This window comes from Bufo bufo, chromosome 2 (assembly GCF_905171765.1).
Source record: "Bufo bufo chromosome 2, aBufBuf1.1, whole genome shotgun sequence".
In the NCBI taxonomy this organism is placed as follows: Eukaryota; Metazoa; Chordata; class Amphibia; order Anura; family Bufonidae; genus Bufo; species Bufo bufo.
In genome coordinates this window covers 323,837,705-324,086,193 of record NC_053390.1, presented here as the reverse complement: position 1 = coordinate 324,086,193, position 248,489 = coordinate 323,837,705, and the positions used below count along the sequence as shown (strand labels likewise).

Here is a 248,489-nt window from a genome sequence, read left to right as displayed (position 1 = left end):
ACACACACACACACACACACACACAGCTATGCTGCACCTAACACACACACACACACACACAGCTATGCTGCACCTAACACACACAGCTATACTGCACCTAACACACACACAGCTATGCTGCACCTAACACACACACACAGCTATGCTGCACCTAACACACACACACACACACACACACACACAGCTATGCTGCACCTAACACACACAGCTATGCTGCACCTAACACACACACAGCTATGCTGCACCTAACACACACACACACACACACACAGAGCTATGCTGCACCTAACACACACACAGCTATGCTGCACCTAACACACACACAGCTATGCTGCACCTAACACACACACAGCTATGCTGCACCTAACACACACACAGCTATGCTGCACCTAACACACACACAGCTATGCTGCAACTAACACACACAGCTATGCTGCAACTAACACACACAGCTATGCTGCACCTAACACACACACAGCTATGCTGCACCTAACACACACACACACACACACACACACACACACACAGTTATGCTGCACCTAACACACACACACACACAGCTATGCTGCACCTAACACACACACAGCTATGCTGCAACTAACACACACAGCTATGCTGCAACTAACACACACAGCTATGCTGCACCTAACACACACACAGCTATGCTGCACCTAACACACACAGCTATGCTGCACCTAACACACACACAGCTATGCTGCACCTAACACACACAGCTATGCTGCACCTAACACACACACACAGCTATGCTGCACCTAACACACACACACACACACACAGCTATGCTGCACCTAACACACACAGCTATGCTGCACCTAACACACACACACAGCTATGCTGCACCTAACACACACACACACAGCTATGCTGCACCTAACACACACACACACACACACACAGCTATGCTGCACCTAACACACACAGCTATGCTGCACCTAACACACACACACACACACACACACACACAGCTATGCTGCACCTAACACACACAGCTATGCTGCACCTAACACACACACTATGCTGCACCTAACACACACACACACACACACACACACAGCTATGCTGCACCTAACACACACACACACAGCTATGCTGCACCTAACACACACACACACACACACACAGCTATGCTGCACCTAACACACACAGCTATGCTGCACCTAACACACACACACACACACACACACACACAGCTATGCTGCACCTAACACACACAGCTATGCTGCACCTAACACACACACTATGCTGCACCTAACACACACACTATGCTGCACACCTCCTCACGTCATGTCCGGTGCGACCGGAAGTGATGAGGGTAGGGAACTCTCATGAAGTAGGGAAGTATAACATTACACCGGCCTTTGGGGTGTGCGGGCTGGTAACTACTTGGTTGGATAGTCAGCCAGCCTATGCCATGATGCCAGCAACAAGCAGTGTTTTTTTTTTTTTTTTTGGGGGGGGGGGGGCGCCCCACAAGGTTAGCTCGCACAGGGCACCTGAACACCTAAGGCCGGCCCTGCACACAGCTATGCTGCACCTAACACACACACACAGCTATGCTGTGCCTAACACACACACACAGCTATGCTGCGCCTAACACACACACAGTTATGCTGCACCTAACACAGACACACACACACACACACACAGCTATGCTGCGCCTAACACACACACAGTTATGCTGCACCTAACACACACACACACACACACACACACACACACACACACAGCTATGCTGCACCTAACACACACACACACACACACACACACACAGCTATGCTGCACCTAACACACACACACACACACACACACACACAGCTATGCTGCACCTAACACACACACACACACACACACACACACAGCTATGCTGCACCTAACACACACACACACACACACACACACAGCTATGCTGCACCTAACACACACACACACACACACACACAGCTATGCTGCACCTAACACACACACACACACACACACACACACAGCTATGCTGCACCTAACACACACAGCTATGCTGCACCTAACACACACAGAGCTATGCTGCACCTAACACACACACAGCTATGCTGCACCTAACACACACACAGCTATGCTGCACCTAACACACACACAGCTATGCTGCACCTAACACACACACACACAGAGCTATGCTGCACCTAACACACACACACACACACACACACACACACACAGAGCTATGCTGCACCTAACACACACAGCTATGCTGCACCTAACACACACAGCTATGCTGCACCTAACACACACACACACACACACACACAGAGCTATGCTGCACCTAACACACACACATACACACACAGTTATGCTGCACCTAACACACACCCACACACACACACACACAGAGCTATGCTGCACCTAACACACACACACACACACAGCTATGCTGCACCTAACACACACACACAGAGCTATGCTGCACCTAACACACACACACACACACACACAGAGCTATGCTGCACCTAACACACACACACACACACAGCTATGCTGCACCTAACACACACACACACACACACACACACACAGAGCTATGCTGCACCTAACACACACACACCTATGCTGCACCTAACACACACACACACACACACAGCTATGCTGCACCTAACACACACACACAGAGCTATGCTGCACCTAACACACACACACACACACACACAGAGCTATGCTGCACCTAACACACACACACACACACACACACACACACACAGCTATGCTGCACCTAACACACACACACACACACACACAGCTATGCTGCACCTAACACACACACACACACACACACACACACAGCTATGCTGCACCTAACACACACAGCTATGCTGCACCTAACACACACAGCTATGCTGCACCTAACACACACACAGCTATGCTGCACCTAACACACACACACACACACACACACACAGAGCTATGCTGCACCTAACACACACACACACACAGAGCTATGCTGCACCTAACACACACACACACACACACACACACACCTATGCTGCACCTAACACACACACACATACACACACACAGTTATGCTGCACCTAACACACACACACACACACACACACAGAGCTATGCTGCACCTAACACACACAGCTATGCTGCACCTAACACACACACACAGCTATGCTGCACCTAACACACACACACACACACACACACACACACAGCTATGCTGCACCTAACACACACAGCTATGCTGCACCTAACACACACACAGCTATGCTGCACCTAACACACACAGCTATGCTGCACCTAACACACACACACACACACACACACACACACACACACACACACAGCTATGCTGCACCTAACACACAGAGCTATGCTGCACCTAACACACACAGCTATGCTGCACCTAACACACACAGCTATGCTGCACCTAACACACACACACACACACACACACACACACACACACACACACACACACACAGAGCTATGCTGCACCTAACACACACAGCTATGCTGCACCTAACACACACACACAGCTATGCTGCACCTAACACACACACACACAGCTATGCTGCACCTAACACACACAGCTATGCTGCACCTAACACACACACACACACACACACACAGCTATGCTGCACCTAACACACACACACACACAGCTATGCTGCACCTAACACACACAGCTATACTGCACCTAACACACACACAGCTATGCTGCACCTAACACACACACAGCTATGCTGCACCTAACACACACACACACAGCTATGCTGCACCTAACACACACAGCTATGCTGCACCTAACACACACACACACACACAGCTATGCTGCACCTAACACACATACAGCTATGCTGCACCTAACACACACACAGCTATGCTGCACCTAACACACACACAGCTATGCTGCACCTAACACACACAGCTATGCTGCAACTAACACACACACAGCTATGCTGCACCTAACACACACAGCTATGCTGCAACTAACACACACAGCTATGCTGCACCTAACACACACACACACACACACACACACACACAGCTATGCTGCACCTAACACACACACACACACACACACACACACAGCTATACTGCACCTAACACACACAGCTATGCTGCACCTAACACACACACAGCTATGCTGCACCTAACACACACACAGCTATGCTGCACCTAACACACACAGCTATGCTGCAACTAACACACACAGCTATGCTGCAACTAACACACACAGCTATGCTGCACCTAACACACACACACACACACACACACACACACAGCTATGCTGCACCTAACACACACAGAGCTATGCTGCACCTAACACACACACACACAGAGCTATGCTGCACCTAACACACACACACACACACACACACACAGAGCTATGCTGCACCTAACACACACAGCTATGCTGCACCTAACACACACAGCTATGTTGCACCTAACACACACAGCTATGCTGCACCTAACACACACAGCTATGCTGCACCTAACACACACACACAGAGCTATGCTGCACCTAACACACACACACACACACACACACACACACACACACACACAGAGCTATGCTGCACCTAACACACACACACACACACACACACAGAGCTATGCTGCACCTAACACACACACACACCTATGCTGCACCTAACACACACACACACACACACACACACACAGAGCTATGCTGCACCTAACACACACACACAGAGCTATGCTGCACCTAACACACACACACACACACACACAGAGCTATGCTGCACCTAACACACACACACACACACACACACACAGCTATGCTGCACCTAACACACACACACACACACAGTTATGCTGCACCTAACACACACACACACACACACACACACACACCACACACAGCTATGCTGCACCTAACACACACACACAGCTATGCTGCACCTAACACACACACAGCTATGCTGCACCTAACACACACGTCTCTACTGAAAGCATCGGCGGGCACATATCATCTGTGCGTATTCTTCAAAGGCAAAGCACAAAAACCCGAACTTCCCTGAAAGCATCGGCACATATCATCCGTCCGCTGGCTGACCACGCCCCATCATGTGACTGATCACATGACCCTGACGTCACCAAAGGTCCTTTCGCTTCGTAATGTACTTTTCCTGCAGGAGCTATGCCAGGGAAGCAGTGCTGTGTATACGATGGAGGTGACAGTGACTGCAGTGCTGTGTATAAGATAAAGGTGACAGTGGGGCCAGTGACTGCAGTGCTGTGTATAAGATAAAGGTGACAGTGGGGCCAGTGATTGCAGTGCTGTGTATGAGATGAAGGTGACAGAGGGGCCAGTGACTGCAGGGCTGGGACACAGTGAAGTAAACGCACTTTCTCTCTGGTACTATGGTCATGCTGCTCCTGTCTGTCTTTATTTGTAGATATCTGGGATGACAAGTGGTAATTCAAGCACAAAACCTGCAAACATGGAGGCACAAGGCAAGTAAATAGTGTGTGTCCTGTTTTCTCTTACATGTATGCACAATCCTTATCCAAACAGTGGTGTCACCCGTGGACCCATGGCGAATCGGGATCAAAACTTCACGCTGGCGGCACCAGGATCACAGCGGGTCCTCAGATGCTTTCAACCTTTGTATTGGTAAATCCCGCGACATAAATTGTTATGACTCGGATCAAAAACCTGCAGTGCAACTGAGCTTGCTCTGTGGGTTTTCCCTGCAGTGCGTGGATGACTATTCTGGAATGTTAAACACTTTGCTGCTACCATACAACACGGATTTACTGCACACAAATCAGTGGTGACAATGTTTGCGCCATGGGTGGATGCGTTCTAAGGCCACCTGCACACTTTGCACAATACACGCGACTTTTTTGTGTGGATTTCTGTTGGGAAAAACAGTAGCGTATTACAGTACCAGCAAAGTGTCTGAGATTACACAAATCTCCTGCACACTTTGCGGATTGTTTCTGTGTGGAAATTGACCTACATGTCAATTATGTTCGCGGTTTTAGCTGCGTATTTCACCCATTTTAATGGAAGGGTGATATCTGCGGCAAAACTGCATTTAATCCGCATTTAGAAATTGCGGATTTTGGCGCGGATATGCTGCAGAAACACGCATAAATCTACAGTGAAATCCTTTAGGTGGCCTAAAAGTAAGATCACACCCTGCCGATATCTTGCAGACGTTTTGCCAGCATTTTTTGGGGTTACAGAAATGCTTCTACGTGCTGCAGAAACGAGCACATTTCACATGAATGGATTTTCAGATGTGGTAGTTCCTGTGTGTGAATATAACCCAATTCCAGTTTACATTATTGGAGTTGATTTTAGAAAAATTAAGTAACCTGCATTGTCTCCTCTCTACTTTTTGAGGCTCACTTGGATTGGGATTTAAAGGCATAATCCGGTTAATAAATCAAATTTTCTAATAGACTATAAATGGTGTGGATCCCAGTTCAGGATATTCACCCTGAATATGCAGCACTTGCAGTCCACTGACTTCAAAGAAGCACTGACAAAAATGTGTATTCTCTGGGGTGTTAGAAAGGTACATGATGTAATCTGTAGTGAAGGTAATCTTCATACCAGTGACTGTATTTGTGAGTTATAACCTCCCTTCTGATCCTGAGCTGTGTCATGTAACCAACACTCTGACTCTCAAAATAACACAGCATCTTATGTGTGGACAGGAAGCCAGTTTCTCTATGTATTTCTATGGGAGCCTCCATGTCGGTCTCATAGGAATGGATACAGAAGTTAACTGACCTGTCCTGTCTCAGAAATCAGATTGTTATAAATCACAAACAACAGTCACTGGGGAGAAGATTACCTTCACCATAGTTTGCATCATGTACCTTTCTAACAGGTCAGAGAATAAAAATCTTTGTGGGAGTGCTTCTTTAATAAATTCTGTAATATTTTATTTGCACTGTGGTGGCGCTGCTGGGAAATTGAACTTTTACTGCTATATTCCCCCACAGATTACAGCAGAACATTAGGGATACATTCACACTGGTTTCCTGATGCAGTTTTGGAGGCCAAAATCAGGTGTGGGTTATAAAAGGAAAGAAAGTATTAAGGACAGACACAACTTGTCCACTTTTTTGAATGCACTCCTGGTTTTGGCTTCCTAGAGTGCATCAGGAAACCTGAGTGTGTGGCCGTACCTTAGGAGTCCCAGCAGTGGTGCACTCAGTGATCAGCCTATCTTCAGGGACCCTCCTAACAAGGAAAGTATTAGCTATAGCAGTGAACCTGCTTTACAATGTACACAAGTATATGTGGCGCACGGTGGATTCTGATGGACGTTCATCTGTACAGTCCAACCGGTACACTTTATGTACCGTTGGACTGTATTTATTGCACATTCCCAAGTGCATGCAATATACTTGACACTTAGGGGTTATTCAGACATGTAAATTACAGATTTGTGTGGGAGTCAAATATTTATCTATTAAAACAGGATCTTTTCTTGACATATGAATGAAGGCAAACCTTTCCAAAATCTTCCTTTACTAGTCCCCCTTTCAGATGAGTCGTATCACTGATTGTCTCCTAGCAAACAGTGAAAAATGGACCAGACACAGATGGGTTGGGCTACTTTCACACAAGAGAGATTCCCCTCCGGGTGCTGCCCAAAGATAGAAAACACCCGGACAAAATATAAAAAAAAAAACACTGGCCAATTCAAGTCCGTATGACTCAATGAAAAAAAAATCTAAAGTTAATACATGGAGCTCCCACAATTGCCCGCAGCAAAACTTCACCCTGCTTCAGTCAAATTCCATATGTTTATGTGAGGCAATGATATCCATTAGGGTACATGCACACGTTCAGGATTCATGTGCGGAGAATCCGCACTGAAATCCGCAGGTGTTCGCAGGCAAATCTGTGCGGTCAATCCGCATTAATTGGTGCGGATTTGCATGCGGATTTGGTGCGGATTCGGTGCGGATTTTCCGCATGCGGATTTCACTAAGTGAATGAAGAAAATCCGGTCAGGAAAAAAAAAATTCATTGACATGTCGCGGATTTTAAAATCCGCACCGCAGGTCAAAATCCGCGCGGAAAAAATCTGCATCGTGTGCATTGAGAATTTCAAATTCTCATAGAATACAATGGACATGACCTACGGTGCAGATTTTCCGCACGCAATCCTGATCGTGTGCAGGGGGCCTTAAAGTGCATAGAATCTTGAATGTCCTGTAAAGACTCAGTCCAGCCGGTAGATAAAGTGCCTTCGTTCTTTTTATTGCAATCTTCATATTGTGAGGGATTTGCTCTTTTGGGGTCACTCACAATTAGTCAGGTCCATAAATATTGGGACATGGACACAATTCTAACATTTTTGGCTCTATACAGCACTACAATGGTTTTGAAATGAAAAAGCAGACTGTCAGCTATAATTTGAGGGTATTTACATCCAAATCAGGTGAACGGTGTAGGAATTACAACAGTTTGCATATGTGCCTCCCACTTGTTAAGGGACCAAAAGTAATGGGACATTTGGCTTCTCAGCTGTTCCATGGCCAGGTGTGTTGTTATTCTCTCATTATCCCAATTACAATGAGCAGATAAAAGGTCCAGAGTTCATTTCAAGTGTGCTATTTGCATTTGGAATCAGTTGCTGTCAACTCTCAAGATGAGATCCAAAGAGCTGTCACGATCAGTGAAGCAAGCCATCATTAGGCTGAAAAAACAAAACAAACCTATCAGAGAGATAGCAAAAACATTAGACCTGACCAAAACAACTGTTTGGAACATTCTTAAAAAGAAGGAACGCACCGGTGAGCTCAGCAACACCAAAAGAACCGGAAGACCACAGAAAACAACTGTGGTGGATGACCGAAGAATTCTTTCCCTGGTTAAGAAAACACCCTTGGCCAGATCAAGAACACTCTTCAGGAGGTAGGTATATGTGTTTCAAAGTCAACAATCAAGAGAAGACTTCACCAGAATGAATACAGAGGGTTCACGACAAGATGTAAACCATTGGTGAGCCTCAAAAACAGGAAGGCCAGATTAGAGTTTACCAAACGACATCTAAACAAGCCTTCACAGTTCTGGAACAACATCCTATGGACAGATGAGACCAAGATCAACTTGTACCAGAGTGATGGGAAGAGAAGAGTATGGAGAAGGAAAGGAACTGCTCATGATCCTAAGCATACCACCTCATCAGTGAAGCATGGTGGTGGTAGTGTCATGGCGTGGGCATGTATGGCTGCCAATGGAACTGGTTCTCTTGTATTTATTGATGATGTGACTGCTGACAAAAGCAGCAGGATGAATTCTGAAGTGTTTTGGGCAATATTATCTGCTCATATTCAGCCAAATGCTTCAGAACTCATTGGACGGCGCTTCACAGTGCAGATTGACAATGACCCAAAGCATACTGCAAAAGCAACCAAAGAGTTTTATAAGGGAAAGAAGTGGAATGTTATGCAATGGCCAAGTCAATCACCTAACCTGAATCCGATTGAGCATGCATTTCACTTGCTGAAGACAAAACTGAAGGGAAAATGCCCCAAGAACAAGCAGGAACTGAAGATAGTTGCAGTAGAGGCCTAGAAGAGCATCACCAGGGATGAAACCCAGCATCTGGTGATGTCTATGCGTTCCAGACTTCAGGCTGTAATGTATAGTCCTGGCTGTAACCCTTCAACAGCTTCTGCGGTGAATGTGGCCCAGTAGTCCTCCTGACTCTGGCCTCATGACCCTTAGTCTCAGGCGTCACATCGTCACCCAAAGTTCCGGCTAGCACCTAGCCCCGTGGCCCCTTAGCCAACCCGGTTGAGACCACTTATACAGAGCCTCTACAAGACTCTGTTTCACCAAACACTCTCCCCTGATTGACAGTCTGGACTGGGCTCTTACTCTAGACTGATTGTGGCACCTGGTGCTGCCTCAGACCTGATGATTGCCGGGGAAGACATGGAAACTCCTGCCATAAATCTCCCCTAGCAGCCATGAGGCCTGTCACTGCCTCACAGTCCTATAATCCACATGAGCACACTCAGTTTTTCCTATCCTATTTCACTCTGCGCTTCGTTTCGTCACGTGGAATGGGTTAGGAAAAGCTCGGCGTCCTCATGTGGATTATAGGCCTCTGAGGCATTTTTGGTATCTGAAAATTGCAATAAGGGCTCATGCACACGAACGTATTTTCTTTTCGTGTCCGTTCAGTTTTTTTTTGTGGACTGTATGCGGAACCATTCACTTTAATGGGTCCGCAAAAAAAATGGAAGTTACTCCGTGTGCATTCCGTTTCCGTATGTCCGTATTTCCGTTCCGCAAAAAAATAGAACATGTCCTATTATTGTCCGCATTACAGACAAGGATAGTACTGTTCTGTTCCGCAAAATGCGGTATGCACACGGATGTCATTTGTATTTTTTGCAGATCCGTTTTTTGCAGACCGCAAAATGCATACGGTTGTGTGCATGAGCCCTAAAAAGAACTAAGGTACCGTACTTTATTTATTGTACACCAGCGATTCTATGCACTTCAGTGGATATCACTGCCTCGCATAAACATACGGGAGCCTATGAAAAAAATCTTATAGCACATGGACGTCATCCGCGTGTGGTTTGTTTGTTTTTCACTGATTGTTGCAAGGAGATGCTGGGTCTTCATTAAAACTGATTACATACAGGATGGATTCCACACAGAAGGTAAAAACTGACAAAAGATCTTGATTAAGCATGATGGAAAATCGTCAGTTTTTTGCGGATGTCATCATTCATCTGAAAGGAGCCTTAAAGGCATTGAGCTAAAATGTATTTCTATTTTATGCACTTATATAGCACTACTATATTCTGCTGTGCTTTACATTATCATTGCCTACTGTCCCAATGGAGCTCACAATCTAAGTTCCCTATCAGTATGTCTTTAGAGTGTGGGAGGAAACCCACACAAACATGGGGAGAACATACAAACTCCATGCAGATGTTGTCCTTGGTCAGATTTGAACCCAGAACCCCAGTGCTTCAAGGCACCAGTGCTAACCACTGAGCCACCGTGCTTATTACAAATGGGGAACCCTTTTTTTTTTTTGTACAAGGCTGAGACGTCCTAATTGAGGGATCTGAATCTTCTCTCGGCCCCGTCAGCCAGCTGATGGTCTCCCTATCTCTATGGGAGATGTAAACACTCGTTATAGTTCATTTCTTATCTTACTGATACGAATGTAGCTTAAATAAGTCTCTATGACCTCTTAGTAAATTAGAAATAAGGGTTATTAGATGAAAGTACGATTCACACAGCTAGACAAACGGTTAACCCTTTGTAAAAGAATAGCTCAATATTTTTAATAAAGACCAACCGGAATATTATTTTTAGCTCAAAATAAGTAAAATGCATAAAATTCATTAAAAAAAATAAAAAAATTGCCTCCGAAGGTGTATAAAGCCTATAAATAATCACTAATGTTTCACACAACTTTGCAGAAATCAATACTACAAGTGACCACAAGAAACTTTGTAGTATATTTTATTAGTGAGAGGTGTCTTATTCTCCTGTTATCAGCTGTTTACCAGCTACCCCCCCCCCCCTTTTTTTTTCCTGGATCAGTACAGATCATCTCTGCAAGAGGATCATGTTACACATGTCAATGGAAATCTAGATAGTACATGGGCAGACGAGCAAAGGCAGCACACCTAGAAGGATATCAGTGGACTAGAAACCTATTGCTCAGGCACCTTAAAGGTGCCCTAAGTACTTTGAGGCGGCCGGAGGGAGAGTGTGCATGCACCCTACAGGTTGCAGCCAGTGTGGAGTGACGAAGCAAATCTGGCAACCAGACCCACCGGGAAGAAGGGATGGACGAGAAGCGTGTCTGTGCTGCCGAGACACAGGATGAGGCAGATGAGCAGAGCAAACAGGAAAATGCATCCGAGATAAAGAACTACAGGAACATATCTGTGAAAAACCATAGTAGTCAAGTAGGACTGCATAAGCCCATCACTGTACCGCCATATGTTTCTGAGTGTTATACAGCATGCTCCATCAGGCTACACATGTGCTAAGGTATTCTTTCCTAGGAGCCATGCACCATACACGCATGGAGGCTGTATGGTTCTGTACTAAGGAGCTGGACAGGGTCCATGCACTATGCTCTTCCATCTGCATGAGCTCTTAGACCATGTGCACAATCTGCATATGTTTCAGAGCTCTCTTGTAACAGGACTTGAGCACTTTGTACGCTCATTTATGTTCGTTCTGAAGTATTGTGTTTCTGTATGTGCTTTGTGCTTCTCTATCATGAAATGTACAGCCCTAATATGAAGAATGATGTTGCTCCACATTACACAATGTTTAAAGGGGTTGTCCCATCTGTACGTTTCCACAGCGAGATGCGGTTCCTGGTGGCCTGGTGTACGCGAGCAGCCAATTGGGATGATGCTCCACTGTTTCAGTGAATGGAAGCTACACAAATCGCTGCCTCCATTATTCTTGGACCGTTCTGCTAGGCTGTTTGCGTAACTCTCATTTACTACAGTGGAAGTTGCAGAAACAGGAATGCTGGCCTGCTTGGCTGCTTCCATACGCTATGTCTATATGTAACCCCTGACCACCTGACCTAAGCTTTCTTGTGTTTTTCACCTGCTTTCTTTTAACTGGTTTTCATATTTTGTTATATTCAATGAAGACTTTTTTTTTTGGTGATGTTGTGCACTGTTTTTTTGTAGAAGGTATGCTTTCGATGATATATAACAGTACCTACATTTACATATTGTGTTTCACATGCTATTCTAGACATATGGGACATCAACGATCAGTGCCTAGCTCCTTACTCTGAACACGGTGAGCTTAAGGAAGCCGTTATTAAATCCATTGACTATAAAGAAGCAGACCAACCATATGCAGCAGTTTCATTTTTGGATGCCAAAGAAAGGAAGGTCCCTTTATCACAGCTCTGTGCAGTCTCAGGCCCCGGCAGCCCGCTCTGTGCAGTCTCAGGCCCCGGCAGCCCTTGGAACAAATCCATGTTTGATGATGAAGATCTGGAGAAGCCTCATTTCCCAGGCAAGAAACCTCCAGCTCCTGCAGATAATTTTCCATTATCAAACACTGGAATTTGTGTGCCTTACACCATCAATCGATATTTACGTGACTACCAAAGAGAAGGTGTCCAGTTCCTGTATGAACACTATGCTCGCTCAACAGGATGCATACTTGGAGATGACATGGGACTCGGAAAGACAATACAGGTGTGTATTCTCTTGTCGTTGATGTACTTTGTCTCAAATGCACATTACTGTGTCATTTATTTGAAGTAGATAATTGTTGGTGTTTACCTACTGTAATGGAGGTAAGTGATTGTATAATACACCACCTCTAGTTCTAAAGCTTTGTAGTATATTAAATCCCTAAGAGCTAATATCAGGGGACTGTAACTGGTGGGACAACCCAGAAGCTCGTGGTCCCAATTCCAAATATGTAACAGTCTATACTTTTCATGTTTTATTTCTAATGATCAATTATGTGACATGGGGTCTTTTGAAACCCTTAGGCTCTAGGTGTGCCTGCTACCTCTGCAGGCCCTGTGGCTTTGTCTGTGTTCCTTCCATGAACTTTGCTGTACCAGATCGGCCAACCATGCACATATACTGTAGAGCAGCGGTGCACAACCTTTTTTGGTCTGGGGGCTGCATTGTCTCATTGCTCTATTTTAAGGGGTCGCAAAATAAAATGTCGATTGGTGCTCGTTTGCATCGGCCTATTACAGAGACCATCCAGTGTGACACAGGTGCAGTAGTAGTATCAAAAAATTTAAAGACTGATCTTAAAGGGGTTGGCCACTTGCTGGCTACTTGTGACCAATGTGTTTGTAAGATGATTATATAGCACACTAATATAGCTTTTGATATTCTGTGCCATTTTCTATATTTCATAAGCTATGCCCCTTTGTTAGGCAGATTTTCTGTACTGTCCGCATAGAGGTCTTGTCCATAAGATGGCCACTGATGGAGGTTCATGTGACCACACAGATCTCCTCCATGGCGATGTCTCCTCTATTCAAACACACTGAACTCTCAACAATACAAGTGTACATGGCAGGTGCAGTGTATTTTGAATTGAGAAGACATCACGTGGAGGTGATCTGCCTGGTCACATGTCCCTCCATCAGCGGCCATTTTATGGACAGGACCTCTGTGTGGACAGCACAAAAGACTTGGCAAACAAAAGGGCATGCCGTATGAAATGTAGAAAATGATGCAGAATTTCAACAAAGGCTATATTAGTGTCATATAATCATCTTACAAACACATTAGTCAACAGTTACCAGAAAGTGGACATCCCCTTTAACATAAACTATTTCAAGTTGCGTAAGGGCCTATGTACAATCACTAATTTCCAATAGTTGGCCTGGATAAATGTGCTGACAAGCAATCGCCTTTGCAGTACAGAAAATTAATTGTGTAAACAGGGATGTGCTGCCAGCAAACATTAAAGAGGACCCATCACCACTCCTGACATGCCTGTTTTAATAGCTTCATGCATTCCCCATGTAATAACAATTGTGGAGCATCTATTTTTATGTCTGTATGTTGTGCCATTTCTTTATTATTTCCACTAGAAGTTATGAATGAATTGCTAGCAGTCTGCAGTAAGGGTACAGAGGGGAGGTAACAAGTTGGGGGGGTGTCCCTGCACAGTCTGAAAATGGCAGCTGTGGCGAAACCAACCTCGCCACTGGGTTTTGGAGAGGCCTGTTTATCAGCCTCTTGCCTCAGGATTATGGCCCATACTAACTTTTAAACCCCTGAACCTATTCAAGTGAATTTTGGATAGGTTTGTCCCCAAGTTATACTGTTTAAATTGATGTAAGTTATATGTATGGCCAATGTAAACTCACAAAGTTGTAACAATTTATAATAAGTGTAACTTGTCAGCTTGGGAGGAATATGCTGGGTGTGTTTCTATTGTGCCATTGTCCCATTGTGTGTTTAAATGGTGATGTCTGTCCTGTTGTCTACACATGTGTATTGGTGATTTCTCTTTGTCTTGAGAGATAATTGGATTACGCCTCGGGTGTCTCCAGGGCAGAGAGGAGGAAACCATGATGCATTGTGGGAATGTATTGTCTCTGTGTATCCTACAGTGCTGCATATCTGTCCTATGTCACAGTCTTCATTCTGGTCCCCTAGGGGCGTGTACACCAGATGGGCTTGGTTGTTTTATACCTCCCTGTGGGCGGACCTGTAATTGCAACAACTGTAATAAAAACCAGGCTGGGTGTGCCAGCACCTCAGACCACTGCTTGACCCTTAACACGGAGCCTTGTCTCGTTATTGGGGGGATCCGCTGTATGCTGTTAGAGACTGATTGCCAGGAGTGTAAGCTGATTCCTGTTCGTCTGCTAGCAGCTATTCGTGAGGTTCCAGTTTGGAGTGCTATTTTGTATCCAGTTCGGGAGTTGGTGTTCTGCAGTAGCTGTGCCTGTCTCTCAGAAAGGGGCACATCGCCTAAATGGATTTTAACCCCTTGTCTGCTGAAACGGTCCGTTACAGCAGCATTGATTGGATAGAGCGAGTCTGTGCAGGTACACCCTCCCCAACTTGTTACTTCCCCTCTGTACCCTTACTGCAGACTGCTAGAAATTCATTCATAACTTCTAGTAGAAATAATAAAGGAATGGCACAACATACAGACATAAGAATAGATGCTCCAGAATTGTTATTACATGGGGAATGCATGAAGCTATTAAAACAGGCATGTCAGGAGTGCTGAAAGGTCCTCTTTAAGGTTGTAGGGGGACGATTGATTGATCATCCCCGTACCGCAGTGATGATTTCTCAATGTAAATGTGGGAGCAGGAAATAATCAAAAATGAACAGACACACCACAATTCACATTTTTTGTTTATTTCTTTGGAAACAGTTGATGAACTTGGTGTGAGCCTTATCTCCAACCACTTAGCTGAGCTCCTGTAATGGAGTAGGACAGCTAGTTTTCTTGCGACATACTGTATTACTGTACATTTTTTTTTATCTAAAGACTACACTTGCAAATCACCCGAGCAATCTCCATACAGACGTTGGGGAAGATTTACTAATTCTGTAAATCACAATGTCCGATGCTGGATGATGAATTTGGTGCGTGGCTAAGCTCCTTTGTCTAACTTTCTATAACCTCTTAGTTGGCTTACTTGTGATCAAATTTTTGCCAGTGCCCCTGGCACTGATAAGTCTTTCCCAATTGGAGAGCCAGCAACATAGCATTTTTCTAAGGGTATGGCTACCTTTTGATACCGGCCTCATGACATGTGTCGTGGCCAGGATAGCAGAGTAGCAGTGATCCCATAGAAATGAATGGGATCGCGGCACGAGTCGCAATAAATCCAGCAGTGACCTACCCTAGCAAAAAATGCACTACATTGCACCAAATACTGGTACATTTTATGACTAGCTGTAGATAAAATCACATTAGTAAATGTGGGCTGTTGAACCACAAACAATGCTTGAAGAATTATTAATGAAAATGTTGTAAATAATACAGGCTTACTCAGGATCAATACAAAATTCATGTAATATATTTGCAGTCACCCAACTTTAAGAAGAATTATATTTGGAAAGTATAGTTTAAAGGGACACTGACGGGCCCTATAAACATATTTAGATATTCATATGCTGTCATAGGTCTTAGAATGTGTATGCCAATCATATAAGTGTACCCCCTGTCCGCATTTCAAACACTGTAAAATCAACTTTATATTCATATGTGAATCACTTGCCTTTGTGACCAAGGGGCGGTCTTTCTCCTGCATTTGTGCCCAGCCGCGCCCCAACTGCCTTTTCCTAGCGCCGCCCAGCTCATTATTATTCACTGCGCAGGAGACGCTGAAGCCGCCGCATTGAAGGTTATGGGACGCAGGCGCACTACGATTCCGGCGAGTGAGGGTGCCGGGTAAGGTATCCGGTGCACGCGCAGAAGCTCCAAGTGAGGCCGATGCCCATACGTTTCTATTCGGCATGCGCGGGATCTCGCTGCATCGGGGACTGGAAAAGCCGCCCAGTGCAGTGAATAATAATGAGCTGGGCGGTGCTAGGAAATAGCAGTTGGGGCGTGGCTGGGCACAAATGCAGGAGAAAGACCGCCCCTTGGGCACAAAGGCAAGTGATTCACATATGAATATAAAGTTGATTTTACAGTGTTTGAAATGTGGACAGGGGGTACACTTACAGATTATGATTGGCATACACATTATAAGACCTATGACGGCATATGAATATCTAAATATGTTTATAGGGCCTGTCAGTGTCCCTTTAAGTTAATGGGCTATGTCATGAAATACATTTATCGCCTATCCACAGGATTATATTCTGTGTAGAGGTGCTACTTTAAATAAAAAAAAATTGTGGGATAATGTTGCATGTACTTGAAAAAGCCGTGTGCCCTGCATGGCGGTCCCTAGAGGTCCATAATGTAGACCTGTAGACACTGCTATAATAAACAGTATTGGCCAATAACCTGCTTTAAGCATTACTGATATGTACGACACGGGACCATAATGCATGAAGCCTTAGGATATATCGATATAGTTTTGGTTTACACAGAACTGCTGCCAGACGATGACCTTATGTACCATGTTAAAGGTGCAATCGTCGATGAACGAGGTGATTAGCGGCACATTTAAAAAGTGAAATTATGGGGAATGAGCCTGTATACAATGCTCATTCACGATAATTGTCCCAATCCTCATCCCATGTAAAGGGCCTTTTGGTTGGTCTTACACATTCAAATGTCTGATCACTTTCTGACCAGTCAGTCCCATACCGCTGATGAAGCCACATTTGTAGGTGGCGATACGCATGGGGAAAGATCTCTCATGGTTAGACTCGGGCTCAAAATGATGCACATTGAGGATTTGGTTTTTGATGACCATGTTTTGGTTTGTTGAGATGTCACATTTGTAATCAAAAGTCTTTTGAATTACCTTGCTAGCACGTTAACTGTTGTCTGTCTTCCACTTTATTAGATTAGTGAGAAACACAAGGATCCATAACCAGTGAAGTGGTAGAAACAACACCGGGAAGGAGAAGGCGAGCGCCAAACTTCTAATCTAATATCATATGCGATGGAGAATAAATGTGATGTACATATAAGTGCTATATATATATATATTAGGGTTGTCCCGATACCGATACTAGTATCGGTATCGGGACCGATTCCGAGTTTTCTCGGCGGTACTCAGCCGCCGATACCCCGCCCCGATACATAAATAGAATACTATGGGCGTAACTATGGGCGGGGCCCCGCCGCTCACCGAAGTATTTATAAACGTGAATCCTTATCCTGTTGTTAAGTTGAACTAACGCTGCCCTCTCCCATGTTCCCATGTCCCCCCTGTATCCCCACAGCACTTACTTAAGCTTCAATAGCAGGCAGAGCAGACGGCAGCAGTAACGTCACTCACTGACGTAGAGCGCCTGCTCCGCCCACTTTATGAGTGAAGCAGGCGGAGCAGGCGCGCGACGTCAGTGAGTGACGTTACTGCTGCCGTCTGCTCTGCCTGCTATGGAAGCTTAAGTAAGTGCTATGGGGATACAGGGGGGACATGGGAACATGGGAGAGGGCAGCGTTAGTTCAACTTAACAACAGGATAAGGATTCACGTTTATAAATACTTCGGTGAGCGGCGGGGCCCGGTGTATTGGGGGACACTGTTATGAGGGGGATCTGTGGATGACATATAGCAGTGTCAGCCACAGATCCTCCCCATAACAGTTCCATCCACAGATCCCCTATAACAGCACCATCCACAGATCCCCCACCAAATAACAATGCCATCCTCAGATCCCCCCACCCCATAACAATGCCATCCACAGATATCCCACCCCATAGCAGTACCATCCACAGATCCCCCATAACAGTGCCATCCACAGATCCCCCATAACAGTGCCATCCACAGATCCCCCATAACAGTGCCATCCACAGATCCCCATAACAGTGCCATCCACAGATCCCCATAACAGTGCCATCCACAGATCCCCCATAACAGCACCATCCACAGATCCCCATAACAGCGCCATCCACAGATCCCCCATAACAGTGCCATCCACAGATCCCCCATAACAGTGCCATCCACAGATCCCCCATAACAGTGCCATCCACAGATCCCCCATAACAGTGCCATCCACAGATCCCCCATAACAGTGCCATCCACAGATCCCCATAACAGTGCCATCCACAGATCCCCCATAACAGCACCATCCACAGATCCCCATAACAGCGCCATCCACAGATCCCCCATAACAGTGCCATCCACAGATCCCCCATAACAGTGCCATCCACAGATCCCCCATAACAGTGCCATCCACAGATCCCCCATAACAGTGCCATCCACAGATCCCCCATAACAGTGCCATCCACAGATCCCCCATAACAGTGCCATCCACAGATCCCCCATAACAGTGCCATCCACAGATCCCCCATAACAGTGCCATCCACAGATCCCCCATAACAGTGCCATCCACAGATCCCCCATAACAGTGCCATCCACAGATCCCCATAACAGTGCCATCCACAGATCCCCCACATGACAGTGCGTCATCCACAGATCCACAGATCCCCCAAAACGGTCACATGACATTTAAAAAAAGTATCGGTATTCGGTATCGGTGACTACTTGAAAAAAAGTATCGGTACTTGTACTCGGTCCTAAAAAAGTGGTATCGGGACAACCCTAATATATATAAAGTAATAGTAAATGGATAGATGAATACCCCTCTAGATAAGCGAACAAGACGGACGAATATAGTATTGTTATCGTAGATTCTTAATGGTAATAATACCAGATTGCATTCACTATAATTAAATATAGTTAAACCTGGACAAAAACCCCAGAATCTAGATATGCCCCAATAGAAGATATGTCCCAATGGAGGTCAAAAAAAAAAAAAAAAAAAAAAAATATATATATATATATATATATATATATATATATAAAAACAAGTAGTAAGAACAAAGAACTTTTCCACTCACTTCACAAGGGGGGTCGCCTCTAGGGATTCCCCCCTGATCCGAGATCGTTCGTAGAATGGTAGAGATCAAATCTGCAGTGAAGATTGAAGCAGCAGCCGGATCCTTAACTTCATGAAATCTCTCTTTATTGGAAATAAAACAAGCTCAGCGCGTTTTGGGGGTCCATATAATACCCTCCTTCCTCAGGAGCAAATAGGGGGGTATTATATGGACCCCCGAAACACGTTGAGCTTGTTTTATTTCCAATAAAGAGAGATTTCATAAAGTTAAAGAGGACCTTTCACCGATTATTACCCTATGAACAAAGTATACATACATGTGGAGCGGCGCCCGGGGATCTCACTGCACTTACTATTATCCCCGGGCGCCGCTCCGTTCTCCTGCTATGCCCTCCGGTATCTCCGTTCCCTAAGTTATGGTAGGCGGAGTCTGCCCTAGCGCTGGCCAATCGCATTGCAGAGCTCACAGCCTGGGAGAAAATAACCTCCCAGGCTGTGAGCTCTGCGCTGCGATTGGCCAGCGCTAGGGCAGACTCCGCCTACCATAACTTAGGGACTGGTATCTCCGCCTACTATAACTTAGTGAGCGGAGATACCGGAGGGCATAGCAGGAGAACGGAGTGGTGCCCGGGGATAATAGTAACTGCAGTGAGATCCCCGGGCGCCGCTCTACATATCTGTATAGTTAGTTCATAGGGTAAGAATCGGTGAAAGGTCCTCTTTAAGGATCCGGCTGCTGCTTCCATCTTCACTGCAGATTTGATCTCTACCATTCTACAAACGATCTCGGATCAGGGGGGAATCACCCCAGGTGTCTTGACTTTATCCTGGAGGCGACCCCCCTTGAGAAGTGAGTGGAAAAGTTCTTTGTTCTTACTACTTGTTTATATATATAATATATAATATTTTTTTTTTTCCTTTGACCTCCATTGGGACATATCTTCTATTGGGGCATATCTAGATTTTTGTCCAGGTTTAACTATATTTAATTATAGTGAATGCAATCTGGTATTATTACCATTAAGAATCTACTATAACAATACTATATTCGTCCGTCTTGTTCGCTTATCCAGAGGGGTATTCATCTATCCATTTACTATTACTTTATATATAGCACTTATATGTACATACCATTTATTCTCCATCGTATATGATATTAGATTAGAAGTTTGGCGCTCGCCTTCTCCTTCCCAGTGTTGTTTCTACCACTTCACTGGTTATGGATCCTTGTGTTTCTCTCTAATCTGTTTCATTGACTTAGTGTTAAACTCTGTTGACACTGATTTGAGCAGCCTACTTCTCCTCTGTGATTCTATATTCCTTTCTTCACATCACTACAGTCCTGTTGGCGCCCTTTTTTCTACCTCTTCAGGGGCATTCAGTTGATCCCTAGATGGAGTTGGGATAAGGCCTCTTTCACACAGCCGTTTTTTTTTTTCGTTTTGCGGGCCGTTTTTTGCGGTCCGTATACGGTCCGTATACGGAACCATTCTTTCAATGGTTCCGCAAAAAAAACGGAATGTGTTCCGTATGCATTCCGTTTCCGTATTTCCATTTTTCCGTCCCGTTTAAAGATAGAACATGTCCTATATTTGGCCGCAAATCACGTTCCGTTGCTCCATTAAAGTCTATGGGTCCGCAAAAAAACGGAATGCATACGGAAATGCATCCGTATGTCTTCCGTATCCGTTCCGTTTTTTGCGGAACCATCTATTGAAAATGTTATGCCCAGCCCAATTTTTTCTATGAAATTACTGTACACTGTATATGCCATACGGAAAAACGGAACGGAAAAACGTAACGGAAACACAACGGAAACAAAAAACGGAACAACGGATCCGTTTAAAACGGACCGCAAAACACTGAAAAAGACATACTGTCGTGTGAAAGAGGCCTAACCTTGTTTCTTTTTTCTTTTTTACATTTCTGATTCCACTTTATTATGCAGAGTGGTTTTTGGTATCGCTTCTCTTTGCCCTTTTTGGATAAGGGCGTTATCGGGCTCGACTTGAGTTTATGTGTTAGCAGTATGGTATGTGGTAACCATGTTATATCCTCATTGGAGGCATTTGGGAGCCCTTACAAAGTTTACCGTAATTGTTTTTATTGCTGCCTCGGTCAGAATAAAGTTTTATTTTAGTACCCGATATTTTCCGGGTGTGCACAGTTATGTTTTGATGTATCACACATGTTTGTAGCACTCTGGTCTAAATAATTTTAGCTGTGCCCATCTATATTCTTTCTTAAAATCAGTCCCATATCAGTCTAAGGACTCTTTCCCATGAGAGTTATTTCTGTTTTTCTGCTCAACCTGTTCCTGACTACGATTAAGGCTACATTCACACGACCGTATGTGTTTTGCGGTCCGCAAAACACGGATACCAACCGTGTGAATGTAGCTGGCACTATGATAGAAATGCCTATTCTTGTCCGCAATTGCGGACAAGAATAGGACATGCTCTAACTTTTTTGCGGGGCCGCGTAACGGATCTACGGATGCGGACAGCACATTGTGTGCTGTCCGCATCTTTTGCGGTCCCATTGAAATGAATGGGTCCGCACCGGTTCCGCAAAATTGCGGAACGGATGCGGAGCCAAATAAGTTGTGTGAATGTACCCTTAGCCTGATTCCTCGGGTACCCTGATCCCCATGGGTCAGCAAGCTGTGGTCAGCACAGTGGATCCAGATTGTAACCGTTTGATCAGGTCATGGATCACTCCGATCCACCACAGATGAGTTTACCTGAAACTTTGCCAGGAGGTGGCTCAAATCTTGTGAAGGAGGCCCCGAACAGAGCCTTCAGTGCAGATGTGCACATACCCTTAATTGATGTGTGCTTAAATGACCAATTGATCTGATTTGAAATCTCTCTTCTGCCCAAAAACTGATTTGACGTGTAAAAATCTGTCTGGGTGAACATCATCTTAAATTTTTTTTTCTTATTTTATTTGTTTTTATGATGTAAAATGTGTATGTAAAAAACGTTATCTCATGAACCCAGGTTATTTAAACTCCCAATTATGCACCCTCATATAGAATACATATTTTAATTATATTCTCTAGATTATGTTCCAGTCACATAACTTTATATCTCACATTTGCTTTGTGAAAAGTTTAAAAGTACCCTCTTTGGATACTTCCTGATCCCCACCATATAGAGTCAGTAGAGGGGGTTTCTCCAATTGGGATTACCCTCTTTTAGACAGATTGGAAAGAGCATCTCTGGAGGACCTGGCACATCATAATTGTATAAAGGTGGACCATAGATTTTATTTGTTGCTCATCTTCCCTGTAGCATTGATATGTGAGTGTCCAAATTCTTTGGCAACAACGTTCCCAGCAACTGGAAACAAAGGTGATATCCTAGTGTTACACCTTTCCTTTTTCCATCCGTCATGTGATTGTTTCATGTATGTGTGTGAATGGTAAAGTCAAAAAACAACCTTACAAATAGCTGGTATTCTTAGATATCAGTTTGAGGTACCCTATAATTGCATCACATAAACCAAGAGAAGAGTGGGTTACCTTTTAAAATATAACTTTTAATGATATATATATATATATATATGTATATATGTATGTAAAAACGCCCATAAGTGAATAGTGCAAATTAAATGAGCGGGATATCATTTACCCTGATATTTGGTAGGTTTGTGGTTATCTAGGGAGGGGAAAGGATAAAGGGGCTGCTGGGTCTCTGCCCCTACTATGCACCCTAATTAAAGAGTCCCTGTCCTAACGACCGCACACCTCCTATGCCGTCCCTATGTCCCTCCCTAAACAGTGCAATTACTGCCCAGCTTCGTCCTGAAGGGGGAGGAAAGAGGGGGGCAGGAGACCCTAACTCGCCAGACTACCTACACACGATGTTGTGTACCCAGGTCCCTGGGACATAACCAATCTATACAGCTTTTGGATTAATGAACCCTACGTCCTGCATATCCAGGCACTCAGGCGTCAAAAATCATGTAGACACCCAGTTTAAATAATGTGAGATTGATGCTGGAATATACGCTTCAGAAGACACCATATGACAATCCGACGCGTTTCTCTGGTCTTACCAGTTCATCAGGGGCCTTGACACATTGATGTCAGAAAAAAATTGACTGTCCCTCCTCTGGATCAATACAAGCATCACAACAAGATACGCCGTAATCAGTAGCGAAAACTGTTTCAACATGTATGTCACTTCACAACCTCCCAATGTATTAGCAGTATACCATTGTGCCAAAACTACATAGGGCGGTTTGAACAAAAGGGTTACTTATTTTTAGAAGAAACAGTCAGTGGACATATTCCCAAGATTGCAGGCCTCGCATCATGTTTCCTGCTGGCCTGACCACAAACCTACCAAATATTTAATTTGCACTATTCACTTATGGGCGTTTTTACATATATATATATATATATATCATTAAAAGTTATATTTTAAAGGTAACCCACTCTTCTCTTGGTTTATGTGATGAATGGTAAAGTCATTGAAAAATGAAATGCACATCTGGGCTCTTGGTAAAATGTGACCTCTTGCTTTTAGGTCATATCGTTCCTAGCTGCAGTGTTGCACAAGAAGGGTACACGAGAAGACATCGAAAATAACATGCCTGAATTTCTGCTGCGAAGGATGAGAAGGGAGCACATAACATCATCCACTAAAAGGGTATGGATATTAAACATATGGTTTTCATTGTGGTGTCCTGCTGATTTGTGCAAAAAGTTAGATGAGGCTGTACTTGACTCCTGCCAATCAGCTGAATATGTCAGCTTGGTTGGCACTCTTCTGTATGTGCACTCGTGTTTCTCTGCGGGTCTTCATTGGCCAGAGTCACTGGCACTGCCTAATGATAAGAAGCACTAACAGACAGAGCTCTCCTCATGTCTACTGTCTAGCTTATCTTTTACTTCCATTCAGATGGGCAATGTAGTGGATGGTCAAAGTGCCCTCTTAGCTAAAGGGGTTTTCCAACTATTTTTTTAACTTATCACCTATCCTCAGGATAGGTCATCAGTATCTGATCAGTCAAGGTCCGACACCGGGGACCCTCACGATCAGCTGTTTGAGGAAGCCGCTGCACACAACAGAGCACTTGTGAGGGCCACAGCCTCTTTGCACCTTATCAAGCACAGCGCCGTACATTGTATAACGGATGTGCTTGGTATTGCAGCTCAGGTCAGATGACCATTGAATGTGCCATCACTGGCCCTGGACCCCACCAGTCAGATACTGATGATCTATCCAGTGGATAGTAAGAAAATCCCTTTAAATAGGTTGTTTGGGTCTAAAATGTTCTAAAATAACAAACACCCCTCTAATTACCTGCTCAGTCTCCCACTCATCCAGTGCAGATGCCCTAAAGCAAATCAGTGGTCTTAGCATTCATTTGCTATACTAATATTTTGATATTTGGCTGCAGCAGTCATTCACTGTTACGGCATGTCCTCACTGGCAGCTTGACATTTTAAGACAGGTGGGTACTTCCAGCGCATCTGCATTGGATTGGCAGGGAATTGAGGAGGTGAATGCTGTTATTGTATAACATTTTCCCCCTATCCCACAAGAACCAGGCAGCTGCTTTTAACCTTGGCCCTTTCTGTCTTATGGCATTGTCATTATACAGTGGGATGCGAATGTTTGGGCAACCTTGTTAATCGTCATGATTTTCCTGTATAAATTGTTGGTTGTTACGATAAAAAATGTCAGTTAAATATATCCTATAGGAGACACACACAGTGATATTTGAGAAGTGAAATGAAGTTTATTGGATTTACAGAAAGTGTGCTATAATTGTTTAAACAAAATTAGGCAGGTGCATAAATTTGGGCACCACAAAAAAGAAATGAAATCAATATTTAGTAGATCCTTCTTTTGCAGAAATGACAGCCTCTAAACGCTTCCTGTAGGTTCCAATGAGAGTCTGGATTCTGGTTGAAGGTATTTTGGACCATTCCTCTTTACAAAACATCTTTAGTTCATTCAGCTTTGATGGCTTCCGAGCATGGACAGCATTCTTTAAGTCACACCACAGATTTTCTATTATATTCAGGTCTGGGGACTGAGATGGCCATTCTAGAACGTTGTACTTGTTCCTCTGCATAAATGCCTTAGTGGATTTTGAGCAGTGTTTAGGGTCGTTGTCTTGTTGAAAGATCCAGCCCCGGCGCAGCTTCAGCTTTGTCACTGATTCCTGGACATTGGTCTCCAGAATCTGCTGATACTGAGTGGAATCCATGCGTCCCTCAACTTTGACAAGATTCCCAGTCCCTGCACTGGCCACACAGCCCCACAGCATGATGGAACCACCACCATATTTTACTGTAGGTAGCAGGTGTTTTTCTTGGAATGCTGTGTTCTTTTTCCTCCATGCATAACGCCCCTTGTTATGGCCAAATAACTCAATTTTAGTTTCATCAGTCCACAGCACCTTATTCCAAAATGAAGCTGGCTTGTCCAAATGTGCTTTAGCCCACCTCAAGCGGCACTTTTCGTGCTGTGGGCGGAGAAAAGGCTTCCTCTGCATCACTCTCGCATACAGCATCTCCTTGTGTAAAGTGCGCCGAATGGTTGAACGATGCACAGTGACTCCATCTGCAGCAAGATGATGTTGTAGGTCTTTGGTGCTTGTCTGTGGGTTGGCTCTGACTGTTCTCACCATTCGTCGCTTCTGTCCATCCGAGATTTTTCTTGGTCTGCCACTTCGAGCCTTATCTTGAACTGAGCCTGTGGTCTTCCATTTCCTCAATATGTTCCTGACTGTGAAACAGACAGCTGAAATCTCTGAGACAGCTTTCTGTATCCTTCCCCTAAACCATGATGGTGAACAATCTTTGTCTTCAGGTCATTTGAGAGTTGTTTTGAGACCCCCATGTTGCTACTCTTCAGAGAAAATTAAAAGAGGAGGGAAACTTACAATTGACCCCCTTAAATACTCTTTCTCATAATTGGATTCACCTGTGTATGTAGGTCAGGGGTCACTGAGCTTACCGAGCCAATTTGAGTTCCAATAATTAGTTCTAAAGGTTTTGGAATCAATAAAATGACAACAGTGCCCAAATTTATGCACCTGCCTAATTTTGTTTAAACAATTATAGCACACTTTCTGTAAATCCAATAAACTTCATTTCACTTCTCAAATATCACTGTGTGTGTCTCCTATATGATATATTAAACTGACATTTTTTTATCATAACAACCAACGATTTATACAGGAAAATCATGACGATTAACAAGGTTGCCCAAACTTTCGCATCCCACTGTACTATTAGGTTCATGTTATGTTATTGCCATACATAACATTTTGCATAGTGGAAAAAAATTATCGCATTCGTGATCGCTTCTCTACCAGTGTTAACTTAATTTGCAAAGTTATTAAAGGGGTTGTCTCACTTCAGCAAGTGGCATTTTAGGGAATTTGATTAAAGAGTGAGTGAGGGGCTGTCACCCAGTTGTGTGCTGGCAGATAGTTTTGCATTACAAAGCCCTCTAAGAAACAAATTTTTCCTGTATATGAACAGACAGCTAAAAAAAAAACACCTTAGTTCTTAGGACTTATAGCCAGCTGCACCCTAATGGCATTCTCTTGCAAATGCTAAGTACGTGTGCATTTTTCTTTCTTCTAAAAACCACTTCAGTGTATTATAACCGTGTTATTAAACGTATTGCATATTATTGCAAGATAACGGGTAGTTAGAGCAAAAGGCCAATAGTCCCAGATATGGTGAGACAGTCCCGTATGCGGTGGGACATGCCGGATTTTCAGTTCTATCACACGGTCCCAAAATGGCTGAGGGATGTCCCGCTCTCAGTTGTCCATAGGAGGAAGAGACAATTTCATGTAATGGTGAAGCAGGGAGCTGTCAGCTCCTCGCTTCACCAATCAGATCGGCTACCAGTGCTCCACAGCAGCAGCCGGATGTGGTCAGACATCCCTCTGCTGAGCTGTGTAGGAGGAGCGGTGCAGGCCCAGGAATCAGCCAGTGCACTCCTCCCACACAGCCCAGCAGTGCGATGTGTAAAAGTATCCTGCCTATTGGGCAGTGTAGGGTGAGCTCTTATGATCATTGGAAGAGGTAGGGGGGGATTTACTTTTTTTTGTGTGAAGGGGGCACGTGTAGGCACTGTGAATGGGGGCACAGTGTGGGCACTGCTGTGAATGGGGGCACAGTGTGGGCACTGCTCCTGTGGATGGGGGGCACAGTGTGGGCACTGCTCCTGTGGATGGGGGGCACAGTGTGGGCACTGCTCCTGTGGATGGGGGGCACAGTGTGGGCACTGCTCTTGTGGATGGGGGGCCCAGTGTGGGCACTGCTCTTGTGGATGGGGGGCCCAGTGTGGGCACCGCTCTTGTGGATGGGGGGCCCAGTGTGGGCACCGCTCTTGTGGATGGGGGGCCCAGTGTGGGCACCGCTCTTGTGGATGGGGGGCCCAGTGTGGGCACTGCTCTTGTGGATGGGGGGCCCAGTGTGGGCACTGCTCTTGTGGATGGGGGGCCCAGTGTGGGCACTGCTCTTGTGGATGGGGGGCCCAGTGTGGGCACTGCTCTTGTGGATGGGGGGCCCAGTGTGGGCACTGCTCTTGTGGATGGGGGGCCCAGTGTGGGCACAACTACTGTGTGGGTAAAATAATTATTATGTGGGGGCATTAAGGGAACTGGGAGGGATTTGGGTGTGTATAGTTATGTTTTGGGTTAGAGGCATGGCCTAATATGAAAAAATTTGCCGCACATATTCTTCTTTGTGCTTTTAAAGAGTTGGGAGGTATGCAAAAGTAATACTACAATAATGCCATATGGTATGTTATTAAACGTGTTGCATATTGCTGCAAGATAAATGGTAGTTAAAGCAATAATGCAATAACACTATTTTTATAACCGTGATATTGAGCACATAGTTCAAAGACATTTTACCGTAGACATTGCATTTCATATCCATTTTAGCGAAAGCATTACAGACTGTGTGGTTCAAAGACCTTTTACTACAAAAATAGCATTGTTGTACCTGTGATATTTAATGCATAGTTCAAAGACCTTTTACCTCAAAGTTTGCATTGTTATATTTGTTTCAGCCAGTGCAATACTGCATCAGACCATGTAGTTCAGATATTTTACAGCACACACCTCACATATCACAATCTGATAAAAGTGATGTGGAGGGTGAGAATGATGATGATTGTGTTGCACAGGACCTGGGAGCCAGATGCTGAGGAGGAGGGTGGTGATTGATCACAGGCAAAGTACAACCAGAACCTCACAATCTACCAATGCCAGATCTGCTTCTATTATTTATTTATAGTCAGCTTGGGAACTGATGATGCTGCCGATACTGTGTGCGCAGGCTCAAAATATGTCACATCTAAGCCAAGCTAGACTGCCAGTAGCTTTGTGCAGAGTGTGCAAGAATCTCCCATCTGACAGTTTTGTTTTCTGTATGGTTTTGGAAGACAGAAGCATTGCCGTGTGCAGGATCTACAGGATTCAAATAAACCATGGTCGTTTAAACACCAGGCACCATGGTTCTATTGCAGGACATGAAGCGGCATCACCAGATCCAATGGCAAAATAGAAGTAGCCGCCACCTAGCGCAGCTAGAGTGTCCTTACTCCCGGTCTCCTTTGTGGCAGCCAGGGCACATCCACATAGAGTACAGAGTCTGAGTGTGAGAAGCAGTAACTACTGAGGACGATAAAGACTCTGCACTGCACATGCATGTGGCCTGGCTGCCGCAAAGGAGAATGGGAGAAGGATACTCTTGTTGCGCTAGGTGGTGACCACTCCTTCTTTTACTTCGCTCCGTGGTCAGCCATCGTTAACAGAATGTGTGGCCAGGAAACAACTCTACACGCCCAGCAATCTGTTGGTGTGCAAGCTTATCTCCCATCATGCCAACTTACTGGCAGTGCAGTCGCTGCTGTGCCACTTAGTGGATTCTGATGCCTTTAGGGAGCAGAATGGCATTTTTCTCTCTCTAAAAAAAAGTCATCTTCTTTTTTTCAATTCTCACTGTCCAGCAAGGTGCACTCCACCGTGGACACTTGGAGCAGCTGTTACGGGCAGGGAGGGTACATGGCTTTCATGGCTCACAGGGTCAATGTTTTTTGCGTCAAGTCAGCACTGCAGCAAGAAGGCAAGGTCCTATTGACACCTCAACATTTGTATCCGTCTGGTTCCCATACCAGGTGTTTATCTTCCTCATTTACCTCCATCAACATCCTCCCATCCCCAACAGCAACAAGGCAGAGTGTTGTTCCCACCTCCCCTCCCCCTCCTTCCTATCATATGTATAAAGTAAAGCGTTTCCATGCCGTGTTAGAGCTGATTGGCCTGGGCAAGGGTAGTGTCACGGCTGAGGATGGGGGAAATCCTCAGCCGTGTGCCGTTGAAAGATGGTCGCTGCTTGACCAGGACAAACAGGATTAGGGAGCAGGTCACCTCCTACAGCGTCCCTAACCTGACCCTAACTCCTACCTGCATGGGCCGACCTTGAAGGTAGGAGGACCCATGCGCAGGAACCTCGGATCCCTACTCGCCCTCCGCCGGTCCCTAGGCTAGGAGTCAGAGTAAGACATCCTGTTCCTTCTGGATCCGGAGGAACAGGAGTCTCACTGGCCAAGCTGCAAGCAAGGGGAAACAAATGCAACCTGTGGCAATGGCAGGTACTTGTCACAAACATAGCAAAGACCTACCACAGACAACCAAGCCTGGAACCCATGTGGATGTACTGCCCACAGACAGCAGGACTCAGCACACAAACTCACAACACACGGTAACCCAGGACCACAGGTGCAATAAAACAACATAAAACCAAACACATCTTCAAGACACCAAAGGACATATATATTTGCTTATGACCAGAAGGTTGGCCCCCACTTGCAGTTGGTAAGTAACCAGGAGGATGTCTACAGCCAGCATGGCTGAAACAACCCTCTCTGGCTACTGCCTACAACTGAGGCTTTATAGGGCCAAGAGGCCACACCCAACAATCAGACACACCCCGTGACTCACACACACTGAAAGGGAGTTAACCCTTCCAAAACCACAGAAGGGAAAACATAACTTAAAGGGGAAGTGTCCAAACAACAAACACACTGTGGCTGTTGCCGCAGGCAACGACATGGGTGGCAAGCGTGTCCTGGGAGTCAGCCCGAAGGCCGGGACACTGCCACCACATGTACATCATACCACCAAACGTTGCCGCGGACAGCCACAGTGCAGGGAAAATGTCAGTGCACACCAAACATAAATAAAGTGCACACAGACATACAAAAGTGCTTACAAACGCGCACACAACTCCGATGGAACCGCACACATAGCTGTTGTCCGCGGCAACCACACTTGAAGCTAACAACCTTATGCCTCAAGCTGCGGTTGACACTATAACCCAAAACCGCGGGCAACAGTATGCGGCTCCCAAGGAGTCACGGCCAAAACCGTAGCCGTGACAGGTAGCCACACAGCCGATCATCCCGATGTCTGTCTCCAGCCCCCCCCCCCCCCAACTCCAAATGGGCAAGGTGGTCAGTGACAATGGCATGAACATGTTGGCTGTGCTGCATTTGGGGCAAACAACGCATACTGCTTGCATGGTGCATGTGATAAATCTAGTCATGCAATGCTTTTTGAAAAAGTACAGTGGCGTGCTGGCCACCCTTTAGAAATTTGGGACTCTCATATAGAGAGTCCAATGGAGGAGGAAGTGGAGGATGAGGATGAGGAGTCACTTATGCAGGGAGGGCGGGACTGATGATGACCACAGCACTGGCCACGGTAACCAATCCTGTCATTGGGGGGGCAGAGCAAGAAAGAGCTGGGTCGCTGGCAAGAATGGCAAGCTGTAGGTTTTCTTGCTTATATAATGACAGGTGTATAATTACCATCAAGAAATCTGATGATTACTGGATAGCCATGCTTTTAGTTCCTTGCCATCAAAACAAAATGGGAATGTTTTCCTGTTGCTGAATAGGAAGGCCAAATTGCTTTGATACCAGGTGACACAGTGTACGCAGCATGCAGCAGCTTTCAGTGAGCAGACTCCTGCTGCCTGCGTGTCTGAGGCCCCTTTTCCAATCCTTGCCGAGTCATCTACCTCCTGCTGTCTCTGATACCATAAGCAGCAGAAGCCACAGCAGCCAGTTCAGTTTCATGAAAATGATGGAGCGGTTTTTCATGTGCCGCGCCAGTCGGACAAATCGACAAACGGAGACGTACCGCGTCAACACTCAGGCTCAGGCCTACCTTTATTCTGGCCATTCTCCGGCACATGTGTTCCCTGACCTCATGGACTTCTGGGAGGCAGAATGCGACAGTGGCTCAATATTCTTTCTGTGTTCTGTCTTGTCCAGCCGTGTCTGCTCACTTTTGACACCCAAACTAACAAAGTTATCCTCTGCCATTGTACAACAGCACTCCTCTGGCTGAGGCCAGTGAATAGATCTAGCGTTGCTGATAATGCCGCTTCATGTCACTGCCGGTGTAACCGGTGCAGTGCAACCATCAGTGAAAATTCATTGTATCCGAAATCAATGCGTTTTTCACGCAAGCCCCATTCACTTCTATGGACCAGCGCTGCTTGGAAAACGCAGAGTATAGAACATGTTGCGATTCTTCCTGAACACCGTAATGATGCGTTAAAAACCAACGCTTACGTGCACAGACTAATTTAAATGAATGGGTCAGGACCAGTCCGGATGCTATGTGTTTGCTTCACGCATTGCACTCGGACGGAAAACTCGCTGGTGTGAAATACTGGCCTAATACCGTCGTGTGTTTACCTATATGTGTCACTGTCAATCTTACATTATTTGCCATTTCTGTGGTTGCGTTCAATAGCTTAAAGGGGGGAGGAGAAAGAGAGCAATAATTTTGTAAAAAAAATATATATATAGATATTAAACATCAAAAAGATTTAGGCTAATTGTAGAAACTTTGATTTGTGTAGAGATTAATATTTTGAAAAATTTGACGAATCGGACACTAAACTAATTTCAGTGTCTCTCGAGTTGATAATTGTGGCCTGGGGTCTTCTGATTTTATGTTGTGTATTAATTGAAGTAGTATTTCATACTGTTCTTTATCTTTACTCCCCATGCAGCGATGTCTTGACCTTGTGTGACCCACAGTGGTCTCTATCTCTTAACAATCAGCATCTCTTTGGTGAATGAGATCTGCCCCATAGCAGATTGTGTGCCAGCTTCTGTGGCCTGTTTCTTCTGGTCACCCAGTGTCTCTCTGTGTGCTTTCTCTGAAGCTGTGCCAGTGTTTTCTTACGGTTCACTGCACATTGTGCCATTGTTGGAGCATTCTCTTTAGTTTACTTTGTCTACATAACTTCGATAGCATCTATCTCAGCAGCTGAGGATTCAGATGAACCTGGAACAAATAATTACCCAGCATGTACCATGTTATTATTCACAAGCATGTGGACTTGGCAGTATAGTTAGGGGCCTCTTTTTAAGGCTTTAAATCAGCTGGACATACACGTTTTCATCTTCAGCCATGCTTGAGGTCTGCTTCCCGCTGATGCCTGGCTGATATGTGCCAGCTTTACTGGGGAAAACAATATTGGAAGGATTGCCCTGAATGTTTTTAGATTCATTTGACTATATCAATTTTAATAAAAATTTAGTTATATGATTGTTTCCTTCCATTTTACTAGTGAATTTATTTAGAGCATAGTTGATGTATATGTATATACCATGTCTAATGTTTTTACTGTTAGACATTTTTCAATGGAACAATACTACAGTGTAGGTTAAGACCTTTTTAGTTTGTACCCCATAAGACTTCAATAGCTTTCGGCTGACGTGCTGTGTCTCCTGACTCAGTCATACACCTACATGCTTGAATCAGTGGAGTGTGTATGTGTTTTCAGTCTGGAGAAAGTTGAGTGCTGTCTCCATATGCCTCTGTGGGCAACTTGTTTCCCAGCAGAATAGAATGATGCGCAATCAATTTTCCCATGACCTCATGTGTCATAGTAGTGTCAGAAGCTCATTACTTTGTTGGCTAGTTCTGGCGAATACTGTGGGCAGCTAAAGATAGTCTGTTGTGTTTGGGTGCATTTATATTGTCATATCATGATATTTCCATGATAATACATGGACAATAACAAACACATCAATATTTTTGGTGTTCAGGTATTTTTCAGATTTGGAAATGCTTATACATTTCACCAAGAAGCAATGCCTGTCAGACTCCCTACCACTAATGGTAGTCCTCAGCTTTTTGGGAAACTATAGAAAAGTGAAACTCCGGGATCAAGTGGGATCTTTGTCCCCCATGTGCTGGATAACTGTCCCGAGAAGTCTTGCCAATACTTCTGTACATTAGGGTACGTCTAGATACAATGCATCAAGCCTACATATATAGCCACATGTAATAGACAAAAGTGCACTTTTCTCCATCTTTCATAAATTGCTGCCCGGCAAACTCTGTCCTAGCCTCTCAAGAGGTTCTCTGAGAGGTTTGTTTTTTCTAGACCCTTCTCCCACGTTTGAGGTTCCCTTAAATAAAACCCTTAAGACAGTATGTAAGGACACACTATACCTAGAGCCCTCCAGTTTCTAAAGAGTTTATGAATACTCTGGGTGACCTCCTTAGTAGCATTATTTAGAGGTCAAAAATGGCAAGCCAAATATATTTGCCAAATATCTCGCCTCCTTCCATGAAACCATGGTGTCATGCAGGACCAAAGATGATTTAACATGGCAAGGGACCGAAGAATAAAGAGTGAAGTAAAGCTGCTAAATTCCAAGGTGTGGCCAACTATGTCTCCAGCAATGAGTTAAAGTAGAACGATGTGTTATAAAGCCAGTCTATGCAGTGTCCCAGCATGCCAGACTAGTTATAGCTCCTGTTGGGTAAATTAATTCCACCCTTTCCCTGTGGAAGCATTAGCTTGCCCAGCACAATACGTTGGCCCTTCCCCACCAATATAAAAGTAAATGTTGAATATAATGTCGCAGTGTCCAAATTTGTCAATAGAAGGGGTAAAGTTTGAAGGGGATATAAGTGTTGGGAAGCTGACCATTTTTTTTTTTTTATCCATTAGTGATGGAGGTAAGTGCTGACATCTCACTGGGGTCCTAGGTTCGAATCTGACCAAGGACAACATCTGCATGGAGTTTGTATGTTCTCCCTGTGTCTGTGTGGGTTTCCTCCAGGTTCTCCGGTTTCATCCTACACTCCAAAGACATACTGATAGGGAACTTAGATTGTGAGCCCCATTAGGAACAGTGTGATGCTAATGGTCTGTAAAGTGCTGCGGAATATAGTAGTGTATTATAAGTGCTTTAAAAAAAAAAGTTCAGAAGTTTTGTAGCGGGTACAGATTTTAAAGCATAGAAAGACCCACAGGTCTTGTCAATTATAATACCCAAGTAGTTGATGTGTCAAGAAGCAATTGCCAATGTCTGTACAGCTAGGCATGAAGCAGAAGCCGTGTCTGGGGTCCCTAAGAACAGGATTTTGCATATATCTATATTCACCCTAAAGCCAAGACTTTACCAAAGCTATGTAAAAATCTGAAAATTGCAGTAAGATCCCTTTATGGTTTTATGAGAAACAGCAGAATATCATCTGTAAAAATGGATATACGAACCACTTGTGGTCCCTCAGAAAGAGTGCCAGGGGTTCCAGTGCTAAATTAAAAATAATGGTGACAAGGGACATCCCTGATGCACCCCCTTTTGCAAAGGAAAGGGAGAGGACTGCGATCCAGGTATGTATACTCTTGCCCCAAGTGGCTGAGCAGAGGGCTGATATAAACATGCAGAAAGCTTCTGTTACATTCATACCATCTAGCACAGATTCCAATCAATCCAACCTAACATTATCATTAGGGATGGTGAAAGGAATGCATGTGCTTGACCCTATCCAGGACTGCCCGGACTTTTCTGATGCTAGAGACAGCAGAGCAGCCCATCCCAGGCATAAACTCTGACAGTCGATCTGCTATGATCTTAGCCCCTAGTTTCAAGTCCAAATTAATAAGCAAAATCTGACTATAGAATGCAGGCAGTGTGTGTCAGGTCTTTACTAAGTTTGGATAGTAACTTAAAGGGGTTATCCAATTTCAAGAAACCCCCCCCCCCCCCCCCCCCACATATGCCGGGCCCCTCACCTTTAATATACTAGCTCCGCTCCCGGCGCCGCTCCTCGTCCCTGCACCACCGCTGCTGCTTCTCCCTGCACACGGACTAAAACATCCGGTGTCGGGGTGGGGGGAGGCGCAGCCAATGGCAGGAGGGGACGGGGACAAGCCTCCCTAGCGTCACCTGCGATGCTACGGAGGCTCGTCCGCATCCCCGCCTGCCATTGGCTGCGCCTCCCCCAACCCCCACCCTACACTGGATGTTTTCATCTGTGTGCAGGGAGAAGCAGCAGCGAGCGGGGTAAGTATATTACCGATGAGGGGCCTGGCCCATGTAAGATCTTAAAAACATACTTGATAGTATACCTTTCGGGGCCGGGTGCTGTGTTCCCCTTTAGCTCTGTAATAGCTCTGGAGACTTCTTCGGTAATGAACGTATTTAAAAGGGTTGTGCAGCCTGTTTGTATTGATGACCTATCCTCAAGATAGGTCATTCAATATCTGATCTGCAGGGTCCAACGCCCTACAGCCCTGACGATCAGCTATTTTCCGCTTTCCATGCGAGCACTACTTCCTCTTCATTACACTGCCCGTTGTCTCTGAAGTGCAGTGTAATCACAAGTACTCGTTCGATTCACTTGTGTAGAGTCAGTAATTACACTACCCCACCACCACAGGGGAGACAACCCATAGTGTAATGAAGAAGCCCTTGCATGGAATGCCGCCTCCTCTATCCTGAGGATGTGTCATCACTATAAACAGGCTAAAGGTTTATCCGTGGAAAAAAGGTTCCCTTAATTGCCAGACATCCAAGGACCCCCCCCCCCCCCCCCTTAGAGCTGTAGAATAAATAGAAACAATTATCACATTGATATGAAATACACATTAAAATGGACTTCACTTTTTTCCAACATGTGCTGATACATAACCATCTCTAGAGATGGGGTACTACCTGAGTCAGACCCAGCTCTTTAAGCTAATGAACCTACTTTAAAGTCCAGGAAAAAGAATGTGTCTGGGTGGGATTAAAGGGGTTATCTGACCCCTGAAATGCCCCACCCCCATATGCCCAGACCCCTCACACACAATGTACTTACCTCGCTGCCTGGCACCCGCATCGACCATGCATGCAATGGGAGGAGGCAGAGAGCTCGGAGCCCCACCCAAGACTGGCTGATATAGCCCGGGCCTCACATGTGCACCAGAATGCTGCCTGTGGATGGAAATAAAGGCACAGACATGTCCTCACGTAGGACATGTTGGCTAATCTCTCAATTTTAACACCAGTATGAGGGCTTAGTAAGACCGCAGAGTGCGCCTGTCTTTGTTTTTGTTGTATTATATTTACTGTTTATCACATCCACACAATTGCTATCCTGTGTAGGATGTCCATTGTGGTACTTGTGGTCCGCTGCAGGCATCCTCCATTGTATGCATTTTTGCAGAGGATTGCCATTAGCAGCGGACCACAAGTGCAGGATCTGCCCCCCGGTATAGATGCACCACTGCATATGGGGTTGAGCACTTCCTGCTTTTTAATACCACGCCAATTTGTAGTTTGTATCATGAAAGTAGGGCATTTAAGTAGAAGCATGCAATGGTGATTTCCTCAAACAATTTATTGAAACGCCCAAAAATGTCAGTATCTCAATAACTTGTCATGTGGCCTTGAGCATCAATTACAGCTTGACAATGACGTCTCATGTTGTTCACAAGTCGACTTATTGTCTGCTGAGGCATTTATTTATTATACACTTATATAGAGCTACTATATTCCGCAGCGCTTTACAGACCTTCGCATCACACTGTCCCCAATGGGGCTCACAATCTAAGGTCCCTATCAGTATGTGTTTGGGGTGTGCGAGGAAACCAGAGTACCCGGACGAAACCCACGCAAACACGGGGAGAACATACAAACTCCATGAGATGTTGTCCTTGGTTGGATTTATGGAAATTCAAATCCAGGACCCCAGTGCTGCAAGGCACCATGCTGCCCGTAATAGCATGGCATCTCGCTCTTCTTAAAAGGCGGCCATCAGGTCATTGAGTTTCTGGGTTACAGAGTTACGAGCCTCTACACGGCCACTTAGCTGATTTTATAGGTTTTCAATGGGATTCAGGTCTGGAGAAAGTGCAGACCACTCCATTTAAGGTCCCCCAGTCTCCTGCAGCCATTCTCTACTGATGCGACCTCGATGAGCTGGCGCATTGTTGTCCATGAAGATGCAATTAGGCTTGTGTTGTTCATGCAGAGGCACAATGACTGGATTAATGATGTTATTCAAGTAGTATGAGTTTGTCACGGTACCAAGTGTAGGGCTGTTCTGCATTGACTAGACACACCTGCCTACACTGTAACACTACCAAAGGCTCATCTTGTGACAACAGTGGCTGATGCATAGTGCTCTCCCTGACGTCTCCAACATCATTGGCAGCCATAATTTTTGCTCAGCGTGAATCGACTTTCATCAGTGAAGAGCACTGGTTCCTCGTCCAGCATAGATGCGCCCTGGCCCATGCAAGACCATGACGCCTGTGGTCAGGTACCCTTGCAGGTCATCTAGCACGCAGACCAACTGGATATAAATGGTTTCGAATGGTCTGACGTGATACTTGGGTGCCTCTCGTCTCCCTTACACGCGCCTGAAGTTGTGACATTCATCATCCGGTTCCACAGGGCATTGTTCACAATGAAGAGGTCATTAGTGCGGGATGTGGCCAAATGACGTCTACTTCTTTGCCTTTCTGTGACTTTTCCAGTCTGTTACAACCTGTGGATGACACTCTAAGCTCATTGGCCACTTCTGTCTGAGAACATCCTGCTTGAAGCCTCTCAATGACTAAGTATTGTTGATCAATTGTTAGGTGTCGTCTTGGTCTCATGATGTAAAATGTGAATGGGTAGGGATTAGTGTTTTGTAATGTGACAGCTCCTCTAATAGGTTGGACATAGCCTAGGGGTAGCTATCTATATGTGACACTAGAGAAACTGTTTTATTTTCTTTTGGCGGAGAGTTAATTGGCATACACACCAACAGATGTGATGTTTAATGGTGTATTCCCATCTGGGATGGTGATGGCATATCACTAGAATATGTCATCAATGTCAGATATGTGCGCGTAGCAGGTCCCAGATGTTGGACTATCTCCAGAAATGGACCTCGAAATTGAAAAAGAGAGCAGCTGCACATGCACAGCCACGCTCCATTCACTGCTATAGCAGTTTCGATAATTGCCGAAACTCCCATAGTAGTGAATGGAGAGGTGCCCGCGGTGCACTGTCCGTTCACAGCTATGAGTCTTCTAAAAATAGCTGAGTTCGCTTCCTTGGCTATTTTTGGAACTCCTATAGAGGCAAATAGAGAGCACTCTGTGCATGCTTTATGTGCCCTCCTTCACTTCCGGGGCTCCTTTCTCTAAATAGAAGTGGGTCCCAGAGGTGGGACCCGCACCTTACTGGCATTGATGGCATATCAATGTCCCAGACAGGCAAACCCATTTAAGAACACAGGTTAGAAGTGTTGGGAAAAGTTTGGAAATATCTCCCCCTTTTTTTTTCCCTCTGTAAAAATAAATGAGCCCCCCTCCATGACTTCTAAACACAAGTGTGAACATATCGTTGCTTGCTAAGTCATATATTTGCCAGGCACTGCTTTCTTGTGGGTTTAGTGTCAACATTTTGAGAAGATCATTGCTCTAATCTTAGAATTTCAGCAGATTTCATTTATGTCTTTGCCACAGAATTAGCGTCTTAATATTGATGTAGACTTTGTCAATACCTTCTTTTACAATATATATAGTTTTTAAAGTTTTGTCTGTAGAGGATAAAAATGTCCTCTATTGTCCTGTGCGATTTGCAACACACGCAGTATGTACTGTAGAGATTATAGGTGTTATTCAATGATGGATTCGGGAGGTTCTGGACAGGATTAAATTTGTCTGCCAAAGCCTTGCTTTGTTTGAAGAAATCTCAGTATAAAAGCATAGTTATGTGTTTTGCCTTCATTTTGTGCTTAAAGCTGTGCTAGAATATTTGAGGCGCATGAAATGGAGATGAATGCTTCACCACCCTTCTATTTGAATTGCATGGAAGCTTAAGGGAGTTGAGTACAAGCACTTTCCATTTGTAAGGGGCTGGGGGGCCTCGTGCCTTTGTGTTTGCTTTGTGGTGTGTGAATGAGAGATTTGTAAAATGTCATGGTTTTCTATTCTGCTCCCTTCTGAATGAAGACCAGAACACACTGTCCTAACCCTGTGTGATTATCGTTAATGTTTTAGTAAGTTGGAGGGCTCTACTCCATTTAAAGGGAAGGACTTAGATTGTTTTCCTTTCTTCTTTTGCTAGTTTTTGTTGTCCTTTACGTTGTAATCCCTTATCTAAGCACTGTGTGGGAGCGGTAAATTTGGATATTTAATGCAAAGATTGACGTGGGTGGTCGGTAGTTCGTTTTGGACTACCAGCATTTTATCATTAAATGTATGTACTGTTTAGTGTTGAAGACCTTCAATGGTTATTTTTATTATATTTTCATATGCTTATGTCTGAGCATGAATGTTTATAGGGAAATCAGGATAGATAACTGTCAGTCATAAACTAATGTATATGGTCAACTTAAAGGGGTTGTTAGAGTTCAATAAAATTCCAGCAGAAGCAGTAAATGTCATAAAATAACAAAAAAAGAAAGTTTTACCCCTTTTGTCTCCTGCAGTTTCCAGCATTGTGTACAAGTCCTGCAGGAGGGACATCCTCTTCCTGATTGCAGCTGTCCTGTACACAACAGGTCACCATGCCGCCAGTCACCAGCCTCAGCAGTATACGGGATGTGATTGTTGAGGTCAGTGATTGGTTGCAGCAGTGACGTCGTGTGCACAGAACATAACTGCTGCAGCCAGGAAGATGGCAGGGAGGACTTAAAGGGGTTGTCTTACTTCAGCAAGTGGCATTTATCATGTAGAGAAAGTTAATACGAGTCACTTACTTTGGTATTGTTATGATCCATGTTGCCTCCTTTTGCTGGCTGAATTAATTTTTCCATCACATTATACACGGCACATTTCCATGGTTCCGACCACCCTGCAATCCAGCAGCGGTGGCCGTGCTCGCACACTATAGGAAAAAGCATCGGACTCTCTGGCGGTCCGGGACCATGGGAGCACACACAGGCTGGTGCTTTTTCCTATAGCGTGCAAGCAACGCCACCGCTGCTGGATTGCAGGGTGGTCGTAACCATGGAAATGAGCAGTGTATAATTTAATAGAAAAAATAAATCCAGCCAGCAAAGGAAGCAATATGGACAATCACAATACATTAGTAAGTGCCTTGTATTAACTTCCACTACATAACAAATGCTATTTGCTGAAATGAGACAACCCTTTTAAGTACAACTTTGGAAGTGGCAGAGGAGAAAAAAGGCGAGTATCTCTTCTTTTCTTATTTTGTGACATTTAATGCTGCTGCCTAAGTTTGTATTTATCTTGGACAACTGCCTTATTTTTAAGTGTTTAATATATTGTTATTGTATTCCTGTGCCTCCTGTACCTGTGTGTCATAAAACCGTTAGCCCTGACAATCGGATACAGTAAAGACTGCTCTTCTCTGTAATCCTTTGCATTCACTACTGATCGTGGCATCACAACAATTAAATGACTAGGATCTAAGTTCACTCTTTTAACCCCCATGGCCTCCATGTGGTCACGGGCTTCACAGATGCCCCCAGCGGTGATCACATAGTAACAAATTGCTGTGCCCCCATGATCACAGTGCCATCTAAAAATTAGTGCCAGTGGGGTTGATTTAAGGCACGTGCTGCCAAGGGGTTAACAGAGTGGTTAATTGAATAAAAATGAAGGGTTAAGACATCTCAACATAGTGGGGCAGATTTACTATTGAAAATATATATATTGATTCTTTTAAAAATAATTCTTTCCCAAACTACTATTTTTCTTGAATATCCCAGAAATTGTGCTTATTCTCACAGTTTTGAAAAGTCAGCTTTCCAGTGTAGCTGTTGCAGATTATCTCACTACTGAAATTAGATGTTTGCAATATTTTTGTATGAAAAGTGAGGCCTTTTCATACCTGTCTTAAGCTTGATGTCTCTTTCCGATGTCATTCTGTAACCCCTTGTAGAAACTTCCCATGAATGAACCCTGTTCCCTCCACGGTGTGAAACTGGAATACAAAACAAATACTTGGGCGCTGACCTGCAGATTTGGACCAGCACATATGAGATAACACCAGTCTCCACTTAACTCGTAAAACGTGTAAAGGGCATATTTTGGAATAAGTTCTTGGCCACAGGAAGGACTGTGACGGCTTAAGGCTGATGAATGAACTCTCCGTAGAGTAGACCTCTTGTATTGTTGCTGTAGTTGAAGAGGAAATGAATGTGTATTTGTCCTTGATATGACAAGGTGATTGGATCGGGTTTAGCTGATATTAGACCTTGGAACATATGTAATAGAATTAATAAAATATGCTTTGAATGAGCTGGGGAAATCCCTTTTGTGTGTTTTTGACCTTTTACATTGATTTTCACAATGAAGCATTACATCTTTAAATTCAAAGCCGGAATACTGAGCTATATGGTAATAATGATATGTGACAGGTTATGTGCAATAATAATTATTTAATCATATGTCTGTTGAAGTGTAGACATGCATGTGGGCCAGCAGTTATTTGAGACTTAATATTTATTATTTTGATTTATTAAGGGGCTATTCCAGTAAAAAGAAAAGATGTTGAATGGCCATCAAATGGTTAAAATAAATGCAGTAACTTCTCTGATCCCTCCCTTGCTGATCACCTGCTGCTGTCATTCTGCCGGTGCCAGAGTCCCTGCTGCGCTACATTTCCTGCTCCTGTTTCATCAGGAAATGGTTGGGAACTCCACTCAGCCAATCACTAGCTGCAGCAATGACCCGCCTCAATCAGTGATTAGCTGAGCGGCCTTCCCAGCCATTTCCTGCTGTGTCAAAATGTAGGCAGAGAGTGCAGCAGGGAATCGGGCGCCTTCTCAATGGCAGCGTCAGGTGGATCGGCGAATTGTGAATACGTTTGTTTATACCACTAGCTCTCCCTATTGTGTTTAATTTAGTAGTTATTATTCAACCGGCCATACAACTCCAAATGGAGGTGGGATGAAAAGTAAGCACTTTTGGTTCTCTGGAGTCACCTAGTGTATCATATGATCCTTCTCAGCCTGGAGGCAGCTTTGAAAGGGAAGGGATCATCATATACCATTTGACTTCTTAAAAATAGAAAGTGTCTGCTATTCAGCTCTGTTTGGAACTTTGGGGGGAAATTTAGTGGAGACGGTTTTCTTCACTTGTATAACTCTATTAAAATATACCACTGATGATCTTATTTAATCCATTTTTGGTTTTTACTCCCGCCCTTCCGGAGCCATCATTTTTGTATTTTTCAGCTCACACAGCTGTATAAGGGCTTGTTTTTTACAGGACAAGTTGTACCTTCAAATGGCACCATTTACCGTTGCATACAATCCAGAGTTTTCTGGATTTAGTTTTCACAGCATTCCTTGTGCAGTAAAACTGACCCGCGTCCTTCATTCTCTGGGTTGGTTTGATTTGATTACGGTGATGCCACATTTGTATAGTTTTTTTTGTGTTTTATTATTTAAAAATAAAAACATTGGAATTTTTTTTTCCCTTTCATCTCCATATTTTGACCCCTCCACCGATCCAAAGCAGGCGCCATCTTTAAAGAAACATGTTCCGTACATGTAAGGCACATGTCTTCAATGGGTTAACCATGGGCTGGAAGAAAATCCAGACTTTCTATGGATGAAGTACGATATGCCATTGTAACACATCCTATTTGGAGAAAACCACTAAACCTCAAGCATGGTTCTGGAAGCGTAATAATATATTTCTTCATTGCCACATTGAGCCTGAGTTTCAAGATGTTTGCCTGTAAACTAAAACACAAAACAGATTGGGAAATAGAACAGACAGTTATCTAGTAGAAGAAAGCTCATATTTAGTTCGCAGAAATCGTCAGATTAATCTGAAGCAGGCTGATCAGGTACAAATGTTCAAAAAAATCTCTTCAACTGATTTGTATGGCGGAATGTTCTAAAGATACACATGTCTAAAGAATGGCCCTTCTACACAGTTGAGTCACATTATTTTGACCACATGGTACTATCCAGAGAAACTGTGGTGTGCAGCACGGACAGCAGTGAGACTGGCTGGGAGTGACTCGGTAAGGTCTTGGTAGGTTGTCCAAGGTATCTGGAGCCATGATGACTGCAGTGCATCCCACAGCTGCTGGAGGGTGCATAGGGGAGGATCTATAGAGCAAACTCAATGATTGAGGTGGTCCCCCAGATGCTCAGTTGGGTTCAAGTCTGGAGAATTAGGGGGCAGGGTAGTGCTTGGAAGTCTTGGTCATGCTCTTCCAAACAATGTTAGACATTTCTAGCCATGTGACATGTCACATTCTCTTGCTGGAAGAGCCCTTCCTCCCCAAGGAAGACAATCTGCATGTATGCGTGTGATCTGCAAGGATCGATTCATACCCAAATTGTTTAAGAGTTCCTTCCACATGGATAAGTGGACCCAGAGATTGCCACGAAAACATTCCCCACACTATAACGCTGCCACCACCAGCTCTTCCAGCAATGGTTGTAGGGTGTCTGTTCTCCAATGTTTCTCGCCTGGCACACCAACGTCCATCGGTTTGATGAAGCCAAAAACATGACAAACCTTTGCCAATCAGCAGAGGTCTAATTCCTATACTGCCGCAAAAATGGAAGCCTTTTCTGCTAATGTAACTTTGTTAGCAGAGGTGCAGTGATCATCCATATGCTTCGGAGCTCCATATTGTAACTCCATAAAAATATAAAATTATTTTTGAAAAAAATTAAAATATACTGTTTAAAAAAAAAAAAGTATGCTCTTGAGAACTTTCAGTGCAGCAGACCTTTTTTTTTGCCCATTCTCCAGATCTGCGCCTCCAGACAGTCCTGTCTGGGCTCTACAGGCAGTTCTTTCCTCCTCATGGCTTGGTTTTTGCTCTGATATGTAATGTCAGCTGTGAGACCTTATATAGACAGAGGTGTATCTTTCCAAATCATGTCCAATAAACTGAATTTACCAAAGATGGTCTCCCGTCGAGGTATAGAAACATCCTAAAGATGGTCAAGTGAAATGGGAGGCCTCTAAATCTAAATTTCAAGTGTCATAGCAAAGTATCTGAATACTTATGTCCATGCCAAGTTTTAGTTTTTCCTCTTTAATAAATTTGCAAACATTTCTAAAATTTTCACTTTCTCATTACGGCTACATTCACACATGAAAAATGTAAGTGTGACAGCCACATCACTGTCACGTTCGTTAAATGGTAGTCCTTTGGGTTATTAAAATTATTATTATTGTTATTTTTTTATTTTTTTGGGTGGCCAGTGGATAAAGGACATAAAAAAATAGAATGTTCTATTTTGTCTTCTTTTACGAACCAACATCCCCCATACAACTGAAGGGGACTGTTTTTGACGTCCATTTCTCAGAAAGGCATCAGTGTTAAAAATGGAGGGTTTTGACGTTTTAAATGGATGTTTTTGTGACTTTAGCCTAAGGGGGATTGAGCGCAGATTGATGGGGGGAAAACTTGAATTAAATTTAGCACCAGGTTGCAAAATGTAAAAAAAAGTGAGTCTGAATACTAAACAATGGTTTAGGGTACTTTCGCATTAGCGGCAGGACGGATCCGACAGGCTGTTCACCTGTCAGAACAGCCTGCCGGACTCCCCTGCCGCTAGTGTGAAACTAGCCTTAGAAGGTATTTTAAAGCTTTGTTCACACTGTTCTGGATCCATTCCATAAGACGTCAATGGGATCCATTATACAACAGATTAATCTGAACTGTTTCTGGTAATAATGGAAGCCTTGTCACTGCTGTGAACAGACCCTTAAAGACTATCAGCAGTATCTCTATTATATGAGGGCCATACTGTTTTCGATATTTGTGATATGTCCTTGTGGCTTTAACGTTTGCGTTTTAAAGTTGTAAAACTTTCCCTTTACAGTTATATACACAGTACCACATGTAGTTTATTCTGTTACCCATCAGCTCAAACTATTTATAATGAACTGCATTAAACCACTTATGTTCTTTCCAACTCTTCAGATGTAATAAACAGACATTTTTCATCCTGTACAAAATTATGATATGCATGTGATATATACTATAATTGAGCAGGTGCCATATTGCTGCCATGGGACTGCAGTGCTGCTACCAGTGTAATATAAAAAGAAATCTTTTATAATCTGTAGGTCGCAGCTATAAATCTTATGTATGCAGTAATGTGCCCATAGTCATATAATTCAGAATGCTAAATAAGACCGTGAATAGATAATGTACTTATTTAGCTAATTATGAAGCTTTCTAGTGCTCAATTAACTACCACTTTTTGCTTTTACATTACCAGTAGTTTTACCTGAAAGCATATTGTACCATAGTTGATGTTGAGAGCCAGGGAAACATACATGGTGTGATAGTCCAGTTATGATCCAGCTCTAGTGGTCTCCTTTTTGTGAAGCATTCAGTGTGGAGAGCCCATGGCACTGAACATAAAGGGACCACCTCTTTGGCCTTTGCGATTATGGTCCTAGGAGGATTTGTATGCTGCTTTACAGTACTTACTACAAAGACCTTCTACTTTCTGAGTTAAGTGGATTCTGTCAGCAGTTTTGTCCATAAAAACTACTGACAGCACTAGATAGGGGCTCCTAAGAGAAAAACAAATATACCTTTCATGGAGCTTTTATTATTAGTAGTCTGAATGTGAACTTTTATTCTGCCAGAATCTGCTTCTGTAAGTGAATATTTAAAGGAAACCTGTCATCAACTTTGTGCTGACCGTACTGAGGGCAGTATAAAATAGTGACAGAAATGCTGATTTCAGCGGTGTGTCACACATGAGCTAAATGTAAGTGGTTGCCGAGAACCAGCATCATAGTCATTGCAGCCCAGGCCTTGAAAAGAGTCCTGGCCACCTGAGAAGAGTCATGGTTATTCATAAATTTCTGCTCTCCCTGCCCACCTACTGATGACTGACAGTTTCCTACCTAGTTTTCTCCCTTTCTCTCTAGGAGACAACTGCCAATCGTCAGCAGATGGGTGAGAGAGCAGGAGATTATGATTAACCATGACTCTTCTCAGGTAGATGTGACTCTTTTCAGGGCCTGGGCTGCAAGGATTATGATGCTGGTTCTCGGCAACCACTTACTTTTAGCTGATGTGTGACACACCGCTGAAATCAGCATTTCTGTCACTACTTTATACTGCTCTCAGTACAGTCAGCATAAAGTTGATGACCGGTTCCCTTAAGTTATAGTCACAGCTATAGTGGTCTCCTGGTTGGATACTATGGATACTACAGCTGTCAGTCAGAGCAGAGGGGAACGGCTGTGAAGTACCTCAATGCACAGTAGTGCTTCACAATGAAACTCAATCTCCTGAACACTTGCAGGAGCAGAACATGGCAGAAAAAGTCATATTTACACTACTCATAATAAAAGCTCCACCAAAGTTATGGTTTGCCCTGCTCTCCCTGGCTTCCACTTTCAGCAGTTTTTCACAGCCAAAACTGCTGACAAAGTTTCAACCACTGAAGACACTTGTGCTTGTAGGGATCCGAATGCAGTAGTAAGTCTACTTTTTGACCGCTACTTTGGAAAATGAAAGGTGGAATCTGATTGGTTGCTATGGGCAAATAAGACAGTTCTACTGTAAACCAGTTTGATAAATCTCCCCCAATGTCCGTACCGGAAATCTGCAGCACAAGTGTCTATCTCTGCTTTTGGGGCTGAGAAAGGTAAACCACATGTCAACTATAAAAGATGTATATCCATCTTAGACATTTATGGTTTAGTGACAGGGTATACCCTAAATGTCAGAAATACGCAAGTCCCTTTCCCACCCTGCCTGATGAGGTTTGCCACCTCCAGGGGGAGAATGACTGACTGGGTAGGTATGCGATGTGTGTGTGTGACTTTCCTAATTTACTCCTACGAGAGTTACATACAGTCAGGTCCATAAATATTGGGACATCGACACAATTCTAAAAATTTTGGCGCTCTACACCACCACAATGGATTTAAAATGAAACAAACAAGATGTGCTTTAACTGCAGACTGTCAGTTTTAATTTGAGGGTATTTACATCCAAATCAGGTGAACGGTGTAGGAATTACAACAGTTTGCATATGTGCCTCCCACTTGTTAAGGAACCAAAAGTAATGGGACAAAATAATAATCATAAATCAAACTTTCTCTTTTTAATACTTGGTTGCAAATCGTTTGCAGTCTATTACAGCCTGAAGTCTGGAACGCATAGACATCACCAGACGCTGGGTTTCATCCCTGGTGATGCTCTGCCAGGCCTCTACTGCAACTGTCTTCAGTTCCTGCTTGTTCTTGGGGCATTTTCCCTTTAGTTTTGTCTTCAGCAATTGAAATGCATGCTCATTCGGATTCAGGTCAGGTGATTGACTTGGCCATTGCATAACATTCCTTTGGTTGCTTTTGCAGTATGCTTTGGGTCATTGTCCATCTGCACTGTGAAGCACCGAGTTCTGAAGCATTTGGCTGAATATGAGCAGATAATATTGCCCGAAACACTTCAGAATTCATCCTGCTGCTTTTGTCAGCAGTCATATCATCAATAAATACAAGAGAACCAGTTCCATTGGCAGCCATACATGCCCATGCCATGACACTACCGCCACCATGCTTCACTGATGAGGTGGTATGCTTAGGATCATGAGCAGTTCCTTTTCTTCTCCATAATTTTCTCTTACCATCACTCTGGTACAAGTTGATCTTGGTCTCATCTGTCCATAGGATGTTGTTTCAGAACTGTGAAGGCTTTTTTAGATGTCGTTTGGCAAACTCTAATCTGGCCTTCCTGTTTTTGAGGCTCACCAATGGTTTACATCTTGTGGTGAACCCTCTGGTGAAGTTTTCTCTTTTTTTATTTTTTTTATTTTTATAATTGTATATTTATTATTAAATAAAACTGAAATGAAAATACCCTTTTACAATAGAATAATGCACAAAAGTACAAAGTAAGGATGAAACATGAAATACATCACATACATATTGAATGAGCGTTTGTATCACTTGATAATAGTGATGGAAAATGAGAGACTGAGCAGAAATAAAGCAATAAAGTGAACTAATGGAGACTGTGTCTATCTGTAATCAGTCCGAAGAAGGACTACTAAGCAGTGTATCCTAAACAAAAAGACATCAGGTAATAGCGGGAGAGCCTTAAAGATCCAAAAGCCCGGAGCTTCTCAGCTAATAATGCTTAACCTAACAAATACCCAACAGACAAGACAAATAACATAGACAAAGACATAAGGGGGGGGAGCATTCCTTTAACATGAGGTCGTCAAGGTTGCCTAGTGGCCCAGTAATTATCCCATAGGTCCCATATGGCGTTGAAGAGTGCCATTTTGTCCTGAAAAATAGCAGTGGAATACTCCATTGTTCGGACCTCCATCACCCTAGCATACAAATCAGAGACCCGAGGTGGTTTGGAGCTTTTCCAAGCTTGGGAGATTAGACAACGAGCTGCTGTTAGTATCAATAGCAATAGCTTGAGTGCGTGTTTTTTAACTTGGATGGGGACCACATTGAGCAGGAAGGACATAGGATCAGGTCGGATTTCAATTCCAAAGATATCAATCAGGAGGGCGCCTACTCCGTTCCAGTAGGGACATATCTTGGGACAGTCCAAAAAAATATGAGGCAATGTACCCCTATGTAAGCCCCATCTCCAGCAATCACCCGGGACTACTGGATTCATTCTATGGAGGAGGTCAGGAGTGTGATACCAGTACATTAAGATTTTATATTGGTTCTCCTGATGAAGTACCGACATAGAGGATTTTGCTGCCCTCCTCCATATAAGGTGCCAGAGTGATTCCGGTAAGGCCCTCCCCAGATACTCCTCCCACCGCACCATGTAGGAATGCCTTTGAACCCGATCAGGGAAGGGAGTCAGCAATATGGAGTAAATCTCAGAAATTAGACCTTTCGCATGTACCCCTTCCCTACAAAGGCGTTCAATGGGAGTTGGAAGGGAAACTGTGACCCCTGAAAAAATGGACTGAGCAAAGTGACTAATCTGGATATAAAAGAAGTTGGAGGAGGGGGGGAGATCATATTTGGTCTGCAGGGTAGAAAATGGCAGAAGGTCCCTAGTGAAGGGGTCCACAATATCAGCAAACTGAAACACCCCCCGCTGAAACCATGGTCTCGTTGTGGATGTGGTAAGACTAGCAGGAAGCGTGGGGTGATATAAGAAGGTGGTCATGGCGGAGTGATTGGAAACCAGAGGGAATTTGCTACTGCACTGCTGCCAGATGCTTTTGGTACAAGCCATGGGCCCTAGGAGATCTTGGCTGGCAGGGTCCTGTCAGGTCCGGACCATAACATGGAGTTAGGATGTACAGGATTTAGCCAGAGTCTTTCTACCTGCATCCAGACAGAGTATGGGTGCAAGGAAGCCCAGGCTGTGACAGAACGTGGCTGGGCCACCCAGTAATATTTGGACAGATCCGGGACCCCTAGACCACCCTAGTGCCTACTAGATAGAAGGACCGACCGCGGGATTCTATGCCGCCTTCCCGCCCATATGAATATAAGGAGGTGAGATTGAGTGGATCTCAGATCTCTAAGGGGAACTTTAATTGGTAAGGTCTCAAAAAGATACAGAAGCTTGGGCAAGATCGTCATTTTAGTCGCAGCAAAGAGAGAGTGGGAGAGGATGCCACTTATCTAGAAGACCCCTAATCTCAGCATATACAGTACAGACCAAAAGTTTGGACACACCTTATCATTCAAAGAGTTTTCTTTATTTTCATGACTATGAAAATTGTAGATTCACACTGAAGGCATCAAAACTATGAATTAACACATGTGGAATTATATACATAGCAAACAAGTATGAAACAACTGAAAATATGTCATATTCTAGGTTCTTCAAAGTAGCCACCTTTTGCTTTGATTACTGCTTTGCACACTCTTGGCATTCTCTTGATGAGCTTCAAGAGGTAGTCCCCTGAAATGGTTTTCACTTCACAGGTGTGCCCTTTCAGGTTTAATAAGTTGGATTTCTTGCCTTATAAATGGGGCTGGGACCATCAGTTACGTTGAGGAGAAGTCAGGTGGATACACAGCTGATAGTCCTACTGAATAGACTGTTAGCTGCTTTTTTCTTGCCATAATACAAATTCTAAGTAAAGAAAAACGAGTGGCCATCATTACTTTAAGAAATGAAGGTCAGTCAGTCAGCCGAAAAATTGGGAAAACTTTAAAAGTAAGGGCTATTTGACCATGAAGGAGAGTGATGGGGTGCTGCGCCAGATGACCTGGCCTCCACAGTCACCGGACATGAACCCAATCGAGATGGTTTGGGGTGAGCTGGACCGCAGAGTGAAGGCAAAAGGGCCAACAAGTGCTAAGCATCTCTGGGAACTCCTTCAAGACTGTTGGAAGACCATTTCAGGGGACTACCTCTTGAAGCTCATCAAGAGAATGCCAAGAGTGTGCAAAGCAGTAATCAAAGCAAAATGTGGCTACTTTGAAGAACCTAGAATATGACATATTTTCTGTTGTTTCACACTTGTTTGTTATGTATATAATTCCACATGTGTTAATTCATAGTTTTGATGCCTTCATAGTCATGAAAATAAAGAAAACTCTTTGAATGAGAAGGTGTGTCCAAACTTTTGGTCTGTACTGTATACGTGGGAAGTTAGCTTTGTAAAGCTCCCCATATCGGGGAGTGAGGTCAACACCCAAATATCGCAGTGAGTCCGTCTTTCAATGGAAAGGAAAGTTAACCCTGAGAGAGCCCAGGGCCGTCTGAGAAAGATTAAGAGGGAGGGCCTCAGTTTTATAGGTGTTGACCCCAACAGTCGACCAAACTCCTGTAGGATGAAGGTAGGGAAATATGAAGCTTGACAAGGGTAAGGAGGATATCGTCTGCATATAGCGATAGCTTAAACTCCCTGTCCTTGACCATAACACCTCTGATGTCTGGGCAAGCCCTGATCTTGGCCACCATGGGTTCGATACACATGGCAAAAGGTAGGGGAGATAGGGGGCAACCTTGTCTCGTTCCATTAGCAATGCGTATGGGTCCAGATTGAGCATGAGGTAGTCTGATCGTCGCTGTGGGGGAGGAGTATAGGCTATGAATGGCCCTAACGAAGGGACCAGAAAGGTCATAAGCCTGCAGGGTAGCAAAAAAGAAAGGCCAACCTAAACGGTCGAATGTCTTTTCCGCATCTAAACTAAGAAGTATCTAAAGCGTATCTGGGACGTGTTTGGTGCATAAATGTTACATAAGGTAATGGGTTTATCCGCCAAACGGCAACGGAGAATAATATAACGGCCCTGTGGATCTATAATTGAAGATTGAATCCTGAGGGGACATCGTGCAGACACCAAGATGGCAACTCCCGCCCTCCGACGGCTATGAGTAGCCGAAAAAGCGGTAGGATACAGGTGGGAGGCAAAGCGGTAGGATACAGGTGGGAGGCAAAACGGAAGGAGAACTTGCCATCAAAATGTGTTTCCTGTAAGAACACAATGTCCGCTTTAAGGGATTTCAATTCCAAAAGCAAGAGTTTCCTCTTGGCATTGGAGTTAAGCCCCTTGACATTGAAGGTTATGCACCGCATCATGTAAGTATGTGATGATACACAATGTATGCAGAGTACAGCTCACCGAGGGAGTCGGTATACGTCAGTAGGTTCGCACTAGTCGGACAACGGATCTAAGGCAGAACTGAGGTACATGATCTCCACAGGCAAGGAAGTTCAGGCACCTACAACAGGAGAGAGAACACAAGAGGGGGGGGGGGGGGGAAGAGACAGGACGGGACAACACAAAGAGAGACAAACAGATAGCAGTAAACAACTATTCCCAGGGATATAATCCCTGCTAGGGGCAAATAAGAAGCCCCTTTGTGGGTGTAAGTGTCGGAGACCAACAAATTGAGGCTGGCCAAGGAGCCAACTACAATTATCTGAGAGAAACGAAAACAAGTAACGACTAGGTGGGCCCTTCAGACAGCCTGCACCGTGATGTAGCAACAAGAAAGCAATAACTGGCTTAACAGAGGTAATAAACAATCAATATGGGGGCCCTTAAGGGACCATCAATCCTGAGGGCGTAAAGGATTAAGGGCAAGTTCTGGACGACCAAGTCCCCCCATCTGTTGGCGGTCAAGCAGATGGACGATGCCCTGATGACGGAGGAGACCGCGGGGAAGAGGATGCACTTGGACCAGGCCTTCTTTTCCTGGTTACAGGAGACCAAATGCTGGGCGGTGACAGTGCTGAAGACTCAAACTCCCAATCCGACATGTCGGGGATAGGAATTCCAAGTGATTCGCAGAAAGGGCGAAGATCCGAGAAGGAACGGAGAGTCTCTGTTCTTCCTTGATGACTGACCGTCAGGGCAAAGGGGAATCCCCAGCGGTAGGCGATCTGGCGGTCCCTGAGTAATGTGAGGAGGGGCTGAGAGGCATCAAAGTCAAAGTTGCGTAGAGATCTCGCCTTAGCCATGATGGATTCTTTAAGGGCGAAGTCGTGGACACAACAAATTACGTCCCTAGGATGTGCAGCAGAGCCCTTAGGCTTGAGTGCTCTATGAGCTCTGTCCAACTTGATCTTATGCGAGGGTGGTTGCCCCCGGATCATGTTAAAAATGGCTTCCAGCGTAGCAAAGAGATCTTCGTCTCCGGAAGACCCCGTACTCGGATATTATTCCGGCGCCCTCGTTTATCCAAGTCCTCTAAATGCCGTCCCATGCCCCTGAGCACAGCCGTTTGGGCAGAAATGGATTTATGAAGGAAGGCTAGATGCAGGGTCCCCTGGGATTATATCCCGTCCCCTAAGAGCCACAGTACCTTTACTTGATGTTGCCCCCTGAGAAGTGGTCCAGGAGCCATCATGGCGGGATCTCTCCTTCCAGCAGCAGCAGGCCGAAAGTCCGGGGCGGCCGGTGAGTTCACCAGCCCAGGGGATCCGTGCGTGGACACCGCCAGCGGCAATCCGGTTCCCTGGAGAGATCCAGCAGGGGTATGTAGCGCTGTGTCCTTCTCCCTGCTCAGAGCGTGGGAATCAGGCGGGGGGAGGGATGAATGGCGGGAGGCCCTCTGTGCCTTGGTGCTACGTGGTGGAGCGCAATCCCAGCACTGTTCAAGGGTCCTGGCAGGTGAGGGGGAACGGGGAGGGAGAGGGGTCTTCTTTGGAGCCACTTTTTTTCCCCATATGATCCAGAACAGAGGAGTCGCTGGCCAGTAAGTTGCAGTGCAGGCAGTAGCAGCTCTTTCAAGCAGCCATCACAGTCAGCGTCCGGACATGCCCCCGTGAAGTTTTCTCTTGATTGTTGACTTTGACACACACATCCTCCTGGAGAGTGTTCTTGACCTGGCCAACTGTTGTGAAGGGTGTTTTCTTCACCAGGGAAATAATTCTTCGGTCATCCACCACAGTTGTTTTCCGTGGTCTTCCGGGCACTTGGTGTTGCTGAGCTCACCGGTGCGTTCCTTCTTTTTAAGAATGTTCCAAACAGTTGTTTTGGCCACGCCTAATGTTTTTGCTATCTCTTTGATGGGTTTGTTTTGTTTTTTCAGTCTAATGATGGCTTGCTTCACTGACCGTGACAGCTCTTTGGATCTCATCTTGAGAGTTGACAGCAACAGATTCCAAATGCAAATAGCACACTTGAAAGGAACTCTGGACCTTTTATCTGCTCATTGTAATTGGGATAATGAGGGAATAACACACACCTGGCCATGGAACAGCTGAAAAGCCAATTGTCCCATTACTTTTGGTTCCTTAACAAGTAGGAGGCACATATGCAAACTGTTGTAATTCCTACACCGTTCACCTGATTTGGATGTAAATACCCTCAAATTAAAGCTGACAGTCTGCAGTTAAAGCACATCTAGTTCGTTTCATTTCAAATCCATTGTGGTGGTGTATAGAGCCAAAAATGTTAGAATTGTGTCGGTGTCCCAATATTTATGGACCTGACTGTAAGTAGCTGAGCAAGTCTTACGAGATGGCGGTCTGGAGCCCAGTCCTTAAGATTCAGGTGTGTACACCCTTATTTTTCCTATCATTTCATTTAAGACTCCCATTTATTGAAATTCACGTCATAACCACTTGGTCACAGATATAAAGCATAGACATCTCCCGGCAGAGTTATGAAAGAAAAATAAAATTGGAAAGAGAGCAAGAGAAAATGATTTAAGAAGAGTGTCTGCATGGAATTGAATATAACTAATAAGTGCTTGACGACAGTGGGGCCAGGTTTGTCATTACACATCTAATAGTTCCAACTGATCACATGTAGCTATTTCATTACAGAGGATGTGACGGGCTGTACAAGCCAGAACTATATACTCAATACATAGGGCCAGATTTATCATTACTCTGACAGCTCACTCCACTTTCACATATGGCTAAAGTCAGTTTTAGCCAAGTCAGATTTATGATCGGCGCTTTCAGACTGTAATAAATGTGGTTTGACTGTAGCAGTTTATCCGTCACTAAGCAGCTTTGCAAAAGTCGCACGTTTTTACGAAAAAGTCGCACGTTTTTACGAAAAAGTCGCATGTTCGATTAAAAAGTCTCATAAGATAAGCATGGTCCTCACTTTTTTGCGACTTTTTATATAGTCCCAATAGTAAATCTGTCTAGAGATTCATTTACATAGGAAAACACGCCCACTTTCAGAAAACTGGCGAGCATAGTGCAGAGCAGAAAAAAAGTCGCAAATTTGTGCGCAGTTTTAGCGTTTGCGCATTTTTTTGCGACTTTTTCACTCCATTATTCTGACTTGAGCTAATGATAAATCTGGCCCATAGTGCTGTCTGGAAAGATGATAGGGGTACCAAAATGTGCTGAACCTGTTGACCGCTTACTAATGATGCGCCATGGTTTTTTTTTTTTATTCTATTTTCAGGTTTTTCTGATTGTTTCTCCTTTATCTGTGCTTTTCAATTGGAGAGATGAGCTAGAGACATGGGGATATTTCAAGATTTCAGTCATTCATGGAAATCGGAAAGATTTTGAACTAGTACGATTAAGACAAGGGAAATCTGAAATTGCTTTAACCACTTATGAGACACTTCGTCTTTGTTTAGATGATCTGAACAGGTAAGTCGGACTCCGAACTTTTATGTGAAAATTGAAACAGGCATCCTTGTTACACATGTTCTGGGATTGTGCGGAGCTCCGGAACTTTTGGACCGCGGTTCTGGCCTCAATAAAAGACGCATTTAATATCACGGTTCCGCCTGGACCGAGAACATGTATAGTTGGGATATTAGACATCAAAAATCGCCATCATCGTCTGGGAGTACAGCGTCTGTTATTTCAAGCTAGGAAACTAATAGCCAGATATTGGCTTAGACCTCAATCTCCGAGTAGGGGAGAATTCCTCAACAGGATGTCAGATATAATACGCTTAGAAAAAGGTGTATATGTTAAAAGACAATGTGTAATGAAGTTTAATTGGGAGAAATTTAGGATACAGTGTCCGGATTAGCTTCTTTTCTTAGTTGGACTATGGGGTAGATAGAGGAACAGTTCTGGTTTCTAAGTGCTTTCTTTCTCTTTCATCCTGTTTAGTTTTGGATGTATGCAGTATGAAGGTGTTTAGTACGACGCAGGATGGGTGTGAAGAGGCCTGCTAAACAGATAGAAGAAGTACACCAATGGCTATGCTTTTGATATATTAATAAGATAACCGATTTTGGAAATCGGATCCGTTCCATCGCTCGGGAGGGGGGGGGGGGATTGGGTTTTAGTTGGGTAGAGAGGGATGGTCCTATGTTTATAAAGTATAATGGATGGGAAATGTAGTTTGTACAAGGTATACTGTGTAATTAGATTACTTGATCTTATGTACATCTTATACTATGCTTGATGATACATGGTGTACTCATGGAATTAACTATATGTCAGATCATGTAATGCTATGGTGTTATTGTCATCAACTGTTGCATGTATACTGTGCAGACTATTTTCTTTCTCTGTATTTTTGAGATTTTCAAAAAAAAGTCAAATAAAAATTATCTGATTCAAAAAAGAAAATTGAAACAGAATGAAAATATCCTTTCCATAAAACAGTAATTTATAATCCTTATTGTCCTATTATTCATAAAGAATTGGCAGGTGCCAATATTGCCAGTGGACCCACTGTCCTTTTTCATGTCCTTGCTTTGCTGTTATTGCAGTAGATTTCAAAACCGCAAATACAACTGAGATCAGATGATTGGTCAAGTTAACATAAACCCCTTCCCAAATGCTCTGTTTGGGCATTTTGAGTTAATGGAGGGTGGTGTCCCAGCCTGGACGATCCTCTGCCTACCAGAGCTGGAAGGTCTTTAGGGTGCAGCTCTATTTCTTGGCAGACCGGTGAAGTGGTAATTGCCAAAGGAAAGTAAAGATGGTTTTAAGGCAGACGTACTGTACAGTACCTCATCAAAATAATGATGTATTTCCTATGATGTTTTACAGAAGAAATGGGAATCATAATAGTTTGGTTAACTTGCAGAGCTACTATTTTGTTTTGTAATGCTCCCCAAGAGTGCCTCCATTTGTAGAAGAGCCCTTCAGTATTAATAATGTGCTCACAGAACCTCCCCAGTAAAAATAACACCCCCTATTTTTCCCCCAGTGGAAATAAAGCTCTCTACAGACCCCTCAGTATTAATAGGGTCCCCCATAGTGCTCTTAGTAGAAAAAAGGTGGATCTATAAGTCCCTCCTATAGAGCCCCCAGTAGTAATAAGCACGCCTAATGTCCCCTGGATTCAATATGACCCTAGTATTTATATGGCCCCCTACTGTTATAATGCTCGCCCTGAAGTGCCCCCAGTATTTATAATACCCCCTGAAGTGCCCCCTGTAGTTGTTTTCCTCTCTTTAGTGAAAAATCGATCGGCACTCAATATCTGTTTTCACGCTGAATGCATTTTAATAGATAAAACAATGGGAATACAATATATTTACACTAAAACACAGAAATTAAAATCCGGAATGCAAATAAAAATTAATACACTTATAGGTTGACCTAATACAATTTTGTCCATCTGTGCAAAAGACCGCTGTGCAAATATACGTTAGGCAAAGTCCCACTCGGAACCTATTTGATGCTAGTATGGATGATCTATAATAATCATATTAAGATAGTCGCAATATTCATCCGATTATTTTGATGCGATTTTTTTGTGGATTATCCCAATATGTTCATTTTGGGATATAAGTGCAACCTGATTTTGTGTTAGACTTTCACAAACTTATGTGATACTTGCTGAGCAAAAGAACACCGTGCAAAGTCCCACATAATTATTATTGTGGATAATGGAGAAAATTCGCATTAAGCTGTTTGTAATGTTCATCCGATTGGTAATAGTGAGAATTTTTTTGTTCATGTGATTTTTATATATTTTTTTTTCATGCGATTTATCATAAATTATCCCAACATATTAGTTCTCAGGATCTTTGCACAATTCGATTTCGTTACTTTAAACCTTCACAAATTTATGCAGTACTCACTAATAGTTGGGTTTCTCTGGGTATTAGTCCATGCTGTGTGGCGTCCCACGTGTAAAACAGCCGGTGTGCGCTTACCTCCGAGATCTCGATAGTGTCTCGTGGGATTACCGCTGGTGTGCAGCTTTGATGAAGACTTCACAATCCCATTGTCATCACGTGGGGTTTTCTGTGTTTTTCCACTATTAGCTGCAAAGTGAAGGAATATACTGCTTTTCGTCTATGTTGTAATAGCTTTAAGATTTACGAGAAGATTATCGATGCCGGCATGATATGATCGATCCTCCAGTAAATGGTGGGATATTTTAAATGGCAACCAGACGTGTTTCGGAGCTATATATATAGACCCATGTAAATAACACTATTTCCCTCCCTCTGCTGTAGAGTCCCATGTAAATAACATCACACCATATCTACATTCTCCTCCAAAATAGAGTCCCATGTAAATAACTTCCCTCCTTTTAGCTCTTCCAATATACTGTCCCTCCCCAGCCGCCTCCAACATGCAATCCCATGTAAACAACATCACCCCCTCAACATTCAGTCCCATGTAAATAACATCAATCCCTTCCCCAGCTGCCTTCAACGTGGAGTCCCATGTAAATAAATCACCCCCTCCCACAGCCACTTTCAACATACAGTCCCATGTAAATAACATCACTTCCTTCCTCAGCCCCCTCCAACATACAGTCCCATGTAAATAACATCAATCCACCCCACTCCAGCATACAAACCCATGTAAATGGCATCCCTCTACAGCCCTAACATTCAGTCCCAGTTAACCACTTCACATCCGCCCATAGGATATAAACGTCCTATGGTGGATGTTTATCTCTGAATGGACGTAACGTCCATTCAGAGATGGCAGCTGCACGCTAATCGTGCAGCTGCTGAGTGGGGGGCCTGCTGTCAGTGACAGCAGGGCAACCCAGAGAGAAGGCAGGGACAGTTCCCACGTGTCCCTGCCTTCTAGATCACTCACATGCGCTTTCTGTCTCGGTCCGGTGGTCATGTGACTGCCGGGGCCGGGAGAGTGCAGGAGCTGTCTGGTCTTCCATAGTCCTCGATCAACCCTGCACCGAGGCTGTACAGCGTTGTATTCTGCTGTACAGCCTTTCTGGGGGCTGTATTTTTACCCTGTAACTGTCAGCCCCAGTTACAGGAGAAATCAATAGTGAAAAGAAAAAAAAAAAAAAGGCGAAGTTATGGAGGACGCAAAGTGTAAAATAAAAAAAATTTCAAATTAAAAAATTAAAATTGTGTTTAAAAAATAAATAAAAATGGTTCCACATGTAAAAATAAAAATCCCCCAATTAAGTAATAAAAAAAAAGTTAAAAATAGAAAAAATAAATAAAAAGACATATTTGGTATTGCCGCATCTGTAACGACCACCCTGTCTGATTAACACCATGAAAAAATTAAAACTGTAAAAAAAAAAATGATATTTTTGTCACGTTACATCACAAAAAGTGCAACTCCAAGCGATCAAAAAAAGGCGTATGCCCTCCAAAATAGTACCAATCAAACCGTCACCTCATCCTGCAATTAATGAGACCCCAACTAAGGCAATCGGTCAAAAAATAAAAAAGCTATGGCTCTCAGACTATGGAGACACTAAAACATTATATTTTTTTTTGTTACAAAAATGCTATTATTGTGTAAAACTTAAATCAATAAGAAAAAGTATACATATTAGGTATTTCCACGTCCGTAACGATCTGCTCTATAAAAATGTCACATGACCTAACCCCTCAGGTGAACACTGTAAAAATAAATAAATAAAAACTGTGCTAAAACAACCAATTTTTGGTCACCTTGCCCAATAAAGTGTAATAATAAATGATCAAAAAATCATATGTACCCAAAAATGGTACCAATAAAAACGTGAACTCTTCCTGCAAAAAACAAGCCCCTGCACAAGACGATCGGCAGAAAAATAAAAAATAATGGCGTTCAGAAAATGGAGACACAAAAATTCATTATGTATAAATGAAACAAACAAAGTAGACATATTTGATATCATTGCGTCCTAACAACCTGCTCTATAAAAAATAGTACATGATCTACCCTGTCAGATGAATGTTCTAAAAAAATAAAAACAGTAACAGAACAGCCATTTTTTGGTTACCTTGCCTCACAAAAAACGTCATCTAGAGCAATTAAAAATCATATGTACCCCAAAATAGTACCAATAAAACTGGCACCTTATCCCCTAGTTTCCAAAATGGGGTCACTTTTTGGGAGTTTCTACTGTAAGGGTGCATCAGGGGGGCTTCAAATGGGACATGGCATCTAAAAACCAGTTCAGCAAAATCTGCCTTTCAAAAACCATACAGCGTTTCCTTTTCGTCTGCCCCCTGCCGTGTACCCTTACATCAGTTTACGACCACGTGGGGTGTTTCTGTAAACCACAGAATCAGGGTAATAAATGTTGAGTTTTGTTTGGCTGTTAACCCTCGAAGTGTTAAAGAAAAAAAATAAAATTAAAATGGAAAATCTGCCAAAAAAGTGAAATTTAGAAATGTCATCTCCATTTTCCTTTAATTCTTGTGGAACACCTAAAGGGTTAACAAAGTTTGTAAAATCAGTTTTGAGTAACTTGAGGTGTGTAGTTTCTACAATGGAGTCATTTATGGTAGGTTTCCACTATGTAAGCCCCACAAAGTGACTTCACACCTGAACTAAAAATTTTAAGAATTGCTTCTAAAATTCTAAGCCTTCTAGCGTCCTAAAAAAAATAAAATGACATTTACAAATGATGCCAACATAAAGAAGACATAAGGCGGAATGTTAAGTAATAAATATTTTTTTGAGGTGTCACTTTCTGTTTTAAAAGCAGAGAAATTGAAATTTTGAAAATTGCTAATTTTTCAATTTTTTTCTCTCAAAATTTTGGATTATTTTAAAAATAAAAGTGAAATATATCAAATCAAATTTACCACTGTCATGAAGTACAATGTGTCACAAGAAAACAGTCTCAGAGTGGCTTGGATAAGTAAAAGCGTTCCAAAGTTATTACCACATAAAGTGACACATGTCAGATTTGCAAAATTAGGCTGTTAGGAAGGGGGTAAATGGCCTGGATGTGAAGTGGTTAAATAACCACAACTCCCATTTCTCTGCCTCTCACAGTGAGAATATATCCCTTCACTTACCTCTGCTCATGTAGCAGACCTCACCTCAGCTCCTTCCCCACGACTTCTCCTCTTCACTGCTGAGCGCCATCCTTTCCTGCACTAGTCACATGATAGTCCTCAACCACTGCCTTCAGCACTGATCACATGGACTGTGATGTCATCACAGGTCCTTCAGCTCTTCCAGTGCATTAGATTCAATTGTATTGCCGTCCTGAGGACAGCAATGCAGTTGTATATATCTGGCAGGCAGTATATTCGGGGACTGAGTGTTTTAGCCTAGCAATGCACCTGATGGAGGCATTAAATAGATAATATAATCAGATATTGACCTATTGTTTAAATTAAAGGACTTGTCTAACTTCAGTAAATAGCATTTATAATGTAGAGATAGTTAATACAAGGTACTTACTGATGTATTGTGATTGCCTCCTTTTCTGGCTGGATTCATTTTTCCACCACATTATACACTGCTCGTTTCCATGGTTATGACCACCCTGTAATTTAGCATCTGTGATGTGCTTGAACACTGTAGGAAAAAGCGATGACCTTTTTGGTCACTGCTTTTACAGTAAAGAATATCCTTCTTTATGCACAGTCTTACAGTGTTGATTGATATCAAGCTGACAGCTGAAGGGAGTGTCTTTTCTGCTGCAGCTAAGGAGGTGTGTCCATGCTCTCCCTATCACAGCTCAGCAAGCAGTTGAAGGATGAAACTGAGCATGTGCAACCTTCTCAGTGAGCAGGTCAAAGAAATATGGGAAAAAAGAGAATTACCATATTTTTCGCCCTATAAGACGCACTTTCCCCCCCCCATGAATGCTGCTGATTTTGCAGAATTTTCAATGATACATTCGCCGCGATGCCGCGCGGCGGGTGTATCAGCTGTGAGGGAGGAGGGGCTGGGGGCCGGCATCTGCTTTTATAATGACAGCGGGGCCCGTGCAGTGACTGTATTCTACTACACGGGCCCCGCTCACTGTATAATCGTATCTGTAATAGTTAATTATGTATATACCGGTAATCGCATAATCAGCGCTACTTACAACTACAAGCGCTCGGTAGGTAGCAGAGAGGAGGGAGGAGGCAGGCCGGGAGGACGGGCGCTGGCAGCGTGAGTCACTACGTCACGCGCCTGCGCCGCCCACTTTATGAATGAAGCAGGCGGCGTGGGCGCATGACGTAGTGACTCACGCTGCCAGCGCCCGTCCTCCCGGCCTGCCTCCTCCCTCCTCTCTGCTACCTACCGAGCGCTTGTAGTTGTAAGTAGCGCTGATTATGCGATTACCGGTATATACATAATTAACTATTACAGATACGATTATACAGTGAGCGGGGCCCGTGTAGTAGAATACATTCACTGCACGGGCCCCGCTGTCATTATAAAAGCAGATGCGACCCCCACACCCTGTATTGAGGGTCATTCACTACAGGGACACTGTTATGGAGGGGATCTGTGGATGACACATAGCATAAGATGCTATATATGTGTCATCCACAGATCCCCCCCATAACTGTGTCATACACAGATCCCCATAACAGTGCCATCCAGAGACCCCAATAAGAGCCACCCACAGATCCCCCATAAGTGTCACCCACAGATCCCCCATAAGTGTCACCCACAGATCCCCCATAACAGTTCGCCATCCACAGATCCCCCATAACAGTGTGCCATCCACAGACCACAATTAGTTCAAAACCCACCAAAAGCACACCTATTAGTTCTAAATATTATTTTTCTTATTTTCCTCCTCAAAAACCTAGGTGCGTCTTATGGGCCGGTGCGTCTTATAGGGCGAAAAATACGGTATTATTATTGAGTGACTCAGTGCCTATACAAAATATAAAATTACATGCATTTACAAAAGTATTCAGATTAAGGCGCTGGTTTTAAAAACTGTTTTTTTTCGTGGGACAACCTCTGTAAGTTTACTGTCAACTAAAATGCCTAAGTCCTTTTCCAGATCAGTGTTACCCAGTGTTTTACCATTATAAAGCTGCTTTTGCGAATCAGCTGAAAAACAGTCTACAGATTTTTTTCCTCTGGAATGCATTCATGAAAATACAAAAACACATTGCTTCGTCCTTAAGGGGTTGAACATATATTTTGCTATACAGCTTGTTTTAGAGAAAATAAAGGGAATAAATATATATATATTTTTTTTTCTTTAGACATAATTGCATTATTTGTGATTTATGCAAAATTAAATTAATGAAAAAAATGCAGACAGCTTTTTCTTGATTTCAGTATGTTCTTTTCTTTCTGTCTGCAGTGTAGAATGGTCAGCAGTCATTGTGGATGAAGTGCATAAAATAAAAAATCCAAAGGCAAGAGTGACTGGGGCCATGAAAGCTTTAAGGTGCAAAATTCGTATTGGACTTACAGGGACTATACTACAGAACAACATGGAGGAGCTGTGGTGTGTTGTGGACTGGTAAGTGTCTTTCCTTTTCCTACCTCTAATTCTGCAGCTGTGTGAGCCATAGGTTTAACCCCTTCAGGGATCATCACTGACATATACATCACAGAAGGGCAAAGATCGTATAAGCAGGCTCAGGAGCTGAGCCTGCTGCACTCATGGTGACAGCTGAAATCCACGTCTGCAGTACCCCAAAATGGTGTCAATAAAAATAACGGCTCTCCTGGCAAAAAAAAATCAATCCCTCACACAGCTCTGTAGATGGAAATATGATAAGCTAAGGATGTCAGCATATGGTGACACAAAACAAAAGTTTTCATCATTTTATTATTTTTTTTCATATTTTCCATTCATCTGAATGGGACTTGCAGAAATCCACATTCTTCCTGCCAAGACTCCCAGTTAAATGAACATACCTGATTTTCAGTCAACAAAATCCACTGCTTTTGAAGGCATCCTAAGTGGTTTACCGCATTCAGTTTGAGTTGCTGTGTAGAGGAGACCAAAATCCTACCTACCTGTCAAGTCAAGATGTACTCTGCAAACGTATTAGGCAGGTGTAGAAAAAATGCTGCAAAAATAATGTTTTCTAAAATAGAAGTATTAATAGTTTACTTTTATCAATTAACTAATTGCAAAGTTAATGAACAAATGAGAAATCTAAACCAAATCAATATTTCAGCTGAACACCCTTTGCATTCAAAGCAGCAGCAGTTTTTCTAGGTACACTTGCACAATTCTTGAGGGAACTCGGAAGGGAGGTTGTTTCAAACTATATCACTGATTTGTTATCCTACTAAAACTTAACTTTTATCAGATAATTTATAAAAAATATGTCCCAAATTTGTAGTAATAGATGACTGCATATGAAAAAAGGTCTGACTACGCACATATATCAACAATACAATACACTGGGTGTGGATGAGAATGTAGTTTGACCACTTATTATGATCACCACTCACGGTTTGTTGTGTATGAGATGCGTGAAGGCTTGGAATCCAGGCAGCTAGGTGGTCCAGTTGGATCCGCGGTGATCCCTTTATCTGCTGAGAAAGTGGATCCAGTAATGTTTAGTTACTGATAATCTTGGATAATAGGTCAGGCAGGTAGGAATATATCCCTGGTGAACTGTTTTTTCCCTGCCTGAAAGCGGAGAGGTCTCCCGCCTATATGCGGGAGAATCACCCCCTAAGGAGCGACCCCACTTCTCGGTGGCTGGCCCTATTATTCTCACCCTATACGTTGTCTCCAGGTGACGGCCTAGTCAGATATCTTTTTCAATAGTCGTTCCCGACGCGTTTCCTCTGACAGGCAATGCTGTCAGATTCATCAGGGGTTATACAGAAGATGCAAGTACGGTATAATAACCGTTAGCTCAATCGCTCTTTGTGGTGTCCCAGCTGAATAGATGCAGTCCAGACACATGTCTGAGACTGCCCCCTTACATATACCGGTAGGATTATCTTAATTGGCATGCGGTGTGTCACTTACATCGCATCCCGGCGTGCGTTCCATTTGGTCAGTCTCGGATCCGGAAGTGTGTCACTCTGCGCATGCGCAGTAGTTGCCGGTATCCGCTGTGGAACGCATTACGTCAGAGTCATGCGTCCCGGGCCAGCCTAGGATCTAAGGTGCTGCATGGCTGTGTGGAACGCATAGACGTCATATTGATGCGCTTCACATGATTCTGTGGAACGCATGGACGTCATGTTAATGCGTCTCAGGAAGTCTAGTCGAGACGTAAACATCGGGTTAGTGGTAGATGGTTCAGGCCGACATATAGGTCATCTAGTCATATGCGCAAAAATGTATGCAAGACACATTCGTTTGTTTATGTATACGGCCTAGACGTCATAAATGATCCAGATGTTCATAATTTAGTCTATCGTGAGAGGGTCGTAAAATGACTTGTTATAATGCATTCTGGTCCACAGGCTATCCTTGGTATCATATTCATATGACCTAGGTATATGATATTTTGGGGGCTACAGTGGTTCATTTTAAGGGACTTTTTGAGTGAGAGGCGGCTAGTCTGGGGTATATTATATAAGGAAATTAATGATGTACCCTAGACAGAGGTATGACCCCCCCACTTTGTGATATGCACGAATATAACCTATCACGGTAGATGTATTATTTTTCCTATCTCGTCCATTTTGTTTTTATATTTTTATGTACTTGTCAGGTGGTTTTGAGTATTTAAGTACACCGGGGCTAAATAAAACATCCAAAGGACAATATTTCATTGAGGCCCAATGGACTCACTGTTTTTAACCTATGAGTCCATTCCGCCTCTTTTTGCAATATTTTTCTGTTGAGGTCACCACCTCTAGGGGATGGGCGTATCACTTCAATTACACAGAACTTCAATGACCTGGAATCTCCATCATGGAAGTTCTGTATGTGTCTTGCAATTGGAGTGTCTCGTTTGTGTCTGACATCGCCCAGGTGGTCCCCAATCCTCCTCCTGAGCTCTCTTTTAGTCTTACCCACATATTGAAGATTACATGTACAGGTACATAGGTATACCACCCCTGTAGTTTTACAGTTTGCGAAATCTCTGATAGTATAAACTTTCTTGGTGGTGTTGCTCGTGAAGGTTTTCGTTTGAGTAATATGTGGGCAGGCTATGCATGAGCCACATTTGAAGGTGCCTAGGGGTTTCCTGTCCAGCCACGTTCCAGATTTTTTGATAGGTGTGTAGTGGCTGTGTACGAATCTATCCCCCAGGGACCTTCCTCTGCGGTATGTAATTGCCGGGTAAGGGGGGAGGATGTCTTGAATGTCAGGGTCAGTGAGCAGCATGTCCCAATACTTCTGGAGAATGTCCCTGACTTCTCTATTGCGATTGTCGAACGTACCTATAATACGGAAAATAGGGTCTGTTTTAGATTTTGTCACTTGTTTTGGAGACAGTAATTCTGCTCTTTCTGCATTTAATGCTGATCTAAAGGCTTTTTGTAGTGGACGATCCGGGTATCCCTTTGATTAAACCTAGTTCTCAGGTCTCTAGCTTGGTTGTGAAAGTCTGTTTTCGTAGAGCAGTTTCTGCGGATCCGCAGATATTGTCCCTTAGGGATACCGCATTTGAGATTTGTGGGATGATGGCTCTCCCACCTCAATAAATTATTAGTAGCTGTCGGTTTCCTGTATGTTTTGGTGGAAATCATGCCATTATTTAGCGTAATAGATAGGTCCAGGAAGGCCAGTCTGTGTTCATTAGCCTCCGAGGTAAAATGCATGCCGATCTTGTTGTTATTTAGGTCAGCTACAAAGTCAGAGAATTGTCCTCTGGAGCCGCTCCAAAATATCAGTATATCATCGATATAGCGGCCCCAGAAGACAATCCTCGACGTCCAGGCGCTGTCCTCTGTAAACACCAGTGTATCCTCCCACCAGCCCAGGAACAGGTTGGCATAAGTGGGGGCACAGGGGCTCCCCATTGCCGTGCCCCTGAGCTGGTGGAAGTACTTGGAATCAAAGAGAAAGTAATTGTGTCTTCAGACAAATTCTGTTAGTTTGTGAATGAACACATTGTGGGCTGTAAATTGGGTACCCCTAGTTTTTAGAAAATGCTCGACTGCATGTTGTTTCAAACTACTTGGAGATCTAATTATTGTATTTCTTTACCCTTTTCAATGAAATATAGTTTATGCCTATTATTTTTATGTTTGATTTGTTTAAAATGTTTAAAAATAGATTAAACATGACAAAAATATGCCTATTTTATGGAAATGATCACAAGTCCATTACAAATATTTATCCCAATAATACATTTAGGAATAGACAGAACTACACGTAGACTTGCCCTTTGCAGCAGAGTTCTTTTTAATTTGTTTTCGCAACACATGCCAGTACTTGAAAGAGGCTACCCTCTTTTAATGTGTCACCAAGAAAATTTAGTTCTAGTGCTCCCAAGAGAGAATTTTCTGTGCAAAAGATGTTGATTGACATGATTTTTTTTTTTTTACTTCTCCTAAACTGCTTACCTTGGTTTTGCTTCATGTTTGTCACATTTATCTTGAAGTACCGTATTTTTCGCCCTATAAGACCGGCCCATAAGACGCACCTAGGTTTTAGAGGAGGACAATACGAAAAAAATATTTTTAATTAGACCTCAGGTCAGAACCCAATGTGAATGACCCCCAATTAGACCTCAGATAAGAGCCCCCATTGCCTCATATCAGCCCCCAGCAGTCCCATATTGCCTCAGATTACACCCACAGCAGCCCCATATTGCCTCAGATTACCCCCCAGCAGCCCCATATTGCCTCAGATCAGCTCCATATTGCCATGTTTTATAAAATAAAAACCCACTTACCTCTCCTGCTCCTGGACGCTGCTACTCCTCACCATCCGCAATCTGCTTCCTCCTGCTGTCGGCTGTGCTGTGAACTGGCGCGCACAGTGTGAGGACACAGAGCGCCCTCACGTTGTGCGCAGCCACTGCACAGCCGACAGCTGAGGACCAGGAAGCAGTGAGTACAGAGCCTTCACCGCTTCCTGGTCCTCCGGTACTAATGAGCGCTTCCATGATTAGTATTCGCCCCCTAAGACGCACAGGCATTTTCCCCCCTCCCCTTTTCGGGGAAAAAATGCGTCTTATGGGGTGAAAAATAGTCATTAAAACATTGAATTCATTAGGAATTGGAGATTTGTGATGAAGTTATGAGGCTGTATTTAGTACATATGTTCTGGGCAACCCCTTTTTCTTAAAAGGGTCCCTTGAAAATTAGCTGGGGCCGTGCTGCTGGGGCCCCCAGTGATCAGCTGGAATCTGCAGGAGGTACCATTTAAGCAAGTGTTTTTAATTTTTCTAAAAACTAAAGCATTAAATGGTGTTCATTGAAATCTGTGGAATGTCCATGTAATGCATGAGCAGACTTTGTTCTTCGAAGACAGAGACACACTTTTTGTAGTGTCTATTCTCCAGTTTGTTAATAGAGAGCCAAAGTTGTTACTTCATGGAGAATACTAGCATTTGCTAAAAGAGACTGGAGAGTTGTCATGTCCTTATGGAGGACCTCTCAGACCAAAATGAAGTGCAATCTGCAGGCAGCATGTTATAAAGTAGGAGAAGCTGAGCAGATTGATATATAGTATTATGGGAACAGAATCAGTAAAACTTGTAATTTATACATTTGAATCTCTGCTATTTCTGACTTTATTGTACACGGGGAGGTGTTATCAGTGACTGACAGCTATCTCTGTATACACACTTACACAGAGAATGCAATCCATCACTTATTTCACCTCCCCTGTGTACAACTATCAGTGACTTAAAGCTATCTCTGATAGCATTCTCTGTGTAAGCGTGTATACAATCACTGATAATACCTCCACTGTGTACAATGATATCATAAAGAGGAGAGATATAAATATATAACTTACAAGTTTTACTGAGTCTTTACCCACAAAACTATATATCAATCTGCTCAGCTCCCCCTGCTCTATAACATACTGGCATAAGGCATCATAGTGACATCAGAAGTACATATAGGGAGATCATATACCTGGAACATATGCTCTAAATATATGAACAGAGCCTGACTTACAGAACAGTTATTACCAGGCTTTACCAACCCCTTCTTATTGGCCAGGCATCTGGATCATAGGGCAGTCATATTATTTCAATTGTAGGTTATTAATGGGTTGATACGTTGCTCTGTTGGTTGATTTTATATTACCACTGTTGCAGACTGTTCAGACATGAATGACAAACTGCCAACTGTAGCCTGTAGTCCACTATTGAGCCTTTGAGTTGCAGGCTGCTTAGGTCTTCACATGGTGAGTGTTTGATCAGTGATTTCCATTAGTGATTGTGAGCCAAAACCAGGCTCTGGTCAAAAACAGAGTGGCAAGTGGAAATGTTTCAATTACATATACATTATACCGTGTAGTAGGGCTGGGCAATTGTGACCAAAATCAAAATACTGATTAACTGAACATTTTACCTCAATTACCATTAATAAACCACTATTTCAAATTATTATTATTTTTTTTGTCCTCTTAGTTCACTGTCAACACGGACAGGTGTACATATGCTCAGGTGTCAAATACGAGGTGATGTGTGTGAGGGAATAGGGTGGGTAGGTGAAGGGAGAGGAACCCAGTGTCATTCAGAGAGCTTACATAGAGTCAGGTCCATAAATATTGTGACATTGACACAATTCTAAGATTTTTGGCTCTATGCACCACCACAATGGATTTGAAATTAAACGGACTAGATGTGCTTTAACTGCAGACTGTCAGCTTTAATTTAAGGGTATTTACATCCAAATCAGGTGAACGGTGTAGGAATTACAACAGTTTGCATATGTGCCTCCCACATGTTAAGGGACCAAAAGTAATGGGACAATTGGCTTCTCAGATGTTCCATGGTCAGGTTTGTGTTATTCCCTCATTATCCCAATTACAATGAGCAGATAAAAGGTCCAGAGTTCATTTCAAGTGTGCTATTTGCATTTGGAATCTGTTGCTGTCAACTCTCAAGATGAGATCCAAAGCGCTGTCACTATCAGTGAAGCAAGCCATCATTAGGCTGAAAAAACAAAACAAACCCATCAGAGAGATGGCAAAAACATTAGGCGTGGCCATAACAACTGTTTGGAACATTCTTAAAAAGAAGGAACACACCGGTGAGCTCAGCAACACCAAAAGACCCGGAAGACCACGGAAAACAACTGTGGTGGATGACCGAAGAATTCTTTTCCTGGTGAAGAAAACACCCTTCACAACAGTTGGCCAGATCAAGAACACTCCCCAGGAGGTAGGTGTATGTGTGTCAAAGTCAACAATCGAGGGAATACAGAGGGTTCACCACAAGATGTAAACCATTGGTGAGCTTCAAAAACAGGAAGGCCAGATTAGAGTTTGCCAAATGACATCTAAAAAAGCCTTCACAGTTCTGGAATAACATCCTATGGACAGATGAGACCAAGATCAACTTGTACCAGAGTGATGGGAAGAGAAGAGTATGGAGACGGAAAAGAACTGCTCATGATCCCAAGCATACCACCTCATCAGTGAAGCATGGTGGTGGTAGTGTCATGGCGTTGGCATGTATGGCTGCCAATAATACTGGTTCTCTTGTATTTATTGATTATGTGACTGCTGACAAAAGCAGCCGGATGAATTCTGAAGTGTTTCGGGCAATATTATCTGCTCATATTTAGCCAAATGCTTCAGAACTCATTGGACGGCGCTTCACAGTTCAGATGTACAATGACCCAAGGCATACTACAAAAGCAACCAAAGAGTTTTTTAAGGGAAAGAAGTGGAATGTTATGCAATGGCCAAGTTAATCACCTGAGCTGAATCGGATTGAGCATGCATTTCACTTGCTGAAGACAAAACTGAAGGGAAAATGCTCCAAGAACAAGCAGGAACTGAAGACAGTTGCAGTAGAGGCCTGGCAGAGCATCACCAGGGATAAAACCCAGCGTCTGGTGATGTCTATGCATTCCAGACTTTAGGCTGTAATTGACTGCAAAGGATTTGCAACCAAGTATTAAAAAGTGAAAGTTTGATTTATGATTATTATTCTGTCCCATTACTTTTGGGCCCTTAACAAGTGGGAGGCACATATGCAAACTGTTGTGATTCCTACACCGTTCACCTGATTTGGGTGTAAATACCCTCACATTAAAGCTGACAGTCTGCAGTTAAAGCACATCTAGTCCGTTTCATTTCAAATCCATTGTGGTGGTGTATGAAGCCAAAAATCTTAGAATTGTGTCGATGTCCCAATATTTATGGACCTGACTGTAGATACCGCTGTGCACAGAGCTATATACACATTAACATTGCAGTACGGACGTCATTATACTCGGCTGAGGAGAATACCTAGCCCTCGACACAACACACAGAACAGACCCGACCTTCCAGAAAGCAGCTTTCCGCTCTAGTTCATGACCAGTGAAAGGACAAGAGAGGGGGAAAGAACGGGGAAACACAAGCACAGAGAGACTGGGGTGGAATGTCAGGTAGGTCTCAGTCTCAAAAAGATAGTAGATCGCAGTTGGAGCAATAAGCGGAGGTGACCACGGTTGGAGCTGTGGGAGGAGGCATCCGCAGTTGGACTGGTTGGGGGGCGGAGGCACCCGTGGTTGGAGCGGTGGGAGGAGGTGGCCGCAGTTGAAGTGATTGGGGAATACTTACATAAACATCTAAAGAGCAGGGAAGGATAGACTCGGAGTAGAGCAGTGGCAGCTGTCACTGGAATAATCAAAATAACTGACATGGGCAATATAATGTCAGTTTATGTAGGTCCTACTGATGGTTTTGGGTAACAATCACTGATTCAGAACACTGACCAAACACTGAACGTGTAAATAAGACCTTGGTCTGCAGTTGGTAGACAGCAAAAATAATAGCATAAATAGCTGCCCAATAAAAGTGTTTATACATTTCATATATCTCTTGCTTTTATTTTTATGTATGTGTATTGCTACTGCATTGTACATATCACTGTATCTACTAACATTAGTCTTTGTAGCTATAGCTCACAACCAGTTTTCCATATCTTAGGTGTACATACATACTGGTTGAGTTCAAGCTGTGGCCACAAGCACTGCAAGACAACAGTACTAGAGGATGTTATTTAATGGATCATTCATTTATTGCTGCAAAATATTATTATTGTGTTTTATTGTAATTTAGGGCAGTGCCTGGATGTTTAGGCGGTAAAAAACAGTTTATGGAAGAATACTCGCATCCAATGGAACTTGGCCAAAGGCATAATGCCACAAAACGAGAACTAGCCACAGGAAGAAAAGTGATGCAGAAGCTGGCTTTGAAAATGTCTTCATTGTTCCTAAGACGTAACAAGGCCCTTATAAGTAGCCAGTTACCAAAAAAGGAAGATCGGGTTAGTAAGCCACTGTTATAAATTCTTTAACGTATGATGGAGAAACATCGGAAGAACCTGGTTTGGTCTGCATTTTTTTTAACTAAATTAGCTTGGTGACTCCATGAGACTTCTTTTGGAAGTGTCTGTGGTAGGCAATTGGAAGTTTCATTTATTTATCTAGAACACAGCTATGCAGACTGCACTGTAGACAGGATACAATGCATACATCCACAGAACAGTTTTATATGAGATCTATAATGGGAATGTATAGCACTATAGTGTTCTGTCATTCTAGCAATATTTGCAACTTAAAATAGAACCCATCTATGATACTGCTCATTTCTAAACAACCTTTTACTTTTTTTCTTTTCTTCTGTTTGTGTTTTCAAAATCCACATTACTACATGCTGAAGTATATGTTGTATGAAGTAATCGGGGAAATTTAGAATGCAAACCGGAGAATCTAGCAGGCTGCTAATTGGTAAAATAATAATTATTGATTATCATTAGGATGAGCGCACCTGTTACGCTCTTATTGCTAACAAACATGTGTTGACACACGCATAAGCGCAGTTTTCAAATTGATTGCAGCTAGCGTTTTAACTAAGGGCCTGGGAACAACATACAGATAACTAGTATAAGGGGAGGACAGAGAAGTGGTGGAAACTGGTTTTCTATCACCACTAGAACACCCTGCTTATCACTGTTTATCGTATAAGGACAGGAGAGAACACAGGAGAGGTGACAACTGATTATCTATCACCACTAGAACACCATACTTATCACTGTTTATAGTATAAGAACAGAAGAGAACACAGGAGAGGATAGAACTGATTATCTACTACCACTAGAACACCCTGCTTATCACTGTATATAGTATAAGGGCAGGAGAGAACACAGGGGAGGTAAGAACTGATTGTCTATCACCACTAGAACACCCTGCTTATCATTCTTTATAGTATAAGGACAGGAGAGGTGAGAACTGATGATCTATCACCAATAGAACACTCTGTTTATTACTATATTGGATACATCGGGCCTACCATCTTAATGCTCCTATTATATCCTGCTTGAGGTAACACCGCAGGTACCATACACCTTCAAAATCTTTAGGGGGACCAAAAAATGTACTAAAAATGTTAAATACATTTCTTAAAATATCCAACATAAATGTTAAAAAGGAAAGGGGTTTTGTAGACCAGGAACCCCCTTTTCATATGAGCAGGCAGGGTGCAGGGTTTAAAAAAACACTGACCTGTCACTGGCACCCCAATTACAGTGCCAACCTCCCTTCTCTTCCCGTCCTCGCAGGACCAGCAGTGTAACTTCTCATCTATTCTATTTTATTAATTCTATAGTGTCAGTGGCAAGCAAACGTTGATGCCTGCAATTTTATTAGCTGTTTATTGAACGTAGAAATGCTAAGTTCCCTTTTTGAATCAGTTCCTAGGTGAATTAGTCAACAAATTTTTGACGCCATATTGTGCTCGTGTCACTATGAGATATATCTAAGCACTGTAAGTTATACAATGTTTCCCCTCGATATAAGGCAATAGTATTTTCTTTCCCATTAATGGAAAAGCGCTGGGCACTGAAGTTTAGAGTGACACATCTGTGACCTTACAGTCTATATGTCTACACGCACATCACTGCTGCCACTTAGTGGCCTCAGTGGTGACAATTGCAACCTTGGCACATGACTGCTGTGACAGCTAAAAATTTTAAAGGCTTTTTTCCGTCATATTTGAATGTACTCTATAAATTTACATTTTCTAATATACTTAAAAGGAATCTTTCTAAGGGCAGTATAAAGGTGTAGATGGGCACTCTGATTCCAGCAATGCCTCTCTTAGTAGTAGTTTTTAAGAGCTGCAACGCTGGAATCCTGCTGTGAGAATGGTCTCCTGCTGCTGGGATAGTCCTGTCCCCTTCCAGCTGATTGACACCATTTTTCTTTTTAATGTGCATAAGGTGACAAGAGCGTGGGTGAAGTTATCCCCACAGCTCAAGAATATTCTTCATATTCCTCATTAGAAAAACAGGAAAACTAAGTTGTATCTATCCATTGTATTTTTATTTATTTACAGATAGTCTACTGTTCCTTGACTGAGTTTCAAAAGGCAGTCTACCAAACAGTCCTGGAGACTCCAGACGTCAGCTTGGTTCTTCGAGGAAGTGAACGGTGTAGTTGTAATAGTGGCAAGAAAAGGAGAAATTGTTGTTACAGAGTAAGGAAACTATTGTGTTAACTTTTTGTCCATATCTATACTTAAAAAGATATAATGTTTTTGTGTGCTAAATTATTTTGCGCATCATTATTCTTGATTCTTTGCTTAAAGGCTATAGATACCTTTGGGGGGGGGGCAATTTTTTATCATTGCATTTTACTCATTTTGGGCTAAAAATCATTTTTTTCAATTGGTCTTTCTTAAACATTATTTTTATAAGGGCTACACGTCAGAGCAGCAACCGGACAGATACAGTGTAAAACAAAAAGCATCATTTTGCAGATACACTGAAAGTTAAGGCTGTAGAGCAAAACCTGTAAACATTTTACTAAAGACCAACTGAGAAAATAATTTTTAGCCTAAAATGAGTAAAATGCATTGCTAAAACAATGTCTCAAAGATGTTCATAGCTTTTAATTTCTCATGCAAGCAATGATTGGACTAGGCTCTACAGGCTTGTGGATATACAGTATTGTTCACAAGTTTTAGGCAGGTGCGGAAAAATGCTGCAAAGTAAGAATGCTTTCAAAAATAGAAGTTAAAGGGGTTATTCAACACCTATAATGCCCCTCACATTGGTTATACTTACTCCATTCCCCGGCACCCATGTCGCTTCTGATGCCCACACGGCTGCCTCCGCATCTCCCCGTTGTGCGGATCAAAACATCCGGCAATGGGGGAAAGGCACCCAATACCAGGCAGCGACTGGGACCAGCCTCCCTAACATAACTATTAGCTAACCAATAAAGTGTTTTGATCCGCGCGACGGGGAGATGCAGTGGTGGCAGTACTCTTTTTCACTATCAGATAGATATATATATATATATATGCAATATTTCCCCTCGATATTCCATATCTTGGTATTTTCTTTCCCATTAATGGACTACTCTAGAGCACCGGGCACTAAAGTCTACAGTTGACACATCTGTGACCTTACAGTCTATGTCTGCTTGCTGATGTAGAGACAAATACAGCATACCCTCCAGTCCACTGGAAACATTATAAAGTCATGTCTTGGGATAGACCGTTACAGAGTCTGTTCCTATGATTTGTCTATTGCTCTAATGCCTTTTTGATATATGGGGGCCTGTTGTTTTTGGCAGGGTGGAATATTACACTCATTCAGGCTTAACTAAGGAAACATGCAATTATCTGATGTCATTATGGCCATTTGAACAGCTTACAAGAAACGTGCAAAACAGTGTGGCACTGTGTAGATTTATAAATAAAAAAAATGTGCAACCAGAGCTTAAATAGAGCTGCATGGTTTATATTATGTCTTTCAACACTATAGGTAGATTATAACACTCATAATGAACTTGTAATTGTTTAAAATATGTAAAATAAAACCTCTGTATTGCAATTAGAGTGTGAATGAAGAATAACGTACCAGAATTTGCCCATTGTAATCGGCCCGCAGACAGCGCACAAATTTGGGTGGCTGGCTAGCAACAGTCACAGATAGCCATGCCAAATGTCAATGCTCTTGTAGGAGAGCCAGCGCCAGCAGAAGTCAGAGTAGTGTGTAGCACTGCCAGCATTTCTGTCCTTCCCCAAATTTTAGGTTACAACCCCTCCTGGTAAACCACTTTTAAACTTTTTGGGATTGTAGCACAAAAAGCTAAATATTGAACAATTTGCAACTTTTTGGGGCTCCACTTATGCCAAACGCAGGAATAAATGTGATGTGGCCATAGCACATCCCTGACCAAAGTTTTCTCTTTATGTAATACAATTTCTCTGTTTAAATCTGAGCAAATTAAAAATGCTTTCTAACTCAAAGAAGCTACAAGGTGAATGAAGCAAAGTATTTGCCTTTATATTCGGAGCCCGCCCCTTACCCCTCCTCTACAATTAGATGGACATGCTGCCGGGATCGCGCTCTTCTAGCGCATGCGCGGTACGCTGCCTGTTACAGCGTGACAGCCGGGCGCGCGCGCAATCAAACTGTCCGGAGCATCCGCAGTCAGCAAAATGTAGGCGGGTGAGTGAGGATCGCGCTGTAACAGGCAGCGTACCGCGCATGCGCTAGAAGAGCGCGATCCCGGCAGCATGTCCATCTAATTGTAGAGGAGGGGTAAGGGGCGGGCTTAGCTTTACTTGAAGCAAGGAGGCCGCTGCCCCCTTGACTTCAAACCTGACTCGGAGACAGCGCCAACCGTCATTAAAACAACATTTTTAACAAGTATGAGGAAACACAAAGAGCAAAGAAAAATATAATTAGCAACACACTGGGGGATACTGTAAGGTACTGTGGTCGGTTTAATATGCGTTTTTCAGGTGACAGGTTCCCTTTAAAAAGTAGAATTGCCTGTTCTTTGTGGATGTGTCTTATGGGTGGCTACATACACAGAACAAAAATATAAACGCAACACTTTCGATTTTGCTCCCATTTTGCATGAGCTGAACTCAAAGATCTGAAACATTTTCTATATACACAAAAGACCCATTACTCTCAAATATTGTTCACAAATCTGTCTAAATTTCTGTTAGTGAGCACTTCTTTGCCGAGATAATCCATCCCACCTCACAGGTGTGGCATATCAAGGTGCTGATTAGACAGCATGAATATTGCACAGGTGTGCCTTAGACTGCCCACAATAAAAGGCCACTCTGAAATGTGCGCAGTTTTGCCTCACTGGGCGGGGGGGGGGGGGGGGGGGGGGGGGCGGCTCATAAAACCAGGCAGTTTCTGGTGTGGCCACCCTTTGCCTCACGCAGTGCAACACATCTCCGTCGCATAAAGTTGATCAGGTTGTTGATTGTGGTCTGTGGAATGTTGGTCCACTCCTCTTCAATAGCTGTGCAAAGTTGCAGAATATTGGCAGGAACTGGAACACGCTGTCGTATACGCCGATCCAGAGCATCCCAAACATGCTCAATGGGTGACATGTCCTCTGAGTATGCTGGCCATGCAAGAACTGGGATGTTTTCAGCTTCCAGGAATTGTGTACAGATCCTTGCAATATGGGGCCGTGCATTATCATGCTGCAACATGAGGTGATGGTCGTGGATGAATGGCACAACAATGGGCCTCAGGATCTCGTCGCGGTATCTCTGTGCATTCAAAATGCCATCAATAAAATGCACCTGTGTTCGTTGTCCATAACATACGCCTGCCCATACCATAACCCCACCGCCACCATGGGCCACTCGATCCACAAAGCTGACGTCAGCAAACCGCTCACCCACACGACGCCACACACACTGCCATCTGCCCTGAACAGTGAAAACCGGGACTCATCCATGAACAGAACGCCTCTCCAATGTGCCAGACGCCATCGAATGTGAGCATTTGCCCACTAAAGTCGGTTACGACGACTAACTGCAGTCAGGTCCAGACCCCGATGAGGACGACGAGCATGCAGATGAGCTTCCCTGAGATGGTTTATGACAGTTTGTGCAGAAATTCTTTGGTTATGCAAACCGATTGTTGCTGCAGCTGTCCGGGTGGCTGGTCTCAGACAATCATGGAGGTGAACATGCTGGATGTGGAGATCCTGCGCTGGTGTGGTTACACGTGGTCTGCAGTTGTGAGGCCGGTTGGATGTACTGCCAAATTCTCTGAAACGCTTTTGGAGACAGCTTGTGGTAGAGAAATGAGCATTCATTGCACGGGCAACAGCTCTGGTAGACATTTCTGCAGTCAGCATGCCAATCTGTGGCATTGTGCTGTGTGATCAAACTGCACATTTCAGAGTGTCCTTTTATTGTGGGCAGTCTAAGGCACACCTGTGCAATATTCATGCTGTCTAATTAGCACCTTAAAGGGTTTCTATCACTTGGTATCACATATTTAGCTGTCAGACACTAGCGATCCGCTAGTGTCTGCTCTAACAAACCATCCTAATATGATAGGTTTTGGGGCAGCCGTTTCGCTAAAAAAAGAACTTATATCTATATGCTAATGAGCCTCTAGGTGCTGTGGGGGCGTCATTAGCACCTAGAGGCTCCGTCTACCTTCATAAACTGCCGCCGCCCAGCGCGTCCCTCCAGCCCGCCCATCTCCTCCTGAATGCGATCCTCCCCGTGCGTGTCTCTGTTCGGCGCATGCGCAGTGAATGTCTGACCGCTTCCCTGCACAGACATCTCCACTGCGCCTGCGCCGATGACATCATAGTGCTCCGATGAACAGGCGCAGTGGAGATGTCTGTGCAGGGAAGCGGTCAGACATTCACTGCGCATGCGCCGAACAGAGACGCGCACGGTGAGGATCGCATTCAGCAGGAGATGGGCGGGCTGGAGGGACGCACTGGGCGGCGGCAGTTTATGAAGGTAGACGGAGCCTCTAGGTGCTAATGACGCCCCCATAGCACCTAGAGGCTCATTAGCATATAGATATAAGTTCTTATTTTAGCGAAACGGCTGCCCCAAAACCTATCATATTAGGATGGTTTGGCAGAGCAGACACTAGCGGATCGCTAGTGTCTGACAGCTAAATATGTGATACCAAGTGATAGAAACCCTTTAATATGCCACACCTGTGAGGTGGGATGGATTATCTCGGCAAAGGAGAAGTGCTCACTAACACAGATTTAGACAGATTTGTGAACAATATTTGAGAGTAATGGGTCTTTTGTGTATGTATAAAATGTTTCAGATCTTTGAGTTCAGCTCATGCAAAATGGGAGCAAAACCGAAAGTGTTGTGTTTATATTTTTGTTCAGTGTAGATTCTACATAGATACAGTAACATGTAGTCCTTGTAAATTCAACAACAATTTTTAACCGATACCCATGACTAATGAGGATTATTAAAAGCTTTAAAGGGTCACCATCTTTTCACAAAACTTTTGATATGTCATAGAGACATATCAAAAGTTTAGATTGGTGGGGGTCTGAGCTATGAAACCCCCAGAGATCCCCAGAACGAGGGTAGAGAATTGTGCGCTCTCTCTCCTCACTGCACGAGACGGCACAATAGAAATAGATGTCGCTTTACCTCTCAAAAGAAAATGAATAAAAAGTGATCAAAAAGCCATACACATGAACAATAAAACTATGGTGTTATTGTACAATGTTGCGGTGACGATGTAGAAGTACACGGCATGTGACTTCTGCAGCCAATTGCAGGCCTTGGTGGAATCTACTGAGGCCAGTAATTGGCTGTAGCAGTGACATGCCACATACCTCTACATTACAGCTGCGGTAGGTGGATCGGAGCTGCAGTGCTGAAAACAGCAGGGTAGAAACATATGAATATAGACTGATTACTTATTTTACAACATTTTTTGGCATGGGAGAAATGTTTGAACTAACTTAGACAACCTCTTTAATTTTACCCATTGAACCCTTATAGATTTATCAGAAAAATCTCACGATATGTGAATAATTTTACTTATTTTACTCTCTTATGTAGCACTGACATACCTATATGACATCATTGTTGTTATTATAGGTAAATCAATATGGTGAAAGTGTGAAGATGCAATATTTCAGTTACTTAGCTATCCTTCGAAAGGTTGCGAACCATGCAGCTCTTCTACAGTCAGACTCCAATACCAGCAAAAAGCAGGTGAGCTTGTATCCAGGTAATGCAATATGATAGGCATGCTTTCTCTAAATGTACTAAAGGGGAGATTTATCAAAACTGGTGTAAAAGAAAATTGGTTTAGTTGCCCATAGCAACCATTCAGATTCCACCTTTCATTTTTCAGAGTTCATTTGGAAAATGAAAAGTGGAATCTTTGATTGACCAGAAGCCACTTGTGTAGGCGTTGTTCAATTATTTACATTTCTGCATGTGACCCTGGCTGGGGGGAAAAGTAGTCCCAGGGGTCTCTGCATTGATCCAGGTGACTGCCCCCCCCCCCCGTGAAGTGAGTGCATTTGATTTTATTTTTCTTATTTCATAATTATCAAATTATCATCTGTCAACATCACCATTACATGGATGTGTTGATATTCTTAAATCTTTGGCTCTTTTATCAGACCTAGGTGAAGGTCTTTTTATTCATACCTACCTTATTTATATAACTAACAACAGATTCCAAGTATCATCACGTCTAGTGACTGAGGGAATTTGGCGCCTATTACGTGTTTCCTTTTCTTTTTAACGGGTGTGAAGGGTTCTTCCTTCTCTTTTTTTCCTTTCTACACCACCTCTATCTATTTGCAGCAAAGCCAGTTTTCCTTTACACCAGTTTTGGTAAATTTCCCTATATGTGTGGATTATATAAAAAAAAAGTGCAAATGTAAAGAAAAGTACTTTTTTTGTGCCAACACAATTGTAATGACTTGTAAAATAGACTTATTACACCCATTGACAACAAAAAAAAGCACCAAGGAGTTGTTGGAATGGAATGAAACTTTCTATGTGTGAATGTAATGATGATATACTGGATGTAGGTGATTACAATATTAGAGAGAAAAAACACGTTTATTGGGGAAAACCGTAGAATTGAAAGGAGGCTCTACGTACCCTGTTGGGCTGCCTGTAGCCTGGATACAAGATGAGATATGGTTGAGCATGGAGGCATACAGGTTCCATATAGTATCCTGGGGCACATTTGCCCACAGATGTTACAGCTCGGCCTGTAGATCCCGCACACTTGCAGGTTGCTGAAGCTGGTGTCCTAACTGGTCCCATAAATGCTTAAATGGGGATAAATCTGGTGACTGAGCAGGGCAAAGAAAGTTAAGACATTCCTGGGAATTCCTTGCTGTGTGTGGGCGAGCAATAAAGGGGTATTCTGGTTATAACAAGTTATCCCCTATCCACAGGATAGGAGATAACTATCAGATTGGCGGGGGTTCTACGGTTGAGACCCCCACCGATTACAATACCAGGGTACCTGTAGAAATGAATGGGGCAGCAGCGCACTTTTCCTTCCAGCCACTCCATCTATTTCAGTTCGGCTCCATGGGGTTCTTGTGATCAATGGGGGGTCCCAGCTGTAGGACCCCCACCTATTTGATAGTTATCCCCTATCCTTTGGATAGGGAATTACTTGTTATAACGGGAATACCCCTTTAACCTGCCGGAAAATGCCTGTTGGAAGCCCTGCAATGAGAGGCAACATACACTGCCCAAAAAAATAAAGGGAACACAAAAATAACACATCCTAGATCTGAATTAATTAAATATTCTTCTGAATGACTTTGTTCTTTACATAGTTGAATGTGCTGACAACAAAATCACACAAAAATTAAAAAATGGAAATCAAATTTTTCAACCCATGGAGGTCTGGATTTGGAGTCACACTCAAAATGAAAGTGGAAAAACACACTACAGGCTGATCCAACTTTGATGTAATGTCCTTAAAACAAGTCAAAATGAGGCTCAGTAGTGTGTGTAGCCTCCACGTGCCTGTATGACCTCCCTACAACGCCTGTGCATGCTCCTGATGAGGTGGCGGACGGTCTCCTGAGGGATCTCCTCCCAGACCTGGACTAAAGCATCTGCCAACTCCTGGACAGTCTGTGGTGCAACGTGACGTTGGTGGATAGAGCGAGACATGATGTCCCAGATGTGCTCAATTGGATTCAGGTCTGGGGAACGGGCGGGCCAGTCCATAGCATCAATACCTTCGTCTTGCAGGAACTGCTGACACACTTCAGCCACATAAGGTCTAGCATTGTCTTGCATTAGGAGGAACCCAGGGCCAACCGCACCAGCATATGGTCTCACAAGGGGTCTGAGGATCTCATCTCGGTACCTAATGGCAGTCAGACTACCTCTGGCGAGCACATGGAGGGCTGTGCGGCCTCGAAAGAAATGCCACCCCACACCATTACTGACCCAATGCCAAACCGGTCATGCTGGAGGATGTTGCAGGCAGCAGAACGTTCTCCACGACGTCTCCAGACTCTGTCACGTCTGTCACATGTGCTCAGTGTGAACCTGCTTTCATCTGTGAAGAGCACAGGGCGCCAGTGGCGAATTTGGCAATCTTGGTGTTCTCTGGCAAATGCCAAACGTCCTGCACGGTGTTGGGCTGTAAGCACAACCCCCACCTGTGGACGTCGGGCCCTCATATCACCCTCATGGAGTCTGTTTCTGACCGTTTGAGCAGACACATGCACATTTGTGGCCTGCTGGAGGTCATTTTACAGGGCTCTGGCAGTGATCCTCCTGTTCCTCCTTGCACAAAGGCGGAGGTAGCGGTCCTGCTGCTGGGTTGTTTCCCTCCTACGGCCTCCTCCACGTCTCCTGATGTACTGGCCTGTCTCCTGGTAGCGCCTCCATGCTCTGGACACTACGCTGACAGACACAGCAAACCTTCTTGCCACAGCTCGCATTGATGTGCCATCCTGGATAAGCTGCACTACCTGAGCCACTTGTGTGGGTTGTAGACTCCGTCTCATGCTACCACTAGAGTGAAAGCACCGCCAGCATTCAAAAGTGACCAAAACATCAGCCATGAAGCATAGGGACTGAGAAGTTGTCTGTGGTCACCAGCTGCAGAACCACTCCTTTATTGGGGGTGTCTTGCTAATTGCCTATAATTTCCATCTGTTGTCTATCCCATTTGCACAACAGCATGTGAAATTGATTGTCACTCAGTGTTGCTTCCTAAGTGGACAGTTTGATTTCACAGAAGTGTGATTGACTTGGAGTTACATTGTGTTGTTTAAGTGTTCCCTTTATTTTTTTGAGCAGTGTATGTGGCCAGAGGATGTCCTGCACATATCACTGAGCTGTTAGTGTCCCTCATATCACTACTAGGGGTGACCGACTTTCGTATGTGATGGCTCCCAGATCCCACCAGCAGTTGGGGCAGTGTGTCATTCTACAGTAAAGGCAGGATTGAAGTGCTCACCACGAAGCTTCCATATTTGAACCGACTATAGTCAGATTTCAGAAAGACAATTCATCACTAAAGATGACACAATTCCAGTTCCTAGCAGTCCGTGTTTCTTGCTCAAGACACCACTGCATAATGCACCACATAATGCATCACGTAATAGGGCTACATGATACCAAATTTCCTTCGACTAAGTGCCTGGCAATTGTCCAGGCAGAGACAGGGGTGTGTAATGAAAGTGCCATCTGTGTGTGGATGGTGGACAACAAAATTAAATGAGCTGCTTGTACTTGTTGTCTAACTAAACAGTCCTTACTACTGGTGGTCTGTGTGGGATGTCTGGAGCATGTTCGCTGTGTATGTGTGCCTTCATGTAACTATTGCTCCTAACACCTAAATGCAGGCAATTCATCAAAACGACTATCCTGCTTCTCTCAATCCGGTGATGCACCCCCTCTCAAAATCTGTCAACTTGTCAAAATGTCTTCCAGTGCGTCGTAGAGGCATGTCTAGCAGTCAGTGATCTCTCACCAAGAGGTGCCCTACCCACAAGTAGCCACTGAGAGCCTTTTTATAGGGCAACAGGTGTTAGCACTTTTACTCTTTCTTGTGATAAGACCCAGTCTCTAATCAGATCACACCGATTCTAATTTACATATTTGCCTGAGACATAACTGCATGCTGAGTTTTGCTGCTATCCGACATTTTTGTCTGAGTGCGTTTTTTTTTTTGTCAGTGAGTATATCTATCACACACTGCACATGGCTTTTTTTAAATTTATTTGTAATTTTTTCCTGTTCTTCCTAAAACAATGTGTAAAACACAGTAAGTAAACTATATGTACCCCCCAATGGTACATAATCTGAATCCGTCTCTAATCATACAGTACAGTGTACGAGTATGGGCAAAAGATGGACGGAATTAAGTATCATACATGGTTCTAATAAATTGGTCGCTAAGGTGGAGATTTATCATCTCCTTTGGGCCTGAAAAGTGGAGTAAAAAAGTCGCAAACTGTGTGTTTGCAACTGTTTTAAAAAATGGTGGCATGTCCAGGGCTTGGTCAGCAGCAGCGACAAATTTGTCTTCATTTAGTCCAGTTTTCTGGTGCAAATTAAGCCAGAAATCAATGGCAGTGTTCACATTACGTTTTATGCCTCTGTTTGACGTATACGTTACAATACAAAAATGCAGCACACCACGTTCTTGTATCCTGCACAATCATGTAAATAAAAAAGTATATACACTGCTCAAAAAAATAAAGGGAACACTTAAACAACACAATGTAACTCCAAGTCAATCACACTTCTGTGAAATCAAACTGTCCACTTAGAAAGCAACACTGAGTGACAATCAATTTCACATGCTGTTGTGCAAATGGGATAGACAACAGGTGGAAATTATAGGCAATTAGCAAGACACCCCCAATAAAGGAGTGGTTCTGCAGGTGGTTACCACAGACCACTTCTCAGTTCCTATGCTTCCTGGCTGATGTTTTGGTCACTTTTGAATGCTGGCGGTGCTTTCACTCTAGTAGTAGCATGAGACGGAGTCTACAACCCACACAAGTGGCTCAGGTAGTGCAGCTTATCCAGGATGGCACATCAATGCGAGCTGTGGCAAGAAGGTTTGCTGTGTCTGTCAGCCTAGTGTCCAGAGCATGGAGGAGCTACCAGGAGACAGGCCAGTACATCAGGAGACATGGAGGAGGCCGTAGGAGGGCAACAACCCAGCAGCAGGACCGCTACCTCCGCCTTTGTGCAAGGAGGAACAGGAGGAGCACTGCCAGAGCCCTGCAAAATGACCTCCAGCAGGCCACAAATGTGCATGTGTCTGTTCAAACGGTCAGAAACAGACTCCATGAGGGTGATATGAGGGCCCGACGTCCACAGGTGGGGGTTGTGCTTACAGCCCAACACCCTGCAGGACGTTTGGCATTTGCCAGAGAACACCAAGATTGGCAAATTCGCCACTGGCGCCCTGTGCTCTTCACAGATGAAAGCAGGTTCACACTGAGCACATGTGACAGACGTGACAGAGTCTGAAGACGCCGTGGAGAACGTTCTGCTGCCTGCAACATCCTCCAGCATGACCGGTTTGGCATTGGGTCAGTAATGGTGTGGGGTGGCATTTCTTTGGAGGGCCGCACAGCCCTCCATGTGCTCGCCAGAGGTAGCCTGACTGCCATTAGGTACCGAGATGAGATCCTCAGACCGCTTGTGAGACCATATGCTGGTGCGGTTGGCCCTGGGTTCCTCCTAATGCAAGACAATGCTAGACCTCATGTGGCTGGAGTTTGTCAGCAGTTCCTGCAAGACAAAGGCATTGATGCTATGGACTGGCCCGCCCGTTCCCCAGACCTGAATCCAATTGAGCACATCTGGGACATCATGTCTCGCTCTATCCACCAACGTCACGTTGCACCACAGACTGTCCAGGAGTTGGCAGATGCTTTAGTCCAGGTCTGGGAGGAGATCCCTCAGGAGACCGTCCGCCACCTCATCAGGAGCATGCACAGGCATTGTAGGGAGGTCATACAGGCACGTGGAGGCTACACACACTACTGAGCCTCATTTTGACTTGTTTTAAGGACATTACATCAAAGTTGGATCAGCCTGTAGTGTGTTTTTCCACTTTCATTTTGAGTGTGACTCCAAATCCAGACCTCCATGGGTTGAAAAATTTGATTTCCATTTTTTAATTTTTGTGTGATTTTATTGTCAGCACATTCAACTATGTAAAGAACAAAGTATTTCAGAAGAATATTTAATTAATTCAGATCTAGGATGTGTTATTTTTGTGTTCCCTTTATTTTTTTAAGCAGTGTATTTTTTTACAATGGTGAAAAAAACGTATACTTTTTTTTTTTTTTTTTTTTACAATGGAACTCTTGGGTAAATGGCATTGTCAACTTGAAAACAGGACAGCACCACTTGTTAATCGATTTCAGTCCAAAAATGGTAGCAGTGCTCGCAGTGTCAGGCCCCGACCTGAGGGCCCCCTTTGTAACCAGAGAAGATATGAAAAACCACTGCACTCCCAGTCTTGAATCCAATCTTGTGTTTATTAGCTTGAAAAAGACCTTGGTGTCGAAACGTTGCTATCTTTTTCGGTGTTAATAAACACAAGATTGGATTCAAGACTGGGAGTGCAGTGGTTTTTCTTATCTTCTCTGATCAGTCTGAGGCATCCATTTAACGTATAGATTTCTGTTTAGGAGCACGGACTGCCGGAGAATGTGCCTAATTAATGATGAGTCCTGCACCTTGTCATAAATTAGGCGCATCCTCCGGCAGTGCAGGGGATATTAAGACCAGTGCAGAAAGCGCCTGTCTTGATAGATCTCCCCCTTAGCCTATCGTTGACTTTGGTACATATGTTCTGGATTTGTATAAGCTATAGGTAACAGTTACACTATATAGTATGACTACTGTTGTGTGCTGCCTACATAGTGTCATTTTAATAAATAACATAAGATATCAACATATGCTGTTAGCAGGAGCATGTGAAAAGACCCTTCATGTATGGAGTGTAATATGTTCCATTTTGTAGCGCTGTTCACCAAAGCCGTGCTTGTTCTGGTTTTACTCATGGTTAGAGAGTGACTGACTATTTTTACAGGAGGACCATATTCAAAGAATCTGTGGTGAAGTGTTTTCCAAGTTTCCAGAGTTTATTCAGCAAAGTAAAGAAGCTGCATTTGAAACCATCTCAGACCCAAAGTACAGTGGAAAAATGAAGGTACATTTGTGATTTTTATTTTTACGTTGAATTTTGAGATATTGTTGCCGACTTTGCATTACATGCTTACTTTCCATTAGTAGTTAGCTAAGGCTATGTCCACATCTGCTTCTGGGAATTCTGTTCTGGCAAAGGAATTTAAAGTCGGAATTGCAGAATTCTGCATAGATACCACTGGCACCCTATGGATCCCATTTACTATAATAGGGGCCAACCGATTTTTCGGCATGAATACTGGCATTCTGCCGGATAAAATGCCACTGCATGCTATGAATTGTCAGCTGCATTTTATCTTATACAAGTGTGTTTAAAGTACACTTATACTTAATGTACACCTTTTAATGGGGCCGGATTAAAAGTGTTGTCTCACTTCAGCAAATTGCATTTATCATGTAGAAGAAGTTAATACAAGCCACTTACTAATGTGTTGTTATTATCCATATTGCTTCCTTTGCTGGCTGGATTCATTTTTCGATCACATTTTACACTGCTCATTTTCATGGTTACGGCCACCCTGCAATGCAACAGTGGTGGACGTGCTTGCACAGTAAAGGAAAAAGCACTAGCCTGTTGCATTCCCACGGTCCCGGACACCAAAAAGGCCAGCGCTTTTTCTTATAGTGTACACAACCACCGCTGCTGGATTGCGGGGTCCTCGTAACCATGGAATCAAGCAGTGTATAATGTGATGGAAAAATTAATCCAGCCAGCAAAGGAAGCAATATGGATAATAACAATACATTTATAAGTGCCCTGTATTAACTTCCTCTACATGATAAATGCCATTTGCTGAAGTGAGACAACCCCTTTAAGGTTGGTGGAGGGCCTTAAAGTAGTACTCCTACAAAAATGATCTGTTAGAAAAGTACATGATGTAAACTGTAATGAAGGTAATTTTCTTACCAGTGACTGTATTTGTGAGTTATCCCCTCCCTTCTGATCCTCAGCTTTGTCATCACAGGCCATCACTCTGATCTCCAATTGACACAGGACAGGAAGTCAGTAACTTCTGTATTCATTCCTATGAGACCGACATTGATTCTTCCATAGGCATGACATTATTCCTCCATAGGCATACATACAGAAACTGGCTTCCTGTCCACACACAAATACATGCTGTGTTCGTCAGAGTGAAAGCCAGAGTGTTAGTCACATGACACAGCTGAGGATCAGAAGGGAGGGGATAACTCACAAATGCAGTCTGTGGTAAGATGATTACCTTCACGCCAGTTTGCATTAGGTACCTTTCTAAAAGGTCAGAGAATAAAAACATTTTTTGGGTGGGGAGTCAAATGTGACGACAGCATCTGGGAGTGCTAAAACTGGGAGCTGTGCACTTCCCAAACGGGGATGTCTCTCTCTGGCTGAGATTGGGCATGATGTCTCATGTTACTTGTACAAGGCTCCCAGGCCGATTACTAGTATATTCCAGTGCAGGCCTGTAAGTGGCAGCCCTGCTTAAGAATATACTGAATCTTGTATACTGTTATAGTCACCTAGGGTAAACAGACATAAAAAAAAAAAAATGGGAAAGAAGTAAAAGCTTTTAAAAAATATAAAAATTCAAATCATCCCCTTTCTCTAGAATAAAAAAAACATAAAAAAACATGGGTATCGCTGCGTCCAAAAATACCTGTCCTGTTAAAATGTAAAAATATTTATCCCATACGGTGAATGGCATAACGGAAAAAAATAAAATAGCCAATTAGCCATTTTTTTTGTCACTTCACCTCCCAAAAAATATGAAATAAAAACTGACAGTCATACACACTCCAAAATGGCTTGTGTTTTATCCCACAAAAAATTAGCCCTCACAGAGCTCTGTAGACATCTCGATAAGAAAAATGATGGGGCAGAATATGGCTATGAAAAAGAAAATAATTGTTTTTTCAGCATTAAAACACAAGAAATGTAGCATCACCGTAATCTTATGAAGTTTTACCGCATAGGGAACATTGTAAAAACAAAACCCAAATAACGGTGGCAGAATTGCATTTTTTTTACACTTTCACCGCATTTGGAATTTTGTTCCAGCTTCCCACTACATTTTATGAAAATTTAAATGGTGCCATTAAAAAGTAGAACTTGTCCCACAATAAAAAAGCCCTCATACAGCTGTGTGGACCGAAAAATAAAAAAGTTATGGCTCCGGAAAGTCAAAGAGTGAAAAACGAAAATGAAAAGAAGAAAAATCGCAGGTCCTGAAGGGCCTAAAGGACAGATCTTAAGAAGATAACCACAACAAATGTTAAATATGCTTTTCTCACTCAAGCGGTTCAAAACACAAGGGTGGTTGTGGAGGGGGAGGAGGGGTCAGTTGCTGCCATAGAGGTGCTCATCCCAAACACCAACAATTTTTATATGAAGCCAATTTGCCTGTAGTATATTTAGTATATTTTTGGAATTGCTCATTTTTCACATGCCAAAATTAATGAAGAGCATACTTTAGCTTTTAGATAACTTTGTTTTATTTGCCTACCATGATCTGCAGAATTAATATGTCCGTTTACTGACTTCATGTGATTTTTCTCCTCTTTCTGACTGAAGTAGTTACTGAGCTGTTTAACTGTGTATTTTCCTTCCCACCTGCGGGCATCATTGAAGCTGTATTCTTAAAGTGCAGATTGTAGCTCTGCCACTGGGTCTTCTTGATGTAAATATTTAGAACAGAATAAATCTAATGGCTTAAATATTTATTACCCACTGAGCCGCCGGCGTAACTAGTGTAGAAGAATGTCTCTTTCCCACCAAGCATTGCATCAGCAAAGTCACATGAAACTCACATTGCCAGATGTGGACATGCTCTTCTTAAAAACTACACTATTCACATTGTACACTTCCCCAGATTGCTTACCTACTCACCAGAGGAACATCTTGTGAGAGCGGGCAATTGGCATCTCAGAATATGAGTATGAGAAAGCAACATCTTCTCTAAACATCTCACAGATTGTTTTAACATGCTTTGCTCCATGAAGCCTATATTTAAAAGCCTTCTAGTCTGTGTGTAAAGCCTTCACGTGAGTGGAAATCACTAGAGATTCAGCAATGACTACCGTATGTACCCTCAACTGTGTTTTTTCCGACACTTTCCGGTCTTTAGAGACTGCATCCCCCACAATGAATTCTCCAGATCTGCCCACAACAACTCCTTAGCAATGATCAGGCCTGCCCACTGCACCTCCCAGCTCCATCTTTGTCCCCTTGTTCCCCTGTACTGTGTAAGGGCCAAGCCGTGCAGGTGCAATGTAAGCTTTTGGTTGAGCGTGCATTGTGCAATCCTCATGGGTTTGAACCACACATACTTTGCGGATGTGTGAGCATATCCACCTCGCCCCCAATGTACGTGACATCAATGATGACAGTCAGTGGATACATTGAATCCAACAGAGGTGAGCAGGACGGAATAAGCGGCACATAAGTGGAAGCAGAAAAATCCCGGTTAGGTGGCATCCGATGACCTGCAGTGTGATCCGGTGAACTATTCACCTTCTGAAATGCAAGTGTATTGAAAAGCGTCTCTGTTTAACATGAAATTCTCTTCAGGCTCTTCCCAGAAAATCCTGTAAATGGAGACTATTTAAAAGGGTTGTCCATAATTTTACAAGTGATGACCTATCTTCAGAATAGGCAATCAGTATCTGATTGGCAGGGATCTGACACCCCACATCCCAGTCGATCAGCTGTTTCAGAGTGGCTCTAGCACTGTAACTACACAGCTCCCTTGTTTGTGTACTGGAGCTGGTGACTGCAGCACAGTTACCAATGAAGTCAATGGGAGCAGTGCTGGAGTTGCCAACTCTGTCTACTGCGGGCGTAGGAGCCAGTGCTGATTGGCCGGAGTGCAGTGTGTTAGATAAGCTTGTGAAATGCTGGACAAGCCCTTTAAACCATATCACCTCATTGGTTTTTACTAATGCCGTATGTAACAAAATAGATGTCTACTTGCTCATGCATGTACAACTGGTCAGACTATAGTATGCAAACATGTGGGCAGGGTAAACTCCCAAACAATGGTCCTTTTTCTGGTGGATATTGATATCAAGTTAAAATCTTGAGAAAACTTTGTCATTTTTTAAAATATTTTACATATCTTGTTCTGATTGTGAGTGACATAGTGGGGAATTTATCATGGGGATAATATTTGAAGTCATATTTGAAGTTTTGCTTGAGTCTGTGCTGGAGTACTTTTTGCCAAAGTTATTAAATGCCATGTGTCTTCTGTTAAATTTGGTGCACCTTTCATCTAGAAATGCTACTCCAGTCTTTTTACGCCACCCCCTCCATGCAACCCAGCATTCAAAACTGTAGCGATTGGTGTAAAAACGCAGAAAGCCATTTTTCGTGTTTTTGAAGCCAGAAGGGCTTAATAAATTCCCTCCATAATATCTAGGATTCATCTGGTGTTACCAGTGTGCAGTGATTTAGGTGACCTAAGAGGACCGTTACATGTCATATGTCTGACAAAAGAATAGAGCTAAACTGCTGTCTTTTTCCAAGGATAAATTATAAAATATTCTGTGACACAATAGAAGGAACAAAATACATGAATACTTCATATTGCCACAAATAAATAACTGCAGTAACGTTCAGAATAAGTCAACATTGAATATATAGATGTAAACTGTTGAGAAAATAGGAAGATGAAATATCCGTATTCCAAAAACATGTTTTCTTCCTATTGATTTTTGCTTATGAATTAGACTAACTAGAATGACTGTCCCTTTAATAACATTTTATTACCACATTCCAACATCTGAGTAATAACTTATTTTCTTTACATTTCTCCATCATTAATGTCGCTGTAGAATTTATTTCAGTATTCGCAGTAACTTTAGGATCACTTGGTTCATTGCTGTCCTGTGGTTCATTTACAGGTCCTTCAGCAGCTCCTAAATCACTGCAGAAAAAATAAGGACAAGGTTCTTCTTTTCTCTTTCTCCACGAAGGTGAGCACCATATGATGCTGGGCATGGTTGGTTGCCTGGACCATGATTTCTGATTGATAAAGCAAATGATGATCTTGTGACAGCTGTCTGCCACATTTGTAAAGAAGCATTCAGTAGCAGAATGAAATCTTTGTTTTAGCACTTGGTAAAAGTGGTTCTTTTTAGAACAATTTATTTGAAATAGGTAGCTTGAATAAAGACACCGGTTCATCAAGTTCAGCCGCTCTCAGACCACTTATACAACAGTAATTGTTAGATTACTTATTACTGTTGTACAGTAATTTGCAATGATGACCTATCTTTGTGACCGATGTACGGTTATGTCACATGGCCTAGGAAGAGGACACCGTGGTCACGTTGTCGGACTCCACCACTTTGATATTGATGACCTATCCTGGAGATAGGTGTCACGGATGATGTTGCAGATAGCTGGAAGTTATGGATAAACATCCGACTGGCTTGATCCCAAACTAAGGAGCATAAAGGTGACCCCTATAAAACCCTAAGAGCTCACCCTGACTGCTAAGCACATACAAGGGTCTCAGAGGTAGACGATTGCATGCCCTCGTACCTAGACTGTGTGACACCTGAAAACCCTATAATAGTGAGCGGACACGACCACCGGCTCCCTGCACTTAATACGGAGGGAGTCAGGGTCACCTAGAATCAAGCCAGCAAGGAAACACAATACATGAAAGGACTTATCTGAACAAGCAGTAACAGAAGTCTCCAGCAGTGAACACTTAAATCCAGGAAGTAGTATAAACCGCAAAGTGAGGCAGTATGGGAGGGAATATAAAGGGAGGCAATTAGTGTAAATAGGTGACAGCTGGGAGAAGGAAAGGAGATGACAAAGTGAAACCAAAACAAAGAACATCATTCAAGAGGTACAGAAGAACGTCTGCCAGACCTTCTCAGAGAGCTGGCGGTGACAGTACCCCTCCCTCTACGGGTGGACTCCGGACACTCAGAGCCCACCTTCTCAGGATGGGACCTATGGAAAGCCCTGATGAGACGAGTGGCCTTAATGTCCGCCACTGGGACCCACATCCTCTCCTCAGGACTGTAACCCTCCCAATGCACGAGGTACTGGAGAGAACCGCAGATAATGCGAGAATCCACAATCCTAGAGACCTGAAATTCAAGATTACCATCAACAACAATCGGAGGAGGAGGCAAAGAGGAGGGTACAGTGGGTTGGACATAAGGTTTTAATAGGGACCTGTGAAAACCATTATGGATCTTCCAAGTCTGAGGAAGATCAAGACGGAAGGCAACGGGATTGATGACGGACAAGATCTTGTAAGGCCCAATAAACTTAGGACCCAACTTCCAGAAGGGAACCTTCAGTTTGATATTCTTTGTAGACAACCACACCAGATCACCCACTTTCAGGTCCGGACCAGGCACACGTCTCTTATCCGCCACACGCTTATATCTCTCACTCATCCTTTTCAGATTACCCTGAATCTTTTGCCAAATAAATGACAAAGACGAGGGAAATCTCTCCTAATCAGGTAAACCAGAAGACCCCTCTCCAGAGAATGTCCCAAACTGCGGATGAAACCCATATGCACAAAAAAATGGTGACTTATCAGAGGACTCCTGGCGACGGTTATTTAAAGCAAACTCAGCAAGGGACAAAAAAACACCAATCCTCCTGATTCTCTGCCACAAAACAGTGCAGATATGTCTCCAAATTCTGATTGACGCGTTCGGTCTGACCATTCGACTGTGGGTGAAAAGCAGAAGAGAATGACAACCGAACCCCCAAGCGAGAACAGAAGGCCTTCCAGAATCTGAAAACAAATTGCGTGCCCCTATCAGAAACGATGTCCGAAGGAATGCAATGCAATTTGACAATGTGATCAACAAATGCTTGCGCCAGCGTCTTGGCATTGGGTAACCCAGGAAAGGGAATGAAATGCGCCATTTTGCTAAAACCAGAATCACTACCAGAATCACAGTCTTCCCCGAGGAACGAGGCAGGTCCGTAATGAAGTCCATGGACAGATGCGTCCAAGGACGGGAAGGAATGGGTAACGGGAGGAGAGAACCCGATGGCCGTGAATGAGGGACCTTGGCACGAGCGCAGGTCTCGCAGGCTGCCACAAAACCCTCAACCGTCTTACAAAGATCCGGCCACCAGAATCTCCGAGCAATGAGATCCACTGTGGCTCTACTCCCCGGGTGCTCAGCAAGGACAGTATCATGGTGCTCCTTAAAAACCTTGTGTCGTAAAGCGAGAGGCACAAACAACCTCCCAGGAGGACAAAGATCAGGAGCCTCTGCCTGGGCTGCCTGAACCTCTGCCTCCAAATCAGGATAAAGAGCAGAGACGACCACCCCTTCAGCCAAAATGGGACCCGGGTCTTCAAAGTTCCCCCCCTCCTGGAAAACAACGTGACAGGGCATCAGCCTTCACATTTTTAACCCCAGGGCGGAACGTGACAACAAAATTAAACTTAGAAAAGAATAAAGACCATCTGGCCTGTCTCGGGTTCAGACGCTTGGCTGATTCCAAGTAGGCCAGATTTTTATGGTCGGTAAACACAGTAATAGGGTGTCTGGCTCCCTCTAGCCAATGGCGCCATTCCTCAAAAGCTAATTTGATGGCCAACAACTCACTATCTCCCACATCGTAATTTCTCTCTGCGGAGGAGAGTTTCCTTGAGAAAAAGGAACACTGTCGCCATTTGGCAGGAGAGGGACCCTGAGATAAGACCGCACCCACACCCACCTCAGAAGCGTCCACCTCCACAATAAAAGGTAGAGAGACATCAGGTTGTACCAAAATGGGAGCGGAAGCAAAACTCTCTTTGATTCTAGAAAAGGCCTTAAGCGCATCTACCGACCAGGAGGAAAAAATCTACCCCCTTTTTAGTCATATCAGTGAGTGGCTTAACAACAGAGGAATAATTCAAAATGAACTTTCTGTAATAATTGGCAAAACCCAAAAACCGCATCAGCACCTTCTGATTCTCAGAAAGCTCCCAATCAAGCACGGCGCGGACCTTCTCAGGGTCCATGCGAAAACCAGAAGCGGAGAGAAGAAAACCAAGAAATTCAATCTCCGGAACCGCAAACACACATTTTTCCAGTTTAGCGTACAATTTATCCTCCCGCAGAATGAGCAAGACCTGACGTAGGTGGTCCCTATGAGTTTTGAAATCAGGAGAAAAAAATCTAAATGTCATCTAGATACACCAGTACAAATTTCCCCATTAAATGATAAAAATGCTGTTCACAAAATGTTGGAAGACGGCCGGAGCATTCATCAAACCAAAGGGCATAACCAAATTCTCGAAATGACCCTCAGGGGTATTGAAGGCCGTCTTCCATTCTGACCCTGACTAGGTTGTATGCCCCTCTTAAATCCAACTTAGAAAAAACTTTAGCCCCAACAATCTGGTTAAACAGGTCCGGGATCAGAGGAAGCGGATATGGGTCACGAATTGTGATACAGTTCAGCTCCCTGAAATCCAGACAAGGTCTTAAAGAACCATCTTTTTTCTTAACAAATAAAAAAACAGCGGCAACAGGTGACTTTGAGGGTCGGATGTGTCCCTTTCTCAGGCTCTCAGAGATATAAGTACGCATAGCGACTCTTTCAGGTTGGGAGTGATTGTATAAACGTGATTTTGGCAGCTTGGCGCCTGGGATGAGATTAATAGGGCAATTGTACTCCCGGTGAGGGGGCAGCTCCTGGACACCACTCTCCAAAAACACATCCGAAAATTCAGAGAGAAAAGACGGTAAAGTCTTGGTAGAAACCTCTGAAAGAGACGCCGTGAGGCAATTCTCTCTGCAAAAGTCACTCCAACCATTTATTTGCCTTGCTTGCCAATCAATGGTCGGGTTATGTTTAGTGAGCCAGGGTAGCCCCAACACTAGAGGAGTAGGTAATCCGCTTAGGACGAAACATGACATATCCTCAACATGAGCATCACCCACAGTCAAACGGATATTGTGAACTATGCCCTTTAACGATTTTTGAGAAAGTGGAGCGGAATCGATAGCAAAAACAGGTATATCCTTTTCCAAAGTGCATACCTGGAAACCATGTGTTATAGCAAATTGATTATCAATGAGATTGACAGCTATTCCACTATCTACAAAAATCTCACAAACAATGTTCTTGCTATCTAGCGCCACCCTGGCAGGTAGGACAAAACGGGAACTACAAGCAAACGGCAAACCTTCAATTTCCGCATCAACCTGGCCAATAGTAGCAAATGGAAAGTTTTTAGAGGTTTTTTTTCTTTTTGTTTCTTTATTACCCTCAGAAAACTCCCTGAATCTCCTAGAGGGGCAAACATTAGCCAAATGATTTATACCCCCACAACAGAAACAAACCCTCCTCTGAGAGCTGAATCCTCTACTATCAGAGGCAAGCAAACGCAGCTGCATGGCCTCCTGGTCAGAGGGGATTTAGAGAGACTGAGGCTCCTGCGCACTGAATGAGACCGCCCCACTGTCCTTGGACTGAATATGACAGGAAGGAGTGGTCTCTCCTCTCTCTCTAAGACGCCTGTCAATACGAACAGCTAGAGACATGGCAGACTCCAACGAGGCAGGTCTCTCATGAAAAGCAAATGCATCTTTCAATCCCTCCGAAAGACCATGGCAAAATTGACTTCGGAGTGCAGCATCGTTCCAACCAGTATCAGCTGCCCATCTCCGAAATTCAGAACAATATATCTCTGCGGACTGTTTACCCTGGCATAAAAGACGCAGTTTAGATTCAGCCAGAGCAATACAATCCGGGTCATCATATATCTGCCCCAGGGCTACAAAAAATTCATCCACCGATCGGAGGGGCCGTGCCCCCACCGGCAGCAAAGAGGCCCAAGACTGAGCGTTATCCCTGAGCAGCGAGATGATGATCCCCACCTTCTGCTCCTCATCACCAGAGGAATGGGGAAGTAGGCGAAAATTGAGTTTGCAAGCCTCTCTAAAGCGAACAAAATTCTCACTACCCCCGGAGAACGTATCCGGAAGCGAGATCTTAGGCTCGGAACAAACTCCATGAACGCAAGCAAAACCGGTCACCTGAAACTGAGACACAGTTTTACGAGGTCTGCTACCTCCAGGGAAAGACCTTGCATGCGGTCAATCAAGGCTGAAACCGGATCCGTGCTTAAGACGGTTATGGCGGTTTATAATGTCACGGATGATGTTGCAGATAGCTGGAAGTTATGGATAAACATCCGACTGGCTTGATCCCAAACTAAGGAGCATAAAGGTGACCCCTATAAAACCCTAAGAGCTCACCCTGACTGCTAAGCACATACAAGGGTCTCAGAGGTAGACGATTGCATGCCCTCGTACCTAGACTGTGTGACACCTGAAAACCCTATAATAGTGAGCGGACACGACCACCGGCTCCCTGCACTTAATACGGAGGGAGTCAGGGTCACCTAGAATCAAGCCAGCAAGGAAACACAATACATGAAAGGACTTATCTGAACAAGCAGTAACAGAAGTCTCCAGCAGTGAACACTTAAATCCAGGAAGTAGTATAAACCGCAAAGTGAGGCAGTATGGGAGGGAATATAAAGGGAGGCAATTAGTGTAAATAGGTGACAGCTGGGAGAAGGAAAGGAGATGACAAAGTGAAACCAAAACAAAGAACATCATGCAAGAGGTACAGACCTTCTCAGAGAGCTTGCGGTGACAATAGGTCATCAATATTTATTACTGGATAACCCCTTTAATGCCATCTGCTGTTGCATAAATATCTAACCCTTTTTGCTACCTCTTTTGGTAGTAATGGCAGATACTGTCATTTGATTACTCTTAACTGTAAATAATCCATTCCTATAATGAGTCCAAGGTGCCTTGAAATTCCCTTTAAAGGGAACCTGTCATCAACTTTGTGCTGCCCATACTAACGGCAGAATAAATTAGAGACAGGTGAGTTAATTTCAGCGGTCTGTCATTTATAAGTTAAAAGTAAGTGGTTGCCGAGAACCAACATCACAATCCTTGCAGACTGGGCCTGGAAAAGAGTCACGGCCACCTGAGAAGAGTCATGGTTATTCATAAATTCCTGCCCACCTGCTGATGAGTGACAGTCTTCTACCTAGTTTTCTCCCTTTCTCTCTAGGAGAGAACTGCCAATCATCAGCAGGTGGGTGGTGAGAGTAGGAGATTATGAATAACCATGACTCTTCTCAGGTAGATTTCTTCAGATAGGCCTGAACTGCAATGATTAGGATCCTGGTTCTCGGTAAGCAGTTACATTTAGCTCATGTGTGACACACCGCTGAAATCAGCATTTCTGTCACTACTTTATGCTGCCCTTAGTGAGGTCAGCATAAAGCTGATGACAGATTCCCTTTAAGGTGGCTTTTATCCTAAGCTAAACAAGCCTGATTTTTCAAGCCTCTCTTTATTACAGAGACCTTCCATGCCCTTAAATAATCTGATTAACCTTCTAGCTCTCCCATGTCCTTTATAGTATGTGGAGCCAAAAACGGAAGCAATAATTTAAGCTGTGGCCTTACAAGGGGTTATAAAGGGGTAATATTAAATTGGGGTAAAAAGTTTTTATTACTCAAATTACAAAATTTAATTTGCTTTTGCAGCTGCTGTCTGACATTAAGTACTGCTGCTTAGCTTACTTGTAACCAGAATACCTAAGTCCTTGTCCCTTGTTTTTTTCCATTTATTGTATATGGGGTAGTATGATTACTGTGGCCTAGGAGCCTTGCTTTACTTTAAGCAACATTAATATTTGTCTGCCAGAGTTTTGCCCAAGCTTATCTAGGTCTTTCTATAATGGGGAGGTACCATGACAAACATTTATACCTATCTACACAATAGGGGATATGTGTCTAGTCGGCGGGTGTCTGACTGGGATACCCACCAAGCCAAGAACTTGGTACCTGTCTTCCTCTCTCCCATTTGGAGCAGCCGGTTAAAAGGGTTTTCCAGGATTTTTATAACTGATGACCTATCTTCTGGATGCGACCAAAATATAACTTTTTGGTTTAAATGAGAAACGTTGTTTGCACTGTATAAAAACCTCATCCTCTCTATAAAACACAGTGGTGGTAGTATCATGGTTTGGGCCTGTTTTGCTCCATCTGGGCCAGGACAGCCTGTTATCAGAAAAGTTATTTCTGAATTACACTAGTAAATTCTAAAGGAATATATGTTGGGACATCTGTCCATTCACTAAGTCTCAAGAGAACATGTGTCATGCAGCACGATGATCTTAAGCACACAAGTTCTTATACCACAGAATGATTAAAGAAGAAAAAACTTTAAGTTTTGAAATGGCTAAGTCAAAGTTGTAGATGGACCCAACAAGCTGTTTTGTACAGAGATATGGGCTAAAATTCCTCCAAGCTGATGTTTAGGACTATTCAACAATTACTGGAAATGTTTAGTTGCAATTATTGCTGCACAAGGGGGTCACACCAGATACTGAATGGAAAGGTTCACATACTTTTGCCACTCACAGTCGTGCTCACAGTCGTGATATTGTATCATTGTCATCAATAAATGACCAAATCTAATATTTTTGACTTATTTGTTTGATTTGGTTAGCTTTATTTGCTTTTAGAACTTGTGTGAAAATCTGATGTAGTTTTAGGCAAATTTATGTAGAAATACTGAAAATTTGGAAGGGTTCATAAACTTACAAGCACCACAGCATATTGTTGCCTGCAGCTTCAGTACAAGGCTATTGCATGATGCAGTTTTAAATGCTGTTGCAAAATCTATATATATCAGAAGTTCAGAACAGCCACATGACTAACATGCAGATTAGCACTTGCTTCCTCATAGAAACCAAGCATGGAACCAGGGAATTAAAGGGGCTTTAACATGTAGTTCCCAATAACAGATACAGTTAAAAGAAAAAGTACACCCTATATAAATCCCTATGGTTTTACGTATCAGGGCATAATAAAAAATCATCTGGTCCTTAGAAGGTCTTAAATAAAGTAAATACAACCTCAGGTGAACAGCACACAACAGATTCCATTGTGTCATGATTTATTCAACAAAAATGAAGCCAAAGTGGAAAAGCCATGTGTTAAAAAAAAACTATGTACATCTCAAGAATCAAGAACTTGTAGACCTACTGTACTTTTAGCAGCAATATCTTGAAGTAATCGTTTTCTGTATGATGATCAGTTTCTCACATCACCCAGGAGGAATTTTCTCCCACTCTTCTTTACAATGTTGCTTCACTTCATTGAGGTTCCTTGGCATTTATTTATATACAGTATTCTTAAGGTCTCATCACAACATTTCAATTGTGTTGAGGTCTTGACTTGTGTGAATGAAAATAGAAATCTACGGCAGCTAGGAGACTGCCGTAGAATATAGTCTGTCACACGCATGAGTGAGGATATGCTAAATCTATGCCGAGGCCTGCACCACAGCATAACTTAGGCTCATCCTTCGGCTGCTCAGGGGGAATCGAGACCGGTGATGAAGATGCAGATCTTGATACATGTCCCCCTTTGTTCTTATTATCCAGAGTGTAAGAGATCATTACAGATGTTATTCTTCATGCAATGTGACTTTGTTCTCAGTCTTTCTTACCAATTTCACAAGGTTCATACTTATATTTCAGCTGCTTGATGTCTTGGAGCGATATTGCATGGCATCAGGGCTAGAGTATCGGAGACTTGATGGCGGCACAAAGGCAGAAGACAGAGTTAAAATAGTGAAGGAATTCAATAGTATGCAAGATGTGAATATCTGTTTAGTTTCCACTATGTAAGTAGATCTAGTTTGAAGATTACAAACCTGTAAATTGGCTTGCAAGTTATGATTTAACTTTTTTCTTGTTAAAGGGCTGGTGGACTTGGGCTTAATTTTGTTGGCGCAAATGTAGTTGTAGTCTTTGACCCAACTTGGAATCCAGCCAATGACCTCCAGGCAATTGACAGGTAATTTTGTTATTATTTTTTTAAGTCTAAGATTTTTTTTTATCTCAAGGAATGCCATCTTTGGAATGTTCAGCTCTCATGTGAACTGTAATATAGATTTCATATGATTTCATTTTTTTACAGAGCTTATCGAATTGGACAGTGTAGAGATGTGAAAGTCTTAAGGCTAATAGCATTGGGGACAGTGGAGGAGATTATATATTTAAGACAGGTTTACAAACAGGTTAGTAGCCACCAATTTCAAAATAATTGCACATAGTAGACCGATAAAGTATATCCATGTGATTATATCTGCTGTCTGCTGCCAATCATTTTGTCTGTTGTCGGGTATTATTTGTCAAAAATTGAAAGTGTTTGTTTATTTCTTGAGTATTCAGCATCAGTTTGGCATCTAAGGCCCTATTCACATCTGCATTGGAATTTCATTGGTAATTTGTTTTATTTTTTTCTCTGCAATTCCATCAATTATTTGCTATTCTTGCTATCAAAATGACAGAAACCATGACAAGACGACATCATAAGTCATAGAGGTCCATCATCATGTCACATCTGACCCTGGCTTTCCTAAAGAGCAGAAGCAAATTCATAGACTAGTAGTGATTCACTGTATATTATTATAGTATAATTCTTTGATTAAGTAACAACCAACTCAGGGATACTGGCAGCTATAGGGGCTTCTAGTTCATTTTAGAAAGCAAATCTATCAGAAAAATAATTGTGACATGCTCCATCAGATGCATTTCTTCTAGGAGGATATTGTAGTTTGATATGACAAAGCACAACTGAGATACTACTATAGTAATACTACTGTAGCCATGCAGTGGCATACGTCACCCATAGTCTGCTATGTAAACAAAAAAAATATATATACAGTTTTTTTGTCCTATAGGATGCACTGGCCCATAAGACGCACCTAGGTTTTAGAGGAGGACAATAAGGAAAATTATTTTTCATTAGACCTCCAGTCAGACCACCAGTGTTAATTAGACCTCAGCTGACAGCCCCAATCAGATGCCCAATGTTAATAAGACCTCAGATACGTGCGAGACAAGCACTATTCCCCTTTTTTGCCAATATGTGCTATGTTCTATTTTCAAAAGTTCCTTTAAATTAAAGTTATGCCAGAGTGGAGTGAAACTTAAACCCTGTGTAATTCCTAACACCTTTTTAATTTTTACCAAACCCGTTGTAGCATTTCACTTATGGGGCAGTCTTTCCCTCAGGTAGCTAAGTACCCCGTTTCTAAAATACTAAAAATGTCTCTCTGGGACCCCTCATAGTCTCTAATAAGGTATTGCACTAGGTTGTTCTCTCTTTGCCCCATGCACCATTGGATTTGTGCGGCCATATAGTAACCTTGGATATATGGAAGGGATATTCTTCCCCCCCCCCCCCCCCCCCTCCTCCTCCAGCCACAGGAATCTCTGCTTAATTCTGACTCTTTTCCGGCCCCATATCAGGTCATTGAAAAGCTTATCAATATGATTAAAGTAAGCATCATTGATCCAGATCGGTCAAGCAGAGAGAATATATAGAATTTGAGGGAGCAGCACCATTTTAATAAGTGCTATTCTATCTGCTTGCCCGAGAGGCAATTTCTGCCAGACTCTGATTTAGTTTTTTATTTTATCCTCCAACGGAGCTAGATTAAGTTTGTTAAAATCCCCTGCAAAGGCCCTAGTCTTTACCCCGAGGTAAATTATCTCTGTGGCAGCGAGCAGTTCTCCATATTCCTCTATTCTTTCTGCATTCCGAAGTTGGGAGATATACTGACTTTGCCCAATTAATCTCAAGACCGGAGAGGCAACCGAACCCATTAATTACCTTCATAACATGAGCCGTGGTTGCACCTCCCTCTTTTAAAAAAATTAGAATATCATCTGCATAAAGACTGATTTTATCCTGAGAGCCTCTGATCCCAAACCCAGAGATACGTTCATCCTGCCTAATTAAGCAAGCGAGAGGTTCCAGGAATAATGCGAAAAGAAGAGGAGAGAGGGGGCATCCCTGTCTGGTACCTCGCTAAAGCCCAAATGGGGATGAGCAAGACCCATCAATACTTATTCGCACTGTCAAAAAGCTGGACAACAGCTTTATCCAGCAAATAAATTCTTTCCCCAGATTCATTTCAGCCATCACCCTCCAAAGGAAGTTCCACTCCAACCTGTCGAAGGCCTTCGCGGCATCCAATGACAGGATGGAGCGGTCCTCACCTTCCCCCACCTGGATGTTAGTCATAGCCCTACGAATATTAGTGTGGGCATGTCTTGGGTATGAAACCGGTTTGATCTGAGTGAATCAATTTTCCTCACTTTTTTTAATCGGATTGCGAAGATTTTTGCACATATCTTAAAATCTGTGTTCAAGAGGAATATTGGACGGTAATAGCTTGGGTCATTTAAGTCTTTGTTTTTTTTTGGGTTAAGGACAATAATGACCTCTGAAAGTGAGCTCGGAAGGGAGCCTGCTATATAGGACTCATTGAGGACTCGTAGGAGAAGTGGGAGGAGAACCTCCCCGTGTCTCCTATAGATTTCAAATAAGAGTCCATCTGAGCCGGGTACGGAGTTACCCTGAATGGAACCTAGGGCCACGTGTAACTCGCCTAACTGAATTGGTGCATTTAGAAGGGCCCTTTCATTTTCCAACAGGGTTATGATATTTAACTTCTGAAAGAGATTGTCCAGTTCCTTTTCGGTCCCATTATAGTTGTATAATGTGGAGAAAAAAAATCATGAATTCCCTCTCTATTTCTTTGCTGTCAGTCAGAATCTGACCATTTCTTGCTCTAATACTTTGGATTTTATTCTGACTTTGTTGGTTCTGAATTATAGAGGAGAGCAGATGGCTCGGTTTTCCGGCTTCGCAGAAGTATTTCGGGCCGCTAAAGAAAATCCTCTGTTGGGCCTTATTGAAGAGATAGTTTTTATGCTCCTTCCGAGCTTTATTTAGTTCTTGCAGCTTTTTGTTAGTTTTATTCCTAATTATCTCAGTTTCTAGTTCACCTACCCTAGCTTCTAATTGTTTTTTAGTTTTAGCAAAAATGGCTTTTCTCCTCTTTATTTGTCCCACATACACGCCTCGAATTAAAGCTTTAAGTGCGTCCCACACGAAGTGTATATGCGAGGAACCAAGATTAAGATTCAAAAATTCTGCTATCTCCCGGGAGATTCTCTCTTGTTCATCAATCAAACTTGCACGTAACTGAAGCTGGGAGTATTAGAACCGCTAAAGAAATCCTTCACGGCTCTCAATTAGATAACATGTTCTGGTTCAGGTACACACAATTACAACACATTTTTCTTAGTATTAAGAATAAGCACTTTTTAAGCGTAGTAGACAATAGTTTCACGGATTTTTGCTTCCACCGGAAAGATGTAAAAACTTCTATATCACAGATTTATAAGCAAATTAAAGATGGATTAGCTAATATGATACATTTTAAAAGTGTAAAGAAGAGGGAACGGGAGATCGGAGGAGACCCTAATATTAATTGGGTAAGGGTATATAAAAATATAAATTGGGTAACCATTTCTGCTAATTTTAGACTTATACAATTTAAAATAGTACACCGATTGTATCTTTCCCCACAACAGATAGCGAATATGTACGGGAAAATGGAAGCTAAGTGCCCAAAATGTCGATCTGGACAGGCCAAATTTTACAACATGATCTGGAGCTGCCCAAAAATACAGCAATATTGGGCAGAAATTAATGAAACTTTGGTTAACAAACTGGGAAACAGCCCTGAAATAGGAATCAAGCTCGCTATTCTGGGAACACTGGGACCTGATAGTCTGGTTGAAGAGCATGTTACTAGCTAGAGTAATAATTGCAAGAAAATGTGGATCAGCTGACCCCCCTTCCCTTGCAGAATGGAAAAAACTGATGGATAAGGTGAAGCACTATGAAAAATATGCATGGATATCCAAAAAACTGTTGGCACGATGGAAAAGGTCATGGGCAAAATGGTCACAGCTTGAGTGCTGGGGCCGGTCGGGATCCCTCTCCTTAAGTGATATATCTAATTCACTCGGGTGTTCAAGGAGGCTGCACGTTCGACGGGTTTTCCGCCGTTTCCGCCAGGCTCCGGAGACAGCAAGATAACATAAAAGGGAAGAGGGAGGGATTTCGGGTTGGGGTTAGGGAGAAAAACAATACTCCTTTTTTATATTGGATATAGGAACAGAGGGTGGGAACATTGACTGTCCTTTTGGTGAAGATATATCTGTCTCTAACATAATTTATGAAGTGTTTGAATGTATTAATGTTAAATGAGATATTGTTGTCATGTTCCTCCCACTGTACTTGTATTACATGGAAAAATAGAAAGTAAAAAAATATATATATATAAGACCTCAGATCAGACCCCCAATCAGACCTCAGCTCAGACCCCAATGTGAATGACCACCAATCAGACTTCAGATAAGAGCCCCATGCCTCTCTTCAGCCCCCATATCAGCCCCCATTGCTTCATATCAGCCCCCATTGCCTCATTTTAGCCCCCATGCCTCTCATCAGCCCCCATGCCGCAGGGCTCATAAAAACCCCACTTCCCTCTCCTGCTCCAGACGCTGCCGCTCCTCACCTCCTGCGACAGCACAGCCGAGGACAAGGAAGTGGGGAGTACAGAGCCTTCACCGCTTCCCAGTCCTCTGGTACTGATTAGCGCTTCCATAATAGAAGCGTTAATTAGTATTCACCCCATAAGATGCAGGGCCATTTCCCCCCCACTTTTGGGGGGGAAAATGCGTCTTATGGGGCGAAAAATACGGTAACTAAAAATTCTCTTGCAGATTGCACTATTCCATGCTACTGAAAAAAATATGCTGACATATACCAATCCGATAGAGGCATTAAAGGACACTCTTGGCATTCATCTGTTGAATAGGGAGATATTAATGTCCCGTGAGCTTTCCTGGTGTATACAGCAAGCTACAAAATACCGTGTGAATTCAGCCGCAGAACTTCTCATTTATTGTATTACTGAAAATACCTTCATATTTTCATATACTACGTCTAACAGATCTGCTTGGGCGCTTACTGGCTTTCCTTGAAGAGATTCAGTGATATACTGGGACTTATTTTCAGGCAATGCTCCATGAGAAAAATGTATGCAAATTAGCTCATATCAGCCAAATCCAATGAGTCTTTGCTTTGGCTGATGGAGGTCATTTGCATCGTAATAGTTTAAGATTTCAGGTTGAGTCTGTCAGTTAATCCTTCCTGTGATGTGCACCTGGCAGATTGCACATCACTGATTACTGGAAGATTACATTTTTTTCTGTTTCCTGTCTTTTGCAACTGCGTGTCTACAGTATTAGATACTTATATTGAAGTCACATTTACATTGTTGTGTTTCACAGCAACTTCACTGTGTGGCAATTGGGAGCGAGAATGCTAAACGTTATTTTAAAGCTGTACAAGGATCGAAGGAGCATAAAGGAGAATTGTTCGGTATTCACAACCTGTTCAAACTTAGAACCCAAGGAACCTGTCTGACAAGGGATATTTTGGAGGTAATTTTAGGCTTTTTTTCCTGATATTTTAGCTATTGTCTGTAATTTTCTGGATTTTTCCATTACAAATGCCCTCATTAATTTAAAGATAAAGGGGGACACGCCGGTCTTAGGTCCCTCTGCACTGCTGGAGGAAGCTTCAACGTTATGTAGCGGCACAGGCCTCTACATAAGTTTGGCGCTTCCTCCATCAGACCGTGAGACAGACTTAAATTTACACCAGCTCCCTAGATTTAAGCCATTTTCCACGCCAAAAACCAGCATAGAAAATGATGAATGAGCCGCGCCTGCCTGCTCCATGCCCCTTTTTTTCACCACTTCGGAAAAGTTCCAGATTTTGCTGCAGAATTTCATGCATCAAAATTTGCGACTTTAATACACCAAAATTGTGGCAAATATCTCTTAATAAATGTCGCCCATAATCGATAAATAAACGTTAAGTAACTTTGCAATTTTCTTCTTTTTTTTTTTTTTTTCTTACGCTGACCTTGAAGTCCAGCACTATTGACAGCCCGTTTTCCTCACCAGAGCATTCACAATTCTTCAGGCTGTTGAGTGGAAATATCAATTTTTCTCATACTTGCTCAGTATTTGCTTAGCTCTGTTGATTTTTATATTTTCGTAAGGTTAAAGCTCTGTACTGTACTGCAGTAGACATTACAGTTTCCAGAAAAGCAGACATCAGACACTGAACAGGTCGAGATTACTGGGAGATTTGAACTCAGCAGCATTGTGAATGCAGCTGTGAAGGAGAATGGGATGTAATGTATGCTGTAAGTCTTAATCAGGAAGTATAGCTCAACTGTTTGTGTAGATTAAGCTCTGTTCATGCCACGCTTGCGATGCACAATCAGCATTTACAGAAAGGAACTCTGCTGAAGTTTGTCTGACGTGTGCATAGGATATCATGGGGGATTTATGTCACCACATAATATGGTTCTTTTACCATGCAGGCCATATGGAGCTGTGTGGCATACTGCTGCATGGTCCAAGGCTATTTCTAGCATAAATAATTGAATCTAAAAATATAAATGCAGATTTACTACTTTTTGTTTTAGTTATCCATTGCTGAGATTACCGATCTTGGATTACACTATGTTCACATCCGCATTAGGGGCCTCCATAAAAGATCCCATTAAAAATCCTGAAAAAATAGTGCAACATGATGCGCTTTTTTGTTTGGTAAAATATATTGAGCTTTCTGATAGAAATCCAGTGGACCCCTTTATAATCAATGGGGTCCGTCGGTTGCTACTCATTTCCAGCATACGACTGATCCGACAGTGACATTTTTATTTATTTATTCTGCTTCTAGACTGGGACAGAAAAATGGAAATACTAGTACAGATGTGAACCCAGCCTTACAAAGACACCTGTCCGGGCTATAATACTGTATTGTGTATTGCTCTCTTTGGATATGGCTGTTGAACTTTCAAGAGGACTTGTCACAATGAAAGACAACATGTCATAGAGCACATATCCCGTGCAGATAGCACGTATATAAACATTATGGCAGCGCTTTAATCCAAGCGCTGTAAAAATGCTGGTTTCAGGCTCTGATCTGCACTCTGCAGATCAGAGCCTGAAATCAGGTATTAGCTGATTTGTGCCCCAATCTGTGTCCGGCCGTTCCCCCTCTGTGCCGGCTGTGCCCCATCCGTGCCCCCTCCATGCTGGCTGTACCCTCTCCTTTTTGGCCCTGCCCCCATTTGTTCCCCCTGATGCAGTCCCCCTGCTGTATGTGATGCCGGCCCACTGGTTGCTATGGCAACCAGACTCCTTGCAAAGGCGTCCAGTGTTGCCATCTATCAGTGTAAAACTGATAGTCTTATACTTTGCAATGCAATAGCATTGCAAAGTATAGGACAGCCATCAGCCCCACTGGATCTTCAAGATCCAAATGGGACTTGGTAAAAAAAAAAAGTGTGAAAAAAAAAAAGTTAAAAATGTAAATTAAAAATAAAATAAATTGCCTTTTCCTACATCCGTTCATTTATAAGAGATAAAAAAATGGGGAAAAAAATAAAATAAACTACACATAATTGGAATCACCGCGTCTATGATGACCTGATCTATAAAATGATAATGGTACTAATCCCGCGTGGTAAGCGCTATACAAAATAAAAATAAAAAACTATTGCGGAATTGCTGTTTTTTTTGCCTCACCTCCCCAAAAAATTGAATAAAAAGACATGTGCACCCCAAAAATGATACCAATAAAAACTACAGCCCATCACCCAAAAATTAAGCCCTCATACAACTATGTTGACAGAAAAATCAATGTTTAACAAAAATTAATTTTATGATATAAAAGTCGTAGAACATGAAAAAAAAACAGTGCAAATTTGGTTTCGCCACAACCGTATCAACCCAGAGAATAAAATTATCATATCAAATATACCGCACAAAGAATCCCATAAAAAATTGAAAAAACACTGACAGAAATGTAATTTTTGCCCACTTCACCTCCTAAAAAATGGAATAAAAAGCGCTCAAAAAGTCATATAGACCCCAAAATTGTACTAGTAAAAATTACAGCCCACCCTGCAAAAAAACAAAACTCTCACACAGCTACATTGACGGAAAAATCTAAAAAGTTAGGGGTCTTTGATTCGGTGATGCAAAAAAAAAAAAAAAGTTTAATAAAAAGTGATTTTATGATATAAAAGTGGTATACCATGAATAAAACAATATACAATGATCCCTTGACTTACAATGTACTCGACATGCGATGGTTTCAACTTACGATGGCCTCTCCTAGGCCATCGTAAGTTGAATACAGGCTCAACATAGGATACCTTAGGGCTGTTGGCTGACATTAGCGATGTGCTAATGTCAGCAGTACATAACTGTGTAATTTTTATCTGCCTACATGCCGCCGTTCGCCCAGAAAACTAACTTTAAAAATTAGCAAATTAGCCTCTAGGTGCTATTGGGGCGTTGCTGCAGCACCTAGAGGCTCCGTCTCCTCACCGTTCACTTCCAGGGAGCTCTGTGACGTATTCGACGCAGTGAGGAAGCCGGCAGCAGGCGAGCGTCCTTCACTTACTGCGATAGTACTGTGCTATAGGACTGCGCCGTGAGCTTTGTGTGGAGAGTGACACAGAAGCTGCTGGCTGAACAGTTAATCTACAGTAAAACGGTGAGCCTCTATGCATACTGTAGAGTACTATACAGTACACAAGCACACTGTGCATATATTTTACTATAAAATACCCCAGAATCAGGCTGAACAGTAAAGCCCCCCCCCCCCCCCCCCCCCTTCCCCTCATACACACACATTTAGCTGTGGAATTAGCACCATAGAGGATTCTTTTTAACAGTGGCAAATATTTTTTTTCTATAGAGCACCTAAAGTGTGAAGAGACATTATTCCTCCCAAACAGGCAAAAAATAAAATTCCTATTACAAAACAGGAAATTATAAAAAAAACACTACAATGGCATGAATATAAGCGAGTTTTAGTGCAACAGTATGGTTTCTCACAATCAACCATTTCTACAATCAACAGCATTAAAGTGACTGACAAATCAGCCACAGTGCACAAAAGCATATATCTTATTGTCGAGATGGAGAGGTTGCTGTATTTATGGATTAAGGAAAAGCAAATGAGAGGGGACGCTGTTCCAGGAAACTTTATCTGTGAACGTGCAAAATGCATTTTTGAAGAACTAAAAGCAATAGCAGAGTCCAGTGGTGATGCCGCTGGTACAAGTCGTTATGAAGAGTTTAGAGCCAGCAAAGGTTGGTTTGAACGTTTCAAGCAAAGATGTGAGGTGAAGAATGTGATACGACATGGAGAGGCAGCTAGCTCAAACTGCGAACCAGCTGATTCTTTTAAGCTGGAATTTCAACGTCTTATGGATGATGACGGCTACCTTCCACAACAAGTTTTCAATTGCGATTAAACTGGCTTATTCTGGAAGAAAATGCCCAAGCGAACATACATCACCAGAGAAGAAGCTAGTCTTCCTGGACATAAGCCAATGAAAGACCGACTAACCCTCCTGCTGGGTGCTAATGCATCAGGGGATTTTAGGCTAAAACCAATGTTGGTTTATCATTCTGATACCCCTAGAGTTTTCAAACAGAAGAAAGTCATTAAAGCCAATTTAGGAGTGTTGTGGCACTGCAATAGGAAGGCCTGGGTGACCAGACATGTGTTTAATGAATGGGCAACGGAAGTCTTTTGTCCTTCAGTGAAATCATACCTGGAGAAAAATAGACTGCCGCTAAAAGCACTGCTGCTGTTAGACAACGCTCCTGGTCATGACCCAGCACTGGCAGAATCATTGGAGGCCCAATTTAATTTAATCGCAATTAAATTTCTACCTCCAAACACCACTCCTCCTCTTCAACCTATGGATCAACAGGTCATCTCAAACTTCAAGAAACTGTACACCAAGAAGATGTTTGCAAAATGCTTTGACGCGACTGAGGCAGACAAAAACTTGACATTGAAAGAGTTTTGGAAAACAAGATTTAACATCTTGGACTGTGTGAGGATAATTGTGAGTGCATGAAATTATGTTTCTATTCGTGTCCTTAATTCTGCTTGGAGACCTTTGTGACCTTTTGTTGTGCATGAAGCCACTGTGTCTGTGGTTCATACTGAAAATGAGATTGAGCAGGAGATTGGGCTAAATTGACAATCTATGGGTCTGGAAGTTGATAAAGATGATGTAGAAGAGCTCATTCAAGACCATGAGAGCGAACTGACTACAGAAGAGTTACTTGAACTTGACAAGTCAACAGAGCATGACAGTGGAGAAGAGGAGTGTTGTGAAGATGACCATGTTATCACAGCTCAAGAGATGAAGAATCTGTTTTCTTCCTGGGAAGTTGTGAAGAGTGTTGTCCGAAAACACCCAGACATCGCTCTTCCTGAGCTTAAAACCTGTGATTATGAAGACAAGGTGCTGAGCTACTTCAAGAATCTTCAGAAAAAATGCCAGAAACAAGTTACGCTGGATATTTTTTTTCAGCAGTACCAAAAGGCCAAGAAAAGATCTTGAAGATGCTCCCATACATGTAGAGAGTGATCCAGAAGCTTCTTCTGACTGCTAAAGGTAAGAACCTGCTTTATTTCTATTAATTTTATGCTTAATGTGCCTCAAATGTCCCTTTTTTCTTATTCCGGGTTGACATTTTTGAGGTTTAGAACCAATTACCCATTTTCCAACATACAATGCTCGTCGCAGAACCAATTAATATTGTATGTTGAGGGATCACTGTAAATTTGGTATCACTATAACTGTGTCAGGCCACAAAATAAAAGTATCTTATCGAATATACCACGCGGAGAAACCCATAGAAAATAAAAATAAAAAACACTGGCAGAATTGCAATGTTAGCCAATTTCACCTCATAATTTTTTTTTTATAAAAAGCAATCAAAAAGTCATATGTACCCAACAATGGTATCATTAAAAACTACAGCCCATCCCGCAAAAAAGGAGCCCCCACACAGCTCAGTCAACAAAAAAATAAAGCTATGGCCCTTAAAATCTATTTTTTAGCAGATTCCATGTTAGAAAATGCAGATGCCGCTCCTTTCCTTTAGAATTCTGCCGTCTGCCCATACAGCAGTTTACGACCATGTGAGGAATATGGATTATCATTTACTGGCAGCCCTGATTTTCATTTGAGTCACCTTTTGCATGTACACAGTCAGTGTATATGCAAAATATGTTCTTACCCCCCAGCCATCTGCTGTCAGATAGCAAAGGAGAAAAAACCCCAGGGGTCCAGGCTTCAAGGAGGCCTCAGGTGGACTTGTGTACACTTATATACACTAAATGCTCTCAGTCACTGATAAGATGGCCCATTCTTCTATTGAGCTCAGAAAGATCAGAGATTTAATTGGATAAAATTACAAGTTTTATTGACTCTTTTCCTACAAAACTATATATAAATCTGTTGTATAACATGCTGCCAGCAGATTCTACTACATTTTGCGCTGACAAGTTCAAGAAAATCAGAACATTCACTTGAGCTTACAAGTGAATGTTGATTGAGACTTTGTCAAAAGTCTCAATCAACTTAAAGGGCATCTGTCAGCAGATTTGTACCTATGAAACTTGCTGACCTGTTGCATGTGCACTTGACAGCTGAAGGCATCTGTGTTGGTATCATGTTGATATGTCCCTGCATCGCTGAGGAAAAAGTTTTGAGGAAATTAAGTGTAACGAGGGCATTGCAGTTACACCTAGAGGCCCTGCTCTCTCTGCAACTGCCACACCCTCTCTTGATTGACAGGACCAGGTATAATGATATTTTCACTGCCTGGCCCTGTCAATGAAAGTACAGAGGGTGCGGCAGTTGCAGAGAGAGCAGAGCCTCTAGGTGAACAGGCAACACCCCCATTGCTCCTAGAGGCTCATTTATATATATTAAAACATAATTTTTCTCAGAAATGCGGGCACATATGAACATGAGACCAACACAGATGCCTTTTGCTGCCAAGTGCACATGCAACAGGTCAGCCAGTTTCATACGTACAAATCTGCTGACAGGTGCCTTTTAAGTTCATTGAGACCTGCTTTTGTTCAACCTTTTGCAAAAAATTCTGTTTTTAAATCTACATAAAATGTACAAAAAATTCTCTTCAAATAATATGTGCCACTATCTATTTGGTCTAAAATACCTTTCTTCGTAATATTGTATATGCTGCCTGCATACATATAAATAGGAGTATACTCAGTATTTCATATTGATTTATTGATATATGCACTTGTATAGCGCTACTATATTCCACAGCGCTTTACAGACATTAGCATCACACTGTCCCCAATGGGTCTCACAATCTAAGTTACCTATCAGTATGTGTTTTAGAGTGTGAGAGGAAACCGGAGAACCCCACCCCCAAACACGGAGAGAACATACAAACTCCATGCAGATGTTGTCCTTGGTCGGATTCGAACCTAGGACCCCAGCGCTGCAACGCACTAAGGCTAACCACTGAGCCACCGTGCTGTGTTTTGTATTTTGTTTTAAATATACAACATGGTATGTATCGTGTGCATTAAGAGTACCTGTTGTTTTAATCATGTGTTCCTATATCTATAGTACAGGCAAAAATAAGAAACATTGTAATATACCACTTTGTCAGCTCCTCCACTCCTCCTCTCCCAGTCCCGGATTCATGGCTGCACTACTCTGCTCTGCTGTATAATATGCTTGCTGCTCTTGTTTCTGAATGTATATGGGAGATGGGGAGCAGGATCTCCTCTTCTCTGTGTACAGTGTATAGGTGACGTCATAGCCTACTCTAGAGCGGAGTTCAGGGAAAACTGACAATCAGAAAGAGCGCCTGGAGAGGGAAACTGGTGACTACAACTCATATGTTGGCCAGGTATAGTCTTATTTCTCATGTACACACACTGGCTTCTTTTGGAAAGTCAACTGAATTCACACTTTGTATTGTGCCGCAAAAAAAAAACAACTATTTGGTGTTTTGTTCAGAGATTTGCAGCTTGGCCAAAAGAGAGAATGCCTCAGCTTTCCAACGCTCCCTCAAGCCGTGTACTAGATACAGCACAGCATGGCCAATTGACAGGACAGACTTTAGCTTGAGATTGGTGCTGGTGTGTCTGTACATCACTGTGTAAAATAAAGATGAAATGGAGGTGATACAAATTCTATTGTGAAACTTTTTTTTTTTTTTACATGTGCTGAATCAGCGCGAAGGTCAAGTGGAAGCTGGAATTAAAAGTGCCACAATGTATCTAGGTCAGCAGTCAAGTTCTGATGATACTAAGATGGTAAGCTTTCATCTTTGTATGTGTATATGAACTAAAGGCAACATTCGACCTCAGCATTCATTATAGTTCAACATTACAGACTGTGCAAGTTTGGCTATAAACTCTCCTATAAAGCAACACAGAGCAATACATTATATAAGGTCAGCTAAGTTACTTCTTAATATACCATACTTTATCTTGCTGACTGCAACTCTGGACTTTAAGGCTATCATTCAGTAGAATTGTAATATGCAACATTAAACGGGGGTTTCCATCTGACACATTCATGGTCCCCAACCCCAGCAGCGGCTTTTTGATCAGTTTTATTGGTGAAGTAGCTCTCTGGTATTATCAATGAGAGGTACAGAAAGAACTGAGAAACCATTCTGATGCAGCGAAAATGGGGACCCCAGCCACTCGACTCCTAAGCCCATAGTAAAGAGAAATCGAAATGAATAAAATAAATAATCTTTTAGTCGTAACCACAAGAATACAACTGGTAATTACATGTACCAATACCAAGACTCTAAAAAAATAAGGGGTGGTAAAACACCAAAGATACATTTTCTGCCCAGGGGTACAATGGTAGCAGTTGTACCTGGACCTGGTGTCTTTGTCACATAAGAAGACTCTGCCCTTATTATAAATTGCTCATGGTAGGTGAGGGGCCCAACACCTATGGGGTCTTTAATTACGGCCATGACTTTTATCCAGGTTTCCTATGATAAGGTATAACTAACAGCTTGAAGGAAGACTGCTCATCCTGTATACTTTTGTATTATCATGTGAAAAGGTATTGTCCTTTGTGTATTTATTTTTTTTCCTTTAAAACACTGTTAAACCATGATCTAAAAGGTAGGAACTTTGCTTTTTGTATTATGCACCATTTCCAATTCTTTGGATATTTTCACTGTCCTGATTTCGTCTGTGCATGTATACTGCAATTGTGATTGTTTTATATTTATTCATAGTTTTATAAGGGGAAAAAAATGCAGGATCAAATTCACACCACATCTATGGCTCTTGTTTCAGTATAATATGCTTATTTGAATATCAACTTTAATGGCTTTTTTAATTACTTCCCCAATAAACTGCAAAGTAGTCCTGATAATAATGCACTGGATTACAGTCACAGCAGCCTGAATTGTATACATTGCCATCTTACATTTCTTGAACTGAATGCTGTGACATGATTACAGTTTTTATAACTTGAGCTTAAACCGTTTTATTTATAAAAATTTCAAGATGCTCTTTAAGTTTTCTTCGAATCCTAGTGCTTTTCGATATGCAGCTGTTGATGGCATTATTAGCTCTTTTAAATATGGCAAGTTGCGTTTTTGGTTCAGAGTTTCTTTCATGTGTTCTGTTCACAGCATCTCTTCCATTTTACCACCCGCTGATCATTACGATGTGTCTGTGCCACAAGCTAAATACACACATTTATATAGCTCACTAGAAATCAAAACAGATGACAATATTGCCATTGCCTTCAACCAATGTAACTTTCTGCCAGATTTCCAGATGTGTGAGGATATTTAGTCTAGTTTTGATATATGGACAGATCAAGTTTTACCACCTCACCCTAGTGAGTCACTGGCATAGAATAAATCCTGTAAGTCCCAAGCTGTGATCATGTAGATGTAGTAAAGAAAACATTGTGACTATGCGTTTGTCATCTTCTGCAGAAACACAATGGTAGATTTGTTTTCTTTAGATATATAAACTTCTTAAGATCTCTGTCCAAAGACATATCATGGTTTTACGGGAAGTATAAGTATAGTCTTTATTCCCTTTTCAGGATAAAAAAAAGAGCTGTTCTGACTTTTATGGTCATCTAATTGTTAAGGGTCAAATAAAAATGGCTATGCTAGTGACCTAAAAATAAACCAATAGATAATAAGGGAATATCATCTAGTTAAAATGGCTTTTTAACTGTTTTAAAGGCAAGACATCATTGTTCATTCCTTTCCTAAACACAAAATTAAGCAACTTTTGAAATAATCTTAATTGAAAACTTCCTACCAAAGGCTACCAAGTCTGTCCCCTAGCTGGTGATCCTGAAGAATCTGAAATCATTCAGAGCTCTGCTTTTGTATCTAATGGCTCCCTCTGTTTTCCCTTCTCTCAGAGATAATAGCAGGGAGGTTGTACACAGTGGAGAGGTTCCAAGGAGGACGGCTCAGACAAGTTGTAGATATGGAGGAGAGCACACTCAACGAAGTTAGTAGGGTGAAGACAGCAGCAGCCTGGACACACAAATCCCATCATGTTTTACTGGGAAGGACACCGCCACATGACAAACGTCTGAAACTAGGAGCAGTTTGTAAAATGATTGTCAATGGATCTGATGATGAATGAAGGAAGGAAGGTTACAGACTGAAACTTAGTGATTACCTTGAGTAAAAAGTTGCACTAACAGATGTAAACATCATTTTTTTTCCATGTCAAAGATGCCCATGGCATTTAATCCTTTCAGCCACTGCAAAATTTTGTTGCAAATTGCATTTGTACGCCACCCTCACCACTTTCCGAAAAGGGCCGTGGCATGGGAGGGGCATGCAGGCACGATACATTTTTTCTGGTGAAAATAAAGACAGAAGTCTACATCAGCTCAGGTTATGGGCTTAATGTGTGCTTGATGTTTGGTAGATCTGGAAAGAAAGAGGCATATCTAGCAGTCCGATATTAATAGTTCTTCAAACAGCCTTTTACTCTAAACCCTTGCAATTTATGGCATTGCTTAGTTATTTGTTAACATATTGCGCATACAATTTTGAATTCCATTAAATGGCTTATTCAGTCTTCACAAACATTCATAAGGGGAATGACATAGATTTCCAAAAAATGTAATAAACAGATGTGTTGGAGTCAGTAGTGATGACCATTGACATGTACAACATAAACTCATTTTTGAGATGACAATTCAACCCATTGTTGAGTGGACAGAAAATATATTGCGGACCTTGTAGGCAAATTATGTAAATGTCATTTATGGAAAACACAGTTTAAATTGCTTAAGCCCTTACTATCAGCAAAGGCCAAGAGGTTCATTGGATATTGCTAAATCTCCAACACAACTTTCTAAGTAAAGTGGCATTAAAATGGACTCCAGTTTGCCACAGTGGGAATGTTCCTTCCTGACCATTTACTGGCAGTTGAAGAGATCCTTGAATCAACATTCATCATCAATTCCAGCAACTCCAACCGGATTCGTTCATAATGGATGCAGCTGGTTGTATTATCAAAAACAAAAGTGTTTTTGCTGATCCCTACCTGATTAGGCAAAAACGCATATGTGAAAGTAGCCTTACACTGGTCAAGAACAATTACTGAAGACGAATGTTTGTTTGTACAAATGCTTTTCTGCAATAATTGTCCTGTGTAAAGGTAACGCAAAACGCCCAAAGAATGAGCAAAGGCTTGTTTCATTCGGTGACTACATCTTTCATGGGGCATCAAACATCGTTATTTGTTTGTTGGCAGCACACCCCTGGGTAAATCATACAGGGAGTGCAGAATTATTAGGCAAGTTGTATTTTTGAGGATTAATTTTATTATTGAACAACAACCATGGTCTCAATGAACCCAAAAAACTCATTAATATCAAAGCTGAATATTTTTGGAAGTAGTTTTTAGTTTTAGCTATTTTAGGGGGATATCTGTGTGTGCAGGTGACTATTACTGTGCATAATTATTAGGCAACTTAACAAAAAACAAATATATACCCATTTCAATTATTTATTTTTACCAGTGAAACCAATATAACATCTCAACATTCACAAATATACATTTCTGACATTCAAAAACAAAACAAAAACAAATCAGTGACCAATATAGCCACCTTTCTTTGCAAGAACACTCAAAAGCCTGCCATCCATGGATTCTGTCAGTGTTTTGATCTGTTCACCATCAACATTGCGTGCAGCAGCAACCACAGCCTCCCAGACACTGTTCAGAGAGGTGTACTGTTTTCCCTCCTTGTAAATCTCACATTTGATGATGGACCACAGGTTCTCAATGGGGTTCAGATCAGGTGAACAAGGAGGCCATGTCATTAGATTTTCTTCTTTTATACCCTTTCTTGCCAGCCACGCTGTGGAGTACTTGGACGCGTGTGATGGAGCATTGTCCTGCATGAAAATCATGTTTTTCTTGAAGGATGCAGACTTCTTCCTGTACCACTGCTTGAATAAGGTGTCTTCCAGAAACTGGCAGTAGGACTGAGAGTTGAGCTTGACTCCATCCTCAACCCGAAAAGGCCCCACAAGCTCATCTTTGATGATACCAGCCCAAACCAGTACTCCACCTTGCTGGCGTCTGAGTCGGACTGGAGCTCTCTGCCCTTTACCAATCCAGCCACGGGCCCATCCATCTGGCCCATCAAGACTCACTCTCATTTCATCAGTCCATAAAACCTTAGAAAAATCAGTCTTGAGATATTTCTTGGCCCAGTCTTGACGTTTCAGCTTGTGTGTCTTGTTCAGTGGTGGTCGTCTTTCAGCCTTTCTTACCTTGGCCATGTCTCTGAGTATTGCACACCTCGTGCTTTTGGGCACTCCAGTGATGTTGCAGCTCTGAAATATGGCCAAACTGGTGGCAAGTGGCATCTTGGCAGCTGCACGCTTGACTTTTCTCAGTTCATGGGCAGTTATTTTGCGCCTTGGTTTTTCCACACGCTTCTTGCGACCCTGTTGACTATTTTGAATGAAACGCTTGATTGTTCGATGATCACGCTTCAGAAGCTTTGCAATTTTAAGAGTGCTGCATCCCTCTGCAAGATATCTCACTATTTTTGACTTTTCTGAGCCTGTCAAGTCCTTCTTTTGACCCATTTTGCCAAAGGAAAGGAAGTTGCCTAATAATTATGCACACCTAATATAGGGTGTTGATGTCATTAGACCACACCCCTTCTCATTACAGAGATGCACATCACCTAATATGCTTAATTGGTAGTAGGCTTTCGAGCCTATACAGCTTGGAGTAAGACAACATGCATAAAGAGGATGATGTGGTCAAAATACTCATTTGCCTAATAATTCTGCACGCAGTGTACACACTCCTTTTATTTCCTTAGTCTTATTTTCTCCAGGGTAAAGTTACCTTTGAGAACACTTTACAGCTTAGATACTGTATACTGTGATTGTTAAGTCTTCATTAGAGGATCTAATTGCAATAAAAGCTGAAAACTCTATTATAAAGCTGTAGGAAGTTACACAGGGGACATCCACTGCGTCTGAAGGAAAGAAGGTTTGTGCACAAACATAGAAGAGGATTCTTTACAGTAAGAGCAGTGAGACTATGGAACTCTCTGCCTGAGGAGGTGGTGATGGTGAATTCACTAAAAGAGTTCAAGAGGGGCCTGGATGTACAGTTGAAACCAGAAGTTTACATACACTATATAAAAAGACACATGACAAAGACTCATGTTTTTCTCAATATCTGACATGAAATCAGAACAAACCTTTCCTGTTTTTGGTCAATTAGGATTATCATAATTAATAGTTATACCATAATACCATAATTATAGTTACTAGAGATGGGTTGTTGATCCAGGGAGTTATTCTGATTGCCTTATTGGAGTCGGGAAGGAATTTTGTCCCCTAAAGTGAGGAAAATTGGCTTCTACCTAACAGGGGGTTTATTGTCTTCCTCTGGATCCACTTACAGGATAACAGGCTGAACTACAGGTGAAACTCGAAAAATTTGAATATCGTGCAAAGTTCATGTTTTTCAGTAATGTAACTTAAAAGGTGAAACTAATATATGAGATAGACTCATTACATGCAAAGCGAGATATTTCAAGCCTTAAACTCTATTTAAGTTGCATTACTGAAATAAATTAACTTTTGCACGATATTCTAATTTTTCGAGTGTAGGTGGACAGATGTCTTTTTTTCAGCCTTATAAACTGTTACTATGTTATGTTAGGTCATGCACACAACAGTGTTCCATAGAAGTCAGATATTAATTTTCTAACTGGTAGTTCAGGGGCCAGCTGGAACGCAGAATAGCAGCATTGTGTCCAGCAAAGAGACTCGTGGGTGACGGTAGGGAGTCTTGTCTCCGTTGTGGCCTGCTATTGGCTGCTCCCCCCGTCGCCGGATGTTTTGATTCGCGTGTTAGGGAGATGCAGCGGCCATGCGGGGATCAGGAGCGACGCAGGTTCCTGGGAGCGGGGTAAGTATAATCTATTTGAGAGGCCTAGGTATTGGGGGGCATGTTTTAGACATTGAATAAACCCTTTAACTGTATAACTATATTTTGTAATTAATTCAGTTTCGCTTTGTGTTCTCCCTTTCCTGGAAGAAAATGCACCATAAACACAGTATGTTGTTGCAAAAAACAATATGCATTTTTTGGTGCATTTTTTGCGTCGTTTGGCAGCACCCTAAGGGGAAATTCACTCAACTGTATTTTCGGTCCACTTATTTTACGGATCGGATGCAGACCCATTCATTTCAATGGGGCTGCCAAAGATGTGGGCAGCTCAACGTGTGCCGTCCATATTCATATATCCGTTCCGTAGCCCAGTAAAAAATAGAACATGCCCTTTTCTTGTCCCCTTTGCAAACAAGACTGGGCATTTCTAACAAAGGGCAGGACTTGCTAATCTGTAAATTGCAGAATACACGTGGCCAGTATCCGTGTTTTTCAGATCCACAAAATATATAAGGTCGTGTGAATGCCCCCTAAGAGTACATTCAACATAATTCCAGTACCTTGGCACTTCTCCTTATTTACTCTTAACTTTAAAAGTCGTTTTCTTTAGATGAAAGCATTATTTTTTAAACACAAAAGGTGAAAGTATAAGACTAGGGAGGAATTACATCATTAAAACCATTTTTCCGGTAGCAGCGTGAGCACAGTCACTGGTCCTGAAGCCGAATTTGAGCTTTGAGCCTGCGCCGCTACTTGGAGCAATGCTGCAGACTTCAGATTGTCAGGGCCAGGCTATATGTACGGGCATGTGAGTGCTTCTCCATTTGTGGGGACAGCCCCTTACAGGTGAAGAGTTCCTGCTAATGAGACAAATTGATTTGCTCTTCCTCAAAACCATTATAATATATTGGTATTCTTAGATTGTGAAATATAGCAAGGTTTTAATGATGTAATGCCTCATGGGACATTACACACTGTGCTAAAATTATTTAAACTTTGGTTATTACATTCTGCTTCGGGGAATATATTTCATATACAGTACACGTCTCACATTTTAAAATAATGGAAGGTTGTTTTAATATCAAAATAGCCTGCAACATACTGATGAAATATTATGCCCTTTGCCACAATTGCTTCAGTTGCATGATGTCATGAAAGAGTTCACTGTTAAAAGCATTATAGAACATGCCTATTACTTATCACCATAATTTTTGGCCTCTAGATCGCTGACCCTTTGGTCCACCCCTGTTGTATGTTTTCCTTGCAAATAGCTTGGTTATGTAGTGTTCTGGCCCTGTATTTGTTTAGTTGGAAAAATCATATAACTTAAGATGTTGGAGGAGTGCATTGAAGATTAATTTATTCCATGCTGTAAATCATACTACATGCTAGGACACATCACTGAATAAAAAGCACTTGGATGTAAAGGCTTTTATGCTTTCTTGTTCTCAGGACTACTGAGGTACTGATGCTGTTACCAGTTCACTTATGCCTGCTAAATATCTTAATTATTGTTCAATATGCTGTCATGCTAAATAGTATGACGAGGGAAGCATGTTGCAATAAATAAAATAGTATATGCTTTTTTCTTTTTTTTTTTGAGTTTAATATTTTTTTTTGAATTTTATGTTTATTGGGGTTGCTAAAAATCTTTACTAAGGGCTAAACCCTGTTGGGTTACTCCTTTATCTCCATCTATCCATCTCCATATCTATAACTGGGAATATGTTCTAAATATAACAAATATAGATTTTGTGTACTCCCATATTTTTGGCATTTGTAGACTCTGGGCTTTTGGCTTTGTAGAATCTGTTTGCTTACACAGTGTAATCTATTTGCAGGAGCCAGTTGCTGATGGTGGTGAGAAAACCATGAATGTGAATTCAAATGAACAGATTCAGAAAGAGGCTTTCGATTTTAGTAGTGATAGCGATGATGATATTAGGGAAAATAAAAAAGGCCATAAAATCTCTATAAAAGCTGAAAATGGAAAGCAACTTACACTGCAGCAATGTGGACTTTCAGCACTTCTCCAGAAAAGCCCCAAGAAGCAGGATGAACTTTCTAAAAGTTCCACCAGTAATTTGAGTGACAACAAAGCATTGACTATTCAGAACTGTGTGTTCAGTTCTGATAAAGACCATGAAGTCAACAGAATTGACTGGAGCATTTCACCTGATTCTGGGGAAGACTCAGACTCCTCAGTCCAAAGTAAGACGAAGTTTACTAAAGCCAAACCTACAGCGGTGGAACCCAGGTTTAGTTCAGATGAAAGTGATGACATTGTCTTTCCTACACAAGTCCGTAGTAGAAGAAGAATAATGCTTCCAAAGTCTGAAAAATCCAGTATCCACCAAGCAACAGACTCTAGTAATGACTGCATCAGTGATGAGTCTGATGATATTCCAATACCAAATAAAATTTTGTCAGATAAATCACATTTTTCAAACCTAAAATATGAACAGTGTCATGAAAATAGAGGTGCAGAAAGAAATTCTCAAACAATAGAAGCATTTTCTTCATCCGATGAGGATCAGCTTCTGACCAAGAAGATGTATATTAATAACAAAGAGCAAACGCTTAAAACCAGAACCTTTAGAAAACCGAACCCAAGTTTTAAATGGAAATATGTAAGGAAGAATGAAGATCATTGTGCCCATGAAAACAAAATTAAAATGGAGAATATGGGGACTTTCGACCAAATTTTAGGTAATTATTCTACAATTTTACTAAACTTAATTGGCGCCATTTATAAAGATCACTGTTTTATACACCAATCTTAACCCCTTAAATGGAACCTGCCTCACTGAGGTCAGCATAAAGCAGTGACAGCTGATTTCAGTGGTGATTCACCCGGTATTATAATCATCGCAGCACAGGCCTGTAAAAGAGTCACAGCTGCCTGAGGAGAGTCACGTTTGTTTACGATCATCTGCTCTCCCCACCTACCTGCTAAAGATTGGCAGGTCTCTCCTACTGAGAAAACTAAGGAGAAGACTGCCAATCATCATCAGGTGGGAGGGGAGAGAGGGTTCTCAAGAATAACCATGCATCTGTTACTCTTTTTCATGCCCAAGGACCCATGATTTCTACAGCCACTTAGTATTAACCCATGTGTGACAGACCACTGAAATAAGTGTGTTTGTTTCTACTTTTTGTTGCCCTCAATGAGGGCAGCATAAAGTTTTTGACAGGTTCCCATTAACAGATACATGTACACCATAAGTGTTAAGTTGTTTCATGAAGAGGACTGATGCTGATCTCACTTCATACATGGCGGGGGCTGGCGTTGTAATACATCTGACACCAGCTGACGGTAAACGGGATTGGAGATGACACAGATCTTGGTCATTTAAGTCCTCAGATACCACTGTCAATAGCTACTGATCTGAGCCCCGTGTGAAGGTTCCCAGTCTTGTCATAGCAAACTGCCTTGAAAGCTATGTCAGAGGCATAGCTTCACAGGCAGTGGTCAGGATCCTATAGACTGCAATAGTATGCCTTTGCTGTCTGTGGTACAAGCAATCTAAGGGGACTAAAAAGTTCAGGCAAAAAAAAATTAAAGGTTAAAAAATAAACACAAAAATCTCAAAAATTCTAATTACCCCCCTTTCCCAATGTTACACATTCAAATAACTAAAATCTAAGCATAACGGGCATCACCACTTCTGAAAATATTTTGCCGGTGCAGGAAACGCCACAACAGAAAAAAATTTAAATGTGCAATGTGCCATTTTTGGTCACCTTGTCCACCACAGCGAATTGAAAAAAGGAATGAAAAATTGAATGAGTGAATGTGCCTTTTGGAAGGTAGAAAGGAAAATTGGTCTGGTCCTTAAGGGGTTAACAGACCTTGCAATGACATGAGATCCAGCACATTGATTAAGAGGTGCTGGTATACTGTACGTTTTAGCAATATTTTCATATTTCTAGCTCTATGAAAAATATGACGGAGTAGTTAATACAGCTTCCAAATCTGAGCCGTAAGTTTACCCTTGCATGATATATACAATGGGTGATGCCATTTTGAATAACACAGTGAAGATAGAATGAACAATTTACTTACCAAGCCTTTTCCCTATTGCACTTCCAGCCAGTACAGGCAGGGAAATAATCTCAATAATATTGTGAGAATGCTTAGGGAAGTATGGTGGGCTGCAGGCCAGGTCTCAAAAAATACAATGGTTAATTTTTAAATAAGTTACAAATTTGGATTAAGAGAAATTCATTACCTGACATTTTTTGCAGCTGGAAGTGCAGCAAACTTTTTTCAAATACATAATAAATAAAAAGTAGATCCAAGGTCTAGGAGATCCAAAGGTCCTGAAGTCAGGAAACAAAGTTACATGCTCAGTAACATGCAATCCCTTCATTTTAGCAACTGGTGGGGTGAGAGGACAGTGGTTAGACTCCCACCAATAACATCTTTCAACATCTCAGTGACATATCAGAAGATATTTTCAGGTGAACTTTCCATTGAACTTTAAAGTAGTTTTCTTTAGTCAAGCACATTTTCCTGAATGTGTCAAATATGATCCTTCTAAAAAGCTCAAATAAATCTAAAAGGTTCTTGATATTTTTATAATTCAGATGGGGTTGCAGAAGTTGCCTATATGCATTCAAATCAAAATGTGGTTGGATCAAGTAAAGCAGAGAATCACATGAGTCATTGGGCAGTACGAGATGTTTTTGAGCTAAATCAGTTTTCTCAGCTTCCCGCCAATGTGACAGCGCATGTAGTAGAGGTAAGTAAATCTACTTCATATACAGTGGTGCTTTAAAGTTTGTGAACCCTTTAGAATTTTTATATTTCTGTATAAATTTGACCTAAAACTATATCAGATTTTCATACAAGTCATAAAAGTAGATAAAGATAATCAAATGAGTAAAAAATATTAGACTTCGTAATTTATTTACTGCGGAAAATGATCCAATGTCCTGTCTGTAAGTAGAAAAGGTTTGTGAACCTTTGCTTTCAATGTCTGGTGTGACCCCCCCCCCCCTTCCCCTTCCCTTTTGCAGCAATAGCTGCAACTAAACATTTCTCGTAATTGTTGATTAGTCCTGCACATCAGCTTGGAGAAATTTTAGCCCATTCCTCTGTACAAAACAGCTTCAACTCTGTTATGTTGGTGGGTTTCCTCCCATGAACTTCTCGCTTCAAGTCCTTCCACAACATTTCTATTGGATTAAGGTCAGGACTTTGATATTCCAAAACTTTAACTTAATTCTTCTTTAACTGTTCTTTAGTAGAATGACTTGGTTACTTTGGGTCGTTGTATGACCCACATTCTCTTGAGATTCAGGTGATTGAGAAGGAAAATGGGTCTCCTTGGCACTGGATTCTAAAGTTAAAAACAAAAAAATAGCAAGATCAGCACTCCAAAATATCTTCACTAAAAAGTAGTTTATTAACCCAGTGTTCAATGACCTTTCAATCCGTCTATGGAACCATTGTCATTGAATGAATAAACTACCTAAAGTTTTGGTCCAACCTTTTGCACCCAATTTTATTGAAGGTTTTGGCTGTGCTGCTCTATCTAGTGTTTGTATTGTTGGATTCTAAAGTTAAATTACTGATCACTATCTTCACGTCTTTTTCATTGGATATTTTACCCAGTGTTTTACCATTTATTGCATAATTGTTCATTTTGTTTACTCGGCACAAGTGAATAACTTTACATTCATCCACACCAAACTTAATTTGCCATTTCTTCCACCATGTCTCCAACTTTCCCAAATCCTTCTGCTGTATTATATTCTTCTCCTCTGTGTTGATGGTCTTATAGAACTTAGGATAGGTCATGAGTATCTGAAGGGGACGTCCAAGTCCCCGCACAGACATGATCAGCTGTTTGAAGAGGCCACTGTACTCCGGTGAGTTCTGCGGCCTCCTCACAGCATACTAAGCTCAGGGCTGTACGTTATATAGTGGCTGTGCTTGGTATTGCAGTTAAGATCCATTTACTTAAATCAGTCTAAGCTGCAAATAAACCATGAAACCAATGACCGTGATGTCACTGGCCTTGGAAGAGGCCACAGGAATCACTGGAGCGTAGTGGCCTCTTTAAACAGCTGATTGGTTGGGGGTCCAAGTCCTGGCAGCCCCACCAATCGTATATTGATTACCTATCCTGAAGATAGGACATCCATATCGAACTCCCAGAAAGCCTTTTTGAAAAGTATGGGGCCCGATACTGATACCTCTGGTATCTGACTGGTGACACTGAGTTTGGCAAAAGAACAGCAGAAAAGTGTCAGGAAGTTCATTTTCTGCACAATACTTTATCCATACTTTTAAGACGTATGTTGGTGAACAATAATGGTTGGACACAGTGATTGAGTTAGTGTGTGCTTTGTGTATCACTGAGTAAGCAATATGAGAGTTTGAGATTTGTGGTTCACGTTACTAGTTTGCTACACAAAATTTGGACTGGGAATGTGGCATAGAAACTCCAGAAATGATATATCAATGTATAAAATATTGTTGCGATCATAGGTACAGTACAGAAGAGAATTTCACTCTTAAAGTAACAAGTGAAAGATTCTTTTTAAATGCCTGAAATTATAATTTTACCGGAGTACTTTCCCCTGACTTTTTTTTTTTTTTTTTACCTAATCCAGAAAAGATGAGAATGTCTAGAATAATTAACTATGAGCCAGAGAGGCATTATGGAAAAAGAGTTTAACTTGAGTTAGCATTACATTACTTCTTAACTATACAAGGTCTATTGGTCACAACCTCAGTACTGTACCCGACAGTACAAGTTTTTTCAATCAGTTGCTTGATTTTCATTTAAGTTTACATAAAGTTTTGCTGAATGAAATGTACAAAGACATCCATTCAATTCAGGATTAATCACTATGGCAACTGAAATGTGGTGACTGAATTGGGGGAAGGTTGCAGTCCTCTGTTTTCTACCAGCTGTCACGCGACCTCTGTGGTAAGCGCTCAAGCCAAAGTATAGAGGGATCTCGGCACGAAAAAACCAGATCTGTATTTTTTTTTAAATTGGGACAAGTGTCACTATAAGAGAATACCTTAAAGGGGTATTCCGGTGGATACAAGTTATCAGCTATCCATAGGATAGGGGATAACTATCAGATCAATGGGGGTTCTACCGCTGGAACCCCTAGCGATCAAGAGAACGGGGACCCCGTACTCCCTGCAGGCCCCTTGCTGCCCCCCTAAGATGACCGGTGCGGCCAGTCGCACATGCGCACGGTCCCTCCATTAATTTCTATGGGAGTTCCAGAGATAGCCGAGCACTCTGCTTGGCTAGGGGTCCCAGCGGTAGGACCCCTACTGATCTGATAGTTACTCCCTATCCCAGGGGTAGGCAACCTCCAGCACTCCAGCTGTTGTGAAACTATGACTATCAGCATGCCCACTTGGTCTGCTGTTCTCGGACTTCCCACAGAAGTGTATTGAGACTGCTGGGAATTGTAGTTTCACAACCACTGTGGATTTCTGATCCCTGCCATATCCTGTGGATAGGGGGTAACTTGTACCTACCAGAATACCTCTTTGATCCTTTAACCTGGATGACAGACACTTGGCTCTTTTTCTGGGTCTGACAGACGTTTAACAGGATCCTTTGTAGTAAATCAGGATTATTAGTAAACCCTTCTTTGTTATTGCAGTGTGGTGTAAATGAGCACACTAAGCTCTCTGTCATCATTTTATATGTAGGCCACTACTAAGTACCGTATATACAAAGGTTATGTTATTCTTCATTATTTTCCTGTAAATAATTATTTATTCTTCATTATTTTATAAAAAATTATTATTTTTCATTGATATTTAAGGACCCCTCCCCCCGTGCTGTTTTTTAGAGCAATAAGTTTGTTTCTGTAGTGCTTGAATTTATCTGCACTGCTCTTGACGTTAAATTTCTGACGCTTGCCTTTATTCTTGTCTGCCTGGGTTATCATATTGCATGAACTCTGCCAGCCCTGACTATGAATTATATCTTTTGAGTTTGCTACTTCAAACTAGTTTCTGCTCACTTCAGCCATTGACAATCAATTGTACACCAGATTTGCTGACCGCTGTGGCAACCCAGAGGATCCACTATACAGGTAGGCCTCATGTTAGTTTTCTCAGGCCTTTAGGTCATTGACATTGCTCAAGAACTGTCTACCAGTTAAGCCACCAAGACCATCTACTTGTTTCATTTGGATGAACTGACGACTCCTACTTCAGCTGCTACTGTAGCTCATCTTTCATCTGCTGGCTCAGTGTCACTGCTATCTTCCTTCAGTTCTGGGCTACACTTGCCTTTACCTCTTCACTATGATCGCAACACAAAGAGAATTTATTAACCAATGTAACATCGATTTTGAATTCTTGGCATATCCCTTTTCATCTGATAGAGCAAAGTTGGAGTTCATCTAGTCTTTGCTGTCCAGAGAAGCACTGACCTGCTTCTCCACTTTGGAGGGGAGCAATCCTGTTTTTGTCCGGTGTGCCTCACATTCATGAAACCTTCATAAAAGTCTTTGGAGAACCTGATTGCGCTTTGTCTACGCATTCTCTTTGCTTCATCTCCGTCAAGGTACTTCTACTTTGGGACAGTACACCATTTATTTTCGTACTTTGGCTACAGAATAGAACTGGAATAATGAGGCGCTGGTAGCTACTTTCTGGGAAGTACAGTCTCATCACATTAAACATGAACTAGCTGGACCAGATTTGGCTGCTTCTCTGGATGATCTAATACTTTTAGCCAACCTTATTGACATAAGGTTCCAGGAAAGACAATAGCAAACTGATTGTACAGTATCTCTAGTGTGCCTTGGCTAGCTTAAAATTTTCAAAGACCACTTCAATTTTTAGCACTTGCCTCTCAAGAAGAACCTATGCAAACTGAAAGGCTCAGGCTGTCCAAAGAAGAGTACCAATGTAGGCTTAACAATAATTTGTGCTTGCACTATGGAGATCTCGGTACCAACCTACAGAAACATGTTCCTGTAAAAAACTGAAACTCCGGTCAGATTACCTGCCGGTAAGAACATTGTCACTCTCACTGCTTACCAGTAACTTGTCTACTCCAGCCAGTAGTAAAAAAATGTGTATGTTAACTATGCTGTCTTTAGTAAACAAAAAACTGAGACTTTATCTCTGCATTGACCTTATAACTGTCCTGTTGATCTTCTTCATGGAACAGTACCTTATTATGACAGGGTTTACCCATTATTTCTCCACATAACTGAGGCCATTTTTTATAAACAGTTTATGCGAATAAGGAGGCACTGCACAAAAAAAGAACCCTATGAAGAAGAAGCAAAATGTATGCAAAATAGGTTTGAACTGAAGGGATATGACCAGGGAAAACTAATAAGATGTAGAACAGAGATAGGACATTTAGACAGACATAGACTTCTGGAGGACGGGAAAAGAAAAAATAAGTATCCAGAGAAAGAAGAAATGTGGATTATCCCACCAATAATTATGCCTTATAACAGCCAGGTCTCAAAATTCAAGAAAATAATCAATAGGTATTGGAAAGTCCTAAAAGGAGATAAAATAATAGGAGACCTTATCCCAAAGGCCCCAAGATTCACCTACCGCAGAGCCAGAAACATCGGAAACACCATAGCACCAACTAGTAAATGCATTGGCATGAACAAAATAAATAGGAATGATATAAATAATAAAAAAGACTGTAGAATAGATGGTAGATTGAAAGGCTTTTTCCCTTGTAAAAAATGTCCGGGATGCAAAAATATCACAAAAACAAAAAAACAAACACAGGTGAATGTACAGTACAGACCAAAAGTTTGGACACACCTTCTCATTCAAAGAGTTTTCTTTATTTTCATGACTATGAAGGCATCAAAACTATGAATTAACACATGTGGAATTATATACATAACAAACATGTGGGAAATAACTGAAAATATGTCATATTCTAGGTTCTTCAAAGTAGCCACCTTTTGCTTTGATTACTGCTTTGCACACTCTTGGCATTCTCTTGATGAGCTTCAAGAGGTAGGCCACAGGCACCCCCCCATTGTTATATTCATTGGTGGCAGTGGCCACAGGGTCCCCTCCCCTCCTCTTCATTGGTGGCAGTGGCACCTTCTGATCGAAGCCCCAGCAGTGTAATCCTGGGGCTCCGATCGGTTACCATGGCAGCCAGGACTCTACTGAAGCCTTCGTTGCCATGGTAATCTCCCTGCTACTGTGTGTACTATTCATTGGGCAGCAGGGACAGTGTGAAGTCCTCTTCACCCTAATAGAGCTCTATTAGGGTGAATAGGACAAGGGATGAAAAGATCCCAGGTACTGGCCCCTAAGGGGGCTAATAGTTATTAAATAAAAAGTAAAAAAAAAAAAAATGAACACCATAATATTAAGTTTAAATCACCCCCTTTCCCAATTTTACATAAAAAATATAGAAACAATAAATAAATAAACATATTACATATCACCACACCCAAAAGAGTGCAAACTATTAAATATTAAAAACATCTCCTATGCGGTGAATGCAGTAACAGAAAAATAATGAATTAAAACTTCGCAATTGCCATTTTTTTGTCACCTTGCCCCCCCAAGAAATAGGATTGGACTGTTCGATTATGGGCCAGACATTCCATAACATGCGGAATGCACGCAGCTTTTTTTGGTGTTTTATTTTTTTCGCATGGTATCGAGTATCGCAATACTTTTTTATGGTATAGAAATTGAATGAAAATTTTGGTATTGCAACAACCCTAGTGGGGATAGTTTATTTTAACCCATTCTGTGTCACATATAGAAGAATATCGGTCTGAAACATCCTTAAAAAAATTCACTCCTTAAAGGGTTTGTATACACTTATTTCTGCAACTGGCAGGATCTTTGTTGGTGATCATACTTACCTGATCCCCAGTGCTGGGTCCTGGCTCGTTTGCTCCCCAGCTTCCGTTGCTTGTCTTAAGTCCCTTCATGAAAACATCCTGTTTGACGCCGTTACAGCCAATAACTGATCACTGCTTACCTTGCATTATGTTAAATGATCACGTGATGCAAGGGGAGCAGATCTCCACCAACCCAAGACAAGCAGCGGAGGCCTGAAAGCGAATTAGCCAAGGCCCAGCACTTAGGGATCAAGGAAGCATCATCAGCAACGCGAATCTGGCTAGTCTGAGAGTTCATAGAAATTAGTGCACAACCCCTCCATTGCCTTAAGATTGATGGGTTTAGAAGAACGAATCAAAAGGAGAGACAAATGGGCAACTACACAAGGTAAGACACGTCTTTTTTAAAAAAAAAAGATTATACCATAATTATATGCATTTTAAATTTGGCGACTAAAAATTTCATTTGGCTCCTACATTTTTCAGGTTAGGAGCCAATGGATCCTTGATATTTTTTTTAGTCTGCAGCACTGCCCCAACTGATCACTAGAACAGGGATCCCAAGCCTCCATTCCAGAAGACTTTTATTTGACTCTCATTCTAGTAATCAGTAAATATTTTTTCTGGGCCAAACCTTTTTATGCAGCAATAGGCTGAAATTATAAAATTCTGACTGTCTGCAATCACCACCAGGAGAAAGAATATTACTGCACACAACTTGTGTATTGAACTGAATAATAAATGTTTGACATAAGCTTCTTAGCTTCGCTGTAGACAGCCAAAATGTTATAATTTCAAGAGACTCTGTCAGCGTAATTAACCCTATTAAACCAGACACAATGCCTGGTAGGGCTCGTCTTGCTGATTAAAATTATATATTTCTTTTGTCTGTATGCTAAACAGCTGCAGAGATATCTGCATTTTTATTAATATGCAAATCATCAGTTGGAGCACTAGGGGAAGGGGCTCAATCCTTTGAGCACTGCTTTTGTAACACCTCCTGTGCTCTGTACACTCTTCCATTCCCTTGATTGACAGGGCTAGACATCAGTATGCTGAGGGCAGAGCTGTCTCCTAAAGCTATATACTAGCATGTACATATCATATAGACCTTCTTATTGTAGCCTTAGCACATTGAGATATGCTCAGAAAGCTAATACATATTTCTGCTTTATTCATAAGCACAATATATGATTATAATGAAAGCCGTAATATGTGTTTGCTTCTAAGCATAGAAAAAACTGTGTTCTCTATGTGAAAAGGGTATAGCTTAGTTGTAGATGCTCAGCCTTGCATTTAGAGATCCCAGGTTTGAATCTTGGGAGAAACTACGTTTTTTAGTTTTTTTTCTTCAGATTTTTTTTTCTTCCACTTGTAACCCATAATAAAAGTTTATATCCTTAGCATATGTTATTTTATGCCTAAAAAGCTGATAGATATTGCTGGTTTCTTTATAATCATATATTGTGCCTGTGAATAAACCAGTAATAGGTTTTAGGATTCTAAGGGCTCTTTCACACCTGCGTTATTGTCTTCCGGCATAGAGTTCCGTCGTCGGGGCTCTATGCCGGAAGAATCCTAATCAGGATTATCCTAATGCATTCTGAATGGAGAGTAATCCGTTCAGGATGCATCAGGATGTCTTCAGTTCCGGTACGGAACGTTTTTTGGCCGGAGAAAATACCGCAGCATGCTGCGCTTTTTGCTCCGGCCAAAAATCCGGAACACTTGCCGCAAGGCCGGATACGGAATTAATGCCCATTGGAAGGCATTGATCCGGATCCGGCCTTAAGCTAAACGTCGTTTCGGCGCATTGCCGGGGCCGACATTTAGCTTTTTTAGAGTGGTTACCATGGCTGCCGGGACGCTAAAGTCCTGACAGCCATGGTAAGTGTAGCGGGGAGCGGGGGAGCAGTGTACTTACCGTCCGTGCGGCTCTCCGGGCGCTCCAGAGTGACGTCAGGGCGCCCCAAGCGCATGGATCACGTGATCGCATGGATCACGTCATCCATGCGCATGGGGCGCTCTGACGTCATTCTGGAGCGCCCCGGGAGCCGCACGGACTGTAAGTATACTGCTCCCCCGCTCCCCGCTCCTACTATGGCAACCAGGACTTTAATAGCGTCCTGGGTGCCATAGTAACACTGAAAGCATTTGGAAGACGGTTCCGTCTTCAAATGCTTTCAGTACACTTGCGTTTTTCCGGATCCGGCAGGCACCTCCGGCAACGGAAGTGCATGCCGGATCCCAACAACGCAAGTGTGAAAGAGGCCTTAGCAAAAAAAAAAACTGTATTCTCAATATAGTAAGGGCTTTTATTATTATTATATTATTTTATAGTATTTAATATAGTATAGCTTTTTATTACAGATTAAATAAGATTGAAAAAAATAACAGAAATTTTTTTTTTATATAATCTCTCCTGGGACTTAAATTTAGGATCTCTATGCATTTATCACTAAACTATAGCCTTTCCATATAGAGAAAACTGGAAAAGTGTGCGGAGCACAGGGGGTGTTACAAAGCAGTGCTCGAGGGATTCAGCCTTGCCCCGTGGTGCTCCAGCTTGCTCATTTGCATATGAATTAAAACGCTGATATCTCTGCAGCTGTTTAGCTTACAGACAAAAGAAAGGTATTGTTTTAATCAGGCTGATTAGTCCTACCAGGCGGTATGCCTGGTTTAATAGGGTTGATCATGCTGACAGAGTCTCTTTAAGCCCTCATGCAACAGCCGTGTCCAATTTTTGGGCCACAAAAAAAATTGATCTTTAAAAATCGGATAGCTTCCAAACGCATTCCATCTTTTTCTCACTCTCATCAACAGAAAGGACTTTTTTTTGTCTGAATCTGCGAGCAAGAATAGGATCAGTGGTGAGATTCTCGGATTTGCCACTCGGATCCATGAAAAAAAAAAAGGATGTGTGCTTGACTCCATTGACATGTGAGGGAAATTAGGAAGTACGTATGAGAGAAACATGGTTCCAAACCCTTAGGGCATGATCACATACATCAATTCTGTCCAGCATGTTCTTTTTTTGCTTGAGATCCTACAAGTAGAACAGTTTTGTCATCAGTTTCTCTAAAAAGTTTTTGTACTACACCTCCAAAAAAAAAAAAAGGAGACTGAACATATGTAAACAACTCTTATAAATCTGTAATAAATCATTTTAGACCTAAAAATACATTTGGTTTAAAAGTTGGACCGGTGCTTATGTCATAGTAATTACTATGCAACTTCCAATATGTTTGAAGAAATTGACATATTCCACTGCATGAAATTTTTGTTACAACAGAACAGGTTTGATGGTTAACACCCATTTTTAAGTTTCCTTTTCCATTAAAAGTAATTATGGAATTGCAAATCATATTTAGAGTCATTCAAGTTTAATTTAATGGAGCCAACAATATGAGTGATACACCAGTGTTTCACCATATATAAAGTAATACAAATTAATGTATATTTATGTTAACCAGCTCATAGCTGTATAAGGGTTTTATTTCTGTTAGAAGTTTCTGTTGTATCCAAATTGTTTCGATTTTGGGGTAAATATAACTTAATGTTTAATCTTATATTCGTCAGTTTTTTTGCAAAAAAAAAAAAAGTTTTTAGTTTTTTTTGCAATAGTTGTCCCTGTTGATGTCCACCGTAGGTCCTCACGTAAGTTGCCAAGCATGCGAACATCTCAGGGCATCCTACTCTGCGTTCCACCTTGCACTACGCATTGATCTGACTTTATTTATAGCTCCAGGGGTATTCTGTCATTAGTACATAGGTTTCAAGAGAACATAGTAGAGATCTCTCCTGCTCCTATGTAAACGGATGCCCCGTCTATGGATCAAGAGGCTTTTGGCATCTGCACGTACACTGCGTGCAGAATTATTAGGCAAATGAGTATTTTGACCACATCATCCTCTTTATGCATGTTGTCTTACTCCAAGCTGTATAGGCTCGAAAGCCTACTACCAATTAAGCATATTAGGTGATGTGCATCTCTGTAATGATAAGGGGTGTGGTCTAATGACATCAACACCCTATATCAGGTGTGCATAATTATTAGGCAACTTCCTTTCCTTTGGCAAAATGGGTCAAAAGAAGGACTTGACAGGCTCAGAAAAGTCAAAAATAGTGAGATATCTTGCAGAGGGATGCAGCACTCTTAAAATTGCAAAGCTTCTGAAGCGTGATCATCGAACAATCAAGCGTTTCATTCAAAATAGTCAACAGGGTCGCAAGAAGCGTGTGGAAAAACCAAGGCGCAAAATAACTGCCCATGAACTGAGAAAAGTCAAGCGTGCAGCTGCCAAGATGCCACTTGCCACCAGTTTGGCCATATTTCAGAGCTGCAACATCACTGGAGTGCCCAAAAGCACAAGGTGTGCAATACTCAGAGACATGGCCAAGGTAAGAAAGGCTGAAAGACGACCACCACTGAACAAGACACACAAGCTGAAACGTCAAGACTGGGCCAAGAAATATCTCAAGACTGATTTTTCTAAGGTTTTATGGACTGATGAAATGAGAGTGAGTCTTGATGGGCCAGATGGATGGGCCCGTGGCTGGATTGGTAAAGGGCAGAGAGCTCCAGTCCGACTCAGACGCCAGCAAGGTGGAGGTGGAGTACTGGTTTGGGCTGGTATCATCAAAGATGAGCTTGTGGGGCCTTTTCGGGTTGAGGATGGAGTCAAGCTCAACTCCCAGTCCTACTGCCAGTTCCTGGAAGACACCTTCTTCAAGCAGTGGTACAGGAAGAAGTCTGCATCCTTCAAGAAAAACATGATTTTCATGCAGGACAATGCTCCATCACATGCGTCCAAGTACTCCACAGCGTGGCTGGCAAGAAAGGGTATAAAAGAAGAAAATCTAATGACATGGCCTCCTTGTTCACCTGATCTGAACCCCATTGAGAACCTGTGGTCCATCATCAAATGTGAGATTTACAAGGAGGGAAAACAGTACACCTCTCTGAACAGTGTCTGGGAGGCTGTGGTTGCTGCTGCACGCAATGTTGATGGTGAACAGATCAAAACACTGACAGAATCCATGGATGGCAGGCTTTTGAGTGTCCTTGCAAAGAAAGGTGGCTATATTGGTCACTGATTTGTTTTTGTTTTGTTTTTGAATGTCAGAAATGTATATTTGTGAATGTTGAGATGTTATATTGGTTTCACTGGTAAAAATAAATAATTGAAATGGGTATATATTTGTTTTTTGTTAAGTTGCCTAATAATTATGCACAGTAATAGTCACCTGCACACACTGATATCCCCCTAAAATAGCTAAAACTAAAAACAAACTAAAAACTACTTCCAAAAATATTCAGCTTTGATATTAATGAGTTTTTTGGGTTCATTGAGAACATGGTTGTTGTTCAATAATAAAATTAATCCTCAAAAATACAACTTGCCTAATAATTCTGCACTCCCTGTATAAACGGTTTAGCTCCTCTCCCATGCCCTATAAGTCTGTGTTTCTTCTCACCTTTTAAGTTCTCTCATTTTTCTGTGTAAAGGAAAAAAGCAAGACAAAATGTCATTAATTCCCTCTAGTTAGAGTGAAACTCAGTTTTTGTCCAAGTCTTGCATTATCTTTTTGCAAAACTGTTACAAGCTGAATGTGTTAATGGGTATATTTACATGAGGGTTTTTTTCAGTTTCTTTTTGTTTTTTTCTCTCAGTTTTTTTTTTTAACTGTGACAAAACAGCAATATTTTCTCTGCAGTTTTGATAATCACAGAAAAATTTATGTAGTAAGAGAGAGACAGACTAACTGACTTCTGAGGCAGTAATAAAGAGGCATAGGGGAGCAAGATCTCTTCTTTATCTTGTCTCTGTATATGGTAGACCTCAAAGCAGCTAGTCTCCTGATTGTGCTCCTTTCTACCCCTGCCCTATGCATAGACTCCTGTGGGTGATATAATCTCTCAGTGAAGCTGACTATCCATCTCATCTATGCCTCTCTAAAGACGTGCATATAGAATAGCTGCCTTACATCTGGTGGCATTAGAAGCAGAGGTGTTAAGTGCTCATTTGCATCCCTTTCTTCCCAGAATTCCAGAGGAGCATAAATGGCCTATAAGTCTCCTCACGCCGATTAAGGTGCTCTCTCCCGAAGGAGAGATAGTACCCCCCCCCCCCAAATCCTGACAGGCCTCTCACCTAGTTAAGCCAGTATTCTTTGCTCTGCACTGATGAGGGGCAGTCACCCCGAAACAGCTATCTGCCGATGAGGTGCTGGCTTATTTAATATCAGAGTCATGTTTCAAGGCTTATTTAAAGAGCTGAATATTGACTTATGGGATAGCAGCCTTACATCTAGTGGCATTAGAGGCAGAGTTTGTTAAGAGCTTATTTGCATCCCTTTCTTCCCAGACTTCCAGAGGAGCATGAATAACCTATAAGTCTCCTCACGCCCATTAAGGCGCTCTCTCCCCAAGGAGAGATATTACCCCCCAAATCTCTATACATGGATTTTACCAGTGAACTGAGAGTGAATAATCAGTGCAGGAGGGATAGAAATGATGTGGCTCATAAGTGGATAAATACGCAGTTTTCTGTAGTAATATAGGGGTAGTCTCCCTTCAGAAAATGTCATTTATCATGTAGACAAAGTTAATACAAGGCCAGTAAGTTTAACATCTGTAGTGGGTTTTCTAAGAGATGCTATTCCGGAACGAGAGGCACAGATCCAACTTGGCGCCGGCGTGGAGGAGGGCCCACAGGATGTGGTGAGCATAGCAGCGCAGCTCAGCAAAAATGCCATGTGCCGGAGGGGCTAGAGACTGGCCGAAAGAAGCGGCGGCTACAGCATCATCTCCAGATGCGGGGGAGAGGTCCTCAGACGAGGTGTGCCAAGGGGATGAAGCCTGGGCTCCTGTGACACCACATAGGGCTAAACAGACCACAGTGGGACACCATGCTCCTCCAGATAAGGAGCCCACCCTAAGAGACGTAATAGCGGCGGTGGCCTGTTGTAACACCACCCTCAAATCACTGAAATTTTGAAGATTTGTCTCTTATAAGACATGACTTGCATAAAATAGCTGAGCGGACCACCAAGGTTGAAAGAAGGCTGTCGGGCTTAAAAGATGTAACTAGGCCTCTCAAAATGGCCGCCAAGGTGACAACACGAGACATAGTTGCCGTATTTTCTAAAATGATTGACCTGGAAAATAGGTTGAGCCGCAACATCAGAATTGTAGGTATACCTGAGAAAGTGGAAGGTGTGAATACTACAGAATACATAGAGAAATGCATAGCTCAGAAGTTTCAGGATAAAGGCCTATCTCCACTCTATGCAGTAGAACGGGCACACAGAGTACCCACCAGACCACTTCCTCCTGGCAGACCTCAACGCCCGATCCTTGCTAAAATTTTGCATTACAAAAATCTCATTCTTTCCAGACTACTACACAGAAGCCTAGAAGAAAAGGGCTCGCTTCCTAGATATCAAGAGGAGACTATGGAATCTGAAAATCCAATACTCCATGATATTCCCGGCGAAACTGAGGGTAGTGGCCATGGGCACTATGCACTTCTTCGAAGATCCGGAAGATGCACTGCACTTGTTAGACTGCCACAAGAGTCAACTAAAGACACAGGACACAATCACTTGAATGACAGGAGTTCTGGCGGAGCCGTTACTACATTGTTTGATATCTGCTCTTTTTCTTCCCTTTTTGTTTTTTCTTCTTTTCGGTTCTATTTATAACAGATTACAAACTGCCTCAACAGGAGTGTGACGGACCACTTGGCACCCTGACTGGGTGCCTCCGCCAATCGATGCTTCCCAGTGCTCACTGAGTACTTCTAAGCACTCCACCGGACACCATCAGCACTGTAGTCCCCACTTCCAGCGTTACAGCTTGGCTGGGGTCTCGCTGTCCTCCACCCACCCTGGGCCCAAAACTAGGATCCAGCTTCCAGTGGGTATAACTGTGTTGTAATCCCAGGGGAGTATAATACTGATAGCAATCCCCATAGTAAATATAGCTGTTCCCCCCACACATGAGATGAGACTCTATGTTGATGGTGAAACAAAACTGCCTTTTTTGAAGACCAACTCAGTATATATACAGTTCAAGAAGTCTAATAACATAACTAAATCACACATGAACAGCATGCAAACAGACATCACCTCCCCAGTGTCTTAATGAAAGAATAGGGAGAGAGGAGACATATGTGATGGAATTATCTCCTGAGTGTATCATAGGGTGATCTACTCCTCTAACCCGGTGTCGGCTACTCCTAGAGTCAGCTATCTTAATCCTATCACTAACACAATAGAACAAAGGGACAAATAAACTAACGCATTCATTGGGAGTCTCAGTGCAGAGTTAACCCTTTTTGTGTTGCGGGATTCACACCTTGCCCCTTTAATGGGCAATAGGAAAGATGTGGCCTATAACTCCACAAATAAATCAGGGTTAATAGTTCCTTGTAACATCAAGAGGTCTGAGGGGGGGTCTCCATAGTTCTGGGTCCATAGTCCGTAGGAAGGAGGCTAGCCCTCAGGCTTCTCCAGCAGCCCCATTGACGGTTCAGTCCGTCACAAGAAGGTCTGGACCGCATGGTGTTCTAGCAGTATGCTCGAGCTATACTTACAGATCCCTTGACGCAGGAGCGTGAGTTACATGTGGGACTCTGTTATCAGACTCTAGTCTGTGCATTTTGAGGCATAGGGCTAGGCTTTTTTCAGAAAATGTTGGTCGATTTGATTTGGGTTTGCCAAGGAAGGGGATTTGGTTTGAGATATAACTGGTTCAACTGTTTGTACTTTTCATTTGGGGGCTTGCAAGGGGTGGGGGGATTGGTCACATTCCGGCATTGATCAGGGTTCTGTTTTTTTCATGGGGTGTTGGGGAAGTTACCCCATAATAGTAAGAGGCCTAGTTATAAATTAATACATTGGTATGACACATATGACTAAAATCTTGAGTTGGAATGTGAGGGGAATGGCTACTGCGACAAAGCACCATAGTATTTTTCATTATCTATCATGCTTTCAACCGGCAACCTGCTGGATACAGGAAACACATTTAACTAAACATATGCTGCATTTAGTGCAGAAATCTTGGATAGGCTATTCGTCACACTTGGTATTCACCTCGCATTCCAGGAGAGTCGGTGTACTGGTGCACAAGAATATTAGATTTGAATGCATTAAGGAATATATTGAATCTGAAGAGAAGTTTGTCTGTTTGTATTGCACTATGGAAGGCATGCAGGTTTTTCTTGTGGCGCTATATATTCCCACACCGTTCTCGTCAGTTCCTATGAGACTTAATTTTGATTTCTTGGCAGATTATGCAGCAGTCCCTTGGCTCCTAGTGGGTGACTACAACAGGGTACCTGATGAAACTATGGATAGATGAAGAGTAGCGGGGGGGGGGGAGGGCATATGGGTATCCAGGGGCTGATGGACGTTTGGAGACCGCGTGACCCGTTACTCGTGTAGCTCCTCTACTTATACTACTCTATCTCATATTGACCTGGCTCTAACTAATGATATTTCTCTATTGGTGCACTTATCTGAATACTTACCCAGGTCCCTGTCGAACCATTCCCTTATGAAGGTGGAGTTGAACTTGTCCGGAGGTGCCAGACCGGGGCCCACGATATGGAGATGTAATGTATTCTGGTTACAACTCCTGGGGGATATGTTGGATATTAATATAGCGTTACAGGAGTATTTTACCTTCAACGCAGTCACAGCATCTGTCCACGCAGTCTGTGAAGCCATGAAGGCCTTTCTAAGGGGGGAGTTAATCAAATCCATATGTAGACATAAATCTAAATCCAAGGAGGTTAATGTTAACATGCACGAGATAGGGGCAAAGAAGGCATTTACATCCGTACCATCCGAAATGTCCAGTATACAGTTAAGGGAGGCACAGGAAAATTGGAGGTGTCATTTGCTGCAGGTTATGGATAGGAAGCATCTAATTTTTAAACAACGCCTATTTGCAGAGAGAGTAGGGCACTTGTTATCGGTTATTTTTAACTTGTAGACAGCCAGGAACAGACGAGAAAGGATACGGGTGACATTTTGGGTGTTCTGGAGGACTTCTGCTCCTCCCTGTATTCTTCTAAGGTCTCTTGCTTTGAGGAGGAGATATTTGACTTTTTGGGAGACATAGGCCTACCGAAACTTTCATCAGCAGATAAAGATTTCCTTCAGACCCCTTTGAGTCTGGAGGAGCTGGGCGAGGCACTAAAGTGTATGGCTAATGATAAAGCTCCGGGGACTAATTGTCTCCCTGTAGAGATATATAAGAAATTTCAGGGGGTGTTGCTGCTGGAACTGCTGAAGGTTTTCAATTACTCATTAGAAGTGGGTACGCTCCCCGAATCTATACAGGAAGCACTCATAGTAGTAATACCTAAACCCGGAAAAGATCTAACATTACCAGACTCCTACAGGCCCATCTCGTTGCTTGCAGCCGATGTCAAAATTTTGGCCAAAGTTTTAGCAATAAGGTTGTACAAAGTGATACTGACGATAATTCACCCAGATCAGACGGGCTTCATGCCTCAAAAGTCCACTTCCATCAACATTCGGAGGGTTTTCACTAGTCTGCAGGCTGCGGCGGATAATGGGGGAGATAGAGCTGTGCTCGCACTCGATGCTGCCAAGGCCTTTGACAGCATGGAGTGGAGGTATTTGTGGTGCACATTGCAGTTCATGGGCTTTTGACAGCAATTTATAAAGTGGGTACAGGTACTATACTCATGTCCGAAAGCGCGCATTGGGGAAAATGGGGGAGTGTCCTTGTTATTTTAATTAGCTAGGGGTACCAGGCAGGGATGTCCGTTGTCTCCTCTGCTGTTCGCAATATCAATAGAGCCACTGGCGGCAGCAGTACGCAGCTCCTCTATTATACGTGGTTTCCAGTATGGACAGGTGCATAATAAAGTAGCTATGTATGCGGATGATACACTGCTGTTTCTTGGGGACACATCGACTTCCCTGTCGGCAGCCATGACACTCATTGATTGTTTTGGGAAAGTATAGGGACTGACCATAAACTGGCAAAAATCGGCTCTGATGTTTTGGGATGGACTGCAACTGCAGTAGCTAATAATATCCCGTGTGTGACGAATATTAACTATTTGGGGATTGATATCTCGTCCCCACTGCTGGACTTTGAAGAGCTTAACTTAATGCCAATACTTACAAAATTTAGTATAAAGGTTAAGGCATGGTGTAAACTTTTCTTGTCCGTGGTAGGCAGAGTCAACCGCTTAAAAATGGTTATGATGCCACAACTTTTATATGTCCTCCATAATGCCCAGGTCTGGTTGCTACTAGATAGATTCCACAGGATCAATGCATGATGAAGGGGACAACCTACAATAAAACTAGAGACACTACAATATGCGAAAACAGCGGGGGGGGGGGGGGGGGGGACTGGCGTTACCTAACCCGTGGATATACTACTTAGCGGCTCAATGCCAACACTTTAGAGGTTGGTTGGATTCAAACACAGGTGATATGACGGGTCAGATACTAAGGCAAAAATTGGGGGAGAGATCTAATGTGGATTTTGGAGGGATCAGGATTTCCTATAGTGGATGAGCACAACCCGCTAATAGGGCTCATGAGGAAGGTTTGGGGGAAGTTAAGCAACCGAGAGGGGTCACAGGCATCACAGAGTATGTTCCCTTATGGAACAACCCCCTACTCCCAGATTTTCTCCCCCTATCAGGGTTTAATGTGTGGAAGGACAATGGTGTGAATAGGATAGGCAATCTGTTAGATAACGGACGGGGGAGGGGGGGGGGTTCAGAGCATTTACTAGCTTACAGGAGAATTATCATTTATCACACGTGGTAGTTTGTACCAATACTTGCAGATATGACACACATACAACTCTATGGTTAAAAAAGTGGAACGATGGCCTCTAAGGATAATACTCTACAGCTAACGGTATTATGGGGAGATAAGAAGGGGTTAATATCCACAATTTATTAAATGTTGCTAGATAAATTTCTAGACTCACACCCGCTATCTCGTATGAGAGCTTGGGAAAGGGACCTACGGGAGATATCTCAAGAGCAATGGGGAGACATTCTCTAGGCGGTACCGCAGTTATCGCGGAGTGAACATGGGAAATTGTCTCAACTCTTCATTATACACAGAGTGTACAAAACACCAACTGGTTAGAGTTGTACCCGATTTGTTAATTCATGGACGCCTTTGTATTAGAATGCTTTGAAAGTCACTTTTTGTATATGGAAAAGTGATTATATTTAATAAGTAAAAATGATCTAATTTAAAAAAAAAAAATTAAGTAATAGATTTATTGCATAAATAGTGTGAAATTGTGGCATATAGTATCTAAAACGAATATCAATGTGTTTATGCAGTTACAGTTATAACCATTTATTTTGCTTCAATGGTCTTGTTTGAAAGAGAACCTCAATCCAAAATTAGAAATAAATTATAATCTTGTTGTCCTACCGCAAGAAACAGAAAATTCTAGGGTCATGAATGTTAATGTTTCAGGACTATCTACCGTGTATATGAGCAGTTTATACGCCAGCATAATAGGATCTCTTTATCAAGCAACAGATTGTCAAATGGGCCGCTGAAAATAAAGATATTAGAAAGATCTCTTTTCACTGGGAACACAACAGACAGTTAAATGAACTCTTTCAGTGTGAGTTTGTGGTAGGTCTTGTAACTGATTGGCATGGATCCCAGAATGCTGATTTAAGACAATTCAAGGATAATTCATGGTTGCCTGCGGCTTACATCAGAGTTACATCTTACAATATTATGTTTACTGTAACATTTTGTATCCTTAGGCAAAAATCCTTGACCAGGTGAATTGTAAAGAGTGAGAGTTTCTTAACATGTTTTCACAATTGCAATTAAAAGATTTTTTTTTTTTTTATTCTTTTAAGTTCCATATGCCATCTGTGTTGACTTATTTACAGTACATGTTTTTACAGTCTTTGGACTTTCTTTTTTCCTTGCAGAGACAATTGAGTGACATTCTAATTTTATAGGATTTGGATGTTATTCCAATAAATGTGTTTGAACAGATGTGTAAATAAAACGCATTCTTGCTTCTTCTACTATACTTTCAAAAGGGAATGAGGTTAGGTCCTATTAAAGGCATAAGGATTGTTGGCAAGATGAGACTGGTACTGTATCAAGAAGTTACAATTCCTAATAGTTAAACATACCTATTGGATTACATTTTAACCACTATACAGAGCAGTAGTCACCAGAAAATTGCTGGGGGCATTCAATTTTGTTTTCGCTGTCGGAAACAATGGAGCCATTTAGAAAGATTAACGTTATATTACTTTTAAAGAGGATCTGTTTTATTTTATTTTTTCAGTTCAACAGAGATCTCCAACCTTTTTTTACTTTGACATTTGACACTAGTATTATACCATCCAAGTTAACACTCTTTGATAGTTAAAATATGCCTGCAATGTACTCAGGACTCTTAAGGTGAGCCACACAGCAAGGGATTGCAAGACACATGTGGCTCCTAAGTTACTAATTGAGGACCACTGCATTGCACTATAGAAATATTTAATAAAATGTACCTCTTACTTTTTTGTTCCTTTTGAGCTATTTTTCAAGAAATGTTGTGTATCTGCAAATGAGCGTAAACTCCAAGGGGTTACCTGTGTCTGTCTCTAAAGGCTGGGAATTCTGCATAGACCAATCCCTGTTTATGCAGGTTCACATAACAGGCCACTTGTCATGTAGAGGAAGCTGCTAAATTATGTTTTCTAAGTGAACTGGAGAGGCAATAAAATCCTTTTTTTATTATATTTAAAAATTATATATTTTTTTCCTGTTCTAGAATAACTTGTCAGCAAAATCACACTGTGTTAACCACAGATTCTATTAAACTGTGTAAAGTGCTGCATCATCAATCCATTGCGAAGATGGAATAAGTTTGACGAGATCACAGCACTCCAACCGCAAAACTGGAAAACCGTTGATTTATTTTCAAGAGTCCATAAACATGTGACGTTTCAGCTCTCATCTGGAGCTGAAAAGTTGCATGTTTACGGACACTTGAAAATAAATCAACAGTTTTCCAGTATTGCGGCTGGAGTGCTGTGATCTCGTCTAGAATTATATACAGTACAGACCAAAAGTTTGACACACCTTCTCATTCAAAGAGTTTTCTTTATTTTCATGACTATGAAGGCATCAAAACTATGAATTAACACATGTGGAATTATATACATAACAAACAAGTGTGAAACAACTGAAAATATGTCATATTCTAGGTTCTTCAAAGTAGCCACCTTTTGCTTTGATTACTGCTTTGCACACTCTTGGCATTCTCTTGATGAGCTTCAAGAGGTAGTCCCCTGAAATGGTCTTCCAACAGTCTTGAAGGAGTTCCCAGAGATGCTTAGCACTTGTTGGCCCTTTTGCCTTCACTCTGCGGTCCAGCTCACCCCAAACCATCTCGATTGGGTTCAGGTCCGGTGACTGTGGAAGCCAGGTCATCTGGCGCAGCACCCCATCACTCTCCTTCATGGTCAAATAGCCCTTACTTTCAAAGTTTTCCCAATTTTTCGGCTGACTGACTGACCTTCATTTCTTAAAGTAATGATGGCCACTCGTTTTTCTTTACTTAGCTGCTTTTTTCTTGCCATAATACCAATTCTAACAGTCTATTCAGTAGGACTATCAGCTGTGTATCCACCTGACTTCTCCTCAACACAACTGATGGTCCCAACCCCATTTATAAGGCAAGAAATCCCACTTATTAAACCTGACAGGGCACACCTGTGAAGTGAAAACCATTTCAGGGGACTACCTCTTGAAGCTCATCAAGAGAATGCCAAGAGTGTGCAAAGCAGTAATCAAAGCAAAAGGTGGCTACATTGAAGAACCTAGAATATGACATATTTTCAGTTGTTTCACACTTGTTTGTTATGTATATAATTCCACATGTGTTAATTCATAGTTTTGATGCCTTCATAGTCATGAAAATAAAGAAAACTCTTTGAATGAGAAGGTGTGTCCAAACCTTTGGTCTGTACTGTATATATGAAAAAAAAAGGAAGGTTGGGCAGCACAGCTGTATGACAGGTACAAGCGGAGTGCCAGCGGCTTTGGAGGCGATCCCCCTCCAAATAATAAGCTGAAGAAATTCCACGGCACTTCCAAGGCGTAAAATAGTAGAAAAAACTTTATTCACCAGACCCGCAACGTTTCGATCCGCTTCCTGGAATCTTTCTTAAGCAGTGACAACAATTGGTAGTGCATTGTGCATATTTATACAGCTTCACATAATTAATCAATCATGATTTTAAGTACATCAATCAATAGCAAATCTCTCAAAATATCAACAAAAGGGACATCGTATGTCAACATTCATCATATCTCATAGTGCATAGTGTTTACATAGAATACAGTGTCGTAATATGGGCACTATTGCCGAATACATAACCATCCTAAATTCATATAAATGTAGATAATCACCCTAATTATAACTTGATACATCTGTGGATACCTACATAAACAATCAAGTTATAATTAGGGTGATTATCTACATTTATATGAATTTAGGATGGTTATGTATTCGGCAATAGTGCCCATATTACGACACTGTATTCTATGTAAACACTATGCACTATGAGATATGATGAATGTTGACATACGATGTCCTTTTTTTTGATATTTTGAGAGATTTGTTATTGATTGATGTACTTAAAATCATGATTGATTAATTATGTGAAGCTGTATAAATATGCACAATGCACTACCAATTGTTGTCACTGCTTGAGAAAGATCCCAGGAAGCGGATCGAAACGTTGCGGGTCTGGTGAATAAAGTTTTTTTCTACTATTTTACGCCTTGGAAGTGCCGTGGAATTTATATATATATATATATATATATATATATATATATATATATATATATATATATATATATATATATATATTTTATTTTTTTATTTTTTTTTTCTAGGAAAAAGGATACTTGACATAAATGGAAAATGAACAGGAATATGTTGCAGCAAGAGTGTTTTCAGGTGGATTCAAGTATTGTCTTATAGGTGCGGGTCCCACCGCTGGGACCCGCACCTATATCGAGAATGGAGCCCTGCAAGTGAAGGAGGGCGCACTGCGCATGCGCAGCCACCCTCTATTCATTTTCTATGGGGCAAGCGAAAATAACCGAGCCCTTTCTCGGCTATTTCCGTCAGCCCCATAGAAATAAATGGAAGCGGGGGCTGCGCGTGCGCGGTACGCTCCCATTCACTTCTATGGGGAGCCGGCTTGGTGGTGGCCGGACCGGAGTCCTCCAGCCACCACCTCGATATAGGTGTGGGTCCTTGCGCTGGGACCCGCACCTATAAGAAAATGGGGGAATATCCTGGCAATATGCCCCCATTGTCCATGATGAGAAAAACCCCTTTAAGTGACAGACAAAAGCACACAAAAAGATATAAAGAGAAAAACATACAAGATATCAAACACATACAAGATACAATGTCAAAAAATACATACAAAATATACAGTCAAGAGTATAAGCTATCAAGAAATGCATAAATGCTCAAAGGATACATACAAATAGTATATTACCACCATCAAGGTACATAAGACCCATCCAAATTTTGCTAAACTGACTTAATCACTTTGTTTGGTAATAACTTTTGAATCCTTTACTTATCCAGCCGATTCTGAGATTGTTTTCTCATGGCACATTGTACTTCATGTTAGTGGTGAATTACCTTTTTACCTTTATTTTTTTAATGTAAAAATTACAGAAAATTTAGAAAAATGGCTGGCTCGGCTATTTCCATCAGCCTCATAGTCAATGGCGAATTGGCCGCGGTTGCGCAATGTGCTCTCTATTTATTTCAATGGTACTGCCGAAAATACCCGAGCACGAGGCTCAGCTATTTTCGGCGCTCCTATAGGAATGAATGGAGGGCGTCTGTGCATGCGCGGTACACCCTTGTTCACTTTGCGGGCTTCGTTATAAAGATAGGTGCAGGTCCTAGCGGTGGGACCCACACCTATCAGACACTGCTGGCACATCCTAGTGATATGTGGCCATTGTCTGAGATAACACAGCCCCTTTAATGGAAAATGGAATTAAAATGTCAAAATTTTACTTTTTGGGCAGATTTTCAACTTTAATTAACTTTTCCCTGCTCACGCCAGGTCTAAAAAAGTGGGCGTGGGGGGGGGAAGATTCATCACTTTCTACGCCTGTTTTAGCTGTAGAACATGGTCTAAATTTAAGCCAGCTAGGAAGCAACAATTTCATTATCTCTGGCAAGACAGTTAATGAACATTAGAACTAATGATTAGGGACCCTTTTACACGAACCAATATAACAGGCAGTGATTAGAAACAAAGGTTCATAGGAACATTAATTTCAAATCATTTCCTGCTTGATAGCAGCATTTACATGAAATACATAAAAAGGTAAACAAAGATATAAAATTAAAGGGTATCAAAATGTAGTGTAAGATAGATAAACAAAACACAAGATATCATAATATTTCTGCATTTATATACAGCAGAGTTTGGTGATCTATGAGGATGAATGATCTTTACTATGGTCATTCATCTCTATACAGTTTCTTTGTTTCCATGTTTTTTGGCAGCACATCTCAATTTTCAGAGGGAAATTTGCTGTCGACAATCAAGGATATTAGATGCCACATAAAAGATGTAATCACCTGACAAACAAGCATTTACATAGTTGTTTCATCTTTGGCAGCACCTTTACATGGACCAATTATAGCAAATAATTGCCCTGATCCTCAGGCCACGTTAAAAGACCCTAACCCTTTGGCCCCCTTCAGACAAGCGAGTGTCATGCTCCGGACTCGTAGCGATTGGATATTCTGACATAATGCTGTCAGTGTTATCCAATACATTCCAGAACTCTAAGGGTTACATAGCATCATAAATCAATATAATGCTATGCGACACCGGCAGTTCTGGAAGTTCAGGGCAGGAGCTGCTCTGCGAGTCTGGAGTGTGACACTCGCTCGTCTGAAAGCGGCCTTACTAACTTTTTTTTTAATTATTGAGTAATTAACTGAACTGTAATAAACAAAAGATTAATGAGGGAATAGTAAAACATAACTCTTATTGTGTTTCATTAAAAGAGCAAGTGACACTTGTTGTGGCTGAGATGAATACGTTTAAAATGGGTCTGGCAAAGTAGGTAATAAGTTGGAGTTTATTTATTGCCCTTTTTCTATTTTGTGCAAGATTGCGTCATGCTAGAATCTGCCCCAACACCGACCCAATCGGGTTTCACCATAATTGTCTAATCAGGGAGTGCATATTAGCGTGGTTCGTTCGTAAGGAATCACAGTAAGGCCTCATGCACACGACCGTTGTGTGCATCCGCGGCCGTTGTTCCGTTTTCCGTTTTTTTTTTTGCGGCACTATTGACTTTCAATGGGTCCGTGGATAAATCGGAAAATGCACCGCTTGGCTTTCGCGTCCGTGATCCGTTTTTCCAGTCCGTGAAAAAAATAGGACCTGTCCTATTTTTTTCACGGACAACGGTTCACGGACCCATTCAAGTCAACGGGTCCGTGAAAAATCACGGATGCACACAAGGTAGTCATCCGGGTCCGTGATCCGTGTCCGTTTTTCCTATCATTTTCAATGCAAACTTGACTTAGGTTTTTATTTCACTTTTCATGTCTGTGGATCCTCCAAAAATCAAGGAAGACCCACGGAAGAAAAAACGGTCACAGATCACGGAACAACAGAAATCCGTTTTGCGGACCGCAAAAAAAAACGGTTGTGTGCATGAGGCCTAAGGCAGTGGTGAGTTTCACCGTTCTGCCTTCTTTTTTAAGTATGACATTCCACCCCACTTGGGGGCTTGACTCCTTGGCTGACCAGTAGTACTACAGTAGAATGGGAGCATCTCAGCTCCCCACTTCAGACAACGTTGTGCCAGCATGTTTTCCCATAGTGAGAGCAAAAACATTCTGCCTCAGTAGGGGTGCATCCACTCAGCAGACAAAATGAGGAATAAAAGGAGAGGGGAGGCGCAGATTCCATCCCCATCATCCAGGGCCACTCTGTCACCTTGGAGACCTTTTGTATAGCCGCCATCTTTCAGCCCTCTTGACAGTAAGATGTCTCTAGCGTAATGCAGTATCAATTCAGATATTATTGATTAAAGGGAACCTGTAATGTTGAACATGGTGTCTGAGCTGCAGGCAGCATGGTATAGAGCAGGAGGAGCTGAGCAGATTGATTATATTGTTTTGTGGGAAACAATTCAGCATAACCTGTATTTTATTAATTTAAATTCCCCGTTCATTCTGGGCTTTGACGTCAAGGAGGCAGTCTTATCAGTGTATTCACAGTCATAGAGGGAAGGCTGTCAATCACTGATAGGACCATCTCATTGACTTCAAAGCCCAGGATAAAAAGTATTTAAATGAATGAAATACAAGTTTTACTGAATCTTTTCCTTATAAAGGTGAAACTCGAAAAATTATAATATCGTGCAAAGTTCATTTATTTCAGTAATGCAACTTAAAAGGTGAAACTAACATATGAGATAGACTCATTACATGCAAAGCGAGATATTGTAAGCCTTTATTTGTTATAGTTTGGATGATTATGGCTTGCAGCTTATGGAACCCCAATCTCAGGTACCCTTTGCTCAGGGGGTATGGATTAATTAGCTGACTAGAGTGTGACACTTTGAGCCCTGAATATTGAACCTTTTCACAATATTCTAATTTTAAGCTGCATTAATGCAATTCCTTTTAATTTGCATTACTAAAATAAATGGACTTTTGCACGATATTCTAATTTTTCGAGTTTCACCTGTACATCAATCTGCTCAGCTCTTCCTGCTCTATAATATGCTGCCAATTACATTTCATTTTTATAGTGACCGGTTCCCCTTTAATAGTAAATATGGGAATGGTAAATGAAGCTTGCCCACAAATTGTTGCTATTAATACACTCTCTTCAGTGCCTGAAATCATTCAATACATTTTAATGTAAAAAGAAAAGAAAATACTATCTTACCCCCCAATACTATCTTACCATGCACAGGTTCAGGTAACTATAGAATGAGTTGCTGTTTTTTCAAGATAAGTGCATCAATTCTTCTTGCCTACTTCTTTATACAAACTCCAGTCAGACATCTTTATAATCAGTATAACATCCTCAAATTTTCCATCCTCATCACTCACTAGTGTTTGAAAAAAATGCCCTTATAATAGTGGGTTTCATAGTCCTACAAGCAAAATTAATTTCCTGCCCTTGTCCACGAGTCATCATTATTGGTTCATTGGAAAATAAAATGTCAATGTCAGGTATTAACACACAGTAAAACTTAGCTTTCTCAGTACTTGAAGAAAAGTTGACATATAATTTATGCTGCTCAAGTTGATGGATGTGTTCCTCCTGCCATCGTTGTCGCAAAATGTGAAATACAGCAGCTTAATGTGAAATCCAAAGATCATTTTACAACTGTTTTTTACATCAAGACCTCCATGCTCAACCGAGCTGCCCAGGGATGTTTTGTTAGGTGACACTGACTTGCTATTAACAAGCTGTATAAGGAAATAGGCCTTGAGATGTTACTGGAAGAGTGTGACTGAAAAAGGACTGTTGCAGTGATGTAAAAGCAAACGGCATACCGTAATAGTGGCCTAATGAGGTTAACCATTGCCCTTCTACTACTGGTATATTTAGGTTTCTGCTTCTTTTACCAGACTGCCACCTGGCACTGGATTTAGATTAGACAATTTGTCTTTATTTTAAAACCATGAAATAGTATCACAGCAAGAAATTAGGCCACAGTATAACTTGTGTATCTGTTTTGTCTTTGAGTATAGAAATGTAACTTGGTCAACGAAGATGGATTTTCGCAGCAAAGCACCTGGGTTAAAGCACCTGAGGACAACATTAGTATGATGAATCCAGTGGTCCACAAAGAGAAAAAAGTCCTTCAGGCCGGTAACGCAACATTTTTGGTTGGTAGTACGCCTAAAGTGATAAGAAAGTAAGTGACGCTTATCTAGCATTGTACGCAGACTATAATGTATAACTTGACTTATTTGTAACAGTGTATGAAGTTACTAATGGACATGAAAAATTCATATAATATACCTACTGTAGCATCTATCCCAGTATATTTTACAGAAAGCGTGTCATTCTGCTATTTTTTAAGAACTGTTATTATGTGAGGCTGAATTCACACTGTGTTAGTAGAACCCCAGCGCATCATCACATGTGTTCATAAGCCCTGGTTCACTAAATGGAGGCCAAATAGTGTCTTTTTTTTGCTGGTACTGTATGGGTCGAAATACTTTTTGGGGGAATAGAGTAGTCTGCAAAGTATTTCTTGCAGAGGCACCTCATTTATTATTGAGAGCCTGTAAGTGACCACTGTATGGCAATGCAGTATCATACATCCAAGGTATCCTTCTGTTAAGGCCTCATACGAGTGTATTACTGTAGTGCAGCGGCGGCATGAAGCGCACGGCGTCATAGCAACCAATGACGCCGTGCGCTCCTGCTGTCAGCAGGAATCCCGGCCGGGTTACCACGGACCGCTCTCGGCCATGTGCATGAGGCCTAAGCCTAACCACTGAAATATACTTTAATAGGCAGAGTCATAGGGTCTTTCCTGTTGACATGGCCTCTGCAGTACAGTAATAAAATAGTTTTATGGCTAGGCTCACACCATCTTTTTTCCATCCAGTTGAGGCATACTTTTTACTGTAAAAATTGTTACAACAGGATGCAACTTTTTGCATTACCAGACATGACCACTGCAGCCAGTCACTAGCCTCAGCAGTTTGTGCCGTTTAACCCGTCATAGGGGCGGGTTTGTGCCGTTTGAGCCGTCATAGGGGCTCAATACCGGAAAAAAACGCTTCAGTTTTGTCCCAATGCATTCTGAATGGAAAGCAATCCGTTTAGTATGCATTAGGATGTCTTCAGTTCAGTCCCTTTTACTGTATTTGGCCGGAGAAAATACCGCAGCATGCTGTGGTATTTTCTCCAGCCAAAATTCCGGAACACTTTGAAATGTATTAATGCCGGATCCGGTACCAAGTGTTCTGGAAAAACGGATCCGGGGTACCGGTCTGCGCATGTGCATACCTTTAAATATGTGAAAAAGATAAATACCGGATCCGTTTTTCCGGATGACACCGGAGAGACGGATCCAGTATTGCAATGCATTTGTCAGACGGATCCGCATCAGGATCTGGAAACAAATTCTATCCATTTGCACGCGGATTTCTGGATCCGGCAGGCAGTTTCGGCAACGGAACTGCCTGCCGGATTCTTCTAACGCTAGTGTGAAAGTACCCTAATAATGTCGCTGCTGTTTTTTTTTTTTTTTTTTTTTTTTTAATAAATAACTTTGAACAACCCATTTAATGTGTACTTGTTTTTAAGGTAGAAAAGGTATTGTAATGTTGCTATTATTATAAATTCAGCCACTTTGTCTCATGATGTCACATGCTCCTTTCTGCTGTAGCTGAAGACCCAATTTAGAAAGATAAAAATTAAATAAAATGTCGTCAAACTCTAACATTTCTCAGACTTTTCATTCAACATGCTAAACTATAGATTTTATAAGGGGGGAAAGCAGTTTCTCCTTTCTGAGACGGTCATGCTGTCAGGTTAAGATTGAGGTCATGTTCTTGGCAACTGAAAGGTTATGTTTTCTTGGCAGCTGCATACCAAAAACCAAAGTGGAAATTGGCTTAGTAAGGCTACAGTATTTCACATTTGCAATTCCTTAATCTCCAAAATAACAAATATTTATTTGCTAATCCTCCAGAATGTACTCTGGACAGATCGTATAAACTGTATAGTATGGTGTGACCTTGTATAAAGTGAGTGCAGTGGGCCTGGAGATTGGAAAATATTTATTAGTGCTTAGATAAGCCATGACATTACATCAAATAACTTAATGAATATTCTTTCTGCAAATCTGTCCTTCTAATTAAAAAAGGAAATGATGCCATTAAATGAATTATATTGATAATCTTGTCTACCATCAGACTATAATAGTAGTCTTTACTACGTACAAAAAAATACAAATCCCCTTTTCTAGTACTATCTATGAGGTTAATTTGGGAAAATTTGTAATGTGATATATATATATTTTTTTTTTAGCACAATTGCATAAAAAAAGAGGAAGAACATTTTTGTAGATGGTGTTTCTATACACAAGTCTTGATTCCTCAGCATTGGAGTTGAGATGCTCCTAATTTATTAAGAGGCAGATGCCTTTTTATAAATTAGTCACATTTCTGGCAGTCCATGCATCAGAATGCAGTCTATGCCAGCTAGGGGTTGGTGGAGACTTCAACTATAACTTGCAACAATTTCTGGCTTAAGTTATAGTAAATCTGACAGGCCGTGCAAAGCCTTGCCCCCTTCGACTAAACCTCTCCTCATTTTCTCGAAAAGTCACAAATATGGCATGGCCACTTTTGTGGTGTAAATGCTCACCAATTCTATAATTTCTTGACAATGCATGTCTACAGATGTATCTCCGTTTTGGCTGGTATGAAGAAATTTGTATTCTTTTTCCCATTTTGCATTACCGGAAATATAAGTCTCCATACACTGCTAAGTCTCTTCAATGGAAACTGTACCCACATTCCCCTGAGCTGTATCTAAGACATTTTCTCCAACAAACCAGTACTTTCCTCCATACTTATTAGGGTCAACAACCCCAAAACAGATGGAGCATTGCCTGGAAAAATATGTCTCTTTACGCTGCTTTGTCTCTTCATTGAGAAACTGTAATTCCCCACACACCAGCATAACAAAAAAGCCAAATACATTTAACAAAAAAATATACATAATTGTAATTTTTTTGTATTTGTATGTCCAGTTTTTTGTTTTGTTTTTTGTAATAAAAGCTTCCATTAATTTATAGACCTTACTTTTTCTTTGTACCTGGAAGTTGCGTACGTTTGAGAACCTCCTTGTGTGAACAAGAGTTTCTTGAAAGCTGACATGTTACTGTGGAAATGTGTTTTGTTGCGAGGACATACCTGTCTGTTTGTTTTTAAGATTGGAAAGGTAAGGCTAATCTCAAATACACGAATGTGGTCTGGGAAAAATGGCCAATGTGATGACTGCACTTTCCGAACCAACCGCGGCTCATTAAACCCAAAGTCACTGCAGCAGAGTGATCTATGATGCTCTGGGTTCCAGCCCGACCATGGGTTTATTGTCCTGTATTCTCAGCATCATTTGAGTATGAGACAATAGACTCATGGTTGGGTTGGAACTCGCAGCATCATAAATCTCTATGATGCAGTGAGTTTGGGTCAGTCTGGGAAATACAGCCGTCCTACTGACAGTTTTTCACAGATCAGATTTGGCTGTGTGAAATTAGCCTAAAAGTGGTAAAGTGGACAAATAATAATCTTTCAGATTTATACATGGCCAAATTTTTCAGGAGATTTATCAAGACCAGTGCTTTCTGCGCTGTTCTTAATATCCTCTGCACTGCTGGAGGATGCGCCTAATTTATGAATAGGCGCACACCTTGTCATAAATGAAGTGCATCCTACGGCAGTTTGTGCACCTAAGCAGAAACCTATGACAGCTCAGAGCTGCCGTAGATGTCTGGCTTCATTTCATAAATTTGTTGGAGCGGCTGGCCACAGCCCCTTTTAAGGAAGGTGGCGACGGTGGTGTAAAAGCCGAGAGATGCGACAATTTCTTAAAAAGTCTCCAACACATAGTTGGCAACTTTTTAGTGCCACTTTTCAGACACAAGGGATAAATATCCCCTATAGTGTTTGAGACATTTCTTTAATTTTCTGATGGACATGTTTGCTTTTTTTTTTTTTCTAACACCTAAAAATGAATGGCAGTTTAGACTGGAGCTGCCTGTCAATTAGTTTTATATAAATATGGATGAATTAAAACTTTAAAACTTTGTGTTATTGTGTTACAATAGTGGGGTGGGTTAGGTTTGTTCATATAAACCCACTATGGTCCCTTTATGAATATAGGATCTATGTTTGCATAAAATGTTGGGTGGAAGATTTGTCGCTGTGGACTTTTATGGAATGTAGAAGAAAAGGAGAAAAAAATATGGAGGTTGATGTCCCCTTGTCAGCACTGGCTGTTCTCACACTCAACATAATCAAAACTTTGCACATGTGTGTTCAGGAAAAAGTTTGCATGTCATAAGAAAAATATGGTCTAGATTAGCATTGAGAAGCACTTTGAGTAATTACCTCTTACAAGAAAAATACAGCTTGCATCACAACAAAGTATAGCAAGAAGTTTACAAATGTGTTTTTCAAAAGTTTAGATTATATTTGTTGACAGACATCTTGATCACAAAATATTTTCAAGTGTTCTTCTGTTTTACTTAAGTGGCCAACACAAGTTTTATTAGACTGATGTGGCAGTGATTTGCCAGTTTACAAGCATAGACATACTGATCTGCAGTATTTGTAAGAACTTCATGTGCCTGTATTATTCCTTTTCACATTGAGACTCTTGATTTGTAATGGAAAGTGGGCAGTTCATGCACACAGATAGTTAACTATGATGCGTGTATGTATGTCCCAAGTGGAGAAAGGTTAATTGGGATCAAAGAATAGCAGAAGTAAAAAAAATACCACACATTCATAAAACACCACCTCATATGTAAAAGTTCACAGCTTGTCTTACTTCAGTTTTGGCTTTTTTGACACATTTTTTTTTCATTCTTCATCCTTCTTGCATGATATAATTAAAATGCATAGAAAAATGTTACTAAATGGGGGGAGAAAGACACTTTGGTCAATGCCTTTTTGAAGGCTGGCCTGACTGTACCCCAACATTGCACCAATATTTTGGCACAAAAAAGCTGACAAGTGGTGTCCGCTTTAACTAGACCATAAAAAGATGTATCAGATGTATAATCCTGCATCAGCCACTGGAATAAATCTGAGGCATCTTTAAAATGTCTAGTCTAAGTTTACACTGTCTAAATCTTACACAGGATTAGTAAATCTGCCCCATTGACTGTTTGGCTGTTAGAATCAGTGACCCAATTGCATCTCATTGTATTTATGCTGAAGGAGCGTTTTCATGGCGGTTGTAACTTGTATAACTGTAACTAAGTTGTATAATACAAACTGAATATATTTTCCTGCATATGAAAAACATTAACATTTCAATTTTCTTATTTTGTAGGAGACATTTTGAGCAAATGGTGACATATTTCAAAATGGCTTCTGGGGAAGAGCTTGCTCGTTATCTAGTCAGTGTGAAGTCACATGTGAGACAAGCAATGCTTCGAGAATTTTATACCAAAAGATATTCTGAGGTGGAAGATCTTTACCCAATTCAGGTTCCTTTAACTGAAAATGAAATGAGAGAAAGTAAATCTAAGGACAAAAAGAACGTAATCAAAATGAAAAGAAGAAAGACATGTTTAACTACATCCCCAGAATACACACATAAGACTACCATATCTGTGGATTTAGAGAATAGTGGTAACTCTGGACGGAAAAATAAAATTAATGTGACAAAAACGGATAGTCTCAAGGACAGGAGGAATACTGAATCATCTCTAACTGTGCCTGTGGAAAAGAGTAGTAACAACTATGAAAGTAAACCAACTCTACATAATACAGACTTGAAAGTGACGGCGCCTGGTACAAGTTCTTCCAAGGAAATCAAGTATTTTAAAGAAGACCACTTGTTCAAACAAGAAAATCTGCTGGGGAAAGTGAAGAGAGACTCTGTTGCCGATTTACTTGGTGACACATCTATTCTGGATGATCTTTTTACTTCCCAGAGTAATCAGCGGTCTGCTGTCCTGCCAATACCTTCTCAGTGTGAACCTGCAAAAATCAAACTAGCGCATCGTTCTAAAGACTTCTGGGATATTCTTAATGAACAAAATGATGAAAGTATCAACAGACTTACCGACTTGTCTGTAATTAAAAAAGTGTCTGAGACTTCATCTTTGCCTTCTGTGTCTAAAAAGGACAGCTGGAATGATTCTCTCTGGGTAAAGAATGAAAAGTTCTTGTGGAGGAAAGAGGAAAATACACAAGAATGACCTCAGGATTGACCACAAAAAAAAATATCATATTAACTGGGGAACGAGCAGAACACTTACCCTCTTTATCTTTTTAGGTGCAGATCTGTCAGTTCCGGGACTGCTGTTCTGCCATCAGAGATGGTCACACTGCTTCTCAGACTGGCTGATGCATACTTTGCATTTGGTAGTCCAAGACTCTTCCTGCTGCTCTTGGATTGGCCAGCACTGCTCACATGAACAGTGCTGGCCAATCAAAGAGCAGGGCTGGACAAGTAGGAAGTGTCTTGGGCTACCGATTCACAATATGTATCAGTCTGAGAAGTGGTGTGGCCATATTGGATGGCAGAAGAGGACCCTGGGAATTAGTGGATCTACAACTAAAAAAATGAAAAGGATGGCAACAGGTAAGTTTTCTGTTCATTCCCCAGTAAATGTGATTTTTTTTTTTCTTGAACCGGAGGGTTGCTTTAACCATTAATCTGCTATTGCAGAGATTTATTGCCTTGAAAATTAAATGTGATACACTTAAAGAGGACAATGATTTGAAAATAGTTTCGAAGAAAATGTGCCACTTTTGTCCATGGTCTTTTTCTGGTATTTCAGTGTGGCACACATCAATTAAATCGGGCAGAGCTGCAATACCGCCTAGGAATAAGAGTGTCATGGTTTCTAAAAAAAAAAAAAGGCAGATTTTATTTTTTTATAAACTTTTGCAGTTCCTTCAAATTTTGCCCAGGACTCAAAGTATCCTATAAACATTTTATTGTTTTACTTATAAATATTTTCGTTTTGTGAAGAGTCCCACATAGTCGGATTTTTATTTTTATTTTTTAGGAATGAGACTGTGTTCATACTGTTTTTATTTTACTTATTTATTTTTCACCTTACTAGTTTTCCAAATTTCTTTATTTTAAATTACTGTACACAAGCGCCAGGTATATGCATAGATAGTGTAGATTCAATCTGTCACCGGGTTTATTCTGCCCTATCTGATGTAGAGACCCTTATTCCATCACTGGGTAATTTACTTCTGTTAGTCTGATTCAGATTTTATGAAAATTTAATGACACTATTAGCTGCAGCTGGAGCCAAGTCTGTAGTCCTCGATATTCAACCGGTTGCAGAAACTATGCCTGGTGATGATTTTCTACTGTGGTAGATAGAGGGAAGTGCCTTTGTCACCTCCCTCAAATGTTTGATTCTTCTCGATATTCATGAGCAGCAGGCTCCCCCAGCCCACATGTCAGTGATTGACAGCTTTCTCCTTATGTACAATAATGGAAGAAAGCTATCATTGACAAGTGGGCAGGGGAGTCCATTGCTCATGAATATCGAGAATAGCAGAGGGCATACAGCATTGAGAAGACTACAACCTCTGTTTCCACTACAAGTGATAAACACTGATTTTATTAAACCTACTGCACCAACAAAAGTAAGTGGCCCAGTAAAGGAATCATGGTATCTGTCATTACTTTAGGTTGCCCTCAGATAGGACAGCATAAACCTGGTGACAGATTTCCAGACTAAGCATAGGCGCTTTATTGTGATATATTTAGTTAATAAGCAAATGAGTTTCCAGTTTCTCCAAGGCATTACACATGTTATGTTATTTAGGCACAGAACAGAGGTTATATCGGAGATAGAGTGCTAAATGAGAGAGCATGACCATTGTACAGCTTCTTTTATATAATTCTGCTGACCAGAAGTATGTATGCAGCTCCAAAACAAAAATGTTGACTATCTATCAAGCTGAACTTTTATATCTTAATTTGAACAATAATTGCTCTACCTATGTAGTCGGCCTACAATTCTACAGGAATGGCACAGCTTAGTTATATGAAAACATGGACGTACTCCAGAATCATTATTACATGGGATATGCAAGCAATTACTAATACAGGAGAGGTAACAGGTCCTCTTTAACCTATTAAAGCAAGGTAATATGTAAACCTTGTTGTGTTTGGATCCACACAAGGTCTTGATGAAGACACTGCACCTGTAAGTGAATCCGAAGGGGACAAGTCATCCGTATTTCTCAATAAGCTTCAAGCTTGTAACATCAATAGACTGCCGAAGGATGCGCCAAATTTACAACGAGGCCTGCACCTCATCTTAAATTAGGCGCATCTTCCGGTAGCACAAGACCGATGCAGAAAGTGCCAGTCTTGATAAATTTCCCCCCTTCTAAGAGGTATCCTTTATTAAATATGATTATAAATCACCATGTCTCATGTCACCATGTCTCACCATCATCATGTCTCTGGAGCTCATGCTTCTGTACATTTGGGCTTGCTGTACGGAAGCATGATTATCATTGCATCCAGCACCATTGTAATTGTGCTATCACTTGGATAAAGCTCATGATGATGTACCCTATTTTTTTGTACTCAGGAGATCAAGATTTCTTGATACATATGTTTCTGTCTGACATTGTCACAATTGTATTTCAAATTGTCGATTTGTATAGTAGCATCTTGTTAAAAACTGCTATTATTTATTTTTTTTAAATTAAACTTATGAGTCTTGTAGCACTTCATTATTTTTAGCCTGTTCGTGCACTTTGACGTGACTGTACATCCACGTGAGGCCCTACTTTGTGCACTTCGAAATACCATTACATTGCAGGGATGATGCAGGCACAGTGGTTTGCCAGCGCCATATCCAGCAGGAGCCTAGTTGTAATATACAGCTAGGCTCAAGCTGCAATTGTGGAAATTGGAGCTAACTCTGATCCTGGCTAGATCTGATCCTGGCATGAACAATAATGACAGCAGCATCTAAGCAGTTAGACAGAGGGAGAGAGCTCCCTTTGTCACTACATCTCACACCCAACACCCCACCGTGTTTGCTGTTTGTCGATAGTTGCAGTTACTGCTGAACGGAAGGCTTAATAATATCACCCAGGTCTGCCATGTACAAATGCCAATTGGACTCTGAGGCAGGTTCTAATAGGATACCTGTCAGTAGTATACCAACTAGCATACATAATGCACTGTACTACAGTTGTGGCCAAAAGTTTTGAGAATGACACAAATATTAGTTTTGACAAAGTTTGCTGCTAAACTGCTTTTAGATCTTTGTTTCAGTTGTTTATGTGATGTAGTGAAATATAATTACACGCTCTTCATACGTTTCAAAGGCTTTTATCGACAATTACATGACATTTATGCAAAGAGTCAGTATTTGCAGTGTTGGCCCTTCGACTGGGCATGCTCTCAATCAACTTCTGGGCCAATTCCTGACTGATAGCAACCCATTCTTTCATAATCACTTCTTGGAGTTTGTCAGAATTAGTAGGTTTTTGTTTGTCCACCCGCCTCTTGAGGATTGACCACAAGTTCTCAATGGAATTAAGATCTAGGGAGTTTCCAGGCCATGGACCCAAAATGTCAACGTTTTGGTCCCCGAGCCACTTAGTTATCACTTTTGCCTTATGGCACGGTGCTCCATCGTGCTTGAAAATGCATTGTTCTTCACCAAACTGTTGTTGGATTGTTGGAAGAAGTTGCTGTTGGAGGGTGTTTTGGTACCATTCTTTATTCACGGCTGTGTTTTTGGGCAAAATTGTGAGTGAGCCCACTCCCTTGGATGAGAAGCAACCCCACACATGAATGGTCTCAGGATGCTTTACTGTTGGCATGACACAGGACTGATGGTAGCGCTCACCTTTTCTTCTCCGGACAGGCCTTTTTCCAGATGCCCCAAACAATCGGAAAGAGGCTTCATCGGAGAATATGACTTTGCCCCAGTCCTCAGCAGTCCATTCACCAAACTTTCTACAGAAGATCAATCTGTCCCTGATGTTTTTTTTTGGAGAGAAGTGGCTTCTTTGCTGCCCTTCTTGACACCAGGCTTCGCCTCACTGTGCGTGCAGATGCGCTCACACCTGCCTGCTGCCATTCCTGAGCAAGCTCTGCACTGGTGGCACTCCGATCCCGCAGCTGAATCCTCTTTAGGAGACGATCCTGGCGCTTGCTGGACTTTCTTGGACGCCCTGAAGCCTTCTTAACAAGAATTGAACCTCTTTCCTTGAAGTTCTTGATGATCCTATAAATTGTTGATTGAGGTGCAATCTTAGTAGCCGCAATATCCTTGCCTGTGAAGCCATTTTTATGCAACGCAATGATGGCTGCACGCTTTTCTTTGCAGGTCACCATGGTTAACAATGGAAGAACAATGATTTCAAGCATCACCCTCCTTTTAACATGTCAAGTCTGCCATTTTAACCCAATCAGCCTGACATAATGATCTCCAGCCTTGTGCTCGTCAACATTCTCACCTGAGTTAACAAGACGATTACTGAAATGATCTCAGCAGGTCCTTTAATGACAGCAATGAAATGCAGTGGAAAGTTTTTTTTGGGATTAAGTTAATTTTCATGGCAAAGAAGGACTATGCAATTCATCTGATCACTCTTCATAACATTCTGTACTTTTGGCCACGACTGTACGTAAGTAGCGCAGTGTAATATGTATGTGGCCAAATGATCGCTTGTTGAAGCATCCTTGAGAGACAAATATACAAAGTAGAAAAATGTTTTAAAAAAATCTATGCAAATTTGGTATTGCTGTGTCCAAAAGGACCTGTTCTTGAAAAAAAAAAAAAGCTCCAGGTGGAAGCTAAAGCATTACTATGGACACAAGAAAATAAAGACACCTATTATTCTACATCTCAGTTGTCATGCTGTGATCTCTTCTATACTTTCCTGATGGGACCTGAGATTGAAGTCTGGAAGTCTGGATTGCGTGCACCCACCATGTTGGTTTCATTTTTATCCAACTGCTGCTTTATTCTGAAGAGTTTCTTCCTACAAAGATATCAAGTCATTTAACTCACACAGTAAAGACAATGACAATATTGCTATTTTGTATATTGTAAAATTATTAATTTATATGTGCCGCAAAATGGTACCAATGAAAAGTACAAATTGTCCTGCAAAAAAAAAAAAATGCACACAGCTCCATCAGTTGAAAAATAAAAAAAGTTATAGGTTTTAGAATATGGAGACACAAACATGTTTATGTGCTATATTGGATTTAAAAAATGGTAAAACATAAAAGAAATTTGGTATTACCATAATCATATTAACACATAGAATAAACTAGGCAAACATACTTTATATTTACAACACCTAAAACAATGGTGGATTTTCTGTGTTTTTTAAATTCCGCTAGAAAGTTAATGAGTAAATCAATAAGTTAATCAATGAGTTATGTGTACCCCAAAATGGTGCCATTGAAGCATACAACTCAGCCCACAAAAGCAAGCTCTCATAGGGACATATTGATGGAAAAAACAATGTTATAGCTCCTGGAATGGAAAACCTGAATATATGCCTTTTTCTAAATGCCCAAAATAGACTGGTCCTAAAGTGGTTAATAGTTCAGCTAAAACTAAGATGTTTGTTATTATTATTATTTATTGTTAAAGCGCTATTAATTCCATAGCGCTGTACATATTTCAAAGGAGATTAAACTACTTTCAAAATGGGGGAGTTATGCCCTTAAAAGGGGTTTTCTGTAACTTAAATATTGATGATCCATGGGCTTGGTCTTAAAGGGGTTTTCCAGGATTTCCATACTGTTGGCAATTTCTCAGGATCTAGGTCATCAATATGAGATTGGTGGAGGTCCGAATCCCAGCACCCCAGCATCAGCTGTTCGAAGAGGCCCGAGTCCCAGCACCCCAGCATCAGCTGTTCGAAGAGGCCACTGTGCTCCGTGGACAGGAACCTAAGCTAAATTCTACCTCTTTTGGTGCGAACCAGCCTCCAATGAATTTAGGAAAGGCAGGCTCCACGTATATACTGGACCAACTCTGTAAGCTCAATCTCTGTGCCAGCTGGCCTCAAATGAATACAGGGAGAGCAGGCTTCAGCTTTATACTACACTAAATGAAATCAGTCTGTGGGAAAGATGGGTTAGTCAGAGTGCGTGACCAAAATGAAGGCAGCCACACCTCCAAATGCATACTGAAAAAAAACAAAAGACAAATTCACTGCATCCTAATGCGCACTGACTAACCCGTCCCTTCCATAAGAGGACACCTTGCTGTGGTGGATAGTCACAAATGATTTTGATCAAATATATTTGCTTAGTACCTCACGTTTATTCATATAGTCAGTATACAGTTGCAAGAAAAAGTATGTGAACCCTTTGGAATTATATGGATTTCTGCACAAATTGGTCATAAAATGTGATCTGATCTTCATCTAAGTCACAACAATAGACAATCACAGTCTGCTTAAACTAATAACACACAAAGAATTAAATGTTACCATGTTTTTATTGAACACACCATGTAAACATTCACAGTGCAGGTGGAAAAAGTATGTGAACCCCTAGACTAATGACATCTCCAAGAGCTAATTGGAGTGAGGTGTTAGCCAACTGGAGTCCAATCAATGAGAAGAGATTGGAGGTGTTACAGCTGCCCTGCCCTATAAAAAACACACACCAGTTCTGGGTTTGTTTTTCACAAGCATTGCCTGATGTGAATAATGCCTCACACAAAACTATATATCAATCTGCTCATCTCTTCCTTATCTATAACATGATGCTGGCAGACTGTACTGCATGTTATGGTAACAGGTTCTCTTTTCTTACTGATGATCTATCCTCTGGATACGTCATCAGCATCTGATTGGCAGGGGACCACCGCCAATCAGATGTTTGAGGCAGCGGCCCTCTCAGTAGCCTCGTGGCCTTCTTGCTTACTTCAGTGGGGCTGAGCTACACCCAGACCAAATGAAATAGTCGTGACGTCACTGGCCTGAGGGAAGCAGTGAGAAGGCCACGGCGCTACTGCTAGCTCCGCTGCCTTCTCCAACAGCGGATCGGCGGGTATTCCGGGTGTCGAACCTCCGCCAATCAGATGCTGATGACCTATGCAAAGGATAGATCATCAGTAAGAAAAAGATATAAAACCCCTTTAAGGGTTTAACATTTTGAATGCATGTCAGTGATTTCAGTTGGACCGGGGGTCATGGTCGGTTGTTCAAACCATCTTTATGTTTGTGCCAGTTTTGTGGAATATAGGATAATATGGAATTATATGTTTGGTCATATATCTGGTGAACTGTGCTGGGTTCCCTACACAGCTGAAATCTGTAAAGCGATTCTCTGTATAGCTTGAAATTTAGCAAGAAATTACTTTGTACGATATAATTTGCTATAATTTCCAGTACACGTTTATTATTCTGGTGTTGCAATTCCCAGACTCCAGACAGACTGTTTATAACAACAACCTTTATGGGCAGCAAGGAGGTTTAGTGCTACTGGTGCCTTGCAGCACTGAAGTCCTAGGTTCGAATCTGACCAAGGACAACATCTGCATGGAGTTTGTATGTTTTCCCCGTGTTTGCGTGAGTTTCCTCCATGTTCCCCGGTTTCCTCCCACACTCTAAAGACATACTGATAGGGAACTTAGATTGTGAATCTCATTAGGGACAGCAAGTGATAATGTCTGTAAAGCTCTGCGGAATATGTCAGTGCTATAGAAGTGAATTATAAAAATAGTTCACGCAGATATAGAGCTATGTTAAAAGACTCCTATTCATGGTGGGCTGGGTACAGGATGTTTAACTGTGGGGTTAACTTCATACTAGGAGGAGGCATTTGTATAATTTGCTGTTAAAACTGTTCCGTGAAAACACACCAATCTTTCTGATGTTCTGACATGTCTGAACTTTGGACAGAGGAGACCTACAGCATTTGTTTATGTGAAGTGGTGCTAGATTTTGTGGTCTGGACTGAAGCCCAGAATAAAATCATCTCAAATCTGATATGTACATTTTAAATTAAGGATAGCAAGTTTACTCAAGCTTCACTTTGTCTATCTGGAAAAATGACATACATCTATTGCAACACAACATCTCTACTTTAATGTATCCATGAAAAAATCATTTATCAACTTGTACCTGCTGCTAGAAGTACTTATTAAGTAAAATAGATCAACTGTACCCGATTTTAATTCAAGTACTAGGACTTTGTATTCACGAGACATCAACAAATGCCTAATGTCTCAACTTAAATCAGCAATAAATAGCTCAACAGTGTTCTCACATACGCAAGAAAGGTAGACGTGCAGTATTGCTTTCCCATATGGAATCTGTCACTTCACATGAAAGTATCGAATTGTTATTTTCTGATTTGTAAAGCCCTATGGATTATAAAGTAGAGCACGCAAGAAAGTGATGTCATATTGTTAGTAATGTGACTTAGGAAAAATGAATACATTTTAGTTCATCGTGGAATTTGGCTTATAAAAACAATGAAAAATAAAATTATTATGAAATTATTATGAATTTACAATGAAATTATTATATAATTAGAATTCATTAAATTCCCCAAAATTACACACCTATATTTCCCTAAACTAAAGGTGCATGCTTTTCATAGTTTTTAGCCAGTTCCAAAGTATGGGATCCTGAGCACATTCCTTAATAATAATAATAACTGTCCAGCCTGCCAAAGGCGCGCTCATGCGTCCAACTGAGGTATTACAGGCATTGCTCCATGGGTATACAGTATGCAAATTACATTTCTTCCCGAAGGAAGAAAACTTTCTTGTTAGGGCCAACTAGATACACTGAAAGTCTATGTCTGACCTATGTCTTGAAACATGGCTAGGGATATTAACCAAATCAGACACCCATCTGTAGACAGCTGTTTGGGATTCTTGCCCTTTGTCAGTACCGGGCAAGGCACTAGTGGAAAGCTAATTTGCATACTATTTATCCATGAAGTATTGTCTGTAATACTCCATACCTCAGCTTGAGCTCTTCAATGAGAATCCCTACCCCCAAAGCTTCATCCAAGGCATATCATGTAGCCAACCAGTACCTTACACTGTGCTTATAAGGGGCAATAACCCCAAAACCCATCTTCAGCTTGGTGTCTGGTTTGACTAATATCCCTAATCATGTTTTAAGTCTCTTTTTATGGGTAGGAAGTTGACTTACGCGGTAGCTACCTATAGGTGGCAATAGAGAAAGAGGTTTCTTCCTCCGGCAGGGTTGCTCATTTGAATGTATGCTTATCTCTCTTTATTTTTTACACAATCAGAATGGGGGAGAAAAGGGGAGCCAATAATGGGAGAATTCTTTATACTGGAGGCCTTGCACTAGATTTTGGGTGATGATATCCCTTAAAGGCTACGTATGCCTTCGGAGACATTTTATACATTTTTCAACTGGCCTTTATTAAAAATATTTAGCCGTTCTGTCACAAAGGGTTAACTGTTTTTCTAACTGTGTGACTGGTACTTTCACTTTCACTTTGTGCCAATCATCTAATAAACCTCATCTCTAAACTACTAAGAGGTCATAAACGCTTATTTAAGCCACATTCTTATCGGTAAGATAATAACTGAGCTATAATGAGTGTTTATAATGTCAGAGAGCAGAGAAAAGGAGCCCGTCAGCTCCCCAACTGACTGAAAAGCCACAGGCTGCAATTAGAGCATACCAAGAGATAAGACCGGTATGCATATGGGAAGTCGACCCCTGACATGTGCACAACACCACTGAGAACAACGGAGTGCCGTTTGTGTTTGCTTTGGACTTGCTATTAGAGCATGTCTGCTCTGTACAGAGAAAAGGACTCCATATTTTTTTTTATTAAAGACCAATTGAAAAAAAAATTGCTCAAAATGCGTACAATGCAATAATAAAAAAATTCCCCCAAAAGTATACATAGCCTTTAAGTATTAATATACCATTACACGTCAGGACTTGATGTGATATAATATACTGTGATGGTAGTAATAAGCATGTAGATGTACTGGATGACTGCTAAACAGCTGCATGTGTAAGTGGTGACTAGAATAATAAGGTAACGGGGAAATTATTCTCATTTGTGAAGATAGCCACAATCTAAATTATATTCATGTGTTTAAGCTGTCCATTTACTACTGTCCTAAAATTTCATAATTTTTTAATCAAAAAGGTCTCTGCCATCTATTACATGTCATTTTTACCCAATAGATAGAATCAGAAACATCACTACCATTGGTAGAGGGATCCAGGGTTATTTTTATTAATAATATAGGACGGATCAAGAGTGGAATTCTTTGAATGTTCACAAAAGCTCTTTTAAATCCCAGCATGGCAACATGTATAAATCAGTTTGTTTCTGTCTTGAATATTCATTGACATATACTGTTTTATCAGCATGTCTTGGTTTAATGCTGAATAAATATCTATTTTCCTTGGGTGAGTGAAGAAGTATAATTACTGCATTCATTCCCAGCCAACAACCTTGGGAGTAAACCATACTTTAAACCGCCACAGACAGATCCAAACCACAGAGAGGCTGGAATTTTTGGGGGCTTAGTGGTAGACGGGAGACAGGGTCACAGCTAATTGTGTCAGGAATTATATCATGGTTACATTATGAGCAGAACACACAAATCACCACTATATTATCATAACAAATTAAGCTACAGATACAGGTTCTAATCCATGTTCATTTATTATTTTGGGTTGAACTTTCTCTTTGTTTGACAGTCATAATCGTAAAAGCAGGTAAATCATTACTCAATTCTCTACATTTTTCCAACACTTTATATATCATCCATATTGTATTTTATTCTTGTTCAGTGTAAGTAATGATAATTTATCATGGGGATGAAGGTTAGGAAATTACCAATTATGGTGAGTGACTGATTCATAGGGGTTGCTTCCTACCACAAAACTCCTTATTTCATATGGTTAAGTCGGGAGCATTAGTTGTTGATTATCTATATTTTTATGATCCTAATTTAAGATAATTAATATGATTATGAAGACAGGGGGAATTTATTTCCATCTACATAACAAATGTGGTAGTAAAATACCTCAAGTAAGACAAAGTACTGAAAGCATGATGTATTTTATGTGTGAAGTTATAAATCTGTTTATTAAATGAATTTTCCAGGTGAAAAAAACTACTTTTCAAACTGCTAAGAATGCTGTGCAAAAAACAAAGCCTACTCCTCTAAAGGATCCTCTGCCTGGTCTCTGACTACTCTCTAATATCTGGTCCATTGATAATGTGTCATGCCAGGGGTGTATGAACACTGCATCACTGCTGTAGTAGATCACCCGAGAGGACCAAACAGTGTCAGAATGGGAGTGGAGATTTGGGTGGATCCATGAGCTATGGCTTTTGTTTATTTCAACATTCTTAGCAGGTTTTTTTTTTTTTTTAAGCTGTGAAACCCCTTTAAGCCAATAAAGGTTATATACTGTATGTGTGTGTGTGTAAATATATATATAAGAAAAAACTGCAGCACTTCTAATCGGTGAAAAAATGTGAGGTCCTTTATTTACCCATGCAACGTTTCAGTCCACTTTCTGGGACCGTTCTCAAGCAATGCGTACAAGATCATTGTGCATATTTATGTAGTATCATTATATTTACATAATTAGTAGTTACTAAGTGGTAATAAACAACATTCTCACATGATTTACATCAAAATACTGGCAAAAATTCATAATACATGATATACGTAACAAAGAGCTCTGTGCTTTCGTGCCATTGTATAGTAGTGAAAATTCATATATATAAAACCTACATTCTCTATAATTGATAATTAGTGCATATAATCATCAGGTGTACAGGGTAGCGACCCGTGGGGAACATAGACTGCTCACCTGAAAAATCACAATCAGCCGGCATAATTACATAGCGTACTGGAGAATACAATGCACATGTCCGCGCGTGATCACCACGTGATAGATCACATGGTCGGACATAGCATCATATGACAAGTATATGGTTCCTATGCGCATGTCTGCGCGTCACTATCACATGGTGCCTCACGTGACACCAGCAGGTATAACAGCGTGTAATAGCAACCGAGTAGTATATAGAAACATAAATGTCACCTAGGGGAAAATGAAGGAGGAGTGGGAGGTGCTGCAGTAAAGCGCACCTAACCCAATCCTATATCAAGAGGCACATGCGCTGGATAACTGGTCATTACCCAGCACATACAGGCCAATTGATCCTCCCTGCCTCCCACATACAGTGACCAATTACGTAGTCTAATAAATGAGTCCTATATCTTGTATGTATCCACTGGAATATACTGAGGGCCTCATCTAAAGTACTGCCACAAGGTAATATCACCTAGGTCACCCAGCGCAAGCATAAAAATTATCAGGATCCATCATACATGTCATACCTAACAAGTAAGAAACTTAATTAATCAAATAACTGAGAAAAAAAAAAGACAAAAAGATATACAAAAAAAATATAAAAAAATTTGGCCGACTGTGTTTCTTTCTATTGGGCAAACCAGTCATATGTTCACCATCCGGGGCAACCCTGTAAGATAAATAAAAAAGGTATTATAAATCTAAAAACATCAAATACATCCATAAAGGAAGTAACCTAGTTTGAATATTAAAAGGATTCTCCACTTTGGGCAATCCTTACTTGTAAGAAGGGCCTGTTGACAATGAGCAGACAAAAAAGTGTCCCCCTACTGGGTTTTGCCAGTTAAAACCAGATAAAATTAGATTAGAAAACGTGTTACTATTTTCTGAGTGTTTTATTGTATTTCTCGGTGCTAGATTATAGACAGACATCTTGCCTGGGCTGTTAAGAACATTTAGAGCTATGCTTCACAACAGCCACATGGTTCATAGACACAATGGACAGAAAAGGGCCTCATTGACTTATATGGGAGAGTCATTGTGCAGGGAAGTTCAGTGTATAAGCTGTGACCATTATCTATTGTAAATGGTGGAGTCTGTGTTAACTACAGTGTATATACACTCACCTAAAGAATTATTAGGAACACCATACTAATACGGTGTTGGACCCCCTTTTGCCTTCAGAACTGCTTTAATTCTACGTGGCATTGATTCAACAAGGTGCTGATAGCATTCTTTAGAAATATTGGCCCATATTGATAGGATAGCATCTTGCAGTTGATGGAGATTTGAGGGATGCACATCCAGGGCACGAAGCTCCCGTTCCACCACATCCCAAAGATGCTCTATTGGGTTGAGATCTGGTGACTGTGGGGGCCATTTTAGTACAGTGAACTCATTGTGATGTTCAAGAAACCAATTTGAAATTATTCGAGCTTTGTGACATGGTGCATTATCCTGCTGGAAGTAGCCATCAGAGGATGGATACATGTTCTCATTCTGTTTACGCCAAATTCGGACTCTACCATTTGAATGTCTCAACAGAAATCGAGTCTCATCAGACCAGGCAACATTTTTCCAGTCTTCAACAGTCCAATTTTGGTGAGCTCGTGCAAATTGTAGCCTCTTTTTCCTATTTGTAGTGGAGATGAGTGGTACCCGGTGGGGTCTTCTGCTGTTGTAGCCCATCTGCCTCAAGGTTGTGCGTGTTGTGGCTTCACAAATGCTTTGCTGCATACCTCAGTTGTAACGAGTGGTTATTTCAGTCAACGTTGCTCTTCTATCAGTCGGCCCATTCTCCTCTGACCTCTAGCATCCACAAGGTATTTTCGCCCACAGGACTGCCACATACTGGATGTTTTTCCCTTTTCACACCATTCTTTGTAAACCCTAGAAATGGTTGTGCGTGAAAATCCCAGTAACTGAGCAGATTGTGAAATACTCAGACCGGCCCGTCTGGCACCAACAACCATGCCACGCTCAAAATTGCTTAAATCACCTTTCTTTCCCATTCTGACATTCAGTTTGGAGTTCAGGAGATTGTCTTGACCAGGACCACACCCCTAAATGCATTGAAGCAACTGCCATGTGATTGGTTGACTAGATAATTGCATTAATGAGAAATAGAACAGGTGTTCCTAATAATTCTTTAGGTGAGTGTATAGGTATATATATATATGTCACTGTATTCCTGCCTGCAATGATTATGAGCTGACAAAACAGGAAGTCTCAACATTTAGGCTTGGTGTTCATCATGAAAATGGCAGGGTTTTAGTATTTTTTTAATATAGCTTGTGACATGGGGAATTTAAACAAACTGCACAATATTCTAAAAAAACGTGTAAATATAGCATAAAATCGTGATTTAAACAATGTTATTTTATCAGTACTAATAAGTCAGAGCAACTGGACTTGTATTCTCTCTTGAAGACGGTTCTTTAGTCACCCGACTGGCTTTCTCGATTGAGAAAGCCAGTCATTAACTAGCTAGAGATCTTTAAGAGAGAATACAACAAGTTCAGTTGCTTTCACTTATTAGTACTGATATACCACGACCTGGATGAATGAGAACCTTCACAGAAATATTTTATTTTCTGATCCTTTGCAGCAGGCAATTCAATGTGAGACTGTCACTTTATACTTTATTTTGGTGGGGTAACTCCCTAAAACAAATTTAGAAAATTCAAAAATGTGTTAGGCATATGACGTGATGCAAGAAATTAGTGGTGATGTAGACTGACGTGTGCGATAGAATATTGATGACTCTGGTTTTGTGTGTGCATCCAGTACACCTTAGACATACTTCTAGAAAGCTGTAATATTCAGTACTTGTTACTATAGGCTTAGAGGGTTAACCAGTATCTGTCATCATGTACGTTTTTAGGGAGGTGACCATACGCTATAAGTGTGAGAAAATGGGGAGGCTGCAGTTATGATGTGGCTCTGTCTGTGGTCCGAGGTTCCAGTCCTGAGGAGAGAATGCATTTTCCTGGCTACAACGTGACTTTTTTTCATCATTCAAAGAGCTCCTTATCCACTGTCTATAGCACTGCAGGAAAGGATCCAGTTTTCTGTGGGCAGACTGCTACTATCAGCAGAAAACAGCTTATTTAGTTAGGCAGTTTTAATAGTTAAACCAAATAATCTCATGAACATTTTTCAGCAGTTGTGGCTAGCAAGGAAAGAGAAATATGCAATATTAATATCCTGTGTCTAACCTCTGAGGTGGACAAGTACTGCAGGGTGAGTCTTCCAGTGCACATAGAGGTACCAGTCAGTAATGTACGCTCAGTGGAACATCTATTTGTAAATGCTAATGTCATGGAAAAGGAAACTGTGTCTATGGTTTTTGTGTATTGCCATCAATGGAAGGTCATTTATAACCACATAAAGACATAACTGTATCTGCAGACTATGGAAATAGTAGTTCAAGGTTCCATAGTGTTGTTTCTGTCCTCTTTATATTTACTTTACCTCACGATAAAGTTTGTAATGCTAACTTTTTTCTTCCTTGTTGTATTCATCTGTATCACTATCGATATGTTATGTTAGAATTACAATTTTAAACAAATTTCTAATTGGTCAGTAACTTTAGGTATAAATAGCTATTTTCTACCTAGACGTTCTTTAGAATCCTGCCAGAGCTTTTAAGCTTCTTCCCAGTGGCAACATGGACTAAGACTTAACCCATATGCTACCATCACTGATTTCAGTGATCTGTCCCTGCTGTGACAACACAGAACTGATTCACTAAAAACTCTGGACTATGACTGATGGCTTTTTTTCCTGTTGTGCATTGCCAGTCAGCATCCGGAGGCAGGGGAGGGCGTCAATAGCATCAAACTCATCTCTCTTTGATGAGTCTGATGAGTCAGCTCTGTAAAACTTTGTCACAGTAGTGACGGACCACTGAAATCAGAGGGTCTGTCACTATACTATGCCGCCCTCAATGACGGCAGCATATTGGAACTGAGAAGTTCCCTTTAGCTGATGTCTGTACAGTGAATCAAAACAACGATGGCACGATTGTGGATGTCACTCATCAGTATCCATTCTGACACGTGACAAGCTAGGTGACTAGACAGAATATCTGGTCAAGAGAGTGGACAATCATTTAAAAATGTATTATTCTTGGTAACCTGTTTTCCAGTCTTAATAATTACAGAAATACTCTGCACAGTTCACATACAGGTCCTTCTAAAAAAGTGATACTCATTGTGAGGCGGGCCCAACCGTTGAGGCATCACCTACAGTGCTGCCCATAATTATTCATACCCCTGGCAAATTTTGACTTAGTTACTTTTATTCAACCAGCAAGTAATTTTTTGATGAGAAATGACATAGGTGTCTCCCAAAAGATAATAAGACGATGTACAAGAGGAATTATTGTGGAAAAAATAAATTTGCAGCTTTTATTTACATTTCAGCAAAAATACAAGATGTTCCGCACTGTGGAAAATCTCAGAGGACGTGGTTGGAAGCCAAAAGTGACACATGTGCTGGCCAGGAGGATAGTTAGAGAGGTGAAAAAGAATCCAAGGATCACCACCAAGGCCATCCTGGTGAATCTGGGCTCTGCTGGTGGCAATGTCTCAAGGCAAACAATCCAACGGACTGTTCCACTTCTCCAGATAAGGCACACAAAAGCTTGCTTGGCCTTTGCAAAAGTTAATCTGGACAAAGAAGATTTCTGGTCTTCTGTGTTATGGTCAGATGAAACAAAAATTGAATTGTTTGGTCACAATGATGTTTCCTTCATTTGGCGTAAATAAGGAGAAGCCTTCAACCCAAAGAACACCATCCCCACTGTCAAACATGGTGGTGGGAACCTAATGCTTTGGTGGGGTTTTTCTGCCAATGGACCAGGGAACCTAATGACAGTAAACGGCATCATGAAAAAAGAGCAATACATGAGGATTCTCAACGACAACATCAGGCAGTCTGCAGAGAAACTTGGCCTTGGGCACCAGTGGACATTTCAGCATGACAATGACCCAAAACACCACACAGCAAAAGTGGTGAATTCTATTGATTATTGAGAAGGGTATGAATAATTTTGGACTGGACACTTTTGGCTCAAATGTAAATAAAAGCTGAGAAATGTTTTTTTTCCACAATAATGCCTCTTGTACACTGTCTTATTATCTTTTGGGAGACACCTATGTAATTTCCCGTCAGAAAATTACTTGCTGGTTGAATAAAAGCTTTAATTAACGTGGACGACTTCAGGAATGGCCGCGTGAAGACAGAGCTCCGTCGCCATTAGCTGCTAAAGGAGACTCTCCTGCCACGCCAGCGCAGCACATGGGGAAAAAACTGCCGGGCAAGCCCTCCACCTCGTCCCGATCGTCTGCCTGGGTGAACAAGACACTCGATTCTTACCTCAGCCGTCCACTCCACACGGTTCCGTCTGGTCGCGGCCTGCTTCCATCTCAGGCCTCCGGCGCGTGTGGGAGTGAGGAGACGAGCACACAGCCACCACCAGGTACAAGCTGCAATTCAGCCCTACGGCTTCCTACCTCCTCCCTGTCCCCACTAGCAAGGACTTTCCTACCCACTAGCGCTGTGGGGACACAGCCAAATCCCGCAGGAGCAAGAGAGGGGTTACATCCAGCAGGACGCACTGCCGCCATTATGCCGCCAAAATCGGCAGCTAAGCAGGCTAAGCAAATGGCCACTCCGTCCCAGAAGCGGCGAGACTGGGCCGAATCTTCTGAAGATCCCCCTAGCCAACAGCATCATAGAAGGGGAGAGGGAGGAGAAGCTGCTACTTGGGAGCAGGGAAATGAGTATACGGACGAAGGAGAGGAAGATCTTCTGCAACCTACCCAGGGCTCTGCAATACTTCAGCAGACCTTACAACATTTGCCTACTAAGGATGATTTTAAAATGCTGGTCTCAGAAGTCAGAAATGCCTGTAAATCTGAAATTTCATCTTTAAGGCAGGATCTGAAGCACTTAGCAGACCGCATGGACACTATTGAAATAGACCATGATGACACCCGTAGAAGTGTGGCACATTTACAATCTGTTATTGCCTCTCAATCCCAAGTTATCAGGGACAATGCACGTCATCTGGAAGACCTAGATAACAGGGGACGCAGAAATAACATTCGTGTACGGGGTTTGCCTGAAGCTAATGCGGAAGAAAATCTGCAGGAAATATTATCTGAACTTTTTAATGCTTTATTAGGCACTCAGCCACCCCAGTTTATCAAGCTTGATCGAGCTCACAGAGCGCTGCGGCCTAAGTCCTCATCCACGCAGCCCAGAGACGTCATTTGCTGTGTGCATGATTTCCAGGTGAAGGAAAACATTATGTCCAAAGCCAGGGAATTACGTTCCATTGATTTTCACGGCACTTCTGTTCATTTATACCAGGACTTATCTTGGTGGACACTTCAAAAAAGAAGAATATTACAGCCCTTATTGCAACTGCTGAAGGAAAAGAAGACGCCTTATAGATGGGGGTTCCCGTTTGCATTAATAGCCACGAAAAATGGCAGGTCCTCCATCTTGCGTCAGCATGCAGACCTCCCTGATTTTTGTGCTGCTTTGGGCATTGAGATTCCATCCATCACGGACTGGGAACTACCGGATCCACAGCCTGCCCTGGGTCCAATTTGGCAACCTGCCAGACAAAAGAGAAGAAGATCGTCCCCTGCTGGAGGGACCCCTTCACGTGAGCCACAAGATGATCCCCCATGACTGCTGCATGGACTTCATTAGCTCAATTTGTATCTCCTACTGTTTTTACTCGCCAGGAGGCGACGGCCTTATGGTTGTCTGTTTAAGGTCCTATGACAGTAGAATTGGTTTATTGTTCAATTCTTTGGTTATTTCAAGTTCTAATAAGCTTTGAAACCTGGCCCATCCTGTGCCAGTCCAGTCATGCTTCCACTAAGCAGACCAGTAGTTTCGCCCTCCCCCCCCAGCTTTTGTTGGCTGGATTGGAGGGACGGCAGTTTGCTGATATTAATGCCACTAGTTGCTACTCACTGATCTGTATCTGGGTGACAGCACCCAATGTTTTGATACTAAACGGTGTATCTTTATTGTTTGTATGGTCTTGTGTCTCCCCCCCCCCCTTCCCTTTTGTGTCTTTTCTTATTGTTTTCTGTACTCAGGTCTTCAGAACCCAAATCACAAGCGACCGAATGCTTTAAGGTGTTTTCATCTATGACAGTATCCTTGAGAAGGATCCATGGCAGCCACATAGCAAGTACATTTATTCCATGCTTTGAAAATGATTAAATATGTCTCGCTTAATGTAAAAGGTCTTAACTCTAATGTGAAGAGACGCCTGGCACTCACTGAGTGCAAGTCTCAAAAAGCTGACATAGTTTTTCTTCAGGAGACCCACTTTGATCACCAGGGCTCTTTCAAGTTTGCGCAATATTTATTCCCTCGTATATATTCTGCTTCCTCTGGGAGGAAGAGAGCAGGTGTTGCCATTCTCATGTCTGCTGACTGCCCCTTACAGGTGGAAGATGCTATTATTGACCCAGCTGGCAGGTATATTATACTAAAAGCCACACTCAATGGTAGCCCACACGTACTGTGCAATCTATACGCTCCGAATACTGCTCAAATCCCTTTTCTTAATAAGGTGTTCTTGAAATTATCGAAGTTGCTCCCAGCTGCATTGCTAGTGGGAGGAGACTTTAATCTCTCCTTTTCCGAGCGTCTAGATAGATTAACCCTTCAGAATAGACCGCCTACTAGAGATCAGTGTCGAAATTCACGTCTTTTTAGGCGTCTTATTAGAAAATTCGAATTATATGACCTCTGGAGAATTAACTATCCCACTGCAAAAACATTTTCTTTCTTCTCACATCCACATAATACACATTCCTGTATAGATTACTTTTTTGGTAATATCCCCATTTTAAGGATGCTTGCAGATGCCGACATAGGACCTATTTCTTGGTCGGATCATGCACCAGTTTCAATTAACATTAAAACTTCAGGTTACTACTCTAGAGTATGCCATTGGCGGCTTAATGAATCCTTTCTACATCAGCTACCGCTTAGGCAGGAGTTACGTGAGGGCCTTACAGAATACTTCACCTTAAATCAGTCCTCAGGACCCCCTATATCTGTGATATGGGAAGCCCATAAGGCAGTCTTTAGAGGCACATGTATAGCTATGGGGTCTCGATTGAAAAAAGATCGTACTATGCAACAACACATTATCACCGCACAGCTGAAGGACTTAGAGAAAATGCTAGAATCCCGATGCTCGCGGCCTTTGCTTAGGCGCATTATAACCCTACGTGCTAGATTGAAGGATCTAATGTTTTATAAAACTGAGAAAAAATTATTATACTCGCGACAAAGATTTTATATGTGGGGGAACAAACCGCATACCCTCTTGGCTCGACAGCTTCGGGATTCTGGCACTATAAACACTCCGACTGCAATGAGGCGAGGGGATGGGGCAATAGTGTATGACCCAGAGGTCATCTCCAACTTATTTCAGGATTATTACAAGGCACTTTACTCTATTCCTCAACAACTCCCATCTGACCCGGGGCGCAGTAGACTCCTTCTGGATTCCTTTCTTTCTAAATGTAACCTTCCTCAGTTGTCGGGAGAAGCTCTTGCCTCATTAAACGCTCCCATTACTGTAGAGGAATTACAGGAAGTACTGAAACAGTTGCCCAATAATAAAGCCCCTGGGCCAGATGGTCTACCATACATTTATTACGCAACATTTTCCGATATTCTTCTGCCACATATGACACTATTGTTCAACTCTTTCGTACAAGGGTCCCCAATACCCACTTCAATGTCACACTCCTATATAACTTTAATACCTAAACCCGGTAAAGATCCCCTAGAATGTGGAAATTATAGGCCCATTGCACTTCTTAATTCGGATTTGAAAATTTTCACGAAAACTTTGGCTAACCGACTTTGAGACTGGTTACCCCAACTGATCCATAAGGATCAAGTGGGCTTTGTTCGAGACCGACAGGGCGGAGATAATACAAGGCGGACCATTGATTTAATAGACATCACGAATAAGCGCAGAGACTTGGCATTGTTGCTAAGTCTTGATGCAGAGAAAGCGTTTGATCGCTTAGGGTGGCCTTTTATGTTCTCTGCCATGGAGGCTTTCGGTCTGAAAGGCCCCTTCCTTACAGCCCTCCATGTTTTATATGACCAACCTACAGCGATAGTGAAAATGAAACATGCTCATTCTTTGCCTTTTCCTATAAAAAATGGTACGCGACAGGGATGTCCACTATCCCCTTTGCTCTTCGTTCTATGCATAGAACCCCTGGCGGCGGCCATACGTTCTCATCCTGATATTCATGGGATTAAAGTGAATGCAGTTGAATTCAAACTTTCACTATTCGCGGATGATATCCTGCTAACATTAACTGACTTACATATTTCGCTCCCCAACCTCTTTAAATTACTAGAGACTTATGGTAGATTGTCCGGCTATAAAATTAATACCACAAAAACGGAGGCTCTCCCTCTTAACCTAGCCCCTGATAATTTGACCACCTTAAAATCCAGCTTTAATTTTCAATGGACGGAAACGTCCTTAAGGTATTTGGGGTCAACTTAACCCCTACCTATTCCTCGTTGTATGCTCAAAATTTTCCATCTATGTTCCGAGAACTCAAAACCTTACTGATTAAATGGATGCCTTTTCCCATTTCCTTATTGGGTCGTATAGCATCAGTTAAGATGAATATCTTGCCTAAATTGCTGTATTTGTTTGAAACTCTCCCAATTCCTGTTCCTGAGAAGGAGCTGCGTGATTTTCAATCATGTATATTCAGGTTCATCTGGAATGGAAAGAGGCATCGCATAGCTTGCTCAATTCTAATGTCACCCAAAACTCAAGGGGGTTTGGCAGTTCCGAATATTAAAAAATACTACTGGGCTACACACCTTAGAAGACTGCCAGCCTGGTCCAATATGTATGCGTACTCCAGATGGATGGAAATAGAGAAGTTGTGGATAGCCCCTGTACATCCGAATTCACTCATTTGGTATTCCCTGCAACCTTCACTTAGACCGGAGCTATTAGGCCCCATGGCTTTTACATGTAACATATGGTTGAGATGTAACAGACTGTTTTTACTTGCATCGGAAAAATCTTCTATGATCTCCTTTCTGTATAATCCACTATTTAAGTTAGGAATGCGCACAGCTTTTCTTAAAACATGGTTTCCTAAGAAACTGTTCAGATTTGCAGATGTTGTAAACTATAGGTCTCTGGGCTTTTTTTCATTTGATGAGGTATGTTCCTTGCATCAGTTGCCGGAGTCTTCTAGATATCAATATATGCAGATTTGCCATTTTTTTTCGGACCTCTTTCACTCAATGAAGGTGTCAACCCCCACACCATTTGAGAAACTATGTAAATTGACGGTTACAACGAAGGGTCTCATTTCAGACATTTACCTTATCCTATCATCCTCCTCTGTCACTCACTCCTACATGACTAAATGGGAAGTAATTCTAGGCCATCCTATAGCACATGCAGAATGGAAACAGATATGGGAACGAGCAGCGAAGTCGTCTTCATGTGTCACATATAGGGAAAACACATATAAAGTGCTTATGTTTTGGTATCGTACCCCACAGCTATTAAAACACTTTAGCCAAGATATCTCTGATAGATGTTGGAGGTGTATGACGGGTGAGGGGACTCACCTTCACATTTTCTGGGAATGTCCTGTGATTGTGCCCTTTTGGAGAATGGTGGAGTCTGTCTTATTCCAACTCCTCGCAATTCATTTTCCTTTTACACCTTTTTTTTACTTATTGAATATGCCAAAAATGTCATTAAAGAAACAATTCCTCCTTTTAGTCCTTCAGGTGTTAATGGCGGCCAGGCGCCTAATTGCGAGGTTTTGGTTGAGGGCAGACGCGCCTACCCGGATGGACCTCATACATAGTGTAGGGGAAGTTAGGAAAATGGAATACTTAACTGCATGTATTACCAACTCAGTTGATAGATTTACAAAGATCTGGCAAGCATGGGATGATGCTTTTGATCACTTATAATAAAAGACCTTTGAATATCAGTTAGCTTTTTATTTATTTTTATTTTTCCCTCTTCCTCTAATTTCCCTCATGTGTCGTTGTAATTGTCCTATGTCCTTTTGTTGTTTCAACTCTCAATGCGTCTATTGGCTTCAGATGCAAAATGTATGTTTTATATACTAATGTACATTTTTGATATTGACGTTATGCAACATAACATTGTACCTGTATTGCTTCTTACGAATGTGCAATGAGACAATGTATCTGTACTATTTTTTCATTGATAAAAAATCAATAAAATAAACAATTTAAAAAAAAAAAAGCTTTAATTAACTAAGTCAAAATTTGCCAGGGGTATGAATAATTATGGGCAGCACTGTAGTTGTTGGTGAGATGCAGCTGGGGAGGAAGTTTTAACATATGATTATATGCTATAAAGGCTGTTCTTGAGCAGCTTCCGTGTCTAGTTAAACAACATAACTGGCTCCTATTGTGCTAATTTTAATGTTCTACTGGGTTTAGGAGACAAATTGCAATATACGTTAAGGAATTTTTTAAAAACTTTTCAAATAGTCTTTGACCAGTGGTGGGGCCTTTGCATCTGATCTTTCTGGCTGGTGATGTCCCTGTAGAAAGATTGAAAAGCTGTGTTCTAGACTATATAAGCTATAAAGAAGGTATCCGTATAGAAGCTCGCATTTAAGCAAGGGTGCAATTTTAGACAGACCATATTGGGCAGGATCTGTAGTGTAGTACAAGGATTTTGGCTAAAATTTTAAAATTTGTTGTTATGGGCCTGGCATCTTTAAGGCCATCTGTCAGCAGATTTGTACCTATTAAACTAGCTGGTAGGTCATCAATGCAGCAAAGTAAATAAAGACCTGTGGAAGATTTATTAGGTGCAAAATAGTTCTTCTGTTTTATTGCGTTATTATCCCCCTTCAGGCAATTTTTTTCCAATGTTGGAGAACCCCTTTAAGAATTTTTTTTTTCACAGATGTTTAAGAAAACAGTAGGCCGTAAGATAATAAATCTGTAAATTTTCCACATAAATCAATGCAAATGATTTCTACATCTTCCCTCCAGGTTTTTGTGAAGCATTGTAATAAGCCTATTAAAAGCAAAACGTACCTTCAAAATGAGATCTTTGTGTAGGTTTCAGCTTGTAGTGCAGTCTGTGAAATACAATTTGCAAATAACATTGTAACTCACTTCCTTAAACAAATGCAATCATAAAGCAAACATTTGGCAATTTAGTAAGTTAAGAAAATGTGCATTCTTTTCAACAGATACTCTAAGTTAGGGAGTTCATATTAATCAACTATTTTCATAGTCTGCCTTGGGGAAAATGCAGGCGTTTACATTCTGTGAGACTCCATTCATCACTCACTCATATTACATCACCTAAATATGTCATTGCCTGTATTATGTAGCTTTATTGTACTGAACATTTAGCGCCACTACATTTTGCAACAGTTGTTTTGCTTTTTATAGCAATGTACCTTCATTATGTAAAATGGGTCAGGACAGTGTAGTGACACTCAACCTTAGAGATGTCAAATTTCCATTTGATTACTCAAAAAAAAGAGAAAAACATGGATCGCACATCCTCATGCTATGCATAGATCTATTACTGTATTCTCCCCACAATTAACATTGCGTAATAAAGTGTAATAAATAGTATACAGCCCCCTGATGTACATACTGTACATGAGGCATTAGTATGGGTTTTGATCAAAATTTATAATCCCACTCACCACGCCAAGGTTGCCTCCTCGAGTGGGACCTACTCTAATTTGGCCCGGTACCACGTGTGACCACCAGCGCTTCAGCACCACATCAGCAGGCAGCGGGACCCAGCAGTCAAAAAGCACCCCTGCTGTTGGACAAAGCCACCCTGGCACTGGGTTCCACTAACCTGCCAGCACAGCAAATAAGACAACCACACAGTACTGCACCATATGAACAGATGTCAAAAGCTCACCTTTCCATGTGCTCTCAGGAACTCCTAACTGAAAATTTCTAGTAGGAATTTATTAACCCGTATCCAGTCTCCTGCAAATTAAAATCACCGAATTCCTACTACTGTAGTTCTCAGTTGGAGTTCCTGAGATCACATGGAAAGGTGAGCTTTTGACATTTGTTCACATTGTGCGGTACTGCGTGGTCACTATTGTTGCTGTGCTGGCGGGTTGGTGGGACCCAGTGCCAGGGTGACTTTGTCTTGTAGCAGGGGTGCTGTTTGACTGCTAGGTCCCGCTGGTGCAGTGCAGCAGCATCGGTGGTGCTGCGCTAAATTAGAGTAGATCCCATTTGAGGAGGCAATCTTGGCATGGTGAGTGGGCTTATGCATTTTGATCAAAACGTATACCAATGCCTCATGTACAGTATGTATATCTGGGGGCTGTATACAATTTATTTATTATGCTGAGAGGCAATGTTAATTGTGCCGAGAAGCAGTTATAGATCAATGCATAGCATGGGGATGTGCGATCTATGATTTTCTCTTTTTTTTGGATATTCCATTTGATTACACTTGTCCATGGTTATTGGATACAAATATGCATTTACATGATGTAATCTGTTCATTGGCCAATATGGGACCCACGCTCCACCATAACAAGATTGTTCCCCTCCCCTAAAGCATTTCAATGGATACTTTGATCAATTTTTATCTGCTACAGAGCATTTATGAATTTTCTTGGCAGCATTGTTCACCAAAGCTAATGTCCCCAATAATTGAGTTGATGATGTCAAAGTAATCTTTCATATAAACCCTTATAAAGATATACACTCTAAAATATAGTCCATGCCCCAATCATTTATTGTCAGCCACTACCTGCTGCATGATAGCCATTTACTTGTTTCATACAATTCAGAATAATTTAATTCACAATGACTGTAGCGTTTTTATTAGCAGAAATTCATTCATTCATTTATTTTATGTCTGATGGGTAATGGGGGTCTGATCTGAGTCTAATAATGAATGGGGGTCTAATCTAAGGCCTGATGGAGGTCTAATAATTAATGGGGGTTTTATTTGGGAGTCCGATCTGAGATCTGATGGGGGTATATCTGAGGTTTCATAATGAATGGGGGTCTCATCTGAGGTCTAATGAGGAATGGGTGTCTGATTTGGGGGTCTGATGGGAGTCTGATCTGTGATTTGATTTGGGGGTTTGATAAGGATTCAGAGTCTGATCTGAAGTCTAATGAAAAAAAAATATATTTTTTTTATTTTCCTCCTCTAAATCCTAGGTGCGTCTTATGGTCTGGAAAATGTATTCCATTGTGATTTATAATTATGCCAACAATAGTTAGATTTTATTGAGGGTTATAGGGGAGATGTTGTAGCTTTCAGCAATTGTGAATATCATCAATATTCTAGGAATGCCTCGAATCAAGAAATCTTAGTTCCACTGTATACAAAATGGACATCCTTTCAAAAACATTGGGGGAGATTATTCAAAATGTGTTCAAAGGAAAATTGGCGGACTTGCCCATAGAATCCAACATTACCAAGTGTAAAAATGAGAGCTTGAATCTAATTGGTTGCTATGGGCAATACCACGGCTGTTCCCTTGCAATAGTTTTGATAGGGCCTCAATGAGGTTTTTAGCTGATAAGTTATCATTATAATTTTTTGTTTTTGTAAAAGCCCAATTGGGTATGTGAGCTCACACCAAAGATGTGCACAACACAGGGTGCATGGTTGAATGACTGTATAATTATGGGGACAAAGTTAACAACTTTATGTCAATGAAAAATCAATATTGAACTAGAAGTCATCTACTCATCTTATGTCTTTTGATTAAATGGAGGATCGGACCTCAGCACAAGGGAGTATTTAAATCTTTTCTAATATTAATTTCGTGTTGGGATCCAATTTTACTTTAATGTAATAAAGCATATGTTAGAGCAGATCTCCTGAATGTGATATACAAAGTGTCTTATAGAGTCAAAAGTGTTGTGCAAACAACACTTTAGAAACTGGACTTCCATGGTCTGTAGCACTTATATTGCTGACTATGGTACTTACAAGTGTGTTCTGTTTAAAAGCCATGTACAGTAGTAAGTCAAATATTTCCACATATAAATACCATTATTTGACCACTAGGGGCACTATTCTTTTGCTGTCACCAATTAACTTTATCTTGTTCAATTATAATAGGAAAAAACACCATAATTATTGCATTTAATATTTAATGGAATTAATAAAAAATAAAAAAAACTTTTGGCAAAGTAAATAAACTGCAAATGTCATGGCATGGAACAATCGTTTTTATGAAGCATTTTTGTAATTAGATTTCAGAGTTAAGTAAACTATATCATGCCTGTATTACTTTTCCTAGCATGTTTATTTATGCAGTCATGATTAATGGAGCGTGAAACAGACAACAGGTTCTGTCCACATGGAGGAATCTCCTCACTGCAAGACAAAAACAAAATAAGGCTACTTTCACACTACAATTAATATTTTCCAGTATTGAGATCCGTCATAGGGTCTCAATACGGGAAAAAAAAGCTTCAGTTTTGTCCCCTTTCATTGTCAATAGGGTCAAAAAATAACAACAGAACGGAGTGCTCCAAAATACATTCCGTTCTGTTCTCATACCGCATGCTGCAGTTTGCTTTCCGTCCTGGGATGCGGAGCTAGACGGATCTGTCATGACCCACAATGCAATGGGGGCGGATCCATTTTCTCTGACACAATCGAAAACGGATCCGTCCCCCATTGACTTTCAATGGAGTTCATGACTGATCCGTCTTGGCTATGTTAAAGGTAATTCAACTGGATCCGTTCATAACGGATGCAGATGGTTGTATTATCAGTAATGGAAGCGTTTTTGCTGAACCCTGCCGGATCCAGCAACAACTCTAGTGTGAAAGTAGCCTTAAGGACATAAAGATTTAATAAAAAATGCATTAAAAGAGAACCTGTTGCTGTGAATTGCAGTGCAGTCTGCAGGCAGCATGGTATAGAGCAGGAGGAGCTGAGCAGATTGAGATCTAGTTTTAACTTGTAATTTAATCCTTTAAACCTCTGCTCTTTCTATGTTTAGGAGTCATCTGGATGGTCCTACTTATTGACTGACAGCTAACTTGCTATGCTTAGTCATGAAGTTAGCTGTCAGTTACTGATAGGACCAGGGCCGGTACAAGGCAGGGGCCGAAGGAGCGGGTGCCCTGGGTGCTACCATTTGCGGACAGGAGGGGGGCGCAGGTGAAGTGCCAGCAGCAGTGGCGTCGCCAGGGGGGGGCCACGGCCCCCCCTACATCATGCTGTGCCCCCCCATGTGCCCCCCCAACTAAAATGACCCCCCCCCCCCCCCAAGTGAGCAGCCGCCGCCGGGCACAGGGAGATGAGCGCTTCCATTGTGCTCATCTCCATTGTAAACTGTCTGTGCCAGCGGAGGTGCAGGGGAGGGAGAGGCGTGTCCCTTCCCTTTCCTCTGATAGGCTGCAGGCAGGCACCGAAGTGGAGGAGAGGCCCCGCCCCCTAATTACTCCTGTTTACCTTTCTAAAGCTAAAGGACCTTTGATGATGTCATCACAGGTCCTGTAAGGGAACTGCACAGTGTAAAGTGTAGTTCCCAGGTTAGAACAGTGCATCTGCCAGGACCTGTGATGACATCATCTTCAACATCACAGGTCCTGCAGAATCTAGCAAAGGAACTGCACCAAAAATGGTGTAGTTCCTAGGTTTCAAAGGTACATCTGCCAGGACCTGTGATGACATCATCACAGGTCCTTCAACCCCTAACAGCAAGTATTAAAAGTTCACAAGCAGCTCTGTATTGATCCATACAGACTGGAATGGAGAGGTAAGAGGAGGTCCTCCACTTTTCATCATTTACCCCCCCCCCCCCCCCCCATGCCCTGTTTTTACTCATTGCTCACTCATGTATACTACTTCAGACAGTTACCACTACCTCATGTACCTCACAGTGACTATAATGCATAACTGACCACATATTTCTATAAACACTGCATCTACAGTATTATACCTTCTATGTGTCACATCAATACACTGCTCTGTATATATATATATATATATATATATATATACACACACATACATGCACACACACTGCATATATTACACAGTATTATACATGCAATATGTACAGATATATAGTATATACCGCAGTGCACTGATATGTGAGGTATGAGGTATAATAGATGCTGTGTGTACAGATATCAGTACACTTCTGTATATACTATATATGTGAGGTACGAGGTATAATAGATGCAGTGTGTACAGATATATAGTATATACAGCAGTGTACTGATATGTGAGGTACGAGGTGTCAATACACTGCTGTATTTACTATATACCTGTACACACTGCATCTATTATACCTCGTACCTCACATATTACACTACTGTATATACTGTATACACTGCATATATTATACCCCGTACCTCACATATCAGTACACTGCTGTATATACTATATTCCTGTACACACTGCATCTATTATACCCTGTACCTCACATATCAGAACACTAGGGAATATACTATATACCTGTACACACTGCATCTATTATACCGCGTACCTCACATAACTGTACACTGCTGTATATAATATACATCTGCATCTATTATACCTCTTTTGTGTGCCAGGGCTGTTTTGTAATCCCATTCCGGCCCTGATGGCATAAATTATAAAACGCAGCAGCAAGAATAGTTCATGGAACAAAGGGAGGGGCTATAAAAGGGGAATGGGGGCCCAATTTAGATTCCTGCTATGGGGCCCAGTGATTTTTATGTATGCCCCTGGCTGCAGGCACTAGGCCGGCAGCCTATCAGAGGCCGGCGCAATGACGTCATCGTGCCGCCTGAGCCTTACATTACAGCGTGGGACACAGGAAGAGGCTGCATCGCATCGCTGACACTTAGGTAAGTATAAGTGTTTTTTTTTTGTTTTTTTTTACAATAGTGTTACTGGCACATTGGGGGGGCTTATTACAAAACTGGCACATGATGATGGGGGGGACTTTATACTGGCACATGATGATGGGGGGGAACTTTATAGTGTCTGTGACTTTCAAAGTCCCACAGTCCTTTGTTCTATTGCTTTAAGTATATTCTTGTTTTGAAACAACATTGATTCTTTCTTAAAAACGGGGGGGGGGGGGGGGGCGCAGTTTGCCATCTTCGCCCTGGGCACCAAATGGCCTTGTCCCAGCCCTGGATAGGACCACCCACATGACACCAAAGCATAGAAAGAGAAGAGGTTAAAGGAATAAATAATGTCTTACTGAATTATCTCCCATACACTATACATAAATCTGCACAGCTCTTCCTGCTCTATAACATGCTGCCTGCAGATAGAATTGCATTTTCATGGTAATAGGCTTCCTTAGTTGCAGAACAAAATACAGCCAGTATCAGAGGGTATGCGGTTCTGCTGAACTGAATATCGATCATCTTAGAACACTTTATGTACAGTCTGATTTAGTATTTCTACTAGTGTTGAGCAAATCGAAGTGAAATGAATTGAATTTTATCCGAATTAGAGGAAAACTTTGCTTTGCCAAAAATCGATTTTTGCCTAAAATAGCGTTTACACTTGTTACAAAGTGAAACTAAGAAGCTCGGGAAGGAGATATACCCAATAATGCAGTGCAGCCAGACAATCAGCAGATAGCTATCCCCTGTGATGTCACAGCCCTATAAAAAGCCAAATCCCGCCCAGTTTCCTCCATTTTACTGTGAGTTGTGCATAGGGACAAACGTGGCAAATGTTAGGGACAGTGTTTTGCCAATCTTTTAATTGTAGAATATTGGATAGGGACAGTGTAGGGCGAGCATAGGGAGAGTGCAGGCTCTGTGTAATCACCCTGTGCACCTTGTTCCACTGCTGTGCCATTCATTCTTAATCTGCTCTGTTATACATAGACTGACTGTGCATCAGATTTAGTCTCAATAGCTGGTCTAATATATAGGTGCATCAGACTCATTGTCAACAGGCGGTATAATACAGTGAGGAACAGAAGTATTTGAACACCCTGCGATTTTGCAAGTTCTCCCACTTAGAACTCATGGAGGGGTCTGAAATTCACATTGTAGGTGCGTTCCCACTCTGAGAGACAGAATAAAAATTTAAAAAAACAGGAAATCACATTGTATGATTTTTAAAGAATTTATTTGTCTTGCACTGCTGAACATAAGTATTTGAACACCTGAGAAAATCAGTGTTAATATTTAGTACAGAAGACTTTGTTTGCAATTACAGAGGTCAAACGTTTCCTGTAGTTCTTGACCAGGCTTGCACACACTGCAACAGGGATTTTGGCCCACTCCTCCACACAGATCTCCTCTAGATCTGTCAGGTTTCGGGGCTGTCGCTGAGCAACACAGAGTTTCATCTCCCTCTAAAGATGTTCTATTTGATTTAGGTCTGGAGACTGGCTAGGCCACTCCAGAACCTTGATATGCTTCTTACTAAGCCACTCCTTGGTTATCCTGGCTGTGTGCTTCGGGTCGTTGTCATGCTGGAAGACCCAGCCACGACCCATCTTCAATGCTCTGACTAAGGCAAGGAGGTTGTTGCTCAAAATCTCACAATAAATGGCCCCATTCATCCTCTCCTTAATACAGTGCAGTCGACCTGTCTCCTTCGCAGAAAAGCACCCCCAAAGCATGATGTTACCACCCCCATGCTTCACAGTAGGGATGGTGTTCTTGGGATGCAACTCATCCTTCTTTTTCCTCCAAACATGACGAGTGAAGTTTAGACCAAAAAGTTCTACTTTGGTCTCATCTGACCACATGACTTTCTCCCATGTCTCCTCTGGATCATCCAGATGGTCATTGGCAAACTTCAGACGGGCCTGGACATGTGATGACTCAAGCAGGTGAACCTTCCGTGCAATGCATGATTTGAAACCATGACGGCGTAGTGTTCTACCGACAGTGACCTTTGAAACTGTGGTCCCAGCTCCTCCCTTGTAGTTCTGGGCTGATTCCTCACCTTTCTTATCATCAGTGATACCCCACGAGGTAAGATCTTGCATGGAGCCCCAGTCCGCGAGAGACTGACAGTTGTCTTTAGCCTCTTCCATTTTCTAACAATTGCTCCAAGAGTTGATCTATTTTCACCAAACTGATTGCCCCGTAGCCCTTTCCAGCCTTCTGGTGTCCTTTGACAGCACTTTGGTCTTGCCCATGGTAGTAGTTGGCATCTGACTGTGGGGTGGACAGGTGTCTTTAAAGAGCTCAGACAGGTGCTACTAGGTTAGATTAATGAGTGGAGTAGAGGTAAACTTTTTAAAGGCACAGTAACAGGTCTTTTAATGACAGAATTCTTGCTGTTTCTCAGGTGTTCAAATAATTATGTTCAGTAGTGCAAGACAAATAAATTCTTTAAAAATCATACAATGTGATTTCCTGATTTATTTTTTATTCTGTCTCTCAGAGTGGGAATGCACCTACAATGAGAATTTCAGACCCCTCCATGATTTCTAAGTGGGAGAACTTGCAAAATCGCAGGGTGCTCAAATACTTCTGTTCCTTACTGTATATAAGCACATTTATATAGTTCCTCTGCTGGGCCATTTATACTTAATCTGTTCTGCTATACATTGACTGTGCATCAGACTTAGTCTGAACAACTGGTCTAATATATAGGTGCATGTACCTAGTTAATCTGCTGCGCCATTAATAATTAATCTGTTCAGTTATACATAGACATACGGTGCATCAGACTCATTGTCAACAGGCGGTGTGATATATAGGCACATTTATATAGTTCATCTGCTGGGCTATTCATACTTAATCTGTTCTGTTATACATAGACTGACTGTGCATCAGACCTAGTCTTAACAGCCAGTCTAATATATAGGCACGTGTACCTAGTTAATCTGCTGGTCCATTAATAATTAATATGTTCAGTGAGGAAAGAAGGTTTGTCCACAAACATAGAAAAGGATTTTTTACGGTAAGAGCAGTGAGACTATGGAACTCTCTGCCTGAGGAGGTGGTGATGGTGAGTACAATAAAAGAATTCAAGCGGGGCTTGGATGTATTTCTGGAGTGTAATAATATTACAGGCTATAGCTACTAGAGAGGGGTCGTTGATCCAGGGAGTTATTCTGATTGGAGTCGGGAAGGAATTCTTCCCCCCTTTAAGTGGGCAAAATTGGCTTCTACCTCACAGGGTTTTTTTTTTGCCTTCCTCTGGTTTAACTTGCTGGATAACAGGCCGAACTGGATGGACAAATGTCTTTTTTCGGCCTTATATACTATGTTACTATGTTTTACATAACTATATGGTGCAGACTCATTGTCAACAGGTGCTATAGTAGATAGGCACTTTTTTATTCTATCTGCTGTGCCATTCATACTTCATCTGTAATATTACTGATTAAGTTACTGTATGCTATGGCCAACAGACAGACTGGGACCTTCAAAGGAATGGGCAGTGGCAAAAATGTTGCTGTAGCCGACACAAGTAGCAGCAGAAGAAGGGGGGGAAGGGGTGGTATCAGCTGCAGCAACAGGCCAGAGCTGCCACTGTCATCCAACGGTCGTGTTTTGACCAACAATCCAACTGTACTGGTATGGTTAACTCACTCTTCAACATGATCTCAGGTGACAACACATATACCATACACAGCCAGGATCGGTGGGTTCCTCTGCACCACACAGTTGGCGTGGCCCAGGAACAACCTCTGTGCCGTCACCTGCAACTACCTCTTTCTTTTGCTGGTCCTTCCGCTCAGGAAGTAATCCATGCTGCCGGCTCTGCTTTTCACTGAGGACGAGCTTAGTGAGGACAGTCAGCAGCTACAGGTCAGCACAGATTTGGAGGAGAGGTCCATTGCCTATGGCATAGTCTGTGCGGGCATGCTGGGAGTTGTAGTTTTTCAACAGCTGGAGGCACACTAGTTGGGAAACACTGGCCTATGCAGTGGGGATGGAGGCAGGGAGTCCATCAGAGTCCCTTCTGCAAATGGCCAGATGCATGCTGAGTTGTTTACATAGTGACAGCCGCATTATCACTGTTCGGCAGAGGGATGACTACTGGCTCTCCACAATGTTAGACCCTCTCTACTGGTCCAGAACGGGGGCCTTTTTTACACCTTCTGAGAGGTATAAAAAACTCAACTACTATCAAGACATTGTTTGTAGTCGGTTGGTCGCTGCCTTTGTGTCCCATTACCCATCCTCATGAATGTCTAAGCAGGGGGACCCTCTGAGCTCACACTCCACTTTATAAAGATTAATCAGGTCTGGATCAACCAGGATTTCCAGACACCAGTGCCTAATGCAACAGACTAGATAATTTTGGCAGTAATGATCTGACTGTAGTGTGCTGCCACACCAGAACATTGTGACAAATGGACCGTCACTTCTGCCCACGTCCTTCTGCCACTATTCTGATTCTGTGACCCGCCTGATGCCACACACCTTCTGCCTCTACTGCCATCTGACTCTACTATGGTCTGCCACTATCTTGTGCTGTTACTGCCACTGTTGTTGCCCCCCACCTCCACACTCTGTTACGAGGCCAGTATTGTGACTCTTAATGCTGTTGCCACCCTCCCCACTAGTTGCCACTAGTGTCCCTGTTTGGCATGTTGACATCCCCATTTATTTTTCCATTCTTCTGATCCGTCATTGAGCATTCTAAAAGGCCTCTGCATCAGGCTTTGATCATGATTTGTAAATCAAAAGCCGGCGTGGGTCCAAAACACAGAAGATATGCAAATATTTCCATCACATGTTATCTCTGTTTTGGACCCACTCCCATTTTTCTCTTAAAAATACCAATCAAATACTGACCATGTGATAAAGGCCATTAAAGTCCTGCATACAGGACTTCTTTTTCATCTGAATAAAGCCGATTTCAGAGGCAAATGGACAAAACTCGAGCATGAAGCAATTGAGCATGAAGCCTCTATAACACGGTTGGTATTTTGCATCAGGATTTGATCATGATTTGGAAGCCATAAGCAGAATGGGGTACAAAACACAGAAGACATGCAAATATTTCTGTCACACTTTATCTCTGTTTTGGACCCGCTCATGTGTTTGCCTTACCAATACTGATTAAATGCTGACCAAATACTGTTCTTTTGATGGATCAGAAGAACGGAAAAATAAATAGTGATGTGAACTCAGCATTACTGCTGACACACTCCACACTGTCTTGGGCCACTCCTTGAATTTTGGACCACTGCACAGTTACATCTACGCCGATTTGAAATTTGAGCTGATGCTAACATTGACCTGTAAGGCAGAGTTCACACTTCTGTTATTTGGTCAGTTATTTCCATCACTTATTGTGAGGCAAATTCAGGAGCCAAGCCTACTCTCGGATTAGGTATCATAAATAGATCTGCACCTGTTCTGTGGTTTTGACCAGCGCTGCTTTGGGCTGACAATTACTGACAAAATAAGTGAATTGTGAATTAAAGGTGTTGGCCAATTTCTGGTTATTGTCGACCAATGTGTTTAAAATATTATTATATGACACTTACTAATATAGTCTTAGTGGAAATTCTGCACCATTTTCTATATTTCATAAGGTACACAAAGTCTTTTGTGCTGTCCACACAGAGGTCTTGTCCATAAAATGGCTGCTGATGGAGGGACATGTGACCAGGCAGATCACCTCCATGTGATGTCCTCTCCATTCAGACACACTGCACCTGCACTAAACGACAAACAGAACAAGTGCAGATGGCAGGTGCAGTGTATCTGCATGGAGGAGACATCACATGGAGGCGTTTTGCCTGGTCACATGTCCCTCCATCAGCAGCCATTTTATGGACAAGACCTCTGTGTGGACAGCACAAAAGACTTTGTGTACCCTATGAAATATAGAAAATGATGCAGAATTTCCATCTTATATACACATTGGTCAACAATAACCAGAAAGTGGCCAACCCCTTTAAGCCTAATAGTGATGCACAGTCATTCTACATCTAACAGAAGGGATTTAAATGCATGATTAAAAGAACCTTGTTTTTCTGCACTTTTTTTGGCGCTGCCTCCGTGTCCTTATTTTGTTCCACTAATGAGTCATTGGGACAGTGTTTTTCATTTTTTCTTTACTGAAGGATGCTGTATGCTTTTTTTTTTTGTTTAGCTAGGGGTTAGCTAAGAACGTTGGTGGCTTGCATGATGATGTGCACGGCCATATACAGGTGAAACTCGAAAAATTTGAATATCGTGCAAAGTTCAATTATTTCAGTAATGCAACTTAACCCCTTAAGGACCGGGCTCATTTTCACCTTAAGGACCAGGCCATTTTTTGGAAATCTGACCAGTGTCACTTTAAGTGCTCATCACTTTAAAACGCTTTGACTTACCCAGGCCGTTCTGAGATTGTTTTTTCGTCACATATTGTACTTCATGTCACTGCTAAAATTGGGTCAAAAAATTTAATTTTTTTGCATAAAAAAATAAAATTTTTACCAAAAATTTTGAAAAATTAGCAAATTTCAAACTTTCAGTTTCTCTACTTCTGTAATACATAGTAATACCCCCAAAAATTGTGATGATTTTACATTCCCCATATGTCTACTTCATGTTTGAATTGTTTTGGGAATGATATTTTATTTTTTGGGGATGTTACAAGGCTTAGAAGTTTAGAAGCAAATTTTGAAATTTTCAGAAATATTCAAAATCCCACTTTTTATGGACCAGTTCAGGTTTGAAGTCACTTTGTGAGGCTTAGATAATAGAAACCTCCCAAAAATGACCCCATTCTAGAAACTACACCCCTCAAGGTATTCAAAACTGTTTTTTCAAACTTTATTAACCCTTTAGGTCTTCCACAAGAGTTAATGGCAGATGGAGAAACAATTTTGAAATTTCTATTTTTTGGAAAATTTTCCAATATAATCAATTTTTTCCAGGAGTAAAACAAGGGTTAACTGCCAAACAACACTCAAAATGGGTTGCCCTGATTCTGTAGTTTGCAAAAACACCCCATATGTAGTCGTAAACTACTGTTTGGCCGAACGGTAGCACATAGAAGGAGGGGAACACCATATGGGTTTTGGAAGGCAGATTTGGCAGGACTGGTTTTGTTTATACCATGTCCCATTTGAAGCCCCCTGTTGCACCCCTAGAATAGAAATTTCAAAAAAGTGACTCCATCTAAGAAAGTACACCCCTCAAGGTATTCAAAACTGGGTTTACAAACTTTGTTAACCCTTTAGGTGTTCCACAAGAGTTAATGGCAGATGGAGAAACAATTTTGAAATTTCTATTTTTTGGAAAAGTTTCCAATATAATCAATTTTTTCCAGGAGTAAAACAAGGGTTAACTGCCAAACAACACTCAAAATGGGTTGCCCTGATTCTGTAGTTTGCAAAAACACCCCATATGTGGTCGTAAACTACTGTTTGGCCGAACGGTAGCACATAGAAGGAGGGGAACGCCATATGGGTTTTGGAAGGCAGATTTGGCAGGACTGGTTTTGTTTATACCATGTCCCATTTGAAGCCCCCTGTTGCACCCCTAGAATAGAAATTTCAAAAAAGTGACTCCATCTAAGAAAGTACACCCCTCAAGGTATTCAAAACTGGGTTTACAAACTTTGTTAACCCTTTAGGTGTTCCACAAGAGTTAATGGCAGATGGAGAAACAATTTTGAAATTTCTATTTTTTGGAAAAGTTTCCAATATAATCAATTTTTTCCAGGAGTAAAACAAGGGTTAACTGCCAAACAACACTCAAAATGGGTTGCCCTGATTCTGTAGTTTGCAAAAACACCCCATATGTGGTCGTAAACTACTGTTTGGCTAAACGGCAGGACATAGAAGAAGGGGAATGTCATATGGTTTTTGGAAGGCAGATTTTGCTGGACTGGTTTATTGACACCATGTACCCTTTCAAGCCCCCTGATGCACCCCTAGAGTAGAAACTCCATAAAAGTGACCCCATCTAGGAAACTACGGGATAAGGTGGTTGTTGTTTTGGGACTATTTTAGGGGTAAATTAGATTTTTGGTTGCTCTATATTACTCTTTTTGAGGCAATGTAACAAAAAAATTAAATTCTAAAATTGTTTCTACATTCGCTATTTAGTTTTGTGGAACACCTAAAGGGTTAACGTAGTTTGTAAAGTAACTTTTGAATACCTTGAGGGGTGTAGTTTCTTAGATGGGGTCACTTTTTTGGAGTTTCTAGTCTAGGCTACATCAGGGGGGGCTTCTAATGGGACATGGTGTCAAAAAAAAAACTGTCCATCAAAATCTGCCTTCCAGAAACCATATGGAGTTCCCTTCGTTCTATGCCCTGCCGTGCGGCTATATAGCCATTTACGACCACATATGGGGTGTTTCTGCAAACTACAGAATCAGGGCCATAAATATTGAGTTTTGTTTGGCTGTTAACCCTAGCTTTATTACCGGCAAAAAGGATTCAAATGGAAATTTTGCCCAAAAATGGGTGTTTTGGCACCGTTTTTATTTTATATTTTTAACACCGTTCATCCGAGGCGTTTGGGCAAAAGTTATTTTTATAGCGACGACTTTTACGCACGCGACGATGCCCAATATGTATGGCTCTCAGACTTTGGAGACACTAAGCAGGCATCCTAAAAACTGCGGCCCTCCAGATGTTGTAAAACTACAATTCCCACCATGCCCTGCTGATGGCTGTAGGTTGTCTGGGCATGCTGGGAGTTATAGTTTTACAACATCTGGAGGGCCGCAGTTTGAGGATGCCTGCACTAAAACTAATATTTTTTTGGGAAAAAAAAAATGTTTCCGTGTCTCCAAAGTCTGAGAGCCATAGTTTTTTATGTTCTCTAGTGGACTGTTGGGGATTATAAAAATTTAGTACTCCATGGAAGTGTGATACTCCCTGAAGCAATCGATAATGCAGAGGCCCGGATGATCGGGGCACGTGTCACACTGAGTGGTGGTGTCCTTCCGTATCCCCCTCTTGTGACACACTCTGCACTTTTTTTGGGTTCGTCCCTTCTTTCCAGTATGGGGGACCACACCTGGAAAGTGTTGGCCAGGGACGATCCGGGCGCCTCCAATTCCCGAGGTACTCCGGCCTGCTCTTTCCCGGTCCGAAAAGATCAGGGCCTTGAGGACTGCCTCATAGAATTGGAGGAATGTCCCTGTGCTGCCAGCGCTTCGGGATAGTACAAAAGAGTTGTACATGGCAACCTGCACCAAGTAGACCGCAACTTTTTTGTACCATGCCCGGGTTTTGCGCATGGCGTTATATGGCTTGAGGACTTGATCAGAGAGATCAACTCCTCCCATATACCGATTGTAGTCGACGATACAATCGGGCTTGAGGACCGTTGCCGCGGTACCTCGCACAGGGACTGGGGTGGTGCTGTTACTGTGGATTGTGGACAGCATAAGGACATCCCTCTTGTCCTTATACCTGACCAGCAACAGGTTTCCACTGGTAAGGGCACAGGTCTCACCCCTGGGGATAGGTACCTGGAGGGGGTAGGCAGGGAGGCCGCGTTGATTTTTCCGCACGGTCCCACAAGCGAACGTGGATCTGGCGGCAAGGGACCTGAACAAGGGGATACTGGTATAAAAGTTGTCCACGTACAAGTGGTAACCGTTATCCAGCAGTGGGTACATAAGGTCCCACACGAGTTTCCCGGTAACACCCAGAGTGGGGGGACATTCTTGGGGTTGAATACGGGAATCTCGCCCCTCGTACACACGAAATTTGTAAGTGTACCCTGAGGTACTCTCACAAATTTTGTATAGCTTCACGCCATACCTCGCCCGCTTTGTGGGAATGTATTGGCGGGAACTGAGTCTCCCCTTGAACGCAACGAGAGACTCATCAACCGCGACCTCACTTCCAGGTACGTAGGCCTCCATGAATTTGGCCCCAAAGTGATCGATGACCGGCCGTATCTTATACAGCCGGTCATAGGCAGGATCACCTCGGGGTGGACATGCTGCATTATCGGAATAATGCAGACATTTCCGGACGGCCTCAAACCGGGAGCGTGTCATGACCATACTGTACAGTGGGGTCTGGTATAGGACGTCCCCACTCCAGTATTGCCTGACACTGGGTTTTTGGACTAGACCCATATGCAGCACGAGGCCCCAAAATGTCCTCATCTCGGCTGCACTGACCGGCGTCCAGCCACCGGGTCTAGCCAAAAATGAGCCTGGGTTTTGAGCGACGAACTGTTGGGCGTACAGATTCGTCTGCTCCACCATCAGATTCACCAGTGGGTTACTGAAAAAAAAACTAAAATAGTCAATTTCAGTAAACCCCACTGTGGGAATCTGGATTCCAGGATTGCCAGCAAAATCCGGAATCTCAGGCTCAAAGTCCACTGGGGGACACCAACTAAGTTCATCGGCAGGGGGCTCCGGTGGACTTATTTGGTGGGCCGGGAAACCAGTACGAACCCCAGGGCGGCTCGTACTAGGGTGGGCCACAGGATCCCTAGCATGTGGGGCCCCTGGCTCCGCCTGGCGGCGTCTCCGCCGCCTCGGTGGCTCATCATCATCCGATGATAATGAGGAGGATGCGGATGACAAAAGGAACGTGGGGTCATCCTCATCCTCACTGGGGCTCTCAGAGTCGGAGGCAATCTGGGCGTATGCCTCCTCGGCCGAGAACATCCGGCGGGCCATGGGTGTGTGTGCGTGTATGTGTGCGTGTGTGGAAACCTTTATTATATGTGCGTGTGTGTGGGGGCAACGGGTGTTCACGTACTAAAAAAGGCAAAAAAAGAAAGGGCAAGTGTTAGGAAAAAAAAAGTTCAAATTTGCTGATCAGCGGTACAACGCTGATCAGCGGTCGGTGGGGTGGTGCGGTGGTGGGGTGGGCGATGCGCTAACAGTGGACGGACGCTAAAAAGTGCCGGCCAGTCAGCGCACGCAGAAAAAAAAAAAAAAAAAAAGTGGTGGTGAGGGGAAGGGGGGCTGGTGGGGGAAGGGGGGCTGGTGGGGGTGGGGGGGGGGGGGTGCGGGGCTGGTGGGGGGGCACAAGTGGCAGGGGGGGGTCTGGGGTCTGATGGATCAAAAAAAGTTTTGAAATAAAAGAACTTTTTTTTTTTTCTAACTTTTCCCTTCTTTCCCTGCCTAACGGTGCCTCTCCCTCACTGACCCTAACCTACCTGGGTGGCGATGGGTGCAGGAGGGTGATGGATGGCGATTAGGGGGACGCAGGAGCTGGTGCCGAACGGTGCTGCACGGTCAGGGTGTTGGACAGGAAGAGGAGGGGAGAGAGGAGCGCAGGAAGTTTGAATCTCGCGCCTCTCTCCCCTGCTCCAATCAGCACCCTGGACAGCGGCGTTCAGCACCAGGGCCAGCAACGCCTCTCCAAATCCTCGGACTGCGATAGGTGGTGTATAATTACGCCACCGATCGCAGTCTTTTTCCGGTTCATCGGGTCACAGGACACCCGAATGGACCGGAAACGCAGAAAACCGCAGGTCTGAATTGACCTGCGGTTTTCTGCGATCGTCGATACGGGGGGGTCAAATGACCCCCCCCTGCATTGTTACGGGATGCCGGCTGAATGATTTCAGCCAGCATCCCGTTCCGATTAACCCCCGCGGCGCCGGAATGCCGATTTTAAGTCAGGACGTACCGGTACGTCCTGTGTCCTTAAGGACTCGGGAAATAGGGCGTACCGGTACGTCCTATGTCCTTAAGGGGTTAAAAGGTGAAATTAATATATGAGATAGACTCATTACATTCAAAGCGAGATACTTCAAGCCTTTATTTGTTATAATTTGGATGATTATGGCTTACAGCTTATGCAACCCCAAAGTCTCAATTTTGAGGTACCCTATGCTAAGGGGGTTGGATTAATTAGCTGACTAGAGTGTGACACTTTGAGCCTAGAATATTAAACCTTTTCACAAAATTCAAATTTCAAGCTGCATTAATGCGATTCCTTTTAATTTGCATTACTGAAATAAATTTTTCGAGTTTCACCTGTATGTGACCTGCCTGTCATTCAGACGCACAGTAACTGTTTCGCTACCAGAAAGGACTAGCTATGCATGTTGTTGCACTGTAAAGTGAAGTACACCAGGATACATTCTCCCTAAACTTTAACTGCAGCCCAGGATAGACTTGATTTAAAGTTTTTCTTGATGAATTAGTTTGGATCAAAGCTAATTTTTGGGAAACATTCGGCAAAGTGAACGAATTGAGTTTTTGAAACGCTCATCTCTAATTACCACACTGAGTATAACTATTAATAATAATATGTTACCTTATAGCCACTTGAAACCAACCTTAATTAATAAATATAGAAGTAGCTTTGCTGAGTTTGTCATTTCGCATAATTAGTGGTTATGTGTTAGTGTATCTTTTTTTTCCATATGATTTCTAGGTAAACCTAAACTGTTATATATATTTAAAGTTACTACAGTGCAAACAGGTCAATGACAAATTGAGCAGTGCTATATCTGTATTTAATCTTTACAGAAATCCAGTGTGAAATACAGGTACACATCCATTTACTGATGCTCTGCTGGCCTCTGCAGGGCTTTAAGTAAAATAATAAACTGCTTTAAAATTAGTAAGAATAGCTCTATTACCTAAATTTGTGATTAATATTATTAATTACACAGAGCTAGAATCTCCTCGATCCACTGTACAAAATGAAATTATAATCTTAGAGCAAACTTCTTGAAATTAGTTTTGGGCCTGATTCGCTGAAAGTGCTCTAACTGACACTCTGATATCTCCTAGGATTGATTTGTGTAGAGGTATTGATGGCATGTAGAGATGGCCTTGCGGTTCGTCCGGGGGTCATTTTGCGGCAAACTTTGCTTGAACAGGCGAATATATGGCCATGTCCGCCGGCACCATATTCTTTGCATTGTGCAGAACTTTGACCCATGATACATCCATCAGGTGGGACAGGACAGTCAATTTAGACATTTCAGCACATGGAAACACCTCCTACCCTATAAATAAACCTGATCTGGCCGCCATTTTACATTCAGTTTTTTTGCCAGTGTAGGGAGAGGTTGATGTGTGGAGCAGGGACAGACTGTTAGAGAGTATAGAGACGCTAGCTAATAGGGCCACAAAAGTCCTTTTACTGGTGTAGGCGTGCTATAGTTAGGTGTGACATACTGAGGGGTGTGATATACTTATAATATACTTTATAACATAGAAAGTATATTATAGTGCATTTGTATTGTGCAGCAGTTGTGTGCAGTTCTGCTGCGATACTGCAGCTATTCAGAGGGACAAACGCTATTGGAACAACTAATTGCAACTGGTGTGATATACCAGTTGCCCCCAAAAAAATCAGATTGAGGCAGGGGTGTGATATACCTATAATATTCTATCTATATAGTGCATTTGTATTGTGCTGCATTTGTGTGCGGTTCTGCTGAGATACCACAGCTATACAGAGGGACAAACGTCATTGGAACAACTAATTGCAACTGGTGTGATATAACAGTTGCCCCCAAAAAATCTTGTACAGTCCCTGACAAAAGTCTTGTCGCTTCTCTATTTTGTAGAAACTCCTGCTATTAACCTGACTTTTAATTAATCAATTGGTGTTAGAAATAGCTCATATGAAAAGCTAAAGCCCTCCCAAATTATGTTTAATGCACTGAAATAAATTAGTTTCATTGAAAAAAGATTTATCATTTAATCAAGACAGAAAGGTCAAATTTTGGCAAGACAAAAGTTTTGTCGCCTATACAGAAATTGAAAAACTTTGCTGCAAATCCAAAAATATGTCAGCAAATTAAGTAGTGGTGCTGTGAGATCCAAATTTAATATCTTGTATGACTTCCATGAGCTTGAAGGACAGCATCCATGCGGTTTGGCAAGGACTCATACAATTTATTGATGAAGTCATCAGGAATAGCAAAGAAAACAGTCTTGCATGCCTCCCAGAGTTAATCAATATTCCTTGGTTTCGTCTTCCATGCTTCCTCTTTCATCCTACACCACGTATGCTCAATGATAGGGATGAGCGAACCCGAACTGTATAGTTCGGGTTCGTACCGAATTTTGTGGTGTTCGTGACACGGACACGAACATTTACGTAAAAGTTCGGGTTCGGTGTTCGGCGCTTTCTTGGCACTTTTTGAAAGGCTGCAAAGCAGCCAATCAACAAGCGTCATGCTACTTGCCCCAAGAGGCCATCACAGCCATGCCTACTATTGGCATTGCTGTGATTGGCCAGTGCAGCATGTGACCCAGCCTCTATTTAAGCTGGAGTCACGTAGCGCCGCACGTCACTTTGCTCTGTACAGTGTAGGGAGAGGATGCAGCTGCTGTTAGGGTGAGATTAGGCAGGGATTTACTCAGCAAAAACACTTAATGAAGAGATCGATCTACAGCTGTGAATCATTCAACTTCTGCTAGTTAATTGCTCACTGTTTTTAGGCTGCCCAGAGCGTTTTTCTGTCACTTTTTTCTGGGGTGATCGGCGGCCATTTTGTGTCTTGTGGTGCGCCAGCACAAGCTGCCACCAAGTCCATTTAACCATCAATAGTGTTTTTTTTTTTTGCTATATCCTACATCAGGGGCTTGGCTGTGCTTGCTATTTTATTGAGGGGTGAAATACAATTGCCAAAATAGCAATACCCGAAATCTGGTGTTTCAGCTGTGGCTAGCCAATTGTAATACTGTCTGCTGTCTGGCAAAGGATATATTTTTTTCTGGGGTGAAATTCAATTGCCAAAATAGCAATTCCCCAAATCAGTGGTTTCTACTGTTGCAGGCCAAGTTTAAATCTATCCATAAAAGGGTATATTACATTGATGGTGCAAATTCAAGTGCTGATAGGGTCATCCTCAATAACTTCACGCTACCGTGCATCTCCAAGTCTAATTCTGTCCGTAAAAGGATACCTTTCATCCAGGGTCTAAATACTAGGCCTACAATTTATATTCCCCTAAATCTGTGGTTACTGCTGTGCCTGTATTATTGTAATACGGTACTTAAATAGATAGCCAGATAGTGTTAGGTGCCTGTAAAAAAAAGGCCTGAATTTGAATTCAATACATTGGGCCAAATAATTTTTTTCTTATTGTGGTGAACGGTAACAATGAGGAAAACATCTAGTAAGGGACGCGGACGCGGACATGGTCGTGGTGGTGTTAGTGGACCCTCTGGTGCTGGGAGAGGACGTGGCCGTTCTGCCACAGCCACACATCCTAGTGAACCAACTACCTCAGGTCCCAGTAGCCGCCAGAATTTACAGCGATATTTGGTGGGGCCCAATGCCGTTCTAAGGATGGTAAGGCCTGAGCAGGTACAGGCATTAGTCAATTGGGTGGCCGACAGTGGATCCAGCACATTCACATTATCTCCTACCCAGACTTCTGCAGAAAGCGCACAGATGGCGCCTGAAAACCAAGCCCATCAGTCTGTCACATCACCCCCATGCATATCAGGGAAACTGTCTGAGCCTCAAGTTATGCCGCAGTCTCTTATGCTGTTTGAAGACTCTGCTGGCAGGGTTTCCCAAGGGCATCCACCTAGCCCTTCCCCAGGGGTGGAAGACATAGAATGCACTGACGCACAACCACTTATGTTTCCTGATGATGAGGACATGGGAATACCACCTCAGCATGTCTCTGATGATGATGAAACACAGGTGCCAACTGCTGCGTCTTTCTGCAGTGTGCAGACTGAACAGGAGGTCAGGGAGGAAGACTGGGTGGAAGACGATGCAGGGGACGATGAGGTCCTGAACCCCACATGGAATGAAGGTTGTGCCACTGACTTTCAGAGTTCAGAGGAAGAGGCAGTGGTGAGACCGAGCCAACAGCGTAGCAAAAGAGGGAGCAGTGGGCAAAAGCAGAACACCCGCCGCCAAGAGAGTTCGCCTGCTACTGGCCACCGCCACCTGGGACCGAGCACCCCAAAGGCAGCTTCAAGGAGTTTCCTGGCGTGGCAGTTCTTCAAACAATGTGCTGACGACAAGACCCGAGTGGTTTGCACGCTGTTCCATCAGAGCCTGAAGCGAGGCATTAACGTTCTGAACCTTAGCACAACCTGCATGACCAGACATCTGCATGCAAAGCATGAACTGCAGTGGAGTAAACACCTTAAAAAACAAGGAACTCACTCAGGCTCCCCCTGCTACCTCTTCTGCTGCTGCCTCGGCCTCTTCCTCCGCCTCTGGAGGAACGTTGGCACCTGCCGCCCAGCAAACAGAGGATGTACCACCAACACCACCACCTCCGTCACCAAGCATCTCCACCATGTCACACGGCAGCGTTCAGCTCTCCATCTCACAAACATTTGAGAGAAAGCGTAAATTCCCACCTAGCCACCCTCGATCCCTGGCCCTGAATGCCAGCATTTCTAAACTACTGCAGAAAAACGAGAAAGTAGAGCTCATAGTACCAAAGAATAAAAATATAATTATATAATAATATTTTTATTCTTTGGTACTATGAGCTCTATTTTCTCGTTTTTCTGCTATTGTACTCAGGAGCTTGTACCGAGTTACCCATTACGGGTGTCCTCTGTGGTCATATTGGGTGGGCACTGTCCTTCCCCCTCCCTTGGGACACCCTGGGTCGTTTCTGTCTTTCTCAACTACTGGCCAATGAAATGCTGTCATTCAGGCTGGTGGACACAGACAGCTTCAAACAGCTCATGTCGCTTGCTGTCCCACAGTATGTTGTTCCCAGCCGCCACTACTTCTCCAAGAGAGCCGTGCCTTCCCTGCACAACCAAGTATCCAATAAAATCAAGTGTGCACTGCGCAACGCCATCTGTGGCAAGGTCCACCTAACCACAGATACGTGGACCAGTAAGCACGGCCAGGGACGCTATATCTCCCTAACTGCACACTGGGTAAATGTAGTGGCGACTGGGCCCCAGGCGGAGAGCTCTTTGGCGCACATCCTTCCGCCACCAAGGATCGCAGGGCAACATTCTTTGCCTCCTGTAGCCTCCTCCTCCTACTCGGCTTCCTCATCCTCTTCTTCCACCTGCTCATCCAGTCAGCCACACACCTTCACCACCAACTTCAGCACAGCCCAGGGTAAACGTCAGCAGGCCATTCTGAAACTCATATGTTTGGGGGACAGGCCTCACACCGCGCAGGAGTGGCGGGGTATTGAACAACAGACCGATGAGTGGTTGCTGCCGGTGAGCCTCAAGCCTGGCCTGGTGGTGTGCGATAATGGGCGAAATCTCGTCGCAGCTCTGGGACTAGCCGGTTTGACGCACATCCCTTGCCTGGCGCATGTGTTGAATTTAGTGGTGTAGAAGTTCATTCACAACTACCCCGACATGTCAGAGCTGCTGCATAAAGTGCGGGCCGTCTGTGCGCGCTTCCGGCGTTCACATCCTGCCGCTGCTCGCCTGTCTGCGATACAGCGTAACTTCGGCCTTCCCGCTCACCGCCTCATATGCGACGTGCCCACCAGGTGGAACTCCACCTTGCACATGCTGGACAGACTGTGCGAGCAGCAGCAGGCCATAGTGGAGTTTCAGCTGCAGCATGCACGGGTCAGTCGCACTGCGGAACAGCACCACTTCACCACCAATGACTGGGCCTCCATGCGAGACCTGTGTGCCCTGTTGCGCTGTTTCGAGTACTCCACCAACATGGCCAGTGGCGATGACGCCGTTATCAGCGTTACAATACCACTTCTATGTCTCCTTGAGAAAACACTTAGGGCGATGATGGAAGAGGAGGTGGCCCAGGAGGAGGAGGAGGAAGAAGAGGGGTCATTTTTAGCACTTTCAGGCCAGTCTCTTAGAAGTGACTCAGAGGGAGTTTTTTTGCAACAGCAGAGGCCAGGTACAAATGTGGCCAGACAGGGCCCACTACTGGAGGACGAGGAGGACGAGGAGGAGGAGGATGAGGACGAAGCATGTTCACAGCGGGGTGGCACCCAACTGGGGGGAAACGGAGGATGATGACGATACGCCTCCCACAGAGGACAGCTTGTCCTTACCTCTGGGCAGCCTGGCACACATGAGCGACTACATGCTGCAGTGCCTGCACAACGAGAGCAGAGTTGCCCACATTTTAACGTGTGCGGACTACTGGGTTGCCACCCTGCTGGATCCCCGGTACAAAGACAATGTGTCCACCTTACTTCCTGCACTGGAGCGTGATAGGAAGATGCGCGAGTACAAGCGCACGTTGGTAGATGCGCTACTGAGAGCATTCCCAAATGTCACAGGTGAACAAGTGGAAGCCCAAAGCGAAGGTAGAGGAGGAGCAAGAGGTCGCCAACGCAGCTGTGTCACGGCCAGCTCCTCTAAAGGGCAGGGTTAGCATGGCAGAGATGTGGAAAAGTTTTGTCACCACGCCACAGCTAACTGCACCACCACCTGATACGGAACGTGTGGCGGGAGGCAGCATTTCACTAACATGGTGGAACAGTACGTGTGCACACCCTTCCACGTACTGACTGATGGTTCGGCCCCATTCAACTTCTGGGTCTCCAAATTGTCCACGTGGCCAGAGCTAGCCTTTTATGCCTTGGAGGTGCTGGCCTGCCCGGCGGCCAGCGTTTTGTCTGAACGTGTATTCAGCACGGCAGGGGGCGTCATTACAGACAAACGCAGCCGCCTGTCCACAGCCAATGTGGACAAGCTGACGTTCATAAAAATGAACCAGGCATGGATCCCACAGGACCTGTCCATCCCTTGTGCAGATAAGACATTTATAACTACCTCCCCTTAACAATATATTCTTGTACTCCAGGGCACTTCATTCAATCCTCTTTTTTTAATTTTACCATTATATTGCGGGGCAACCCAAAGTTGAATGAACCCCTCCTCCGTCTAGGTGCCAGGGGCCTAAATATCGTAAACTGGCCTGTTCCAATGGTGGGTGACATGAAGCCTGATTCTCTGCTATGACATGAAGCCTGATTCTCTGCAATGGGACCTCTCTCCTTTGTCTGGGTGCCGGGGCCTAAATATCTGACAGTAGCCTGTTCCAGTGGTGGGTGACATGAAGCCTGATTCTCTGCTATGGGACCTCTCTCCTCTGTCAGGGTGCCGGGGCCTAAATATCTGACAGTGGCCTGTTCCAGTGGTGGGTGACATGAAGCCTGATTCTCTGCAATGGGACCTCTCTCCTCTGTCTGGGTGCCGGGGCCTAAATATCTGACAGTGGCCTGTTCCATTGGTGGGTGACATGAAGCCTGATTCTCTGCTATGGGACCTCTCTCCTCTGTCTGGGTGCCGGGGCCTAAATATCTGACAGTGGCCTGTTCCAGTGGTGGGTGACATGAAGCCTGATTCTCTGCTATGGGACCTCTCTCCTCTGTCTGGGTGCCGGGGCCTAAATATCTGACAGTGGCCTGTTCCAGTGGTGGGTGAAATGAAGCCTGATTCTCTGCTATGGGACCTCTCTCCTCTGGGTGCCGGGGCCTAAATATCTGACAGTGGCCTGTTCCAGTGATGGGTGACATGAAGCCTGATTCTCTGCTATGGGACCTCTCTCCTCTGTCTGGGTGTCTGGGCCTAAATATCTGACAGTGGCCTGTTCCAGTGGTGGGTGACATGAAGCCTGATTCTCTGCTATGACATGAAGCCTCATTCTCTGCTATGGGACCTTTCTCCAATTGATATTGGTTAATTTTTTATTTATTTTTTTATTTTTTTAATTCATTTCCCTATTCACATTTGTTTGCAGGGGATTTACCTACATTTTGCAGCCCTTTCCTGGGCTATTTTACAGCCTTTTTAGTGCCGAAAAGGTCGGGTCCCCATTGACTTCAATGGGGTTCGGGCGAAGTTCGGGTCGAGTTCGGATCCCGAACCCAAACATTTTCGGGAAGTTCGGTCAAACTTCTCAAACCCGAACATCCAGGTGTTCGCTCAACTCTACTCAATGATGTTCATGTCTGGTGACTGGGCTGGCCAATCCTGGAGCATCTTGATCTTCTTCGCCTTAAGGAACTTTGATGTGGAGATGGAAGTATGCGATGGAGCACCATCCTGCTGCTGAATTTGGCCTTTTTTATGGTTGGGAATATAAGAGGTAGCTAAGATTTCTTGGTATTTTAGACTATTGATGTTGCCTTCCACCCTGCAGATCCCTCACACACCCCCATACTGGATGTAACCCCAGACCATGATTTTGCCTCCACCAAACTTCACTGTTTTCTGGGTAAATCTCCAATATCTGCAATATTTGCGGCGACTGTGGTGTAATTCAACAGAAGATTCATCTGAAAAATCCACCTTCTGCCACTTTTCCAGCATCCATCCTTTTAGCAGGCTGTGGCCCTTGGCAAATGCCACACGTTTTTTCAATTGTCTTTTGTTTAGTGCTGGCTTATGGGCACTGATTCGACCATGGAGGCCATTTCGAGACAGAATCCGACAAACTGTTCTGGTTGACACAGGGACTTCAGGTGACTAGGTCTCGTGGAGCTCTGCTGCAGTGGAAAATTGGCTGGCCTTGGATTTTCGAGCCAACAAACGGTCCTCTCGAGCAGTTGTCTTGCGGGGTCGGCCTGACCTGGCCTTGTCCAAAACGTCTCCAGTCTCTTTAAATCTTTTTTTTAATCCTCTGAACTTGACGCTGAGACACATTGAAGGTGTCTGCCACATCAGCAGTGGATCTGGTCTTCAGACCCTTGATAATCAACACTTTAGTCTCCGGGTGATTCTTAGGCATGTTTGCAGAGGTCTAGTTGCATTTGATGTGAAGGTCTAGTGTACTGGTGTTGATCCATTATTAGTCACAGGTGAAGCTCATATGACAAGGCGACAACACTTGTCAGATCCATAAATATTGGGATATCGACACAATTCTAAAAATTTTGGCTCTATACACCACCACAATGGATTAGAAATGAAACGAACAAGATGTGCTTTAACTGCAGACTGTCAGCTTTAATTTGAGGGTATTTACATCCAAATAGGTGAATGGTGTAGGAATTAGAACAGTTTGCATATGTGCCTCCCACTTGTTACGGGACCAAAAGTAATGGGACAATTGGCTTCTCAGCTGTTCCATGGCCAGGTGTGTGTTGTTCCCTCATTATCCCAATTACAATGAGCAGATAAAGGGTCCAGAGTTCATTTCAAGTGTGCTATTTGCATTTGGAATCTGTTGCTGTCAACTCTCAAGTGAAGCAAGCCATCATTAGGCTGAAAAAACAAAACAAACCCATCAGAGAGATAGCAAAAACATTAGACGTGGCCAAAACAACTGTTTGGAACATTCTTAAAAAGAAGGAATGCAGCGGTGAGCTCAGCAACACCAAAAGACCCGGAAGACCACGGAAAGCAACTGTGGTAGATGACCGAAGAATTATTTCCCTGGTGAAGAAAACACCCTTCACAACAGTTGGCCAGATCAAGAACACTCTCCAGGAGGTAGGTGTATGTGTGTGAAAGTCAATAATCAAGAGAAGACTTCACCAGAGTGAATACAGAGGGTTCACCACAAGATGTAAACCATTGGTGAGCCTCAAAAATAGGAAGGCCAGATTAGAGTTTGCCAAACGACATCTAAACAAGCCTTCACAGTTCTGGAACAACATCCTATGGAGAGATGAGACCAAGATCAACTTGTACCAGAGTGATGGGAAGAGAAGAGTATGGAGAAGGAAAGGAACTGCTCATGATCCTAAGCATACCACCTCATCAGTGAAGCATGGTGGTTGTAGTGTTATGGCATGGGCATGTATGGCTGCCAATGGAACTGGTTCTCTTGTATTTATTGATGATGTTACTGCTGACAAAAGCAGCAGGATGAATTCTGAAGTGTTTCGGGCAATATTATCTGCTCATATTCAGCCAAATGCTTCAGAACTCATTGGACGGCGCTTCACAGTGCAGATGGACAATGACCCAAAGCATACTGCAAAAGCAACCAAAGAGTTTTTAAGTGAAAGAAGTGGAATGTTATGCAATGGCCAAGTAAATCACCTGACCTGAATTCGATTGAGCATGCATTTCACTTGCTGAAGACCAAACTGAAGAGAAAATGCCCCAAGAACAAGCAGGAACTGAAGACAGTTGCAGTAGAGGCCTGGCAGAGCATCACCAGGGATGAAACCCAGCGTCTGGTGATGTCTATGCGTTCCAGACTTCAGGCTGTAATTTAATGCAAAGGATTTGCAACCAAGTATTAAAAAGTGAAAGTTTGATTTATGATTATTATTATGTCCCATTCATTTTGGTCCTGTAACAAGTGGGAGGCACATATGCAAACTGTTGCAATTCCTACACCGTTCACCTGATTTCGATGTAAATACCCTCAAATTAAAGCTGACAGTCTGCAGTTAAAGCACATCTTGTTTGTTTCATTTCAAATCCATTGTGGTGCTGTATAGAGCCAAAAATATTAGAATTGTGTCGATGTCCAATATTTATGGACCTGACTGTATGTCTTGGCAAAAATTGACTCAATGGGCTTTACCAAGCTGTGAATATTAGAATACTTTTTGTCAGTTTCGTTTTGCACTGAAACATTATTGCAAAAGCTGTTGGGATTAAAATGACCCATTTCTTGTAACAAAATCTTGATTAGAAATATATTTTAGCGGCACTTCAGGTCAATTTGTACACAAGCGACAAGACTTTTGTCAGGGACTGTAGTGCATTTGTATAGTGCAGCATTTGTGTGCGGTTCTGCTGAGATACCGTAGCTATACAGACAGACAAACGCCACATTGGAACAACTTGTTGCAACTGGTGTGATATACCAGTTGCCCCCCAAAAAAGTGTGATATACCTATAGTATAATTTCTATATAGTGCATTTGTATTGTGCAGCATTTGTGCACGGTTCTGCTGAGATACCGCAGCTATACAGAGGGACAAACCCCATTGGAATAACTAATTGCAACTGGTGTGATATAACAGTTGACCCAAAAAAAATCTGATTGAGTCAGGGGTGTGATATACCTAGAATATAATTTCTATATACTGCATTTGTATTGTGCAGCATTTTTGTATAATTTCTATATAGTGCATTTGTATAGTGCAGCATTTTTGTGCGGTTCTGCTGAGATACCGCAGCTATACAGAAGAAGAGGCAGGCCGTTCCACAGGGGTGGTAGGGGTCGGGCAGGTGCACAAGGCCGGAGCCTAAGTGGGAAGTTGGAGAAGGTGCGTGCGATTACGTCAAAGGACGCACCAGAGTTGGTTGAGTGGCTCACTCAGCCTTCTGCTTCTTCACCCTTCTCATCCTCTATATCAGCACCCTTTTCACTCTCTGCTGTGTGCACCCGCAAAGACACCACCACCACCATAGCTCCTCCACTCGAGTCAGAGGAATTATTTTTCTATCAATTTCCAGACCTTACTGATGCGCAGCCATGCTTGGCATCAGATGAGGAAGAAGAGGTAGCAACGGCCGCCACCCAGCGGTCTGACGACAGTACCCAGATCAGCCCAAGGAGGGTGGTCCCTGCTGTTGCTGCCTACACCGAGATCTTTAATGTCAGTGTTGGTGAAGGTGATGATGATGACGTGTTGATGGATGTCCCGTGGGTGCCCACAAGAGAGAAAGAGGAGGGGAGTTCAGAAGGAGAGACGGAGCAGCAGGTAAGGAGGAGAAGCAGGCAGAACTCACAGTGCACAGGAGGCAAAAAGCAGACTGCAAATGTATCTGGAGCGAGCCATCCACCATGCACGGTCACATCTTGCGCTCCCAGGACGCCGACACATGGCTCCACATTTATTTTTTACGTGTCAGCTGCTGATAATAGTGTTGCCATCTGCAGCCTGTGCTGTCAACGCATAAGACGCGGTAAGCCGAACACTCACCTAGGGACGACCGCCTTAAAAAGGCACCTGGCCTCCCATCACCAAGCCCAGTGGAAGCAACGCCATCAGAAACCACAAAGCCACACTCCCGGTGCTCCACGTCCTGCCTTTTCTCCTCCTCTCTCCTCCCATTTGTACTCCACTCCACCTTCCACTGTGCCGTCGTCACGTTCATCTGGCAAAAGGCAGGCTTCCGTGGCCCAAATGTTCCAGTGTAGAAAAATGATGACGCCGGATAATCCTCTTGCCCAACGGCTGACCGCTGGCTTGTCGGAACTACTAGCCCGCCAACTACTGCCATATAAACTGGTGGACTTGGAGGCTTTTAGAAAATTCGTGGCCATTGGCACACCGCAATGGAAGGTCCCTGGAAGGAAATATTTCTCCAAGAAGGGCATCCCTTAACTATATGGCCACGTTCAGCAGCAGGTTAATATATCTCTGGCACACAGTGTCGGTGCCAAGATACATCTGACCACAGACACGTGGTCTAGCAAACACGGGCAGGGAAGGTACAGAACTTTTACTGCCCACTGGGTGAACCTTCTGACGGCCGTCAAGCATGTAACCTGTGGCACCTGTGTGGATTTGGTGTTACCGCCACAGATTGCATGCAGGCCTGCCTCTTTTTCTTTTTCTCCTCCTACTCCCTCCTCTGTCTCCTCCTTGGATGACTCCTCCTTTTCAACTGCTACCGCTTCTTCCGCTGCACCCCCCGAGCTCCCCAAAACCTATTCGACATGCCAGGTGAGACGTTACCATGCTGTGCTGCGGCTGTTGTGCCTGGAAGTCAAGAGCCACACCGGTCCTGCACTCCTTTCAGCTCTGCTGTCACAGGCCGATCAGGGGCTAACCCTGCTCAATTTGACAGTTGGTAAAGTGGTGTGCGACAACGGTGACAATCTGCTGAGCACGCTGAAACAGATCTTACACAGCCATCGCTCGCCTTGCTGACGTTCAGCGGCGACACCACTTGCCCGTCAGACGTTTGATTTGTGACTGCCCGACTCGCTGGAACTCCACCTTGTGCTTGATAGGCTTCTCCAGCAGAAACGTGCCGTTAACGACTACCTGTACGAACTCTGCGGCAGGAAAGGTTGTGGGGAGCTTGTTTTTTTTCACCTCGCCAGTGGCTGCTAATGCACAACGCATGCAGACTTCTGCGGCCATTTGATGAGATCACCAAACTGGTCAGTCGCAGCTAGGGCGCCATCAGTGACATCGTCCCTTACACCTTCTTTCTGGAGCGTGCATTGCATTGTGTCATTGATCAAGCCGTCGAGGAGCAGGAGCAGGAAGATGAGGAAGTCACAATGCTGAATAAATTCCCAGGGGGAGCTACTCCATCTGAGACAAGTCAACAGGAGTCTGAAGAGTAGTCAAAGGAGGATGGTGCCTGGGGGGAGGAGGAGGAGCAAGAAGGCTTTAAACTTTTCTGGGATCCCTGGTGTCCGTGGATGGGGGGAGGAGACCGAGGATGACTTTCTCCTGGGCAATGAGCAGGAGCCAGGCCGCTCCACCGCTTCCAATTTAGTGCAAATTTTGGCCTTCATGCTCAAGTGTTTGAAGAAGGACCCCCGTATAAAAATCATAAAGGGCAAGGACCAGTTCTGGGTGGCAACGTACTTAGACCCCCGGTACAAACACAAAATGGCAGACATGTTACCAGCATCACAGAGGGCTGTCAGAATGCAGCATTTCCAATCCTTGCTGCGAGAGATGCTGCATTCTGCTGTTGCGAGCGCTGGCAGAGGAATTTCCACCCACAGAGAAACAGTTGCGAGTACCAATCCTACAGCGCATGCAAAAAGAGAGCAGTTTGAAGATGTGTTGGTCACTTCAGATATGAGATCATTCTTGCAGCCAACCCATCGACAGCCACCCTCTGGATCCAGCCTCAGGGAACACCTAGACTGACAGGTGTCCGACTAAATCGGTTTAATGGCTGATGTGGACGCTCTGAGAAGCGAGGAACCCCTTGACTACTGGGTGTGCAGGCTTGACCTGTGGCCAGAGCTGGCACAATTTGCCATGGAACTCTTGGCTTGCCCCTCGTTCAGTGTCCTGTCCGAAAGGATGTTCAGCGCAGCAGTGGGGATCGTTACCAATAAGCGCACTCGACTAGCTCGCAACAGTGTAGACTACCTCAAAAATGAATGAGGCATGGATCTCGGAGGAATTCAACACATGTGACGACCATGTTTAATTGAATTTCCTCATGAGAGGCCACAAATATCCGCTACCACCCAGAACAAATAATGGTCCCTGTCTTAGGTAAATACAGCGGCATAAAAGGCCTTTTCTGTCAGGTGAATGCCTAATGTTTGAGACCTCGGAGGAATTCAACACCTATGACAACCATGTGTTATCGAATTTCAACTATTAGTATTTGGGGTTTTTTCAAGAGGGGGGATATTTTTTGTTCTTTTAAACATATATATTTGACATCTATTTGTACTGGCCTGCAGTAAAATTGATATCCAATGACCGTCTAATATACCTCCAGCCACATAATCACTTGATCATTTATGTACGTTGAATGCATAATTTTAGGGGCCTGTAATCTAACTGGCCAACAGTAAAATTGTTATACGGTGACCGCCTAATGTACCTCCATCCACATTATCAATTGTTCTTTTCTGTCCGGTGAATGCGTAATGTTTGAGGCCTGTACTACACTGGCCTGCAGTAAAATTGATATATAATGACCTTCTAATATACCTCCAGCCACATAATTACTTGTTCTTTTCTCTCCGGTGAATGCCTAATGTTTGGGACCTCGGAGAAATTCAACACCTGTGACGACCACGTGTTATCGAATTTCAACTATTCTCATTTGTTTTTTTTTTCAAGAAAGGGGATTTCGTTAGCCATGTTTTAAATCCAATTTTATATTTTTTGTTTTTTTAAACATATGCATTTCACATCTATTTGTACTGGCCTGCAGTAAATTTGATATCCATTGACCGTCTAATATACCTCCAGCCACATAATCACTTGATCATTTATGTACGGTGAATGCATAATTTTTGGGGCCTGTAATCTAACTGGCCAACAGTAAAATTGTTATATGGTGACCGCCTAATGTACCTCCAGCCACATTTATCAATTGTTCTTTTCTGTACGGTGAATGAATAATTTTTGGAGCCTGTAGTCCACTGGCCTGCAGTAAAATTGATATCCAATGACCGTCTAATATACCTCCAGCCGCAACATAATTACTTGTTCTTTTCTTTCCGGTGAATGCCTAATGTTTGGGGCCTGTACTCCAGTGGCTTCATTAAAATTTGTATCCATTGACCGCATGTACCTCGAGCCACATAATCACAATTTCTTTTATGTCAGGTAAATGCCTAATTTTTAAGGACCTTACTCCCGTGGCCTAATATAAAAACTTTCTAGGCTCCAGCAGGGCACATTTCTGAGAATTTCCCTTTAAGACGCATAAAAATTGCCCCTGATTAAAATACATATTTTTGGGGGGAATTTTTGCCATTGATCCCCCTCTGGTATGTCACTGTCCATGTTGTGGGATGATTTGTACACTTCTTGTAAGTATTTGGTGGCTGCAAATATGACCTGAAGGTTTTTCAGGTTCGCCTGCCATTAAAGTGAATGGGGCCCACCGCGAACTTGCAGTTCGCAAACATTTGATCGCGATCGTGTTCGCGAATCGTCCTGGCCGATGTTCGTCCATCACTAATGGCGTGTGCTAGCAGTAGCAGTGCAGCATGGAACAGACAAGGCAGTAAATGTGTGTGCGACTGTGTATGGGTATTAGTAGTGGCTGTGTAAAGCCAATGGTAGTGGCAGTAAGGGGAGTAGTAGCAGCAGTGGCAGCAGCAGCTGCTATACTGTACAGAACATGTTGGTAGGCAGGAAGACAGTGGCAGTGGACAAAAGTGATGTTTTGTACATTCGCAGATGATAACTTTGAGCGATTGAGTCTGACAATGCTACCTAGCATGCAAAAACCCTCTCTGAGATGACACTTGAGGATGGACAAGACAGTACAGTGAGTGCAAACTGGCCAGTCCCAGCCCTTTTCCAGTCTGCCTGCCCAGAAGCTCATGAGGTCTGGGAACTGGGTATGTGCCAGTGAAAGGACACAGTCCAGGTAGGACTGAACCTGATTATTCAGAAAGTACATTTGCTGAATTGCACAGCCACTACTACTACCCGTACACAGTTGCACACACATTTACTGCCTTGTTTGGGGCTGCATGAGTGCTGCCGGCTGTGGGGAGCTACAATTCATTGAGGGAACCATGAATGTCAACATGTACTGTGACATACTGAAGCAGAGCATGATCCCCTCCCTTCGGAAACTGGGCCACAGGGCAGGATTCCATCACTATAATGACCCCAAACACACCTCCGAGATGACCACTGAATTGCTAAAGAAGTGTAAAGGTGCTGGACTAGCCAAGCATGTCTCCAGACCTAAACCCTATTGAGCATTTGTGGGGCATCCTTAAACGGAAAGTGGAGGAACGCAAGGTCTCTTACATCCACCAGCTCCGTGATGTCATCATGGAGAGTGGAAGAGGATTCCAGTGGCAACCTGTGAAGCTCTAGTAAACTCTATGCCCAAGAGAGTTTAGGCAATGCTGGAAAATAATGGTGGCCAACTGGCCACACGTTGACACTTTGGGCACAGTTTGGCCATTTTCACTTAGGGGTGGACTCACTTTTCTTGCCAGCGGTTTAGACATTAATGGCTGGGTGTTGAGTTATTTTGAGGGCACACCAAATTTACACTGTTATACAAGCTGCACACTGAATACTTTACTTTGTATCAAAGTGTTATATCTTCAGTATTGTCCCATAAAAAGATATAATAAAATATTTTAAAAAAATGCGGGGGCTATATTCACTTTTGTGAGATACTGTATATTGACAATAGGTTAAGTTTAAATGCTTCATTTACGAAACAGTATAAAGCAGGAATATAATGGTTATGTTATGGCAACAGTATAATGTGTTAAATATACACACGTGGGCAAAATTATGTTAAAGAATGAAAAACCCACAATGGTGACTGAAATAAATTGAAACTGACAAAAGTATTCAACTAATCAACTAATGAAAATTAGACATTGCTTTTAAATTGGGATTCGACGAGTAATTTATAAAACAAACTACAGTAATGAAACTGGCCTGGACAAAAATGATGGTACCCATAACAATATTTTGTTTCACAAACTTTTGAGGAAATCACTGCAATCAAATGATTTCTATAACTCTCAATGAGACTTCTACACCTGTCCACTGGTATTTTTGCCCACTCCTCGTGAGCAAACTATGGTACTCCATTTGTCTCATGTTAAGGGATCCTTCTCCAGACTGCATGTTTCAGCTCTTTCCATAGATGTTTAATAAGATTTAGATCAGGGCTTATAGAAAGCCATTTCAGAATAGTCCAATGCTTTGCTCTTAGCCATTCTTGGATGTTTTTAGCTGTGTGTTTTGGGTCATTCATTATCTGTTGGGTCCCGTGACCGAGACCAATCTTTCTGACACTGGGTAAAATATTTCACTCCAGAATGCCTTGACAATCTAGAGATTTCATTGTACCCTGCACAAATTCAAGACACCCTATGCCAGATGCAGCAAAGTATCCCCAAAGCATAACCAAGCGTCCTCCATGTTTCACAGTAGGTACGATGTTCTTTTCTTTGTATTCATTTTAGCATCTGTGAACATAGAGCTGAAGTGACTTGCCAAAAAAGCTCCACTTTTGTCTTATCTATCGAAAGGACATTCTTTTAGAAGCTTTGTAGATTGCCAATATGCATTTTGGCAAATTCCAAACGCTTTTTTATGATTTATGATCCCCAGTCATCTTTCATTAAGTTCACTTAACAATTGATGGTGATCTCTGACACTGATGTACCTTGACCTTGGAGTTCACCTCTAATCTCTTTGGAAGTTGTTCTGGGTTCTTTGGGTACCATTCCTGTTATCTGTCTCTTCAATTTGTCATCATTTTTCCTCTTGTTGCAACGTCCAGGGAGGTTGGCTACAGTCCCGTAGACCTTAATCTTCTGAATAATATATGCAACTGTAGTAACAGGAACATCAAGCTGTTTGGAGATGGTCTTATAGCTTTTTAGCTTTTACCTTTAACATGTTTGTTTATTATTTTCTTTTTTACCTTCTCATTATCTTCAGTTCATGTTCAGCATGGCACACGCCATGATGCCAAACAGCACAGTGACTATTTTTCACCCTTCAAATAGGCAGACTGACTAATTATAAGTTTGAAAACACCTGTGATACTAATTACAGGCCAGGGGTACCATTATTTTCCATCATCAGTTTCATTAGTGTTATTATTCTTTTGAACCAATTCAAAAGCAATGTCTGATTTTCAGCAGATTTTCTATCTTCATTCAGCAGGACCTGCACTGACGTCACCACGCTCACCACGTGCAGGTCCTGAAAGAAATAGAATGAAGACTATGCCGGCTGCACGATCAAGTGGATGAGGTGAGTCATTTTTTTTTAGTTTTTAACCCTTCAAGGCACATTTTACTAAGCATTCTGTATTAAGAATGCTATAATTTTCCCTTATAACAATGTTATAAGAGAAAATAATAAAATCTACACAATACCGAACCCAAACCCGAACTTCAGTGAAGAAGTTCTGGTCTGGGTACCACATTCAGTTTTTTCTCATGCGCGTGTAAAACGCATTGCACTCGCGCGGAAAAAACTGAACAACGGAACACAATCGCAGTCAAAACTGACTGAAATTCCATGCCTACTTGCACGATTTTCCCTGAACGCACCTGCATCACATCCGGCCCTCACCCGCGAAGCCCGTGTGAAGGGGGCCTAACTTTTCTACCTACCGATTCAATCTACCTAATCTAACTAAATATGACCCTATACTGTACAACACTTGCAGGATAGAATAAACATGCGTGCTTTCACATTACAAGCTGCAAGTTTCCACATAGCACAGAGCTGAGGCACCTGCCAAAATCCTGCCCCTTGATTGGCTCACAGGCTGTCTCTTAGTCAGGGAAAGCCCACCTCTCCCCCAGGGTCATGTGATCATCCATCTGCATCCCACCTGCACTGTTTCCTGCAAATTTACATAGTAAAATGGCGCAGGTGTTGTTTTGCACAATTCATCCAAAGCGAATCAGCAAAACTTTGGATTCATTTGATTTATTAGAATAATTTTTGTGTAATTCGTAACAAATTCAATCACTCATCTCTAATCGAAAATTACACTTTTAAAATTAAAATACAGAAAGGGAAACTAGAGTGAAAAAATGACTGTACTGTTGGTAAGTATCAAATTTAACATTTCATGGACAGGTTATTCTGAAATATTTTCTGGCAGTCAGATTCAAACCACAAACACAAGAGCTGAGACTTAAAGTGATTAAATTAAAGTGAATACTGTTAATTACATTGTATTTCTACTGGCATAAGCGTTGCTGGAAGGTATGTCTGTCAGCAGGCGGATTATAGGTTTACATTTCAAAACAACTAAATTGTTCCTGTGTGCATGGGAGGTAAATATGACATTTCAACTAAATGTCTCATGCTAAATTCAATTCATAGACAAATTATTATATATCTAGTATATACCATTTCATAACGCAATGAATTTTAGTAAAGGTCCATCTCTAAAAAACTGCCATAATCAATAATCAGATGATAATTAGTACGTTTCACAAATTTTATTTAAAAAAAAAAACCCTGATGAACTTTTCTCTCATTGGACAACCCCTTTAAGGACCACAGGAATATTATTGTTTTTGTCTTCGATCAGTCAAAAATTTTTAACATTTTTTCATCTACATAGTTTAGGTTCAGCCTGTAGATTTGTTTCTAACCTTGCAGGACAATGTGTAGATACTTCTAGCAATCATTTTATTGACATATATATTAACCCCTTACAGACCCATGATGTACATGTATGTCATTTTTGTCTGGGACTTAAAGACCCGTAGCGTACATGTACTTCATGTTGATCGAGCGGGTGCAGGAGCTGCGCCTGCCTGTTCAGCGGCAGGGGTCCGGCAGTCACAGATAGCCGGACCCCTGCTGCATGCGCCAGCATCAGTCAAATCACCGATGCCGGCACATTAACCCTTGATGTGCCGCGGTCCGTGCTGACCGCAGCACGTGCGATGTGGGGCGGGGATCGGAGCTCCCTGCCGGGGGAGAGCCTGTGAGATCCAGCCCCCTGGATCTCACAGGCAGGAAGCTGTATGTGTAATACACACTGTATTGCACTTACAGCCAATGCATTCCAATACAGAAGTATTGGAATGCATTGTAAAGGGGATCAGACCCCCAAAAGTTGAAGTCCCAAAGTGGGACAAAAAATAAAGTGAAAAAATAAAGTTTTCCCCCCCAAAATTTTTACGTTTCAAGTAAAAAAAAAACAAAACATAATTTTCCCCAAATAAAGTAAAAAAAAAAGAGAAGTAGACATATTAGGTATTGACGCATCCGTATCGACCGGCTCTATAAACATATCACATGACCGAACCTCTCAGATGAACACCATACAAAAAAAACAAAAAAAACAAAAAAAACTGTGCTAAATAAACCATTTCTTTGTCACCTTACATCACTAAAAGTACAACACCAAGCTATCAAAAAGGCATATACTCGCCAAAATAGTACCAATCTAACCGTCACCTTATCCCGCAAAAAATGAGCCCCTACATAAGACAATCGCCCAAAAAATAAAAAAAATATGGCTCAGAATATGGAGACACTAAAACATTGTTTTTTTTGTTTTAAAAAATGATGTTATTGTGTAAAACTTAAGTAAATAAAAAAGTATACCTATTAGGTAATTCCGCGTCCGTAAGAACCTGCTCTATAAAAATATCACATGATCTAAACCCTCAGATGAACACCGTAACAAAAATTCAATAAAAACGGTGTAAAAAAGCAATTTTTTGTCACCTTACATCACAAAAAGTGTAATAGGAAGCGATCAAAAAGTCATACGCACCCTAAAATAGTGCCAATCAAACCGTCATCTAATCCCGCAAAAATCATACCCTACCTAAGATAATCGCCCAAAAACTGAAAAAACTATGGATGGCTCACAGACTATGGAGACACTAAAACATGATTTATTTATTTTTTTAAATGAAATCATTGTGAAAAACGTACACAATTTTTTTTAAAAAGTAGACATATTAGGTATGTCTATTAACCCCTACACAAGACAGTCACCTTAAAAATAAATAAAACTACGGCTTTCAGAATTTGGAGACACAAAAAAATATTTTTTTTTCTAAAATGCTTTGTTATGTAAAACTGAAAAAAAGCAAAAAAGTAGTCATATTTGTCGTGTCCTTAACAACCTGCTCTATAAAAATACCACATGATCTAACCTGTCAGATGAATGATGTAAATAAAAAATGTAAACGGTGCCAAAACAACTATTTCTTGTTACCTTGCCTCACAAAAAGTGTAATATAGAGCAACCAAAAATCAAATGTACCTTAAAATAGTACCAACAAAACTGCCACCTTATCCTGTAGTTTCCAAAATCCAAAATGGGGTCACTTTTTTGGAGTTTCTACTCTAGGGGTGCATCAGGGGGGGGCTTCAAATGGGACATGGTGTCAAAAAACCAGTCCAGCAAAATCTGCCTTACAAAAAGCGTTCCTTTCTTTCTGCGCAATGCCGTATGCCCGTACAGCAGTTTACGACCACATATGGGGTGTTTCTGTAATCTACAGAATCAGTGCGATAAATATTGGTTTTGTTAGGCTGTCAACCCTTGCTTTGTAACTGGAAAAATGGATTAAAATGGAAAATCTGCCAAAAAAGTGAAATTCGGAAATTTCATCTCTATGTTCAATTAATTCTTGTGGAACACCTAAAGGGTAATCAAAGTTTGTAAAATCAGTTTTGCATACCTTGAGGGGTGTAGTTTCTAAAATGGGGTCACTTTTTTGGAGTTTCTACTCTAGGGGTGCATCAGGGGGGCTTCAAATGGAACATGGTGTCAAAAAACCAGTCCAGCAAAATCTGCCTAGCAAAAATCGTATGGCGTTCCTTTCCTTCTGCGCAATGTCGTGTGCCCGTACAGCAGTTTAAGACCACATATGGGTTGTTTCTGTAAACTACAGAATCAGGGCCATAAATATTGAGTTTTGTTTGGCTATTAACCCTTGCTTTATAACTGGGAAAAATGGATTAAAATGGAAAATCTGCCAAAAAAGTGAAATTCTGAAATGTCATCTCTATTTTCAATTTATTCTTGTGGAACACCTAAAGGGTTAACAAAGTTAGTAAAATCAATTTTCTATACCTTGAGGGGTGTAGTTTCTAAAATGTGGTCACTTTTTTGGAGTTTCTACTCTAGGGGTGCATCAGGGGGTCTCTTCAAATGTGACATGGCAGCTTAAAATTATCCCAGTGAAATCTGCTTTCCAAAAACAATATGGCGTTCCTTTCCTTCTGAGCAATACCGTGTGCCCATATAGCAATTTACAACCACATATGGGGTATTTCTGTAAACTACAGAATCAGGGCCATAAATATTGAGTTTTGTTTGGCTGTTAACCCTTGCTTTGTAACTGGAAAAAATGGATTCAAATGGAAAATCTGCCAAAAAAGTGAAATTTTGAAATGTTATCTCTATTTTCCATGAATTCTTTTGGAACACCTAAAGGGTTAACAAAGTTTGTAAAATCAGTTTTGAATACCTTGAAAGGTTTCGTTTGTAAAATGGGGTAATTTTTTGGTGGTTTCTATTATGTAAGCCTCACAAAGTGACTTCAGACCTGAACTGGTCCTGAAAAAGTGGGGTTTAGGTTTTCAGAAAAATTTCAAGATTTGCTTCTAAACTTCTAAGCCTTCTAACGTCCCCAAAAATTAAAATGGCATTTACAAAATGATCCAAACATGAAGTAGACATATGGGGAATGTAAAGTAATAACTATTTTTGGAGGTATTACTATCTATTATAAAAGTAGAGAAATTGAAATTTGGAAATTTGCTAATTTTAAAATTTTTTGGGTAAATTTGGTTTTTTTTTTTAAATAAAATATTTTTACCACTGTCATGAAGTATAATATGTGCCGAGAAAACTATCTCAGAATGGCCTGGATAAGTAAAAGCGTTTTAAAATAATCACTACATAAAGTGACACATTACAGATTAGCAAGAAAATGGCCTGGTCCTTAACCCCTTAAGGACTTAGGGCGTACCGGTACGCCCTATTTCCCGAATCCTTAAGGACTCAGGGTGTACCGGTACGCCCTAAGTGTAAATCGAGATTGCGGACCTGCGGGGGTTAATCCGAACAGGATGCTGGCTTAAATCATTCAGCCGGCATCCTGTCACAACGCCAGGGGGGGTCATGTGACCCCCCGTATCGGCGATCGCCGCAAACCGCAGGTCAATTCAGACCTGCGGTTTGCTGCGCTTTCTGCAGTTTCTGATCCCTGCGGTCCCTGACCGCAGGGATCAGAAACTTTAGTGTGCCTAAAATATAGATTTTTCACCCCCCCTGCACCCCTGCATGATTTTTTGCCGGCGGGTGGTGCAGGGGGGGGTTGTGGGCGGTGGGGGCAGTGCGGGAGGCGGGCAGTGCGGCAGGCGGGATCGCGGGTCAGCACATTGCTGACACCCTGGTATAAACGGCTGACATCTGTGCAGATGTCAGCTGTTTAACTTTTTCCATGGAAAAGTACCAACAAAACTGCCACCCTATCCCGTAGTTTCTAAAATGGGGTCACTTTTTTGGAGTTTCTACTATAGGGGTGCATCAGGGGGGCGTCAAATGGGACATGGTGTCAAAAAAAACAGTCCAGCAAAATCTGCCTTCCAAAAACCGTATGACATTCCTTTCCTTCTGCGCCCTGCCGTGTGCCCGTACAGCAGTTTACGACCACATATGGGGTGTTTCTGTAAACTACAGAATCAGGGCCATAAATAATGAGTTTTGTTTGGCTGTTAACCCTTGCTTTGTAACTGGAAAAAAAATATTAAAATGGAAAATCTGCCAAAAAAGTGAAATTTTGAAATTGTATCTCTATTTTTCATTAAATCTTGTGCAACACCTAAAGGGTTAACAAAGTTTGTAAAATCAGTTTTGAATACCTTGAGGGGTGTCGTTTCTTAGATGGGGTCACTTTTATGGAGTTTCTACTCTAGGGGTGCATCAGGGGGGCTTCAAATGGGACATGGTGTCAAAAAACCAGTCCAGCAAAATCTGGCTTCCAAAAACCATACGGCGCACCTTTCCCTCTACGCCCTACTGTGTGCCCGTACAGTAGTTTACGGCCACATATGGGGTGTTTCTGTAAACGGCAGAGTCAGGGCAATAAAGATACAGTCTTATTTGGCTGTTAACCCTTGCTTTGTTAGTGGAAAAAATTGGTTAAAATGGAAAATTAGGCAAAAAAATGAAATTCTCAAATTTCATCCCCATTTGCCAAAAACTCTTGTAAAAAACACCTAAAGGGTTAACGAAGTTTGTAAAATCAGTTTTGAATACCTTGAGGGGTGTAGTTTATAGAATGGGGTCATTTTTGGGCCGTTTCTATTATGTAAGCCTCGCAAAGTGACTTCAGACCTGTAGCGGTCCCTAAAAATTGGGTTTTTGTAAATTTCTGAAAAATTTCAAGATTTGCTTCTAAACTTCTAAGCCTTGTAACATCCCCAAAAAATAAAATATCATTCCCAAAATAATTCAAACATGAAGTAGACATATGGGGAATGTAAAGTCATCACAATTTTTGGGGGTATTACTATGTATTACAGAAGTAGAGAAACTGAAACTTTGAAATTTGCAAATTTTTCCAAATTTTTGGTAAATTAGGTATTTTTTTTACTTCATTTTACCAGTGTCATGAAGTACAATATGTGACGAAAAAACTATCTCAGAATGGCCTGGATAAGTCAAAGTGTTTTAAAGTTATCAGCACTTAAAGTGACACTGGTCAGATTTGCAAAAAATGGCCAAGTCCTTAAGATGAAATAGGGCCTTAAGGGGTTAAGGTGAAAAATGGCCTGAAGGGGTTAATATTTAGTTTATGTTGTTGTTTTTTAGCATGGTGACATGCATGGAAAAAGATTAATTTTATATCGATTTATTTATTTTATTTTTTTACAATGTCTACCTTGAATAGCAAAATATGTACTGTACATGTCATTACAAATTCAGAGATACCTACATGTGTATTTTTTTTTACTGTTTAGATTTACTATTAATATTTTTTTAATAAACATAGTATTTATTTTATTTTCCTCTTTTATTTAATCATACTACTTTATTTAAAAAAAAATATTCTAGGAGACTGGCGATCACAGTTTTGGGCTGGCGGTGAAGTAAGAGAGAGAGGGGAAACTCTTCCTTTGCCAGCACAATGATTTGCAATTATTGCAGTGCAGAAAGGGTTAAAAGGCCAGCATTCCTTTCATTTTTCCTATATGTGATTCCAGGAAACCGCTTTCAAAGGTACACTTCTTCATCCTGTCAGGTAAACTTCCGGATGGACAAGGTAACGTGCACCTCTGCAGCCAATGATTGGCCTCAGCATGGACATGTCCCCAAACTGCTTGTGACACTGCATTAATGTGCTGCTTGGAGACATGTGACCATTTCTGTCCAGAACGTTACAGGATGGCGGCCAGATGACCGCTGAAGGGAGCAGGAGAGTATGATTTTTTAACAGGTACAAAATGCTTTGGGTTTGAAATTTTAAAGTGTGCAAAGCTGGAAAACATTTTTTAGCCTGCAGAAATTTTAATATAGTTCTAGGCTTTTATACAGACAGCACAGCCTATAGTCAGTGCAAAATAAGTCATACAATGTATTCATAAATTTGCTATTTTTTTTATATAAATTCCTTTTGTATGGTGTTCAACAGTGGATATATGCTTTAAGATAATGGGAGTGCTGTATCCCACTGCAAGTGTTAATGAGACTTTATGTCACGCACTGTATGTCCAATAGTCTCTATATGGAGAGTGTGAGTCCCTGGTTACTATTGCCAGGCATGGGCTGGCACCACCCCTTCCTCTGCAGGAAGTGAGATCAGTCTTATATATATAGAGTTAGGAGCGGTGCTGATGGGGAATTTTCTTGGCCTGTGGATTACAAAAGCAGCAGAGTAGCAACAAATGTGCCAGTCCTTGAGGGAAAGAGTTATTAAAAGCAGCAGAAAGCCCAACGGCCATACAAAGGGGATTGCTGTGTATCTGTCAGAGAAGGTAAATGCCTAAATCCTGGCTACATGTGGTGGGAGAAAATAAGCTTTAAGATCCCTATCATAGAAAAAGAACAGACTGGACTATATTGCAGAGATGCTAATATAATTAGAGAGACAAGTTGCACCTCTTGGTCGATTTGGGAAGATTGTGGTGAGAAATTGCATATGCGATCTGTAAAGACTGTTTTTAATGAACTCAGTGCCTGCCCAAGCCTTCTTTTCAACTACATCAGTAAAGTATAGTAAACTTGTGATACAATCTGGCCTCATCATTGCCTGCATCCACTCCTGCATGGCTGCGGTGTCTCTTTGACTACTGCCTTGCACTCCAAAAATGTACACCAGGATCTACATCAGGAGTACCCCAATCCATAACAGGTAGGAGACCCAAAGTTACGAAAGCCCCAAATAGAAAAAGATGGGCTCCCACCACTGCATGGCCTGGGAGCAGCAGATCTAGAGCCGCTGCTGTGAGCACTACAACTCCCAATCTCTACACTGCCTCTACGGCTTGCTATTATAGCTAGTTTTCTAGTGTAGAAAAGTCACCAATTCTATCAGAAATGTCACACAGTCTGTACAAATCACTGTGCAGAGAGCCTATTATAAAGCGGTTATCTACCTTGATTATGGAAATTGTTCAGACATCAGTGGAGGATATCTTGAAAGCTTGAGTTGGTGCTGAAAGTCCTTCTCACATCAGTCACAATTTTAAAGCCCCTCTTAATTTTCAAGGGGTTTCCCTTGAAGTAACAGTTGAGTCCCTGAGCTTTGCCCCAAACACTCTCCATAGGTTGCACTGGGTCATATACATTGATTGCCTTGAGAATAGGGTCCTCTCCTACATTCAGCCACATTCCTGTTCTTTTCCAGTCTTACTTATACTTTTGTGATGACTAAAGAGATGTAGTCACTATTTAAGACGACAGCTGCAACACATCCTTATTGCTTATGCTAGTGTGGATTTCATTGTGCTGTTTGCATGTGCATATGTTTTACTGTATATTTATAGTGTGTGCCATGGTTTCTATTGTCCTTGAATACTGTATGATAAGTTTGGATCATGTGTTTACACTGCAGGCAATATCATATAACGTCACAATTGGAATGCAATGTGATACTATGTGCCAAATGTATTCTCCATCATCATAATGTGTTTGTCCAAAACTGGATTAAACACGGAGTGCTAAATTTATAAACGGGAGGAGTGCTAAATTTATAAACGGGAGATGTGTGCAGGCGAAAATATTTAGCGTGTTTTCCATATCCTTAAGAAATCAATAGTTGGAGTTTACCAATGAAGACAAAAAAAAGTTTATTCTGTCCAAACATTTCATAGTCACTAAACATCGGTATCATATGTGCATGCATCTGCCATCCTAAGCAATAAAATATGTTCATTCTGAAAGAGTATATACCGTACATTGTTGAGTCTAAGAATCACATGGATTTCTTAGACTCTTACAGAATTTATGACGCTTGAACAGGGGCACACACCATACATGCAACTATTGTAGCTTCACAGGGGCCCTCAGGGGGCACACTGCTACCTTAAAGGGGTTTCCAAGATTTGAGAGGAGGCCACAGTGCTCACAGAGGGCTTCAGCCTCCTCAAAACAGCAGATCAGCAGGGGTCCCAGGCTCCCAATGATCAGATATTGATGACCTGTCCTGATGATCTGAAAACCCCTTAAAAAGAACAATAGTGCTCCATGCACTCTATGAGTACATGTAAAAGGCTACATTTATTCTCATTCATGTGTGGCAATTACTGGCGGATTGGTACAGAGCCCTGAAGGATTATGACTAGCATACCACTGTCTTCACTTTAGCAGATGGAAATCAAGGAGCCTATATAGTGTTAGTGTCAGCCCCTGGACTGACTGCAATATTGTTGCATAGCTTATTTCATGCATTCATTAATGAAGAACAGTAGATCAGTCAAAAGGGTACATTCACATGACCCATTCATGTAGACCCATTAATTTCTATAGGGCCACCAAAAAGTGGACAGCACATGGATGTCATCCATAAGCCATCCACATCCATGCGGCCAAGAGGCAAATTATACAACATGTCCGTTTTGTGGACAAGAATAGGCATTTTTTCAATGGTGCCCACAAAAAGTGCAAAATGCACACGGACCATCTCTGTATTTTGTGGATCCGTAATTTGCGGATCACAAAACGGATACAGTTGTGTGAATTCACCTTAACTTTGCAAGTGTCAAATAATGGTACACATTATTCTGTGTATTACAGTTGTTATTACCTACTATATCAGACAGATCACGCCATGCTGGCTTGTATACTGTAAAAGGAGAGATCTATTCATTATATGAGTACATTATAATATGGAGTGGGGCTTGTGGAGCACTAAGCAGAGCTGTGGCTCAGATGGTTCTATTCTGTGCACCCATTTAGAATGCCCTCCACATGGATTGGTGGGCAAAGAGAATGCGACAAAAACTAAAACTAGAGAATGCCACGAAAACTAGCTTGTGTTCTTTCAGCAGTGGTTGCAGGTTGTTTCTCTGATGTTTCTCTTCTGAAAACGTGACTGATCGGAGAAGGCAATCAGTGAAGGTCCATTTCCGATATTGTCAAGAAAATGTAAGCTTTTTCTTCTGATGCAACTTCGATAGTAGAGGTGCAGTGAAGAGTGGCTAAGAATTCCAGGACCAAGATCATTGTTCATCCTTAGGCAGACCCATACTGTATTACATACTTTTCCTGTAAGTTTCAGAAAGTAGAATTGTAGAGTGCTTGCTTATATGCCTTCTACCCTCCTCTTCCATTTGTAAGGTCAGCAAATTTCGGAAGGGGATCCCCATTACAATTGATGAGGGTTTCGGTTTTTTAAACCCTTATGATTAAACACATATGGCATATCTAGTCACAATAAGCAACATGTGTTTGTTTTCTTAAAGTGAATATACGATTGTGAGCACCTTTGGTATTACTTACCTGCCTTTTATTTACTTCAGGACTGGCTGTTAAGCTGCTTGGTAACTCACATCTGAGCCTTCATCAGAAATATATGACTGAGTATTGTATCTGGGTATACAGTGGCATATGTATCCATAGGCATCCACCTCTGCAGTTGGGTACTTCCTCAATGGTGACAATGGCCCCAATTAGATTTTTCTATTTAGGGATCCTCTTTCTGTATACCGCTGTGTGTATCTAAATGTCATATTGTCACTTCACATATAAGGTAGAATATTGACAAAATAATTTCTCATAGGGATCTATAGCACAATTAGAGTCTCACTAGCTGTACAGGAAATACACTGCTGAATATGTGACATTACATGCAATTTTTTTTTTTTTTTTTTTTTTGGGGGGGGGGGGGGGGTTTGCTGCATTTTTTGCCACATTTGTAGACAAAAAACACCAGTTCCAGATGATGCATGGTAGTCTATGGGAAATATGAAACACATTACTTCCTCCTTTGCTGTCTTCCGGTCTATTCCTTGCACAATTGTCTACAGGAATTCTCATGTGCATTACCCATACTCACTACCCCAGCACACTGGAGCTCACTACCCCAGCACATAAAAATCTCTCCTAACATCCAAACCTTTGAAAGCAACCTAAAAACCCACCTCCTCAGGAAAGTCTCCCACCTACAATAAACATGCTGTCACCATGCAGACAGATAAGCAGCTTCTTACTCACCCACTGTCTCCTTCCTACTTTTCTTATAGAATGTAAGCCCTTGTGGGCAGGGTCCTCACCCCCTCTGTAACAGTCTGTAAATAATTTCACACTCATTGTACTTGTTTTATACATAGTCGGGTCATATTATTATGACCATACTGGTAGGTTGTTACAGGTATCTGGAGCTACACTGGCTGCAGTGCTTCCCACCGCTGCTTGAGTGTGCATGGGGGAGGATTTATAGAGCGAACACAATGATTGAGGCACTTCCACCGATGTACAATTGGGTTCAAGTCTGGGGAATTAGGGGGCCAGGGTAATACTTGGAAGTCTTGATCATGTTCTTCTGACCAATGTCAGACATTCTGAGCTGTGTGATATGTCACATTGTTTTGCTCGAAGATCCCATCTGCCCCAGGGAAGACAATCAGCATGTGTAGTGCCCTGTGGACATTTGCCTATATCGCCTATGCAAAGTTAAATCTTCTTACTTTATTTCTCTTGAAAGGGTAAACTTATATTGTTTATTACTGCGTTACTGCATTTTATATATATGTTGTGATATATATCCTGTTCATTATCACTGTATTTACATGGCTATGTGCAAAGGGTTAATAAATACTGAGAAACTGTTAGGACTTTGATTGAGAAGCTGGTATTTTTCACAGCTCCAATAGGGTTTAAAGAAAACCATGTTTTGGAAGGAAAAACCCAGACTTGTTTACTAGTGATGAGCGGCAGGGGCAATATTCGAATTCGCGATATTTCACAAATATTTGGTAGACTTGGTAGAATATTCGTCATATATTCGAGAATTCACGAATTCGAGATTATTTTCTTGATAGCAAAAAATCAGCAATGTAATACTCGTGTAATGCACTTGAAATACAGGCGTGGGTCACTATAGCTATATTTTTTAAGCTGCTAGAAGTTTACTGAGACTGGAGAAAATAACGGCACGGCATAACATTACAATAGCTTTATATGCAGATAGAGTGCTCCAATATATTCCCGAAATTGGCACCAATGATGCGAATATTTTGGCGTAATACGTGCAACTTCAGATTTTAACAGGTCTGTCTACTTATTAGTGATTGGTGCACTAGGTATTGTCGTGAACTTGTGACATCACAGCACTATGTATGTATGTAGCATACATACATACAGTACAGACCAAAAGTTTGGACACACCTTCTCATTCAAAGAGTTTTCTTTATTTTCATGACTATGAAGGCATCAAAACTATGAATTAACACATGTGGAATTATATACATAACAAACAAGTGTGAAACAACTGAAAATATGTCATATTCTAGGTTCTTCAAAGTAGCCACCTTTTGCTTTGATTAGGCTACTTTCACACTAGCGTTCGGAGCGGGTCCGTCTGATGTTTCATCAGACGGATCCGCTCCGATAATGCAGACGTTTGCATCCGTTCAGAACGGATCCGTCTGCATTATTACTTAGAAAATTTTCTAAGTCTGAAAGTAGCCTGAGCGGATCCGTTCAGACTTTACATTGAAAGTCAATGGGGAACGGATCCGCTTGAAGATTGAGCCATATGGTGTCATCTTCAAGCGGATCCGTCCCCATTGACTTCCATTATAAGTCTGGACGGATCCGCTCGCCTCCGCACGGCCAGGCGGACACCCGAACGCTGCAAGCAGCGTTCAGGTGTCCGCTCACTGAGCGGAGGCTGAGCGCTGGCAGGCGGATGCATTCTCAGTAGATCCGCCTCCACTGAGAATGCATTAGGGCCAGACGGATGCGTTCGGGGCCGCTCGTGAGCCCCTTCAAACGGAGCTCACGAGCGGACACCCGAACGCTAGTGTGAAAGTAGCCTTACTGCTTTGCACACTCTTGGCATTCTCTTGATGAGCTTCAAGAGGTAGTCCCCTGAAATGGTCTTCCAACAGTCTTGAAGGAGTTCCCAGAGATGCTTAGCACTTGTTGGCCCTTTTGCCTTCACTCTGCGGTCCAGCTCACCCCAAACTATCTCGATTGGGTTCAGGTCCGGTGACTGTGGAGGGCAGGTCATCTGGCGCAGCACCCCATCACTCTCCTTCATGGTCAAATAGCCCTTACTTTCAAAGTTTTCCCAATTTTTCGGCTGACTGACTGACCTTCATTTCTTAAAGTAATGATGGCCACTCGTTTTTCTTTACTTAGCTGCTTTTTTCTTGCCATAAAACAAATTCTAACAGTCTATTCAGTAGGACTATCAGCTGTGTATCCATCTGACTTCTCCTCAACGCAACTGATGGTCCCAACCCCATTTATAAGGCAAGAAATCCCACTTATTAAACCTGACAGGGCACACCTGTGAAGTGAAAACCATTTCAGGGGACTACCTCTTGAAGCTCATCAAGAGAATGCCTGTCTGGACAAACTGCTGTTTCATTGCCATTGAGTATTACTGAAGTTCTAATGTAAGTCTATACCAGACGGAAGTTGAAACAATGTATGTGTTTGTGCTGAGCTTCTCCACTACACCCCTCCCACTAGAAGGTTCTAATCTAGCTAGAAACTGTATATAAGGAGGGCAGTCAGAGCCCCTAGGGTGCTGCAGTTAGGGACCAGTGCTTGGAAGAGGAGACTGCCAGACTACTGAGTGACCAGAAGAAGACGCTGAGACGGAGATATGCTGCCCCAGACCCTGAATCACCAGCCTTGGACCAGGGTACCAGCCTTCTTAAGAGAGAGAGGGACAGCTAGCTCAGGCCTTTCCTCAGCATCAAACCCTTCTCCTGCCAGGGAGGAGAATGGAGAAGCCAGCCCAATGCCTCGCCTGTATTGTTTTGTACCTGAATTCCTTCAGTAAAGAAGCACCCTTACTCTCTGGACTTATTTCCCATTAGGGTGCACCACGCCTTACCATCCCTTCAAGAGAGCAGCAACACGTGGTGACACCTCGAGAGTGTCTGGGGGACCCAGTGTAGTGTTGAAGCCACCCCAAACCCGGCCACTGCACATGTATGGGTGTACGTGATCTGCAAGAATGAATTCATACCCAAATTGGTTGAAGGTGCCCTTCTCGTGGATTGGTGAGCAAAGAGAATGCCACAAAAACTAGCTTGTGTTCTTCCAGCAGCAGTTGCAGGTTGTTTGTTCTCTGATGTTTCTCTTCTGAAAACGTGACTGATCGGAGAAGGCAATCAGCGAAGGTCCAATTCTGATATTGTTAAGAAAATTGAAGCTTTTTTCTGCTGGTGCAACTTTATATACCAGAGGTGCAGTGATCATCCATATGCTTCGGAGCCCCATATGCAGTAGGGTTCACTGAACTGTTGTTTTAGACACATGTCTGGTATCACCTGGGTCATTTTGGTGGTGAGCTGCTCCACTGTAACGTGTCTGTCTGCCCTTGCGTACCTTCATAGCTGACGTTCACCGATTACATCAATGTCACATGGTTCTTTGCACCATGTCGCTTATTCGCAATGGTGCCATTTGTTCGCTCACAATATACTTTCACCACACCTGAACAAGTCACAAACTGCACGGTTTCAGAGCTCGTGCCAACCTTGGCTCGAAAGCCAATAATCATTCCTTTTTGCAATTAATAAATCACCCCTTTTACCCATGGCATCAACGAGGAGTATGTGTGTAGACAGCCTATCACACACCTTATGCACTCACCAAGCCAGCTCACAACTGCCAATGTCGAATGTAGGAAGTGGTCATAATAGTTGTACAGCGCATTGGAATTACTGGCACTTTCAAAAAAAAAAAAAAAAAAAAATTTATTTTGTTGCTTCAAGAAAATGTGTTCAATGCTTTTTTTTTATACATCTTTCCAGAGAAAGTGACATCACGGAAGCAAGGAAGGGTGATGGGGAAGCACATACTTTCCTCTAAAAAAAAAAAGAAAGAAAAAGCTAGGCATGCAAAAAACTCCATGTGCTAAAACACACTATATAGGTCAAAACGCATAAAAAAAAGGCTACAAAAATTGCTGATCGAGTCAGGCATTTGTTAAAGGGACACTGTCAGGCCTTCTGAGCATAATTAGATCTTTATATGCCCTCCTAGGTCTTGTAATAAGTTTCCAATTCATATAAGTATTATCCCTGTGCGCATTGTAAACCGTGAAAAATAATCTTTATAATCACCTGTCAATCAACTGTCCTTTATGCCCAAGGGGCGTTCTTTGCGCCGCATTTGTGCCCAGCCGCGCATCAACTGCCGGATCCTTAGACACGCCCATCTCATAAGAATTCACTTAGCTAGGCGGTATTTTCCTGTCCCCGACATTCCGAGATCCTGCGCATGCGCCCGGCACCCTCACTCGCCGGGATCACATCGCGCCTGCATCCCCTATTGAGGCCGATGACCGTAACTTCGTATTGGGCATGCGCGGGATCTCCGAATGTCGGGGACAGAAAAATACCGCCCAGCGAAGTGAATTCTAATGAGATGGGCGTGTCTAGGGATCCGGCAGTTGGGGCACGGCTGGGCACAAATGCGGCGCAAAGAACGCCCCTTGGGCATAAAGGACAGTTGATTGACAGGTGATTATAAAGATTATTTTTCACGGTTTACAATGCGCACAGGGATAATACTTATATGAATTGGAAACTTATTACAAGACCTAGGAGGGCATATAAAGATCTAATTATGCTCAGAAGGCCTGACAGTGTCCCTTGAAGGCTTTTTTTCTTTTGGTCCAAAAAATTGCTATAGCTGAGTTCCTGTAGCAAACAAGGCCAAGTATATGGGAACACAGAGGAAACAGAATCATGGCTGTGTGCAGCCAGTAATTTCCATAAGTGATGAGTAGCTTGAGGAGTAATTAGTGATAATGTCAGAATTAGATACAGATGTGTCAGACTGCTGAATGCTATGTGTCCATATTCTGTGCATGTTCTTATACTGACTAGCAGGGGCGTAGCTACAGGGGGTGCAGAGGTAGCAGTCGCTACCGGGCCCAGGAGCCTGAGGGGGCCCAAAGACCCTTGTGCCACCTAAGAAGACACCAGTATTATAGAAAGTGCATGCTGGTCAAGCTACACCTCTGGCTGGAGGGAAAGGGGTAATGGCAAGAATTTGTACAGGGGGGTGCCGTTTCAATGTTTGCCTTAGGCAGCACGAAGGCAATGTGCTCCCCTGGCCATAAAGCACTGAAGGAAGGGGGGCCCAAGCTGAACTCTTGCACCAGGGCCCATAATCCTTTAGCTACGCCCCTGCTGACTAGTTCACATTTATCTTAACTAATGAGAATGTCATTAGTGTTTTCTGATGAGCAGGTTATGAATGATATCGCAGCTTTAGAATTACTGGAATGGCGTCAACGCTTTGGACCATTTTCATCATATTTTTAGGATGTGCATTATTTATGGCATGAGGAAAAATTCCAGATCCAGGTCCTGTCTGCTGTAACTGGTTAGTCAGCCATTCTGATAGAAAGCAGGCCTACTTAATTGCATCTAATACTTGTACTATTTCATCTTTTATTTTTATCGTGGTTTGTATCTTTTGATTCCTCTATTTCTCTCAGGTATAGACTATAGATTTATTAAGAGCTAACAAACGTTTGGACATAACCTTGTAAAATGGAATCTTAAAATATCTATTGCGCAAATTTATCTTGTACTTCAGGACAGCAACATGCTTTTCATCTAATCCTTACCTGAAAATTATTTTCAATAGGATATTCATTTTTACAGCCTTGCCAAAATATATTTCTCTATATATTGGGGGGAATTTATCATGAGGGTAATATATAAAGTCAGTTTTCCTTGAGTCTGCGTTGGTGGACTTTGCTCCAAATTCATGAAATGATGCACATTGTTAAATTTGTTCTTTGTATTTGGCCCTTGACCCTATCATAAACACATGGCAACTTTACTTAATAGGTAGCACAATCTCGGAGCTAGCCCTACAAGGCATTTAACGGTGAATTTTCTGCTGACAGACTCCCTTTGAGCTTGGAGCATATTCTCAGTCAGTGTCTGCCCCGATAGCTTTCCTGTTTGCAGGACATTTCTGTCACAAATAATGGGTACATGATGGAACAGAGTTTTTCTTTTTAACATTACAGATAGTGATGAGCGAAGTTTTCAAAAATTTGTTTCGGCTGCTTCGCCGGACTTCGACAAGATATTCAATTCGTTACAAATTACTTCGTAATGAATCGCATTCCATTGTATGGAGCAGGCACACTGACAGGGAAGGGCGATCGCGCCGCCCCCGTCATTTAACCCCTCAGATGCCACGTTCAACGCTGAACAAGGCATCTGAGAGTCACATTCAGCTTATCAGGGTGTTAATCAGGGGTTAAAATAAAAAAAAATACATACTTACCTCATCCATTTGATCATGGACTAGCAGGGGCGAATCAAGTGGCCCAAAGACCTGGGGCTGTTCTTCCACATTGGGCCCCATGATAAAAATAACACTATACTGCACAGGATACCCCTCCCCCAGCCATAGTGCTAAAGACATATTTAGATGGATATTAAATTCTGCACTGTCACACATACAAGATAATACAGCACCACATATCTATTACATCCAGTGACGTGTCCTCTGATGTTCTCTTTCCTCATCTCCTGCACTGGTAGCAGACCGCTATGTTATTTCAGCCACGTCTCGTCTCTGCAGAGTTTACCACAAAGATATCTTACTTATTACACCCAGTAGAGCCTATTAGTCCCAGTAGAGCCAACAGAAGAGAAGACCAGAAGAGCCTTTTCTCCCTTCGACCATGCTGTTTCTTGAAAGGTCACTAAATTCAGTGGTTATGTAACTACAGATACAAACATGGAAGATTGGCATTCAAAAGGTCCAAATGATTTGTTAATGGCTACAGTGCCAGTCATTCATGGTGTTGTTTTTCCTCCCAGCCACAGAGTCAACTCCCAGTTCCTCTTTGCTCCTCATTTAACTCATACTTCCAGCTGCAGTCCGCGGGCAGCACTAATGACAGCGCCTCACTGCTGACCTTGCCCAGTGCAGTGTTCTGAGCACTATGCTCACAATCAAAGATAGCGCTGCCGCAGCCTCCTTCTCTTCTTGCTGCTCTGCTCCTTCCGCTGGCAAGGAGGCGGTGCTGGCATTAAGTCCTGCACAATTATCACTCTAAACCTCGCTTTAAAGCGATATGCCCCCATTATATGTGATGGGAATACCCCTTTAAGTTGTTACCATGGCACTGTGGCGCTGCACTTTTACACTTTGACCGTTACTGCAAAACAATATTGGGCATTTGGGGCGGCGATTGGCCCCACAGAGACGTCAGGCTCGGGGCTACCGACCCAAACGTCCCTATGGACAGCAATTTAGTTCTACATTTCCAGGAAGAATAACAGAGGAACAACATAATAGAGGTCTGAGAAAAGATGCTCCAGAATTATCATTTTGAAGAGGACCTGACATGTTTAGTAAATACTACTCCATAAAATATCAAGATTTGAGTGTCAAGAAAACAGTCATGTTACTGAAGCAGGGCCACAGGCATATATCCCAGACAAGCTGCATACAACATTATTGCTGGCAGTTTTTCTGGTGAAATACATTAATAAAAGTGGTGTTCAGAATGAACTCTCCATGCTTATAAAGCATCCTTTCCATTTTTTCTAACATAGAAGTTGGGGAAAGTGAGTGAAAGTGTGACACTATTTTATTAAAAGGTTTGTCCATGAATAAAAAAAAAATCATCAAATATACACTGCTCAAAAAAATAAAGGGAACACAAAAATAACACATCCTAGATCTGAGTTAATTAAATATTCTTCTGAAATACTTTGCTCTTTACATAGTTGAATATGCTGACAAAATCACACAAAAATAAAAAAAATGGAAATCAAATGTTTCAACCCATGGAGGTCTGGATTTGGAGTCACCCTCAAAATTAAAGTGGAAAAACACACTACAGGCTGATCCAACTTTGATGTAATGTCCTTAAAACAAGTCAAAATGAGGCTCAGTAGTGTGTGTGGCCTCCACGTGCCTGTATGACCTCCCTACAACGCCTGTGCATGCTCCTGATGAGGTGGCGGATGGTCTCCTGAGGGATCTCCTCCCAGACCTGGACTAAAGCATCTGCCAACTCCTGGACAGTCTGTGGTGCAACGTGACGTTGGTGGATAGAGCGAGACATGATGTCCCAGATGTGCTCAATTGGATTCAGGTCTGGGGAATGGGGGGGCCAGTCCATAGCATCAAGGCCTTCGTCTTGCAGGAACTGTTGACACACTCCAGCCACATGAGGTCTAGCATTGTCTTGCATTAGGAGGAACCCAGGGCCAACCGCACCAGCATATGGTCTCACAAGGGGTATGAGGATCTCATCTCGGTACCTAATGGCAGTCAGGCTACCTCTGGCGAGGACATGGAGGGCTGTGCGGCCCTCCAAAGAAATGCCACCCCCCACCATTACTGACCCAATGCCAAACCGGTCATGCTGGAGGATGTTGCAGGCAGCAGAACGTTCTCCACGGCGTCTCCAGACTCTGTCACGTCTGTCACATGTGCTCAGTGTGAACCTGCTTTCATCTGTGAAGAGCACAGGGCGCCACTGGCGAATTTGCCAATCTTGGTGTTCTCAGGCAAATGCCAAACGTCCTGCACGGTGTTGGGCTGTAAGAACAACCCCCAACTGTGGACGTCGGGCCTTCATATCACCCTCATGGAGTCTGTTTCTGACCGTTTGAGCAGACACATGCACATTTGTGGCCTGCTGGAGGTCATTTTGCAGGGCTCTGGCAGTGCTCCTCCTGTTCCTCCTTGCACAAAGGCGGAGGTAGCGGTCCTGCTGCTGGGTTGTTGCCCTCCTACGGCCTCCTCCACGTCTCCTGATGTACTGGCCTGTCTCCTGGTAGCGCCTCCATGCTCTGGACACTACGCTGACAGACACAGCAAACCTTCTTGCCACAGCTCACATTGATGTGCCATCCTGGATAAGCTGCACTACCTGAGCCACTTGTGTGGGTTGTAGACTCCGTCTCATGCTACCACTAGAGTGAAAGCACCGCCAGCATTCAAAAGTGACCAAAACATCAGCCAGGAAGCATAAGAACTGAGAAGTGGTCTGTGGTGACCACCTGCAGAACCACTCCTTTATTGGGGGTGTCTTGCTAATTGCCTATAATTTCCACCTGTTGTCTATCCCATTTTCACAACAGCATGTGAAATTGATTGTCACTCAGTGTTGCTTCCTAAGTGGAAAGTTTGATTTCACAGAAGTGTGATTGACTTGGAGTTACATTGTGTTGTTTAAGTGTTCCCTTTATTTTTTTGAGCAGTGTATATCACTGGAATGGGGGAGATGTTAACTTTGGCTATAGAGTCATATGATATCTGTACACGCCCCTGCTCCAGACTCCACTAAAGTAAATGGCAGGCACAAAAGGTTGTGAAATGTTAAATTTAAATCCTTTAAATTTGAGGCTGCTATCCTCCATTCCAAGAAGAAGGGTACTATAATCTTAACATGACATAAAAAAAACGAGTGGTATAAACTGGTGCAGACAGCTTAGCCACTTTCTAGGACCAAGGACACAGAGTGCTAGGACAGGTGGGTGATATTGGCAATGAAAAGGTTAAACAGAATTTCTAATAAATATACAGTTAATGGAATATATTAGTATTTGTATTATATGATTTTATGAATGCAAAAAGATATCTTCTCCTTGACATCTTCTATTGATGAAATCGCTGAGGTATGTAGCATAGCTGGTCACGGTCCTTCTTTCTTTATATTCCTGTTTATCTTGCAGTGAATGTATATTTTAGATGTTTCAGCTTCTCCACTCATGATGTCGGCATATGTTCGAGAGGAAGTCAGTATGTAAACAAGGAAGGGGGGAAAATGACATATGCCCTGAAAGTTGCATCAACTGAATCCAACTTTATTTATTGTTTTAACTGCAGTCTTTAGGTCTTTTGGAAAATGTAATCAATGAATCATTGAACTCGGGGCGTTTGTTAAACACATTTAAATAAAAAAAAGATGTGAGCCCTGATTACATTTCACAAATATGTGATCAAGACCACTGCAAGGACCTACAGACAGACAATGAGAACCCATTAGCCCTGTGTAAGAACGGTGATCATTTCCATGGCATATGCAACAAACAAGATTCGATAGTTTGTTCTGTTATATGACAAACACTCACCAGAGGTGTCTCACTTACCTGAAATGTGCGATGTGGTTCAGTGGATAGATGAATCTGGTCAATTTAGTGAATTGCCTATAGCAGGAAGACATATCAATGTAATTGACTTCAACTAGCTTTTTCCGTTTAAAGGAAAGACTGGACGGTAATTGTTATTTCTTATCACATGTCATTAGAAAACCTGTTACCACGAAATGCAGTGCAATCTGCAGGCAGCATGTTATAGAGCAGGAGGAGCTAAACAGACAGATATATAGTTTTAAGAGAAAAGATTCAGTAAAACTTTTAATTTATGCATTCAACCCTCTGCTCTTTCTGAACCTAACTGCCCCATTTACAACTACATATTAGTGACAGACAGCTATGTATACACACTTACACAGATAATGCTATCAATCACTGATAACACCTCCCTGTGTACAACTATCAGTGACTGACAGCTATCTCTGTATACACACTTATACAGAGAATGCAATCAATCACTGACAACACCTCCCCCGTGTACAAGTATCAGTGACTGACAGCTATCTATGTATACACTTACACAGAGAATGCTATCAATTACTGATAACACCTCCCTGTGTACAACTATCAGTAACTGACAGCTATCTCTGTAAACACACTTATACAGAGAATACTATCAACAGCTGATAACACCTCCCCCATGTGCAAGTATCAGTGACTAACAGCTCTCTGTATACACACTTACACAGAGAATGTTATCAATCACTGATAACGCCTCCCCGTGTACAAGTATCAGTGACTGACAGCTATGTAAACACACTTATACAGAGAATACTATCAACCGCTGATAACACCTCCCCGTGTACAAGTATCAGTGACTGACAGCTATCTCTGTATACACACTTATACAGAGAATGCTATCAATCACTGATAACGCCTCCCCCGTGTACAAGTATCAGTGACAGACAGCTATGCATACAAACTTACACAGAGAATGCTATCAATCACTGATAATACCTCCCTGTGTACAAGTATCAGTGACAGACAGCTATGTATACATACTTATACGGGGAATGCTATCAATCACTGATAAGATGGTCCTGTGTACAACTGAGCTCAGAAAGAGCAGAGATTTAACTTAGAGGTGATCAAATGGATTCTAAACTAATCAGATTCAATAAAAATTTTACAAAGATTCTTCTGCCAAACAAATTTGAAGTTTTGGCAATTTTCTGCAGATAAAACATGCAAAACTGCGCCCCCGCCATTTCACAGTGAAATTGCCAGGAATGACTAGAAAGATGAAGATGCTGGAAAGATGACATTGTAAGTGCAACTTGCAAACTTGAGAGCATGTATGTTGGCTGTGTCTGCCAAAAAGCAACTACAGACACAAGCCAGTAATCTAGGTGTGGTAGGGAGAGTATAGGGACATTATAGGGACATATTTAATTAGGAAATCAGGGTTATATCAGGGAAAGCATACGGAGGGAGGATTTGTTGGTCAGAGTTTGTATAGCTGCTGGCAATTGAGAAGTTCATGTTGCACTGCAAATTCTGCACAAAAACAACCTCATTTTTTCTATAAATCAACCACTAGTCAGCCTTAAAAAAAACAAAAAAACGTATGTTTCTACAGTTCCTAAGGCTGCGTTCACACAGCATGGTTATAAGGGAAAATAATAGCATTCTGAATACAAAATGCATAGTAAACTAGCGCTGGAGGGGTTAAAAAAAAATAAAAAATAATTTAACTCACCTTAATCCACTTGATCGCGTAGCCCGGCATCTCCTTTTGTCTCCTTTGCTGAACAGGACCTGTGGTGAGCATTAATTACAGGTAAAGGACCTTTGGTGACGTCACTCCGGTCATCACATGATCCATCACATGATCTTTTACCATGGTGATGGATCATGTGATGACCGGAGTGACGTCACCAAAGGTCCTTTACCTGTAATGAATGCTCACCACAGGTCCTTAGGCTGGGTTCACACGGGCGTTGCGGGAAAATGTGCGGGTGCGTTGCGGGAACACCTGCGATTTTTCCGCGCTTGTGCAAAACATTGTAATGCGTTTTGCACTCGCGTGAGAAAAATCGCGCATGTTTGGTACCCGAACTTCTTTACAGAAGTTCGGGCTTGGGATCGGTGTTCTGTAGATTCTATTATTTCCCCTTATAACATAGTTATAAGGGAAAATAATAGCATTCTGAATACAGAATGCATAGTAAACTAGCGCTGGAGGGGTTAAAAAAATAAAAATAAATTACCATCACCATGGTAAAAGATCATGTGATGGATCATGTGATGACTGGAGTGACGTCACCAAAGGTCCTTTACCTGTAATTAATGCTCACCCAAGGTCCTGTTTAGCAAAGGAGAGAGAAGGAAATGCCGGGCTACGCGATCAAGTGGATTAAGGTGAGTTAAATATTTTATTTTATTTTTTTAACCCCTCCAGCGCTAGTTTATTATGCATTCTGTATTCAGAATGCTATTATTTTCCCTTATAACCATGTTATAAGGGAAAATAATAATGATCGGGTCTCCATCCCGATCGTCTCCTAGCACTTGCTTGCGGATGCTTGCGATTTTCACGCAACCCCATTCACTTCTATGGGGCCTGCGTTGCGTGAAAAACGCTGAATATAGAGCATGCTGCGATTTTCACGCAACGCACAAGTGATGCGTGAAAATCACCACTCATCTGAACAGCCCCATTGAAATGAATGGGTCCAGATTCAGTGCGGGTGCAATACGTTCACCTACCGCATTGCACCCGCGCGGAAATCTCGCCCGTGTGAACGCAGCCTAAGTGTTTTATAGACTTCCAGGCCCAAAAGCCAATAATCATCCCTTTTTTTTCAATCTCTTTTATCCATGACAGCAACAAGAGATATGTGTGCAGACAGCCTAGGCTACTTTCACACCTGTGTTTAGGTGCGGATCCGTCTGGTATCTGCACAGACGGAGCCGCACCTATAATGCAAACACTTGTATTCATTCAGAACGGATCCGTTTGCATTACCATGAACAAACAAAAAGAAAAAAATTTTTTTTTTTTTTTTTTTTTTTCATGATAATGCAAACGGATCCGTTTTGACTTACATTGAAAGTCAATGGGAGGCGGATCTGTTTTCAATTGCACCATATTGTGTCAGTAAAAACGGATCCGTCCCCATTGACTTACATTGTAAGGGCTCTTTCACACTTGCGTTGTCCGGATCCGTCGTGTACTCCATTTGCCGGAATTACACGCCGGATCTGAAAAAATGCGTAAGGCTACTTTCACACTTGCGTTCGGAGCGGATCCATCTGGTGTCTGCACAGACGGATCCGCTCCTATAATGCAAACGATGGTATCCGTTCAGAACGGATCCGTCTGCATTATATTTCACAAAAAAATCTAAGTGTGAAAGTTAGTCAGACGGATCCGTCCAGACTTTGCATTGAAAGTCAATGGGGGACGGATCCGTTTGAAAATTGCACCATATTGTGTCAACTTCAAACGGATCCGTCCCCATTGACTTACACTGTAAGTCTAAACGGATCCGTTTGGCTCCGCACGGCCAGGCGGACACCCGAATGCTGCAAGCTGCGTTCGGGTGTCCGCCTGCTGAGCGGAACGGAGGCCAAGCGGAGCCAGACTGAGGCATTCTGAGCGGATCCGCAACCACTCAGAATGCATTGGGGCTGGACGGATGCGTTCGGGGCCGCTTGTGAGAGCCTTCAAACGGAGCTCACAAGCGGAACCCCGAACGCAAGTGTGAAAGTAGCCTAAGAACGCATAATTTTTTCTTTCCGGCTTTTTTGGTAAGATACTGATCCGGAAATCCTGAAGCCAACATCAAGTGCTGTTTTGATGGATCCGTCGTACGGATCCATCGAAACAGTGGATCCGTCGTGTACTGATGAGCGGATCCGGTATGTAAATTATTTCTTATCAGAAAATTTCTAGTTTGTTTTACAAAATAAAATATGCAAGGGACAAACACACACAATACTCACCTCCAGGAGCTTCTTTCACGCCCTGTCTTCTCACGCGCGGGCTGTCTAGTGGAAGTTTTTTCGCGCCAGCCAAGCCCTTCCTAGGGCTTTCGCGCCAGCCAAGCCCTTCCTACTTCCTGGCGCAGGCGCAGACGCAACTTCCGGATCCGTCGTTGCATCGTAACAACTGAAGATGTTAGGACGGATCCGGACTAATACATTTCAATGGGCTATTATTCCGGATCCGTCGATGCGGAAAGTGTTCAGGATTTTTGACCGGAGCAAAAAGCGCAGCATGCTGCGGTATTTTCTCCGGCCAAAAAACATTCCGGTCCTGAACTGAAGACATCCTGATGCATCCTGAACAGATTTCTCTCCATTCAGAATGCATGGGGATAATCCTGATCAGGATTTCTCCGGCATAGAGCCCCGACGACGGAACTCTATGCCGGAAAAGAAAAGCACAGCAGCGTTTTGGTGTCCGCCTCCAGAGCGGAATGGAGGCTGAACGGAGGCTTATATGCTCACCAAGCCAGCTCACCACATTGGACTTCCTTCTTGAACTATGCACTGCCAATGTACAAAATACTAAGTGGTCAGAATAATGTGACTTGACTGTGTATTTAGAGGAGCTTATGTACTGTATGATATTATTTTGGAATTGTAGCAGAACATTATATAAGATTTTAGCAATATTATTTGTACATTGCTTGATGCTATTATGTTGATGCTGATTGGCAATATTTTCAAACTATGTATCAATATAACTTTGTGCGATTTAGAGATTCTCTCTACATATCCATTCAATATAACTTTGGGACTGCACTGGCATGGATTTTTGTTGGTCATGTTAGTGGCCCTAGTAGCTTGAAATGGTAATGTAAGGGTAAGGACATGAAATAATAAGATAGTGGCTTAGATTTACTAACGTGTTTGTGCCTAGAATCTGTCTAACAAGTGGTGCAAATTGGCTCAATTTGGCACAGCTGGGGGTTCCTACAATTTTTTCTGACTTACTCAAAAAAGGGATAAGGCTGAAGAGAAGTGGTGGGCTGTGTGGGAAAAAAAAGCATGGCCTTAGATGCACTAAAATTAGGTCACAATTCTCCAGTAAAATTTTGTCTCAATGTAAGTGAATTAGGGCTGATGCACATGACTGTTGGATGTTTTACACAAATTGCCCATCCGCAGGTCTGCAGTGAACCTGCTTTGTGAGGAGCGGAGGATGGCATTCATATGTTAGAAGATCTGCTCACACAAACACATTAACCAAAAGACTGACAGCATTGAAAATGCAATCTTCCTCAAACAGTCAAATTTTTCTGGAAGTGATGTCTAACACATGAAAAGGGACTGTGCACTCTCTTTGGATGTTTCAAGTGATGTATATAGCTTTTCACTGCTCCTCTGAATCCACCTAAGGGACCAATATATGGGGTGCTCCCCCTAATCAAACACTTACTGACAGTGGTGGGGGATGGCAACCATCATTCTGTCAAACCACTATTCCCCATACAGGTGCATCTCACTAAATTAGAATATCATCGAAAAGTTAATTTAAGTAATTTAATTTAAAAAGTGAAAGACATATATACTATAGATTCATTACACACAGAGTGATCTATTTCAAGCAATTATTTATTTTAATGTTGCTGATTAAGACTTATAGCTTAAGGAAACCCAAATACTAGAATATTATATAAGGCCAATTAAAAAATTTATTTTTTAATACAGAAATGTTGACTTACTGAAAAGTATGTACAGTAAACGCACTCAATACTTGGTTGGGGTTCCTTTTGCATAAATTACTGTATCACAGCATGGCATGGAGGCGATCACCCTGTGGCACTGCTGAGGTGTTATGGAAGTCCAGGTTTCTTTGATAGAGTCCTTTAGTTTGTCTGCATTGTTGGGTCTGGTGTCCCTCATCTTCCTCTTGACAATACCCCATAGATTCTCTATGGGGTTTAGGTCAGGCGAGTTTGCTGATCAACCAAGCACAGTGATACTGTGGTTATTAAACAAGGTATCAGTATTTTTGACAGCGTGGGCAGGTGCTAAGTCCTGCTGAAAAATGAAATCAGTATCTCCATAAGGGTCCATTCACATGTCCGCAAGTGTTCTGCAGTCTGCAAATTGTGGATCCGCAAAACACGGATACCGGCCATGTGTGGAAGTGCGGATGCGGACAGCACACTGTTTGCTGTCCACATCTTTTCTGGCCCTATTGGAAATAAATGCGTCCGGATCTTGCGGAACGGATCCGGATCCATTTTGCGGACGTGTGAATTGACCCTAAAGCTTGTCAGCAGAGGGAGGTATGAAGTGCTGCAAAATTACCTGGTCATGAGTGGCTTGACACAAGGAATGTGACAGTTGGAGCCAATGTGACAGTTGGAGCCCATATCCTAGATATGTCTCTGTGTGGTGGCTCTTAAAGCACTAACTCCAGCTGCATTACACTCCTTGTGAATCTCCTCCAAATTTTTGAATGGTCCTATCTTGACAATCCAGCTTCTTTAGCAATGACCTTTTGTGAGTTACCCTCCTTGTGGAGGGGGTTAATGACTGTCTTTTGGACAATGTCAAGTCTGTAGTCTTCCCCATGATTGTGTAGCCTACTAAACCAGACAGAAGGACCAGTAAGGAAGCCTTTGCAGCTAATGTGTTGATTAGCTGATTAGAGTGTGTCACAATGAGTCTACAATATTGAACTTTTTCACAATATTCTAATTTTCTGAGTATCTGACTTTTAGGTTTTCATTAGCTGTAAGCCATAAACATCAACATTAGAAGAAATAAACACTTGAAGTAGATCATTCATATAATATAATATACAAGTGTACTTCCTGTAGCCAGGGCTCCTTCCTGATGGTAGTTTGGGGTGCCCTTCATGTTAAATGGCCATGTGAGTGCAAGACAGGCTTGAAATGGTGCATACACTATAAGAGAAAGTGCAAGTGCCGCCAGGCCAGCTCCCTTTCCTATAGTGTGTAAGCATGGCCACTGCTGCTGGATTGCAGGGTGGTTCTAACCCCTGGATACAAGCAGTGTATAATGTGATGGAACAATGAATCAAGCCAGTAAAGGAGGCAATATGCACAATCACAATTACATTAGTAAGTGCCTTGTATTAACTTTATCTAAATGATAAATACATTTTGCTAAATTGAGACAACCCCTTTAACAAAGGTCTCTTTTCACTGTGCACAAAATAGGAGTTGTACTATATCAGCATTCAGCAATTATCTGTACATAATGCAAATTCTCTTTGCCAGATGTTCAAACATGAGCTAAGCATGTAGTTGGAAACAATGGCCCTCAGATTACTCTCTCTCTTGCTCCAGTCTCTAGTACTGGGATATCTGGCTAACAAAAGTAATTTTTCACAATGTCTGCAATTCACACAACGGCATGCAGTTCCAATAATATGACGGGACAAAATCATACCTGAAGTGTGCAGGGTGTCTGAACTCAATATCCCTCCACTGCAGAAGGGTCTGAAATGCTGTACTCTGAGTAAAACATTGTAGCCTCTGTGTACATTAATCTGGGGTGCATAGAGTGCCTTAGCTTGTTTCCCCTTTGCAGCAGCAACATCTGTAATGCTTTAAGCTGGTTACCTTACTAACTGTCTCTCTCGCTGTAGCCATGCAAATTCTCCATGATCTTCTCTCTCTTTGTAATGGTAGCAGAGGATACACAGGGATCTGATCCAAAATACGAACACTTGGGAGGCATGAACATGGATGGCCTGAGTTTGGTATTCTGGAGACAGTGGTGACCAGAGATTGTGAACCAGTCAGCCCTCTTGACCCCGCAACCAATTGCTGTAAGTGTACTGTGGATAGTGAATAGTGGCCCTGCTAACATGTACTATGAGATGCGCAGTAGTGTGAGTGAAAAAACTGCCTATTATGTACTGTGCATGAGGATAACAGTCTGATGGAAGTACAGTGTGGCCTATAGAGTGTGTCCTGCTACTGGTGGTTACATATTTTGCCGAAGATATATGTTTTGAACAATTACATATATTAACAAACAATGATAGAGTCCCATAAAGAGGCAAATAAAGTGTTGAATGACAGTGTTCGGGGAAGGAGAATTTTTTTGTCTGTTATAATGGCAAGATCTTCAGTGCTTAAAGGTAATGTATCACCAAAAATTCTATCTGCGAGTTAAAACCAGATAGTAACACATCTCCTTTTTTTCTAATATGTTTTTATTTTCTGATTGTATATTTATTTATTTTA

The 248,489-nt window shown here is 42.3% G+C and overlaps 1 protein-coding gene across 4 annotated transcripts; it reads left to right on the top strand.

The window, feature by feature from the left end:
• Positions 1–5,157: 5,157 nt before the first annotated feature.
• On the top strand, positions 5,158–160,086 carry ERCC6L2 (ERCC excision repair 6 like 2). 4 transcript variants are annotated; one of them, XM_040416985.1, is made up of 21 exons: positions 5,158–5,315; positions 5,418–5,475; positions 12,758–12,931; positions 12,962–13,212; positions 24,524–24,646; positions 56,092–56,285; positions 64,096–64,257; positions 72,904–73,111; positions 75,181–75,321; positions 80,719–80,835; positions 87,689–87,808; positions 92,683–92,754; positions 101,348–101,493; positions 101,571–101,666; positions 101,790–101,889; positions 107,033–107,185; positions 114,867–114,947; positions 122,927–123,794; positions 125,676–125,830; positions 152,770–152,936; positions 158,108–160,086. In XM_040416985.1, the coding sequence occupies exons 1-21, from the start codon at positions 5,310–5,312 to the stop codon at positions 158,979–158,981; spliced, it is 4,266 nt and encodes a 1,421-aa protein (XP_040272919.1). In that variant the 5' UTR covers positions 5,158–5,309; the 3' UTR covers positions 158,982–160,086. The 4 variants fall into 4 exon arrangements, with proteins under 4 accessions (XP_040272919.1, XP_040272920.1, XP_040272921.1 ...); XM_040416986.1 differs by having other exon boundaries at positions 5,166–5,192; XM_040416987.1 differs by having other exon boundaries at positions 5,172–5,271.
• The last annotated feature ends 88,403 nt before the right edge of the window (positions 160,087–248,489 follow it).

Excerpts from the sequence above, each read along its gene's own strand:
- ERCC6L2 (XM_040416985.1), top strand. Across the intron at positions 80,836-87,688 it reads CCAATACCAGCAAAAAGCAG|GAGGACCATATTCAAAGAAT; the intron begins GTGAGCTTGTAT and ends CTATTTTTACAG. Across the intron at positions 114,948-122,926 it reads GTTCTGATGATACTAAGATG|GAGCCAGTTGCTGATGGTGG; the intron begins GTAAGCTTTCAT and ends ATCTATTTGCAG.